Below are 245,663 nucleotides of genomic sequence, written 5' to 3' on the forward strand. Positions count from 1 at the left end.
TTTCTTCCCAGCTTTGCCCACAGTCAGCTTAGCTGGCAGGCAGATGGGCCAGGGAAAGGGGTGTATGCCAGGGGAGAGGAGCAGTCATAGTGAGGATGAAAACCATGGTGCTCCAACTCACTTGGCTCGGGTGCCTCTTTGGAGTGGCATCCCCTCCACTCCTGGAGAGCCAAGTTCCCCAGCAAGGGTTAACAGAGTGTATAAAATTGATTGCGATTTTAGTAATTCAGTATAATCACAGTCTACCAGCAGGTTGCTTTTCCAGCAGGAGGGTTTGGAATTATTTTCTGGAGTTTGCAATATAGAACTTAAATTAAGCCTCAGAAGTCAGAGGAGCTCTGCTGCATCTCTAATGTGGTGCTAAATTCTCAGCAGCACATTCCCTGTATTAAAGCCTTTGCTGGCAATTAGGTTCATTAACTATCACAATACCTTATTTATTACTCGGCATGCCATATGGTTTCCCAGCTAAAGAATGGCACCCGTTCTAGCACAGACCATTTGGCATCATAAAGATGTTAACAAATAATGTTATGGCTCTCAAGGGCAAAAGGGCTCGCCGGGCTGCAGGTCTGCACGGCAGGAGAGAATATGAAAACATTTTTCTTCTATGGCAAAATAAAGAATTCCTCGAGACAGAAGTATTCAAAGACTATCCCGCTTGCATCACGCAAATGGGAGTTTTATACATGCCCATAATGGTTCTGTCAATATTTGCAGCAGGCAGCGTGCTCACTCATCTCCTTTCCTTCCCTCGCTCCCTCCGAGCACCGGCAGGAAGGACCCACCTCCATCTGATCCTGCTGCATTTATGCCTCCTGACTTTTATTTCCTCTGATGGCTCCGGCTCGTTGGTGTGTGCAGCTCTTGGGGACAGGATTAATTATCCAGCACCATCCTTGCTACTGCCCAAGCTCCAGCACTGGGCACTGCACCGAGGCGCCCAGGGTGCATCGATTGCTGCTCTGCAGAGGAGGGAGCGTGTGCATATCTGTGTGTGTAGGAGGGAAAGCCTCACCAGCAGAAACCGCTCGGTGGGACCCCAAAGACAGACCATGAAGCTGGGTGTTCTGACCCTGAAAAGGGGAAAATCCTCGTTGTAGTTAGTTTAGTGCTCTTGGGAGGAGATCAGGACCTGTTACAGCCAGGCTGCGAGCGTTACACCGGGTACAGCACACTCGGTTCCTATTTTCAGCAGGATTAGGATTACAAGAGCCAGGGACAGCATTTCAGGTCACAGGGACTTGGACTGTCTCCTCTTGGGTACTGTGTGGCCAGCAAGGAAAAGGTATTTCTCCATTCCTGTTCTGGGAGTGGATTCTCCCAGAATAAACACATCCAAAGGGTGATTTTGGCAAAGCGCAACTTAAATCAGAGTAGTACTTGAAGGCGCGGATTAAACCAGACTTTGTGATCCTGTTACAGTATCCTGTGACAACCTCTGAATTTCCAGAAATGGGTTAGAAAGACAGCTTTCAGGCACAGGTAGCACCGCTGCCAAATTTCCTAGGCAGTCCTTGCTTGGTGCCAGGTGAGGTTGTTTCCTGGGTTCTGCTCTTCATTGATTCCTGGGTGAGTTTCTGATTTGCAGGAAGACAATTCCTCCAGCCTGTGAGCTGAGGAATGGCTCTGGGCTCCTGCACGTGGGCTCTGTGGGCTCTGTGCACAGGTAGCCCAGGTATCTGCAGCAGCACAGGGGCAGCTCCCCAATTCCCAGCCAATGATCAGGTGGGTCAGGGCAGCCCCAGGGCTCGGTGCCCTCCTGCCCAGAGTAGCACTCTTGGATGAGTGCCACAGTGATGATCACTTCAGCATGCTTTGGTACAGAGCACCTGCCCTTTCTTTGGGCAGAGGTGGCAGCTGGGTGTGTTTGGCCGTGTGAGCAGCCTGGCTGTGCCCTGCTCTGTCACTCCAGAGCTGCCTGTGTCCCGCTGGGGCTGCTCTTCCCAGGGAGGGATGTGGCAAAAGCTGTAGTGCTGTGAAACCCACGGGCTTTAATGGCAGCTGGGATTATTTCCCATCACCTCAGCTGACCTCTCGGGCAGCGTGGGTGAAGTGTTCTACCTGCCAGCTCACACAGTGCTGCACCCCCTGGGATTGCAGGCATTTCCTTGGGAGCCCCTCTGGTTTGTTCTTCATGGCAGTGGATGGCACACAGTGCAGTGACACAGTCAGAGCTGGTCCTGAGAACAGAGATGCTCCTTGGGAGGATGAGTGTGGCACAGATGGAGCTGGGTCCCCAGACAGTCTCTGTGACACCCATCCCCTTTCTGCTGGCCTCAGTGCCTCTCTCCAGAGTCTGCCAGCTCCCTTACCTACCACCAGTGCCTTTGAGTTTTCACTATTCCATGTCCTCCTTTCAGCTTTTTCATGAGAGTTGTGATTTGGTTTTCTCCCTCTCATTTCTCTTGAGGAGATATTCCAAAACGTGCCCCCTCAGAAGCCCCTGGGCTGGAATATCTCACCCCACCTCCCCAAACACTTTTGCTCCCTGCCTGCCCTGCTGGTCCCTCTGCACAGCTGCAAGGACCCTTGGCCATCTGCTGATGCCATACCCAGTTTTGTAGGTAGCACAGCAACACTGAACCTTTCAGGGGAACTCTTTGTGAGTGGAGAACTGCTTTCCAAATGGCAGAGAGAAATGGAATTCTGTTCCATTTGTGGTGGAATTGGCATTTCCCAGCCAAAGGATGCAGCACCTGAGGCAGCAGAGGCACACCATGAGGAAGAATGGCTGAGTTCCAAAGGGAGTCACTACCTGGAGAGGAGCAGGGGCTGGTGGCAGCAGCTGTGACACGGTGACAGCCGTGTCACACACTCTGCTGCCTCCCCCCTCTGCATCCCTGCACTGGCAGGGACACGTGGAGCCTCTGGCCCTGGGCACATAGGTCTTATCCAGGAATGACTTTGCAGGAGTGTTTACTTTCATTCCTGGGAGGCTGATCGAGCTGTTCCAGCTAGGAATGTGCCCTGGCCCAAGGGGGACCTGCCAAGCTCCCTCCAGCATGAGCACTGCAGGTCCAAGGGCACTGGAGCCCTGTGAGCCTGAGCCCTGCTGCCAGCCCGGCCCCACCACACAGAAATGGGAATCCTGTGTCCATGGGGGTGTGTGTGACCAGGCTGGAACACACCAATGCCTCATGACCTTTGGGAAGGATTCATCAATATCCACCCTCAAAGGGCAGATTGCGAGCTGCCTTGCTGCACCAATGTTATCTGATTTGGTCACTGAGGAATCTGTGACCAGATAAGATACCAGGGCTTTATTGTATCTTCTGGCAATTATTAAGGAAATAAAATCAGTTAATATCTAACCTTGAACCTAGACCAAAACATTTAGCCTCAGACTTCGTTCTGCCTCTCTTGTACATTCAGGAGTTGTACAGTTTAGAGGGCTGTTAGGAATGATGGAAGAGATGAACAGGAATTTAATCTGAGCCTAAAATACCATCATTATGCAGCTCGAGCATCTCAGAAATGAGGTCTGTGCCATGTGTGATGCAGCCACTCGATCTTTTTGTCCTGGTGCAAGGAAGGGGAGGAGGAGGAGGAGCCCCTTTGGCAGAAGTTTCCCCAGCTGTGAAGGCATTTTGAGTGAATATTTAATGCAGAGATATGTTAAGGCAGGGAAAGGAGGGGGGGAGTCCTCCATGAGTGTGGGCTTTTGTTTGTCCTGTCAGAAGCAGTAACGTGTTCTCTGTGCACACACAGAGCACATAAATACATATAAATATCCTCTCCCCTGGAAAAGGGAGAGCAGAGGATTGTGCAGCTGGAAATGGGAGATGGAGAGATGGAATGAGGGCTGGAGCTGTTCACTGAGCCTCTGGGATTCGGGATGTGGCTTGCTCCCTCCACAAATGAACTTGAGCATCATGAGGGTACAGACACTGCCTGCTTCCAGTGAGACTGGGGGTGCTGCTTGTGGTCCTGGATCACTTTTTGGTTCTGAACTCTAAAGCCATTCAGGGGCTCCTGGAAACCATCCTGTTAAAGGAAGGGAGTTCTAAGTGTTGATCTTATGCTCGGAAAAGCATGCAATGAGTGTTTAGCTCACCTGGAATTCTTATTAGTGTCTAAACTTGGATGTGATCCTACTGGAGAAGGAACTGGGTGGAGGTGCAGCCCTGTACCCCACTCCTGAGGGGACTAACCAGCATGAAGGGTGTCTGGACAGGCTAACATCTCCTTCCCCAGGGCTGCATCCTTCCTGGGGAGAGTCAAAACCAAAGGGAGACAGGAAAAGCTGGATGAAACTGGAACACAATCCCTCACTAGAGTATCCCCTGTTTTGAGAGGCAGAACAAGCCCCCAGAAGTGCTTTGCCGAGGTCCTGGTGTAGATTCTGCTCTATTTAAAGGACTTTTTTCTGGGATGAACTTTACCGAACACACACGCAGCCTCCACAGCACCATAAAGTCGGGGCTGACATTTAATGCCTCGACACATTTCTTCCCTTGTCCCGTGCAAGACATCAAGTATGTCAGGTTAAGAGAAGAGAAAAAGAGGAAAAATAATTACACAGTAAATTAAACAAGGCCACCCCCCTCCCACTTATTAGGGCTTCATAAGCTGCTACCTCTGGCTGGAGCTCTCTCGAATAAATACGTACTGAGGGTAACACTAAAAATAGGTCCTGTGCTGATGGTTGGGTCACAGCCTGCTAGAGGGAGACATTTTTATTTAATTACAAGCCCAACAGCGTGTTGCTGGGGGGGAATACATAAACACAGTGCTCGAAGCCCGGCTGTAAAGTTTGTGCTCCTTCGCTGAGTCACTGTGGCTAAATTCCCCTTTGTGTGGGGGATTTAGGGGAGGAATGTGGGAAGGCTGGCCCAGGCTGCCGCCCTCCTGAGTCACTGCTCAGCTCATCCTGCAGCCCTGGCAGGCTCAGGGCCCTAAGCCACTAATTAGCCTCATTGTCTTAGGGCTGCAGCATCCGTAACCTAGCACGGGGAAGGGGGGAGGACGGAGGGACAAAGCTCCATGAGCTGCATCTCCTGGCACTTGCGTTCTGTGCGTCACAACCCACCTCTCAACAGCCCCAGAGGGACACTGATCCACTCCTTCCGTGGGATGGCATTGATTCCGTGATGCCTGTGTGCCAGCGAAGTTGTGACTTGGAGCAGTGCTCGTGAGCAGGAAGGGGTTTGTGCACAGAGCATTGGGTGCAGCGGCCTCGCTGGGAGCTGTGGCTGTGAGCAGTGTCACACTGGGAGCTGTGGCTGTGAGCAGTGTCACACTGGGAGCTGTGGCTGGGTGCAGTGTCACACTGGGAGCTGTGCATGTGAGCAGTGTCACACTGGGAGCTGTGGCTGTGAGCAGTGTCACACTGGGAGCTGTGCATGTGTGCAGTGTCACACTGGGAGCTGTGCATGTGAGCAGTGTCACACTGGGAGCTGTGCATGTGTGCAGTGTCACACTGGGAGCTGTGGCTGGGTGCAGTGTCACACTGGGAGCTGTGGCTGTGAGCAGTGTCACACTGGGAGCTGTGGCTGTGAGCAGTGTCACACTGGGAGCTGTGGCTGGGTGCAGTGTCACACTGGGAGCTGTGGATGTGAGCAGTGTCACACTGGGAGCTGTGGCTGGGTGCAGTGTCACACTGGGAGCTGTGGATGTGAGCAGTGTCACACTGGGAGCTGTGGCTGGGTGCAGTGTCACACTGGGAGCTGTGGCTGTGAGCAGTGTCACACTGGGAGCTGTGGATGTGAGCAGTGTCACACTGGGAGCTGTGGCTGGGTGCAGTGTCACACTGGGAGCTGTGGATGTGAGCAGTGTCACACTGGGAGCTGTGCATGTGAGCAGTGTCACACTGGGAGCTGTGGCTGGGTGCAGTGTCACACTGGGAGCTGTGCATGTGAGCAGTGTCACACTGGGAGCTGTGCATGTGAGCAGTGTCACACTGGGAGCTGTGGATGTGAGCAGTGTCACACTGGGAGCTGTGGCTGGGTGCAGTGTCACACTGGGAGCTGTGCATGTGAGCAGTGTCACACTGGGAGCTGTGGCTGTGAGCAGTGTCACACTGGGAGCTGTGGATGTGAGCAGTGTCACACTGGGAGCTGTGGATGTGAGCAGTGTCACACTGGGAGCTGTGGATGTGAGCAGTGTCACACTGGGAGCTGTGGATGTGAGCAGTGTCACACTGGGAGCTGTGCATGTGAGCAGTGTCACACTGGGAGCTGTGGCTGTGAGCAGTGTCACACTGGGAGCTGTGGCTGGGTGCAGTGTCACACTGGGAGCTGTGCATGTGTGCAGTGTCACACTGGGAGCTGTGCATGTGTGCAGTGTCACACTGGGAGCTGTGCATGTGAGCAGTGTCACACTGGGAGCTGTGGATGTGAGCAGTGTCACACTGGGAGCTGTGGATGTGAGCAGTGTCACACCGGGAGCTGTGGCTGTGAGCAGTGTCACACTGGGAGCTGTGGCTGTGAGCAGTGTCACACCGGGAGCTGTGGCTGTGAGCAGTGTCACACTGGGAGCTGTGGCTGTGAGCAGTGTCACACTGGGAGCTGTGGCTGGGTGCAGTGTCACACTGGGAGCTGTGGCTGTGAGCAGTGTCACACTGGGAGCTGTGGCTGGGTGCAGTGTCACACTGGGAGCTGTGGCTGGGTGCAGTGTCACACTGGGAGCTGTGCATGTGAGCAGTGTCACACTGGGAGCTGTGGATGTGAGCAGTGTCACACTGGGAGCTGTGGCTGGGTGCAGTGTCACACTGGGAGCTGTGGATGTGAGCAGTGTCACACTGGGAGCTGTGCATGTGAGCAGTGTCACACTGGGAGCTGTGGCTGGGTGCAGTGTCACACTGGGAGCTGTGCATGTGTGCAGTGTCACACTGGGAGCTGTGCATGTGTGCAGTGTCACACTGGCTGCCCGCTCACGTGGCAGTGACACGCTGATCCTCGTCGCTGCTGCTGTGCCTCTGTCGCGTGCTCGAGCGTGCCCGGGTGGCATCCCACATCAGCAGGGCCAGGAGGCTGACAGGCGTGTGGGGAAGGGCAGACAGCGTTTCTGCAGTGTGACAGCCCACACATGTCCAGTCAGCTCTGTCTGACCTCTCAGGCTGTGCAGTTCTCCTTTCCCACAAGAGCAGGCAGCTCCTGTGCAGCTCCATTGGGCTGGCTACAGCTGACTCCAAAATAACTTACTTTGGGATCAAGTCAGTGTGGAGAGCCCCTATCCCACCACCCCAGGCCACAGCCCCCCATCCAGTTGTGTCCTCAGCGTGGCTCTCAGGTTCCTCTTGTGCAGCAGGCAGGGCACAATGAGGGGCCTGTTCCTGGCCCCTCCACTCCCCCGGGCTGCCACAACGCACGCGGGTCCGGTGTCCGCGCTCGGACGGAGCCTGGTGCTCATCAGTGGGGTTCACAGGAAGCTTAATGCACCGTGGCTGCACACTGAGCAGCTTTCCTGGGGCTTCCGCCCTCCCCCTTGCAAACAGCTTTCTGCATTTAGGCTTTTTTTTTAAATAAAGTCTAACACGTTTAATCATCTTTTCATAAGCTGTCAGCTTGCCGCGCGCCAAAGCAGAGCAGTGCGCTCTGCCCCGGCTCCCGGCAAAGCAAATATGCCTGGAGAAATCCTGCTCCTGGGAGCGTGCACACAGGGCTCAGGAGCTGTGAACTCTCCTCTGGGTCTGGGGTGAGATCAAAAATCAGTTTTTGCAAGTTATGGATTTTTCACTGAATTTGAAACAGATCTTATTTTGCACAACATCTTTGCTCCAGTGTTTCATAATTCAGCTCTGCATCAGCAGCGCTGGAAAACTCAGTATGCTGCAAAACTCCAAATACATCAAAAGCAGAGCACAGCTAGTCCTAGGAAAACATGGGAATGTGCCTGTCCCCCACCCTGTAGGTTCTCTGCAGGAGCAGGGGGAACAGGGGGTGGGCACAGCTGAAGTCAAGGCCTAGAAAGCCAGAGAAGTCGTAGCTGTGTCCTTGCGTGCCTGTCTGGGGTGGAATGGGGAGATTATGTGCCTAACAGCACTGGAGGAGTGTGTGTGATGGAAAAGGGCAGTTGTCTGCAGAGAGTGGAAGAAGCTGCTGGTTTGGGCATAATGGAGAGGAGCTGTTCCTCTTCCCTTTCCATTCATACAGGGGTGGATGATGCTGGGGCACCTTCTGGCTGAAGTTGTCTTCCAGGATGTTTTTTGTGGACTAAGCATCCTGAAAAATGAATTTCCTTTCTTACTGTAATTGCGGAGACTGCTTGGTTTTACTCTCCGTGCACTAGCTGCCTCTTGGAGAAGCATCCCAAGGCTGTCCTTGCCATCATCCCTTGAAATGCAGGCTGCTGCATTGCCCAGTCCTTGTCTTCCCACAGAGCTGGCACTGCTGGCCAGGATATTCCCACTGGGGAAGCAAACATTCACATCTCCCTGTCCAAGTACCTGATAAGGCTGAGGGCTAGAAGTGGATCTGAATGGATCCCTCATTTTCCTGGGGAGGATGCCCATGCTTCACCTGGTCCTCCTCACACAGAAAGCCCTTCCTGAGGAACCAGCGGCTCAGGGGTTTAATGCTGGAGGTTAATAATAATCACACCAGGCAGCACATCATTGCACCGTATCTGGTTGAGAGATTTACAAGTGAAACTCGTGGCGGAGGAAGAAATTGCCTCAATCACTCGGAGTAATGGCACATGGAGAGGCACTTGGGCGTGACTGCTACTTAACACGGAGCCCAGCTTGGCTTCATTTAGCTGCTGGTGCCTTTCTAATAAACACGTTACACTACAAGGTGGGGATTAAGATCAGAAAAGTAAATAAATTAGAAACTGATGGGGAGAGATGGGAGGGAAATGGAAGGTACCGGGAGGAGTGACAAGGGATTGACTCCCATGCCAGGACATGGGGAAATGACCCTGAAGGCCATGACTGTAGCTTTCCAAGCATCTCTGTGGGCCTCACCTGTGGCCTGCAGGTGCTGGGCAGCCCCACGGCCGGGATATGTGGGGTGTCCCTGCTCAGGGCCACCAAGCTGGTCCCTGCCTTCAGCAAATGGTGGCTGTGGGAAGTTGATGTCTTAAACAATTCAGTAGCTTTTACTGTATGTATTAGAGGAGCAACAAAAAGTGCAATGCACCAGTTGACAGGAAGGACTGGGGGGTTAATTTTCAGGATGCTGCCTGGGAATTTAGCCATGGGATTTCCATTATTGCTAATGGGACTCATGCAGCTTAATTTCATGTGAGCTACACTAAAAACATACCTCTAACTGCCTGCAAAATTTCAGTCTTGAAATCAAGCCTTTTAAAAGTTAGAGAAGGGTAAACAAACACCTGAAACCACCGTGTCTCACTATTTCCCCCTTTCAGCTGTTTGGATTTTAAAGTCTGGAAGAGGGAGGAACTCAAGCAGTTTGAGACAATTAAAAACCCCCATCCTGCAGGCACGCTGGCTGCCTGTGCGGTGCATCCCTGCTCTCTGCCAATTACAGAAGCAGAGTTATAACCCCCGAAAAAATAGGAGTAAGCTGATGCCTTACCCTTAACTATAGTACGGTGAGCACGGCGTTATCACACGCGTCTAATAACCCGCGCAGCGCCGCCGTGCATCGCGAGGCCTCCGTTATTAGGCTGTTCTCGTTAAATGACTGCTATCATCTGGTCCCAAAGTACATTAAATCCCATTATAATTATAAACACACTTCCCCATAACGTTCTCCTTAGATTACATTTGCGCTGCTTTACCCCAAGGGTATCTTTGTACTAATGCCGTCCGCATTTGTTGTTTTAGCTGAAGACACCGGGCCCTGCGCTGGCTGAGTTGTGCCACGGGTGCGGCAGGGGGGAGGGAAGGAGGGAGAGCTGTGCGGCTGCCACCCTGCCCCGAGGATTACAGCGGTCTCTGGGTGCGCTGAGCGTGGGCACCGCCGAGGAGCTGAGCACGTTCTCGCTCGAGGATGCTCAGGGCACGCAGAGCTCGCTCGGTGCGCGGCCCGCTGCTCGTGCCGCTGCCTGGCGCTGCTGTCGGTGTCACGGTGCGGCCGGCGGCTCCCCGTGGGTTTCGCTCCCTTCCCGAAGGCGACCCTTGCGGCAGAGCCCCATGGCCCGTCCTGGGGAGCGGGCACCCGCCACACCTCCGCATACGAGCGGTGCCGTCACGGCGTCACTATTTTATCGCGGGGGGGTGGGGGGGAAGAGAAACCAGGTTCGTCGGGGCGACAACGTGCTGGGTGTCACATCATGTCACGAGCTCCCGGTCGGAACCCGCCACCGGACCCCAAAGTGGGCTCCGAGGTTGGTTTTTGCCGTCCCCACCCCCGGGGCCGGGGGTCCGCCCAGGCGCGGCCGGGGGGCGGCTTTGTCTGGCGCGGGCGCGGCGGTGGCGCAGCCGTCGGGGCGGTGGGCGCAGCCCGTCGGGGCGCGCAGCCCCGCTCGCCGCGGGCCCGGTGCCGCTCCCCGGTGCCGCTCCCCGGTGCCGCCGGGCTTCCGGGTGCCGGGCTCCCCGGTGCCGCCGCCTCCGGCTCCTCCATGTTTGTTGTCGGCAGCGCTGTCCAGCCGCTCGCTGCCCGCAAGGTGCGGGGCTGCGCGGGGCGGGGCGGGCCCGGGCGGGGGCGCCCGCACTCAGCTCGGCGCGGGCGGGGGGCGCGGGCGGAGGGCGGGGGGCGGTGGGTGGGGGCGGCCTGACGCGGGCGCGGGGCGGCCCGTGGGCCGGCGCCGCCGTGATTTGCTGCGCGGCGCGGCGAGCGGCGGCGGCGGCGATGAGAGCGGGCAGTGCGAACTGCCGGAGCAGCCGCCGGCCGCCGTGAGTGCGGGCGAGGGGGGGCGGCACCGGGACCCCCCGCCCCGGCTCCGCCGTGGGGCTGCGGCTCCGCCGCTTCGCCGCGCACCTGATGGGGCCGCGCTGCCGGCGGGACGGGGCGGCCGGGGCTGGAGCCGGGCGGCGGCGGGGGATGCGCACCTTCCTCTCCCTTCCCTCCCTCGCCTTCCCCGGCCGGCGGTAGCGGGAACGCGGCGCCGGCAGCTGCGGATCCGCCGAGCGGCGCGGAAACTTTTGGGCGAGTCGCTGCCGGGCTGCGGGCTAACTTCCCTCTCCCTCCCCGCTCCCTTCTCCCCACTCCCTTCTACTCCCTGCTCCCTTCTCCTCTCCTTTCTCCCCCCGGCTTTCCTTTCTCCCCCTCCTTTTTTCTCTTTTTTCCCCTTTTCTCTCTCTTTCGTCTCTTCCCTCCCCGCTCCCCCTTTCCCGCTCCACTCTTCTCCTCTCCCCCTCCGCCTTTTGTTTTCGCAGATAGTCGGCACACAAAGCTGGTCCCAGATTTGAGCGACGGCGAGACACCCTGATGTGTGAGCCTGGGGCGTGCCATGGATCTGACTAAGATGGGGCTGATCCAGCTGCAGAACCCCTGCCACCCCACCGGGCTGCTGCACAAAGCCAACCAGATGCGCCTGGCGGGGACGCTGTGCGACGTGGTCATCATGGTGGACAGCCAGGAGTTCCACGCGCACCGGACCGTGCTGGCCTGCACCAGCAAGATGTTCGAGATCCTCTTCCACCGCAACAGCCAGCACTACACCCTGGACTTCCTCTCGCCAAAGACGTTCCAGCAGATCCTGGAGTACGCGTACACTGCCACCCTACAAGCCAAGGTCGAGGACCTGGATGACCTGCTCTATGCTGCCGAGATCCTGGAAATTGAGTACCTGGAGGAGCAGTGCCTGAAGATCCTGGAGACTATACAGGCCTCCGAGGACAATGACACCGAGGTCGCCATGGCTGATGGAGGCGCCGCCGCCACCACTGAGGAGGAGGAGGAGAAGAAGTCGAGGTACATCAAGGGCCTCTTCATCTCCAAGCCCACTGGTGAGGAGGGTGGCTATGCTGGCATGGCCAGCCAGAGTCTGCTGGCAGCCACAGTGGAGCAGAGCCCCTCTGCCTCCGCATCCTACTGCTCCCTCTCTTCCATGAGCCCCACCAAGGCGGCGGTGGACAGCTTGATGACCATCGGGCAGTCACTGCTGCAGAGCGCCCTGCCACCCAGTGCCCCCGAGGACTCTCGCTCTGCCACCGCCCGCCGCCCCGCTGGCCTCGCCGAAGTCAAGACTGAAGCAATGCAGGTGGATGAGGCCTCCAGCCACGACAGCCCCCGGACCGCCGAGCCCGGTGCCTCCAGTGGGGAGAAGCCTGACGAGAAGGGCAAGGAAGGGCCTGGCACCCCGACCCGCAGCAGTGTCATCACCAGTGCCCGTGAACTGCACTACACCCGCGAGGAGGGCACCGAGCCACCCCCCGAGCCGGGCCAGGGCCTGCCGCTGGGGCCGGAGCCGTGCGCCACTGCCCCGGGAGAGAAGCCCTTGGGCATCTACTCGCTGCTGCCGAACCACAAGACTGAGCCGGTGCTCGGCGTGCCGCCCACTGCGGCGTCCGCCCTGCACGTGCAGCCGGCCCTGGCTGTCTCCATGGACTTCAGCGCCTATGGTGGGCTGCTGCCCCAGGGCTTCATCCAGCGGGAGCTGTTCAGCAAGCTGGGGGAGCTGGCAGCTGGCATGAAGACAGAGAGCAGAGCCCTGGGTGAGCAGTGCAGCGTGTGTGGGGCAGAGCTGCCGGACAACGAGACCCTCGAGCAGCACAGGTGAGTGCGAGGCCGTGCCGTGGCATGCTGCACCAGGCAGCCGGGATCTGCCAGAGGGTTTTGGTTTCTGGCTTAGTGTCAAACGTGCTGGTGCAAAGTTTCCATCATGTACCCCATAACCAGTTTGTGGAGTAGCATTCTCAGAGGGATGGCTGTTGCAGCTCCCCCGGGTCTGTTACCATGCCAGAAGGTTCCTTCTAGTGAGTGCTGGCTGGGGACGGCCCGGATGAGCTGAGGCCATCGGTGTTTCCTGCGAGCATAAACACCACCAGTTTCCCTGGCTGGCATCAACCAAGCAGCTCACAGTTGCTGCCCTTTGAGTTTAGGGATCTGCGTGTGGAGAGAAGCAGTGGGGACAGGCAGCGCTCGCCCACTCTGCTGAGAGCTGTCCCCCCTGTGCCAGTGCCGGGGCACGCCAGCGCGGGCAGTGGTGGCAACATGTGGTGATTTGCCAGCCCGGGGGATTTGTGCCGCTCAGCTTTCCGGTTTATGAAACATTTACACTTCGCAGAAAGTGGCGCGGGGGTCAGGCTGGGTAACGCCGGGGCGAGCGCAAAGGGCTCGGGCTGCCGCAGAGCCGCGGGTCTGTCCCTGCGGGGAAGGTGAAGGGCTGAACCTCCAGTGGCTGCAGAAGCGGCTTCGGGCTGCCCTGCCCGGGGTGGGGGTCCGTGCTCACTCCCAGCCCCGCACCCGGGGCTTGCTGCGGGCTGGGTGCGGGTGGTGGTTCCTGACACGTGAGCTCAGTGCTCCGCTGTTTACTGCCTCCTGCTCGCGGTACAGGGACCGGGGCTTGTTCCCTCATTTGGCTGGGGAAGGGAGCCACGTTAATTGCCACACCAAAATCGGCGTCACTAGTCAGATCCCGTGGCTCTGAACGTGCTGCTCTGGCCACCGCCGTGGCTGCAGCCCCGCGACAGGACAGCAGCGTCCCGCCTAGGGAAGACATCACCGGCGCGCTGCCGTAGCATCTCCCTGCCTCCCCTGGCTGCGCAGCCTGTCAGGTTTTAATGAATCAACAGGTTAATTAGTCCTGATGCGCACAGTGCTCGGGGCCGGTGTCCGTGCCGGCACGTGCCTCCGGCGGGGCAGCCGGTGCCGCTCGCCGCCCGCCAGCGGGTCGGGATAGCGGCTGCCGGAGCGGCGGCTCCCGGTGCGCTCCGCCCGGCGCGCTCCGGGTGCGGGAGCCGGGCTGCGGGGCCGGGATCCTCCGCCCTGCGCGGCCCCGCGGGCGCCGCCGGCATCGCCCCTCGCTCTGCCGCAGGGACCCCTCGGGGCTGCTCGGCTCCGTGCGGGGGCACGGCCGCTCTCGGCTTTGTTCCCCCTCCGGCGAGCGGGAGAGCCGGGCTGGCGCTGGTTACGTCCCCGAAGCCGCCTCGGCCGTGCGGTGATGCAGACCGAACGTCACCGGGAGAGCTGCAGTGAGGGCTCAGGGAGAATTTTAACGTGCCTTTCTGCCACGGTCTCAAGGCTCTCCCTTTCCCCCTCCAAGCCCAGAGCAGCGATTGCTGTGGCCGCGGTGGGGGCGATGCTGGGGCTGTCCGGAGGCTCCTGTGGCCAGCCGTGCATCTGTCCGGAGGGAGGGAGAGCTGCGCGGTCGGGTCCTTCCCCCGGGGTCGAGAGACGAGGGAGCATGGCCCAGCTGTCCAGCACGGCAGCCCCTATTTCACAGCGCCTTCCCGGGCTCAGCCTGCTTTGACAGCCGCGGCTGCAGCCGTAGCTTATTTCTCACTTGTTCATGATGTTAACGTGAGCCTGGGCACACGCCATGCTCCGCGGGGCTCGGGGTCTGCCTGGAGCATGCAGCTCAGCGCTGGCCCCTGCCAGTGGAGCCTTAAAGGCAGTTGCTGAAGCCAGCACCAAACTCTGTTTGTCTGTTCTTGCTTTCTGACCGATTACCTGGCACTGGCAAACTTTGCAGGGTTAGCCAAATCCTTTGAGCCGTGTTTAAACTGATCTGTAAGACCGTCCGTGTTGAAAGGCATTGGGTAACAGTCCAATGAACTCACTCCCTGGCCCCCAAAGTCGAAATCCCAGGCGGTTTGTGTGTAGACAGGGTCTCATGTGGCTTTTTTATAGTGTTTGCTTTCTAATACGTTGTGAGAATTACCATTTGGGGAGGATTTGTGGGATCCTATTGTATTCATGGAGCTGTTAAACAGCATCTGCGCTGGGCTGGGATCTGCAGCTCTGCCGGAGCAGCTCTGGTGGCAGCTGCACCGTGCTGGCTGCGGGCTCCTCTTCTCTCCCTGCCTGGTGGTGAGGGGGCCGGGGGTCTGTGCCCTGTGCTGGGGTCTGGGCAGCATCTCCCCAGCGCTGGAGGGGCAGGATGTGCCGGGGGCAGCGCGCTGTCGCTCGCTGACTCTCGCTGACCTCCTTCTGCCGTGCTCTCGCTGCTGTGGTTTTGCTTTCCGACCCCGATGCGAGGCGGAGGTGCCCGATCAGAGCCGTTCCCAGCTGTGCCGAGCCGGGGGCCAGGACAGGGGGCAGGGGCGGGGGTACCTCTCTGTTCCATGGGCGTTTGGCTGCCAGTGTGACAGCTCCCACGTGCCAAGCCCCAGCAGGTGACACAGCCCAAAGCCACCCAGCACCAGTGCCGCTCATTCTGCGTGCCGAGCCTGTTTGCAGAGCACAGGCAGCCCATGCATATGGCAGGGCTGTTTGTTTACACACACACATGCCTATAGAAGTGTAAACATATATGTTTATAGTCTTGGAGCCTTCTGAGTGTTGTTCCTGTCTTCATTGGGAATCACGTGCAGGAAAAAGGAGAGCAGAGGGTTGGGTTGGCCTCGGCGAGCACAGGGGGCCACTGGCTCTGGGTGACAGACAGTGCCTGAGGGACAGTCATCTGCCTTGGCCCAGTGTGGTAACACAAATCCTTGGCCTCGTGGCAGCGTTGCCTGTGCCCTGTCATACCCAGGAGCACTGAGCTGTGACCTTTGGGGGGCCAAGTGGCCACAAGCCTGGGCACTGCCTCTGATCAGGGTTTTCAGGTCCCTGAACCCACTGGCTGCTGCATGATCCATTTTCTTTCTCCCTTACCGAGCTTATGATTTTGACTAATTGAGTGTAGATTGAGTCGTCGAGTCTTTAATTTTTTTTATAAAAGATTTCCTTCTGGGTTCAGCAAAGTTCAAACTTAATCTAATGTTAGTATTGATCGTCACTTCTAATTGCAGACAAAAAAGCCATAGTTCAGTGGCCCTGTTGGGGGCTGTTTTGTGACGGAATACCTCCAAGCTGTAAGGTGAGAGCTGTGCCGAGCTGCCAGCTGAGCCTGGCATAATTTGTCACCGGGAACTAAACACCTTAAAACTTTAAAAAAATGAAACCGTGTCTTTTATAAAGTGATAGCGACTGGGAAGGCTGCCAGTGGGGATGTGATCCCATACGCTTCATTTATGGCACAGCAAGGACCCCAAGCCAGTGGGGGATTCTGCCCAGGAGTTCCCCACCACGGCGATGCGGCTGCGGGCAGCACATCACTGCGAGAGAGAGATGCTGGGCTGGAGAGAAAAAGTGATGATGGTGATGGTGGGGCAATGCTCCTCGTGGGCTGACTCTGGGTGGAAGGTGCTTGCCCTCATGTCATGTGGGGAGCCTGTACCTTGGGGAAGGCTTCCATTCCAGCTGCCAGGTCTGTTCTGCATTGTGAGGTTCCATGGCTGAGCTGTCAGCTAAAGATGTGTGTGCTCCAATGGGGGGTTTAAGGGCAAGGGTGAGGAGGCTCGCTGTACCCCAGTGGCTGCTGGCCAGCCACTGTACCTCAAACTCCAGATTTGTGCCCTCTTTTCCCATTGAAGGACAGAAAAGCAGTGGAACTGCCTGTCTGCTACCAGCAGCACCAGTGTTCAGGGCAGGGATCAATGCTCCCACAGTCTGAAATGCTCCTGCTTGGGAAAACTGCAGCTTCCCATGGGGATCCAGCCTTTGGCTCTTCCTCTGGCAGCCTCACCTCCCCTCTCTCCACCTGGATTAGCTGAGCGTTGTACTGCTAATGCCATTAGGCACGTTGGCACTGCTCGGCATGTCACAGTGAGAAACAGATGCAGTGTACCATTAAAGCAATAAACGTGATAAATTGGATCCCAAGTGCTTTGTGAGATGTTATTAGTGTTAATTTCAGTAGCCGAATACAGTAGTTGTTTTTTATTTCATTTTAAGCATTTGTCAATTTATGTTCCACTGCAATTTAACTTTCAAAAAAAGGAGGAAAAATGGAAAGCAAGCGAGGGAGGGAAGGAAAAGCCAGGGCAGCAGCCCCCCAAACTCTGCCCATGATTACTTCCAGAGTTGGAGGATGACCTGGCAGCTCTTGTTTCTCGCTGATGGGCCTTATTAGCGGCACCTGGCATCATAAGGGGCTAATGGAAACCAGCGTTGCCGGGCCCGGCCGCGGCGCAGGGCAGCCGGGCGAGGAAGCTCTGATTAGCTTTATGGGCAGGGGGACGTGCCCCGCTCAGGAAATGAATGTTGCAGCTAAGGTCCACGGCGCTGACCCCGAGCGTGTAACCTGTGAGCGCTGGCCGAGACCCCGCGCAGGATGCTTGGGATTTCGGGGGCTCTCTGGTTCTTGTCATGGGCAGAGCGGGAATACAACGTGGTATGTTGCAGCCTTGAACTTTTGATTTATTCAGTGGGTGACTTAACCATTTCCATACTCAGCTCCGAGTGTGGAGGGAGAAAAGCTCCCTTCGGCTTCCGCATAATTCCATCCATTATTCTGCATCAGTTTAGTAATGCATGCACTGCATTTGAAAGCGAAGCTCTGAGGTTCCCATCAGAAAACACCTATTTCTGTGTGGTTTTTGTTTGTTTGTTTCCCCCTGCCCAGTGAAACTCTGGTTTCTCCTGGCCATGATGCCTGGTGCTTCTGACACCTTGCAGAGGGACGTGCAGGGGTGTGATGGGGTCATTGCCTGCTCTCTGCCTGGTGTGCAGCCCCTTCCCCAGCACCCCTCAGTTCCCAGGGACCAGGACCCCACTGGCTGCAGGGCTGGGACCCCAGTGCTTGAACCTGCCACACTGGGGACACTTGGGGGGCTTTTGCCCAGAGCTGGCTGTTGCTGCACAGCTTGATGAGATTTGCAGAGCATCCTCGTACAGCAGTTGGTTACAGTGCCTTTGCAGCATTGTACAGAGGGCCCCTCAGAGAGCCTGTGCTGGCTCAGGGGTGACTCTGCCCACCCTTTCTTCCTTTCCCTGTGGACCATAGGAGTGGTGCGGAGCAGCCTGGGCTGTTGGTGACGGAGCATTCCTGCAGCCTTCCCTGCTTCTGTGGGATGTTGGCTCTTCAGTTACACCAGTCTGTAAATCTGTTTTCCTTGGATAGAGTAAAATGATCTGCATTTTCCTTTTTGCCTGCAATTAGCAAGATTTTTCTTTTATTCCCCCCTTGCCCCCCTTGACAGCTTCAAGAGAGGCTTTAAATGAGTAATTACTAAATATTTCCCAGCAGCCAAACACGGGGCCATGGCATCTCCTGTTGCAAAAGTGAAAAATATTTCTGTTTGCAGTTAATTTTAGTGGCAGGCAGATCATGTTAACTGGGTGTAATTGCTTCCAGATATGGCAGAGGGTTTTGTGTGTTGGGATGAAGGGTCTGGTAAGTGCTCACTTCCTGTGTAAATTAGCCTATTCCATTCATTCCTCCTCACCCGGCAGTCCTGGCTTGTGTCACTCTGCCGGTGAGGGGTTCTTCTCCCTGGCCTGGCTCAGCACTTTATGGTGGGATCAGTCCTTTGCAGGGCATCGCTCCCTCCTTTGCTGCAAGGGCTCTGCAGCCAGTGACCCGCACAGAGCTTGGCGTGCACCCTGGCCCTGGCAGAGATTGGTGGTGTGACAGGTACCAGCTGAAACAGGGAGGGTGGCACAAAGGGAATTTCAGACAGGATATCATATGAGCAACAGGGAAAGGTTCTTGCATCGTTTGGAATAAATGCAGACATGGCAGGGGAGTCTGCGTGTGGCCAGACACCTTTGTCACATTGGCCGATGAGTTTCCAGTGCAGTCGTGACATCTACTTTTGTTCCCAGTTGCTCAGAGCTGCTGTGGGGTATTCAGGAGCATCACCTCTGTGTCTGTTCTGGACAATCTTTATCCGGGCTGAGGCGTGCCTGAAGCCCTTGGTTTCGGTGTGGAACACGCTGGTTCGCGGTGGCAGCGCTCTGGGTAACTTCTGTGCGGACAGCAGAGCAGCAGGTACCTTTGGAAGAGCACCGGTGCTGTTGGACCACGTCACTCACAAGAGGTCGATTCCTGTTTTTGGCAAGAGGTCACTGTGCATCTGAAGGAGGGAGCGTTGCCCTAGAATCGGGGTTGCGGGAGCGAGCCTTTGTGGCCCAGGCTTGCGCGCTGGCCAGGGGCCAGGGCCGCCCGGATCATTTTCGCTGTAGTGTTCTTAACTGATTTTAAGAAGATTATGGTTGGATACGCGCCCTGCTGTGCTGGTTCAGGTTTCCATCGGCCTTGGTTGTCTCATTGCTGTTTTATTGGCACGTTGTTTAGCAAACAAGCGGGCGATGCGCGATTGAGGAAAAGCCTCTCCACGTAGGCACATAGCGCAGAGCCCGGCTAGAGCCGGCCGGCCGCCATAAATCAGCGTTAAACGCCGTGCTTTGTTCGGGTGTCAGCGCAGAGATGGGCTCTTATCGGCGTGTATCAGCCGCGCTGATAACCCCGCGCTCGCTCAGCGGAGCGCTGTGTGCCCGCACCGCTGCTGGGCTGCGCAGCACCACGGTGCGCCCTGCTGCAGAACATGCACCTCCACCCTGCTGCAGCTTGGGCCGCAGCAAGGGCCTTGCTGTCACCTTGGTCACCTATGGAGAAGGGAAACAGCATAAAAACAAAGAGAAACTCAAGAAACCGCCAGCCCCAAGCACCAGGCCTTGTCCATCGCCAGACTTGGGGACGTGTTTCATGGTGGGTTTGGCAGTGTCGGGGAATGGTTGGTTTCGGTGCTGTCAGACATTTTTCCCAACCTCTGTGATTCTCGAACACTGACCCTGCCAGAGTTCAAGGAGCAGTTGTGCAATGCTCTCAGGCACATGGTGGGATTTTGGGAATGTCCTGTGCTGTGCCAGTAGTTGGATGTTGATGATCCTTTTGAGTTCAGGCTATTCTGTGATTTCCACACCAGGTACTGCACCGTTACAACCCACATGTGGTTTTCCACTCCATCATAACTACTGAATGTGCTTTTATGCTCTTGCCACTGAGTCTGGGGATGGTGCTGGACTCCACATGCTTTGCCCTTGGTCACCTTCCCTCATTCTCATCTCTATGGAGTATTTATAGTAAATCATATTAGAAAGGAGTGCTAAGGAGGAAGCATGATTCATCCTGCTTGAAACCACCACTGACATAAATAAAGGCAAAGCGCTTACTACGTGTTTTTTATTATGGTATTTAGGGACAGGTTGTACTAATTTTGGCGAGCACAGAGTAAACCCAGGAAGGCTATGACTCCAAGAAATCCAGTTTCACCACAGCACAGGCAGTGTTTTCAAAAAACTCAACCGAAACCCAGGCGGCCTTCTTGAAAGTGCACGTGCATGGCAGCACAAGGCTTTTGGGGCAGCTCGTTGCCTTCCAGATTTCACTGGAAGTGTCTTTGGCTGTTCCGTTGGTTTCTCAGGGCTTTGCTGTCCTGCAGGAACAGAGATGGCTGTGAACTCAGGCATCACCTTTACCTGTGAGGGTGATAAGGCTCTGGCACAGCTTCCCAGAGAAGCTGTGGCTGCCTCATCCCTGGAAGTGTCCGAGGCCAGGCTGGACAGGGGTTGGAGCGACCTGGGATAGTGGAAGGTGTCCGTGCCCATGGCAGAGGGTTGAAATGGGATGAGCTTTAAGGTCCCCCCCAGTCTAAGCCGTTCTGTTGCCACAGGTCTGGAATAGGATGTGCAAATAGTAGCAGAAAAGGCTCCCTGTTGGGGGGAGGCACAGAGAGGATGTGCAGGGGGTGCTCGGTGCAGAGAGACCCTGCCAGCGGCTCTCAGGCTGCGTGAGTCGGGCTGCCAGCGCGCGGCACAGGCAGCGTGGTGACGGATCTTATCAGGGCCGGGCACGGCTGCGGTCACGGCCGGCTGCACGGCGCACGCGAGCGGCCCATGCGTGGGAGAGATAAGGGCGAGCGTGTGTGCCCGCCTGGCCCTGCACCCACGGCACCGAGCCCCTGGCAGAGCCTCACTGACCCTGCACCCGCAGCATTGCATGGCACCGAGCCCCTGGCAGAGCCTCACTGACCCTGCACCCGCAGCATTGCGTGGCACCGAGCCCCTGGCAGCACCCACTGCTCAGCCCCGCTGCAGCGCCGCCGGCCCCACGGCACCAGGGAGGGTCCCGGGTGGTCGGGGCACAGAGCCACCAGCCCACACCCCAGGGAGGGTCCCGGGTGGTCGGGGCACGGCACAGAGCCGCCACCCCTCGCACTTGGGCCCCTTTCTGCGAAACGGCCCCGTGCTCAGAACCGAAACCCTCCGCATCTCCCGCCCACCTCCCCCGCTACAGGGTGCTCTGCTGTTTGTACCAGGAACGAGGTGATTTCCTCTTCTCTTTCTTCCTTCCCCCTGTTCGTAGAAAAGATGCCAAGTGCCGAGCGCAGGGCAGGGCACTCCTGCGAGTAAGAGCAGTGACCAGAGGCGCTTGTCACATGTGAAGACTCTTTGGGCAGCTCTGCCCACACTGCCCCTACCTTCTCTTACACGAGTTGTGTTGGTGGGAACCAGAATGTGCAATGAAACTGCTTCCCTGTAGCAGAAAACCCGCTTCCCTGTAGCAGGAATCATCCTAGGAGCATTTTAACTTGGGTGAAAACCTTCCCAGTGGAAGAAAAGTGAAAAGTATTTGATTTTGCTTTCCAGTTTCCTGTCTGCTCCTTGGGTGAGGGATGGGGAAATGCTATCCTGACTTTGCCATGCCTCCCCTAGCCTTTGAGTTCATCATCACCCTGACTGAAGGGCAGCATTTGGTTGGGTTTTTTGGGGGGGAATTTGGGATTTGCATTTCTGGGGCTGTGGGGAAGATTGCAAGTAGGGCAGGGCTATAGGAAATGGGTGTTGTGGTGGGAACTGGGCCACTGGCAGCTCCCAGCCTGCAGGGCGCTGAGTCAGCAGTGCCTGAGAGTGGGGCAGCACCCAGGCTGCCAGGGGATGCCCCCAGACCCACCTGTGGGATTCCCCCAGCCCAACCCTGCCCACGGGTCTGGGGAGGGACACTGGCATCTCAGGATGCTGAGGCAAGCGCCTCTATTGATTTCTGGCTTCTCTGACCCTTTAGCTGGAGGCAGCTCTTCCCTCAGCGTTGAACCAAATGTAACTTAGAGTAGTGCAGAAATGTTTATCATCCTTCCCTTGCAGCAGTGAGCACTGTCAATGCATTATTTAGCAGGGTGGGCTCTGTGGCAGGCTGCCCTGGAGCGGGGGCCATGACCAGGCAGCACATGGGTGCTGGGGCCTCTCGTGGGTTGTGTGTTAAGGGTGCAGGCATCGCTGGGAGGAGAGCTTACACTGGACCTTGCGCTGGCAGAGAGACCAGTCCAGCTCTGCCTGGCCAGAAGATGGGAAGGGAATGGCAGAAGAGGGGACCGTGGTGCTGGGGGGCTGAGTGAGGGGTCACAGAGATGGGCATCTCCTGAGGATGACACTCAGGATGCTTCTCACTTCTCCCATGGTGCCATTGCCGCATGGTGGGGCACCAAAGGCTGGGCCAGTGGCACCGCTGGCAGCTGTGCCACATCCTCCTCTGGCTGGAGGTGGAGAACAGCTCAGTCCCTCATTAGCACCTTTGTTGCCAAGTGAACGAAGCGGCCGTGCACGGCGAGCTTCCTGCCAGCAATCCGTGTGTGTGTGTCGGGGAAGGGCCCTTCCATCGGCACCGGCACCGTCACCGCATGCGGCGCTGCGGCACGCAGCCACGGAGAGTGAGGTGCCAGAGCTGTGCTGCTCGTGCTCCTCCTGCTCTGGGGACTGTGTGCTCTGGGGACTCAGGGACCATGTACTCCAGGGACCATGTGCTCTGGGGACCCTGTGCTCCAGGGAGCCAAGGACCCAGGCACTGTGTGCTCTGGTGCCCATGTGCTCCAGGGACCCAGGGACCCAGGCACTGTGTGCTCTGGTGCCCATGTGCTCCAGGGACCCAGGGACCCAGGCACTGTGTGCTCTGGTGCCCATGTGCTCCAGGGACCCAGGGACCCAGGCACTGTGTGCTCTGGTGCCCATGTGCTCCAGGGACCCAGGGACCCAGGCACTGTGTGCTCTGGTGCCCATGTGCTCCAGGGACCCAGGGACCCAGGCACTGTGTGCTCTGGTGCCCATGTGCTCCAGGGACCCAGGGACCCAGGCACTGTGTGCTCTGGTGCCCATGTGCTCTGGTGCCCATGTGCTCCAGGGAGCCAAGGACCCAGGGACTGTGTGTTCTGGTGACCGTGTGCCCTGGTGACCCTGTGCTCCAGGGACCGTGTGCTCTGGTGCCCATGTGCTCCAGGGAGCCAGGGACTGTGGCTCTGCTGCTCCCTGTGCCCCGGGCAGCCCAGCTCTGCCCCAGCAAAGTGCTGATTTACCGTGTGCCCGTGCCGGTCATCCTCCAGGTGCCACCGCTGTCACCTGTTGCACCAAGGGCTGCTGCTGAGGCAGCCCTTCTGCTCTGGTTTGCGGCGAGTGTATTTTCAATTACCTCTGGTCACCTCTCACACGGCGTCTGCCCTGGCTGTCTGGGTCAGACATGAGTTAGCTGCAAGTGTCACCGTGTTAAAGGGAATAACCGTGTCGCCTTGGAAGGGATGGTAACGATGGATGTTAATGCCTGTGGAACGACAGCCTGTGGCAGCACTCATTAAACAAGACTCCATTTGGATTGCCAGATCCCTTTGATTCTTCCTGCATTATCTTCTGCCTCATCCTGGCTCTGCATCCCGGCACTGGGGTTTTATTATTTTATAGGAGCTGTAATGTTCAGGCTGTGCCATGTGGCAGTGGTCAGTGTGCTCTCCCCACCATCCTCCTCCTCCTCCTCAGGGTGCTCTTCAGCAGTGAACAGAGAACTATTTGGTTGCTGGAGCAGGTGGGGGCTTCTGCCTCCAGATGTGTTTTGCAGCCAGAATATCCCATGTTTAGGGGTGTTTGTTGGAAAATCCATAATATTTGTATTAGCAAGAAATGGTTTTGTCATTTTCAGTGTCTGTTGCTGGTTACGTTTCCCTGTGTGTATAAACTTTGCCTTTTCCTTAGTAAATAATGCCAGGGAAATGAGGGTGAAAAGCATCATGACTGTGTGGGCACAGAGATGGGGCTGTCCCTGCCCTGCTGCCTGTCCCAGCCCAGCTCTGGAGTGGCCAGGCATTCCCAAAAGGACGTGCAGAGCAGCCTGGACGCAGCCCCAGCTGCTGACACTTCCAGCACAGCACTGAGCTGCCCACGGGGAGGACCAGCTGGGGAGCAGGAATGGTGCTGAGCATCATTTTCACCCGACATATTATTGCTCTTGCCAGAGCAGATTTGAAATCTATTTAACTTTTCAGTGCCCTGTACCCCCTTAAACGTTTCCCCTTTAAAGGTTTCCAGTGTGTTCTCGCTGATGGGTTACCTTTTCTTTCCCCTTGGGCTATAATTAGTGTCCTTTACACAAAATTGCCTTAGAATTGGATTTGAAGAAGATAAGAATCAAATTACCAGTATTTATCTTGAAAATTCCAAAAGTTCTACTGAGAGGTACTGTACAAGAAGGGTTTTTAAAATATTGTGCCCTGAATACACCAACCTCCCGTGGATCCCAGGATTCTCCTGAGGGTCACATCTGCAAAATACCTTGGGATGCAGAACAGGGCAAGGAGGGAGACAGGGTGGTTCTGTCCCCACCAAAGCCCTGCTGATGGGCTGGGGAGACGGGCAAAACACCTCCCCAGGCAGGTGGAGATGCTGAGTCAGGGCAAGGATCTCCCCTCCCAGTGGGTGACTGGATGCAGGGTGGGAGCATTGTCTCAGGCTGGGCTTTGGTTTTGGCTGTCACATCTGGTCCTATCTAGGCTGGGGAGGAGAAGCCTTTGAAATGCCACCCCTCTCCCATTTTTCCAGGCTCCCACCTGGGGTCCCTCCCCACTCTGACAGGCAGCTCTCCGATGGTGAGGCAAGTTGAGCACCAGAAAGGGATGAAGGTAATTTTGGTGGGCTCTGTTTTGACAGAAATTAAGCATCTGAATTTAAATGAAGGAGATGGAGAGCCCAGGCAGCTAAGACTATATTTTCATAGTATAAGCAGTTGCAGAAGAAGATTAATGGCATCTGTGTAAACACTCCATCGCAGCAGCAAGGGGCTGGGGTTTTTTTAATAGTTAGAAAATACTAAGGATGGCTGGAGGCAGGAGACACCGTGCTTCCCTTCTGCTCACACCTTCCACCTCCCGGTCCATCCCACAGTAAATATTCCAGCCAGCCTCAGCCCCGCTCTCCCTTCTCGCAGTAAATTACATATTAAAGTAGCCTGGTAACTGAGCACCGGTTGCTGCGCGATAAGCTCGGGGAAATCGATATGTTTGCCATGTGCCTGCTTGTTTATGACACCTGCCTGCCGAGCAGTTGAGCAATGCTCCGCGGGCCCGGGCTGCGCTCACGGGAGGGGCTGCAGCAGCACCAAAGCATTTTTTTGCTTCTCAAGTGAGAGATATTGCCCAGAGCTGCCTGGCAGCATCCTGCCAGGGGGTAAAATAACAGCAGCGATGATCTTTGGTGATGCAGAGCACGGGGAGGCAGTAGGATCAGAGTGGGGGTCACAGCTTCATTCGTTTTTGGGGCTTCTCCAGCCCCTGCAAAGGTTTCTGCTCTGGTTCCATGTGCCACCTGCATGGGTAGGTGTGGGAGCAGAGCCCAGGCATTTACACGCTCATTTTGTGCACCCGGCGCAGGGAGGCAGCTGCCCACACACAGAGCTTGGCGGGTGGGGTTGGCATCTCCCGAGCTCTGTGCCACGAGGCAGGGGCTGTGCGTTCCCCCGAGTGACACACAGGACGCGTTGGCTGCATCCCAGTGCTCGGGATGTGCCCCAACCCCTCGGTCTGCCAGCAGCCAGCCCAGCTCCGCTCATGAACAGGGATAGCCCTGGCTGAGAAAACTCTTCCCCTTCTCAGCCCAAGAGTTTGGGTGCTTTGCCTGGGCAAGGGTGGGTGCCTGCTCACGTGCACCAGTGGGGCTTTGGGGTGGGAGCAGGCATTTTTTCTGAAATCCCAACTCAGCAAGCTGCAGTAATTGACCTTTTGACCCAGATATGAAGTTGGAAGGTAAAAGATACAGCTTGCAAGTTTTTTATAAAACTGTTGACCTCTCACAAGATTAACTCAGAGATAATAGTAATTATCAACAGTTTATGGTGGGTCCAGTCGATGGTGAACATTACCTCCTGCCTAAAACTGAAGGTCGGTGTTTTACTGCAGCAGAGATAACTGCCACGGGTGTTCACACTGCCATCGGCCAGTAAAAATCCCTGTACAGAGGGAACCCCTGAGTGGAGCCTGTGGGTAAACTGACCCATGGGATGGGTCAGTGCAGTGCCCAGGCAGGGGCTTGGGGATGCTGAATGCCTCAGGACGGAGCACACAGCCTCCCTGGCACTGTGCTGGCACACCAGGACAGCGGCTCCCGTGGCGCACTTGGATCAGCAGAGTGGGCAAGGAGAGGCAGCACCCTGCTCCAGAGATACACGTCCTCTTCCCTAGCTTTTGATTGTGTGCTTTCACTTTTTATGTACAAGAGATTGTCCATTTAATTAACTCGAGAATGCAATTTCAAAACCACTAATGCTTTACACATGACAGCTTTTAAAACACAAGTAGTGTTCCAGTCCTGCGCCACACTCCCTCTGCCTCTTCTGGGTTGTTTTGGAGACAGACATTGCCTCCCAGCAGACCCTGATTCTTGAACAGGATTTGAACTGATTTGGGGTGTTTGATCCTGGCTTTGCCTTGTTGGTGTGCCTGGGCTGGCAGGAGCTTCCATAAGCAACAGCAGCTCTTCCCTCCATGTCCTTGTCTTTCCCTGGGTGTCACCTGTTAATCTCCAGCCATGAACTGTGAGCTGGAGCATCTTTTCTCTGGCACTGGTGAGCAGGCTTCATTTATGTTCTTTAAGCCATGGTTTATCTTTTTTACCTTTTTTTGGTAGAGCTGGTTTCTAATAGATGTGCTTCTGTGCACACCCTCACTTTTGACCCCTCACCTGAAACACCCTTCAGCTTTTCCAGGTTCTTTAGTTTTTACCAGGCACATTTAAATGGATGAGGTGTGGGGATGCTGCAGATGCTGCAGAGGCTGGCCAAGTGGATGCAGCATGGTCAGTCCAGACAGCCTATCCAAAATCTGCCCACCCTTGCTGGTGTGAGACCCCAGGGTGCTCTCTCTGCAGCCCCCACCCAGCACATGGATGGGCCCCAGAGCCAACCCCCTCACTGCTCCATCAAGGGGAGCTGCAGGTGGCTCTGAGGAAACCCCCGGTTTTCCCTCCCACGTGCCTTCCCCCAGCCTGGCACAGGGAAATCGGGTGGGAACCTGCAGGCAAGGCGCTGCATTTGTTGTTAAAAACTTGCATGCACCATCCCCACCCCCCCCTTTTTTTTTCCTGCTTTTTTTTTGTAGCTTAGAAACCTCTCTTTGTGGCAGAAGGCTGGGAGGGTTTGAATGCCACATCCCGGCGTAGGAGGCTGACTGGGACCATACGGCTTTATCATTCATTAATTCCTGTGCTCATTCATCCCCCTATTTAAAGTTCTCTGTAAAGACGGGAGCTACAGATGGTCTTTTGGTACCCGCTTTAGCCGTCAGCCCTCAGCCCTGACAAAGGGGTACAGAGGGAGCAGCAGAGTGTACAAAATATTTCCAACCATTAGAAATCGAGGTCTCATTCACTGGCAGCTCCTGTTTTGAAAGGGAATTTATGCAAGAGCATCGTAACTCCTGAGCCAGAGCATGGCCAGGAGTGGGACTGCTCTGAGGGGCATCATCAGCTGCTTTTGCCTGTGGTAATTTGGTGCCAGGTCACTGTTTCCAGCTTTATTTAGGAATGTATTGCTGTTAGACACCAACATCACGCTCTGGGTGCGGGAGGCAATGGCCAGAGTGTGCCTGGCAGGGATGCTGTGCCTCAGGGATGCCAGGGCAGCTCGCGCTGCCTGGTGGTGTGTCCTTGCTGTTTGCTGGCACAGCGGCCACCACGTTCCCAGCACATGGAGGGTTTATGTGTGGTGACAATGGTGTGCTGGGCTGGGGATGCACTGGGGCCGCAGTGCTGGCAGTGACACCCGTGACACCTCTGCCTGCCCACGCCCCAGTCGCCACCCGTGTTTCAAGTCCCACAGGGGATGCTCGGGGCTCCCACTGTCCCTGTGGTTTTGCCCCCAGGAAAGGTTTGCAGGAGGGCACTAGGGCTGTGGGGATGCTGGCACACAAGGGGGTGAGAGTTGCACCCCTTGACAGAGGAGGAATTGCCAATATCATAGATATTGTGGAGCTGCTGGGGCACACAGGGGACTGGCTGGCTGCTGCCAAGGGGCCTCCAGACCTGATCCTGGGCACAGCATTCACTGGCATGAGCCATCCTTTCTTCAGAAAAGTTGGGACCAAAAGTTTTCTCATGGAAAAACCAAATTCTGCGATCTCGTTTTTGCACATGCTGTGCTTAAATATTAACACCAATTGAGCAAATTGCCTTTTAACTGCCTTTATTTGCTTTCATTAACGGTATAATTTAAAAGCTCCCGAATTTGCATGGAACCTGTTGTGCATGTTGGGGAGGGGGTGAGGCTGCTCATAAATGAATTAATGGTGAGCAAGGCTCCTCGGGGAGGTCCCACGGTGCCAGGATGGCTCAGCAACGCCCGGCCTCGGGACGCCGCGTACTTTTGGCCGGGGCCACGGGGAGTGGAGCGTGTTGTCAGTGCTGGCGTCCCGCTCGCAGCTTGGCTCGCCAGGAAGGTATTTATTTATTTTTCATCAAAACATGTTGTACACTGAGCAAAACTAATTATGGAGAGCTGAGGCAGCGTCTTCCTGTCGGTGCGCTGGCGCTGGACCCGGTGCGGGAGGGTGAAACTGCAGGGAAGGCTGCCGGTGCCACGGCTGGACCCGGTGCAGGGCCCTGCAGAGCCAGCAGCATCTGCCCACGCAGCTCTGCCATGGGGTGACAGCTCCAGCTCGTCCCTGGGCACAGATGTTGGCGTGGCTTTGGGAGCAGAGCCAGCCCGGACACGGTGGATGCAGCACAGCAGCCCCACGTGCTGCTCCGTGCAGTGCTGACAGCTCTGCTCCAGCTGTGCGAGCTCCTTTGACGCTTCCCATTTCCACAGTCTCTCCCAAAAATACGTGTTCTCCAAGGGGAATTGTGCAGTTGGATGGGCAGCAGTGGCCCCAGTCCCTGAGCTGCCGAGGTGCTTCCCTTGCTGCCATCTCCTCTTCCTTGGGGCTCCCCAAAACCCAGTGCAGTGCAGATTTGTTAATTTGCTGCCTTGACAAGGTGCGTAATGTTCACTTCCCAACTTGTAATTGGAAATAATTAGTTCTTTGTCCTCCCTGGGAACTCCCGAGGAGGCGGCACAGACCTGGGCAAAGGCATGGTGCTGGCAGAGGACGGGAGGAGACCAATCTGGGGCTGGAGAAGCATCTGGGGAATCCAAGTGGAGCCCGGCATTTCCAGCCTGTCCCAGGGCATCTCTCCTGCCGGAGAAGGACTGTGTAACAGCCCAGCGTTACAGTTTCATTCATCAAAGACACTTCCAGTGCCCCCGTACAGCAACACGGCTGCTGCGCCTGTCCCTCGCTGACAGCTCCCTAATTCATCTTCTCAGGGAAGGGGAGAGAAGATGCTGCTGCTCCCACTCGCACTGCCAGTGCTGAGGCCATCGCCCGTTCTCCCTCCCAAACTTCTGAAACCCAGCCAGCCCAGCATGAGGAATACTTTGGGAGACTCTCTGGGAGCCCGTGAGCACAGGGCAGGCAGCGTGCTCAAAGCAAAGGCGAGACCCGTGGCTGGGCTCCTGCATGCTTGGGGCTCTCCCATCCCCTCTCCAAGGCAGGTGTCTCTGCCCATCCCCAAAATACAGGCATAAAACCCCGGTGTGTGCCAAACAGTCACATCCCAGGAGCCCAAACCAGCCCTCCAGAAAGGCACGTGACAGTGCGCAGATCCAGGCGGTGGCAGGTTGGAATTGGGCATCCTTAATTCCAGCTACAAAAACACAATGTTTTGGAGTTGCTAATAATAAGAAAGTGTTTTCATCAAAGCTTTATTCGTCTGTGTGCTGACATCTGGAGAGCCAAGATAGATATTTTCCTTAAGACTGTATTTCCAAGCCATGAGCTCTTCCCTGGCTGTTAATTAATCCTTTGTAGTTTAGCGACTGATGAAATCATGACTCTATGAAATTTTAATCCTTGCGCTGTATAGGCACAGCCGACATTATCAGAGGACCCCAGGTGTGTGCTTGAAATTAGTTTGTTGAATCTCTTGCATATTTGATTACCTTATAAAACTCCTCAGGATCCAGGCTGCTCATGGGAGCAGCAGCAGCGTTTCCCTGTGGTTTGTGCCCGTTCCCTGGGCAGTTCCCAGGCGGGTGAGCCGGGGCAGGAACCAGGGGGGCACCAGGGAGGGGGCAGCAGCATCGTCAGCTCCATAGGGAGGTGAGGGGTGGGAGGCACATGTCCCCCTCATGGAACAGAGCAGCCAAGCTGTGGATGGATTCCATCTGGCACCTGGGGGCTGTTCCTGCTCCCTGAAGAGGAGCTCAGTGCAGGGAAGCAGCTCCTGGCCCATCCCAGCTCATCCCTGAGGCAGCTCTGGGGTACCACCCTGTTCCTGATGCATGTCCAGCCTTAGCCCTGTGGTCAGGTCATCAAAGAGAGTGGAAATTAAAACAAAATTCCCTCTACCCTAAAATTCTCCCCTTCATTTAAATTTCTCTGTGCTCCAGCACCCCAATAGCATATCCACTTTCCCCTGTCTCTCTTCTTTTGGCTCTGTGGGGACCTTTGCCATTTCCTGGGGGCTTCAGGAGCTACAGGCTCCCCCTTCCCTGGGGAGCAGCAGGATGATGCTGCCTGGACCATCCCAGGACTGTTGTCTCTGGAAAGCATCCGATGCATGATGCTGAATCCTTTTCCTGTGTCACAGAATCCCAAAATGGTTTGGGTTGGCAGGGCCCTTAAAGCTCATCCAGCTCCAGCCCCCTGCCATGGACAGGGACATCTTCCACCAGCCCAGGCTGCTCAGAGCCAGGTGTCCCAAGCATGCTGAAGGTCAGCAGGAAGGAGTGGCCGAGGCCAGCACTTTGCTGGTGCTCCGATGGCACACATGCTGCTACGGAAACCAGATGATGAATATATTTTTAAACTTGGAATCTGTGAACCGCTTATTATTTCTGAATTAGGAATCAAAACATCTGCATAATCACGCTGCTGCTGCGGCAGATGTACTCAGCGAGAAGGTCACTTTGCTGTTTTGTGGAGATCTTGTGTGACTCAAGAGCAGCAGCTCCACTGATGCCTCTGACACCCGTGTCACAGATCTGGATGATTCCAGAGCAGCAGCTCCCGTGCTCTCCTCTGACACCCGTGTCACAGATCTGGATGATTCCAGAGCAGCAGCTCCCGTGCTCTCCTCTGACACCCGTGTCACAGATCTGGATGACTCCAGAGCAGCAGCTCCCGTGCTCTCCTCTGACACCCGTGTCAGGTCGGCTCAGCGCCGTGCCCAGCGCAGCCCGGGGCCGAGGCTGCCCAGCGCAGCTCCTCTCGCAGAGCTCAGCGCGTCACTGTCACCAGATGCCCCAAGAATGGGGACAATGATTTTGGAGGGCGGTCAGCGCCGGTTATTCCCAGCAGGGCCGCGTGCATCGCCACGCGTTAACCCCTCGGTGACGGTGGGGGATCGCGGAACTGTTCACATCAGTCTCCATCATCCCGAGGTGCAGCAGAGATGCAGGGCTGATCCCGGGGCTGGCAGAAGCTGCTGACACCCGGTGCCATCCCTCAGTGCACTTTGAGTGAATTGTGCAGTGGCTGCATTCTGAATCCCCTTCTGAAAGCTGCAGATCTCAAACCTCTGGACCTGTGGCAGCATCTGTGCCCCCCTGTCCTACTGTGATGGACAGGGGAAGCTTCCCACTGCGACTGCATCCAAGAGATGCAGCTGATGGTTTCCCATCCGTGCTGTCCCACCTCTGGCAAACCCATGGGCCCTCTTGCCTGGGGGTCTGGGACACACAAAGGGAATGTTCACATGGATAAAGCTCTCTCCTGGGGAGTTCCATTCAGTAACAAATATTGAACACAGATCTGAAACCAGGGCCTTGGAATACATTTTGAAAAAAATCTGTATGCTGCCGTTTTTGCTGTGGGCAGTTTGTCTTGTCTTTTCCCAACCCGTGGAGCTGGCAGCATCGTTCCAGTGGGATACTGGAGCAGCGGGTGGGAGATGCTGCTGCACGTGCTTGGCCCAGGCCAGCAGCAAATTTTGAGAGTCGTTGCCCTTTGGCAGCATTTGCTCACATTTGTTGTGGACAGGCTCTAAAAAAGATTGGAATTGTATGTTGGGTGTTCGTGGCTGGTTCTTGTCAGGTAAGGCAGGACAGCAGGATCCTTTCCTTGGCTTTTTTCAAAGGGGAAGTGTTGGCATCATGTGGAATGATGTCACTCCGCTGCATCTGGTTTGAACTCATAAATTAGCTCATGGTAAGTACAAATATTGTACAGGCAGGGAATTTCAGTGCTCTCTATTGATAGCTGTCCCCTCCCCCTGGTTGGTTGTTTGGGGTTTTTTATATTAAATCATTCAGAAATAGTAAAATCTTTATTTCCAGCTTCTGTAAGATTTATTTATTTGTTTGTTTATATTTAGCTGCAGTGGTGGTTTGAGGGCAGGTTTTTGGTTGGGTTTTTTTTCCTTCTTCTTAATTTATTAAAGTGAAAGGAAGGTCTCAGCTCCCTTCCCCCTTCCCTGTGCCCTTAATAGCTCTCCCTGCTATTTTAATCCTCTGGGCTGGGAGCTGAGGGCAGAGCGGTGACTGCAGGAGCCACCAGGACCAGGGCCCAATCCAGTATCATCACCAAGGGTTGTAAATAGCCACATCAGGGGCAAAATCGCCCTCTTGGCAGCTCAGGTGTGGTGCTGGTGTCGGAGGGTGGAGAATGTGGGGTTTGCTGCCACTTGGTGCCCGCTGACCTTGGCTTCCTGCTCTGTCCCCACTGGAAATGAGATGTGGCACCACTGCCTTAATCTTGATAAAATAGATCAGGGATGAATCAATTTCATATCGATTTACCTGGGCAAGGGAGACACCATGGGAAAGGGGGTGGCAGGGAGGATTTTTGGGGAATGCAAAGTGGCGCTGGTCCCGTTTTGGCTGCCCAGTGTTCAGTGCATCACGTCTGGCTGGTGGCTGCCCCTCGGGCAGGGCACCGCTGTGATGGCCCAGTGTAAATAAAATCAGAAGGCTCCCATAAAACTCCCTTATTGCTGCAGCACAAAGTTAGAACCACTGGAGGTTTGTGCTCCCTGGCACTCGTGTGCAGCAATGAATATTTTATAGGAAAGGAAATACTTAGTGTCTGAATCTTTTTATAGCTCTGACACTCCCATGGGTGTGAGTTGCCCCTCGGACCCACACCCTTTGCCAGCACTGATGGGGCTGAGCCCCTGCGGTGTCCCCCAGCCCCACAGCATCCTCTGGTCCCACTGCCCACAGCATCTGCCAGCCCCACACCCCGCAGGAGCCCTGTCCCATGGCATGGCGTTCCTGGGAGGTGCAGGGGAACAAACCAGGGAAATGCACAGGATGGATGGGGGAGATCAGTGGGCTGAGGATCTTGATCTGATGCTTGGGCATTGGGAGACGCAGCAAAACCACTGTGGAAGTCCCAAGTGCGGATTTCTGTAGGGACAGGACTCTGAGCACCACACTCTCTCGTGTTTCTGCCTGGCTTTAGACTTGTCAGGACTCTGCTGTTTCTCTTGTGCCATGCAGCCTCCCGATTCCCCCACTGCGTTTCGTGTCCAGAACATGGATCAGGCAGGATCCATGGGCAGGGATGTGCAAGCCCTGCAGCCGTGGGTCTCCCATGCCAGGCTGTTCCAGCCCCACGCTGCTCCAGGCTTTGTCTCGGGGCTCGCTGCTCCAACAGGTACCGAGTGAGCCTCAGCTGCACCGGTGCCTTTCCTCGGCAGCGAGGGGCTCTTGCCTTCCCTCGGTAGCCGGCCACCCTGCCAAGCTGTGCCCTGGCCCGGAGATGACAAAGCGCCCTTTAGTTAATTGCAGAACGGATCGCCTGGAGTTAAAAGTTCTGATTTATATGACTATGGCTCTAACTGCTCAATAACATGGGCCCGTAATCTACTTTCATTTCAAACAGAAGGGTGATTTATGGGGCAGCATGCCGCTTTAGCTCAGAAATGAGGTGTTCAACATATGCTCTGTTGACATAAATTTGGAATTTATCGCTCCTGTCAAAACTGCCTGTTGGACAAAGGTGCGCATTAAGGCAATAAATGGCTTGGAATAGTTTTCTGTCAAATTTCCTAACCATTGTATTCACTCTGTTTGAGGGGAAAAATACACACTTAAAAGTAATCAAACAGCCAAGAGCCATGTGTCTTTTTCAGCACAGAGGGAGGGGAGGGGAGGGGAGGGGAGGGGGTCTCCCCTGCTTCCCAAAAGGGGTGGTGGGGAGGGGCTGGGATGCAAGAGTTCCTCAAGTAAAGAGAGCAGAAGGCTGTTTTAGGCAGGGTTTTAGGCAGGCAGAGCAGAGATTCGCTTGTGGTGGCAGTGGGACACTCGCAGTGGTCTTTAGGTGCCAGGACTGCACCCGTGCCCATGCCCAGTGTGCTCCTCCAAACTCCTGCACCCTGCCAGGCCCTGCCAAGCCCCTGCATCCCCGAGCACTGGTCAGCGGCGTTTGCCACCGAGCCCGGCCTTTTCACACAGAGCACCCTGTGGGGAAAACTCATAATTTTTACACCACGCAGTCTCGCTGGAGTCGCCGTGCCTTTGAAGTGCTTTTTGTGGGGCATTTACAGGCCTTTTTAATTACCGGCAGCTTGCGAGGGGCCAGCCTCTCGCCCGGCTTTTGTTTGCCGGGCTGGGCGGGGAGGGGGGATCGCTGGGCTTGCATTCCGCCTGGAGAGCCCTGGCCAAAGCCTGGGCTGGGGCTCCTGGGCAGGGCTGGATCCAGGCCTGGGACTCTGTGCCACGGGCATCCCTGTTGCCCTGGGCATCCTCATTGCCCTGGGCCACCCTCTGTGCCAGAGCATCCTCGAGTGATATCTCATCACCTGGAGGCTTTGGCTGACTTTGTTTCCATGCACTTCAAGTGGGACATTGTGTAGGAATGAGAGGAAAACCTTCTTTTTACAAAAAAGGCACTTTTCCCACTTGCCTCTGCTCTCCATCCCATGGGCACCTTCTTGGCTGATGTGCAGGAGAAAGAAGCACAGTTGCAGCCTCATGTCAGAATAATAAAACATGGTTTATCTTTTGGCACGGAGTTTGGGCAGCGCTGGCATGTATTTTAACGCCCTTCACTCCCCCGCCCCCTCTTTCTGGAGGCACAACTTCAGAAGCACATATTGATCTTTCCCCTCAGATCTTAACAGCCCGAGCAGCCGTAATACCTTGCTTACATCTGCCAGGTTTTTGTGCAGTTTTGCAACATCTCCTTAATCCGGCGAGCAGAAATAGAACGTTTCAATCATATTTCGCTACCGGGAAATGGAGCAGATAAAGCTCTTTAAGACCCTGTTGAAAGGGACCGTGCAAGATGGCGAGTGATAAGAACGTCCTAGAAGCAGGCGCTGAGCGGAAAACTTTTGTTGCCACAGAAATTTGTTGATAGAGATATTGCAAGTAAATTACTCTCTGAGCACCCCTGTGCCCCGTTGAAACAATGCAGAGAGGATGTGATTTGGGGACATGGTAGTGCCCTGGGCAGCGGCAGGTGGATTTCCAGGGCAGTGTGACACCAGTGGGGTTGGGGGTCTCCTCATTTCCTTATTTCCCCACTCTGTGCTGGGAAAATGGGAGAAGAGGTTGAGCCAGCCATAGGTTTGGGAGATGCAGACGAAGGAAGCTTGTCCTTCTGTTTCTCTGTTTCTTGAGAACAACCCCAAACCTCCATGTTTTACTTGAACTAATTAACCGGTTAGACTGTAATTCAGGGAAAAAATGTTCTGGCCTCAGAAGGGGCAGTGTGGACCCACAGCATGACGTGGGTCTTCCTAACAAAGTGATTTTAGCCCGGTGCAGGAGCGAGCACAGCCCAAGCCAGGGAGTGTGACAGGCATGTCCCAAATTAAAAATGCAAAATGAGAAGGTTGTCACTTATTGAGCTGCTCGTTGGCAGCGGAGCCCTGTCAGGAGGCTGGTGTTTTATTTATTTTTGCAAGGCGGATAAATCCTTTGGATTGTAAACCTTCTTGGCCTGAATTCGTGCATGACTCCTAATCCTCTGCTATGACACAGTGAATTCAGGACAAGCCTGATTAATAATTACATTATACAGCAAAGTTGAGAGTTGAAACAGCTCCTGCTCCTTCCCTTTCCCCCTCTGCTCTGCAGCATTCACTCACTGCTGGACATCAGGGGTGATGCTCAACTCTTCCCAAGCTGGTGTTCAGTATCCTGCAGGGTGGGATGTGGGGCTGGCAGCCAGGGAACAAGCCTCTGAGCCCCATGGGGCAGGGCTGGTTTGGGGCTCTGGCTCTCTGCAGCAGTGAGGGGTGATCCTGTTGGAGTCAGAGCAGCAGCTGCTTTGCTCCAATAAAACTTACACCTCAGGGGAAGTGCAGCAGGAGCTCGCAGGCACATGATCCTCGCAAGCCTGCACAGCTGGGGCTGAGCCCTCCCGCGAGAGGGGCCACATCCAGCCCTGGACAGGACCACTCCTGTTTTGTCTTTGGCAGCAAGGCAATAGAAATACTCTCGTCCTGCTGCAGCGCGATGATAGATGGTGGCTGCGAGCAGAGGTCAGCACACAGCTATGGGCTGTGTTACTCCTCAGCACGCACAAATACTTCTCTGTTTACAGCATCCGATGTTGAAACTTTGCACATGCTGCTGCCCCGAGTCCTCCCCGCCACAGCCACAGGTCTGAGCAGCTCAGGGTGACCGAGAGCAGCAGCCCATGCGTTTGGGGCTCAGGGGCATTGATCAGCTGGCTATGCAGCACAGAACCAGGTGGCTTTGCAGAGTCTGTTTGTCACCAGTGGAGGTGGGGAAATAAAGCACCAAGCCCCCATTCCACATGTTCTGGTCATTGTGTCCCTCCGTGCCCCCTTGGCAGCACAAGCTGTTGTGGGGACCGAGCCTGAGGGTGCTCCCCGGTGGGAGGTGGGGGCTGAGCAATGGTTGGTCCCAAAGGGGAGGGGAAATGGGTCTGGGGGGATGCCAGGGGCAGCAGCAGTGTCTTGGGAAGCAGATGGGATTGGGTTGGTATTTTCAGGCTTGGGCAGTGCTCCTTTAATGCTGCCTCCTCTAAAGATCATTCCGCTTGGTCCAGAGCTTGGTCACCCAGAGGTGGAGCATCGATGTCTTCACAGCAAGGAACGGGCAATAATGCAGAGTCTGGCCACCGCGGCCGAGCCTGGCACCCGTTGCTGGGATCAGTGCCTGTGGGCAGTGCCCTGGGCAGAAAGGCCCCTCCAGGCAGGATGTGGGGGATGCTGAGCCCCCCGTGGGGTGGGAGGCACACTCGGCGTTGTGCAATGCTGCCGGGGCGTAGCTCGCTGTGTACCTGGGGCTGCCAGGAAACGGTGAGTGGCATGTTTCCTGTTTGCGAGCTGGTGGTTCTGTTTGTTGCTTGTGATTTGTGTCATGCCGAATTTGGATGGAAATTGGGATTTGGTTAGAAATACACACAAACAACCTCTTAAAGTGGTTGGGGTTTTTTTTTGGAGTACAGTGCCTTTTTCAAAAGCACTCAGAGCATGGGGAAGGAGTTTGCCAACACAGATTTTGCCTTAACTCCAGATTTCAGATTTATCGAGTTTATTAAAAGGCTCCAACAATAGCAACAATGACAAACACTGGTGGGGAGAGGGTTGTCTCCTCAGTCCTGGGGAGTCACGTGGGATCCCCCCATCCGTGCCCTCCCTCTCAAGCCAGCTCTGACTCTGGGCAATGTGGGGGCTGCAGGAAGCATCAGGCAGTTTCTGGGTGTTGTTTTGGGTCACTTCCCCCCGTCCCAGGACTCACCCCTCTCTGTTCTTCCCTAGGAAGCTGCACAGTGGGATGAAGACGTACGGATGCGAGCTGTGCGGGAAGCGGTTCCTGGACAGCTTGCGGCTGCGAATGCACTTACTGGCTCACTCAGGTGGGTTGGGAGGGGCTGCTGGGCTGGGCATGGGGGTTGCTCTGTCTGTCCACCCAGGATGCTGTGGCTGCCCAGCTCACACGTCTCCTCTACAGCAGACACGTGCAGCGCCGGCTGCACCCTTCCCCGGGCAGCGCGTTGCAAACTTGTTCTCCAGTGCCCAGTAATTTGATTTATTTAAATTTTCTTTTTTGGAGTTTGTTTTCAGTTCCTTAATTGTGGAAATATTTTCCAGACTAAGCAGCTTGGAATAACAAACTCTACATGCCACGCAGCTACTCATGGTCAGCTCTGCTTGTAGCGTGAGCATTGTTTCCACCTCGGGCCCCCGCCGCAGGTTCGTTAGCAAAACTGCAGAATTAGGCGTTCTCTGACTAATGAATCCAAGTAGCAGGTTCACAGGCTGCAGGGCCTTTAATTAAATAGATAGGGGAGGGCTGGAGCACTGCACTGGAGGGAAGACTTGTGCTCTGCAAGTCCATGTCAGCTGATGTTCCCCTTGGGGTGCAGTCCTGGCAGAGCTGGGGGTCTGATGTGGGGACCTGGAGACAGCCAGGGGACCCCTGGACCCCAACACCATCAGGAGTCCTTGTCCTCCTGCTCCAAGGACAGATCTCTGGGGGGTAGCAGGTACTGTAGTCACAGATCTGCTTGCACGTAGCTTGGCAGTGAAGCTGTATTCCATTTTAAATGCTGTTATACACTTTTATCTGTATATTATTTTATATTTTACCTGTTTTCATTTCTTTTTCCCCACTTCCTCTTTTTCCTGGGGTAGGGGGGCACTTCGTCTGGCCAGTTGCTGCTTTCTGATGTTTGGTCAATAGTCCTGACCCCATTCCCATCCCACTGTTTTTTGGGCCAGGACCAGCTCCTCAGGGTGGCTGCAGACAGTAGCAGGTGGCTGGGGTGGTCCCTGGGATGCTGTTGCCCCTGAGTGCTGGAGTTCAGATGCTGTTCCCCCCCAGGCCCGGGGCTGAGGATGCTGCTCCCCCAGCAGTGGCACGCACGGCTTGTGTTTGTTATGGTCGCGCTGGCTCACAGCCTGTCCCTGGCAGGCAGCCAGCTTTGTGGGTACAGTATGTACAGTGAACGCTGAGCCAAGCTTGTCATCACACAGGATTAATTTTTTTTTTTTTTTTTGTAAATCCGGCGAGGACTGGGGGGGTGGGGAGAGCTCTGCCTCGAGCTCGCAAACAGCCGCTGCAAATTCCAGCGCTGTTATTTATTAAAGCAGGAGACCTTTGCACCTCTTGCCTCGCCTCCCCCCGCCGCCAGCCCTGGACGCGGGGAGGTTATGCTGGAGCAGTGCAGGGCTCGTGTTCAGCCCTGAAGGCAGCTTTGCCTCCACACCAGTGGACCCTGTGTTTAACTGTGAGTTTGCAGTGGGATGGCTTGTGTCCCCTGGCACCCTTCTCCAGCCCCGGTGCCAAAGGGCTTAAGGGGGTTAACATCTGCAGTTTCCCCATCGAGGTGTCGATGGGCTATGGTAAAGGTTCCTACTGAGGACCTGGTTGGGGAGCAGCCCTGGGGGCTGTGGTGCTCTGTGGCAGCCTGGGCTGAGCACACGGTGCTGTTGTGCCACAGCCTTGCAGGTGCAGGGTAAATACTTGGCTCCATGTTGACTCTCAGTATAAAGTGTAAATGTAAAGCCTTTAATGCCATGCAGAGTCTTTCCCTACCTGCTGCCCACACTGCTGGCAGACAGACTCTCAGAGATCTCTGTGGCTGGCATGGAGAGTTGCCCTTCTCCCAGAAAAGCAAATTGTCAGCAAAGGTGAGGTGAGAGACCCAGCTTGTTGGTTCTGTGGTTCAGAGCACCACTGGTTTGACCAGGGAGGCTGATCCCAGCACTGCTGCTCCCTCAGTTGCATCCTCGCCAGAGCTGATGCTCAGTGATGCTCATTCTCAGCCTGGGGTGCTGGTTACTCAGCACCTGCTGTGAGCTGGGTTTGTTCCCCAGGACAGGGAGGAGAGGGGATTTCTGTCTGTCCCCACCAGCAGAAATGGCTGCTGTGGAGATGGCTGTGCTGCCCTTCTCCACTCTGGGCTGGGAACAGTGGGAACAGCCGATAGTGTGCAGGGATGCTCATGGGCAGCATGGGGAACATACAGGCAGCAGCCCTGCAGACCCCTGCCCTGTTGCTTCACACCCTCCCTCCCCACCCAAATACGCTCCTCCACCATCAGGAGAGGCAGAAGAAAGCCCCGAGGTCCTGTTGGGGGATGGACGAGCTGTCCAGGGAGCAGGGGCTACCGGGGGAGTGGGGTCCAACGTACTGGTAGGGATGGCACCTCAGACAGAAGGGCACGGCACATCCACATCCCACCCTTGCCTCTGTCTGCCAGTGGAAGGAGAGGGGGCTCATCCCGGGCCACCCACCCCCAGCGAGCATCGAGCATCGCCCCGTCCCCAGGCTGGTGGGCTGTGCGGGCTGAGCGGGGCTCTGCGGGGCTGTGCGGGGCTCTGTGGGTGTGCGGGGCTGTGCGGGGCCCTGTCCCCCGGCGGGTGGGCTGTGCGGGGCAGTGCGGGCTGTGCAGGCTGTGCGGGGACATGCGGGCTGTGCGGGGCTGTGTGGGCTGTGCGGGGCCCTGTCCCCCGGCGGGTGGGCTGTGCGGGGCTGTGCGGGGCTGTGCGGGGCTGTGCGGGCTGAGCGCGCTCCGGTCCCCGCGCCCCGGCCGGTCCCGCGGCGCTCCCCGGGGACGCCTCCGCCCCCCCGGCCCGGCTGGCCGGCGTCCCGCGCTCGGTCCCGGGTGATGTCAGCGGCCTGCCGGCAGGTCTGGATGTTCTGCCAGCGTTCCCGCGTTTATGATCATCCGCAGATGTGCATCCAAGAACACACTGTACCCACAGCAGAAATTAATGCAGGCTTGACTGCCGGCCAAGCCGCGCACACGGGGGAGAGGAAGAAAGAAAACAAAAACTGTTTAATGCTGTTTATAAATTATACACTGGCTGATGAAAAATACATTTCTCTTAGCCCCCACCCCTCCCCTCCCCATCCTCTCTGCCTCAAGAGCCTGAACTGAGACCAGAAAATTATGGTTTGCTTTTTAGCTCCTGTTTTGGCCGGGTTCCTGGACCTGGCCGCTGTGTTGAAGCCAGCTTCTTGCTTCTCCCCGCCCTCACCTGATGAAATACGTTTATTTTTCACCCACCGTCTCTCACCGCTCTCTTGGTTTGGCTGCCCCTTGTTATTGACATTATTGACATTATTGACGTTATTGATGTTATTGAAGGTGGGGTGCAGAGCGCGGTGCCAGGACCCCTCACGCCCACTCAACGCATCCCGTGTCCATCCATCCCTCACGATGTCCATGGCCATCACTGCCCACCTGCTTTCTGCTGGAGGGGGGAAACTTCCCAAACTTCCCCCCAGGCGGTGGTGCTGGAGACCCTCCTCACTTGGGCCGGGAGGCAAAAGGGGCAGGTGCCCCCCCGTCCCTGCCCACCCCTCCCCGCACGCTCGCCAGCCATTTACGCCGCTTTTGTGTTGTTTTTAATACCGCTAATGTTTATCATTTGCCCAACAGGCTTGACAGATTTTGTTTCCTGTCGAGCGGCGGCGGTGGCGGAGCCCCCCCGGTTGCCAAGGAGCCGCCTCCCCGCACCGTCACGGGCTGATTTGGTATTCCGCGCGGCGCCCCGCCGCATTTCTGTATGCAAGACAAAGTGTTTTGATGGAGGACGATTGCAGGAGTGTCTGGAGGCTGTTTGGAGTTTTATGGGCTGTGCAGTACGCGCCGTGCTCGCTCGCCGTGCGGGGCTGCCAGGGATGGGGTCTGTAATTTTTTCCCTGTGGAGAGGATGCTGCTGGAAAGAGTGGCAATGGCAGGGGCAGCAGGAAAGGGGGTTGTGTAAAAACCTGCCAGTTTGGGATCCCAAGTCAGTTATCATCATTAATAATTTTTATTACTAATTTTTAATGCAAATGCTCCCTGCTCCAGCAGTCCCTGTGAGGCGCAGGGGTTGGTGGCACTGCCTGGCCAAGGTTGGTGATGGTGTTGCTGCTGACCACCACCTCAGCCAGCCCCAAGCCCCTGCTCCATCCCTCCAGCTGCTTTCCCAAGGCTCCCCAGGGCAGCCCATGCCACAGCATCCTTCTCAGACGAGTTTCTGGCACTCCGGCTCAAGGTCCCTCCCCACTCTGTGCTGCCCACACCTCACTTTTTCTGATATTAGTTATCACCTTTCCGTGGCACTTTGGGAAGCAGGAGCTGAGGCTGACTCTCCAGGCCTGCTCTGCAGCTCTGTCTTTTTTAAGCCCTTCTTGGGTTTCTCTACAGTATTTTTTTAGCACAGAGATTTTCATGACTTGTCTCTTCCACTTGGGTGAAACAGGGGAGAAGGGAAATAACAATAATGATAATAATAATAATAATAATAATGGCAATAATAAAGATCCGAAAGCGGCTTGATGTGGGCAAAAGAAGAAAACAAGAGAATGGGATAGAGAACAGGCTAAATTTAAAATTGTAATTGGCTGACTTCCACAGGCTTGCGGGTGTTTTAATGACTCATAATAACTTCATTTAAAACCAGCTGAGCAGAAAATAGATTGGAGAGGAGCCTCAGGCCATTATGGATTTGTTTTTTTTTTTTTGACAAGCTCTGTTTTCGGCAGCCAGGAAGGCACTCGCAGAGGGCTCGGCTGCTGCGCTCCCCGAGTTGGTGGTCTGCCCAGCAGAGATTGTATAGAAGCTGGGCTGGCTCTCCTCTTTTTTTCCTTTTTTTTTTTTTCACTGATTAAAAATAGATGCCTTGAGGTATTATTTTAGCATCACTGTGGTTTGGTGCTTTTTTCTTTGCACTTCTGATGTGGTAAACGGAACATAAATAAAATTGTTTTTGAAATTACTGAATTAATTAGGTAGTAAAGCAACGGCAGTGCATAAATTTTCTTGCCGATTTTTTTTTAATCCATATTTCCCCCCTCACATCTCCATCTTCTCACCAATTACAGCCTGTTAATAATATACAATCCCAAATTTTTATTAATCGCTTCTGCTGAGGGAAGGGATGTCACATTCTACTGATGGGGCCATTGTGCCAAGCCAGCAGTGGGGCAGGCTGGATCCTCCCCCACCCCTCTCCTCACCAATTTCCCATCTTCCTCCTCCCTTAGCCATCTTCCTCCTCCTCCAGAGGTGCTAGCAGTCCCTCTTTTTCCTTTATTCCTTCTCTTTTCCTGAGCTAGAGCTCAGCATGCCTCTTCCATAGCCCCACGGAAGTTTCTCCTCCCCAGGAAAGTAATGAAATGATGGGCATTGGGAGGGACTGTTGGGGTGATGGAGGATAACAAGATGAGCTCTGTCATCCAGCCCAGCGAGCTAGGCCTGGCTGGTTGGGAGGGAGCTGCAGCCCCTGCCCATGTCCTGGTCCATGGGGCACCCCACTCCCAAGAGTCACCGTGCAGCCCGGCAGCCTGCTCCCTCACATTTCTTGGAGGGGAAATTAAATAATAGAGGCTCAAAAAGAGCTCCAAGATCATGAAGTCCCGCCTGAGTTCTGTCCCTCCTCGTGGCTTTGGGGCCCTGCAGACCTGGGCAGCTCCAGCCTTGCTTGGGGGGCGCATGGGGCGGCAGTGACCGCGCAGGATGGAGCAGCAGCAGCTCCTCGCCCGTTTGCAGCAGCGACCTTTATTAGGCAGGGGCTGTAAATTTGCTTGTGCGGATATAAATGTACGGCAGGGGGCTGGTGCCAGCAGCAAGGCTCGCGCCGAAACACGGCCGATACTTGGCAGCACGCGGAGTCCTGTCCCAGCCCATCGATAAGATCATCTGCAGATATCTGTGCCTTGTAGGCGATACGAGGCGCTGGCTAAATATACCCTGCCCAAACCTGCGCCGATGGTTTCTGTTTAAAGCAGGGAGAAAGGGGGGGAGAAGAGAGCCGTGCCATGAGCTCCGCTTTCCAACGTGTCCTGCTCCCTTTCATAACAAACAGCAAGCCGTGGTGGTTTTTTTTCTGAGCCCTGTTATAATAAGCTCAGATGTTGGATGACATTTTCCCAGTGACTCACATAGTAAAATTAACCTTGAACTATTTACATATTCAATCGCCGCCCTCCTCCTCCTCCCCCTCCCCGCCGGCGTGTGTACATTACAGGAATTCTGGCTCCGTATCAGTTTTTTGTTTTGCTGATGAGAAAAGAAAAAAAAAATTTTAAAAAGAGGAAAAAAAAAAACAACCTCCCCCCGCCTGGAGTACACATCTACTTGAGGGAAAGAACACGCAGTCCTGGCCTTTGGAAATTGGCAGGCGGCGTGCTGTTCCCGCGCTGATAAGAGATACTGTAAATAAAACTGTACGGCAGCGCCTGCTGTAAATGCCCCGCGTCTGTACTCATTGTTCTGACAGCTCCGGCTTTTTTTGGGTCCGCTGTTTTGGTACACACTGTGCTTCCTTATGTAAGCCAGTGCGCCCGGCTCCTCCCTGCGTTCGCCCTGTTTATTTTCGCCTCGCCAGGAATTTTTCCTCCCCCCGTCCGCCCGCCCCCCAGCCAGATGCTGGCTGCCTTTGCCTCCCCGGGCTGTGCCTCCCTCGGCCCCTGTGGCCACGGCTTGCGAAGGGCACTGGCACGTCCCTGCTCCCGCTAATCCCGTGTGGAAATGGGGGCAGGCAAAGCAAGCCCTGTGTTGAGCAGGACCGTGCTCGTCTCAGCCCGCGGGTGCAGCGAGCCCCTCGAAGCGCGGAGTGCCCGGAGTGCCCGGGGGGGCACGGTCGGGAGGGGCACGGCCCGGGAGGGGCACAGCCCGGGAGGGGCACAGCCCGCAGGGCACAGCCCAGAGGGGCACAGCCCGGGAGGGGCACAGCCCGCAGGGCACAGCCCGGGAGGGGCACGGCCTGGGAGGGGCACGGCCCGGGAGGGGCACAGCCCGCAGGGCACAGCCCGGGAGGGGCGCGCACCAGCAGCCGCCCTGCCCGGGCAGAACCTGTTGCTGCCGCAGTTGTTGCATCCTCCCGGATCGCGGGTCGCCACATCCTCGTGGATCGCGGCGCTGGGGCCGGCGGAGCTTCGAGCGGCGATGGAGAGCCATGGAGAGCCATTGCCTTGGCAACTGCGGGCTGCGCGCTGCCCGCGCCGAGCGCCGGGCGGAGGGCGGCCCGGCTGCTGCCCTATCGATCCGGCCCCTCGCTTCTCCCCATCCCGCACCTTCAGGGACACGCTCCGCACTCCCCCTCTCCCTGCGGTGCCTGGAGAGGGCACCCCCCGGCAGCGCCTTACCCCAGTGCCCCACATCCCTGCTGGCGTGGTCCCCTGGCCGGTGGCAGGTGCGAGGGAGCCGCCCCGGAGCACCCCAAAGTTTGGGTGTGTTTGCCCCTTGGGAGCCGCCAGCGGCCCAGGTGCACTCGGGTTGTTTTGAATGCAAACTTGACATCGCAGCGAGGGCGGCGGGGAACAACATATGCACAGTAAACAGGCAGACTGTCATATTGATTAACAGATGAGACCTCTATTATCGATCAGCTCTTGGCGAGAAAATTTATCACTTTTAATTTCACCGCTGCCAAATATTTCTGCCTGCGAGCCAGCCGTTACCGAGACAATTTAAAGGCAAAGGAATTCTCTTTTCCATGCATCTTGTGATACCTCTCTCCCTGTCGCCTTCTCTGCCCACCTTTCCCCAGACCCCACCCTGACTGTGGGATGGAGGGCTCGGTGGGGTAGGAAGGAGAGGGCAGAGGCAATGTGACCCCTGAAAATGGGCAGAGCAGCATTCTGCGAGGCAGTGCCCCCACCTTGAGTCCTGCTCTGGAACATTTAGCTCCTCACAACAGATGAATCAAACCTTGAAATGGGGCCGTGGCTTTGTCCCACAATGCTGTTGGATATGGTGTGTCATTAATCTGGTTTCATCTAGAAGTTACTTATCTGCTGCTGGGCATCCTGGGTTTTTCCTTGCCCAAACCAGCAGCACATTGATTGTAATTTTCTAAGAATTGCCCCAAATCCCACATCTCTTTCCAATAGTCTGAGATGCCTCTGAGCTTCTTGCCCAGTTGTTGCATTCCAGCCACATCCCTCATCAGGTGCATCTTTGGGTACCAGCAACACCAGCCACGATGGGAAGGAACAGGAAACCAATTGCAATTGGATAAGTTGCAGTGCTAATGAAATGCATTGATATTGTAATGATTTTAAAAAATAATAATAATCTTTTCCTGGCAAGCAGCTCTGTATTTTGCTGTGATGTGCAAGGAACAGGAGCACAGGGCTGAATGAGGCACTGCTTTAGCTGGCTGTACAGGGGCCATTGAACATGAAACCCCTCCATGCACGGGAGTGTTAATGGCAGCAGCAGCGTGCAGGTGCACGCTCAGGTGTGCGTCCTTTGTCCCTGGAGTAACCCTGCTGTCCCTCTCTCTCCCCAGCGGGTGCCAAGGCCCTGGTCTGCGATCAGTGTGGCGCCCAGTTCTCGAAGGAAGACGCCCTGGAGACGCACCGGCAGACGCACACCGGTATGTGGCCTCCCCTTCCACCTTCACTTAGGTGCAGGCTTTAACATTTGGGCTGCCTTTGTCACCCTTTGCCCAACAGAGAGCTGGACCTTCTGCAGTTCCTGCCTCTGTGCTGCCCAGGCAGCCCCAGCTCCTCTTACACTAAAGCACAGCCTAAGGCACCAGTTGGTGCAGTGCTGTTACAGCACTGCTCAGCGTTAACATGGGAAACAATGACAGAACGCACGTGAGGTCGTTTGTCCCCTTTGCAAGCAAAGCTTGTCCCTGTCCAAACACCTCCCAAAAGTTGGTTTCTGCCATGTTTCTGCTCTGGCACTTCCCAACCCTTCAGTGATGCCACCATCAGGAACACAAGGATCTCTTCAGCCTCTTGCAAAAGCTGCCGTGCTTGGGAAAGGTTTGCCTGGGGGAATTCACAGCCGGGCAGACCCAGGTGGAGCCCTTCACCCTCCAAATCCAGAATGGAGCAGGAGAGAGCGCCTGCTCCTCCTGTGCTATATTGGGAGCAGTTTAGCTGAGCACAGGCTCATCTTTCAGTGCTGAAAGCCCTGATAGAAATGCCACTGGCAGTGAGTTTGTGCTCAGGGCTGGCACAGAGAACCCGCCCGACTTCACGCTGGGGGTGTGAGGACGGATGCAAAGTGCTGTGTCACCGGCTGTCACCCGGTAATGGAGCTGTGCTGGCCAAACTCCACTCCATAAATCTTAAAGTACTTGCCCTCCCTGTCCATGCCCTTACAGCTGGAGGCTGGGTTTGGCCATTCCAGGTCTGTTTTGAAGCCCTCTATGCGTAGGCTGAGGAGAAGGGCTGTGAAGGGTCAGCCAGCACAGTGAGGGACTGGCTGCACAGGGCTGAGCAACCCAAGCCCAAGCGGGGCGGTCAAAGTGGCCAAGTAAAAAGCAAATTGCAGCTAGCTCCCCCTTTCCTTCTATTTCCCAGACCCATTGAGCATCATGGGCTGACAAGTGGGAGCCCAGCCATGGAGCTGAATGATGCCTGCACCCCAAACCATCCTGCAGATGCAGAGCAGTTTGGCTAACAACCCTGACATTCCTGTAGGGATTGAACTTGCTTTGGCTGGTGAATCCTTGGGGCTGGACTGTGCCAAAGCTCAAAGAGCAATGGGCAACCAGAGCAGGGGGACACAGTGACCCAGGGGGAGCTTGTCATTATTGCCTCCAGCTGCTTTGAATGATGGTAACACAAAGCCAGGCTGTTGTACATGTGCTGCATCAAGCACTGCTCCTCTCCACAGCAGAAAACTAACACCCCACTTCCTGAGGCAAGGCAAAAAACAAGAATAAATTTAAAAAACAGTTCCTGCTTGTAAGCACGGTGCTGGCAGGGCTGTGTGCAGCCCCACAGACACAGGGCCGAGACGCCCTCTCCGGGTGTGCACTGTCCTTGGCCCCCGTCCCACTGCAATAAGAAAAGCAGCAACTGTTTTGGCTCATCTTCCAGAAGCACAGGCTTGGTGCTGGGGAAGAGAGCATGGAAAATTCCTTACCCTTCTCCTCAAATGTAGAGGAAAAAACAGAATGCCTTGGGATGGCAGCCTGAGTAGCCCCAGGCAGCACCGCTGGGAGTCGGGATGTGCACACGAGCGGTGCTGGTGCTAACGGGCTTTGGGCTCGTGCCGGCGTTTATAAATATCAGAGGTGACTCGTCTCGAGTTTCCTCCCGTGTGCCAAGGCAGTTAGCGCACGGCAGCCGGTGTCAGTCAGCAGGACAGCACAGATTTACTCCTGACCCAGTTTCACGTGGGCATGAGCGACACCCACTATAGAGCATGTTTGCTTCAGCAAGTAGTTGGATTTTTGATTTGTGGGGTTGGCGTGCCCCCGGCCGCGCCACTAAGGATGGAGCAGGACCCTTCACTCTCCCTTGCCCACATCCCCTCGGCGCATTCCCTTCCTACATCCCATACTCTCATCCTCATATCCCTCGTATCCTCTGTCCTGAGACACCGGTAGCAGAAAAGAATTAATAAAACCAACATGTAACTGAAAATTGAAAAGCTCTATATCTCCCCCCCTTTTCTTCCCCCCTGTTTTTTTCTTTTGCTGGGATGTTGGTAACGTTTTGATTTAATAGTTGGCCAAACACAAGGGTCTATTTTATTCAGAGTTTACAGGCCTCAGGGCTGTTATTCCTCCAAATTTAATAGCATTGAAATTGCAGGGTTGGCGATAATTTGCCTATCACTTTCTGCTCTCCCATTGATGTTTATTGTCAGCGGGATGGAATCTCAATCCGATTCACTTAGATAACATGTCTGTTAAACATTTAGATAATTGTGCCATCATTAACTTGTCACATTATTTTAGAGATTCAAAACAGTCGTGCAGTATAAGCGGAGGTACAAAGGGAGAAAGATCTGGCTCGTGAGAGCAGGAACCCGGGAGCAGAGGTGTCAGGATGCCCCCGCGCTGTCTCCCATGGCAAGCGTTGCTCAACGACCGCACGGGGATTTTTAAAAATTTTTAAATTATTTTTGCGTTTTATGCCAGTGCTCTCGGTGTTTTTCCATAGAAGAGCATCCCAGCAACCCCATAACTGTCTTGGGTTTGCCAAGGAATGCGTGGGAGCCCGGAGGAGGTGGTGGGGGCATTGCGCCGGAGCTGCACTGTCACACGGGCGCGCACCACCCCTGTTCTTGGCAAATGTACATCGAGTCAAATTTATTACATATTTGTCTTATCTCCTCACATTTGCTTTGCTTTCTCTGTCTCAAAATGGTTCCAGCCCAAAACCTTGCAGTGATGCTGCAGATGTATGGCACACTGCTACTTCCAGTGTGGAAATTACAGATTTTGAGCAAGTGGAACATAACATGTGAGTTTGGTGATGTGAGCTATAAATCACACTGAGAAACAAATTCTGTTCGCCTCACACTCGGTGTGGCACCATGATTAATGGTCAGGCCAGGGCTTCACTGGGATGCTGGCATGACTCTGCCAGTGGCTGGGGCTTGTCCCAGTGGTGCCACTGGCCACCAACAGCCATCTGCAATGTCCCTGCTCCAGCAGCAGATTTGGGAGATGCTGTTTGTGGCTTGTCCTGCTGCATCCTCTTCCACAGTTGGATCAAAGCAATGGCACAAGCAGCCAGCACAAGCAGCTGGCACACCTCCTTACCAAAACCAGCCTGACATCTTCTGGGGCTGCCTGTGACTTTCTGTTACTGTTTCACAGGACTCAGGAGGGTTTTCTGAGAGCAACCCAATGAGACTTTGGGGGGAAATACCTCTGGATCGTGCTTTTCTCCATAGCTAGAGATAACGCACTGTAGCACTAAGTATGCTTAGAGGTAATTATCCCTGTGCAGCCCCAGCGGGGGAGGATGTGCTGGCGATGCCATGTGAAGTGGACAGTCGATGCTTCGCACATTTTCTCTTGGTGCAAGAGTGGATTCTGGATGCTCAGGTGCCGGCCTCAGCTCACAGAGGGTCTGGGGGCAGTGGGTCCTAGGGCCGCAGCACAGAGCCCCTTTGTCTGACAGTAATGTCCTGTGACAGCACTTGAAATCTGAGTCCTGGCGCGCATTCCTGCAGCCGGGAATCTCCCTGCCTCCCAAACCACGGCTGCCCTTGCCACTTTGACAGCAAATGGCAGCAAGAGTTCCCTGTGCTCCTTGGTGCACACATGGGGAAATGTGAGGCCAGGCATCGTGCAAGCTGGTGGAGTCACCAAAAGCAGCGAGGAGGTGGGAGCGTGGCGGAGCCATGCAGCCACGATGGCATCGGGGCCAATGGTCTGCCTTTAATTTTCCTGTGCAAATACTATTTAAAGCACGATGAGAAAAGCCCTCTCACTAAGCTACGGAGAAATCTTTCTTGTCCTTTAATTCTAGATGAAGGGGATTAGTGTGAACATATTTAACCTCTGACCCATGGACAAAAGCATTATCAAATTTAGTTGCCAAGTGGCTCCCCATTTAACCAAACCAGTGCGGTATCACTGCAAGATTTTTCCCTCCCTCCCTTGAAAGCTTTAACATCTATTGTTGCCCTGGAGTACCGGAGGGCCTTGGCTGCCTTCCTTTGCTGGCATACAGGGTGCTGGTCAGAGTCCCATAGGGGAGCACAGCATGACGTGGTACTCACTGCTAGAACCCACGAAGGCTTCACAAAGCCAGCCTCCCAAAAAGAAAAGCCTTCTGTAAATGGGGCTGGTTTCTGCATGCCCAACTCAGTGCTGGCCATGTGCTGGCCTGTGGTGGCACAGAGGATGCTTGGCCATCTCTCCAGAGCACAGAGAGGGGTCTCTGTCCCCCTTTGCTCTGGAGCACAAGGGATCAGCTATGGCAAGCTTGAGGATGCTCGGCATTTCCATGCTGGGCTTTATAAAAGAGGGATGAAGCACGGTCTGAGAGGCGGCCGGGGTCTCCTGGTCCAGCAGAGGAATGCCGAGAGGGGCCTCCCGTCAGGAGCCGGTGTCCGTTTACAGTGCATCTCTCATAAACCCGGCGGCGGGGGCGAGGGCAGGGGGACCGGCCCTCCTGGTATGTGATTGATTATCTGGTATTTATGCCATTGAGGACTTTTCAGCGGCTCGGGGTCAGGGGGTCATCTCATGTGTCTTGCTGCAAATCCGCTTCCTTTTGTACAGTGCGGGCTGGGTGAGCAGACACACAAAAACAGCTTTTTCTTTTCCTTGGGAAAAAGGGGAGGGGGGCGGGCTGGTGTCAATGAATTTTTTTTTTCAGCCTTTCCTGAATAGTGTCCTTTTTAATTCCAAAGAACTTTTAATTAAAAGTAGCAGGAAAGTTCATCTCGACAAGGTTTAACTTACCTTAGCAGTTACTTTTGTCCCCCAGGATTCACGTCTCCCCGCTGTACAAAAACTCCCAACAACTGGGGGCCAGGCCGCGCTCGGTGCCGCTCCACATCTCCCCGGCTTTGCCGATGGGGCCTTTTCATCTTTTCTCTTTTTTTAATGATGGGGGTGCAGGAATAATAAGCAGATGCTGCGAGTCCCGGCTTTGTGCCTCACGGCAGCCGGTCGCTCCAGTGGCCAGGCTCTGCCAGGCAGCCGCCTCAGCACCAAAAAGGTCATTTTGCTGTTGGGGTGTGAGTCAGGGCTTCGTGGCAGCTCCGTGGGGCTGGAGGGTGCCAGAATGGTGCCACCTTGAGCAGGAGAGCTGCACGAGTGGAACGGACTGGCAATGGGCAGGTGGTGCCCTCTGCCAGCTGGGATGATGGCAGTGGTGATGGTGATAGTGGTCTCCATGGAAAGACCCCTTGGTCTCCTCACCAAAACTCTTTTTTTGGGAGATGGAGCAGTTTCAGTTAAACAACAGTTCAGAAGTAGTGGGGGAGAGCTCAGGGTTTTCAGCAGAAAGTCAGATTGTTTTGTCAGCTGATTTCAGTCCAATTTCCAACTGGGAAGAGGAAATCTGGGAAGCTGGTGCAATGATGATGAGTATGTGTGACAGCTTCCATCTGATGCAGTGGCCAGAAATGCCACCGTGATTTGCCCCAGAGAAACTGGTGGTGGTTGCCCCAGAGAAACTGGTTCTCAGGAAGGGCAGAGGTGTCCCAATGCACAGCTTCCTTGGGAATAGCAAGGTTGAATCTGGCATTCTCCAGAATGGTGTGAGCTTAGGGGAAAGCAGCACAAAAGGAAGGTGTTGCACATAGATGTTCAGATACCAGGTTACTGCATTTGGCCAGGTGATGTGCTTTGCCAGGAAAGGGGGCAGTTTTCTATCGGTGCCTTTAGGGCTGGAACAACTGAGTGATGGTTTTTGCCAAGGATGATCATGAATGGGTTTAATATGTATTGATATATTTTGATAGATATTCAGTACAATAAAAAGGCTTTGGGGTTACCCCTTTGCTGGGAGGATGTGCCTCCAACTTCAGCCAGAAGGCTTTAGGGACTACAAATGGCTTCAAACAACTGTTTGGCCTGAAAAAATGGAAATTGGGCAGGACAGCACAGCGCACCATAGGTGTGAAGTGTCCACAGTGCAATCCCAGGCTAGAAGCATTAAAAGCTCAGGAACTTCCCACCTCCCCCAGCCAGGAGGTGGAAATGCAATAAAAAGGATTGGCCCTTAAAAGCTCCCTCTGCCCGGCTTGCGTAGCACTCAGTTTCTTCGGGAAGAAGAGGAAACACTGCTAAGGCTCTGTCAGTGTGGGCTGGGGTGATGCTGAACACATCCCTTCCTTCCAAGCCTGGGGACCCCATTCAGGGAGTAGACCAGGGAGCAGAGGCAGCACTTTCCAGTGCTGGAAGAAGGGATTAGGCATGCAGCACTCCCGGGTGGCTTGTTCTGGGGACAGGGGTGTGTCTGGACCAGTGCTGTCCCCCAAGAGCATCCCGCACAGGCCTGGGGCTGCCCGTATCCCTTGGGTTGCACCTCCATGGTGTGCTCAGCACCCTGCCCTGGAGATGGGGACACGCTGCTGTCCCCCAGGGCAGCTGATCCCACACCCTCCAGAAGCACCTTTCCCGCTGAAGGCCCCGTTTGGGCCCACAGGCAGCGCGGGTCCAGCTGCCGCCGTGATTGACGCAAAGCCAGTCTATAAATAAAGTCTTTCTCTCCTCTCATAAAGACTTTGCGGTTTAGTTTGCTTTCAAGGTCAAGATCAGACCTTTCTAAATAAACACATATCAAAGGATCATTAGCGGAGCAGCACTGTTAAATTGAGATATTAACTTCTGTCAGCCGCGCGTTTCCTTTTTGTTCTGTAACTCGCGACTGCAGCGGGTTTTTATTATTTTGGCCCTAGGCAGTAGCATCTGGCTTCTGTAGAGACTGTAAAAATTAAAAAGCAACACAAATCATTGCGAGAGAAAAGCAGTAAATTCAATGATAAGAATTTAAAATTAAGATGTTTCGGCGCTTTTATATTCTGCAAAACATGAAACGAATGAGTTGTGTGCCTGTTGCCATAAAGCCACCGCCGCTAATCGTCGCCGGGCTCCTTCCCTCCCCGCACGTGCCCCCATAATGACCGTGCCTGAGCAATGGCAGCAAACACGGTGAGGGAAGGTGGTGATGATGGCAATGGGGACAGTGATGGAGATGGAGGGTGGTGGGGAGGGCACAACTGGGCATGGGGGAGCAACGGGCCACCAAAAGGGAGGCGAGAGGGGGATGCTCTTGTCCCACCATGCTCAAAGGAAGAGAGAGGGCAAGCTACGAGGGTGTGACTAATGAGCCAGTTCACGAGGATACGGGACCACATTGTCCCCCAGGTCCAGATGGCCCCTGGAATAAATCACCCCCAGCAGGCATGAGCTGCCCATGCCAGGGCTGCAGCTCAGGGCCTGGCACGCATTGCCCAGGCTGCTGCGGGCACCAGCACCCCATACATCCTCCATGTGCATCCTGCCTGGGCTGTGGGGAGAGCAGGAGTGTGGCTGGGTGGGAAGCAGCCCTGTGCATCACTGCAGGAGCAAAAAATGAGGCATTTCTTTGGGGGGTTTGTTAATCCCCTGTGCTTGCAAGGTCAATGTTGTACAACTGCTCTGAAACGCCAGTTTTCCTCAGTGTTTGTAAAAGGGTGAGCTGGCATGGAGGCAGCAGGCAGTGCCAGAAGCTTGGCCTGGCCTCCTGTTGCAGTGGAGTGTCCACATCCAGCCCAAGAGGAAAACCAGCAGGGGCAGGAGAGCAGGCGGCGTCAGCTGCTTTTTAAGAATTAATTTTCCATAGTCGGTTAAAGTTGGGAAGAAAGCTGTGCTATCTCTAAGTAAATAATAATAATCAAACAAATGCCCCCTTGGGAAAAGTTGCCTTCCATAAAGATGTTAATTAGCACAGAAGCTGAGCTGTGGAGTCCAGAGGCAGGCTTTGAAACTGGGATGATTTGGTGACTCTGGTACAAAATGCACACATTTCCTGTGTTTATCTTATGGGGGTTTTCCCCCCTTTCTCCAGTGAACCATGAAGGTTGTAGGGGCTGTTTGACTCAGCACAGTAATGAATGCCATCACCTCTCAGTAGCACTGGAGTGGGTGGCACCACACAACACGGCTCTGCACAACACCCCTACATCCAGGCTGGCATCTGCAGATGTTGTGTCCCAGCAGCAGCATTCAGGGAGGGCTCCTTTGCACCTGCCTGTGGGTGCACTTCGGTGCTGCCACCAAAAACACCACTTTGGGTTTCATAATCATCCTGAAAACAGAATCCGAAACTGGGCTGGTTTTCTTACCCTGCACATGCATCCACCATCATCCTGGGGCAACATCCCCTGAGTCCTGCAGCCTCAGTGCTGGTGCTACCCAGGCTGAGTTGGTGCCTGCTTTTCAACTCAGTGACAGCAGGATGTGCACCGTGTTCCCGGGGTCCCTTGTGGAAAGCTGAGCTGGGCACCTTCAGGCTGTCCTTCAGGCCAGCTCTGTCTGAGCTTGGGCGCTGGAGCTGTGAGAGGATGCTCCAGGCAATGGGCCCCTTGCCCGCCCTGTTGCCTCTGCCAGCCTTCCTGTGGGCAGGGCTGAAAGGGAGGGCTCTGTGCCACTCTCTGTGCCCCTCAAGGGAGGGCTCTGTGCCGCTCTGTGGCCCCCACTGCCAGTGGCACCCTCCTCCCCAGTGCTGCTCTTCCTGCAGCTCCCCTGCAGCAGCAGCCAGCAGTGTTGGCTGGGAGGCAGAGGCTGGTAGAGAGCCTTTGACGTGCTGACAAAAACCATCAGATGTCCCTGAAATCTCATCTCAGGAGTGCCAACAGCCTTTGGGCTCCTGCTTTGCATGGCCAGGATGTTTCGGAGCCGCTCGCCTTTGTTGTAAGGACAGCAGCAGTGTCGGGTCACCTCTGGCACATGAACCGTGTGAGGCATGATGTTAAACATGAGCTGTGAAGGAGGGAGCCTTGTGGAAGACCCTGAATTATCAGGACCTGAGGTGAGGGTTTGGAGGTTTCAGGGTGCATGAGGCAGCAACAGGCTCTGTCAGCATCCTTAGACATGAGCATGCTCATGCCCCTGATAATGCTGGAGCCTTCCCAGTGTGCCCCTCCACAGCCTTTCATTCCGTGCTCCTGATTATTTCGGCAGTGGATGGATCTGCTCATTTTTCAAGTCTGATAACATGGGTCTGAGGGCAGGCAGGGAAAGATGGCAGCGTTATGAAGAGGACTCAGGGAGGGGCAGTTTGGTTTGCACATCTCGATGTTGGTGCCACGAGCCTGGGGACTGCCAGCCCCGTGCTGCCACCCTGCTGGGGCTCAGTGGGGATGATGGCTTCACCAGCATGGTGGCACCACTCCCTTTGTCCCCTCTGCCCTGCTGCCACAGCATCCCCGAGTCACCCCATTCCCAGGCACACAGCAGGTCTGGGCTTGGCACTGCTGCCAGGGGCTCTGGGGGGCCAGCACACGCACGCGTGCTCCAGCATGGGGGGAAAAACTTGAAGTCAAATGTCTGAAAGTCAGATCCCTTTTTAGTATGAATTTGCTGTATCTCATTCTAAGCACTAATTCCAATTTAATTGCAAGTGGCCTGAAGCCTCTTCAATAGGAGTAACAAATGGTTTGATTTTGTAAACTTCATCAGACTGCATTTTAAATGCGACACACTAGCCCGGCTCGAATGCCAATGAAGCACTGAAGTAGCTCTCTGTTTACTAATTATCCGTTTTTACTTCAAGCCACGCTGGCTGGCTTGTCTGATTAAATCGGATTTGTGGGATAGAGAACAGCTAGCAGAGTTTTCTCTATAGTAAACGAGATTGAAACTATGGCCCGCCTGGCTGCACACTGTAAATTATATTTCCTTTTAAAGGGGACGTGTCGCCTTTCTCCTGCAGTGCACCTCCCGCATCCATAAACTCCACCAGGGCCCAGTGCGAGGCAGACCCACCCCGCCCTGCCTCCCTGAGCCGTGCCACGCCGGTTTTTAGCCGGGTTCCTGCTCCGCAGAGGCGGCGGTGGGGGCGGCGCTGCAGCATCCATCCCTCGCTGTGGCTCGGACGGACGGGGCGCGCTGTCACACGGCGCGTCCTGCTCGTCATCACGTCCCTGCCGGCTGCGCTGCTTTGGGACCGAGCTGCTGGAGAACAGGGAGGGATGTGCATCTCCGGCCTTGCAGCCGTAGGGTTTTCCCTCCCTCCATCAAGCCTATCCCACTAAAAATCAGTTTTGGGACCACCTTGTATTGAAGAAGACCCTGCGAGATGTGGCCAGCACACTTACCAGGAGACCGCCTAACACCCAAATCACTCCAGCTTCCACCTCGGAACCCTGTGGCAGTGCTAACAGCTGCCCCACTAGCGGCTTTCAGCTGCTGGCACAGCACTGGCTCTGGCAGGGACACAGAAACTGGGGATGGTGGGCAAAGGTGGCAGCTGAACGCAGCGTGCGGGGCTGTGCCTAAACCTTCCCAGTTGCTAAGACTTCAATTCTGCGAGCTTGACCTACGCCGCCCCTTCCCTCGGTATCTATCTTTGTGCCCAGGGGCTTTTTATATTTTAATTTGCTTTTGAACGTCCTGCAAAATTAATGGCGTGCTCGGGGCCATTGTGCTGTGTACAGTAGAGGGACGGGCCCTCGGCGCCCGCCGAGAGCCAGCGCGTTTCCCGGGGAATGAATTGCTCGCCCGCCTTCACCCCTTTTAATTGTTGACAGTAAAAAGCGTTTAAATGCTGCTTAATTTGTAATCATCTTCCTGCAAAAAGGGGAGAAACCATTAAAATGTCAGGGAAATGAATAAATCCGTCTCTCACTGATTTGGGGCGGCAGCATTTCTTTATCAGGGGTGATTTTTCTTCCAATGGCTGAGGGCTGGCTCGGGGCTTCTGTGGCTGGAGCCCAGGCATGCACTCACGACAGGACACAGGGCTGAGTCCTGTGGCACCCAGTGTGGCACCCTCTCAAGAGTTTTGCCGGTTTTCCCCACTTCCCATCCTTCCTCCAGAGGTGTGACATAGTTGGCATCTAGCCTAAAGAAAACCAAGCAGCTTGGAGGCCGGCAGTGGGACGGTACCCAGCAGCGGTGCCTGCCGCGCCCCTTGGCTGCTGGAGAAAGTCACCTGCGGAGCCTCAGGGCAGGGAACAAGCCCTGCCTGAGCCCCGTGTCCCGCCGCGGGGCTCGGTGCTGGGATGCGGGGCCACCTCCCAGTGCTCCACCTCTGCGCCCGGCCGGTGTCAGCCTTTGTGTCACGCAGATGCTCTGCTCTCAGAGCTCAACTGGAAACGTGCGCCTTCGCAGGCCATGCCAGTACACGCTGACATCCCAGTCCGGGGTGTTTATTTACTGATACATTACTTGAAGAAGAAAAGGAAGAGGAGAAATCAACCTGGCCCTTTGCAGGTCTCAGGAAGCGGCACCTGGGGGATGCCCGGCTCCAGCTCCAGCCCCGTCCCCCATGCGTGCACGAGGCAGCTCGTCCCCATCGCTGTGGCTGCTGGAGTCAGCCCATTTTTATTTTTTTTTCAAGCGGGGGCCAATTAGTTTCACAAATGAGGGCCCTGCGGTGCCAGGGAGGATTTGTTACGGCCCCGCGCGCCGGCCCGGCGGCATTGTCCTGCCCTCCGCCCCCACGGGAGCCCATTGTCCCCGGCCCCAGCGGGGGCTGCTGGCGGCAGATTTATCGGGGCCGGCGTCCCGCCGGCCGGGGCCTCCGCTCCGCAGCTGGCCGCGGCGCTGGGGGCTCAGCCCCGGGGACCTTTGACCCGTCCTGCTGTCACCGCCGGGGCCGCCGAGGGCCGCGGGGCCACATACCTCTTGGGATTTGCTGCGCGCTGCCCGTTCGGGGCTGCCTGCCTTTTTTTTTTTTTTCCTTAATTTTTTTTTTTGTCTTGGGAGCGTTTTGTCCGCAGCTGCGTGGGGGGCACATGAGCCCACAACCCCCCGGGATAAATCCCTGCTGAGGGAGAAAGGCAGCTCCCATGCGGGGCCACCTCTCTTGCTGCTTTAATTCCCATTTCACTGGGGATTTTTTCAGATTTCAGAGCATTTTAGGGTAGCCCAGTGCAAGGCTGAGATTGAGCATCTTCCCAGGCGGCCTCTGCGTCCCCAGCAGGACAGAGCTGACCACGAGGTGCCACCACACCTGGGTGGGTGATGGCACGATGCCAGAGCAGGTGATGTGTGAACCAGGATGCCCTCCGGGATGCCCGTTGCCCATGGCTCCCAAGCTGGAGGTGTGGGTCTGCCCAGGAGCATCCTTCCCTGTGCCCTGCCTGCGTGCCACTGACAGTGCTGCTGCCCATCGTGTCCCTGCCCCGTGGTGCTGTGGTCCTGGTGGTGTCCCTGGTGTTGGTTTTGGTAGCCTGGCAAGCAGCCCTCTGCCCCTGCTGTTCCTGAAGGCTGCACGGATTTGTTGGTTACCTTGAACATCTTGTGCTGCTAATGAATTGCTAATACTATTTTCTAGCTAATTTTATTTCCATAGTCCTCACATTTTAATGTCTCCAAAAAGCGAGCATTTATTTGCTTAATCTTCCTGTGTAATACAATTTGCAGTGACTCACAGTTCTGAACAATCAGCTATGCATAAGCGAAAACAAACTGTTTAAGGCTAGAGGTCTGAGGTGTTTATGGACGGGGTACGAGCACCTGGGTTGGGGTTTTGTCCCTGTTGTGTTGCTGCAGCCAGGTTTGTACCCAAGAGTGATGGTATGGAGCTTGGATCTGCCTTGGGGCTCGGGGCCACATGCAGCACAAGGGGTGGGCACGTCCCCCTCTCACATCCTGCCTTGCTCCCCTCCCCAGGGCAGCTTCATGGGGCGCTTCTTGGGGTCCCCTTTGCCCTGGGCACCACAAGGTCTGAGCTCAGCAGCTCTCAGAGGTGTGTGGGGAGACAGCAATCACCCAACAGCTGCCTTGTGTTTGGGCGTCCCTCGGCATCGCCAGGGCTCCCAGCTGCCTCCAGTGCAATGCAAGAACTTCTCCTCTTCAGCTCTTTCCCTCACTGGGCCAGTGTCAGCAGGGTCGGGGTGGCCAGGGACTCCCAACGGCGCCCAAAGCCCTGCAGCTCTTGGGGTCCCTTCTGCTGCCCGAGCATCCCTGCTGCCACTGTGGGGGAGTGGGACCCCCCCACAGTGGGGTGGTGGGCCGGGGGTGCCAGGCAGTGCCTAAGCAGGGTCTCTCCTCTCGCACAGGTACAGACATGGCCGTTTTCTGCCTGCTGTGCGGCAAGCGGTTCCAGACGCAGAGCGCCCTGCAGCAGCACATGGAGGTGCACGCTGGGGTGCGCAGCTACATCTGCAGCGAGTGCAACCGCACCTTCCCCAGCCACACCGCGCTCAAGAGGCACCTGCGCTCCCACACAGGTACGGCAGGGGACTCGGGCTGGGGCAGCCGGGACACGCTCCTTCCCCACGCCTAGAAAGGAAATAGGGGGAAGAGAGGTGGTTTGTGTTTAAAAACTGTGGAGGTGCCTGAAGTGGCTTGGATTTGAAAAACAAAACAGAAAAAAAAAAAGCTGTGTGTAATAAGTTGATCTGGTCTGAGGCGGCACGCCCCTAAGAGTGACCTTCTTAGGGGGTGTGCGATCATATCCGCCTCATCAGCTTACGGCGGTAGATGCACATAATCAGCTGGTGCTCAGCCCTAATGGGATTAGGGCGACCTGCGCTACGTGTAGCTGGTGCTGCCGTGGCCCCTCTGGGGCAGGGCTGGGCTGCAGGATTGCCGAGCGGGAGAGCCCGGCTTGGCCACCTTACGCCGTGTCCTCAAAGCGCCCGCGCCGTGTCCTCAGCTCCTCCGACAGCATCCCCGGGCAGCTCCGTGGTCCTGGCCATATCGTCAGCGCCGTCATTCGGGGCCAGTCACAAAACACCCCTGAAAGAGCTGGCTCCTGGGGGACGAGCAGGACCGTGCAGGATCACAGCCAGTGCCACGGATCTTCACAGCTGCCTGGGTGAAGCACTACTCACCCATCCTTTGCCCACACAAGTGCAAGGCTCATGTGCCCTCCTTGACACCACTGTTGTTGCTGACAGGGAACAAAATGTATCCTGAGGAGGGATGCTCCTTTTCTTTCTCTTGTCAGGCAGGGGCCATGCACACAATCTCCAAAAGGGACGTAAAGGTGGCTGCTGGGGGTTGTGCGGGTGGTGTCACAGAGGGTCGCTCTGTGCAGCCTGTGGCTGGCAGCTGCCAGACCCACACGTGGGCTAGGGGTCCCGATGTGGAAATGGGAATCCTGTGTCGATGATAAGCATGTTAATGCTGAGTGCTGGAGCTATTTATAGCCAGTAATCCGGTGACCTGGGCTGCGGGTCAGGCTGCGCGTGTCCCACCCCAACCTCTGCCGCTTTAGTAGCTCCCGGCTGTGAAAAAACACTGGGATCATCGGCGCTTTAGGAGCGTTTAATCGTGCCGTGTGGTGCCGTCCTGCACAGCTGCAGGATGCTCCCTCTTATCCCAGGGCCAGGGTGCTCCAGGGGCTCAGGCTCCCCTGAAAAGTGGGCGGATAGAAATGCTGGCTGCCTCTGACTGAAAAATCTGTCTTTGACTGTAGGATCAAAAGCCAAAGTGGCAGTTTGGAGCTGGGCATGGGAGGGGAAAGTCAACAACGGCCACAGGCACCGCCTGCCTTGCCTTTGGAGGGGGGCTCTGAGCTGCATCCCGAGCATCCTCCTCCCCCCAGGTGCCCAGGCAGCAGCTGCAGGAGGGGCGAGGGGCCACAGAGCTGGGCTGCGGCAAATGGGGAGAGAGTAAAATATCATTTTAAAGAGGAAGCGAAAGCACAGGCATGTGAGTATATAACGAGAAGGACAATTTATGCCCAGGCACGAGTGCAGTTTGACACGGGGATAATGAAAAAACGTAGGTCATTGTGGATGACTTAAGCCTTCACAGCTGAAGAAAATGTATGAAATGCGGGGAACATTACACGCTTGGCAGCTCCGCACATCTGCAGCAGGACAAGTGAAATACAGTTCGCCATTCTTTACCATAAACTGTGCTTGTAGGATATGCGGCACAGAGAAATTGTAATTACAGTGACAAGACAAATCAGTAATATTTAAATATTCATGAACAAAGTCTCGGACGATCAATCTATCTTTATTGTCCTTGCCTTCGCGGCTGTAATAAATAAGTAGCTGGAGCCCTCACCTTTCCTTCAAATCATTCTGCCTTTGGTGCCAAACCAGAGTTCATTTATCAGCCGCCTGGTCTAGAGTGTGGGAGATGCCCAGGGCTGGGTCTGTGCTGGTGCTGCTGGGTGAAAAACCTGGAAAATTGGTGGTGGGAGGGTTGCAGCACGCTCCAGTCTCTACCGTGCCTCAGACCCGAGCATCCTCTGTACAGGAGGGTCTGTGCACGGAGGGACCAGCACACTGCACTGGGGAGCCTGGGACGCTCTGTCCTCAGGATGGCTGCCCAGGGTAAAAAGGCTTTGGAGCTATTTTTGGTGTGGCACAGCAGTCACGGCAGCCCTGACCCCGGCATGTGCTTGCAGGTGACCACCCCTACGAGTGCGAGTTCTGCGGCAGCTGCTTCCGGGACGAGAGCACGCTGAAGGGCCACAAGCGCATCCACACCGGGGAGAAGCCCTACGAGTGCAACGGCTGCGGCAAGAAGTTCAGCCTCAAGCACCAGCTGGAGACCCACTACCGAGTCCACACAGGTACCTGCTGGGGTGTCTGGCAAGGACAGACTGGTGGAAGGGCTGGCATGTGGACCAGGGTGGCAGCCAGGCATAACAAATCTGCGATGCGCCGGCATGTCACTATTGTAAACAGGGATCAATAGTCACATCGGTTCTGCTGCTCATTCCATGGTTATCAGCTGTGCCCACTGCGGCAGCATTGAGCTGGGCAGTTGGTTAGCACTGACACCCTGTATCCCACAGGTGAGAAGCCCTTCGAGTGCAAGCTGTGCCACCAGCGCTCCCGGGACTACTCGGCCATGATCAAACACCTCCGGACCCACAATGGCGCTTCCCCTTACCAGTGCACCATCTGCCTGGAGTACTGCCCCAGCCTCTCCGCCATGCAGAAGCACATGAAGGGCCACAAACCAGAGGAGATCCCCACTGACTGGCGGATAGAGAAGACCTATCTCTACCTCTGCTACGTCTAAGGGAGGAGGCAGAGGGGCAGCAGGGCCAAGTGGCAGATGACTGGGCAAAAAAAAATCCCACCAAACCCACAGCATCCATGGCCTTGTTTGTTTTCAGTTCTCATTCGTTTCTTCTCGCCGGAAGGATCCTGCAGCTCATGCCGGACCAAGGGACACACCGGCCCCTTCTCCAGCCCCATCCACACTGCTGTCCCAGTTGCTCATGCGCCTGCTGCCCTTTCACCCTTGCTGCAGGGCAGATTTCACCCTTTGAACCCCTAGCCAGGCCCACCGTCACCCTTGGCACTGGCCACTGGTGCTGCTGGGAAGACCATGTAGGAAAGAGGCGCTTCCCTGAAAGTGTGTGTACAGCTAGTGCTCTGGGAAGGCTTTCATTCCTGGTGTCCTGTCACTGCATAGACCCTGCCGTGCATGCCCTGCAGAGTCCCTGAGCTCCCATGTGGGCTTGGGCCCCATTCTGGCAGGTTCTCATGCTCCCAGGCTGCAGCATCGCAGGCAGGAGAGCACAGTGCCCTGTGAGCCACAAGTGCTTTGGCAGGAGTGTCCTGGGGGCATCCTGGCCAGAGGAGGGTGTTTGGGACACGGAGCCAGCTGGGAGCCAGGCTGCCTTGAGGTGTTGCCTGGTGTCCCGGTGGGCTCAGGGGCACAGGATGCTGCTGCTCTCCCCATGACCAAAGACGTCTCTATGCATTTCTCCCTCCTTCCCTGCCTTCCCGGGGCAAGGGTGAAGCCCCTCATGGGGAGATGCAGCTGGTTTGGTGATATGCAGTCAGTGCCAGTGTTGGAGCTGTTAGTGTGTGGCATCACTCCGAATGCAGGGATCCTCTTTTCTTCTGCTGATTTGGGGCACCTGGAAGGTGCCAAGTGTGGGGTTTTTTGCCCAGCCCTCAGCCACAGGAGCCCACAAGTAAGGGGTGCCCTGTGGCAGGCGGCTTTGCTCGCCGCTTTTTTTGCTTTCTGTTTGGGTTTTTTTGAACTTTCTTTTGGAATATTTCCGCATTTAGCACATTTTACTTGAAATTACCTCATTTTTTTGTGACCTCATGAGCTTTTATTGATTTGGGAGGGACAGGGGTTGGCATGGCTGGGGTGCACCAGCCACGTGCCCAGCATTGGTGGTGGAGAGGTGGTGGGGCACTGGTGTCCCTGCCAGACTCCTGTTGTGCATTATCCTTACCAAAACTGGTATTTTTTGCCTGGCCCCATGGGGCTGGGGGTGTTGGTTCTGAAGCTACCTCTTGTGTTTGTTTTTGTTGTGTTTCTCCTGCGCAGCCGCGGGCTTGGTGGTTCCATCCCACGGTTCTTTTTTTGTCATTTTGCTGCGTTTGGGTGAAAAGGGGGGAAAAGGAGCTGGGGGTGGGGGTGGTGGGACAGTGTCTGGATAGTTTGGAGGGACACTGATGGCCCCTCTGTGTTTGGGGTGCCCTTCCCACCTCTCCTGGTGCCAAGCAGGGATAGGGCTGTGGGAGCAGCGTCCTGCCTGGCGCCCCAGTCCGGCTTTGCACGTGCGTGTGCCCCTGCGCGTGGGACAGCTGCTGCTCTGCGCAGGGAGGGCACCGCTGCTGTACAATCCGGGATGTGACTGTGGAGAACGGCTCGTTTCATTGTTGTGCCTAAGAAAAAAACAGGAAAAATATTTAAAAAAAAAAGAAAACAGTTCTTTCACACAGAAAGTTGCTGCAATTTCTGGCGTGTGCATGGCAGGTCCCCGTGGTGTCCTGGCGCTGCCAGACATGGGTGCCATGGTGCCATGGAGCACGTGGCCAAGCTCACATGGCTTTTTTTTTTGCTTTAACCTCCCCTTCCATCCCACCATCCCTCTCCCTCAGAGACACAGCCCCCACTGCAACAGTGTTGGGGTCAGCATTGGAGTGATGCTGCTGTATCCCGGGCGCACGTCCCCGCACCGTTGGCTGTGGCGCAGCCCCTGCCACCCCTCCATATATATATATGTAAGTATATATATGTGTATCATAGCAGTGAGGACCAAGCGCCGCACGGGGCCCCGTGGTCCCGGGCTCCCTCTCCCCTGGCTTGGTGTCAGTGTCGTGAGCGCCCGCCTGCCCGTCCCGTTGCTCTGTGTTTTCGCTCGTGGTTCGGGTCCGTCGCTGTCCTCGTTCCGTCTACCTCAGCACCTCTCTGAGCCCGGGCGCAGAAGGTGCCCAAGTTCCCCTTTGGTTTTCTCAGAGTATCTATCGGCTCCTATTTTTTGTACGACTTTTCCTGTCTCACCGTTTGCTCCCCTGCGGTTCTGCTTGCGAGTCCTCCTTCTGTCCTAGCCACAGATGCCGTTAGCTAAAAGTTTCCTGAAAAATAAAAATAAAGAAAAAGAAAAAAAAAAAAAAAACAGTTGTGGTGTCTCCTAGTTGCAGCTCTCCGCATCTGCCTTCGTCCTGTGTAGATTCAGATGCATTTCTTTGTAAGACTTCAGTGTTTCTGACAGAGGAAAAAAAAAAGACAAAAAAAAAAGAAGAATATACTGCTGCAGGTTTTTTTCTCTCCATGTGTCACTAAGTGAAGTTCGTGCCTTCTATAGCAAAGAGAATATTTTTTACATCCTACTAACGGTAGATTTTTTTGTAGTGAACATTTTTTGTATTTTTATTTATAAGTCTCATAAGGAAAATAGCAATGTTCAGTTGTATACCTTGAATCTGCAGTTAGAAAACAAAAGAACAACCAATAAAGTTAATTCCGTTGTCTCAGCCTGCTGTCTCCCATTCCTGTGCCCATCAAGAGGAGGAGGAGGAGGAGGAGGAGGAGGAGGAGGAGGAATAGGAGGAGGTGGAGGAAGGATGCATCCCACCTGCTTGGGGTGAGCCATGGGGGTGCCCACAGTGGTGAGTTTGGGGGTGCCTGCTTTGAGGGGGAAATTGAGGAGGTCCTATCCCTAAACCAACCCCAGTGGGCCGGGGGTCTCCCTGGAATGTCAGTGTCCCGTGGGCAGGGAGCATCCACAGCACGCTGCCTGTGCTGCTGCCTGCCCATGCGGCTCACCAGGGAGCAGAGCAAGTTTGCCTCAATGAAAGTGAACTCGTTCATTTAAACCTGCCTGCAGAGCCGTCCGGCCCCCCGCTGCGTTAATTATCCTGTAGTTCCCGACTGATTGCTGTACACTAAGCTTAAGCCCTCCTTTATTTATTTACTGACTACATTAACGGCAGCGCCTGCTCTCCTTTTGTGCCGTGGCAAACCGCGCAGCCCCGCACGCTGCCGCCGGCCCGAGCCAGTGCTGCCAGCTCCACCCGGCCCTGCCTGTGCCCAACACTGCCGTCTACCTCATGATGCCATCAGACATTGCTTACAGCACAGCTGGAGTCACCAAGGGCAGAGCAGCACTGCGTTTTCCCAGGGATGGGTGGCATGTGCCAGTGTCCTGCCCCAGCGTTTCCCAGCAGGTTTGAGGCGCCACGTGTCCATTCCAAGGTCCTGATGGTGTTCCTGCCTCCCCCAGTCCCCCCAGCACAGTCTCCCAGGAAGGCTTTGGGCAAGTGGTGGGGAACTTTGGTCCAGGTTAGGGCAAGCAGAGGTGGTCCTGCTGTGAGGAACCTGCGGGCTGCAGCGCCCCTTGAGAAGGGAGGCAAAGCTCGGCCTGGCACAAAGGCGTTGTTACAACAACGGGGAAATCGCGGCAGGACCGGGCCTTTGTGTGCACACTCGCACAGCAGCTGGGAGCGATTATGCTGCAACAATGTTCTGTTCCATCAACATTATGTCCTCATTAAACCTTTATTAGGAGATTAGATTCAGATTTATTGATTTTTTTTTTTTTTTTTAAAGAGGAAAATCCAGGCTTCTCTCAGATGCCTGGAACTTTTTCCCACATGCAGCACTTCCCAAAGTAGCAAGAGGGCAAGGGGAGAATCAATCTTTCCTCCAGGACAGGCAGCCTCTCCTTCCAGGGAAAAGGGCTGCTTCTTGAGGGGGTTAGGTTGGGTGCATGATGGCTTCCTAGCACAGGGAGGACGAGGACCAAAACATTCAATGGGATACAGGGATACAGCAGCACAAATGAGCATCTTGCAGTGCAGCCTTGGGGGACATCAGGGTCACGGTGGGCAGGAGAGAGATGGCAAGGCTGGCTCAGGAGTCTTGCTGCCCAGTACCCTCGTCAAACACATGGGCTGGGTGGCATCGCACACCCGGGTCAATGGCCCCATTGGATTTGTCTGCTGGAGCATTTGATGTTACACGAAAGCAGCTCATTCCAGAGGGTGTTAATTGCCCGCTGCACTGATCAGGTCTGTAGCACCATCGATCTCGGCAGGATCAATGGGCTGATTTAGTGTCTCACGAACTCTTTAACTGGACACCTCATCAATAGGCAGCCACTTACAGACCATCAGCGCATTAGTGCGGCCGGCGCTGGCAGGAGCCCGCTCCACCCGTCCTCAGCCCCCGTCACTCAGGGGTGAGTTTTCCTGCAGGTGATGGCTCTGAGATGGTGAGTGGGAGTCTTGCTCTGGGGCTGGTGGGTTTGAGGGCAGATGTAGGAGAGCCAGGTGGTGTCAACCCACCTGTCCCCCATCACCGGCATATGCAGGGATGCTCCTAGAACATGGGATGGGCCCTTATGGTATCTGCGGCGCTTCTCGCCTTGTGTCTGTCCTTGCAGGGGCAGATGGCAGCGGGAGCTGGGACCTGCTGCAGCTGTGATGGCAGTGCTGCCCCCGCATCTCTCCCCGTACCGCGTGCTCACGGAGCCAGTCCCGTTGCCATCCGGGTCTGGCCGCGGCCGGACGCGGGGTCTCTCCCACTTTGCTGAAACTGCTGAGCAAAAGCATGCGGGATCTGCTGGGCAGGCATGCCCGGGGGCCCGGGGTACGATATAAAGGCAGCAGCCGGGGTGAGGGGTAGGGCAGCCGAGGGCAGCGGGACCCCTGGGGCGGTGGGGATCCCCCAAAGCAGGGGGGACCCCACCCGATGCCGGGGACCCCGGTCGGGAGGCGGCGGGGCCGGGCGGCGGGGCCGCTGTCCGCGGTGCTGAAGCCGCGGCCGGGCCCGGCCCGGGCCGGAGGCGCTCCCGGGGCCGGCAGGGGAAGCACGGAGAGAGGTTTGGGCAGGGTCATGGGGTCCTGGGGGCTCCTGCTCAGCTCCGCCTTCCCGCTGCGGAGCTGAGGGACGTGAGGGATGCGCCCGCCTGGGTCGACAGACACTGGCGAGTCCCAGAGCCAGGGAGAACCCACCAGAGTGAGGTCCCCCATCTCCCGCCCTGAGCAACGGTCACTGCTCAGGCATCCCTCCACACCGACCAGAGGGTGCCCAGCGTGATGCTGTAAGCCAGGACGGCTGCCAGGTACACCCGGAACAGCAGCACATCCAGCACGTAGCCCACTTGCAGCCAGTCCCGGGCGAGGTCGCGGAACTCCTCCCGTTTCTCCAGGAGCTGGCGGATTGCCGTGGTCTCACGCAGAACCTCCTGCAGTGCTGCTGAGCCCTCGGGCCGGCCAGCAAAGGCCAGAGCAGGCCTCGTGCCCCCCACTGCCCCGCGCTCCCGGGGGTCCTCACAGACATAGGGGGTCGGCTTGGCTGAGGGATCAAGAGAAGCAAATGTGAAAAATCAGTTCAGACAGGGAACTGGGGGTTGTGAGGGTGAACAAGGCACCCAGTTCACCATACAAAGAATGGCTATGTAGGTGTAGATGGCCACAGAGCACCTAGACTCCTTCAGTTCCCACAGGCCCTCTCTGTGCCACCCTTACCTGTGCTGTCATTGTTCTCCACCTGCCTGGACGTGTCCAAGGTTTGCATCCTGCTTTGGCTGAATTTCTTCCTGTCCCGGATACAGAGCAGGATGGTGGCTCGTTCCAGCAGCAGGTGTTTCAGCCACTCAGGGACGTGGGGCTGCAGGTCTTGCTTGTGTACCAGGCACACAATCAGGATGGTCTCTGTCAGGCTGATGACGAGCAGTGCCATGCACACCACAAAGTAGATGCCTGCAGAGACACCAGTGAGGTGAGTGACCTGCAAAGGCTCGTGCACAGAGCCAATCCTCCCTGCTGAAGTCTCAGGGCCCTGTGGTCTCTGCCCACGACTGCCGTGGCAGGTGGACAGGAGAAGCACCCTACCTATCAACGGGGTGCCGACGGCAGTGGCTGGCAATGTGTCGGATACAATAATGAGGAAAACCGAGTAGCCCAGCAGGAGAGTGATCTTGAAAGAGACCCTCTCCCCACTGTGGGGAGGTAGGTAGAAGCCCACAATGTCCATAACCATCAGGAAGATGCTGGGGAGCAGCAGGCTGACGGTGTAGAAGAGGGGGCGTCTCCGGATCACTACCTGCAGGACAGAGACACAAAAGGCTGTGAAGGGTTGCAATGAGCCTTCAGCTGCTGTGGCTCTTTGCCAAGGAGAGCGAGGATGGTGGGGGGCACTAAGGTGAGCCAGAGGAAGGGCTCACTAGCAGGAGCCTCCCACCGGCAGGCAGGAGCTGCAGCACAGAGCAGAGACAGGGACAGGGCAAGTCCCTTCCCTCGTGCCACATCCCCGAGAAACGCGGTGGCCAAAGGCTCTTACATAGAACTTCATCTCAGCATAGCTGTCACTGCTCTTGACACTGAACTCCTGGAAGTGGCTGAGCACGTAGAGCAGCTCCCACTCGCCCTGGTTCATGAAGACACTCCGGTCGAACTTGACGAGCTCCGGCTGGCGCCACAGCGAGAGGTTGATATCGCGAACTGGGGGGCGGAGGAGAGGCGAGGACTGGGGGTACCCGCCCAGAGCGCGGGCAGCTGCCGGCCCCTGCACCCGACTGCCCGCCCTGCGCGCTTCCCCGATCCGCTGGGGCCATCTAGAGGGACGAGCCGCCCTGCGCACGGAGCTCCGGAGCTCCCGCCCGCTCCCCGGGACCCGAGCCCGCGGCCCGGCACTCACTGTGGTGCAGCCAGCTGGTGAAGGTGAGAGAGCAGTTCTGCACGTCGAAGGGGAAGTTGTAGATGTCCAGGCTGCAGGCTGTCATCACCTGGATGGGTTTGAGGTTCTGCACCTCCCCGTGATGGCTGACGTAAACGTAGGGGACGTGTGGGGACTTTCCAACATCCACGCTGAGGGACATGAGGGACAGAGATGTGGGCTGGAGAGCACTCTGGGCAGGGCTTCCTTCTGCCAAGTGGCAGTTCAGGGGGGAACTGCCCACGAGCCTCCTGTTCTGCTTTTTTGGTCATACCCTTGCAGGCATTTCTGCCTCACATCACCTCACCAGACTGCTGCCCTCTCCCAGCCCGAGAAGCCCAAGAGCCCTCAGGAGGCACTGAGAGCACCTTAAATCCCCACGGAGTGGGAAGGACACCACACAGCTCCATGGGAAGGGCCAGCAGCTCTGCAGCTGCCCCGGCATTGTACTGTCTTCACAAAGCCTTTCTCCTGGTATCTGGATCTCACCCCCAGCACAGTGAGGGTAATTACCAATGGTTGTGGTTAGCCAGCATTGGAAATGGCCCAGCTGCAGAGCCAATCCCCCATCTGCAGCTCCCGATGTGGGGAGGCTGCCAGCTCTGTGCCAGGAATACAAAGCACAGGATGGTACGTGCCCATGGTGGGTGAGGAGTTCCAGTCCCAGTGCATCTCCCTCGAGACCCTGGCTGCACTCACAACTCATTGATGAGGATGTCGGGCACCCAGATGCTCTCCACAGGGAGGGAGATCTGCGTCAGGTTGTCGAAGTGAGCTGGGTCCCACTTGAGGAACTCATCTGTCCAGTGCTGGGGACAATGGAGAAGGGACTTGGTGGGCGAGGTCCTGCTGCTCTGCCAGCACACAGACCCCAGGCTAGCACCAAGCAAGCTTCCCACCCATGGGAGCCAGGGAGGGAAGAATAATCCTTCAGCTTGCACAACACCCAACAGTGCAAACCAGGGAGCATGAAAGCTGAGCCTTGGGGTTCATGTGCTACAGAGGTCTCGCCAGCCCCCAGGATGTTTCCCCTACTGCTCTCCTGCAGGACTGCACACTTCTCTCACAGGAAAACACGGGGGTTTGGGGGTGCTGGACTCCGAGGGGGCCAGCAGGGAAGGGGTGAGGTTTTGTGGCTCCTCACCTGCCTGTACCAGATATAGGTGGTCAGCACCTGGTCCTTCTCATCCTGTGAAGATGGGAACGGTGTCAGAACGGGGACTGACCCTCAGGAGGACGGGCAGAGCACGCTGGCAGGATGCTGCACGCCAGGTACCCTTCCCCTCCCTGCGCAACGGCAGCAGAGCACTCACCACGCTGAGGATGGCATAGACCATGAGGTCGATGGCCACGGTGGTGGTCGTTCGCCAGTCCCGCACAGGCCGGGTGCCCTTCTGGTAGTGCGCCAGGAGGTGGCGGGAGAGGCGGCGCAGGGCGGGCTCGGGGGGCTCCGGCGTCCCGGCCCCGGGCCGGGCACCTGCTGGGCAGAGGGAGCGAGGGAGCGAGGGAGCGAGGGAGGGAGGGAGGGAGGGAGGGAGCGAGGGAGGGAGGGAGGGAGGGAGGGAGGGAGGGAGGGAGGGAGGGAGCGAGGGAGGGAGCGAGGGAGGGAGGGAGCGAGGGAGGGAGGCTGCTCCCCGGGGCAGCGGCTGCCGTCACCCTGGGGTGTGCCATGGCCTGCGGGGTGCTGCCAGCTGCCTGCCCTCACCCCTTGGGGTTTCCCACACAGCTTTAATAGAGCATCCTGATGGGAAACAAGCCTGGACAGCAGAAGCATCACCTAGTATGTTACTGACATCCTGTGCCGTGCAGGTTGTCAGCGCTGTGACCTCCCCCAGCCCCAGAGGGCACAGCTGCCAGCCCTCACCTCTCTGGACAAGTGCCAGGACAGCGGCAGCGGGGAACCACGAGGGACACACTGCCCCCGGGAAGGTTTCGTACCATTCCCTCCCTCCAGGGACATTTCTTTGCTCAGCAGGTGGAGACGGTGAAGGTTAGAGATGAAGCAGGATGCTAAATTCATTTATTAGGTATCTTGGTGTTTGCTTCCTGTGAAAACAGTCCCTTCACTGGTGCCAGCAGCATCAAGTGAGGGCAAATAGCCTTCAGCACCATGTCCTCACTGCCAGGCGCCTGGAACGCCACAGCTGGGCCAGGGCAGCAGTGCTACACTTGTGTAGCCACAGTCCCAGAGCCCAATTCCAGCATAATGGAAGAGACTGATTGGAATAGATCTATGGGAACTTGGGGAAAACTACTGGAAGGGAATTTTAATCTCTGTCTTAAGCTAAAAAAAAAAAGAAAAAAAAAAAGAAAAAGCAACAGCCTCAGCCCCTCTGACATTGCTCATGAATGGCAGTGCATGGTGCTCGCCCAGGCAGGCATGAACCAGCAGAGGCACTGAGATGGGGAGAGGCAGCAATTAGGGTGAGGGGAGGAAATGCAGCTGCTGCCATCACCACAGCTCGGGCCAAGTGACCTTCCCTGCTGCAGCTGGTGGCAGCTGGCTCGTGCTTGCACTCCTTGCACCACCTTCTCCTCACATCCACACCACCCATATCTGCATCAGGATGCTCTGGCAGCAGGGAAATGGCTTTGCAGAGGGAGGACGGCTGGGTTCACCTCAGATGCTCTTTGCCTCTGCTCCACACACCATGCTGGTCTGCCCAGCCCAAATCTGTGCCAGGTTGTGCCAGCGACTCACCTGGTGAACCTGGCACGAACCTGGCACAGCCCTAACACATGGGGATCTGTATGCACAGCCCTTCCTGCCTCCTGGCCAGCATTGCCAGGGTGAGCATATCACTGTCCCCGCTCCTTTTCTGCCACCTTAGATGTGTTAACAGTGGGAGAAAGCTTGGGAGTTGGGTGGCAGGAGCTACATGACCTATCCAGAGATTTGAGTCAATAGCCTGCCGAAAACTCAGCTGGGCTGGTGCAAAACAGCTCAAGGATTTTTTGTGCTATTTCCCAGGAACATTAGATGAGAAAATAATAATGGAATAACAAGGAAATCTGTTGGCTGTCAATTTTGCACTGCACAGAGCTGCAATTGCAAACTATAGGCACAGTATCGTGCCCAAAACCCAGCTCTAGGTTATGAGGAACTAAACATTATATTGGAGAAAGCCCTTCACCAGGCAGGGGGCTCAGGCAGCCTCTCTCGGGCAGTGGAGTGCAGGCAGGAGACCCCCACGTCCCTCTCCGTCCCCAGGGCTGGTTTTGGGCGCAGCTCCAGAGCACCTCAAGACCCCACAGAGCAGAGCTGATGCTAAGGCTGCACCACCTTGCTGCCAGTGTTACCAGGCAGGAGGCGCCTCCAGGCTCTGCAGCGGAGCTCCCCCATGCCCCAGCCTCCCCCAGCCATGCCACCTCGCAGCAGCGCGAAGGTTTCCCGAAGAGCAGCCCCTGCCTGTCCCTCAGCGCGGCTCAGGTGCTGGGCAGGTGCTGCCCCGTGCAGGAGCGCCCGGCCCCGCTCAGCCCCAGCCCCGCCCGCGCTCCCTCGCCTTACCTGGGCTCTGCAGGCTCGCGGCCAGCGGCAGCAGCGCCAGGAGCGCCCCGAGGGCCGCGGGCACCATGGCTCGGCCGGCGGCAGCCGAGCGCGGAGCGGAGCGGGAGGCGGGCGGCACTCGCGTGGCTTTCCCCGCAACGCCGGGCTTTTGAGAACGCCCAATTAATCTCGCGATCAGCCTCTCCCGCTGCATCAAGTTTCAGGCTGGGAGGATAAAATGCTACAGGAGGATGCCAGTGGGGCCCACCCAGCCATCCCCCACCCCCGCCCAGCTCCAAAAGAGCTTCCCCGTCCTCTGCCCAGGTGCCTGCTTGTGGCAACGCGGGTTTGGGGTACCAGCATCGTGTGCGGTGGGGGCACGATGGGGGAGAGGGCACTGCAGGTGCCAGGGCTGAGCCAGGAGATCCTCAGCAGTTGGAAAGATGGGGAAACCCTCTGGGAGGCAGGGGAGGGGACCCTGCCCTGGGATATGCCTCTGACACAGGGTGGGTGTCCACCGGCAGGGGAGAGGAGAGCTCTGGAGGTACCGGGCTCCCCTTCACACCTGCGGCAGGTGGGTCTGTGCCACCGACAGTGGCTCTGACAGCCACAGGTGGGGGCAGCATGTGCAGCCAGCCCTTGGCACCCCTGCCTGGGGCAGGAGATTTCCCCCAACCCCTCCAATCTGCTCCTACACTGGAGTCCGTTTTCACCACAGAAATTTGCATTTGTTGTAAATTTCAGCAAAAAAGGTTCTTCCTACCGTTTTCAGTTTCCCAAAATATTTAACGCCTTGGGGCAAAAAAGACTGGAAGCAAAAGGCCTTGACTGGAGTCAAAAGGCCTTCGGTGTCCACCCATGCAGGGATGCCCTGCTCAGGCTACACATCCATCCCTCCGCAGCGTCAGAGCCTTGGGCTGGGCAGTGTCCCTCTGCCTGGCAGGGGAGCTTCCCCTCCACCCTAAGCCTCCATAATCTTCTGTATTCCTGTATGCCTACACTGTGCTTGTGTGTGCTGCAGGTGCCTATGCCCCCACAAAGCTGCCAGCTGCTGGAAATCCTGGGGAAGCAGTGGCCAGGGACCAAAGCCTGCAGCAGCGGCGTAGAGCAAATTGCATCAGATGCCGGCATGGAGTCACTTAAACGAGATAAGAATTAGTGCGGGGCCCTGATGAACTCCCCGTTGGCTGCCAACAGCGGTGTCAGGGAGAGAGCGAGAGCAGAGCTGGGGCTAATTTGATTTCTCGGCTCCGTTAGTGGCTGGCAAGTCACCTCCCAGGGAGCACCAGCAGCTCACAGCGCTCTCCCCTTATTGAATCTGGGTAATGAAAATCACGGGCAGCGCCACCACGGTGCTGGGGACCGTGCCCCGCTCTGCCCCCTCTCCTGCAGCTCCTGCTCTGCAGCCGGCAGGACGAGGCCGAGGGGGCGCGGACTGCTCCAGTGGAGCCTCTGCTGCAGCATCATTAACTCTGAATTTTCTCCCTCGGGTTTTACATCTTCATCTTAAAGAGATTTTAATGTAGTTCCTATCAGCCCTCCTGTTATTGGATATCTAATTAGTGTGATCTACTGTAGGCTCGTGTTACACACACGCAGGGGGCTCTTGCGGGACGTTCTGTGGGACGGCTGATATCAATCGGCAGCGCCCAGATCAAATTTACTTTCCAAAATAGCATAATGGGATTTTATTAGCCCTGTAATCTGCTGCATGGTAATTGCTTTTCTGGGAATCGAAGTGCTCACTGCCTGGGGCTTCCCACAGCTCAGCCCTGCGTCCTGTCCAGGCCCTGCTGCAGCCAGGCATGGCAGCATCTCTGCAGGCCCCACTGCATCTGGGCATGGCAGCATCTCTGCAGGCCCCACTGCATCTGGGCATGGCAGCATCTCTGCAGGCTCCCCTGCAGCCAGGCATGGCAGCATCTCTGCAGGCCCTGCTGCAGCCAGGCATGGCAGCATCCCTGCAGACAGGCATGGCAGCATTCCTGCAGGCCCTGCTGCAGCCAGGCATGGCAGCATCCCTGCAGCCAGGCATGGCAGCATCTCTGCGCTGGATGGATTGGCACTCAGGCCTGTCTCCTGGAGCAGCCATGCTGGGAGCAGGTTTCCTGGCTGGGCAAGCAGGTATTTAGCCCAGCGCAGCAATCTCAGGGGCTGAGGGGAGCACAGGGGCACAAGCACAAGATCCCCAACATGTGATGGCATAAGTGATGCTCTGCATTCCCTCCTCAGCCCAACCTGAGCTCACCCCAAGTCCTGGGTGCCCAGCATTATGCACTACAGCCCCCTGGCAGCTCCCACCCCGTGCCATGGAACGTGCTGGGGGCTGTGCAGCCGTGGCAGGAGCGTGGCTGGGCTCTGCAAGGATGGGGTGCTGTATTCAGGCTGGGGAGCACAGTGCGAGCAGGGAGGGAGGCCTCCATTGTGTTGCTTGCCGGTGCGGAGCGGGCAGGAGAGGGAAGCAGCTCTCCTCCAGGCTGCCAGCACTCGCCTTTCAGAGCGCGTTTGGAGCGTCACAAGCAATAAAGCATCAGCAAGGAGCCCTGGCAGCACAGCTGCCGGACGGCCCCGGCCCCATCAGGCGCCCGAGGCCGCCCATTACGGCGGCTCCCGCGTCCCGAATTGCATGTCTGCTGTGATTTAACGCTGCACAGAGACACGAGATGAGCCCGGCAGGCAGGGCACGGCCGGGCCCGCTGCAGCCCCGCTCCACGGGGCCCTGCTCCAGGGACAGGGCTCCTGCAGGAGGCCTGGGCTGGCTGGGACCCCTGGTCACTGCAGAGGGACAGAGGGACACCCAGGATCTCTGCTCTGGCACTCACCTTGTGCAGCCCCCAGACCCTAGCACAGACCGAACGCTGTGAACAGCTGCTCAGTGTGGTGCCCTTGGCCAATTTAATTTCATTTAGGGACGCTGGTAGCTTTGTCCCATGGATGCAAACTGCTTGGCCCTTGAAGAAGCCAAAAATTGCCCATTCCAGCTATCAAGCCCATCTTCACCCAGTGAAGGAGCCCAATGCTTTTAAATCCCCCAGAGAAGGGATGGGAGTGCATTCCTTTCAAGTCCTCTCTTTCATTAGACACCCTTGAGATGCTTGCAATATTCTGCCAGTTTCATTACCACTAAAGGCAGGCAATAATAAGAACATGAAGGTATTTGGAGCCCATTGCTGTTAATGAAGGAGATCTGGCTGATGCTGAGTGGGACGGCAGCTATGCTCACAGGCTGAGCCCAATCTCAGGGCATGGAAGGAGAGGACACGTCTGCAGCTTGCTCTGTCTGACAGTGTACAATCTCCCCCTAGTAAATTATCTTGGATGTAACAGTGCTGTGACTGCACTTAACACTGCAAACAAATTGTTCTACACCCTAGTTAATTATCACAGCATTAATCAGGCTGCTAAACGTTAAACACAGCCTGGACAAACCCGGAGCTAAAAATACGGGTCTGAGTTTATCTTTGTGACAGGGAAATTCAGAATTTTTATGGTTAATAGCTTTTTTAAGGTAGGAAAATCTTAGGGACCCTTACCTAAGCAACAAAGTTTGGGTATAGCACCATTCCCTCTGCAGTGCGTGAGGGTCCCAGAGTGAAAATCACAGTGCCCAGCACTACCTCCCTATCTCTCACTATTAATAGCCTGGCAAGCTCCCAAAATGAGTGGAATTTCTTACTCTGTTGCATTCAAGGATCACTGGTTATCTTGTTTATACTTTGCACATCAGGGAAATTGGCGAACACCAGCTTCCACAGTTTCACCTTATCTACAGTGATACCTCCTCCCTCCCGAATTCCTCATCTGGAGCACCTGTGAGAACCAGGAAACCCAGACAATCTCAGAACAGGCCACGCTGAGGTCCCCCACCTCTCCCAGAACAAAAGGCAAGAGATGGTCTGTGACTGACAAGACAAATCCACTGGGGGAGATGCCCACCCAGCTGGGAAAGGGCATTTTCAGGGGAGATGGGCAACCAGGGTGTGGCAGTGGCACCGTCTGACCCTACTATCCCCCTTCCTCGTGCAGTGCCACAGCTCTGCTGGAAATGCCAATGCTATCAGTGTCGCTGGAGCTTCGGAGCCCGATGGGGATTGCAACTGACACATTGCTGATGATGCAGGAGGAGATTTTCACCAGTTTCCCCAAGAGAGCTGAGCCCCGCTGGCTCCTCAGGTGGAGCCAAGCTGCCCAGGTGCCTGAGCCACATCTCATCAGCTGCACTGCTGATGGCATGGGGTCTGCACACACACACCTGGATCCTGCACAGCCCCGGGGCCCTTGCTGGGGCACCTCCATTTCAGCACCCTTGTATTAAGAGAAAGGTAGAACCCAGGCTGTGTCCAGAACACAGACCCTTTTGGCTCAGCAAATCTGAGAAATGCCTATTTCCTGCTGCTCACCCAGGCCCAAAAAAGCATGGGTTTGGCTGGAGCAGAAAGCAGGTGCCGGGTCCTCGTTGTTTTGAGCCTTTTCCTGGCGGTTTTCCCCCAAGGTGCATCCACCCCTGGAGCATCCCAGTCCATCCTCCTCCAGCCCCTGCTCGCAGCCTCCCGCGGGGCAGCACCGGCGGACACCTGCAGGACCTCAACAGGGGAGGAGCGTTTATTACTGTTGTGATTTAAAGAAAATAATTTACTTTTATCAGTATGGAGGGGCGCGGCCAGGGCAGAGCGCCGGCTGGGCCGGTGTTCCCGGCTGCTGGGGTGGGGGCACGGGGGAGAACGGGCTCGGGGCGATGATCGGCGGCTTGTCGGGGGGGAACACGGCCGGACACACGGGCGAACACACGGCCAGGCACACGGACACACGGGCGGACACACAGACGGGCACGGGCGGGGGCACGGGCGGGGGCACGGGCGGGGGCACGGGCGGGGACATGGGCGGGGGCACGGGCGGACACACAGACGGGCATGGGCGGACACCTGGGCGGACACACAGACGGGCACGGGCGGGGGCACGGGCGGGGACATGGGCGGGGGCACGGGCGGACACACAGACGGGCACGGACGGACACACGGACGGACACACAGACGGGCACGGGCGGGGGCACGGGAGGACACACGGACCCACAGACGAACACACGGACGGACACACGGACACACAGACGGACACACAGACGGACACACAGACGGGCACACAGACGGGCACGGACGGACACACGGACGGACACGCAGACGGGCACGGGCGGGGGCACGGACGGACACACGGACGGACACACGGACGGACACACGGACACACAGACGGGCACGGGCGGGGGCACGGACGGACACACGGACACACAGACGGACACACAGACCGGTACGGGCGGGGGCACGGACGGACACACGGACACACAGACGGACACACAGACGGGCACGGGCGGCCGCGGCCCCGGCCCCGGCGGGCGGCGCGGCCGGAACCGGAGCGGCCGCGCGTGCGCTGTGCGGACGGCGCCGCTGCCGGCGGCCCCATGACGGCCGAGCTGCGCGCCCGGGGCGGCGGCGGCGAGGTGAGCCGGCGGGGGTGCCGGGGGCGCTGGGGCGGGGGAACGGCGGGGCGAGCCCCAGGAGGGCGGCGGGCGGCGCCCCCCGCGCGGGCCGGGGCTGCCGCCGGACCGAGCCTCGCAGCGCGGCGGCCCCGCTGCGCCCCGAGCCCGCGGCCCGCGGCCGCTCGGGGCCGGCCCGCAGCGCTTCCCCGCTCTGCGCGCTCCCGGAGCCCGCCCCGTCGGGTTTCGTTGGGAATAACGGGCTCCGCGCGGCGCCGCGCGATGCGCCGGTACCACGGGAAAGGGCTCGGGCGGGCGCTCAGACACCCTCCGCTCTGCGGGGAGCAGGAACGCGTGTGCCCTCCCCGCCGCCGAGCAGCACCTCCTGGGGCAAGGCAGCGAAAACTGTTGCTCCAAACTTGAGGGTTCTGCGTAAATCGGCTCTGAAGGGACCCGGACCCGGACGCGAGGCTGTGTCAGTGCTCAGGGGACTGAAGCCCGGACCATCCCGAATTGACACAGGGCTCTGCACTGTCCTGTAGCATCTCGGTGCTCTTAGGACCCAAGAGATGCGTTTCAGAGAGGTCAGAGTTACGGGCTGGGATGGGATGGGGGTGTCAGCCCTTTGGTGCGTTAGAAGTGGCATTAGTGCAGCAGCTGTGCCCGGGTCTGGTGGGGACAGGGACCAGACCGTGCCCTCTGTGTGCATCTTGCACACGTTAATGCAGTCCGGGGTTGCTGCCTGCTGCTTCTTGTTGTGGCGAATATTGGTTTGTGAAAGCCTTGGCCGGGAACGTGGGCTTTGTTCCTGCTGCCGCCTGTGGGTTTCCAGCCCTCTCCGTATCCCTTCTCCCCCATGATAAAAGTGTGGCTGAGGAGCAGAGGCTGAAGGCCAAGGCTCTGGGTGCTGCTTCTGTGCTGCAGCCTTCCTCCTCCTTGTGGGTGCTTATTTCTGGAACCCCCTTGAACTCTTGCACTGCATTTGCTCCTTTCCCTTTTCACAGTTTCTTATCAAAACAAACTTCTGAGGGCGGTGAGTCACCTCAAAGCAGGAAAATGGCAAAACCTTTCTATTCCATCATTCTTGGCTGACCTTGTAATTTTATCTCTAGTACCCTCCTTCCTCTCAGCCTCTTGGTTTTGTACTCATCTCTTGTTGCTGTAATTTCATACTAATAGGATTTGGGTTTGGGTTATTATTTTTCCAGCAGGTAGGGCTTTGGTTCAGTTTGGGTTTGCAAGTGCAGGGTGTGTTAGCAGTGGCAGCACACTGGTGTTAATTACCAGCTACAGAGCTTGTTTTGTAGCCCCATGGCGTGTAACCTCAGAAAGCAATAACCAGACTAGTAATGGCAACAAAACCATGCACAATCCCCAAAATCTTAACAGATTGGTTGCACAAAGAGTGGTTCCTGGTGGCTTCTGTGGGCTGCCCCAGGCTGCCATAACCCTCTCAAAAGTGGTACAGGATAAGCTCTCTGCTGTTAGCACAAATCTTTCCTCAAAGGCTGAATAAAAGCACACAAAAATCATTGAAAAATTAAATGGTAACGTAGAGCAGAGGATCAGTAATTGGCTTTTATGCTTACAGCAGCCTTTGTGACTTCTCTGTGTGCTGGAGCAGAAAAACCACAGAAAATCATGCCCTGTCCTGCCTCAGGTTTCATTATTATAATGCAGTGTATTAGCAAGGGTGTTTGTGGGGTTTTTTCTTCACTGGAAAAATCTGCCCTGCGGCGCAAGGTGGGGTCAGCCGACATGCACGGCACGCGCTAAGGCAGCAAAATTAGCAACATGATTTAAGTGGTTTGCCTTTGTGGGAGTATGCCTGCCCCCAGCCTCTCAGCCTTGGCTCCTCATCAGGCAGCTCCTCCTGGGGCTTCTGAGGTGTTCCAGGCTGTCTTGGCTTTTCTCAGGATAAAGAGCACATGGAGTTGAGGGGGGTTGCACACACAAGTGTGCTCTTTCTTGTAGAAGTTGAGCAAAAGTAGTGTTTTAAAAGGGACAGAGAATTGCCACCAGAATAGGAGTTTTTTGTTTGAATAGCTAACACAGGTGTGTGCTGTCTTTGTGTGTGGAGTATCATCCATGACCAGTATGGGTGGGGGGCTCAAATAGTAGTTGACTCATTACTCACTGGGTGGAACTTGTGTTCCAGTGGCCTGGAAGCATCTTAATTTTTTTTCAGTGGTGAGAGTAAGTAGAAACTGGACTTCATTTGCCTGCAACTTTGCTGGTTAAGATTAATTAAAAGTGTGATCTTAAGGAACTGGGATTGATCAGGCTGTGCTGACTGCAGGATCCTCTACAGCCTCTGTAAATCAGGATACAGACCCAGCAGTTGTTCCTGCTGTAATGTTTTTCCCATACCACATGCAATGCCAGCGTTATGGAGCTGCATCTCAGTTGTCACCCAGAGTGAGCCTTTGGCAGCAGCATCAGCTGAACTGCAGCCATGGACAGGGCTGGTGGGACCCCAGTGCTGGGAGGCTCCTTGTGGAGAGGTGCCTCTCCTAGTAGTCATTGACTGAGGTTATTTGTGCTTGCCATGTGCAGTGACCACCCTGTGGTAAGCCTAGGCTGCAAAGATTTTATAAGTCTGGTAAAGGGAGGTTCTGTAATCATTTGTTTTAAGTGGCCGAACCAACCATACCATGGGGCCTTGAGCAGCGTCTCCCTAAACCTCAAGTGCTCTATGTGGAGTGGGAAGGAGGAGCATGACAGGCTCCTGGGCCCTTGCTCTGACACCTTATTGTCAGTAAGAAGTGACATGCACAAATGGCATGTGCCACCACACTGAAAATAGCTCCTGACCATGCCCTGGGAGCAGGCGGCCGCCTTATATGTCCTGCTGCACATGCCACTGCCTCGGGGCTGGGGAGCCCCTTCCCTCCACAGGTGCGCACATCCCACTGCGAGGGGGGCCTGGCCCCCCGGGCCTGCCTGCGTTCTCCTGAGGATACGAGGGCTTGGATGTCAGTCTGTGAATTTAGCAGGGAAAACCCTGAGTGCGATGTTCAAGCTGATGTTGCTGTTTGCATTAAGCAAGTGTGACTGGGCTTGAGTGTCAGTGTGTCAGCAGAAAGGAAGGAAAGAAGCAGTGCTCTGCTGGGCTCTCAGCAAGCCTTGCAGAAACAGCTTGATGTCCATCCTGGTCACCTTTTCACATAAGCTGACTTTATTTCTTGCACATAGGATTGCCAGGTGCTCCTAAATCAGATGAAAGAGATCACAGGAATTCAGGATTCAGCATTCCTGCTTGCTGCTCTAAAGGTTGGTGTATATTGCCATAGTTTTGGGGAAAGAGAGCTCTGATTTTGTCCAAGAAGTCAGGCAAGTTCGGGCTCCCACCCAACATAGCACACAGGTGTTTGCTGGTGTGTTTGTCAGCTGATGATGGGCTGGTCCTTGTTAGAATGGTCCATGTGTGGCTTGTGAGAGTGATAAAGGATCAGCCTGGGTGCATGAGAGGCAAAGGGTAAATCCTTTGCTGTTCTTCTCCTCACTGGTGCTTTGCTTTCCCCTCTCATTGTGCCAGGCTGCTGATGGAGATCTCATGGAAGCAGTCACCTTCCTGACAGAGGACCCTGCTCCAGAGCCGGTGCAGAGCCCAGCTGCTGCAGAACCATCCGCCTGGGAAGGGAGTGTGGTGGGCAAACAGCTCCCACAGGGTAAGCCTCACCTCTGCTCACTCCTGCAGCTTCATGTGTGAGCTCAAAGGGGAAATATCCATCCTCCCTGCTTCTGCCAGCAGCACATCCCTCCAGCTTCTCTTCTGGTGCATATTTTGCCAGTACTGATCACTTAGTAGTGTTTTAATAATGTTTGGAGGTGACACATCACAGTTAAAAAGCTGATGATCCTGTCTCTCTATTTCAAGAGCTCTGAACTGTTTCCTTAAGCTCTGAATTTAGCTGTAAGGAAATCTGGGTAGTGCACAGCTGCATGCTTTGCCCTGTTCTCCTCATCCAGCTCACTCAGTGGCTCCTAGGCTGCCTGGCATGATCTGAACAGGGATTTCTGTTTAAAACCTGAACTAGGAAATTTTGCTTGTATTGGTTGAAGAGCCATGTTTGTGAAGTATGATGTTTTCTAGAATTTTCTCTTAAAGAGAACGTTTGCTGCTGTTGGTGGAAAACTGATCAGAATGCTGCCTCTACTTCTAGATGTTGGTGCTGCACCTGCCCCTCACAACCAAGACAGCCTCCGCACAGCCAACACTGTCAGACCACTGGAATCACCCAAAGCCTCAGCTGCAGAAAGGGATGCAGCTGAAAGGTCAGTGGAGCTGTAAGACCCCCACTTTGGCTTTCCAGATATCAGTGGGTTCTGAGACTGCTAACTGGAGAACTAGCATGCATCACCTGCCAGGTGGACACCTACTGGCTGGAGGGGAGCTTGATTGCTGTAGCTTTTACCGCACAGTGTTTCTCTCTTGTGACAGACCACAGGATGCCCATTCTGCTGAAAACAAAAACCGCTCCAAAAGGAAACGCTGTGAAGTCTGGGGAGAGAGCCCCAAGCAGAGTGACTGGAGAAGAGCGGGTGACTGGCCTGTTGGAATGAAAAACATAGGAAATACGTGTTGGTTTAGTGCTGTTATACAGGTAATCAGCAAAAAAAGTTCTCTGATCTCAAACTTGCTATGGCCTTGGAGTCAGAGTGTTTCTCAGTTAGAAGTAAACATGCAGCAGTTCTGTGGGGGAGTCATCGTATGCAGATGAGTGAACGTGACCCTGCTCAAACACAGAAACTTCTGTGTTTATGTGATGTGCCTGTGCAGAAAGAGCCAAAGAGCAGTTAAATATGCTTTACTTAAAAATAGCTGCAGATACAGAGAATCTGTGTGTCTGTATGCAGGGAGTTGTGCAGTGATGGCCAGGTGCCTGCTGAAATGATAGAAGCTTGCCTGGCAAAGTGAACTGGTAATTTAATTTTACTGCAGTTATTGTTGGCTCGATAACACATGGTGTATCATATTTCAGTTAATGGAATACACTGGCATAGATGCTTGGACAAATAAACAACTAGGCAGCATATATTATTAGTAATGATCTGAAGAAGAGACAATAGTAAGTGGAACTGAGCAGATTTGTCTCTCCTAACCATTTCACATCAGCAGAGAGATGTTAATCGTTTGTCTTGAGCTCTGAGAGGAAGTAAGAAAGCTGCAAATGGGTTCTTCTCACTATGGCTTCTTCTTGGATGCTTTTCTGAGCCTGCCTGTGCAGAATAGAATGATTTTCCTAAAAAGTTTATATCTATCCTAGAAATGGCAGGATGAGATTTTGCCCTTTGGGTGGGTGCAAACATGCTGATGATCTCAAAGGTCTGTTCCAGCCCAGTTAATTCCATTATTCTGATTCTGTGCTGGTCCAGCAAAGGGCTGCTCACACTGTAAACATGCATCCAGTAACGTGAGACCATTGGGAATGTGAAGTTACAAAAGAAACCTGTCAAGTCAGAGTGAAAACAGGGCATCAGATTGCAGTGAGTCCAGTCCTTGCAGATGCTGACCGAGCTTTACCTCTCCTCTCCTTTCAGTCTCTGTTCCAGTTGCCAGATTTCCGGAGGCTGGTCCTTGGCTACTCCCTCCCACAGAATGTGCTTGAAAGTTGTCGTAGTCACACTGTAAGTTTTGATTCAATAACACTGTCAAGTTTCCCTCTTTTGTGGTGTAGCATTCTGCTCTTTCTCTAACCAGATTTAATTTGGGGCTATCTGAGACCTGTGGCTTTAAAATCATGTGGCCGTGTTTAAGATAAATTTAGGAAATTCTCAAAGACAGAATCAGGATAGGAAAAAAAAGGGCTGCTTCTTGTATCTCTGTTCTATAGAGCCTTTAACTGCTGTGTGGGGAGATGTTTTTCCTATAAAACTTCTTTGGCAGTTCTAGATGACTCATTGGTTTACATACATAGTAGAAGAAGTGGTATTTGATCCAGTGTGCAGCTGGTTGTGTACCTTTTACTATATGTGCCTGTGGTGTTCAGTAGTGCTGTGTTTTAAGATAATGCTTTTTAGAGCTGCAGGATGGCTTTGACTTTTCTTCTTTTTGCAATGCAGGGAAAAAGAAATATTGCATTCATGCAAGAACTTCAGTGTCTGTTTGCATTAATGCTGGGGACGTGGCGTAAGTTTGTAGACCCTTCTGCAGCACTGGAACTCTTGAGGGACGTGTTTAGATCAGCTGAACAACCACAGGTAAAACCATGTTGAAAATCCTTTAGCTCTCTTCAAACCAGCAGTCAGAGCCACGGCACCCCCATTTTGCCTCACCCTGCTGGTGCTTTCAGAGGCCTTTTCCCATGTTTGTCAGCCGACAAGCAGCTGTCCCTGTGTCATTAGAGCAGAATGTACATGCGTGCTAATTACCCAGCCAGCATAGCATGGCACTACCCAGCGCCATCTGCGTAGTCGGGGAGCGATCACGATAATTTCCTCTGATCTAGTGTTCAGATAAGCAGAGTTCATTATCAGTCTAAATCAGCCCAGCACTTGAGTCTTTCGTAGCTCAGCTGAGTGGGGGCGGCTGTACCAGTCAGGTTGTGTCAGTGCTCAGCAGACTGGGGGAACACCTTCTGGTGGGTGTCACGACTGACTCTCCACTCTCATCTCTCCTGCAGCAAGACGTGAGTGAGTTTACACACAAACTACTGGACTGGCTGGAGGATGCATTCCAGCTCACTGTGAATGTCACGTGAGTGCTGTGTGTTCTCGGGAGTTTGATCTAAGGAGGTTTTTAATAAGTTGGAGGACTTTGTGAAAATTTTGAGCAAATGAGTGTTCTTTGTTTCCTGTGGATGAGGCTTACTCAGCTTGAAACATTGTCTGCATCTCCTGTTTGTGAGTGTGGGACTTCACTCAGTGCCAATATGGCCTGCAGAGTAAATGAGCTTTTGAGGGAGCTCAGCAGCCCTGGTGAACAGAAAAGCTCTGGTAGTTTGAAACTTCCTTTCAGAAGCTGGCATCTTAACATTTTTCCCCCCCTCTTGCCAGTGTAAGTGTTATCATTGCTTTGGAACATGAAAATTAATGAGAAGCATCCTCTTTATTTAGTGCTTGGATAGAAAAATGTTCTTTTGCCTGTAGGCCCCCAGACAGGCTTAGATTACGACTTGGGGTTCTTTTGTAATCTCCAGCTGCAAATGAAAGTGTGCTTTTGCTCTCTGAAACAGGAGCCTTGGGGACAAATCCGAAAACCCAATGGTGCAGCTCTTCTACGGGACTTTCCTGACGGAGGGTGTCCATGAGGGTGAGTTAAGGGCTTGGTAGATTGAACTTTTTAACTCCTTTGAGTGTTTTGGAGTTAACCAGAATTTTTGTTCTCTTGAGTTAGCTCATGGTTTCTGTATGGTTTCCATCATCCAGGCAACGCTTTTTCCAAGATTGAGACCTTTGGTCAGTATCCCCTTCAGGTAAATGGTTACCGGAACTTGAATGAGTGCTTGGAAGGAGCCATGGTGGAGGGAGAGATGGATGAGGCAACAGCATCTCAGTCAGTGAAGTATGGACAGGAGGTTAGTTTGACCTTTTTTGTCGAGCCTTTGGTTGCCTGCTGCAGAAAAGTGCAGCGCACACAGTGCAGGGCTACTCTGATAACTTTGAATGGCAACTGTGAGTGTTCTCTAAGAATTGAATACAAAACATTTTCTGGATACCTGGAATCTCATGTAAATGTCTGTTAGTGTTTGGTGTTCAGACACTTAGTGTAGTTAGACACGAAGTCTTTGCTGATTTATAAAGATGTGACGTCCTATGTAACCAGTTCAGAGAGTTTATTTTAAATTGCAAAGGTCAATGTCTGCCTCTGAGTCAAGTCTCTCTCTTTCTGTTGAAGCCTACCTGTACCTGAGTAGGGGGAGACCTACTGCCTCCATATTTTCAGAGGGTAAAAGTACAGTGCTTAACTCCATGGTATGCCATTTGGAATTTGTCTCTTTCTCCCTATTATATTGTGTATGATTTGGGGTTTTTCTTCTTGGTTTCACTCTTATTTTCTGACTGTGATGATTTCATTTCTTTTTTTTTTTTTTTTTTTTTTTTAATCTCACTAATCACAAACCAATCATAAAAAACTTAGTTGCAGCAAGGTGAAGAAGCACCATTGCATTCAGCATCCTCTGTGTGTAAGTGCAGCAAAAGTTAGCTTGGAGAGAGGCTGGGAAACAACATTGGCAGAGGTATCTGGTGTAGGCAGGGCAGGGAAGAGTATTTCAGTTCTATGAGAATGTCTGGAAATTGTGTTGCTGTGGTTTAGACTAGCAAAGGAGAAACAAAGTCTTGAGCAGGGGAGCTCTGTTCTGACCCTGGACTTCAGTGTTTGTCCTGGGTTTTCCTGGTTTCTGCCTGAAGCAGTTCAGGTGCATTTACAGGGGATGTGGGTGTAGCTGGTGTTGGCTGGCACTGGAGACAAAGGCACCTTGGAGCTCATCAGGCAGGTTCGTTTCAATCCAAGCTCATCAGGCAGGTTCGTTTCAATCCAAGCTTTTTTAGTTCCTCAAAATTCTTTCCCAAAATTAAGGGAAATTTGACCCATCATGGAGCTGTTTTAATTCTTCTGTCTGCACAGATAGGAGGAAAGGGCTCTGCCTTCATTTCTGAGAAGCCTTACTGGGGAAATTGTGCATCTTAGTTTCACTTCCTAGGATGTGGTGGCATGACAGGGGACATAGGGAATAATGATTTTGTCTCTTGAGCACCTAGGCAAGTGTGCTGAAAGTCAAAGCAGCAGGGGAGTTAACAGAAACTTCTCCCAGACTATGGGAGCATAAATCATTCCTCCTTTGTGGTTATGGGCTGCTGCTTAGAAAGCTCTGGTCTGGGGCAGTTTTGTTGCTGCAGCACATCTGACACGAATTCTACAAAGGACAAGGAGCTCAGTGTGCCCATCCTGAATCCAGAGGGGAGCATGAAGTGGGTAGTGCCAAGCTAAAATAGGTAAAGCAAGTATCTGGCAGTGGATGCTGGAAGTTGTTGTGAATCCAGGAAGAGCAAGAGAAAGTGTAAATTCAACTGATAATTTTTCTTTCAGCATAACTCTTTGAAGTAGTGTGTGAAGCTACAGAAAGTAGTTGGGGGTCTTCTCTGACTCCCCTAAATCAAGTAGTTTGCAAGTAGACTGAGAGAGAATAAGGATTCTGGTGCTGCAGGAGGACTCCTGGTTTGTTCATCGCTGCATGTGATCTTCCTCAGAAAAGAACTCTCTTGGGGGCTCCTAGATGATGTGCAGATTGTGTGTAGCCTCAACTAATTTGTAAAATTCAGTGCTGGGCTTAATAATCCATCAAGCTGGATGCATTAGGCAATGACAAGTAATCTTGAGAGCAATTATGAGGCTTTTTCACAGTAAAAATGTAAAATGGAAGCATAAATTACTAACTTGTAAAATTTGGCTTTCTGACTAGTCACTCTGCAAACAAAACCTAATTCTGTGCTTAAAGACAGAGACTTTTAAATCAGTCTGAAATCATATAGGATCAGTCTGAAATGTGCCATTAGCAGTCATCTTAAAACATTTCCCTCTGGGGGCATTTCTGCTTTTGTTACAGCGCTGGTTTACAAAACTCCCACCAGTTCTGACCTTTGAACTCTCCCGATTTGAGTTCAATCAGTCACTAGGACAGCCAGAGAAAATTCACACCAAGCTAGAGTTTCCCCAGACTATGTATATGGACAGGTGAGTTGGCCTGTTGCATGGTATGTTTAAAGCTGTTGCTTTGATATAAATAAAGAAATTAAAAAGGTTGTTTGGGTGAGCAAGAAAAGATTCTAAAATATTTATGGAAGATGGTGGATGTTAGAAGTAAACAAATCTCACCTGGCAAACGGGGCTCTGTATTTCTGTTTAGGTACCTCTACTGCAATAAAGATCTTATTCAGATGAAAAGAGAGGAAATGAAGAGATTGAAGGAGAAAATGGTGACTCTGCAGCAGAAACTGGAAAGGTGAGTAGTCAGCTGGTTTTATTTTTATGCCCTCTGGAAGAGTGCAAATGTTTAATTTTAAATGAGCTTTCCAATAGTAGAGGAGCTTGTAGGAGAAGCAGAAACAGCAACGTGCTTGTTCTGAAACATGTGGGAGAAGGAAGTGTATTTTCAAAAACAAACCTGTCTCTTCAATCGTTTCTAAATTTTACTGGCACTGTTACAGGAATAAATTCTTTCAAGAGCAGAGTTGACACTTTCAGCTGCACTGGCAATGTAGGTGAGGAAGCCCAGTAGCACATTACAGAAAAAGTTGTTCTTCTCTTGTCCCATGAGGTTTAAACCCATCTCATTCCTTCCTTCATACAACACCTTGCATTTTCCCCTAGGTACATGGAATATGGCTCTGGCCCAGCCCGCTTTCCACTGCCGGACATGCTGCAGTATGTGCTCGAGTTCATTGCCACAAAGCCAGCTGGGGCTGTTTGCTCTGCTCAGAGCTCTCAAACAACTCCCCTGCACTCCCAGGCCAAACCTAATGTTTTGGATGTGCTTTCACAGCCAAACAGGTCAGTAAACAGAAATTAAAAGGATGCACAGGAGGACGCTTCACCTCCCAACTAAATGGTCCTGGGTGGCTTTCCAAAAGTGTGTTATTTATCTGGGCGCTGGTGAACACAATACTGTAGTGTGCAAATGCTTGTGCAAGTAGTGGGTCACTGCTTTGCTGGTCATTTGGTTCTGTTGGTGTAAATAAAACACTGCATCTTGTTCTGTTCTTTCTCCTTGTCCAAGAGCATCCCTATATTCCTTGCCTAAGCAGCAGTTAAGACCTAAATTATGTACTCTTAGGTTAGGCTACACAATTTTTTTGCTTCATTGACCATTAAATTACAGCAATATTAGATTATTATAACCCAGGCTAGCATGATTGGTTTAACACTCTAAATTAAGCTGAGTAAACACACACGTTTTCTTAGTAGCAATGGAAGGAATTTTTAGCATTACTCATTGTGGATCTGTGCTTAGAGAGTTCCCTAAGAATTTGCCTTAGTATTCTTCCTGTATTTTAGTTTGGACTATGAAGGCTGAAGCACATTTCAGTGTACTTGTTCTCTCTACATTTTATACTGCTCTGGAAAGGAAATCCTGCTCCAGCTCTAGAGTAATTTTTGTTTGGTTTATTTTGTATTCTTTTCCGAAACAAGAAAAACTAGAGAAAGATTAAAAAACCTGCCCACTACTCTTGGATTTTGCTCCACAGCATACAAGAAAAGACTGATGCTAGGACTGAAGATGAAGCTTTCTTTGTGGCCAATTCTTCACCACAGCAGAGCTCCAGTATGGATCTCCAGCCTCCTGTTTCACCTGCAGAGCTGTCTGAGCGTCCAGCTCCTCACGTGGTCTCCAGGGAAGAGCTGAACCTGGTTCAGACGTGTCTGCAGCGATGGAGGAACGAGATCGAGCAGGACATGCAAGGTTGGCCCCAAATGCATGTGTAGGGATTTTCTCCTCAGTGCCCACCTGGTTTCTCCCCTGTAGCTTTGCTGGATACAGCCTGAACTACAAATAATTTTGTCCCTGTTTGAGCTCTGGTGTTGAGTCTATCTGATATTCTCTGCATGGCCTCAAATTCTTTGAAGTGAAAGGAGCTAGCATAGCCTGATGAGTAGTCATTAATTTTTATGCATTTCTCTCATGGTTGATGTTCTTGGCAGATCTGAAGGAATCTATTGCCAGAATCAACCTGTCCATCGAACAGATGTACTGTGACCCTCTCCTCCAGCAGGTAGGAAATGCAGCTTCAGTATGTAAATATTAACCTAGTATTGCTGATCCTCATTTTTGTTAGTAGACATTGGTTTAAATTGCCCCCTCCACTGTATTTTTAAATTTCCAGTGATGAAGCAGAGAAAGATTTAGTTACGAAAATCTTGTTTCTTCTTTCCTTAAAAGTCAGTTTTCACCCAGTAAGAAATTTATCAAATTGCTCGACTCTTGTGCCGTGCTACACCTACAAACATTCCCAGTGTTGGTGTGGAGAGGTCAGGCAGAATCAGTCCCTGGCTGCACCCCTGAGCGATGTCCGTGTCACTTTGCAGGTTCCCTATCGCTTGCATGCAGTCCTGGTCCATGAGGGGCAAGCAAATGCAGGGCACTACTGGGCCTTCATCTATGACCAGCCCCGTAAAAGATGGCTCAAGTACAATGACATCTCAGTGACAGAGTCGTCGTGGGAAGAGCTGGAGCGAGAGTCGTTTGGAGGCTTGAGGAATGCCAGTGCCTACTGCCTGATGTACATCAGTGACCAGGTGTCCCCTGTTGGTGCAGGTACGCGGCCACAGCTGCTGGTTAATGACGTGTGTGTGCTGCTGTGTCTCTCTGGCCTGCATGATCATTATGTTCCTCAGCTCCTTCAGCACAGCTGTCTTTTGACAAAGCACAAAACTTCACCTCGGATAGGATTAAATAATCTGCTTCATGCTCGATTCATTTCTAAATACCTGGTAGGACTGAAAACTGCCAGGAGAAGCATCCAGTTGAGATTGGAAACAGCACCTCACGCGTGAATCATGTGTGTACAGGCTAACACTGCCCCTTTGCCACATTTAACATGCATCTAGTGCTTGTCTTCTTCATTTTGACTTTTTGTAGTGTTTATATGGCAGCATTTGTTTCCTCAGGGCATGTAAAACACCACCACTTTATCTGTCCCATTTTTATCACACTTCCTGGCTCATTTGCTTGGTCTTTGATGATTACACCTAATCTAAATGGGCTCTTTTTTGTGCAGCCTTTCCCCGAGAGGTATTGGTACCTGAGTGCTCAGACTTAGTGTGTTTGCCATGCCAGTGCTTTGTGGAGAAATTGCTGTGCATGTGGCTCTAGACATGGCAAACAGCTGTACAAGGACACAATAATTTCACGCGTGGCTCATTTTGATATAATAAATGGAAAGAAACAATGGAGAGCTGACATTCTGTTCATTGCTAAATATGGCTGATGAGGATCTGGAGGTTGTTCTTTGTTTTCTTATGACAGTTCTGAAACAAACCCATTTTTTCTCCTATTTAATGCATTTTTTGTTGTTTTTTAAAGCATTTTGCAAAGGGTGCATAAAAATATCTGCTGTAGAAAGTTGCCATTTGCTTTTGATAAATTTTAGGACTTGTCTGAAGCTGATGCTGCTTGGGTTTTGTGCTGTTTTACAAGTGAATGCTGAAGTACACCTAAAAAGCACTAAGAAATATCAGAGTGATACTCGTGCTATAGAACCCATGCAGCCCTTACCTTACCTGCTGTACAGTGATGAAGGTGTGTCATCTCTGGCTGACCTGTGAACTTTCCAGCTGTTGGCAGTTCAGTGCTGTTCCCTGTGCACCTGGAGCCCTTGGACCATGATGTGTCTGACCTGCATCAGCAGATGCTGGTTCTGGAATTGCTCTGTGTAAATGCTGTCCAGTAGTAGAACAAAACAGGGGTTTGTTTTAGATAACTCTGTAGATTTGTCTTTATTTTTGCACCTTTGCTTCTGGATCACCTTAAATTACAGAGCCAGTAGAAAATTTGGCTTCTTTCCCCTTTTATCCCTCAGCCAATTTCCTGTGCTGCCCATGATGTTGTGCGTGTGCTCAGTCCCTAAGGGTGGTGCCCTGCCACAGTGTGTTTCCTTATGCCAGTCTTGCATTTCCTCCAGATGAGGGTGAGGGCCCAGAGGCTAGACAGCTCCAGAAGGAAGTGGAAGCTTTGTCCCCAGAACTGAGACACTACATCCAGGAGGACAACTGGCGCCTGGAGCAGGAGGCAGAGGAGTGGGATGAGGAGCAATCTTGCAAGATTCCTCAGATGGAGCCTTCACCTACTTCTGAATTGCAGGACCTCTCTTCTGAGTCAGGACCAGGTAATCTCGCTCTGAATTTGCAGACAGTGTCAGAACCAGGAACAGCCAGCTGGTCACCAGTACCACTGTGTTGAAGCCTTGCACAAATGTGTCAGAATGCAGGAGCGGGTGTGAAATAGGCAGCAAAGGCAGCTGCTGGAGGCTCTGCCCTGACAGTACAAAAGGCTGTTCTGCTGGTTTTGCACGTGCATCCTTCCAAGCCTGTCCCCAGAAATGCAGTTTCCCATTCACTTAATCATCATGGGCTAATATCAGTTCATTTCCAGCTTTTTTTGTTTTTCACAAATATGGAGTGGACAAGTGCTGTTCTCTGGAGTAGGAACCCCTGATGCCGTGTGCCATTCCCACTGGAACGGGGTACGCACACACTCGCCTCAAGTGCCTTCACCTCGGGCAGGAAGGCAGCAGCTGTGTAAAACTGCATGGACAAGCTGCAAAGCATTTTTGAACATGAGAGAAAAAAAAACCTTGCAGCTCTTGCTGACTAGTACCACACATCTGTCCTGACAGAGCAATCCCCAGTGTGTGAGCCGAGCGTGCACTCCCTGTCCTCAGAGCATGCCAGGATTGCCAAGGAGCAGACTGCCAAGGCCATTGCCAACACTGCTGATGCCTACGAGAAGAATGGCGTCGAGGCAGCTCTGTGCGAGGTAGGAGCTCAGCCTTGGCCCAAGAACCTCCCCCTTCTTGTCTCCAGATTATTCTTCTCGATAGACCTTTGCTTTTCCCATTTCTGTGAAGTTCTGTAGCTGCGCCATGTTTAGCTCAGTCCCCTTTGGCTTTCCTGTTTTTGGCTTTGTATTTTCTTACTCACTCTCTTCTTTTTCTTCTTGGCCACAGCGCAAGGAGGTAGAGCCACTGAAGGCCCATCCAGAAGAAATATCCCCCACAGTTCAGGCAGAGCAGCCCCGGGACACTCAGGAAGCAGAGGCTGCTGCCCAAACTAGCTCACAGGTCTCTGAAGTGGAAATCCCCAGTGTGGGGAAGATTCCCGTTAGATCCGATGCAGATGGATATAATGAGGAGGTACAGATCCCGGTGCAGGGATTAATAAATTACTGCTGCTCGTTAGCCTGTAGCTTTGTAGTTAGCTGGCTTTGAGCTGCCCTAAGGGTGGGTGTCATAGTGTCTGTCATAGGAGTAACACCCTGTACAAAGTCAGTTTTCCTACTGTGGAAGGGAAGGGGGACCACATCATTCCATAATTCCATTTTTAAATGTCATCAGAAAAGGAGCTCCATAAGAGTACTCAGTTTGTCAATCTGCATGTTGGTCATAATTCCTCTTTTTGGCACAACTGTATCAAAATTGATCCTACCTGTGTTAATTTCTTTACAAGTCTCTCTGCTGTCTTCAGTTACTATTTTGTCCCCAGTCAAAGACTTTAATCCCAATAGCATAATTTACATACCCTGCCCACTGATTTTTTTGGGGTCTGACTTTAACCACTCTCATACATGCTCAAGCAGTGTTTTGAAGTTCTCTCACTTGCATGATTTGGATTTCACACAAACACTGGGGCTGTCACTCCTTGAGTAGGTTTGAGATGTTCTGGAGTGATCTTGGCTCAAGGAACTGCTGCACCAAAGGTTCTGCATTTATTTTACATGTCTTAGGAAGATTGAGTGGGACATGGTGGGGACATGGCCAGCCTGCTTTACCTTCTCACTAGTTGAATTTAAAAATTCAAGGGTTTGGAGTGACCAGCCTTGAGATCTTTAAATGCCTAAAAAAAGCCCAGCATGTAAAGTGCATGTGATGGATAGAGTCAGTAGCATGCAAGTAACTCACAGCCCCAGTTATCACACCTGTACTCATACAATTTCCTTTAAATCTTACTTTTGAAAGTTTCTTCCATTCTTCACTGTGCTGTCTCTTCTTTCCCTGTCTGTTACTGTTTTCCTTGTTCCTGTTTGTGTCTGTTCTCCTGCTTTTGTGGTAGGTGATGCTGAGTCCAGCCATGCAAGGTGTCATCCTGGCTATTGCAAAAGCCCGCCAGACCTTTGATCGTGACGGGTCTGAAGCAGGGCTTGTTAAGGTATTGATTTGTTTGCTAAATCAAATAGTATGGATATCTGTTTTCCCAGAATAGAGTATGTGCCATATTGACAGGTCAGGAATGTAAAGGGAACAATTTGTGCACTTTTTCTTCTGGTTAATGGCCTTTGCCCTGCATTTTAGTTCCTGCGCTCTTACAGTGATGAGATATCCATGGGTTCAAAACAATTTTTAGAGCTTACAAGGGAACACCCTCCTGCCAAGACAAACAGAAACTTTACTTTTTTCTGCTTATTATTTTAGTACTGTAAAATTTGTTTTTTTCCTCCTGAACATACTTGCTTACTTGTGACCTCTGCTGTCAAAGATGTCAAGAAATGTCTGTGTGAACAGAGGTTTGAAAGCATAACCACTGGTGAATGCTGAAGCTGGTGTTATATATGTTATAAATACCACATGGACAGAATCATCCATGCTGTTAATCTATGGGATTATAAATCACAAGATACTCTTGCACCTCAGCAGGTAGAAGTGTGTCCCGGTCGATTTTGGCAGCCTGGGCACTTGTCAGAGGGTTGCCAAATGGGTCTAAGGCAGCTGTACCCTCTCTCAAAGGCATTTACACACCCTGGCACTTTTGGAAGCTCACACTTCACACGTGGGGTTTGCCTGGCTGTGGGGGCCATTGGTTTAGAGCTGAGGTGTTGGTGGGCTTCTTTGAGCACTGGGATATCACCAGCAGAGGAGGCTCGGTGTCACCACAGGAGTCCTTCCGAGCAGGACCGGTTTGAGCTGCTGTGGCATTCCCACGGGCACACGGGTGGATCTGTCAGTACCTGTGTTCTGTTGGCAGGCATTCCACGAGGAGTACTCCCGGCTGTACCTGCTTTCCAAAGAGACCCCGACCCCCCAGAACGATGCCCGCTTGCAGCACGTGCTCATCTACTTCATGCAGAACAACGCTCCGCAGCAGGTGGTGGAACGGACCCTCCTCGAGCAGTTTGCAGACAAGAACCTCAGCTACGATGAACGGTGAGTGCTCAGGGTTCCAGGGAGGGCTTTTCCCACCTGGATGTGCAAAGGCCACTGTTGTGATTTTTCTTCTTTCTGCTCGCATGGAGCAGGTCCATCAGCATCATGAAGGTGGCACGGGCAAAGCTGAGCGAAATCGGTCCTGACGATGTTGACATGGAGGAGTACAAGGTAAGGGACCAGAGAGCTGTCTGATCCTTCAAGCTGTCCTAGCTGGCTCTGTCCAAACTGGGAAATGGGGAGCATGGCATGGAGCTGCATGGCCAGCACAGTGGCCGCTGAATGCCTGTTGGCAGAGGGTGTCTGCAGGAAGCTGCTGTGGGAGAAGGAATACAACGGAAATCTGAGCTTGGAGGAGTGTCTGCAGTTGGCTAAATTCATATGTGTCACTCATGAGAGACATTTAAACACTTAAAAGGGTAGAATTGGGAACCCCAGACTGCATGTGGGTGTTCCAGCTGAGGCTGATGCTCTGTTTCCTCCTCTCCTCACAGAGATGGCACGAGGACTACAGCCTTTTCCGCAAGGTGTCCATTTACCTGCTGACGGGGTTGGAACTCTACCAGAATAGAAAGTAAGTTCCTCTAATTGTGTTTGGACAAGATAAGTTGTAGCTAAAAGTAAAGGCCACTGTGACAAAAATTTTTCTTTCTGAGCCACAATGGCCTGTGTTTGAGGCTAGTGGGAGATTTTTTGACCTGCTAATAGGTCTTCTTGAATCCACAATCGAGCTTGGTTAACAGTTTAAAAAATATGAGGCTGAGTTGCTGGCTGGCTGCCTGACAGTTCTGAGAGTTTCCCCTAGGATTTCCCTTTGGGAAGTAGAGCTTTATATTCTGTTTTCCGGAGATGAATTTGCAGGAATGATTGCCATCACAATCACAGGGATTTTTCACCTTGGACTCCTGTATTAAAAGGAAAGTGCCTTTAGATGGATTTACACTTTGTGCAAACACATAGTTTGGAGCTCTCAAAGGGCCTTGGTTTCCTCCTTACCATTCTAGAACCTGTATTTTCCTTCAATGGTGTAGGCTTTCAGAAATTATTCCTGGATGGAAACAGAACTGAATTCCAAGGTGGTTCACAGTGACAAGCCACCAAATTCAGGTGGGCAAATTGACATGAGACATGCATGACAAGAGCAGTTTAGAATTACCCCAAATTGACCTAATCCCTGTCAGCAGTTCTGTTTTCTCATCTGAAGCTTGAAGTGTGCGAGGGACTGAAATACACAGCCTTCTGCCCTTCTTGGGGTGTCCTCTCATAGTGCAGTTCCTGGAGCAGTACAGAAAATAAACACAGAAACAAGCACATTGCACATAAACTTGGTTTTAAGGGGCTCTGCCCAGACACTTGTTTGGCATTCTGGGCAAAAAGGAGCAGGAATGGCTTGACATGGGGCATCTGTTCTTTTGTGCTTTGGCAAGGAAATACAGCTTTTCCCATCAAGCCTGAATCTTCCAGCCGGGCCCAGCAGGAAAGGTTTCCTGAGCTGAGCCAAGGGAAAGGCTGTAGTCACGGCCCTGGCAGAGCCCAAAGCCTGCAGAGCTGACCCTCTTCTTGCAGGTACCAAGAGTCACTCACCTACCTGGTCTACGCCTACCAAAGCAACACCAAACTGCTGCTGAAGGGAACCAACCGCGGCGTGAGCGAGTCGCTGATCGCCTTGTACCGGAGGAAATGTCTCCTGGTTTGTATCCAGGAGCTCAGCACTCACTTTGGAGAGGAGGGGAGGGAGCAGCCGGGGCACCATGGCAGCCAAGACCAGTGTAACTCTTACTGTTATGTCTATTGATGTGACTCTGCCCCTTGCTGAGTGCCAGCAGCAATATGGAAAGCTAATAATGATCATGATTCAATTAAAGAACATGCCACATAGGTTTCAGGGAATCTAGGAAAAGGCAGATCTGGTTCTTGCCATCTTCAAACCAGAACTGTAAATAAGCTGTGTGCTCTCTGTATACAGATACAGCAAATTGCCTGCATGTGTATGCATATATATGTTTTCAAGTCTGTTTTCTATGGTGTGTTTCCCATGCCTGAAAGTGGCTGTTCCACCAGCCCCTGGTGTTGTTTGTTAGTCTTTATTCTCTGCATGGCTGCCACTGCAGGGCCCAAGCTGGGCCTTTCCTGGATGCTTATCCATGGTCCATGCTTGTTCTTTACAAGTCTGTCCCCAATTCTCCTTCCACCCCCAGAAGCTGAACGAGGTGGCAGCTTCTCTTTTTGTCAGCTGTGAAGAAGCTCATGTGTCGGAGGGTGTGAGCATCCTGAATGAGCTGATCATCCCCTGCATGCATCTCATGAACAACTTTGAGATCTCCAAAGAGGACCTGGATGCCATCGAGGTCATGAGGAACCGCTGGTGCTCCTATTTGGGACGAGAAGACATGGACGGTAGGACATGGCTGCTGTTCATGGGCAGGCAGTATCTGGGTCTGAACTGGGAAGGAATTAAAGACCATCTAAAATTAAATTCTTGGTGTCTGCACTGCAGCGCATCAAGGCCCTTCTAATTGTGGGAGGAGAAATGCATTTGAATGACCCATTAAATCCTGTTACAGAAGAAAACAGAAGAAATTAATCTTTTGCACTAAAGCTGCAGAAGTGTACCTCATCCCTAAAATGGGACAGTTGATGTCCCAAGAATGGCTTAGAGTTCCCTTGAGGGGCTTGGGTCTTCTGTCAGGGCTTCTGCCTGACTGGAGGTACCCAGGAATGGCAGGTGAATGCAGACATGCTTTGTGGCATGGCATGCTCCTCTTCAGGAGGGAGGAGCAGGTGTTATCAGAGACCAAGGTTATGGAAGATGGAATGGGGGAGCAGATTTGGGGCATCTCTGCCTTCTGAAGAGGAGTTTGTCATTGTAGAGCTAAATGTTGGTTCTGGGCAGCTGTTCTTGTTCTGTGTTTTCTTCTGGAGTCAGCCTCTGTGACTTGTGACTCCCCTCAGGTCATTTCTCGTCAGACAAATTGGTCCTGACTTGCCTAGACATGTGTGTGAAGGTCTGGGGAGTCCCTGCAGAGTTCTTATCGCTAACAGGGGGTAAACTTGATGAAAGAAAATTATGCAAAACCACAGAGGTTTATTCTCAAAATACAGTTGTAAAAATTATAATTGGATACATTTATCCCAGTTGCTGGGCTGGATGTGACAGCCTTTGCTTACAGAGAAGGTTTTAAAGAACCAGAAGCTGCTCACCCCTCCCATGTCACGTGGGCTGGCTCGGGTGTTGCCTGCTCCTCTTCCCCCGTGGGGGCCGTGGTGTATCGTGGGGGCCTGTGGTGTATCGTGGGGGCCTGTGGTGTATCGTGGGGGCCTGTGGTGTATCGTGGGGGCCTGTGGTGTATCGTGGGGGCCTGTGGTGTATCGTGGGGGCCGTGGTGTATCGTGGGGGCCGTGGTGTATCATAGGGCCTGTGGTGTATCATAGGGGCTGTGGTGTGTCGTGCACCCCAGGGGCCTCAGACCTGCTGAGTGGACGGTGCCAGCTCAGCACGGGCTGAACTGGCCTGTCTGGGGGGTACAGGATGTGGAGGCTCCATTGCCCTCAGTTGCACAGTCAATATTTGGGTGTCACCCTGAAGCACGCAGTGGTTCTTCACTGACAGCTGGGACAGGAGCACCTTTCCAGGGAAAGCTCCGTGTCTCGTGTCTCAGTGGGACATGGCCTGTGCTCAGGCACCCAGGTGGCAGTGGAGCCTCCCTCAGAGCCCTGGGAGGCAGGCAGGACTGCCCGGTGCGGGGCCTCCTCTGCCTCAGCAGCCACTGCTGGTCCCTGGTGATGGGCTGGGCGGCTCTCAGCACAGGGAGAGGAACCTGCAAAAGGCACCACAGCTCCTTAACCCGGGGCTGGAGCCCTCTGCCATTGCTGCCACTGACCGTGTCCTCCTTTCCCCTTGACAGCAAAGCTGCAGATGAAGCTGGGTGAGCTGCTGCCCCGGCTCCTGGACGGCTCCACCGAGGTCATTGTGCTGAAGGAGCCCCCGAAGATCCGGCCCAACTCCCCCTACGACCTGTGCAGCCGCTTTGCGGCCGTCATGGAGTCCATCCACGGCGCCTCGGCCGTGGCCGTGCAGTAACCGCGGGCGGGCACGCCGGGGCTGCAGCGGGAGCAGAGGGGCCCTTGGGATTCCAAGCTGTGTTCTTTGTAAATACGAGCGGATAAAAAGCAGTATTGCACTTGTGAGGCAGAACGTAAGGCGGTAACACGAAGGACCTGGACCACTGTTACAGTGCAAGGCGCAGCAGCACCGTGGGGCCCAGCCGGGCTCCAGAGGCTCCTCTGTCCTGGCAGCCCCTGGGCAGCTGGGGCTGCGCTCTCGGGCACTTCCACAGCTCCCTGAACGGCCACTGCCAGAGGCTGCGTGTTCCAGTCCAGCCCCACTCCTGCTCACAGGAGCCCGGGCTGAGTGAGGAGGAGGCAGCAAGGCGCAGTGGCTCGTGCTCTGCAGCGTGGGCAGTCATGCACGCAGCTCTGTGTGGTGGTCAAGTCAAGCAGGCATTTGCCTTTTGTATTCCAGCTGGCACCAGAAACCACGCAGGAGCCTTCCTTGAAGAGACAGGCAAATCCTGGCAGTGAGGAGCCAGGACGGGGCTGTGGGTTTGTGCCTGGCAGGAGCTGACTGGCTCAGGGCAGTCACATCACCCCAAAGGATATTCCCCTTGTGGCCGGAAAGCAAACTTCCTTCTCCCCTCGGGTGGTGGGTCAGGGCTGGATTACTGTCAATGGCAACTTGAGGTCTCAGATCAGCCCCTTGTGTTGGTGGTGGGCGTTTGTGTTGACTTTGTTAACAAAGTGCCCTGTTGGCATTTCCTTTTGCGGTCACCCTGTGCTTGCATTTGAGCTGCAGCAGTTGTAAGCCAAAAGTTCTGAGTCAGTGGAGGGGGATCCTGTTTTTTGGAACTATGCAGAGTTTTCTAACAGTGCAATAAAAGCATTTGTTCTATGTTAGAATGAAAAAGCTCCTTCCATGTCTTTATTCCCACTCTAGGGTTCTGCCTGAAGGTTCCCTCTGTACAAAATGTGTTGTCATTAGCAAAGCTGCCTTAAAGGTGGTTCCACCATCCTGTCAGGGGTGTTTCCGCAGTATTTAGGAATAAAATGCTCATGTGGGAGAATCTTGCACTCTCCTGGTGACTTCATGATGAAGTAGAGCTGCTTTTATCCACAGGTAGTCTGGCTGCCGGTGTCCCAGCAGTGACCCATGCCTCCTCAGGGACCAGGGTGCTGCAGTGCCAGTGCTGCTCTTGCAGCTTGTTCCCCCCATTGTTGTGACAGAGCAGTGGGATGAGGCCTTCAGCTTACTGTTCAGGGTGCTTGGCCTTCAATGAATGGAAAGGTGGAGCTCTTAAACAGAGTCCCCAGGCCATCACCCACCCAGAGGCATGCTACCTCCTCCCAGGCAACACTTGGCATTGCCAGACAGCTTTTGTGCAATTGCAGGCAGTAGGATGTGGTTTGGGAAGAGGAGAGCCTGTTTGTTCTGACTCGTGAAACAGTGGCTTTGCCCTGTTCTTTGTGTTGCTGCCAGAAGCTGAAATGCCCAGCCCATGCCCACAGCCTGTTTTAAGGAACCAACAAAGAGTGTCAGGAGTGGTGCTGGGGACGTCATGGTATTTGGACTGAGCTGGACAGGAGGAGCGTTCCCAGGCTGAAAACCTTTCTCACTGTCCTGTTCTCCCATTTCTCAAGGGAGTTAGAGCCAAAACAGCCTCCGTGCTCCCTGGGTTGGTCAGCCCTCCTAGGGAGCTGGCAGGGGGTGCAGCACCTTGGGAGGTGATGGCCAGGAACAGTGCCCCTCAGTTCTACCTTGTTTGATTCTCTTTCAGAAGGACTGAGCACCTGCCTCTTCCACTTCACTCTCAGCAGCACCAGCTCTGTCCCCAGTCCTGCAGCACCAGAACTGCCTGTGATCATCACTGTTCCCTTTCCTTGCCCATCTGCTCCTTCCTCTCCTCCAGCTGAGCAAAGTGCAGGTTTCAAAAGGGGACTTAGAGCGAGTGGACTTTGCTTTCCCCAGGGCTGGGCCTGCCTTGAGAAGGGTCACGCGCCCACGGCTCTGAGCTGCAGGGATTAAACCAGCAGTGAACTCCGTGTCCAACCAGTGCCGTAGCAGCGGCCGGCCCCTGTCAGGACTCCGGGTGCTAATCCAGCCTGATGGTCCATGCTCTTGCTCACAGAGGTGTGTAATCAGCCTTGATTTTTACAGCTGAATCAGGAAAATGTGGAAGGAACAGTTCAGACCAGCAAAAACCCTTTCTTGCCTCTTGTGCACAGGTAAAAGATGCGGTCAAGGAACTTTTGACACAAAGGTCTGTGGCTTATCAGCTTTATCATCTTAGCCATGAGAAGATGAGGCTCCTTCAGGGCACACGGTCACTGCCATCCCACCTTTGCAGCAGGAGTAGAACTTGGTGCTGCCTTGTCTCATTTTCCTCCTTCCCCCTTGTTTTCTATTTTTCTCTCTTTTCCTCCAATCTTTTCTGGACCAACTAAACCATAGCTGCAGCAGCAGGGCTGCCCATTGCTGCTCCCACCCTGCATCCCACCTCTCCAAGGTACAGCTGCACGTTCAGAGCACAGACACACTGCCAACGGACATGATAATTTATTGCAAATATTTCAGAGCAACACAGACATGCAAGGAAAGAGCTGCTGCACTGGGGCACAGCATTAGCCACATCAGACTTGGCTATGGGGGCCTTGCCAGAGATGCCAGCCAACAGTGTCACCCATCAGTGATGGTACCACGGTGTCACCAACAGTACAAAGCGCTGCCCGCTGCTTGTTGCCTTCCCATTCTTGCTTGGTGAGTGCTGCAGGGAAATCTGCTGCTCCTTAACGGAGAAAAGGTGAAGCAGACGCACAGAGGAAGGAGAGAAACCTGCAGAGCTGCCGTAGCAATTAGCAAATCATCCTGTGAAACAAGCAGGAGCCCTCCCTGCCAGGGGAAGAGCCCACGAGGTGCACAGGGCACAGCACCTGAGGCCCTAGATGACCAAGTCTGCGTTTTTGGGGTGCAGGTGGTGGCCCCTGGGCAGCCCTGGTGCCGCGGGGCCCTGGTGGCCGGCGGGGGCCAGCGGCGTGTCGGTGCTCGGGGCGCGGGCGCTGCAGGCAAGGAGCAGTCCTCCAGCGGCCAGGAAGGCTCCAGCAAACCAGCCCAGGAAGGTGGCCTCCCCAAACTCCCACCTGGGCACGATGTCGGGGACGGTCTCGTCCCAGAAGTCGAGGACGGTGTTGTAGGCGACCCAGGAGACCGGCACCAGGGTGGTGATCCCTGCCAGGCCCAGCGTCGCTCCCCCGGCAAGCAGGAGCCGCCGCTTTCGCCCGGGTTTGTCCTCGCAGGTTCTCCAGCCCTCCAGCCCCAGGGCAGCCAGGAGGCAGCCCAGCAGCCCCAGCCCGTTGGAGAGGCACATCAGGACGCGAGAGATGCGCAGCTCGGGGGGCAGCGCCAGGAAGGAGCCGTGGGCTTGGCATTCAACCACCCCCTCCTCCTGGGTGATGCAGACCTGCCAGAGCCCCATGTTCCAGACCTCCATCTCGTTCAGGTCCAGGTTGAGGTTCTTCCAGAGCGGCACGAAGGTGGTGACGCAGGAGCTGATCCACCCGAGGAGAGCCAGCAGCATCCCCCCGCCCTGCGCCTTTGCCCCCCAGCCCCCGGCCATGCCGTCGCCGCCCCGCTAAGCTGCGGGCCCGGATCCGCCGCCCCGAGCGGCGGCCGCGGGCATTAACGCTTGTGGAGCAGCGTCCGCCCGGCCGCCGGCCGCGTCTGCCGCCCGGGGGGGCGAATTCAAGCCTGTTCCTCCAACGCCGGGGTGTGGCCACGGTCGTTTTTCAGCTGCTGTTGGTTTTTCCATGCTAAAAGGAGAGCCCGGCTCAGCAGGAAAAGCCGGGCACATCCCCGCGGTAACTCCGGGCTGGGTCCCGCCGCTGCCTCGCCGTGCCCAAGAGGGTTAAGCCAAAACACGCAAATCCTCCGAGCCTTGGCCACCCCGGAGCGAGAGCCTTGGCAGGGACAGCGATTCTCGGCTGCAGCAGTTCCAGCCTCTGTGGGACACGGCTGGCACCGTAGCACAAAAGATGCAAGGCAGCAGAGAGGTAGAAAAGCATCGGGCTTTTCTCAGGAGTCGGTGGCCCTGATCCTCATTAGGTCGTTAATTAAATATGTAAAGGAGCCTTTGAGGGCTGCGTTGAGAATGGGGATGTTCAAGGGAGGGCGCAGGTTTCAGATGGGCCCTTCTCACAGGTGGGCATTGATCGCCCTGTCCTGCACCCAGCAGATGAGACTCGTGGTGTTGTGTTGTCCTGATAGGAGACACCCTGATGCAAGCACACAGCTGGGGAAAGCCCATGGACATCAGCTTGGTCTGGTGGAAGGTGTTCCTGTGGCAGGGGGCTGGAGCTGGACTGATCTTTAAGACCCTCTCCAACCCAAACCGTTCTGGGATTCTATGAAAAGGACGGAAAGAAGCATCAGGAAAATCCCAAGTTTGTGCTGGCACTCGGCCCCCATCCTCCCCCACGTGCACGGCCTCCGCGGGGTCCAGCTTGCAGATTCATCTTCCCTGGGAGATTAGCGACTAATCTCCCCTTCATCCGCCGTCTTTCTTATCTGTATCGGGAGCCAGACTGGAAATTACTGAGTCCTGCTGGTCGCGGGGTCCAGCCCTGGTGAGTGCCGGGAGGGTCTTTGCAGGGGGCTCCCACAAGGAGGGGGCGAGAGAGCGCGGACCACGTTCAACAGAGAAGCGCAGACCGGGCAGGAGAGAGGGGATGTTTTCCAGCCCTTGCTGACCATCCCGCTCCTCAGAGCAGACAGGGAGCCTCATCCCGAGGGCAAGAGCAGGGAAATCCGCTGGGAAACCCCTCCTGCTCCTTCCCCCAGGCATTGGGGCACCTGCTCCTTCCGATTAAATCGTCTCAAGGTAATTGTGCCTGTCATTGAGACAGATTAACGGGTGACCTTCTGCCGCTGGAGCAGGATTTGCGGCCGCCGCCGAGCTCCCGGTCCTTCTTTCCCTCCCACCGGCCGCGGTGGCACGGCCGGGCTGAGGATTCCCGTCCGCAGCCGGGGAGAAGATGCCCGGCGGTGGCCGGGGCGCAGCGGGAGCCACGAGCCGAGAACGACGCGCGCCGGGCCGGCAGCCGCTCTGCCTGGACATGAGGTGGGTGTCTCCCGGGGGGCCGGCAGGTTGCTCCGGACACTGACATCCTCCGTCGCCGCGCTGAGGAGCGCTGGTGCCGCTGCTCTGCAGTGGCAGGGGATGCTCGAGGGAGGCAGAGCGCCGTCGCTGCCGCCCCATCCCCACCCCTACCCCCGCAGGCCGCTGCGCTCCGGGTTGCGTTTCCAGGCCATGAGCTCCCATCGCGTCTCCCCATGGGCACCGGCTGGGCTCAGCCTGTCCCGAGGAGCCCGGCCGTGGGATCTGCCTCTCTCGCACCTTCCTCCGCACCTAGGGACCATCCATTTCTGCCCGGAGCTTCTCAGAGAACCCGCAGCTCCCGCTACGGCCTGGAACAACCGTGGGACAGTGCCTTAGGCGCTCACCCGGAGCTCGCCGGCTGCCGGGGCTGCTTCCCACCGGAGACGAGTGCCTCCTTCCCCGGCCTTGCAATGCAATTATGGCCCTTAATGGGCTTAGCCATCTGGAGCCAGCCCGCAGGCACCCCGGCACAGCTCCGGAGTTGGGACAAGCGTTGCTGGGCGAGGGGGGCTCCCCCAGACCCTGGCCCCGGGGGATGCGGAGCGGGCCGGAGCCCCACGCTGCTCTCCCGTCCGAAGTAACTCCCGCTTGTCTCCCCCCGGCAGGACCCCGCGCCCAGCCCGGGGCTGAGCCGCCGCCCCGGCGCCGCCATGGTGCTGCCCTACGCCCGCAACGGCGGCGGCGGCGGCTGGCTGCCCCCCGAGGAGCCCCGCGGCCGCAGCAACTCCATCCCCCCGGCGCAGACCCCCACGGCCAAGCACATGCTGGCCTACCTGCCCCGGCCGCCCGCCGACACCAGCCGCTACGGCACCTTCCCGCAGAAGGTACGGCTCGCCCCGGGCTCCGGGGCATCCTCGGCGCGCGGTGCCGCCGGGCGCTCGCGGCTCCTGTCGGAGGCGATTTCTCACCGACGGGCTCCTTTCCCCCCCGCAGCCCGATCTGCCGGCCGCGCCCGGGGCTCCGCTGGAGGACGGCGGGCAGAACGCCGCCGCCGCCGCCAAGAGGGGCGCCGCGATGCCAAACTACCCGTCCGCACCCCGTCACGGCGGCTTCGTCCCCGGGGAGCCGTCGCTGCCGCCGAGCCGCGGCAGCCTGAGCGCCCAGCAGCACCGCGGCCGCCCGTCCTGGTGCCCGCCGCCCGCCCCGCAAGAGGCGGCTGCCCGCTTCTACCCGCTGCACGCCCTGAGCGTGGCCAACATCCCCAACTCGTCCCGCGGCAGGACCTCCGCCCGCAGCTCCGCCGCTCCCACCCCGGAGGGGCTGCAGGGCCGGCGCTGCAAGCTGCTGGAGGAGGACGGCCCCGCGGCCCAGGCCGGCCGGCGGCAGCGGCAGCGCTACGTGACCAAAGTGGGCAAGTGCCAGGTGAATCTGGGCAACATCCAGGACAAGAAGAGGTTCCTCTCGGACATCTTCACCACCATCGTAGACCTCAAGTACCGCTGGTTCCTCTTCGTCTTCATGATGTGCTACGTCGTCACCTGGGTGGTCTTTGGCTTCATCTACTTCCTGGATGCCTGGGTGCGCGGCGACGTGTGGCACCGGGGCGATCCCGAGTGGCAGGCGTGCATCGAGAACGTGGACGGCTTCGTCTCTGCCCTGCTGCTCTCGGTGGAGAGCCAGCGCACCATCGGCTACGGCACGCGCATGGTGACGGCCAACTGCGCCGAGGGCGTCATCCTGCTCATCGCCCAGTCCATCGTGGGCTCCATGATCGACGCCATGATGGTCGGCTGCATGTTCGTCAAGATCTCCCGGCCCAAGAAGCGTGCCCAGACCCTCATCTTCAGCAAGAACTGCGTCATCTCCCTCCGGGACGAGAAGCTCTGCTTGATGTTTCGCGTGGGGGACCTGCGGGAAAGCCACATGGTGGATGCCAAGATCCGGGCAAAGCTGATCAAGTCCCGCCAGACGGCCGAGGGGGAGTTCATCCCCCTGGAGCAGTCGGAGCTGAACCTGGGCTATGACACGGGGGAGGACCGTCTGTTCCTGGTGGAGCCCCAGATCATCTGTCACGTCATCAACCGCCACAGCCCTTTCTGGGACATGTCGGCCGAGTCGCTGCGCCGGGAGCAGTTTGAAATCATCATCATCCTCGAGGGCATCGTGGAAGCCACAGGCAAGTGGTCTGGGGGAGTCAGGGTGGAGAGCGGGGGGCTCCCCTGGGCTCCTGGGGATGCCAGGCAAACCCAGGCCCAGGAGTGACATCTGAGCAAGAGAGGCTCGGGGTCCTGTGTGTCTCCAGCGGGCCGTGGGTGAGGCAGGGCTGGAAGCCCCTCGCCCTGCAGGCTCGGGGGCTCATTGTGGCACCCGGCACAGCACAGCCATGTTCTCCATTGCTGCAGGAATGACGTGCCAAGCCCGCACCTCCTACACGGAGGACGAGATCCTCTGGGGATACCGCTTCGAGCCTTGCATGTCCCTGGAGAAAGGCGCCTTCCAGGTGGACTACAGCCGCTTTGAGATGACCTTTGAGGTGCAGACGCCAGCGGCCAGCGCCAAGGAGCTGCAGGAGCTGCGGGAGCTGGAGCAGCAGGAGCACTCCACGCTCAGCCTGTACTGGGACCAGCTGGTGCAGCCGTGCGCGCTGCCGGGGCCCGGCGAGGACGCGCTGCTGGGCACGGCTGTCCCTGCCAGCACAGCCCAGGGCGGCCGGGACGAGCCAGCGCAGCGGGACTGCCCTGCCTGAGCCCCCCCGGGCCCGGTGCCCCACACCAACAGTGCCATAGCCCACCCTGCTCTCTGGGGCTGAACGCCCCCCGCTCCCCCAGCTGCAGCCACAGCATTCTTTCATTCTTTTTGTTAAGTTGTTCTTTTGTAACAAGGAATACGAGGCAGCGGGTGAGTAAAGGCTGTTCATGACAAAACCACCAACCGTCAGCCGCGTTTGTTCTGGGGGGGCCCTCAGGGTCCGGGCAAAGAAGAGGCAGAGCCCAGAGCCCCCCAGTGCCATGGGCTCAGTCCTGCACCACCTCATGGACCCTGACACAGCCCCCCAGCACCCCAAGCTGCCCCCAGTCCCTGTCTGACAGGGTGCCCCGGGATCCCCCAGCAGGGAAGCATTGCAGCGGGCTGGTGCTGAGAGAGGCTGGACGCGGTGTAGTAGAATAAAATTAATATTGTTACAGAAATGACACCACTGGAGTCACCTGCAGGACCTGGCAGGGCAGTGCCTGGGCCTGAGCCAGGGGCCTGGGCTGAAAAGAAATCAATGAAATCTGTGTATGCAGGGTCTGGCTGGGCTGAGGAGCCTCCCTGCAGTCCCCAGACAGCTTTGCCTCAGGGGGTTGCAGAATAACCCCTTGGATTTAACCCCTTTTGTCCACCTTTGCCTCTCCTCTATCTACCTACCTTTGTATTCCCCCACAGAGTCTTGGGCAGGGTATTTTCTGACCTCACCTCAAATCTGTCCTGCCCAGAAGGGTGTGAGGGGAGGGATGGGGCAGATGGAGCAAGCTCAGCCCGGCACAAAAAGGATGCATAGGGATGTAATATAAACATGTACATCAGTGTCCCTACCCCACACCCCCTACAGCCCCAAACCCCCGACAAACATAAAACTCCCTGCACAAGGAACAGTTAAAAAAAAAAAAGGCCACAAACAAGTGTTTGTAGGTGCAAAGTTAATAAGGGTCAATATGCATGTTGATCCAATATAAAACTGATTTTCCTATTAAGCAGGTGATTTACATGTCATTAATATTCAAATGCAGGCCACTGGGTAAATAACAAACACAAACTGGGTTATCACACACACGGTCGCGTTTCACAGCATGGGACAGGCTCGGGTCCCACTGAGCCAGACCGGCTTCATGTCCCTGTTCCTGTCACATTCCCATTCCTGTCCTGTTCCCACTGCCTTTATTCCCGTTCCCATTATCCCCGTTATTCCCATTCCCATTATCCCCGTTATCCCCATTATTCCCATTATTCCCATTCCCATTATTCCCATTCCCATTATCCCCGTTATTCCCATTCCCATTATCCCCATTATTCCCATTATTCCCATTCCCATTATTCCCATTCCCATTATCCCCGTTATTCCCATTATCCCCGTTATCCCCGTTATCCCCATTATTCCCATTATTCCCATTCCCATTATTCCCGTTCCCATTATCCCCGTTATTCCCATTCCCATTATTCCCATTATTCCCATTATCCCCATTATTCCCATTATCCCCGTTATTCCCATTATCCCCGTTATTCCCATTATTCCCATTCCCATTATCCCCGTTATTCCCATTATCCCCGTTATTCCCATTCCCATTATCCCCATTATTCCCATTATTCCCATTATTCCCATTATCCCCGTTATTCCCATTATCCCCATTATTCCCATTATTCCCATTATCCCCGTTATTCCCATTATCCCCGTTATTCCCATTATTCCCATTATTCCCATTATTCCCATTATCCCCATTATTCCCATTATTCCCATTATCCCCGTTATTCCCATTATCCCCGTTATTCCCATTATTCCCATTATCCCCATTATTCCCGTTATTCCCATTATCCCCGTTATCCCCATTATTCCCATTATTCCCATTATCCCCGTTATTCCCATTATTCCCATTATTCCCACTATTCCCATTCCCGTTCCCGTCCCCGCGGGGCCGCAGGTGTCGATCCCCGTCCCGGCCGCCAGGAGTCGCTGCCGCCGCTCCCACCCGAGCTCCCTAAGCCCCGCCCCTCCCGTGCTTCACTTCCGGCGCGTCGCGGTGACGTCAATCGTTGTGCGACGCGGTGACGCGCAGAGCTCTCCGGCGGCGGCCGAGGTGGGAGCGGAGCGGGAGCGGGGCCGGGGTGGCACCGGAGCGGGAGCGGGTTGGGACCGGAGCCCCCGCACCGAGCGGGACGAGCCCGCCGTGCCCGCGGGGGAGCGGGCCCGAGCCCTGACGGCAGCCCTCCCCGCAGCCTTGCCCCGGCTCACCCGTATGGCGCGGCCCTGAGGGGAGATGACCGACCAGGAGAACAACAACAGCATCTCCAGCAACCCCTTCGCCGCCCTCTTCGGCTCCGTCGCTGCCGCCAAGCACTTCGCCGCCATCCAGAAGCAGCAGCAGCTGCGGCAGCTGACAGGTGCGGAGGTCGAGGCTGGCGCTGGGGCAGGGGCTGGGCACGGGGAGGGGGCGAGGCGGTCCGCTCGGACACGGCTGGCCCCCGAGACGCTGAGGGCTCTGTCGTGCAGGCGAGGAGACGTCCATCAGCCAGGATGACTCCGACAACAGTGTCTCCGAGAGCCTGGACGACTGCGACTACTCGGTGGCCGAGATCAGCCGCTCGTTCCGCTCGCAGCGAGAGCTCTGCGAGCAGCTCAACATCAACCACATGATCCAGAGGATCTTCCTCATCACCCTGGACAACAGTGAGCCCGGGTTTGGCGGGGTGTGGTACAGGCTGGGGCAGATCTGACGTGGGAGAGGACAGCTGGGAGGGGACAGTGCCAGGTGCTGGGGACAGTCCTGCCTACAGGTGGAACAGAACAGGTCCCTCTGCCCTTCCCAGGTGACCCCAGCATGAAGAGTGGCAATGGGATCCCAGCACGCTGTGTGTACCTGGAGGAGATGGCCGCAGACCTGGATGACCAGGACTGGCTGGACATGGACAATGTGGAGCAGGTAGGGACTGCCTGGGGCCACCTGCAGGCTTTGGCCTCTGGATTGAGTTTGTTTCCTCAGAAGGTACATATGATATCCCACATCCTTTTCCAAAACCTGGCACCAAGCTGCCACTTATTGTTTTGCTGGAAAAGCCCATGAGATTTCTGGGATATGAGACTGAGAAAAGTGTAGAATTTGGGGAATCCAGCCCTTCCTCCTGGAAGCTGCAGGAGTTCGCTGCCCTGTAGGTCTGTGTAGGACCCTGCCTTGTAGGAAAGGGAAGAAAAACCAGAGAGCTCAGTCAACAGTGTCCACACACACTCATCTTCATTTGCAGCTGTATCAGTCATTCCTGCGGAGGATTTCAGTGGAAATGGTTTCTGGAGGGGTACTGTTGTTCCATGAGGGGCTGGAGGGTTTGCTCAGGCCAGAAGCAGCTGAGGGTTCTCACTGCAGTTACTTAATGAGGGACAGGGAGAGCTGTTCCCAGCAGGAGCCCATTAGGCTGTGTGGCGTGCAGCTTCCTCCTCCGGAGGGATCAGCTCTGCGCTGGGCTGTGTCACTGTGCCCTGTCCCTGCCGGTGCCCAGGCCCTGTTCACCCGCCTGCTGCTGCCGGAGCCCGGGAGCCACCTGATCCACATGACCTGTGCCAGCAGCCAGAACCTGTCGGCTGACCGTGACGCCGGGGAGAGGCACATCCTGCGCTACCTCTACGCCTGCTTCCGCAGGGCCCGCGAGGAGGTGGGCCAGGCTCTCTGCACCCTGCTCTGCCGTGCCCCGCTGGAGCTGCCGTGCCCCAGCTGGAGCTGCCTTGTTGTCCCTGTCAGATCACCAAGGTCCCCGAGAACCTGCTGCCCTTCGCCGTGCGCTGCCGCAACCTGACGGTGTCCAACACGCGCACCGTGCTCCTCACCCCCGAGATCTACGTCAACCAGAACGTGTACGAGCAGCTGGTGGACCTGCTGCTGGAGACGCTGAGGGGGGCACGTAAGTGCAGCCGGGCTGGGGCACGGTACTCACTGTGCCACTGCCTCGGTGCTGCGAGGCTGCCCTGCAGCATCCAGGGCTTGGGTGAAGCTTTGGCTCCCCTTGCTGCCAAAAGGGGGGTTGTGTTTGGGTCGGTTTGGCTGTTGGAGCACTGTGAGTAACAGCCTTGTATCTCCTGCCAGAGTTTGAAGACATGACCGAGTTCCTCGAGGAGGTCATAGAGGCCTTAACGATGGACGAGGAAGTGCGCACATTTGGGGAGGTGATGGTTCCCGTGTTTGACATTCTGCTGGGGAGAATCAAGGACCTGGACCTCTGCCAGATCCTGCTCTACACATACCTCGATGTGCTCCTGTACTTCACAAAGCAGAAGGACATAGCCAAGGTGGGTACTCTGGCTTAGGCAGGAGCTTTTTGCAGGGGCACATGAGCAAGACCTGATCTGCAGAGATCAAACCAGCAGTGTGGTGTAGCAACACCCAGTGTGGCTAGTCATACCTCTCCTCTCCCTTCTCATAGCCTGCCACAAACCCATCAGTATGTTAGGGTTTTTTGCTGGGATTTTGGACAACTGTCAGCATGTCCTGATGTGTTCCCCAGGTTTTTGCAGGCTATATACAGCCCAAGGATCCCAGCAATGGACAGATGTACCAGAAGACTTTGCTTGGTGCCGTTCTAAATATCTCCTGTTTGTTGAAGACCCCTGGCGTGGTGGAGAACCATGGCTACTTTCTGAATCCATCCCGATCCAGCCCACAGGAGATTAAAGTGCAGGAATCCAACATCCATCAGGTGGGAGAAGCGGGGCAGTTCTGCTTCCTGTGGTGTTAGTGGCCTCTCATTGCCTGAGGGTTCAAAACATGGTATCAGGGCTTGAGTTCCACTGCTGGTTCAGGAATAGCCTGCCTTGCAACTAGGCGTGTCCCAAAACTGCTTTGAATTCTCCAGCTGGAGCATGGAAACAGTTTTGCCAGCTGCCTTGGGTCATTATAACCCAGGTCTTTGTGCCTTATCAAAGTTGCCTGAGCTTTTGGAAAAAGGGTGGCTGGTACTGGCAGAGCAGACATCAGTAATTTGAGGTGCTACCTGAAGATCATCTACCTCAGGTGTTGCAATCACCAGGGAGTAGTTTTCAGTGCCTGTCCTGTAATTAAAACACTAATTGATTCACCAGTTGAGAAAGTGATAGGCAATGTTCTCTCTCATTATGCAAGTAATTTTCTTCCTTAGAGAAATACCTAGGAATTAATTCCTAGGAATGTTCCAGTAGGTCATGAGTAAAACACGGGGATGCAGGATATAAATACAGGAGTGAACTGGGGTGCAGAGGTCATCCCTGGGGGGAACTTTCCCACTCAGGGGTTCTTTCAGGCTGTCAAAAATAGGCAAAGAATTTTGGATTTACTCCATATGAGAACAAATTGTCTCAGCTGTGCTTTTGCCTAATTGTTGTTTTGTGCCAGCCCCAGGATCTGACCTGCTTGTAACACCTGTGTGTGATGGGTGATTCATGGGGTGTCCCGAGGAGCAGGAAAGGGTCTCATAGCAGTGGTATCACAGAGGCAAAAGAACCACCCTCAAGGACTCATTCAGTTGTGTTCTGTTTCCTCTAACAGTTCATGGCCCAGTTCCATGAGAAGATCTACCAGATGCTGAAGAGCCTGTTGCAGCTGTCACCGGAGACAAAGCACAGGATCCTGTCCTGGCTGGGGAACTGCCTCCATGCAAATGCGGGCCGCACCAAGATTTGGGCTAACCAGATGCCAGAGATTTTCTTCCAGATGTACGCCTCAGATGCCTTCTTCCTCAACCTGGGGGCTGCCCTCCTGAAGCTGTGCCAGCCCTTCTGCAAACCCCAATCTCCAAAGCTGCTAACCTTCAACCCTACCTACTGTGCCCTGAAGGAGCTGAACGAAGAGGAGAGGAGGAGCAAGAACGTACACATGAAAGGTACACCCAAGCTTTGGGGATGGGAAAGCGGATCTCCTCAATCTCCACTTTACCCACTAATGCCTTCTCAGTAAACCATTAGGGTTAGGGGAGAGTTAGAATTGTGACTAGAGAGGAGCAAGAAGAGAGCTGAGTGCAAATACAATGCTGCCAGTTATCACCAGGAGCCCTTTTGTGTTCACAGAAGGGACCCTCTCAACCCTCTCCTCACCAGCACTGCTGGGTAGGACCTGATGCAGAGATGCTTTTCCTTACAGGTTTGGAAAAAGAAACATGTTTGATCCCTGCTCTGAGCGAGCAAGAGCCGCAGTTTGCGAACAGCTACAACCTGGTGACGGAAAACCTGGTGCTCACGCAGTATACCCTGCACTTGGGGTTTCACAGGTACTTGTTTCAGTTCCCCTGGGGCTGTTTTCCACCCATGTGCAGCTCTGCACATTTCAGTAAATACTGTGAACACAGGGTGGCCAGCTGAGCTGCTGCTTCAACTTCAGCCTGACTGACTGCAGGAAGAAATTTTATTCTCATTTTTGCTAATCAGGATACACTCAGGCTTTAAACAATCATTGTGGGTTTTGATTCTCAAACCCCCTTGGCCTTTCTGCAAGTGCTTTATCTTAATAAAGGAGTCTTGCAGGCTCCCTGTTACTTGTAGACACCAACAGCCAAGTGCTGGTATTTATAGGTTGCTCCATTCCCCCTCTCCTTGGGGCAGGAGCCTCATCCAGGTGGCAGAGCACCTGTCCACTGGGAGTGTATGTGAAACAGCAATGTGAGGTAGCTGTCAGCTTCCAGGAGAGGATTTTCTGGACACTAAAAGACTCTGTTTTGCACGACTTCCCTCTGCAAATCGTTGCCTAGATACTGTGAGGTCATGGCTGATCCAAGCAGAGTCCCCTTCTGGTTTATTCTCTAAATATAGACATTGACAAAAAAGTTATTATGCAAGTGGCTTGTTGCTGGGAAACTGAAGTGTCACCTTGCAAGCATCTCTGGGCCGTGTTGGATCCCTGACCTCAGTGACCCAAGGGAGCTCTGCCGTGTCCCCAGGCCGCTCTGCAGGTGCCATGGTCCCTCAGAGGGTCTCGTACCCTCCCAGGTCCTGCCAAGCCTTTTCTCAAGGCTTCCCATCGCAGAGCCCCAGACAGGGTACCCACAGGAAATTATCTGAATCCACCAGCTTCTGCATTGGTGAGGCAGGATGTCTGTCTTTCTGTCTGTCTCCTGAGCCCCTCCTTGCCTCCTTTCCCGGGCAGGTTGCACGACCAGATGGTAAAGATAAACCAAAGCCTTCACCGCCTGCAAGTGGCATGGCGAGAAGCTCAGCAGAGCTCCAGCCCCGCTGCTGACAGCCTCAGGGAGCAGTTTGAGCGCCTGATGACGATCTACCTGTCCACCAAGACGGCCATGACGGAACCGCAGATGCTGCAGAACTGCCTGAACCTGCAGGTGTCCATGGCAGTGCTGCTGGTGCAGCTGGCAGTGGGGAACCAGGGCAGCGAGCCGCTGGAGCTGAGCTTCCCGCTGCCGCAGGTGGAGCACAGCACGCTGGCCTACGTGCCAGGTGAGGCCACGGGTGCTGCTCTGTGCCAGCACCTGCATGCATCAGCACTGCAAGAGCTGCCTGAGCAAGTGCTCCCCTGTCCAGGGCAGGACACGGTGCCACCACCGACATTGTGCAGAATATTCTCTCTGAAAAGGATCTCTCTTAGAGAATTTGGGGCTGTTTGAAGGGCCATACTTAGGGTGGTGAAGCTGCTGACCTTTTAGAAGTCTTACTCATTTGCAAGTGACAAGTTCTACGTTGATTTAGTGTTTTCTCTAGATGTAAACTCTTTTTTCTGGGGCCTGCTTCAGGATTCTTCCCTTGGGGGTTGTGTAGAAGTGTGTCATCAGCAGATGCTGGATTTACCCCAGAAGCGACCTGACTTGTGGGAGGGAAGAGGGGAAGTGAGTCCCACATGTTACTCATGCCATCAGGCTGGGCATCCTTCTCCATGGCAGGTTCTAATACAGCTTTTTAATTACCAGTAGTTAATCAGCATCAGGGTGGTGAGGGGAGAGTGGATGGGAGGCTGGAAAAGGGAAGGTGAGCTGGGGAGGAGCTCAGCTACAATCTCTGTTTGCAGAGTTCTTTGCCGATAATTTGGGCGACTTCTTCATTTTCCTGCGGCGTTTTGCTGATGACATCTTGGAGACTTCTGCTGATTCCCTGGAGCACGTCCTTCACTTTGTTACTGTTTTCATGGGTGATGTGGAGAGGTAGGTGCAGCCCTGGATCCTTGTTGCAGAACTCCCAGGGTGACCAAGCAAGTAGAAATTGCAGAGCTGTCTTGAGGCTTGGTTTGTGCAGCTGCAAGCAGGTTGATCTTTTTGAAACAGCTGAAATAATGCCTGCAAGAGGCACAAAGGGAATACAGGCCTGCCTAGAGACCACTGGCTTCATGCAAGGTTCAAATGGGATTTAGTGCTTAAATATATGTGTTCCCACACTCTCCCTTTGCCTGAGATTCCACTGTGGCATGGTGTCTATGCAAGTGACTGCTGACCCAGGGCTGGCTTTACTGATGGTTTGCAGCAGTCTGGCACTCAAGCATGGATGAACACAGATCCTGGAGTGATTCCTGAGCAGCTCCATTCTGCACCATGGACATGCCATCCTGGATTTGCTTTGTTTTGTCTTGCAGGATGAAAAATCCTCACCTGCGAGCCAAGCTGGCTGAAGTGTTGGAGGCTGTGATGCCTCACATGGATCAGGCTCAGAGCCCACTCGTCTCGAGCGTGTTCCATCGCAAGCGAGTGTTCTGCTCCTACCAACACGCCGCCCACCTGGCCGAGGCACTCATCAAAGTCTTTGTGGATATCGAGTTCACGGGTAAGCGCAGAATGGGAAGAGTTGTGTTCCCTGTGTAGCACCTGTGGGGAACTGTCCACTTGAAAGGTTCTTTGGCTTGTGCCCAGGTGACCCACACCAGTTTGAACAGAAGTTCAACTACCGCCGTCCCATGTATCCCATCCTGAGGTACATGTGGGACACTGATTCCTACCGGGACAGCATAAAGGTGAGGCGAGAGGTGCATGCCTGAGTGTGCCATGTGGGTGTGCAGCTCACCTGGGGGGTCACATGGGGGGGCTCCACGTCCTGCCATCGGGGCTGGGCTGCAGAATTTGCTATTTCCTTTCTTTGCAGGCTCTGGCTGATTATGCCTCAGAGAACCTGGAGGCAATGAATCCCCCTCTCTTCTTGCGCTTCCTTAACCTGCTCATGAACGATGCCATTTTCCTGTTGGATGAAGCCATACAGGTAGGGCTGAGTTCACGTTCCATCACTGTCAGGTAAACAAGGTCTCACTTCCTTGGTGCAATACTGACCTCCAGAACAGGGCCAGCTTGCCTGGCTCTGCCTGGTGAGTCTCTGCAGTAAGTAGTATGCAGGAAACAATCCCAAGACAGAGTGGCCGGTGCCCTGGAAGAAGAGGTGAAGGCAGGAGGAAGGGTCTGGGGCCCTGTCCGTGGGTTACCCTTCCTTCCGTTGGGTTCAGGAGGCAGCTCAGAACCAAGAGGAGCAAAAGAGCTTTTTCAGATCCAACAGGAAGCATGCTGGGAAATCTGCCTGTTCATAATCTGGATACACTCAGGCTTTAAACAATCACTGTGGGTTTTGATTCTCAAATCTCCTTGGTCTTTCTGCAAGTGTTTTATCTTAATAAAGGCCTTTTGTCTCCAGGCAGTTTTCCTTTGGGATTGCAAGGGAATTTCAGGTGCTCTCATGTCCCTGGTATGTGTTAAATGTGTCTCCACTCCTTTCAGAGCTGCTGTTGCTGCTAGAAAGGGCTATTTTGGGGAGCTATTACCTGCTAGAGAGCTGATTGCTGGAAGGCCAGCAGATAAGATGGGTGATATGGATGTTGCCTGACTGGTTTTGAGTGTTTCTGGACCTCCTTGCTGTCGCCACCCACGCAAACAGTGCATGTGTTCTGTCCTGCAGTACCTCAGCAAGATCAAAGTTCAGCAGATTGAGAAGGACCGAGGCGAGTGGGACAGCCTGTCCCCCGAGGCTCGCCGCGAGAAGGAGTCCAGCCTGCAGATGTTTGGTCAGCTGGCCCGTTTCCACAACATCATGTCCAATGAAACCATTGGCACTCTGGCTTTCCTGACTTCAGGTAGGGGAAATGGTCTCTCCTGCCTGCCAGGGTGTGAGCAGGCAGGAACTTGGTTTCAGTGTGGTCAGATGAGGATGGAATGGCTGTGAATCTGCAAGCTGTTCTTTTGGTTTCCAGAAATCAAGTCCCTGTTTGTGCATCCTTTCCTTGCCGAGCGCATCATCTCCATGCTCAACTACTTTCTGCAACATCTGGTTGGGCCTAAAATGGGAGCTTTGAAGGTGAAAGATTTCAGTGAGTTTGACTTCAAGCCACAGCAGCTCGTGTCTGACATCTGCACCATCTACCTAAACCTTGGGTAGGTGACAAGGGGAGTGAGCTTGTCAGGAGCCATGCAGGAGCCATCTTGGTGATACTGGGGGAGAAATGCTTAGTTACACTCGAGCTTTTCTTTAGCTTTGAGTTCTTTGCTATGGGAATGTGGCTGCAGTGGGGCCTGTTTGGCAGCCCTGATAAATGGGGATTCTTAAACCTTTCTCTCACGTAACCTGGTGCAGGGATGAAGAAAACTTCTGTGCCACAGTCCCCAAGGACGGCCGCTCCTACTCACCGACGCTCTTTGCCCAGACCGTGCGGGTTCTGAAGAAGATTAACAAGCCTGGCAACATGATAGTGTCTTTTAGTAACCTGGCTGAGAGGATCAAGGTGAGCACTGGAGGGAATTCAGCATACAAAAAGAGATAGAGCTGGTTCCCTGTGTCCTTTTTGCTCCGTGTATTGCTGCATCTTTGCTGTGGAGCTGGATTTCTGGGAGTGGAGCTTTGTGCAAGGTCCAGCTGGGGCAGCTGGGAGGGTTCCCTGCCTGCACAGACCTGTGAATGCTCCCTGGTTTTTAAAGGGTGGGGAGGCGGAATCCCTCAGAGCCACGTGTGCTCCCTAGTCTCTTGCAGACCGGCAGCAGCAGGAAGAGGAGACATACGCAGATGCCTGTGATGAATTCCTGGATCCAATCATGAGCACTCTGATGTCAGACCCTGTGATCCTGCCCTCCTCCCGTGTCACTGTGGACCGATCGACCATAGCCCGACACCTCCTCAGGTGTGCAGCACAGCCCTCTCGCCTTGATACTTTTGGGAATCTGTTTCACATATCCAGGGACTCTTCCTGGCCTTTCTCTTTTTTTTTTTCTCTTTTTTTTTTTATCTCTAGCACCAGGAATGTCCAAGTAATCTCCTTGATCTTTTCTGTTTCAGTGATCAGACAGATCCTTTCAATCGGAGTCCCCTAACTATGGACCAGATCAGACCAAACACAGAGCTAAAAGAGAAGATACAGAGATGGCTTGCAGAGAGGAAAAAGCAGAAGGAGGAGGAGCTGGAGGACACTCTGAACTAAAAGACAGGCTCTCATCTCTAAACCTCCTGTCATGGGCAAGATCACAGCCATGCAGGGGTAGTGGCTGGAGCTACCACCCTAATGACGACCACATTTAGTGCATTGCCACCACCTTTGGAGTCTCTCCTCAGACCTTCCCTGCCAGCCCTTATTCTCTCTTTTCCTTTCAAGACTCTCTCTTTAATACTACGACTTCCCACTGCACTACAGCTTTGAGCCTCAGCCACGGGAGAAGAACACAGCCTCCTCATGATGTGGTGCCCTGGCTCTCTATTACCTGCTCTTTGTGTTGGCCGTGTTCTTTTCCAGCAACACCAAAAGCCTCCCTCTGTTCTGTGTTTAAACTGTAACCATCTCTCACTTGGTGAAAATGAGGGGGTGTTTTTCTGACTTTTATGTGCCAGGGGTGTAGCAGGGTTTACTTCCCCAGTGAGTTTTGGGAATGGCGGGCGTTGGAAATTAAACACAGAGATCATCTTACAGCTGGTGCTGGAGGTGTGGCGCTGCCGGGAGTTCTAAAAAGCCTGTTTGGGTTCGGTGCGGGCACCGGCGCGCTTCCGGCCCTGCGTGGGTCTCGAACCCGCGGATCCTGCGCGGCCCCGCCCAGCCCCGCCCCGCGCACGTGACCCGGGGTCCTCGCGGCGGGCTGCCCTCGGCGATCGCCGTTGCGGTGAGCGGCGGTGACATTGAGCGCGCCGCAGCGATGGCCAAGGCCGCGCAGGGGCTGGTGCAGCGGCTGGTGCAGCGCGGGCCCGAGCTGGTCGGCGGTGAGGGGCGGCGAAGGGCACGGGGAGGGAGCGAGACTGCCGTGGGGCGGGCTGAGGCGAGGGGAGCGACAGCGGGCCGGGGGGAGGGGAGGGGAGGGGGCGCGGGGCTGAGGGCAGCGGGACCGGGCCCGGGCAGGCCTCGCGGGCTCCCGCCGCTGGGAAAACACCGTCCGCTCGCTCCCCTTCCCGCAGCCGCCGTCAAGTACTCGAAGCCGCGCTTGGCCACGTTCTGGTACTACGCCAAGGTGGAGCTGGCCCCGCCGACCCCCGCCGAGATTCCGCGGGCCATCGACAGCATGAAGGACTTGGTCAGGGCCTTCCAGAGCGGCCGCCTGGCGCAGCTCACTGTCAAGGTACCCGCGGGGCGGGATGCGGCACTGCCGGGACACAGCTCCAGCGGGAGCCTCCTACCCACCCGGGACATGCTCTGCTCCTGCCTGGGGAAGAGTAGGAACTGTTCTCAACGGCATATGAAGCTCATGGAATTCAGGGGCTCAGAGTTCAAAGTGTTTTGTTTTATTGCTGGACCAGGCTGTGATTGCTCCCCTCTGCTCCCAGGGAAGGGAGAATCCAGCCTTCTGGATCATCGGTTGGCCTTGAAATTAGTGTGTTTCCCGTGTGTGGGCTAAGAAATGATCCTTGAAAGGGCTATAAAAAGCCAAAATCAATAGCTGACAGTGTGCTTAATGCTGTACAACATTTCTGTGATGGGACGTGTTGAGGGGTACCCTCTGCTCCTGCTCCGCTTCTGGGTTTTCACCTTGAGAACTGCTGGAGGGCATGGATGTGGGGTGGGAGTGAGGGAGGAGCTGTTGTGGGAGTGTGGGATCTGAGCAGTGGCTTTTTCCTTTCAGGACGCAGTGAGGAACGGCCTGGTGGCCACGGAGGTGCTGATGTGGTTTTACATCGGAGAGATCATCGGCAAGCGCGGCCTCATCGGCTACAACGTGTGAGCACTCACCTCAGCAATGCCAGCAGTGCTGGGTCTGTAATGGGGGCTGCAACAATAAAACTAGGAGCTGATCGAGCTGTTGTCATCCTTGTCTGGTACTCTGACAGGTGCCAGCCTGTCCTGGGGACAATGCTGGCAGGGATGGCTCCTCAAGGGGGGTCTAAGGGCCAGGCCTAAAGGTGCCAGAGTGCCTCAGTGACATCACTTGGTCACCAGAGCTCTCTTTGCTCTGGGACACTCACTGTGTCCCAACTGTGGCTCCAGGGGAGGTCTGAGAGCCCCAAAATCAAACAGAGGCTGGAAAGGGGAAATATTCCATTTGTTCCTGAATGCAGTTCCCATCAGCTACTGGGACCCAAAAGCAAATTCCAGTACTTTTTCCATTATCAAAAGCAATTTCCATGGCTTATTCCATAGGGAACGTAGCCCTTCAGGTTTGGTATCTGACTGGTGCAGTGGAAGCCTGTGTAAGTAAGCAGAGCCTTTTTACTTACATCTGTTACCTCAGCTACCACCAGCCAAAGGTTGAGCTGTCTGGGGTTCTACCACCTTGCTCATTGTCAGCCAGCTCTTGCAGGGTTTTCTACAAAACCTGGTGAGTACCCTGTGCTCTGACATGTTCAGAAAATAATTTGTAGGTGTTTTCTGGGGCTAGCAGCCTGTTTTTACTGTCTTAGAAGATGGTTTTAGTCATTATTGCTCCTCATTGATACAGTTGTTGTCCTGCTGCTCCTTTGCTTCTGTGGGCGTTGTGCTGTGCACACGGTGACCCTGCAGGCCCCCAGCCCTCAGTGACCCTGATGTCTTGGGGTGACTGTGCATGTCACTTGCTCTCTCTGCAGCAGAACTGCCCTTCTCAGCAGCTCATCCCAGCACAAGGCCTTGTGTGCTTCTGACAGGGAGTGCAGCTGAGCTCACACACTCCAGATGTGGTAAGCAGTTTGTGGTAAGGTTGTTCGTGGCATGGATGGAGACCTTTTCTTCTGTCTTGTTAAAAAGAAGGCTTCCTGCCTCAGCAGCTCTGGGTCACTTCCATGCCACAGATGGGAAAACTGAGGCTCAGTGAACTCTTCGTCTTCTGTGGGGGAGTCTGCAACAGGAGCATTGACTGGACCTGTGCTTCCAGCCCCCTGCCCAGCCTGTGTCCTGTGCTTGCATCTCCCACCAGCCTGGCCAGGACACCATTCCTGCCTCGCACAGCCTTCCTCGTGGTGCTGCAGAGTTTTGTGATTGCTCAGCCCAAGCAAACCTGACCAGCGCTGCAGCCAATGCTCTGGCTGAGCAGGGGTGAATGATGGCCCCCAAAACTGCTCCTCCCCACAAGCTTTTTGCTCCTGTCATCACAAACTTCACCCAGCAGGTAGAGACCAGCGAGAGCAATGGACCAGGCTCTGGTATGAGATTCTGCAGGATATGTTCCTCAAGGAGAGGGAGATCACATATGGGATGTCATGTGTGAGCTTGACTGGAAGGACGATTCTGAACCTAAGAGAACCCCACTGAGGGCAAGGCTGTCTGATCTGACTCCAAGAGCTGCCTCTCATCTCTGACTTGTTCTTGTCTGCATGTGCCCCTTCCAGAGCAGGCTCAGTGGGCATTCAGGGGGCTGCAGCTCACACCAGGCCTGGCCTGGCAAAAGCTTCAGTGGGCGGATGGGATCAAGCTGCACTAGTAAAGCTTGGGAGAGCTCAAAGATGCTCCTGTCCCTGGAGATGACAAAACCATCTAATTTTAGTTCTCCTCCCGGGAAGTCCTCGGGAGCAGTACACCCCCAGCCCCGCTGCCACAGCTGAACCCCAGGCAGAAGCAGCATCTTTGACCCCAAAGGGCTCCCGCAGCTTGTTCGTCCTCCCAAACACCACAAGTGTCTGGCTGCCTCTCGGGGACAAACAGCCTCCCGCCGCCCCTCCCTCCTCCCCTGCCCTCGGCTGATGAACTTCGGAGGAAAATGGGTATTTTGTGTCCCCAGGCAGAGGTATTTACATCTTATCCGTGTGTTTGCAGTGCTGCTCTCATGGAATACAGCGGGCACTTGTTGGATGTTAACCCTGTTCTCGCCGTGCCGTACACGACGGGGTTGCCAGCCCGGTGCTGTCGCCGCCACCTCCCTCCCGGGGGTGGCACCCAGCGGGACGCGGCACCGGCAGGGCGCGGGGCCGCAGACAGGACACAGCCGGGGCCGGGAGGGCAGGGTGAAGCTGCCCGCCCTCGGTACCACAGCTCGGGGCCGCGGTGCCCCCGCAGGGACCGGCTCGTCCCGGGCCGAGCACCGGAGGGTCTCGGCGGGGACTGCGGGCTGTGCCGTGCCCGGCCGGGGCCGCACCCCGCGCCCCGCATCCGTCCCGGCGTTATGCGGGGGGCGGCAGCGCCGCCTATGCTGTATGCGCGGTCCGGGGCGCGGGGCTCCCGCTCCCGCCCGGCATCGCCGCCAGGGTTATGAGGGCTGCCAGCGGCCCGTGTATGTGGCAGGCAGGTTCCGGGGCCGGCTCGCCAGCAGCCCTGCGCCTGTATGGCGCTGCGAGCGATGAGGGGCCGCGGCGGCCCGAGGCTGCACTATCCAGGGCGGGGGGCTGCACTGGGGCTCAGGCCTGGGGCCCTGCATATCGCCCAGCGTTATCCCGGGCTAGCACTGATCGAGCATGGCTTATTCATGTGCCGGGGCGGCGGGATGGCGGAGCCCCATAACCTGCATGGCACCCGTTGTTATGCAGCGCCTCCACGGGCCGGCGAAGCGCTATGCAGGGCGCGGGGTGCGGCCCGGCCCCGCTCTCTGGCTCGTCGCCTCTCAGTAAAGATGGCGCACAGCGGTCGGTGGCGCTTCCCCGCCCGGCCCGGCAGCGGCGGCTGGGGCCGCCGAGGCCCGGGGGGGTCCCGCCTGCGGGTGCCGGCCGTGCATAGCCTGCGGCCCGCCGAACCTGCGGCGGCGCCGGCGACGGCGGGCGAGGGCGAGCGCGGCGGCCCGTGCTCCGGCGGGGCGGCGGGAAGCGGCGGAGGCGGGGCAGCGCCGGGCCCCGGCGGCCCCGCGGCCGCGGCCGGTCCCGGCTTCGACGCGGCGCTCCAGGTCTCGGCCACCATCGGCATCAACCTCCGGCGGTTCCGAGCGGCCTGCGGCACCGAGGCGGGCAGCGGAGAGGTGAGAGGGGCGGCGGGGCGGGGGCGGGGGGGCGCGGCGGGCGGGCGGGTCCCGGGCGCAGCATCCCCGACGCCCCGGCGGCGGCGGCCCGAACACACCCGGGCGCACCCACCCAGCCCCGGCCGCACAGCCCGCCCGTCTCCGGACACACCTCCCGCGCCCCGCACAAAGGGCGCGCCCGGCGGGGGGGGCCCTGGGGGGGCGGGTGGCGGGACCAGGCGGGCGGGACCCGGTGCCGGTCCGCGTCCGGCCGCCCTCGCGGTCCCTCCCCGCGCACGCGACTTGCCGCCGGTGCGTCCTCCCTGCCGCCGCCTCCATTATCCGGCTCCCGCCGCTCCCGCGCCCGCGGCGGGGCGGGATGCGGTGCGCACAGCCCGCTGCCGGCAGCGAGGTAGGATGGATGGGCCGGGGCCGCCCGGTGCGCCCGGTGCCGAGGATGCTCGGCGGGGTGACGCGTCCTTCCCCGGGCGCGGGGGCTCCAGGGGGCTGGGCTGCCGGCCCCCCCTGCGGGCCCGGCGGTGGGTGTCGCGCACCGGCCCTCCCCCTTCTTCTCCTCCTCCTCGTCCTCCTCCTCTTCCTCCCTCTCGCCGTTGGGGATGCCCCAGGCGGAGCTTGGGGCGGCGGGCCCGTTGCGAGAGGCCGTTCCCCGGTACTAGGAGAGCTGGTGCTACTTCTTTTCTTCTTTTTTTTCTTTTTTTTTGAGTTGCTGTTCTTCCTCCCTTCGTTTTTTTTTAAGCCTTTCTAAGGCAGCCGGAGTGGGCGTGCGACAACAACCCACCTATTGACAGAACAGGGAAGACATGATGGGGGTGTGTTACTACGAGCTGCAGCGTTGCTTTCCCCCAGTTGTTTTGCATCGCTCCTTAGCGGCATCCTTGCGCCGGCAAGAGAATTCCCCAGGTCTTTTGTACCAGGAGGGATTTCTTAGAGATTTTTGAAGGGCCAGCTCCGTCTCCTCTTCTCCAGGCAGGTTGCCAGCTGTAGGGTAGGTGAATGTATCTTTGCATTTTGTCTGTATAAAGACCAGTTGGTTTCCTTTCCCATGACTGGCCGTAGCAGAGGTCATTAAAACATACATGAAAATACAGTTTTCTTGTGTCTTTTTGGCCTGGTTTTGGCATTTTCTGTTGGGTGCCATGAAGTGGAGCTCTTGGCTCATGGCTGAGCTGGAGGAGTTCCTTGCCTGTAGAGTGGCAGTTCCCACGGGCTGCAGTGCTGGAGGAGCTGGGTTGTGTTTGCAGGAGCAGAGCTGAGCGTGGGGACACTCCTGCTCTCACCTGTGCAGACTTTGGGGTGAGTCACACTGCTCTCATTAACACCATCATCTCAGGGGCTGCACTTTGGGATACTTCTCTTTTTTGTTGTTTGCAGTAGACATGGCTTGATGGAATTCCTGGCGTGCCCTGGGAAGCAGTTAATATCTCACCAGTGCTAGTTCAGGGAGAGAAATGACTTGAGATCTGGCTAACCAAGCTGACCACAGAGTTAATAACCCAGGAGGTTTTTCATGTGGGGGGAGGCAAGTTGCTTTGTTTCTTTTCCTTTTCTTTATTTTTTTTTTCTAAGATGACATTGGGCTGTGGTTTGTTTAATTCCAGTTGTATTCAAGTATATTTTTGTGTCTCAAAAAAGCCCTAAAACATCTTTGAGACATCTTTTTGAGTTTAGCCTTTAGGGTATTTTTGCTTTAAAGTAAAATAGCTTGAATGCATTGTATGTGTGGCAGCTGATTAATACGGGGTCTCCTGGATTTTAAGAATTCTACCTATTACATCACTTTTCTACTTAGCTGCTAATAGTTTTTCTCTAATAGCATTGCATACAGTAGAAAGTAATGATAAACATTGATTTGTGGCTTGGTGTTTGTAGGCTCAGTTTTGTCTGTCCCTCATGAGCCAGGCAGGGGCAGACTCCAGGTGTTTCCCCTCTCTCTGGATTTACACCATGCTGGTACTCTTGGGCATACTCAGAGGAGATCCTCACAAACGTTCAGGTTGGGTTAACTCACCCACTTGGTTCCTTTCCTTTGGTGATGCTCAAGAAACACAACATTTTTGCCTCAAAGGACATAGTTCTCCTGGCTGGTGAGTTGTGCACTTGTCTTAGTCCTAGTGAAGATTACAGTCCCCGGAGGCTGCTGTTTCTGTCCTGCAGTACAGATTCTCTGGGGAGGGGTGAGGGTGTGAAGAGGGCTCTGGCACACGGGGCTGCCTGTGGCCTCTCCGGAGCAGAGGGCAGCTGTGTGCAGTTTCTGGGACCCGTGGGGCAGCTGCTCTGCGGGAGGTGCTCTTCTGGAAGGGGGCTTGCAGAAGACCCCCTCATATTAGGGCTCACCATGGCCTCTCAGTCGCTGCTTGGGGCTGTTGCTGTTCTTTTCCACAAGGTTGAGGGTCCTTCCTGAGCCGAGCCAGGTACAGTATTCAACTGAGTGGCCATTATTCCTCATCAGGAGGAAACTCTGAGCACTTGTTTTGAGGAGCCAGTGGCAATCAGAGGAAGAAGTTGTGTTACCTCTTTATTTACAACTTCTGCTCCGCATGCTTAATTTTTTTCTACCTCATTCTTGTCTGCACTAGTGTAGATACCTGTTGAAATTGGGTATTACCACCAAGTTAGATGCAGGAGTAATGTTGTCCAGAGCAAGTATTCGACTCAGTCTTTCCCTTGTCTCCTTGACAGCTTCATAGTATGTAGCAAACTGTGTTTCTCATTTAAAAGGTATCTGAATTATGGGGTGTCAGGGCATTCTCCTCAGATTCTGGTCACTTTGTACAAAGCCTTGTCTTCTGCTGCAGCTCAGTCTTGCACTGAGTTATCTTGAAACCAGCTCACATTAAAGGAGCCACATTCTGATACTAACACCAGAAGAATTGCTGGGGGACTTTTTGGGCAGTGAAGCTGTAACTGGTTGAACAGTAGCATTTGTACTGGGTGCTAACCTTTCAGCTTGGTGTGAGTGGCACTGTAGGAGCAAGAAAAAGATGATTGCATTTTCTTTGTTCATTATGTCAATATTTGGTATAAAAGAAGCATAAAAGTAGTTGTTAAATATCTGCTCTGCCTCTCAGTTTAGAGCTTCCTGCCCATGTGTGAAGGGGATTGAAGCTTTGGGATGTAAAAGTTGAGTGTGTGCTGGATGCATGCTGGCAGTATTGGCTGAAAGTTGCAGAAGCTCAAGCTTGGCAGTTGGATGTGGTGGTAATGGTGATGTCCCTGGCACCACCGTGATTATACCTGGGGCATAATGTTTTATGAGGTGACTGTTGGAGTTGTGGACGTTTGCTGATGCCTGGAATGTTTGGAAATGGTACCAGATCCATGTCCTGGGGGTAGGGATTATCTTCCATACTGCTGCCAGGGTCGTGCCTGAGCTGGAAGTACAGATTATTTCTTCTATTTGCCTGAAAATTTCCTCAGGTAGTGCTAGGTTGAGTGGTCGCTCCAGACTGCTTGAGTGTTTAATGTGTGATTTGGAGGTGTAGAGCGGTTCCTGTCACGGGTAAGGTGGTCACTGCGCATGCATGGGGAGGGGACTGCTGTAGGTATTGATGTCTGACACGAGACACATGGTGAGTGAGGATGATGCAGGTCATGGCCCAAGAGATGGAGGCTCCTTCCTGCATTTTCCCTTCCTGAACATTCAGGTGCTGCTTTGTCAGATGTGTCAAAATAAATGTTTCTGTTTTTGTGGTTTGGAGCACTTTGTTCAGTGCTCCAAACCCTCAGAGGAGCAGTTTTGGGAAGTTTGTTAGGAATTTGGGAAACTTTTCAAATGAAAGGTGATGTGGCTCGTCCCACTGGCACCAGCAGTGGGCAGGTAAGGCAATTTCAGAACAGCAGCTGTGCACTGGTGAGTTTGTTCCAGGGTCTTTTGGACATTGTGCTTCCTTCAGCTGGAAAGCTCGTGGGACAGACTTGCAACAGTGCTTCTATATTGGCCCCCGAGTGCTGAACTGCAGGTTTCACAGCACCATGTTGCAGGAAGCAGGTAACTCCTCAAGTTAGTGGTTCATCACTTCTCAGGGATGCCACAAAATTCCCAGAGCAGGTTTAGCTGTTCCCCCCAAGCTGAGCTACTGAGCATAGTTTGACTTTAGGAATGTATGTTTAGGAACGAAAGATGAGTTTACCACCACAAAAGATTTTTTTAATGCATCCATAAAGCAATTGTGGAGCTTTTCTCTCACCGTCTGAAAGCTTGATCTTTGTAGGTAGTGTTTTGACTAACTCTCTTCCTTGGAAGTGGTATTGAAAGCTTGTTGTGACCAGAATGAGAGTGTTTCAGGTGTTCTAATAAGCATTCCTCTGTATTCAGATTGGAAAGCATAAATCGGAATTTCTTATCCAGGTTGGAACCAGGACTGGCAAAATAGATCTGTATTCTCAGTAACACGTTTGTGATAGACCCACCCTGAGCCTCAGCCCCATAAAGAGCAATATATTCTTTCTAATTCTGAAAAACCTGGACTCTGGAAGCTGCAGCCCTAATCACCATTGTGTTGCCATGGGTGATGCCTGCAGCAGTGTAGTTTGGGGGTTGTCATGTGGAGGTGACCAGGCCAAGAGCTGCTGTGGCATCTCAAGACGTTCTCTGTAGGTCAGTGCTGCTCCCAGGTGAAGCCCCAGCACAGTCTGTGCATCACTCCTGGTCAAAGCTTTAGCTGAATGGAACAATGGAAGGACAAATGTCCCCTCATCTGACTTGGTGCATAAGGATCACTCCAAGTGCTCAGCTGTTTATTATTGGAGTTGCATCACAAGTAGTGGCTTGGGAAGCATCTCCCTGAACTCCCAGCAGACTCTGCTCTGCTCCAACACCCAGTGTTCGTCTCAGGGTTACTACCTGCCAACCTCCAAGGGTGTTTACTCTGCTGAAACCAGGGGGGTCTGGTAGATGTTGTGCTGCAGTCACTAAGCAGGCATCTGAATGAGCTTCTAAAAATAGCTTATCCCTTTCCAAGAAAGTGAGGTGCTGTCTAACTTGGGCCAGACCCAGGGTGGGGAATAGGAAGGACAGCATTGGTCAGGTGACTCTATTGTAAAATAAACTTTTTCAGGTGATGATTGGAGTGGCTGCATTGCTGGTCTAGAGGCCCTTACAACTTCACAGACCCATAGTGGTATGGTTTACACTGATATTCCTCAGACAGAGATCAGAACATCAGTTAGTGCCTGCAGGATAGTTTCTCCTTTGAAGATGGATTTTCCTGTGAGATCTTTAACTGGAAATGTTTTGAAAAGTAATATTGCTCAAGAGCATTGTGACAGACATTTGCTTGCAACTTCTCTGTTCTTTAGTAGCTGGATTACTTCAGGAAAAGCCATTCTTTATCTCTGCACAACTCTGAAGTTGAACCCAGTTGGGATAGTGCAATGTTTGAATGGGAAATGTATGTGCTGCCCACAGAGAGATCATACCATGTGTGTGCTTGGTTAGTCTTCATGTCTGGCATGAGGCAAGCCTTCCCTCTCATCCTTTAATTTATAATCCTGAGTGGCCTTTTTTGCATTGCATTATTCTTTTTCAGGTAAATGAGGCCATGTTCAAAATCTTCATGGTTTTTAATCACTCTCATCTGTCATGACATTTCTGAAAAACTGAAGGGAGGCTGTTCCTGCCTAGTTTGCCTCAAAGCTGCATTTTGGCATGTGATGGCCAGCTGTACCGTTTAGCCTGGCAAGTGCTGAGTAATACTTAGTGGCTTTCTTCATCATCTCTGACAGGTCGCAGGGCTGCCTTCCCAGCTAGTGATAGTGACCATTCTGAGGTCACCAATACACCCAGGAATGCCACTGAACACACAAGCACAAGTAACATACTGGTCATACTGCTTGTGGTTGTAAATGAAGCAGAAGTGATTGTTTTGTGGAAGGAGCCGTTTTGCTGTAGATGCTTCTGGTGACTGGTTGGTAAGAAATGGAAAAAATTATTCCCAGGCTATTGGGCCAAAGCCAGTATTAATGTTGGAAACAGTAGTTTATCTTACATTGGCAAAGCAAGATAACAGAGCTCAGTTTGAAAATAATGCAAGTTGTAATCATGGATTGACAGGTGATTGTCAAATATATGGCAAATACTGATTTAGTAGCCAGAGATAAAATCATAATGACTTTAGGACTCAGAATAACAAAATGAAGAGAAGATCTGTAGCAGCCACAGGAACTTGGAGGCCAGTGCAAGTCAGGAAATCGCACAGGTTGAGCAGCTGATCCCTCAGCGTTTCTAAACCTGACTGTTCTTAGGTATTTGTTATTTCTCAGTGCCTTGTCTAGGTTTCAGGCCACATGTGTCTCTGCTGGCAGCTTCTCCCTCTGTCAGGGCTGGGGACCCCTTCCCTTCCCTTCCCTTCCCTTCCCTTCCCTTCCCTTCCCTTCCCTTCCCTTCCCTTCCCTTCCCTTCCCTTCCCTTCCCTTCCCTTCCCTTCCCTTCCCTTCCCTTCCCTTCCCTTCCCTTCCCTTCCCTTCCCTTCCCTTCCCTGCCCTGCCCTGCCCTGCCCTGCCCTGCCCTGCCCTGCCCTGCCCTGCCCATGCGGGCAGGGCTGCAGCACCCAGCCATGTTTACATGCTGCTGTAGCCCCCCTGCAGCACCCAGCCATGTTTACATGCTGCTGTAGCCCCCCTGCAGCACCCAGCCATGTTTCCATGCTGCTGTAGCCCCCCTGCAGCACCCAGCCATGTTTCCATGCTGCTGTAGCCCCCCTGCAGCACCCAGCCATGTTTACATGCTGCTGTAGCCCCCCTGCAGCACCCAGCCATGTTTACATGCTGCTGTAGCCCCCCTGCAGCACCCAGCCATGTTTACATGCTGCTGTAGCCCACGTGCTCGGGAGCGGAGGCAGGCGTGCCGCTGCTCTGCTGGCAGTGCTGCGGGACTGAAGTTGAGTTTCTCCCTTTCTGGGAATGGCCTTCAGGGGTGCTCTGTGATGCAAGGTGTCTCAGGCAGAAGCAGTGTCTTCTGGCATAATGTAATTTATTTTATGCTACTTTATCATTGCTTTTGCTGGATTTCTTGTGATCTCTGCTGCAAGTTGTATTTCCTTTTTAGCAATTCTTTGTTAAAGGAGCAAATGCCAGTATCTTTTTTGGGTAAGGAGAATCCTCTAGAATCCTTTTGTGCTTCATTCACAGTGGAGTTCATTTCAACATTAATATCCTTATCCTCAAACTTCCTTCTACTCTCTCATTGCAGGATGAACAGTTTTTAGGTTTTGGTTCAGATGAAGAAGTCAAAGTACAAAGTCCCACAAGGTCCCCCACAGGTAAGTTCAAGTTGCAGGATTTGGTGTTGACTTTCTGTTTTCTTTTGTGATGATTTTGCTGTGCCTCTCCTGTTTGTTCATCAAATCTCATCCAGCATAAAAGCCACACCAGTCTTTAGATTCAATGCAGTTAGTTTTGGATTCTCTATGTCCGATCTGTAAAGGAGCAGGGAACGTTTGAGTAAAGGAGTTATACTGATGAAACCAGTACTTGAAACCTCAAGTCAGTGTTCTGGAGAGGCAGCTATTTAAAGAGTAAGGGTCTGAACTGGTTTGACTATTTTAGTATTCTTCAGTAGACTCCTTTCTGCCTGTGTTGTCAATAAATGCTCTCACCAGAGCGCTTTGCTCTTCCACCATAATCATCTGCTCAGCTTGGCTTCAACAGCAAACTGTGGTGGAGGGCCTTGCTAGTGCAAGGGAAGATCCAGAACTGAAATAGCTGGACTTGGTGAGAGTGCAGTGAAATGCATTGGTCAAGGTGGGTAATCAAGTCTTGTGCTTGATGGCTCCAAGTCAGTGCTGAGTATTAACTATGTCTCAAAGCTAAAACCAGTTTTGAGTAAATTTTCTTGTATCAGCCTTGTGTAGGTTGTTCTTGCTCTCTTGACCTCTCCCTTAGCAGTGCAGATGGATGGCACTCGAAAGGAAGGATTTTTTGTCTTTCAGCTGGCTGTGAGCTGCTTTAAAAAAATGTATAAAAATTCATGTGTTTAAAAGGTACCATGTGCCCTTGAGAATTACTGCTCCCTCCCAGCATGAAGTTGGTGCTGGGCTTGTGCAATATATAATTGTTGGGAAAAGGCTAGCTTGCATTTTTAAACAAGTTATCTGCATGGTGTTTTATGTGGGAAAAGACATTTGTTGGGAAGGTATTCTCTACATGTAGTGCCAAAACTATTTTTATTTGTTGATTTTATTAAATGTTTTGGCAACGTATGGGCAGCGTGAATGATACTGAGTAAACACTTGTTTGACCTGAGTAATGCTCATCCCACACTTGGAGAAATTTAATATGTTCCCTGCATTATCTGTTTCCCTCTCAGTTAAATCTAGTCCACGGAAACCTCGCGGGAGGCCTCGGAGCAGTTCTGACCGAAGTTCAGCTGTACTGTCAGACTCTTCATCAGTGTGTTCCCCTTCAAGCAAGTCTGAAACCACATCCATGGAGAAAGTAAAGAAGAAGGAGTCGAAGAGTGGGGAAAAAAGACGAGGAAGACCTCCAGCACTTACAAGTGTGAAGTTCAAATTGTCACAGGAAAAGGACACATCGGACGTTCAGAAGGGCAGCAAAGAAGAAAAAGAGAGTCTGAAAAAAATCAAAAGATCACCATCCACTACGTTTCAGCAAGCAACTAAAATCAAGAAATTAAGAACTAGTAAGCTTTCCCCACTGAAATCTAAATTTAAGCCTGGGGCAAAACTTCAGATTGGGAGGAAGAGCGTTCAGATCGTGCGCAGGAGAGGCAGGCCACCGTCCTCTGAACGTTTAAAGACTTCCTCAACTTTGGTCATGAACTCACAGCTGGAGAAGCCCCAGAGGATTCGCAAAGAAAAGGATGGCACACCGCCTCTCACAAAGGAGGAGAAGGCTGCTGTCAGACAGAGTCCACGCAGGATTAAGCCTGTCAGGATTATACCTTCCACCAAAAGGACGGATGCTGCGATTGCTAAGCAACTCTTGCAGAGGGCTAAAAAGGGAGCACAAAAAAAGATTGAGAAAGAAGCAGCCAAACTGCAGGGCAGGATGGGGAGAACACAGCTCAAAAATATTCGACAGTTTATCATGCCAGTTGTGAGTGCAATCTCATCACGGATTATCAAAACACCCAAACGGTTTATTGAGGATGAAGACTACGATCCTCCTATTAAAATATCCAGACTAGAATCCACACCAAACAGCAGGTTCAGCACTACATCTTGTGGCTCCAGTGAAAAGTCCAGCGCCGCTTCTCAACATTCATCTCAGATGTCTTCAGATTCCTCACGGTCCAGCAGCCCCAGCGTGGATACATCTACAGACTCCCAGGCTTCTGAGGAGATGCAGATGCTTTCTGAGGAGCGAAGCAATACTCCAGAAGTTCATACTCCCCTGCCTGTTTCTCAGTCCCCTGAAAATGATAATGGTGATAGGAGAAATAGAAGGTTTTCGATAACAGAAAGAAGTTTTGGCCAGAGGACTGCAAAAAAGCTGTCAGCCTTACCAAGCATGCCACAGCAGCAGTCCTCCTCCTCTCCTCCTCCCCCTTTGCTCACTCCCCCCCCACCACTGCAGCCTGCTTCAAGCATCTCAGACCATACCCCTTGGCTTATGCCTCCAACCATACCGTTAGCCTCACCCTTTCTTCCTGCTTCTGCTGCACCGATGCAAGAGAAACGAAAGTCAATTCTGCGAGAGCCAACATTTAGGTGGACCTCCCTGAAACATTCCAGGTCAGAGCCACAGTACTTCTCATCAGCAAAATATGCCAAAGAGGGTCTTATTCGCAAACCGATATTTGATAACTTCAGACCCCCGCCGCTAACACCGGAGGACGTTGGCTTTGCATCTGGCTTCTCAACGCCAGGTGCGACAGCTCCCACGCGTCTCTTTTCACTTCACTCTGGAGCCAGGTTTGATATGCACAAGAGAAGTCCTCTGCTGCGAGCACCACGATTCACACCAAGTGAGGCCCACTCCCGCATCTTCGAGTCTGTGACCTTGCCCTCGTCAGTCGGCCGTGCCACCACAGGCACCTCTGCCACAGGCACGTCCTCTCGGCGGCGCAAGAGGAAAGCGTTCAGCCCCATCCGATCAGAACCCAGATCTCCTTCACACTCCATGAGGACGAGGAGCGGAAGGCTTAGTACCTCTGACCTGACAACTCTCACTCCACAGTCTTCTGTCTCTTCCTCTTTAACTAGTATTTCAGTTAGTTCTCTTGCCACTAGTGCCTTAAATTCAACTTTCACTTTTCCCTCCCATTCCTTATCACAGTCTGGGGAATCAGCAGAAAGAAGCCAGAGACCAAGGAAGCCGACGAATGCTCCAGCAGAGCCTTTCCCATCTGGTAGTCCTGCTCCTCTCTTCCCCTGGTTCACATCAAGTCCCCAGACAGAGAGAGGTAAAAACAAGGACAGGGCAGCAGAAGAGCTCTCCAAAGATAAAGATGCTGACAAAGCCCTGGAGAAGGACAAGAGCAGAGAGAAAGACAGAGAGAGAGAAAAGGAGAACAAACGGGAGTCAAAGAAAGAGAAAAGGAGAAAAGGGTCAGAAGTACAGAATAGCACTGCTTTGTTTCCTGTAGGTAAAATGCCCAAAGAAAAAGTCAGCGAAGACGCTGCAGCATCATCATCTGCCAAAAAAACTGCCGGGCGGAAGAAGTCTACAGCAGCAGATCCCACGGCAGAGGTTTCCACTGCTGCTCTGGTAGATACAACAGCTGTCAAAACCAAAACATCCAAGAAAGGTAGAGGGGGGCTGGACAAATCAGACCTGGATCTCAGCCCCACTGTGCCATCTTTGGAGAAGGAAAAAGCTCTCCGTCTTTCTGCTCCTTCATCAAGCACTGTTAAACATTCTGCTTCCTCCATCAGTTCTATGTTGGCTCAAGCAGACAAACTGCCAATGACTGACAAGAGGGTAGCTAGTCTTCTGAAAAAGGCAAAAGCCCAGCTGTACAAGATTGAGAAGAGCAAGTCTCTCAAACAAGCAGATCAGCCAAAAGCACAGGTACTCCTTTTTCCAAGTTGGGTTTTTTGCTAGAGTGCATCTTACTTTGAACTTGTCCTGGAAGTCACAAATAGCTTTTGTATACTGAGCGTGAAGAATTAATGTGCCAAGCTAAGCAGCTGTTAGTGCAACAGATGGCAAACGACCCAAAACCAAGAAGCCCTGGGCAGAAGCTGAGGGGAAGAGGGATCTGCTGCATAGTCAGCTCAGAGGGGAGCTGCATGCATTTTGGAGACCAGTACAGCATAGCTGCTTACTGGGTTTCTCTGAACAACTATAAGTAAAGCCATCATCTAGAGCAGTACTCACTCTGAAAAGTGCAGTTCCAGCAAAATGCAGTGTCTGTCTTTGCCTTGAGGTTACTTGGGGGCCCTTCTCAAGTATAAAGTTGGCTTCTGAAGGAAAGTTATTTCTTGGTCTTTCTGGTTTTTAACTTTATACAGTGATCTCTCACTTGTAGGAGGGAGGAAGATCCATTGGAATTTTTCATCTGATTTGGGGAACTGCTTCCTACCACTTTGCTCTTTTCCTCTTCCCCACCCCAAAACCACCCTTTTCTGCAGTCCTCTTTACCTGCCAGAAATGGAGATGAGATATGTTTTCAGGAAATACTTTTTATTTAAACTTTTACTTTTTGTAACAGCACTAGTGTTGAAAATCGCTAGTACGTATTTCAAGTAGAGAAGCCTCCAGCTGTTTATTTCTGAAATGAAGATGCCCATGCATCTGTGTGACTGGCTGGGTGTAGCAGAAGCCCAGATTCTCACAGTTGCTTATTTGGGATAGTTATTTCAGTGGGAGACATTCCAGAATCTTACTAAAACATGGAAAATTGAAATGCTCAATTTGTTTAGTATCTCAGTAAACCCCTTACCTGAAACATCAGCAGCTGCAAAGCTCTCAAACAGCCTCAAATACTATTTGCTTCTGTTGGATCAATCAGCACCAAATGCTGCTCCAATTCCAGTGGACTCTGATTTTTTTTAATGTCAGTTCCTTGATAATGTGGCTTCATGAGCAAGTTGGCTTTCCAGTAGTGGATGGAGACTTACCTTGGAATTCCAGTTGAGTCACAACTCTTGTTCTCTTGCATTTATTCTTTCTTGCATAACTGAGGCTTAGAAGGCCAAGTCTGTTTTTGCCCTGATGATTACAATCTGCAAGCTAAGATATAATTTGCTTAGAAGTCTCTATGCATGTTTCTCAGTCTCATTTTGGTAACTTTCTTAGGAATACTGTCTGCTCTCATGTTCTGAAATCTAGGGGCAAGAGAGTGATTCATCAGAAACGTCAGTCCGAGGACCACGAATCAAACACGTTTGCAGGAGAGCAGCTGTCGCACTGGGCCGCAAGCGCGCGGTGTTTCCTGATGACATGCCCACTCTGAGTGCCTTACCATGGGAAGAGCGGGAGAAGATACTGTCTTCCATGGGGAATGATGGTGAGTTAGGATTTCTGGTTTTCATCTGCAGGCCCATACAAAGTCAGCTTCTGCTTTAAATAAGGACTTCAAGTGATTAACAAGGGAAAGTATGTTAAAGAGCTCTGGGCTCTCTATTACAGTGCCACTCAAACAGGGTTAATCCTTTAAGCTGTTGGGAATTGTGTTAAATATGTGTGTTTTGCACCAAACCTGTGTTCTGCCAAGGGGCATGTGTGCATATACATGTGTATGCGCACAATCTCACGTGGCTTTGCAGATGAACTTAGGCTTCGTGGGCTAAATTAGATACTCCTGAATGATTCTTTGACATCAGAAAATTCACATTAGAAATGTTCTTTTGGTAGATAAGTCATCGATAGCTGGCTCAGAAGAGGCTGAACCTGTTGCTCCACCCATCAAGCCCATTAAGCCAGTCACCAGAAATAAGGCCCAGCAAGAGCCTCCGGTGAAGAAGGGCCGGCGCTCCAGGCGCTGCGGGCAGTGTTCAGGCTGCCAGGTTCCAGAGGACTGTGGGGTCTGCACTAACTGTCTAGACAAACCCAAGTTTGGTGGGCGCAATATAAAGAAGCAGTGCTGCAAGTAAGTGTGTCTGAGAAGCTGTTGAGCTAATCCCTGCTCTGAGTGGGATAAGTGTACCCACGATCTGGGCCAGGAACCACAGATTTGCACTGTGTCATGGGCTTGGACTGAGCTTGACCTGGTCTGAAGTTTGATCAAAGGAAGGGACTGTAAACAGTTTGAGAGTCGAGACCACAATTCAAGGTGCAGTAGTTATGAGCTTTCTCTGGAGTTCACTTCTAGCTTATTCTCCTCAGTTTGATGAGAGTGGCAGAGTACTGGGGATTGTTTGGTGTAAGATCTGTGGGTTTTGTTAGGCAGTACAGGATTTTGCAAGGAAGGCAATATGCACATAAATATTTATCTCTTATTCTCCTAGACTGCATTCATGAAGAGCTTGTGTTTTCAAGCTGATGTTTATTTAGCTTATGTACACTTTGTATATCAAAGGATTAGGGTTAGGGTCTCTGGATCCTAACCATGGATCACAGGTGTGTCTGGATATTATTAAGAAATACCACTCCTCCATGATTTCTTCTGTCATTTTTTATACATATCACTTAGACTGAACCTTTTTCTTTTTTAATTGCGGTATTAAATTGATTTTACCAGACTAGATAAACTGTCTGAAAAGGCAGCAGCTAAAGTGGCACCAGTAGATTGTTGTGGTATAAGAGCTATTTATAATCTTTGCTGTGAGAATTTCTGTGTGAGAACACTCTGCAGACTGGAAGGAATCTTGCTCTCAGCAGCTTTGCCCAGGCTTTGGGCTGGGTTTCAGAGCCATGGGCCCTGCTACAGGAATGGAGGCAGAAACAAAGCCTGGCCCAGTCTACAGAAGACATTTTATGCCAAGAATAGGACAAATAGGGAATAAAATTAAATAAAGTTAGCAAAAATCTTGGTCCCCTAATCCAGTCCCATGCTAAGAGTACTTGGTTTTGTCTGAAAAAAAGTAGTGTATGTATTGATAATGTTCTTTTCAGTTTTTGATGTTGAGTATTTACAGACTTAATGTCTGTAAATGTCTGCCCTCTTGATGTCTGCATCTTTGTTCTGATTTCTTGACATGTTCTTTCTTTTTAGAATGAGGAAATGTCAGAATCTACAGTGGATGCCTTCAAAAGCTTATCTCCAGAAGCAAGCTAAAGGTAGGCTAAAAGACTTGCCTTGAGTATAGTACAAGACAGAATTTTTTCTTTTCAGAGGTTTTGCTCTCTGTGCTGTTTTAGCTACACTGGGTTTATAAAGGTTATTCTGCTGGGGGCCAACCTGCCTGCACTGTTGGTGGCAAGTGCATGGGGCAGGAGAGATGTGAGTACTGACAGACATTGCACATGCCTGTGTCTTTCAGCACTGGCCGGGTGCTGACTGGACTGGTTTGTTTCCTTCCTTTTGCTTCCTTTTCCTTCCTCACAAAATCTGCTCTCAGCTCTGAATCTGTATTACTGCAGGAGGATGTTGCTTATTGCTGTTGCAAAATAGGGGCCCTAGGTGTGAGAGAACATAGACTGAAGTACAAACCAAGTTTATTTTTTGAGTACAGTTTTTTCTTTGGTATGACAGAGTGACAAAGTTCTGAATCAAAGTGTCTGTATCCTTGTTTCAATAGAGCAGCAAATCATTTGAAGTCACACTATTTTGTTTGTGTTGCTTTATCTGTGCTTCTTTTTCTTAGCTGCAAAAAAGAAAGAGAAGAAATCCAAGACAAATGAGAAGAAAGAAAGCCATTCTGGAAAAAACCAGTTGGACTCTGGACAGAAACAAACTCCTCAGGCTGTTGTACCAAGAGAAGACAATTCTGGGAAGAAGAGCAGTGAGCCTGCCCGTAAGCCTGTTGAGGAAAAGCATGAAGATGGGAATTCCTCCGTTCCTGTGTCAGAGCCCAAACAGGTCCCTGTGTCTGGTACCAGAAAGACTGGCAAGCAGATGTCCCAGCCAGTCCAGCTTCCTCCTCCTCAGCCACCAAGCTCAGGACCTTTGAAAAAAGAAGCACCTAAACCTAGCACTTCTGAGCCCAAGAAAAAGCAGACTCCCCAGCCAGAAATAGGTAAATGGGACTATTTATCCTCAATACGTTTGAGTCATGTTAAGTAACAATACTGCTAAAAGCTGGTGCATTTTAAACCCAATGAATGCTTTATGGTGTGTTGAAATCTCAGCAGATTATTTTGGAAATTTTGCTTAGAACTGGCTTCCTTTTTCTTGAGTCACAGTGTATGTTAGGGCAGGGAGAAAGATGGCTATCGTGGTTGGGACTCTTGAGTTGTATAGTCATGGCAGTCTTGAGGTGTATTTTCAGAATTGTTAAGTCTGTCAACTTCCCATTCTGAATGTGAAACCAGGAGGATGTAATCTTTTATACAAAAGTATAGTACGCTATTGTATGTAGTGCAGAGCAGTGTGAGCAGTCACCAGCCAGGCAGCTCTGGGATTTCTGTGGCTTTGCACTCACAATGCTCCAGACTGTGTGCAAAGCAAACTCTTCTTCTAGTCTTGCCTCAAAGAAACTGCTCATAGCTGGGGAAGTGCAGCCACAGAAGAGGGTGGAAAAGTTCTAGTCTAAAACTCATCACACATTACCCAGCTGATTTTTTTCCCTTTTCTTCTCTACAGGTGGCTGTTAGTTACTTGAAATACTCATAATTTTTCCCCCCCTTCCTAGGCACAGAACAAAGCAAACAGAAAAAAATTGCTCCCCGTCCAACTTTCCCTGTGAAACAGAAACCAAAAGAAAAGGTGAATACTGTTTTTTGTACAGTCAGTAAAATCTCAAGCACATGGAACTTCTGTCTGGAAAGTAGAACCATATTGCTTAAGCCTTTGCAGATTTTTTATTTGGTTCTTAAACATGTTAGGCTTTCCCTTGTGGCAGTATGTGGATAGCAAAAACCATGGCCTATGCCTAAGATTCAGTTTAGATGTTACTTTGGTATCTAAGATTTGTGTGTTGGAGGGTGGAGGCTAGCTTTTCCCTAAAAAATGCAACTACTTTAGTCTCAGAAATAGCTCAATCATGAAAAAAAAAAAAATTGTCTGAAGTAAACCTGAGGGAGAAGTTAGTAGAGCCTGTTTATACCCAGACTTGTCCCACTGCATCCAAACACCAACCCATGCTTTGATGAAAGAACAATGTGATGGTAAAGCACATGGAATTAGGAGTGTACTTGCATATGGAGTGCTCTTAGGGAATCGTTTGTAGAATGGTCACTTCCCTGCAGCTTTGTAATACTTGCTAATTTTGTGCTGGTTTGGGGGTTTGTCTGTAAATTATTTATGGTATTGGATGTAACTGCTGATTAAGTTCTAACATCCAGAGTTGGGATTAATGCAGGCTCCTTTGCTTGACCAGGAAAAGCCCCCTCCTCTAAGCAAGCCAGAGAGCAGCACACTGAACTTGCTCAGCACTCTGACTAACGGCAGCAGTTCCAAGCAAAAGCCACCTACAGATGGAGTCCACAGAATCCGAGTGGATTTCAAGGTAGAGGACAAAATGTTTTAAGTATTTGAATGTCCGCTGGCTTTCAGACACTGGAACTAGAGTCCCCTGAAAGTGCTGGCAATAACTGCTGAGTTTGTGTGTCTGGTACCTTTTGAAGGGAACCGCCAAAATAGGAGCCTCATGATAAGTCACTTGATTGATTTTTAAAAGCTTGTTATGCCTTTTTTTTCTTATAATTAGAGTACTGGATGAAGAGACACTTAAAGCTTTAAAACCTTAACTGTCTATGTGTGAGGATGAGCAAGAATTTGAGGTTTATGAAGAATGATTCCATTAAGATGGAACTTTAAAACCTTACCACAACTTGAGCCAACAAGATTTGGGGAAAATGTTAGTAACTTGTAATTCACAACGTTTGGGGTATATCTGGGGTTTTAAAATGATAATTCATGTACATTTTTGAACAGTGTTGAAATAATAATAAAATATTTTCCTAATAATTTTTCAGTTCATCTCTAAGTGTTGATACTGGAGATCATAGTGGGATCTCATAAGTGTTTTATACAAATATGGAGCTTTAATAAAGTATAATTCTTCTGAAATTTCACTTCTAGTAATACTTGTGCAATTGTGAAAAGCCTCGTCCTGTTCCTTAGGTTTGCTTTCCCTAGAAGGAAGGCTCTAGCATGCCACTGAGTGCTCTCGGCATGAACAGCGCCGAGGTGTGACTCTCCCAGAATACACTGTAAAGTAGACTGAGGTAGACATTGAAACTATTCCAGTTTGAGGCATCTTAATCACAGGCCCTGAACTGAACAGTGGCGGGAGCATTTTGTAGTGATGTTGTGTTGCCTTGTTCTGCATGGTGATGTGTCCTTTTGTACTTTCAGGAGGACTGTGAAGTGGAGAATGTTTGGGAGATGGGTGGGTTAGGCATCGTCACCTCGGTACCTATTACTCCCAGGGTGGTGTGTTTTCTCTGTGCCAGCAGTGGACATGTGGAGGTAAAGCATTGTGTTCTGCTGTTGATGACTTAATTACAGCACTGTATTGTTACAAAAATAAATAAATAAAAATTATAATGACCTTAATCCAGAAGAATTCAAAATAATACCGGTAAATCTGTCTTTGCTAGAATTTGTCCCAAGATAATAAAGTGCAAGGTATTTAAAATCAGTTTGGGAACTCACATCTGATATAAAGCAAGAGTTTTGGTCTCTTTTAACCTGAAATAAAAAAGACTGCCCAATGGTGCTGACAGGTTTTAGACAGCCTTGACTTTTCCAGGTGTGTCCATACCTGCCAAGAGGTGTAAGCTGTTACAGAAACATAACTGGAAAGGTTCTGATGCTGCCTAAAGAGCTGGATTGAGATATGTTAAATGCATTTCCAGGTTTAGCTAGGTGCCTTCTTGGCATCTTCAGACCAGCTAACCTGGGTGCTATTGCTCTAGGAGAGCCTGGGTTCTGATGAGTGGGCAGGGGAAGAGGGGGTTAAGTTCTGGATGTGGACATCAGTGCACTTGAGGTCCACGAAGGCCCTGTGGGCCATGGAGCCATCCCCTTCTTAGTCAGGAGTCCCCACGGGACAAACAATTCCCATGTCCCCTGTGAGCCTGCAGTGTCTGTGCTCTGAGGATGGTTGTTTTTCTGATATGACCACTCTTGTACAGGATACAGAGAAACTAGAAGAGCTTTGTAATGGTGAAGTGGGCTGGCTGAACGGAGGGAGAGAGACTCTCTTTGCTCTGCATGTCCCTGCTTCATGCACCAAGTGTGTCTTCTGGTGTATCTGGCTTGTAGTACAGGGAGGAAGTGAGGGAAGGAGATCCTGAAGAGCCTTTATCAATGCTCAAGGCACTTAGTTAACAGGTACCAGACTCCTGGTGGCTGTGAGGTGTCCAGTTGCTATTTAGATTACCTGAAATACAGAGTTTCCCTCCTAAAATCTTGTTCTGTCAGTTGTAAAGCAGAATTCAAAATCGTTCAGAGCACAAGCGGGCTGGTTTGGGAACTTGGAGCAGTTTCTGCTTTGCTAAAACCTGCCTCTCCCCCCCTGCAGTTTGTATATTGCCAGGTCTGCTGTGAGCCCTTCCACAAGTTCTGCTTGGAGGAGAGCGAGCGGCCCCAGGAGGATCAGCTGGAGAACTGGTGCTGCCGTCGCTGCAAGTTCTGCCACGTCTGTGGGAGACAGCACCAGGCCACCAAGGTACCCCAAAACCACTGGGAGACCCAGCAGCACCCCCACTGCTCCCAGGGTTCCTCTGGATCCGGAGGTTGGCCAGCAAGCATGTGCCAGGAGCAGAGTCTCTGTGCGCTGGGGAGGAGGCCTCTTGAGTTGCTCCATTGCAGCTTCCTTCTCGTGACCTGAATGGGGGATCTAGTAAAAAATGAAAAAGTCCAGAATTTTGCATCCCTTTGCAGGGTGTCTGTACCAATGCTTTTCTCCCTTATTCCTGTAGCAGTTGCTGGAGTGTAACAAGTGCCGAAACAGCTATCACCCTGAGTGCCTGGGCCCAAACTACCCAACAAAACCCACCAAGAAAAAGAAAGTTTGGGTGAGGGATTTTGATTTATTTTTTGGATAATTCATTTGTTGACTGATAGTAGTGCCATGGAGCAGAGCTCTGCAGGTGATTTGCTCTGATGCAGTTCCTCATCTCTTCAAGGCAAGGTGCCTATTGCCTCAGAAGGTACATTTGGAAATACTGAGGCGGCTGGTTGATAAGATGTTCTGAGAAAGCAGAATTGTTAGAGAGATTACCCCTTTTTTCAGTTGTAGTAAGTCGTAAGATCACAGTAAGTTTTTTGGTCATAGACCCATAACATGGAAGAAGGTCTTTAAAATGGAAGTGTTGGTTAACAAACCTGTTGATACCAGTATTGAGAGACAATTTGGATTAATTTGCTAATTTGTGTCTTTCAAGCTTTTGTTCTAAGTGCCTGTAGTTGCCTGTAGTGTATTTGCTAAGACTTTGTGTACGTGTTTCCTTCTACAATGTACAGAGTTTAAAAAGTGTTAAAATAGGACTGTATATTTTAGATCAGAAGAAATGCCACAACTACGTCTTCTTTTAGGCGAGGGAAAGTTGATATTTTCTTTAGTGTAAATATGGAGGACAAAAAAACTATATTGTGATTTAGTTTAGTGTTTTTTCTTGTTGTATTATCACCATCTTACCACGGAGGAAATGAGCTCAGTTCTCTTCAGTGAAAGTTTCAGCATTTAAAATTCCTTGTCCTGTTGGGTAACATCTCTGCACTCATGAAATAATAAAAATTATGAAATGTGTGGAAAGCACAGAAACTGCTGGATAAAAGCAAGTAATTCTTGCCAAATGAATTCTTTTTCCAGATATGTACCAAATGTGTTCGCTGCAAGAGCTGTGGATCAACAACACCGGGCAAAGGATGGGATGCACAGTGGTCTCATGACTTCTCCCTGTGTCATGATTGTGCCAAACTCTTTGCTAAAGGTACATATAGTGTGATTCTTTGCAGCAGGAGCTTCCTCAGCTGCTTGGGTTTGAATCAGCCACTGTGAGTGGGCAGGGGGCTGGCTAGGCACCTGAGCTTGGCATGGTCCAGGCAGCAATGCAGGCTGGTCGTGGTCGAGCCTGAAAGTGCACATAACAGTTCAGACTTCCATAAGATCCCATTTTGTTTTCAGGAAACTTTTGTCCTCTCTGTGACAAATGCTACGATGATGATGACTACGAGAGCAAGATGATGCAGTGTGGGAAATGTGACCGCTGGGTCCACTCCAAATGTGAAAACCTTACTGGTAAGGAAATGCTTGTCCCCTCAGTACTGAAGAACATGAGGCAGTGATTAGACCAAAGCAATCAAGTCTTGGACCTTTCTATTAGAGGGTTACTTTAATACACTCGCCTCTTGTGACCTACATGAAAAATGCCTGTGGAGTAACAACAGATGAACCAGTGCTAATACTAATGACATCCTGAAAGCACAGGATCCTCAAAGGCACTGTCCCTCAATTAGCTGTACAAGGGACGTTTGTTACATGAAAAGTCTCAGGCAGTAGGTGCAGGGCAGGGATTTTTTCCTGTATCTTTCAATAAAGCAATTCAGGTGGTTATCCTGTCTTCTTTTGTCTCCAGATGAAATGTATGAGATACTCTCCAACTTGCCCGAGAGCGTGGCATACACCTGCATTAACTGTACAGAGCAGCATCCTGCAGAATGGCGTCTGGCACTGGAAAAGGAGCTGCAGATTTCCTTGAAGCAGGTTTTAACAGCCCTGTTGAATTCCAGAACCACCAGCCACTTACTGCGGTATCGACAGGTAAGCTGGAGCCTGTGCCCTGTTACTCTGGCATTCAGCTGAGTTGTTGAGGTGTTGCTGTGCTTCATACTGCAGAATTGTCTGCATCATACTTGGAACAGTATGTGCTGTGATTTAGTTATATTTTTTCTTTCTTTTGTTGATTCCTTTGGAAGCAGAGAAGTGGGTATCTGTGATACAACTTTGAAGCTGAAAGAAAAATAGGGTGAAGTTCTTCAAGGAATAGGAGGATTTAGCTCTGTGATGATGAAGGTGCTTTTCGGACAAAAGAACAGGATCTTTGTCTTGAAATATGCACTCAGAAATAAGATTTCTGAGCAATGAGTTTGATCCTTTTGGTTGATGGTTCTGTCCTGCTATGCACCTTACAGGTCTCAGCAGAAAGCTGGTTAAGAGCTTTTCTTTGTTGCCCCTACATTTTGGACAGAAATTCAAAACTCAGGCCTCCTTTCTTTCACATTAGCAAGAGTCTTTGGATCAATAAATGGGCTTGGGAGGGTATAATCAGGAGCAGCTACAATTCGATAGTTAACATCCCTCTGTCTCCTTGCTTGTGTTCATAGGCAGCAAAACCACCTGATTTAAATCCTGAGACAGAAGAGAGTATCCCATCCAGAAGCTCTCCTGAGGGTCCCGATCCTCCTGTCCTAACAGAAGTCAGTAAACAGGAGGAGCAGCAACCTCTGGATCTGGAAGGAGTGAAAAGAAAAATGGATCAAGGAAGTTACATTTCTGTGGTATGTCAAAGTTGTCATGTTCCGCTCTATTACTAGACACTCTGAATTGCTTTATCACATATGGTGTTCATAACTGAGCACCTTAAGCCTTTACTTTAGGAACAAGGAAGCAGGTTATTGTGCTGCTAAAAGTAGTTCTGGCTGGCACCAGTTTATATTGGTAATATAAAGTAATTGACGCTTTTGTGAGGCTCTCTGTAGCCAGCAGTGGTACTTGGTCAGATCCCAGTTTGCTGTTAGTTAGACATTTAGGTAGATAAGTGTTCAGGTCATCCTGAACATGAAAATTCTGACTGAAGGTCTTGCCAAATTGCCCTGATGCAGTTGGTTAGCTGGAAACTAAGGATTCATGGGCGGAGGAGTGATCTCTTCCGGAGTCATTTACAAAAAAATGCTAGTCTTGACCAAATAAATTCTCTTTGCACAGACCAGCCTTTTCCTTTTTTTTCCCTAGAGAATTTGTAATCTTGAGGAGCACTGTATATTGCAAAGTGCTTGGCGAATGTTGTGGTGCCAGATTTTGACCAAATCCTCGTGAGACAGCTAGTTTAGCGGATTTAAAACCAGTCAGCTGAAGTGAACGGCTGTGGGTGTAGCAGCTGTGCCAGCCAGTTTACAAATTTAGAGGTCTTGCTTTTTCACAGCCAAATTCCCTTTCTGCTTTTGAGTTGATGCTCTGGTTCAATCTTACAGTCATCTGAATGTTCACTTGAACATTGTTTTAAAAAATTAGTGGGTGGTATAGCTGTGCAAAAGACAATCCTGTTAATGTGAAGTTTTGTGGATTTCTTACAGTTGGATTTTAGTGATGACATCGTGAAGATCATTCAAGCAGCCATTAATGCCGATGGCGGTCAGCCAGAGATTAAGAAAGCCAACAGCATGGTCAAGTCCTTCTTTATTCGGGTGAGCTGGCCTACAGTTACTGTGAAAAAATCTGCTTGGTATCCTACCCCTGCTTGTTGATGTTGGAGTCTAAAGGGCCACCACATTTAGCCTTGCTTGGGTGTTTCCAGGAATAAAATAATACATTTTCAGAGTTGTTAATGTTAATGAAATGTTACTAGTTGTGCATTTACAGTACATCTTGAAGTTTTTGGTATGTTGTCTAACTTTTCTAATGGGATGTTTTTTCCTGTAGCAAATGGAGCGTGTTTTTCCATGGTTCAGTGTAAAAAAGTCCAGATTTTGGGAGCCAAATAAAGTAACAAGCAAGTAAGTAATTGTTCTGTATCCAACTGCGGCGCCCTGCCGTTTGCCAGCTGGCCAAGCAAAACGTATTGAAAGAGCCTGTTTGCGGGGTTGGAATTTCTGGTTTTCCTTTCTTCTTTTCCTTTTTTTTTTCCTAAGAAGTTACGCAGTAATCCCATTCCCATGTTTTGTACACACTTCTTTATTTTAAGCAGAGTAACCAAAATTCTTAATTAGAACTAGGTGTACTGTGTGTTGGCTTGTCAATCCTGACCTTCCTTCCCTCTCCTTCTCACAGCCCCATTCGGGGTAGCCCTCCTACATCTGTTACCCTTCAAAGAAGCAGACAGCCACATCACATACCTTAAAATGTGACTGGTGGGGTACATATGTGGGTTTTAGGTGATTAATGGAGTTGTTGCTGGGGGGTGGATGTCAGCTAGGCAGGGCGTAGCCAGGTGTGACACTAACCCTTGCTCATCTCAGCAGTGGTATGTTGCCGAATGCGGTGCTGCCCCCATCGCTCGACCATAATTATGCTCAGTGGCAGGAGCGTGAAGAGAACAACCGCACTGAACAGCCCCCTCTGATGAAGAAAATCATTCCAGCTCCAAAACTCAGAGGGCCTGGAGAGCCAGATTCACCAACTCCTCTACATCCTCCTACACCCCCCATCTCTGGTAAGAGAACTGATGTCAGGACTGTCAATCTCGAACCCAGAAATGCAGCTGTCTTGGAGACCTCTGTGACCTGAAATCATTCAGAGGCAGTAACATATGAGATGTTTCTGAGCCGAGCTTGGACCCAAGAATGCTTTTGCACGCACCTCTTTTCCCCCGAGAATGAAGGTTGTGCAGAGGCTGACATGTCCTTTGGTTTCCAGGCTGCTATTGGAAACTCTTCTACTGTGTTCACATACTGACAATCTGTCCAGATGAATTTTTGCTGCCCTGAATTTCAATATTGTTCTCTCTTTTAACTCTTAAGGCTCTGACAGAAGCAGAGAGGATAGTCCTGAACTGAACCCACCTCCAGATGTGGAAGACAACAGGCAGTGTGCATTGTGCCTGAAATACGGTGATGATAGTGCTAACGTGAGTATCTGCCCCATTCCCCTTTCTGGAGGAGTTCTGGATGGGTTTTGTGTGATGTTGTGTCCCCAGGAACATCTGAAGAGAGCATTTCCTTCTGTTCTTTAGGATGCTGGACGTCTTCTCTATATTGGCCAAAATGAATGGACACATGTGAACTGTGCTTTGTGGTCAGCAGAAGTGTTTGAAGATGATGATGGTTCTCTGAAAAATGTGCACATGGCTGTTATCCGGGGAAAGCAGCTGGTGGGTACAAGCAAAGAACACTTTATTAAACTTCATGCTGATTTGGAATCCAGGATGGGAGCGCAGCTAAAAGATGGCTTGTGTGCATTTGTTCTTCTCTGTCCTTTCCTTGCAATATTTTTTAACACTATATGGAGTACAACTGACTGAAGATATTTGGAAAGTTATTTATCCTTGCTCAGTTCAGAAATATTATGGAGACCAAGTGAAGCTTACAAATGTGAGGACTGGATATGAAGCACAAGCAGGAGGGTCTGGGAAAGGCCTGGAAGAACTAGTCCACAAATGAAAAAGTTGTTCCATGTGAGGAATAATTCTTCCTCTCACCTCCTCCTCCATGTCTCTCGCTTGTCTGTGTGAGTCACTGTAGTGAAATGGAGCAGCAATGAAGCGGGAGATCAAGCATTACTCTAAACTTCTGTCTGTGCCAAAAATACCCAACTGACAACAGCAATGGTGGTCTGGTTTTAGAAGAGATTAATTTTTTGGTTTTTTTTCTTTTTTGCTTCTGCAGAGGTGTGAGTTCTGCCAGAAGTCAGGCGCCACAGTAGGCTGCTGCCTCACTTCCTGCACCAGTAACTATCATTTCATGTGCTCACGAGTCAAGAACTGTGTCTTTCTGGATGATAAGAAAGTTTATTGCCAGAGGCATCGCGACTTGATCAAAGGAGAGGTAAGATTCTTCTTTCACTCTGCCTCGCTCTCTGAAGGTGGGGTTAGCCTGTAACTATGAGCACTTTTTAGAAGTTTATGTTCAATGTGTTTCTTGCTAACAAGGACTGGACCGCATTGCTCTTAAAAAGAAGCCAGTAATACAAGTGGCCTGGGGAAGTTTGGCAAGTTTGGTGCTGTGTGGTAGTTCAAAAACCAAAAGACCAAAATAAGGTTCAAGTAGGACAAACTATATAGCATGCGTGTGGTGGTTCCTTTAATTAACAAGTAGTTTTGTTGGTTCTTGTTCCAGGTGGTTCCTGAGAATGGGTTTGAAGTTCTTAGGAGAGTTTTTGTGGACTTTGAAGGGATCAGTTTGAGAAGAAAATTTCTTAGTGGCTTGGAACCAGAGAACATCCACATGATGATTGGTATGATCTAGTCTTTGGATGCTTGATCCACCTTTGGTGCTGGAATCAGGTTCACAGATATGTTCCTCTCTCTGCTCAGGTTCAATGACAATAGACTGCTTAGGAATTCTGAATGACCTCTCAGACTGTGAAGATAAGTTGTTTCCCATCGGCTATCAGTGAGTATAAGCTGTTTCAAGACTCAGTGTCTTTCAGTATATTTCAAGTCAAGCAAGCACTGAGGTAACATATGGGAAAATTGTCTGTAGTTTTTCCTTCACTGTTGAGGAATCTCTGATTAAGGGTGTGCAATGTGTTCTGCCGGGAGGGCTTTGGCCAATGTAGTTTTGAGAAATGGAGAATTTAAAGCAGAAATAAGGTTTACTGAGCTGTTGAGTAAATTGATTTGTTTGAATTATCTTCCAGGTGCTCCAGGGTGTACTGGAGCACAACAGATGCCAGGAAGCGCTGTGTGTATACCTGCAAGATCATGGAGTGCCGACCTCCAGTCGTGGAACCTGACATCAACAGCACTGTAGAGCATGATGATAATAGAACAATTGCCCATAGCCCAGTTCCCCTTACAGGTAATCTTTTAAGGACTTCATAGAAGTATATTCTCTGTATGGTTTTGCCATAGTGCATCTCTTAAACCAAATCTCTTAAATTTGGGCTAGAATCCAATTCAGGCTTCCATGTTACAGCATCTCAAGACTTTAAGCTCCTGGATATACTGCTTTGAAAACTTGAGCCAAACAAACACTGCTGCAGGGATGGATTCTAGTCTACAACTCAGGGAATCTTCTACTGATCTAAAACTTCAGACTGCGTTTGGTCTGTGATATGGGTTTTATTCAATACAATGTTGAAGAGTTATATTGTGGTTCTGTGTTTCCAAATTACTTACTTGTATCCAGGGTAAAGCTGTGAAAGGTTTTTAAAATGTTTCTAGTCGTTGTCATTGTTAACATAGAATCTTAAACTCTATAAATATATAGTGGAATTTCATGTGTAAGATGACCAATTGCTACAAATATTTGAAAGTGTTCTTACAAGAAGAAAGCAGACATTATCTGATGTCAGATCTTTGACTTTGTGTTTATTTAACAAATACCCTGATTCTCCAAGTGGAACGTGATAGTAATATATACTTTATCAGATCGTAGCTTTTAGGGCTCAGTGATGGCTTATACTGTTGTTTCCCTTTTGTACAACAACAGAAATTCTACCGAAAGACACCCGAAATACACCTGAGATTGTAAACCCACCGTCACCAGATCGTCCCTTGCATTCTCAGACCTCTAGTTCCTGTTACTATCCAGTGGTCTCAAAGGGTCCCAGGATCAGAGTGCCGAGTTACCCCTACGCACAGAGGTCTCCTGGATCGCGGCCGTTACCCTCTGCAGGTATTTCTGCTGCTGCTGATTTTGATTGAGGTTTATTGTGGTAATATTTTCGGTTTAGTTCCTGTCTTTCTTGGCTTCTTTCAGAATGAGGTGTTCAGTTTACTGTTTCTAGAGAAAGCAGTGAAATGGCAATAGATTGAGGAGGGGAAGTTCTAACAATTCACAGTAGAGATGGCCTGCAGAGAAATGTACAACTAAAACAAACATTCCGTTGGGATGAAGAAGAGGCAGGATTTGCACCATATAGTAGTAGTGAGCCCAAAACATTGTAGTACCAGTTAGGGACTTAATATCTCAGTATTTTTCCAGAGAGAATCAGAAATCTGGTGTTGTAATTCAGCAGTTTCTGACTAGCGTTTTCTTCAAACTGATGTTGAAAATTCACATCTGAAGTTGAGATACCAAACCCTAAAATACAAGCTTGCTGAATTCTGGTTGAAGGTATCAGGTTTTTAACATCTATCTAAAGTATAAACACTGTGTGTTGGTGTTGTTTGTGAAAAGGTTTTGCTGGGCTTTAATTTCTAGTGTTTTTTCTGAAGGAATTGGATGTGCATTCCTTGTGAAGATTTAAGATCACCTGACAGTCTCTCTTGCCTTTGTTTCTTAGGAAGTCCTACCCCAGTGACCCATGAAATAGTGACAGTGGGAGATCCTTTGCTGTCCTCAGGACTGAAGAGCATTGGTTCTCGGAGACACAGCACCTCCTCTCTGTCACAGCAACAATCAAAACTCCGGATGATTTCCCCTACACGAGCTGGGAACACTTACTCCAGGCACAGTGTGTCTTCAGTTTCCAGCACGGGGGCTTCTTCAGAATATGAACCTACTGTCAAAAGTAGTGACCGCTTTGTGGGGTCAGTAAGCACAGGCCCTCCAAGTGCTCCAGTTCAAAGTTGCTCTACCAGTTCAGGCTCCCAGAAAACAGTGGCTACAACTGGAAATAAAACTTACCAGCTGAATGCATCTCAGTCTACAGAAGGGAAACATTCCAGCAGTTCAGATTTAGTAGCCAAAGGTGCACCTTCTAAGGGAGAGAAAATCAAAGCCTCAAAGGACCCAGATTATTTGTCTCATACTTTTGTTTCTGGAGGAAGCGCCAAAGTGTCTACTCAGCCAGCCAGTTCATCAGCCATGGAAATGAATAAAATAGGAACCTTTCAAGAGTGTTCAGGATCATTTTCTTCCAAAGAAGCAATACTGTTTCCACCTTTGCATCAGAGGGGCCCAAGGAAAGACAGAGATCAGCACATGGAACCTTTACAGCCAGAGAAAACAACTGCGGTTGATGAGATGGATGCAAAAACCTTGAAGGCTGCTGGAGTAAACAATAGATCTCCTGCAGCAAGTGAGCAGGTAGTTACTGCCCCCAGAGATAAACGTCACAAAGGCAAAAAGTTAATGAAAGACAGTTTTAAAGAAAAGCATTCCCTGAAATCTCTTACAGAGACAAGTCAGGCAGTGGGCAGTGATGAACTGAAAGCAGACTTTGGCAATCAGGGTTTGGCAACTGAACAAGTTAGTCAGAGGTTATGTAATAATATTCCTGCTGAAAAAGCTGGTGATAAGTCTCCATCTTCACAAGGGCCATCTAAAGGGACTGCAGTGCAGGCTGAAGCAGCCCTTAAGGAATCACAGGCACCCAGGAAACGCACTGTTAAAGTTACTCTGACTCCTCTCAAAATGGAAAGTGAAAACCAGTCTAAAAATGCACAGCAGGAAAGTGATGCTGAAACTCAGTCTGCAGGGGCAGACCTGGCTGCTTTGGCAGAGCCATCCTCAGCTTCAGAAAGCCCAGAAGAGAACCCTGTAATTCAGGGAAGTCCAAATGAACCACCAACACAGGAATCTCAGAATAACACATATGAAAATTTGGCCATTCAAGATAACAGCTTGATGCTCCAGGAGGGTGCTAAGGCTCAAGAAGAAGGCTCATACAAGCGGAGGTATCCAAGGAGAAGTGCTCGGGCCAGATCCAATATGTTCTTTGGATTGACTCCTCTGTATGGTGTGAGGTCCTATGGAGAGGAAGACATTCCCTTCTACAGTAACTCAACGGGCAAGAAGCGAGGGAAGCGGTCGGCAGAAGGACAGGTGGATGGAGCAGATGATTTGAGCACATCAGATGAGGACGACTTATACTACTACAATTTCACAAGGACTGTGGTTTCCTCAAACACAGAGGAGAGGCTCGCATCCCATAGCTTATTCAGGGAGGAGGAGCAGTGTGATCTTCCAAAAATCTCACAGCTCGACGGTGTGGATGATGGAACTGAAAGTGATACAAGTGTCACAGCAACAACCAGAAAAGTCAGCCAAGTAACTAAAAGGAGTGGCAAAGAGAACGGGACAGAGAACTTAAAGCTGGACAGAACTGAAGAAGCTGGTGAGAAAGTCACCAAGAGCTCCACCGTCCACAAGACCGACCCCAAGATTGATAACTGCCACCCTGTGAGCAGGGTTAAAGCTCAGGGTCAGGACTCTCTGGAAGTGCAGCTGAGCTCGTTGGAAACGGGCCGCAGGGCTCATGCAGGCGCACCTGCTGACAAGAATTTGCTGGACACTTTCAACACAGAACTTCTGAAATCCGACTCTGACAATAACAACAGTGATGACTGTGGGAACATACTCCCTTCTGACATCATGGACTTTGTGCTGAAGAACACACCATCTATGCAGGCCTTGGGAGAAAGTCCGGAGTCCTCGTCATCTGAACTCCTGACGCTTGGAGAAGGTTTAGGTCTTGACAGCAACCGTGGCAAGGATATGGGTTTGTTTGAGGTGTTCTCCCAGCAGCTACCCACCACTGAACCAGTGGACAGCAGTGTCTCTTCCTCCATTTCTGCAGAGGAGCAATTTGAATTGCCACTGGAGCTTCCTTCTGATCTCTCTGTTCTGACCACTCGCAGCCCTACGGTGCCCAGCCAAAATCACAACAGGCTTGCCGTCATTTCAGAGTCTTCACTTCCCTCCTCGGGAGAGAGGTCGATGCTTGCCTTGCCTTCCACAGAGTCTGGGGAGAAGAGAGTGACAGTCACAGAAAAACCTGCCTCTGGAGAAGGTGACACAGCTCTCCTGAGTCCAGGGGTAGACCCAAGCCCCGAAGGACACATGACTCCTGATCACTTCATCCAGGGTCACATAGATGCAGAGCACATAGCCAGCCCAGCCTGTGGCCCTGTCGAGCAAGGACATGGCAGCAACCAAGATTTAACAAGAAACAGCGGGACTCCGGGGATCCAGGTGCCGGTATCACCCACTGTTCCGCTCCAGAGCCAGAAGTATGTGCCAAACTCCACTGACAGTCCTGGGCCCTCGCAAATCTCCAACGCTGCGGTGCAGACAACTCCACCCCACCTCAAGCCAGCCGCAGAAAAACTTCTGGTAGTTAATCAAAACATGCAGCCCCTGTACGTCCTCCAAACTCTTCCCAATGGTGTCACACAAAAGATACAGTTAACACCTTCTGTTAGTTCTGCACAGAGTGTGATGGAAAGCAACACTTCAGTGCTGGGGCCCATGGGGAGTGGGCTCACGCTGACCACAGGACTGAATCCGAGCTTGCCTCCATCTCAGTCATTATTCCCTCCCACGAGCAAGGGTATACTGCCCATGTCCCATCACCAGCATATACATCCCTTCTCCACGCCTGCTCAGACAGGCTTCCCACCAAACATCAGCAGTCCTTCACCAGGTCTTCTAATTGGGGTGCAGCCACCCCCTGATCCTCAGCTCTTAGTGTCTGAAGCTAGTCAGAGGACAGACCTTGGTACTGCTGCTTCTACACCAGCTGCTGCCCTGGGCAAGAAACGGCCCATATCTCGTCTGCAGTCACGGAAGAACAAGAAGTTGGCTCCTTCTGGAACCCCTTCTGCTATAGCTCCTTCTGATATGGTCTCCAACATGACCTTAATTAATTTTGCTCCTTCCCAGATTTCTAACCACCCCCTGGACTTGGGAACCATTGCAAATTCAACATCCCATAGAACCGTTCCCAATATTATCAAAAGGTCAAAGTCTGGAGTCATGTATTTCGAGCAAACATCTTTGCTCCCACAAGGTGGGACCACTACTACTGCAGTCAGCACATCTCCCAGCATTATTGGTGCAGATGCCAGTCACCTCCCAGCAGGGCCTGTATCAGGCCTAACGTCGAGTTCCTCAGTGCTGAATGTTGTATCCATGCAGGCCACAGCAGCCCCTAGTACTGGTGGGTCAGTTCCTGGTCACGTTTTGGGACAAAGTTCAGTAACGTTAACAAGCCCTGGATTATTGGGGGACCTTGGTTCAATAAGCAACCTCCTGATCAAAGCTAGTCAGCAAAGCCTTGGTCTTCAGGAGCAGCATATGACTTTACCACCAAGTTCTGGGATGTTTTCGCAACTGGGAGCATCTCAGACTCCGTCTACGGCAGCCATGACAGCTGCATCAAGCATTTGTGTTCTACCCTCAGCACAGACAATGGGCATGACAGTCGCTCCGTCGACTGCTGACCCAGAAGGCTCCTACCAGCTTCAGCACATGTCACAGCTTTTAGCCAGCAAAACCGGGGTTGCATCCTCCCAGCTGGACCTTAGCACAGTTCCAGCAACCACGCAGTTGTCAAGCTTTCCACAGCTGGTCGATGTTCCGAACAATACCGGACTCGAACAAAGCAAGGCTTCCTCATCAGTGATGCATGCCAGCTCAGCGTCTCCAGGGGGCTCCCCATCACCTGGGCAGCAGTCTGCAAGTAGCTCTGTGCTGGGTGCCACAAAAATGAAGCCAAAAGTCAAACGAATCCAGCCGTTATTAGACAAAGGGAATGGAAAGAAGCACAAAACCTCTCATGCATGGGCTGGATCTTCTGAAGCTCACGTTCCCGAAAAAGGGGCTGGTGCTGTACCCCCGGTCTCGGTTACAGGGTAAGAGGAGAGTTTGATTTTGCTCATCCCTGAGGTTTTGTAACAGTATGAGAGAATCTTGCACTAGTTTCTCCAGCAAGTTGTGCAAGTCAAGGCAAATTGTGAAGTGCAACTTTTGATTCTGATGTGGAGCTGGAAGCGTGATCTGGTTCTCTGTATCTTACAAGCTGTTGTTGTTAGTTTTGTAATTCTGCAGAACTGCCAAATCTGTGTTGGCAACTCCCAATGGATACATTCCTGCTTTCCAGTCTCATTTATGGCACACATGGGTTGGCAGATACATTGAATGTTCCCAAATCTTTTTCTTCCAGGACTCCTGCTGTGAAGGCAGATGCGCAGGATGCAGCCAGTGTAGATCAGCCATTGCAGAAGCCACATGGGCAGTCTGCAGGGTAAGGGTTGAACAGACCTTTCTGTGTGGTTCTGCTCGCTGGCACTGAAGGACATTTGTTTGGAGAATGCAGGAAGTCTGGCATTCCTAGTTAAAATGCCTGGGGAGCTTTCAGTGGGGAATGTACAGTCACAATTTGATGCAATATGGAATCATTTTGCATTAAGCTGCATGTAGTTCTGGGAAGCTCAGTGCCTGCTGAGGAGATGCTCATTCAGCGGTGTCTGATTGTGTGTTGGCCTGCACCTTAATCCTGAGTGGGGCTGACACCAAGAGCGGGTCACAGGCTGTGTGGAATTAGGCTGCTGCCCACAGACTGACACAGGCTGCAAGCAGAAATGCTACTGAGTAGAATCTTTTTGTTTGTTCATTTCCAACTGAATTGATGTCAGAACATTTGATCTGGAAAAAGATTCTTGCATCTGTCTAAGACTGCTGCTCAGGGTTGTTGAGGAAATGAGGCAGGTTGTTAGCTGTTTTTCTCCATGTTCTCCTCCTTCTCTCCCAAGGCAACCAGCTGTTGTCCCAGAATCTCAATCAACACAGAACTCAATAAATGAGCAAGAAAATGCAGGTATGTCACTTCTTCAAAAACACCTAGTCTCAGAATTCTTCAGGACTGGGAAAGTGGTGTTTGAAGATCTGATTTTTGTGTTTGTCATTCTGTCAGGAAAAGGGTCAGAGCTATTAGTTTGTGTTACCCTTGCTATAAGGGGAGGAAAGGTTTGTTTGCTATTTGTAGATCTTGGACAAATAGTTTTGTCTCTGTTTTTAGTTTGTGAGAATTTCAGCACTTGAGATTTCACACTCTTACTGCAACACTCTAGAATTTTTTTCTTGGCTGGATTTGCTGGTGAAAAGGCAAGTCAGTAAGTTATTTTCAATCATGGAACACCAGGTGTAAAAACCATTCTTTCCAGTTCCCATCTTCATGCTGGCTTCTGTCTTTTCTAGGCTCAAAAGCTCTCGAGGAAGAAGAGGGCACTTTCAGCTCCCCGCTTATGTTTTGGCTTCAGCAAGAACAAAAGAGAAAAGAGTGTCTTGGTGAGAAGAAGCCAAAAAAAGGTTTGGTTTTTGAGATCTCTAGTGATGATGGTTTTCAGATCTGCGCAGAAAGCATTGAAGGTGAGAACTGCACAGTGTTGGTTTTAGCTGTCCTTACTAGAAGTAAAATTATTACTTCTGAGGACCTCTTATTTGCTTTATTTATAGATTTTAAAAAAGAGAAAGAGAAATCTCTTGGTTTACAGCCCTAGAACAATCCTAGTTCCTGATAATGTCTGGATTTTATTATTTATTTTGCAATATAATATATTCAGTGACCTATTATATATATCACTGACCCATTTTGTTTTATCAGTTGACCAATGATGTTGAATTGTAGTTTGTCAAGAAACAGGCAGTGTGGATCACACAGTGGAGTGTGTTGGGTGTCCAGACTTTTCCTCCAGACCAATTGCTGAACACCCTGCCTTATGCCAATATGAATTTGCAAGAGAATGAAAGCAATTAGATCCAAGGATCTTAATTTATGGCCTGTGGAAAGTTGGAAACTTCATATTCTCCAATTAGTTTATTTAAATATGAGTATCCCAGTGCTTGGATACCCTGTGACCATTTGTCATCTGTGTGTGTGCTGCAGATGCCTGGAAGTCTCTGACTGACAAGGTGCAAGAGGCCCGTTCAAACGCCCGCCTGAAGCAGCTGTCCTTTGCAGGTAACAGCCTGTGCTGAACATAGGAGAGCAAACAGATCTTTCTGTGAGGGTCTTAGACTCTCAATAGTTCCAGTTAGCCTGCTGCAGGCTTTGTGGAGGGTAATTTCTTCCCAATGGAAGGATTAGAAACTCTCACATAGAATGCAATAGCTAATACAGTGCTGCTGTGACAGCTGTGTGGTGTCCCAGCTCTTTATGACAAGCTGCTGTATCTTCCTGCTCCAAGTCTGCAGTGATAATTAGTTTTTGTTGTGCTCTACTTCTTGTTCCAGGTGTGAACGGTTTGAGGATGTTGGGGATTATCCATGATACTGTTGTGTTCCTGATAGAGCAACTGTATGGAGCAAAGCACTGCCACAACTACAAGTTCAGATTTCACAAGCCAGAGGAGGCTAATGAACCTCCTTTGAACCCGCATGGCTCTGCTCGGGCTGAAGTCCACCTGAGGCAAGTGTGAGCCTTGTCAGTATTGGGGTTAACAGCCCTTTGGCTCCATAACTTATGCTGTGGCAGGGCAGGAGCAACAAACCTCTGCAGCACTAAAGCTCTCACATAAATGTTAAAAACTGGCACATGAAAATCAACCATTCAGCATCTTTGAATTCTGCACATTTTCCTGTGCCACTTTGTGGCCCCTTTGGTTTAACAAAGCTTTCCTAGCTGAGGCTGTTACTGGAGGTTCTCAGAACCTGCTGTGTCTGCCCTGATGCACTGGGCTTTAAGGGAGGGCAGAGTAGGGGAGGTGTGAGACAGTAAACACGTCAGACTGTTGTGGCAACCACGTTTATTTTCAGTCAGTAAACAAACTCCCTTTGGTCTCTTTAAATTGCAGGAAATCTGCATTTGATATGTTTAATTTCTTGGCGTCTAAACACCGACAGCCACCAGAATACAACCCAAATGATGAGGAAGAAGAAGAAGTGCAGCTGAAATCAGCTCGGTATGCATCAGGGCTTAAAGGTTCTAAGGGGAAAATAGTATTGGGATGTTAAAATGAGCAGATCACACTTCGTTAAGGGTTGTGTGCTTTGAGGGGTATTTAAACACTGAAAGCTGTCAAGCACTGCCAGATATAGAGGTAACTTCTGCAGTAACAAAAGAAGTGACAGCTGAGGGTGACTACCAGACTGGTCTGCCTTCAAATGCTTCTTTTCCTTACCAATGAAAACAATCTGATGAGAATTTGAGGAGGAAAGAAAGGAAATTATCTTTTAGATATATATATATATGAAAACACTGCATTTATTTTGATTGTATTATCTGAAGGCTGCAGTGTCTAAATTGTACAGTGTATAAATTACTCCACCTTGGAAAGTGCCCCAGATAATACATGGCACAGAGTCTCGTATACAGGTCATCACTTAGCTGTGCCTCTTTGTTCCAGGAGGGCAACCAGTATGGATCTGCCAATGCCCATGCGCTTCCGGCACTTGAAGAAGACCTCCAAGGAGGCAGTTGGTGTCTACAGGTATGTTTTTGCTCTGGTACCATTGTCCATAGGATAGGGGAAGGTGGAAACTGGAAACCTGCTGTGAAGCCAGACTGCAAAACTGAGGGGAAAAGAAGGCTTGAGATTTTTTTCCCTCTTCCTTCTCTCTGCCCAAGTTTTGTATTTGAAAAGTAATCCTCAGCACAGACCACTTGCTCCTTGCTGGCTTTACCTTGGCAATAGCTCAGATGTAGGCAGAGTGACCTGGTTGTGGTCTTGTTAGTGTTCCCTTAGAGAAGGATTAACAGTACAACAGTGGTCCTTGTCACAGCCTGTTTTTTGCAGCCTTTGCAATCTGACATTCTTGAGCTTTGCTTGTCTCATTTGAAATAATTAGCTTTTCTTACTGCATTTTAGGTCTCCTATCCACGGCCGGGGTCTGTTCTGCAAAAGGAACATCGATGCAGGTGAGATGGTGATCGAATATTCAGGCAATGTCATTCGCTCCATCCTCACTGACAAACGAGAGAAATACTACGACAGTAAGGTGAGTTTTGGGCTTTTGCAGATGTTCTTAAAGAGTTTGGGAGAGCTAAAAAGTGGCTGTGAAGGTAGGACAGGCCTATATAAAAATTCTGTTGGGGACATCCCAAATTGTGTTTACTGATTTCTTGGGTTATTTTCATTCTAGCTGGAGCTTAAGAGGCTGGAGCTTTAGAGGCGCTTCTCTTTCCCTTCTGTGGTCTGGGATTAGTTGCAGTGAATGTGGGGATGAAATGATTCAGGCAGGAGTGTGTCAGGCCCAGTGGATGGTGGCTGCAGACGCTCCCTCAGAGCTGGACTGTCTGCTGGGGCGGCTGTGCTGGGCTGCCCTGCCTGCACTAATCCTCCCCTGTCCTCCCTGCACAGGGCATCGGGTGCTACATGTTCCGCATTGATGACTCCGAGGTGGTGGATGCCACCATGCACGGGAACGCAGCCCGCTTCATCAACCACTCCTGCGAGCCCAACTGCTACTCCCGGGTCATCAACATCGATGGCCAGAAACACATTGTCATCTTTGCCATGCGCAAAATCTACCGAGGGGAAGAGCTCACTTATGACTATAAGTTCCCCATTGAAGACGCCAGCAACAAACTGCCCTGTAACTGCGGTGCCAAGAAGTGCAGGAAGTTTTTAAACTAGAACTTCCATCAGCTGCAAGTGAGCCCTGCAGGGCCTGGGGTGAACCAAAGCTTGGAGTGAGCCCCTTCCCGGCCACTGGGATGGGACAGAGAGGCCAGAAGCAGGAGTGAAGATGGACTGGGCTCAGGGACCTGAGACTGGCGGCTGTGTTTGTCCGAGTCCACATCTTCATGTCTCGCATGTGCACACTCACCCTTGTGAGAGACATGGGCGGCTGGAGAAGATCAGCATGGTTATGTTTTTGCTATTCTCATTTCCCCCCGCCCCCATATTTGTTTCTCAGCATGGGGCTAATGAGTGGGAGAGGAGAGGGGAGGTCACCCCAGGCCCAGGCACAGGGCAGCAGTCATGGGTCGTGTCCCTCTCCGTCTCCTGGCCAGAGCTCTCCTTCCTACGGCTGAGTCAGTGGTTGGGTAGTGCAGTATTTGAGCTTGCCTCCTGGGGAGAAGGTCTGTGCCTTGCCAGCGGCCCCCAGGGACTGCATGTCTGCAAAACACTATGTGGGAGTAGGTGTGCAGGGGGCTGGCTTGGCTGCTCCTGAGGAGAGCAGGAAAGAGCAGCCCACAACTAGACACCAGAAGAGTTTGGCTGACATATTGCTCTGAAATCCCTGCCTGAGAGCAGGGGAACTCCTGGTGTTCTTTGGCAAGGAGGGCTTGTGCCAACAGTTGGGGCACTGTAAATCTTTGCTAGCAAAGGCTCCAGTTCACCAGCACTCCCTCTGGGCCATGTGGGAGGGAGGTAGTCCTCTGGGTCCTGTCTCCAGCGGCTGGGTTCCTCCTCTGTCCAGCGAGCTCCTGGCACAGCCAGCCAGCAGTGTCTCGAGGAACTGAGGTCTCTGGAGAGAGGAGGGAGTGCGAGCCAGCCTGGCCTTGGCCGCACACCGCTGTGGAGCAGGAGCTGGGAAGGACTGGTGTGAAGGCACCCGCTCTGCTCTGCCCTGCCACAGTGTCCCAGGCCTTTGGGGGCAGGCAGGAGAGTGGCCCTGCAGCCTGTCATGGTCAGTCGTCTGGGTGTAGTCACGTTGTGTTCCCCAGAAAACACAGAAGGACACCAAAACGGAGCCAAAGTTCTCTGCAAAGGCAAGGCCAAGTGCCAGCTGGCCTCGCCCGCAGCATCCCGAAACGCATAGGAAACGCAGGAGGCATTGGCACAGTGGATGAGGAACCAGGCCAGCTCTGAGCAGGTTGAGGGACACCACTGTCCTGGTTGGAGCAGTGTGAGTCCTCCTCCCTGTGGGATCTGCCCTGTGCCTCGGAGCAAAACCAGAGAGAGACAAATGAGAGACCCAAGCCTGACAGTGACAACATTGGATTCTGCTCTGTTCTGTTTACAGTTTAGTATTTAAGGTTTTATAAATGTAAATATATTTTGTATATTTTTCTATGAGAAGCACTTCATAGGGGAAAGCACTTATGACGAGGCTTTTTACAGTGGTATTATCCTAATTTAAGAGAATCTCTTTTTAATGATTTTTTTATTTTCATAGGATGGTTCTAGGAAATACCTGGCTGGACACAGTCTGAGCCTTTCTCCAGTGGGGGGGTTGCTTTAGTTTTGTTTTCTACTCTTGTTCTGCCTTTTTGACTTTAGTAACTGTCTCCGGGAGGGTTGACTGGACCTTAAACTGTATTTGCCCATAAGGACGGGGCAGGAGGGAGAGCTGCCCAGCATGGTATGAGTTTTGCTCTGTGGGAGGACAGTGTGTGACTCAGGCAGATAGTTTGATTCTGCCTTGCCCGTGCTGGTATCCTGCAAGGGTTTAAAAAAGAAAAGCAAGACAGGATGAGACGTGACACTCAATACCTCTTTGCTGGGAGGCCAGTCTGAGACACACACCTCCTGCCACAGTCTGTCCTTCAAAGGCAGATGGGTTTTTCTGCGCAGAAGGGAAAGCAGAAAGCGCCCGAGCTTTTCTGAGCTTTCCTGGTGGTTAGGTTGCAGTTGTTACAGGAGCCAGCTCTTCCTGGAGCTGATGTATCCGAGGGCTGCTCTGTACCGGCACTGGCAGTCGGTGGGGAATGGACGGGGAGTGCCCGCTGACTCCCCAGGTCTCTCAGAGGGGCATCTCCCATCCACTCCTCTCTGGTCTTGAGACTTCTTCCTCTGCCCTGAGAAGGAACAGCAGCGCTCGGAGGTTCAGAACCTGCCGATTTCCTTTTGTTATTGCACTGTGTGAGGATAATTTGTTGGTAACTGTTGAAAGCAAAGTCACATTGAGGCTGCATTTGTTACTGAGATGATTTGATGCACTGACAGTTTGGGAACGCACATACTTTGAGGAGCCCAGAGAGTGCCCACCCGGGGGATCTGGGCCCCGTGGCCCGGAGCACGGCTGCTCTTGGCCCTTTTCCTTCCGTTTCTGACGCGGGGCGGGGGCATAGCCCTCGCCATGGCAAAGCCCCTGATTTATCCCAGAGCTCAGCTACGCTTTCTCACCCCGCGCTCCCCGATTTCCTGGCTGCAGGAGGAGGTTCCCCTGGGCAGCGCTGCCCGGAGCCGCCCCGCGTGGGGAGGGGTGGGAAGGAGGGCGGAGGGGAGCGCTGTGCCTCGGGGGCCCGCAGAGCCGAGCGCCAGCCCCTCCTCCCCGGGCCAGCCGAGGCAGCGGTGCCCGCTTTGCTGCTATTCCCGTGTGGCCAGTGGAGCCGTCTGTCCCCGGGGCACCCCCGGGCCTGCCTGCCGCGCCCGGGCTGCCCAGGAGCACCCCGCTCCCCCTGTATGAATGTATATTTTATAAGGACTGACGCAGATCATGGTATCTGAAAATACTAAAAAAGGAACCTTAGGGCGTTTTGGGGTTTTTTTTGTACAAACCGACATGTTTTTTTTTTTAAGGAGAAGCGGGTCATTGCAAAGGGCTGGGTATCTTTTTTTTTCTGGTTTTCTTTCATTTCAAAGCAATACCAAGTTCTTCAGCAGGACGGTCTGTGCAGAATCATGCCATTCACCCATACACTGGTCCACTCTCAACACTTGCAAATTTTTTTATAACTATAAATACAATATATATAGGAACTAATATAGTAATGCACCGTGTAATGAAGCCTAGTTCAGTATCGGTTCATGGCTTTTAATTCTCTTTAACACTATAGATAAGGATTGTGTTACAGTTGCTCACAGCTCCAGGAAAGCCTTGCTGCTCACTCCCCGCTGGCAGCCAGGGCCAGAAGCTGGGAGCGGGTGGTTTGGCTTTTCCTGGCCCTTCTTGTTACAGTCAGTACTTGTACAACTTGGTTTCTTCCTTTCCTTCCTCTCGTTTTGGTTATGAATGTTGGGGTACCACCTACATATAGGGAAAAATGTGCTCTGTGCTTTCCTGGTATCTTTTTAACAAGGTACAGTAGCTTCGTCTATCGGCCGAGAACTATACTTGTGGTGTTTCTTTTATTGAACTTACAGTCTCTTTAGTAACTACAGATAGGTGAATAATTGTTTCAAAAAACAAAAAAAAAAAAAAAAGAAAAAAAAAAAAAAAGCTCTGCAAAGGCAAGGTTATGTTCTAGAAATACATTTCTTGACAACTTATCATGTATAACAAAAGTTTTTTTTCTTGTGTTCTTCCAATCTACTGGTTGTTTGGTTTTTTTGGTTTTTTGGCTTTGGTTTTTTGGGTTTTTTTTAAAAAAGAGGAAACGTGTCTAAAGTACATCAGTGTTAACTCCCTGCCACAGGGAAGAAGGAAATACTTTAATAGTTTAAAAAAATGCTGAAAGCTCTGCAAAAGACTGAATGTAAAAATAAAAAGTGTACATAGTTGTAAAAAAAAAAAAAAGGAGTTTTTAAACATGTTTATTTTCTATGCACTTTTTTTTATTTAAGTGATAGTTTAATTAATAAACATGTCAAGTTTATTGCTGCAGAGGGCTCTCTCCATTTCTTCTTGAGAACTGAGAAGCTGCTGCTTCTCCAGGACGCTCACAAGGGCTGGGAGCCCCTGGCCAGCGCCAAGGGCTGCCCGGGGTGTTCAGTGCGGAGCCCTCGGCCCCGGCTGTGCCCCTGACCTTGGCCGGGCGGTGGGGCCCCAGCCCAGGCTGCCATAGGACGAGGCAGGGTGAACATTAACTGGGCTGCGGCAGCCACAGCCGCAGTGACACAGCAGCATGGCCACAGCCAACGACAGGGCCGTCCTGCAGACCATCTTCAACCCCAGCACCCCTTTTGGGGATATCCCAGGGTTGGATGAGGAGGAGGAGGATGTCCAGGACGAGGGTGAGTGATGATGCATCAGGTTCTCCCTGGAATTGCCAGCAGGGTCCCCACAGGGAAAGCAGGTGGGCAGGGAAGGAGGCTCTGCAGGCTGGGAGCAGAGCCTGCTTGAGGATGGATGTCGGCACCCTGTCCTGTGTCTTCCCTTCTGGACAGGGAGTGCAGGGTGGCAGTGGGACGGGGCCCCGTGGGTCGTCCTGGTGCCTCCACTTCCCAGTTACGGTCTCCCGTTTGCACTGCAACAGTGGAAGCTTTTCCGTTGGAGCTGCTGGATCAAGTGCGGGAGCTGGAGCTGCAGGGCGTTTCTGCAGCTGAGTCAGGAGACATCAGCACGGCCCTGGAGCGGTTCAGCGAGGCCATTCGCCTGCTGCCCGAGCGCGCCTCGGGCTACAACAACCGGGCCCAGGCGCTGCGTTTGCGCGGAGACGTGGCAGGTGAGCGGCGCAGGTGAGCGGCGCAGGTGCGGGCGGTCTCCTGGAAGCCCCAGCCCCTACCGACGCCTGCCCTCGTTGCCAGGTGCCCTGCAGGACCTGGACGCTGCCATACGGCTGAGCCGCGGCCGCGGCCGTGCCGCCTGCCAGAGCTTCGTGCAGCGCGGCCTCATCCACCGGCTGCAGGCGCGGGACGAGGACGCCCGGCGGGACTTGGAGCGCGCAGCGCGCCTGGGCAGCGCCTTCGCCCGACAGCAGCTCGTGCTCCTCAACCCCTACTCTGCGCTCTGCAACCAAATGCTCTGCGAGATGCTCGGTCGGCTGCGCAACCCCGATGGGGCCGGGAGCGACTGAGACGGGCAGGAGATGGGCTGGGTAGAGCCGTGCTCCTGAGCTGGCCCAGGCAGACACGCCCAGAAAAGGTCCACCTCAGGTGCCAGAGCTCCCGTGCCTCCCTCTGGCTAACAGCCAGGGACGGGAAAGCACCAAAGCACCTTGCTGTGTGTGTCTCGCTGTGCTCAACCCCGAATAAAGCTCCCTCTGTTCCCAGCACCTGGGCTCTGCTCGTGGCATTGCAGGAGGCATTGTGGTGCGATTCCCAAGCGTGCACAGCCCCGGTGAGATGGGTGCCGCGGCGGGCGCAAGTCTGGGCCCTCTTCCTGCAGGGGGGAGATGGGAATCGCGGGGACGCGCACACCCCGTCCCGGCCGGGCAGCCCCGGCAAGCGGCGGCCCCGAGCCCGCGGCTGCGCGCGGCGATCGCGCTCGGGGAGGCGGCGACGGGGCCCGGCCAGAGGGACGAGCGCTCGCAGCCGCGCCGGGCCCGCCCCCGCGCCGCATGCACTGCCCTGCCCGCCGGGCCCGGGCGCAGAGCCGCACTGCAGACTGGGCTGCACACGGCAGCAGCAATGCTGCAGGTAAGGTGCGCCTGGGCCACATCCTCCGACCCTGCTGTGTGCTGGAACACCACGTCCCTGCTCTAGCTGCGTCTCCTAGCGCTGAGCACGGCTGATATAACATGGGGTGTGCCAGCGGCTGGCCGGGGGCTGCCCTTGCCCTCCTGCTGCTACCGCTGCTCAGCCTCCTGGCGCTCTGCTTGGCAGGTGAGGCTCTGGTGGGGTGCGGTGCATGACGCCCAGAGCAGGACCCCTGCCACAGCTCTGATGCGGGGGGGCTCTCTGGCAGCACTGGAGGAACTGGACCCCGCCACTGAGAGGCAGCCGCGAACAGTGTGCACCCTGCAGGAAGGGGAGAGTCGTATCTTCACCTGCTGGGTGCCCCGGCCAGCCCCCGGTGCCACGCTGGCCTGGTACCTCAACGGTCAGAAACAGGAAGTGAACCTCTCGACTGCAGACACTGCCAGCATCCTCACCTTCACTGGCCAGCGCTCCGACCACCAGCTCAACTGCTCCCTGACCATCCCGACCTCCAGTGAGAGCTACAACACCTCCATCCTTCTCAATGTGCAGTGTAAGGTCCGCGGTGCTGGCCTGCTCCAGACTGGGATGTGGGGAGGGTGTGTGGGGCTCCCATCCAGCCTGGGCAGGACCATAACCTGCATCCATCACAGCCATAGCAGGGCAGCATCTTGTCAGTCCTGTGCAAACGAGGTAGACAAGTGCTCCTGGACCCAGGCGAGACAAATCCTGCTCTCAGCTGTGTTGTCCCCATCCCTCCCCCCCATCTCACTGCCTGTTTTTTACCCAGATAAGCCAGAGATCCTCCAGGAAGGTGCCCACTACCAGCAGGTTGAGGGCACTGGCCTTCTCCTGGTGCTCTTTGTGCTGGTGCAAGCCAACCCACCTGCCAGCATCACCTGGATGGACAAGCATGGGCATGTGATGGCTAACACCTCCAAATTTCTCCTTCTGGGTGCCACGAGCTACCCAGGCCTGGCCAACCACTCACTCCACATCCATCTTAACTGCACAGCTGGAAACCTCTCCATCAGTGCAGCCAACAGTGTGGGCATCACCACTGCCTCCCTCCTGCCCACAGGTAACTGTTGAGGGGTGGGCATGGTGCAATGGCCCTGTGGAAGGGTGCTGATGGCTCTGCACTGCCGGTGCAGGTCTGCTGGATGCCCGTGTGGAGCTGCCTGTCCTGGGAGTTGCCATTGGAGCAGCCCTGGCCCTATCTGCCCTGCTCAGCCTGGGCTCCTGTGCTGCCTGCCTGGCATGTCGCTTGCCCGAGCTTATGCGAGGTCCGGGGCAAGCAGGACCCAGCCCACGGAGCCAGTGCTCCCAGTGCAGCAGCTGTGAGCCCCCGCAGCCCCAGGGCACACGTCTGCCCCGCCAGACTCAGTCCCTGCCACCCAACCTGCGCCTCGGTGACCTTGCACAGGAAGAGGGAGGTAAAACCCTGATGTGCCAGTGCAGCACATGTGGGGCTGCGGGTCTTGTCTGGGTGAAGGATAGATGTCCTGGCTCTTATTCCTTTGCTTCCCTGCAGCTTCCCCCAAGGATGCAGGAGCCAGTGCTAGGGGAGAAGAAAGTGCCCTGCTAGGACTGGAAAACTCCCTGGTCCGCAGCAAGCTTGGTAAGGGAGCAGGTGGGCAAGCAGCCCTAAAAATGTGCCGTGAGATGTGGAGCTCCGTGGCTGCCCCAACAGGCAATGAGTTCTTTGTCCTGCAGGTTTTATCCAGCTCCCAGTGTCTGGGCGCATCTACAAAGTGCCCAGCATGAGCAGTGATGAGATCTGGCTGTGAGCTGCAGCGTGGTGCCCGTGAGCCAGGGCTGTGCCAGAGCTGAGCAGCTGAGGGTGCCAGGAAGGCCGCGGTGGAAGTGGCAGCTGACCAGCCCCAGCTCTGTGCTGTGCAAGGCTTGGGAGCTGTGCCATCAGCCAAGGCATGGTTAAATGTAGTCCCTGAACTTTACTGATATTCTGTTATAATCAAAATGCATCAAAACCGTTTATAGCCAGGCTCCAGCACTGCAATTCCTCTCGGGGTAAAGCCAAGCACCAGCTTTGCTTTAGCAGGTTTGTGACTCCCTGCATGACCCTCTTTGCCCCTGTCCCTGCTGCTGTGGCAGACGGGTGGGAGGTCAGTGGAGCAGGGGCTGAGGAGACCCCAACAGCAATAAACTGAATTCAAGCATCTCTGTGGTGCCATACAGGTTATTTCTGCTTGACAGGAGCTAAGGGACTCTTCTCAAAAGGAAAGGGGGTTCAATAATAAGGAGCAGAGGAAATTCAAGGTCTCCAGGTCAGAGCTTGCAACACCCTGAGCAGATCTGAGCGTTGTGTTTGAATGTGGAATTTATTCCTGTTTGCTCCAGCCCTTATAGTGTGTGCTGAAGGAGCCTCTGCTCTGCAGCACCTGTGGCAGAGAGAGCTTGACCCTGGGAAAGGCTGGTTTAATGCTGAACTCCTTGGGAACAAGTCAAAAATGGAGCCATTAGGCAGCTTCTGCAACAAATATGGTGAGTCAAGCCCTACTCCCTAACACAGAGCAGCCCAGCAATGTCTCTGAGATCAGAGAGGCTTCTGATTTGCTGTGTGGTATCCCCCAACCTGCTCTGGGTACACCTCAGTGTCCAGTGGCAGACAGTGATCCAAGAGATGAGGCTTTAATGTACAGCATCAATTAAAGCTCAACACCTCTGCCTCCGCTGCTTGTGAGGGTGGGTTGGATGGTGGGCTCCTGCCCTTCTGCCCATCAGCCAGGGGCTTGAAGTGCTGCAGGGAAAAGAACATGCTCATGCAAAGATTTGACTCCCACTGCTCAGAGCACCCTGAGGTGTGCTCAGCCACCACCCCAAGGAGATGCACTCAGGCTTGTGCTGGCCTGTTGAACAACATGGCACCTCAGCCCAGAGCACAGCCCAGCTCCCTGCGTCAGGCAGAGGCACCAGGGAGAGAGAGCATCAGCTGGGAACGTGTTCTCTGGGGCCCACCAGCCCTCTGCACACCCCACTGGCATCACAAAGCCAGATGTGAAGGGCCCAGCTGTGCAGTGCTGCTCGCTGGGTGGAGCTGCATACCTGCGAGTTCTTGAACTCCAAGAAGAGGGAGAAGAGGACGTGCAGAGGGTGGATCCGGCTCTTGTACACGGGGATGTCCAGAATGGCTGTGGGCAAGATCAGAGCGTGTGAGGGCACCTGATCTGCACTGCCCCACACAGAGCATTGTCAGGAAGGGCTGAACTCCCACTGCCCCCACCACTGGGGCTCCACGCACCAAAGACTGCAGCCCCCTGCAGTGCAAGAGCCCACCTCCCACTGAAGCAGGCGAAATAATCCCGAGTGCTCGGGGCTGAGCCTGCAGCTAAAGCTCCCTGGCTTTCAGTGAGAGTGCCAGGCCAGCGCCACGTTGTGTCCGCAGCACGGCCTCCCCAGCTCACCGCAGATCATGTCGATGTACTCGGCAAGGTCACAGCTCATCTCCGCGCTCGGAAGACCCACCTGCAACAGACAGGGCTGTCAGATCTGCTCCGACTGCTCGAGCCTGGGAGCAAACAGAGGCCACTGGGGCAGCAGCTGGGAACTCCCCGGCTGGGCTGCTCCCCAGCTTCTGCCCAGGGCGGAACCGTGAGGAGGAACAAGCCCAAGAGGCTGGGCTGTGGGATGGAGCAGGCACCCAGCTTTAATGGGAGATGGTTTCTAAGACCAAGCACTGAGCTAACCACTGGTCACCCAGACCATATACCTTTCCCAGGAGCTCCTCGAATTCTGGTGACCATTCTTGCATCAGGGTCTCGATGTCAGGCATTGGCCTGCCAGGGAAGATTAGAACATCAACTTCAGCATCAAACACAACCTTCCACTGCTAGCTACTCCATCAGGAGTAATCCAGTAACTCACCTGGAGTAATGGACTGTGGCAGGAGGCTTGCAGCGATGCAGTTCACTAATACTTTCAATCCAGCTCTCAATGGCTTTAGGGTTATTTTCTGCATTCTCCAAACTCTTCACTTTTATTTGCTGCTAAAAACACAAATATAAACCTGGAAGTGTTTAATGGTGTTTTAGGGCTTTTTGGGAGAGCTGCATTCACTTCTGGTGAACCAGGCCTTCTCTCTTTCCCAGCTGCACTTTACCAATGGATTTCTGCAAGCAAAATGCCAACTAAAACTAGGTATGAACAAGCAAAAGGAAATAAAGCATCACCTGAAGTGAACAGACCCAGAGTTCATATCAAGACTTGGCTGAAGCAAGGCTCAAATCCACTGCAGTTTAAAACTATGGATTAAAGCAAAAGGTCTGGTTTTGCTGCTTTTAAAGTAAACTTCTCAGCTGTAAGAGTAAAATGCCATGGTTTTACTGCAGGAAATGTGACCTGCAGTAAGTGTGACCTCCCTCTCCCTGACTCACCGTGATGTTGTGCTGCTTGGAGTTCTCTGTCAGCCAAAGGGAGAGCACGGTGGGGTCTGACTGCTTGGTTGAGGGCTCATCCAGGACCAGCAGGCCAAGGTTGTCAGGCTTGCCATCAGGACGAGGAACCTGCAGGAAAACAGAGCCCTGTTCTCTGGGGATCCAGGGCAGGTGCCTTCCTACGGGCTCTCTCAGATGTGCGTTCTATGTAGGGTGCTGCCTGAAAAGCACACGGTGTTGGAGAAGGAAAGCCCAGGCTTTCCCCCAAGTTACCCAAGTGCTGTTTGGGAGGTGACCAAACCACCAGTGTAGTTTTCCAGGTCTCTGCTCATCACATCTGACAGAGCAGGGGCAGACCAGAGCCCAGGCTGCACCGCCTGGCTGCCTGCCTGCTCTGAGCCTGCGTTCTGTTTCGGTTCGTGGAGCAGGACAGAGAGGGGAACCTGAAGAAACTGTACCTTTAGGAATGCATCGATGTCTCCAACAGCAGGAATAAAGTCTGGAATAAAAGGCTGCAGCTTGTGCTCAATCTCTATTGTTTTGGGAGTGTACCTGGAAAAAAACACCACCACAGCATAGGTGACTAGAGACCATACTGCAATAATTGACACAAAGGAGAGCCAAGAGCAGGCTAAAACCCTTCCACTCACCTCTTGATGTATTCAAAGAGATCTTTGATTTCAGAGGACACCTGCAGGTAGTCAAAATCTGCTGGATTGAAGTCACTAAAAGAAGGAAGAGAGTAGAGGGAGAAGATTAGCATCTCCTGGGCACAGCAAACAAGCCCGGGACAGGTTCGCCAGCTGGAGGAACCACCATCCTGAAGCATCGGGGAGGAGGAGACAGGAGCTGCCTGTCCCGATGCCACGACTCTGCTCACGCTCGTGGGATCTGGGGAAACCGGAGGAGCTGACAGGGCCCGAAAGGCACCCACCAGCCTCAGCCCGTGGCCAGGAACGCCGCTCACCCCTCCAGCGTGGCCCCGTGCTCCTCCGAGTCCTCCTCCGAGTCGCTCTCCGAGGAATCTTCCTCCGAGTCCTCATCGTCCTCGTCGTCATCCTCGCTGAAGGTGGCTGGGCCGGGGAAGTGTGCGGCTGCCTCCTCCTGGACGAGAGCCGGGTCTCACGGGATATCACCGAGCCCCCGGGGCCGGGCCCCCGCCCGCTGCGCTCGTACCTTCCCTCCGCTGCCCCGGCCGCCGCTCCCGGCCGCTCCGACCGGCACCCCGGGCCGACGGGAGTCCCGCAGGCGGCCCGCCGTCCCCGCCAGCGGCGAGCGGGCTCCGGGATCGGCCTCAGGCAGCTCCAGGCTCTCGTCGTACGGCTGGTTCTCCACCGGGCGGGGCTGCGCCGAGAGCCGAACTCAGCGGCGGCGAGGCCCGGGACGGCCCGGCGCCCGCACCCACTGTGTGCTGCCACGCCGTGTCCCGTGCCCCACCTCCGCCCGCGCCCCGTGTCCCGTTGTGTCCCCCGTGTTCCATCTCAGCCCGTTGTGTCCCGCCGTGTTGCCCGTGCCCCACCTCCGCCCGCCTCGCTTCCCGCCGCGCCGCCGCCGCCGCCGCCGCCGCCGTCGCCATGGCGACTCCGCCCGCCGCGCCCGTAGCGCCCACTCGGCCCGGCCGCGCGCGCCCCCTGGCGGCCGGGAGGAGCCAGCGCCCCGCCCCGCCTCGCCCCGCCCCGCCGTGACGGTACTTCCGGGTGCGGACGTGGCGCGGCGCCGCCATCTTGCGGGGCCGCCCGGGAACCGGAGTGAGCGGAGCGCCCGAGCGCGGATCCCGCCGCCGCTGCCGCTGCTATGGTAAGGAAAGGGTCTGTCCGCCGCGGGCAGCGCGGGGCTCGGGACAGTCCCCGGGGCAGTCCCGGCGCTCGGCCGGCCGCCCGGCCTGTGCGCAGGCCGGCGCTGGAGTCCGCGGCCTGGTGGGACGGAGAGCGGCGCTGCCGGGTCGGGCCGGGGCCCTTGGGGGCGGCGGGGACGCGGCACTTTTTCTCTGGCGACTTGGAGCTACGGTGCCTCGTGAGCACGGCCTCACGCCTGCTGTAATTGGCGTTCGGGCTGTAAGGTGTAACCGGGCCGGTGGTGTCCGCCCGCTCCCCCGTGGCACCCTGTGTCTCAGGGCCGGTCCAGCTCCTTTTGTCCGTCACGGCGGTGTTTGGGTTAGTACAGACCCGCACGCAGCTCCGGCAGAGCTGAACTGTGCCCGAGGCGCGGCAGGGATCAGCGCTGCCATGTTTGAGGATTTCGGATACTTTCTGTCAGTAACAGCAGTTGCGGATTTAAAAGATCCGAAGCGCGGAACAGAATTATCCTGACAAAAGGAATTAACATCTGTGAGAGAGAAATAAAGGGAGGAAGTCTGGGCAGACTGGGAGATGGAGAAAGTGCAGCTGGTGAGTGCCTTGCTGCCCTGTCGGTGTGATAACGCCTGCGAGCTGCCTGAGAGTCAAACCGGGGCTTCGTGAGCCTGGCTCTGCTGTGCCTGTGGCGCTGGGAGATGTTACACCTCACGGCGGTCCTGTGTGTAGTGTAAGTTGGGACAGCCTGAGGGAAAAGTCGATAATCCGGAGCCTCCCCTAACGCTCCCAGGGGCTGTACACCTCGGTCTGTGTGAAATCAGGAATGATCGTTTGCCTGACAGGAGCAGGGAGAGCTCTCAGGATTGTTTTGGGACAGAATGTAGATCGGAGAGAGTGAGCAAAAGCAGGATGTCTCTGCTCTTGACATAGTTCATTTCCTGGTCGCAGAGGAAGACTTAGGATCTTGTCTAAGGAAGGGTGTGCAGGTGAAGTGTGCTGGTCAGAGATGCTTTCCGTGGGCACGGGCGGGGCCCTGCTGACGCGCTGCTCTCCTCCAGGTGCTGTTGGCAGCCGCTGTGTGCACGAAGGCAGGGAAGGCCATCGTGTCCCGGCAGTTCGTGGAGATGACTCGCACCCGCATCGAGGGGCTGCTGGCGGCATTCCCAAAGCTGATGAACACAGGGAAGCAGCACACATTTGTGGAGACAGAGAGCGTGCGGTACGTGTACCAGCCCATGGAGAAGCTCTACATGGTGCTGATTACCACCAAAAACAGCAACATCCTGGAAGACCTGGAAACACTCCGACTCTTTTCCAGAGTGGTAAGCACTCCTTGCTCTGTGATGTAGCCCAGAACGGTGCTCTTGTGAGGGATCTGTTTCTGAGCTGGTGCAGGGGCACTGTGTGCCTCCACTTGGTGGGTCTGTGTTCCAGAGCCTCCCTTTCTGACTGGACAGAAAGCTCTGAACTTTTGATGGTAGTTTTAAACTCCACATTAAAAAAATCATCAGTTTTACTTCACTGGTGAGACCAAAGGGCAGACTGTAATTTAGCATTAAATATTCTTTGTACAGTGTGTGGTTGTTACAAGTGCAGTGCTGCTATGCAGGGATCCTGAAGCAGCAAGTTTATGTCTTCACACAGCCAAAGGATTTTCAGGAAATTCACTGGTCCCAGCATGCAGGAACCTTTGGGTTCCTTTGAGTTAGTGTTATGAGGAAGCTGGGAGGTTTTATGTGGATTTTGATGTAGAAGAACTAACAGCGTCAAAACTTTATCTTGTTTATTGACAACGTGATGGTACGAAGAGCAGTGTAAAGTTGTGCTGGGCTTGGGTCTGGCACAGTTGAGACCTCTGGGATGGTAGAAAAAAAGTGTTTACATGGTACTGTTTGTGGGTACTCCTTTAAAATGTTCTCGCCTTCTAGATCCCTGAATATTGTCGAGCTCTGGAAGAGAATGAGATCTCAGAACACTGTTTCGACCTAATCTTTGCCTTTGATGAAATTGTTGCCCTGGGCTACCGTGAGAACGTAAATCTAGCACAAATTCGGACCTTCACTGAGATGGATTCACATGAGGAAAAGGTGTTTCGGGCAGTCAGAGAGGTGAGCAGGGACACCTGCATTCCTGACACAGGGTGCCCTATCTGCGAAGCACCACTTCTGCTATACAGAGTGTTGTTCCACTTTGGAGGGGCCGTGCAATTAATTAACATTTCTGAGGGCTAAATGCTCATGTCTTGTTTCTTTTTTCTTGGCCAGGGGTTTTTGGGCAACTGCACTTAGCTCCTGGGCAGGGCTGATGTTGCAAAGCTGCATCGGGATCTTCTCTTTTCCTCCAGACGCAGGAACGCGAGGCGAAAGCCGAGATGCGCCGTAAGGCGAAGGAGCTGCAGCAGGCCAGGAGGGATGCAGAGAGACACGGCAAGAAGGCACCAGGCTTTGGGGGCTTTGGCAGCTCGGCTGTGTCTGGGGGTGTGACAGCAATGATCACAGAGACCATCATCGAGACTGAGAAGCCCAAAGTGGCACCAGCTCCAGCCAGGTAGGGGGGAATGCAGGTGGCAGATGTGGGAGTCACTGTTGGCTCAAGCCACGTGCCCAGAGGGTCTAACGTGAGTTCCTCATCTGTGTAAGTATTGAGGACCATACGTACCACAGTAGCACCCCATAGTCTCTGGATTCTTGGATGAACAATGGGCTTTCATTTTGTGTGAGGAAAAAGAGGTCCCAGCTCCTGGTAATGCATGGAAGTATATCTGAATCTAAATTATAACTAAGCACCCTGCACATAAAATGGTCAGTTCCATGCATATTCTCCCCCAGAAAGGTTGCCAAGTTGAATGGTATGTTGTTGGGATGGTCAAGTTACAGCATTCGAAGGTAACTGGGAAGGGGGAACCCATTGCTGTCAGCTGACTTGGAGATTATTACATGTTTTATTTAGGCCTTCAGGTCCCAGTAAAGCCTTGAAACTCGGCGCTAAAGGGAAGGAGGTGGACAACTTCGTGGACAAGCTGAAATCAGAAGGAGAAAATATCATGACTTCTGTAGGCAAGCGCTCTGCAGAAGCAGCCAAAGTTCTCACTTCTCCCATTAACATGGAGAGGTGAGTGCTGCCCTTGCTTTGGAAGCAGTCTCCTCACAGCTCTCCCTCTGCATGTGGCGTTGGGAGAGAGCAGCTTCTTTGCTCTTCTTAGGCTTTTTCCTGTATTTTCTTACCTTGTAATTATAACCGTTGGGCAAAATCTGGGAAAGCGTGTCAGCAAAAAAAAGCAGATAGTTTGGTTAGGCATCCTCTTGACTAAAGTGGGCACTCCATCCATTGTTGAGTTGGGGTTGGGAATTTTCCTGTGCTTTTTTCCCTGCACTATTTTCACTGTTTCCCAGCCTTGTTACTGCTCAGGATGGAAGTGTTCACAGTTCATTTTACTCACAGCGATTAAAAACTTTTTAATGCCCTGAGCTGTGCACTCAGCTGTGGCCTGTCAGAGGGGATTTGATTGACCAGCTTGTCAAGATGCTGCATCACTGCCGTTTAACTAGGCTCCCATCCCTTGCAGACCCATATGCATGGATCCTCCTGCCTCTGAGTTCACTGTCAGAGCAGTATTAGCCCCCACTGTACCAGCCATGCTGTTGTTTGGGAGTCCTTGCTCAGTACAGCCCATCCTTACTGAGCAGTGATCTCTGTTGTCTGGGGGATACCAAGAGTGTAGGACTTGAGCTTTTTCCTCTGCCTGTCTAGCGTGCACATGAAAATAGAGGAAAAGATCTCCTTGACTTGTGGCCGTGACGGAGGGTTGCAGAACATGGAGCTTCATGGCATGATCATGCTGCACATCTCTGATGAAAAGTTTGCACGGATTCGCCTTCATGTAGAAAATGAAGACAAGAGGGGAGTACAGCTACAGGTAAAGCCTAATTGGAGTCCCATGCTGTTGAACATGTTTTTGCTGCTTTCCAGGGGAAAAATAATGGAAATACTCAAGTATCTTGCTGTCCTGTGTTCTCATCTAAGCCTTCTCAGCAAATATATTGGAAATGGGAGTAGTCAGTGCAAGTATTAGCAGAAGTGCAGGGCCAATCATGCTCAAGGGATTGAAGTTCACTGGAGAAATGCAGTCTTGGTCATTGTCTTGCCCTCAGAGCCTTATCTGCCCAGCAGTGCACCTTGGCATGCCAGGTGACCTCATGTGGACTTTGCAGCAGCCTGGTGTGTTGCTCAGTGCCTGTGCCAGTGGGGAATTAATTTATTCTCTTGGAAGTTGTTTCTTTCTGAGGTTGCTTGTCCTGTCACTGCTGTGCCTGGGACGCTTGAGGGCAGTCAGCAGTTGTAGCTCAGAAGGTTCTTGGGAGATTGGTCCTTCCCTTTCTCCCTCCTCATGTGACCCTACGGATCCCTGGAGGAGGTGCTGCTTTGGCGCACTCTGGCTCGCTCCTCATTAGGGACTCATCTGTACATTGTCTGTCTGCAAGTCCACTTCCTTCCAGTGCATCCATGAGTGGGCTGCTCACAGCACTGCCACAGGTGGTGCTTCAGGTGGAAGATGAGACCAAGCCCTTTGCTGACTCCTGTCTTTCTAGTACAACTTGAATGGGAACTTGCAAAAATCCTCTGCTTCTAAAAAGCTGCTCACGCTTGAGGTTGTGAAGAGAGTGTTTAAATGGAGTTTGGCCACTGACATATATGTGCATTAAGGTTGCTGAGGGGAGACAGTAGTGTTATGGTGTCAGGCTGTTTTTCCTAAGCACATTAGATTGATTTTTCTTGAAATGTCTGCTGTAATCATTCAGGATGGTCTTTGACTTATAGTTGTTCTGTAGACACCAGCCTGCATGACTTGAGTATCTGCTGCAGGTGCTTGTAAGAAAGACAGTGGTGGGGATCCTTCTTGTCAGATTAGCATTTTCTGGAAAGGATCCCAGGTTGATAAGCAGTTGTGCTTCAGATGGGCTTCTGAGCCAGCAGAAAACCTGATGTGTGTTTTGTCAAAGCTAACACTGGAATGTGTAGGCCTCTCTGGTAGAACCTGCATTACCTATTGTTCTGTCCCTGGGCTTAGACCTATAGTCTGGGCATGTGTTCCTCTTGCAGACTCACCCAAACGTGGACAAGAAGCTCTTCACCACAGAGTCACAGATCGGTTTGAAGAACCCAGAGAAGTCATTCCCTATTAACAGCGATGTGGGCGTGCTGAAGTGGAGGTTGCAGACCACAGAAGAGTCCTTCATTCCATTGACAAGTGAGTGCAAGTCTGGGGGCTTGGGCAGAAGAAGCTGATGATTGTCCATGAGCTGCTGGTAGCCACCTTGCAGCAGCTGGGCTGCCTGGAGCCTGGCATGTTGTAAGACCTTGGAGATACTATGTGTATCTGTTGGATAGTGCCTGTCCTTGTGTGTTTTCTGTAACACATCAATGAAAATAGAGACCTTTTCTTAAAGTCAGCTTGAGGGTGACTTCACTGGGCATTTTGAAGTGCATCATCTTGTGAAAGCCTATTCCACATTAAAGGCCTGCATGGTTCACCTACTGTCTCTGTTTCCTCAGTTAACTGCTGGCCATCAGAGAGTGGGAGCAGTTGTGATGTTAACATTGAATATGAGTTGCAAGAGGAGAGCCTAGAGCTGAATGATGTGATCATCACCATCCCCCTGCCGTAAGTCATGCTCCTTATCACACAGCACTAATGAGTCCCATCACCTCCTTCCCCTCTCTGTTTTGTGGATCTGGCCAAGCCAGTGTGTGCTAGAGGCATTTCCTTTGCTCTGTGCAGGGAAGTTATTGTCACTTCTCATTGCCTGGTGTAGGTCTGGTGTTGGTGCCCCAGTGATTGGGGAGATTGATGGTGAGTATCGCCACGACAGCCGGAGAAACCTCCTTGAGTGGTGCCTGCCAGTGATAGATGCCAAAAACAAGAGCGGTAGCCTGGAGTTCAGCATAGCAGGGCAGCCAAACGACTTCTTCCCGTTGCAGGTCTCCTTCATCTCCAAAAAGAACTATTGCAACATACAGGTATGGTCACTGCTTGTGCTCCACAGGTGGGAAGTCACCCTTGCCTCGGTCCCCGGCTGGCTGACACTGGTCGTGCTGCAGGGGCACCATGCTGTCCCACTGGCCATGGCTAAAGGGTTGGCTTTAACCTGCTGCTGAGACTGCTGGATTTGGGAGTGCCAGCAGACAGCACTGGCAGCTGACACTTCATGGAGTTTGCCTGAAGTTCCAGTTGTTTCTTCAAGTCTCTGAGTAGTCATTAATTCCCATCAGACTTTGTTGGAAAATCCATCAGCCTTGTAGCCAAAATACTGCTTAGCATACAGCTGTCTGTCTCCACTGAAGTCTAGCCAGTGGCTGCCACTTCGCTCTTCAGCAGAGACACAGTTACCACAGAAAATCACTCCCCTCTTTCAGGGATCCTGGGAACAAAGGCCTTTGTTTCAGGGCTGAGCTGTGGTTTGAGGGCAGCAGGTCGGCTGTACTTAATCATGGTGTTGGGAAGCATGGCATCGCTGCAGTAAGGGAGTGATGTTCAGTGCTGAGCTAATGTTGCCTCTTGTCTCCACAGGTTACCAAAGTGACCCAGGTAGACGGGAACAGCCCTGTAAGGTTTTCTACTGAAACCACCTTCCTGGTGGACAAGTACGAAATCCTGTAATGCCAGATGTGATGACGCACAATGGAGGAAATTTTTAAATTAAAAAAAAATGAGGCCGACGTTTATTCTGAATGTTGGGAACGCCACAGCCCCCTCTGCTAAGATGCGTGGCTCTGTCTGCCATCTACAGTGTTCCGGGGTCACAGACATTTTTTGCAGAGAAGTGACGTGCTCATGGGGGAAAAGGCCACAAATTTCTTTGGCAGATTTTTACCGACTGGCAAAAAAGCAAGATCTCCACAAAGAGCCTGACTTTGACATGCTCCCCCCCACCCCGAGATGCTCGGAGCTCAGCCCAGAGCCGACCAGACATCACTCTCTCCTGAAGCATCACATGCTGTTCCGTTGTTGGTGCTGCCATTTTCATTTCTCCTTGGCCTCTGGTTCTCATGTGTGGGGCCACCTGCAGGTCCTGACCCTTCCATCCGGTGGAAGCTGAGCAAGCGACCTTGGCCTCAGAGGTGGGGGGGGCTCATAGCAGGGGTGGGGAAGAGGGACCCGGGGGTTCAGTCCTTTTGCCCCACACAGTTACTGCTGTTCCTCCAGCTCTGCTGTGTGGCAGTGGTCCAGCTCTAGGTGGTGGGGTTCCTGCTGCTGCAGCGGGGAGAGCGTCCAAATGGGACTGTGTCCTTACTGTCTTCCACAGCTGTTCTCAGGCCAGGCTTTGGAGGAAGTTTAGTTAGGTTAGAACCAGCTGTATATCCTTTGCAAGGCCGTTTTGGTGTCTGGGGAGGCTGAGGGCTTTGTCTGCCTGGGTGAAAGGAGCTGTGGAGCCTGGTTGACTTACTTGGCCTGCATATCAGGACCTATCTCAAGTCAGTGTTGGTTCAGCACTGGCAGGTGTGGGAGAAGGAAATGATGGTTTCCAGGTAATGCGAGGGCTGATCCGAGCCATTTCTCCTACTGCTGCCTCATGAGCGTATTTGCTTCATCTCAGAGACCTGTACTCCCCTCAGCTCATCTCACCTGCATGGCTGGGGCCTGTCACAAGTGTCACCTGTCCTTGGGCACACCTCACCTCTGCAGCCAGAGGGCCCGAGTGCAGGTGGAAGGCAAGGGCCCTGAAAGTGCGTGTACTGTGCTCTGTGAGAGACAGCCAGCCTGTCACGGGCCCCTGGGGTCCTCTGCCAAAGAAGTTTGTGGTCTCTCCTCTGCTGGCAGCACCCGAGAGGAAATCAACCCTGGTCCTGTCCTGAGAGGGCAAGCTCTCTCCCCTAGCAAAGTAGGCAATGAATCCCATTAACCCAGTCCTGTTCCAGAGCTGCTTGTCTGTATGGTTTTTAAAATGGAGTCTAAGTTAGTTCAAGCATCCAAGGAGCTTTTTTTTTTCTCCTTACATATATTGGAGGGTGATATTTAAACCGAGCCGAGGTCCCCACTTTTTGTAACCCTGTATGATCCTGGCCTAGGGAATAGAGCACATTCCAGTGTACACAGAGAATTCTGAGTCTTTAATCAAATAAAGTACTGTTAAAGGAGTTGGCTGGGGGTCGTGAGGTCCTTGCGGAGCCGGGGCCGGTCGGCCCTGGCCGTGCGGGGGCGGGACGCGCCGCCGCCGCTTGGGGCGGGGACGCGGCCAGGCCGGCGGAGCTGCACGGCGGAGCGGCGGCGGAGCGCGGGCAGGGCTGTCCCAGCCGGGGAGCGAAGGTGAGCAGAGCTGGCGGGGGTGGGACACACTCAGTTTGTGCCCCAGCGACCGCTGCCCTTGGGGAGCCTGTGGGGCTGGGGCCAGCGTGTCCTGTAACGTGCGAGGGGTTCCCTGGTGCTTCAGAGGCAGCTTTGGGATGCGGTGGGGGCAGGAGAAAGCTCGGCTGCCTTGGCCCGTGTTGGGGCTAGGTGTGGGACATGTTGGGGCTCCCTGCTCGCTGGGGTGCCTTAGGAGGGGTGCAAGGAAGGAGCTGCAGACAGGGAAGTAGGAAAAACACGGTCAGCCATAAAACCAATCATTGCACAATGTTTTGGTGGTGTGTGGATGGGCTGGGAGTTGGTTCCGGATCCAGTGGTCCACGTCAGCGGTGAGTTTGCTGCTGTGGGAGCCCTGAGAGCAGCTTGGTGTTGGAAGGCAGCCAGACAAGGTTCTCCTATCCCCAAATCCTGCTGCAGCTCATGGGCAGTCACAGGGGGAGATGGTGTTTGGCCCAGGGCTGCTGCTGCTGCCTCTGACACCTCTTGGGGAGCCTGGGAACAGTGCTGCTGTGGCTGGATCCTTCCTGCTCCATGGCTGGCCTTGTTTACTCCAGCTTCCTGCCGCACTCCTGCCACAGCCCCTTCAGCTCTGTCAGAAAGCCAGAGGAATCTGGCAGTCCCAGAAGGCCCAGCTGCTGTGCTGAAGGGCCACTGTCTCTCCCAGCCCTCTCTGAGCACTAGGCAAGGGCTGCAGGGGCAGGTCCCCTGGCCGAGCACCACAGGCAGTAGCAAGGCAGGGTACTTTTTGAGAACTCCTTGTACATTTGGGTTTGCTGTGTGGTGCCATGTGTTGGTACAAGTGGGAGGATGGATTGTAGGAGAATAGAGATAGTGCTTGAAGGTAATCTCACTCCTGGGGAGTAGCAGCTGTACTAATTACCAAAGAGTAGGAACAGCCCTGCCCTTAATAGGGCACAGCTGTGTCCAATAAGGATGGGTGTTATAAAAGACCGGGTTAGGAGAGCTGGAGTTTGTTGGCTGTGCTGTGAGGAAGAAGGGTCAGGAGGTCATGCAGAAGAAAGAAAAAAGGAGTCAGTGTTGCAAGAAGCTGCCGTGGGAACTCACAGAGAGAAGGCATGTAAGTTTTACAGTAAGATAACAAACTAACGGTGACAGTCAGTTTCCATCCGCCATGGACTGGTGCCAAGCACCCACGCCAGCGGTGTGGTGGCCCGTACAGGGATTGATCCCGACAGGTACATGTAGGGCACCATGCAGGTGGATGGAACCACAGTATTGCACAGCAAGGGATCCTTGCTGGCAACCAGAAAGAGGAAAGTGATCAATGCCTGCTTTGGAAAGGTGAGGTTCACCCCACCCCTTTACCAGCTAACAAAGGGCTGGGTGATGGGTTCATGCCAGGGGTTGGATTCAAGACCCATCAGACCCATCCTGTGTCATGGTCCCCAAGACGTTGTCAGTGGGAGTTGCAGATGTTCCTTGCTGACCTGAACCTCTGGCCTGCAGGTGAGAAATTGTCATTTTGATACGAGAGCATTTGGAGGAGCAGCTCTCCATTGTGCAGTCTTGTGAGGGGTCTGGAGCTCATGTCTGTGCTGAAATGTCTGGAGGCACATGCTGATGGTGGGGTCAGGTCTTGAGCTGCAGCAGTGGTCAGGTCTGTGTATGCCTCAGCAGCCCTTGGAGCTGGCTGGCCTCGGGGAGTGCTGGCTGCCGTAGGCAGGGCTGCACACCCTCCCCAACTGAGCACATGGTGGGCATCCACCTGTCTGTGCAGCCCTGAGCACATGGTGGGCATCCACCAGTCTGTGCAGCCCTGAGCACATGGTGGGCATCCACCTGTCTGTGCAGACCTGAGGCGTGATGCCGGCAGGGCCGGGGCTGGAGCACAGCTGTGCTGCAGTGGGGCAGGAGCACTCCTGTGGAGCGATGAAATCAGCGGGTGTGGCCAGGATTCCTCAGCTCCCGGCGGAGCTGTCTGGTGGCTGATTTATGGTGGTGTTATTGCCAGGACCATGGCGTTGTCCCAGCAACCGCAATGCAGCCCCCACTGTCCCTCGCCTGAGTGGGATGGGGCTGGCTGGGTCTCCCCTACTCAGCTGTCAGCCCCAGACCGGGAGACAGAGGCCAGGAACAGGCTCCTCATTCGCCTCTGGCTTCGTGCAGGAGACAGTCTCCCCCTTCCCAGCGGAAGGGCCGGTTGTTTACTAGGGCAGAGGGTGTGGGAAGGGGTGAGCGCACCCTGAGTGCCTTAGCAGATGGGGAGCAAGCAGGCAGCCAAGTTGGCTGGAGGCTGCGATGCTCTGCTGTGAGCACCCTTAGCTCGGCCACTCAGGCTTCCTCCCTGACTCATCCAGCCACCCACAAGTGGGGATGAGAGGCCGTGCAAGGGGATGCCATACGCCTGTCTCTGCCATGCTGTTGCTTCATCCCAGCATGGCTGGTACTGCATGGCGTGGCCTGCCAGTCTGTGCTCCTGTGAGCACAGTCTGAATGTCCCTGCCCTGGCCGTGGCACACAGTGCAGCTCTGGGGCCAGCTGGTACCTGCTGTGGGGTGAGTCAGGATGTGCTGTGCCCAGCTCGGGTCTGGGTGGGCAACAGCAGGTCAGGCAGGAGTGGACCCCCCGAGCACCCCTGTCCTCGTGGCTTGGGGCAGGCAAGCAGACTGCAGCCCCTGGGCAGCAGGATGCAGGCGGGGAGCACGCTGGGGCAGCGTGTCTGTGTGCAGCCGGCTCTGCATCGGTGAGGCTGGGCATCCTCCCAGGTGAGGCTTTTGGCCGTGCCAGGTGAAGAAAGGGGCTTTTGTCTTCCAGGAGGCCGGGGCTGAGTAGGCAGCCCTGCGCGGGGTGCACGAGGGCCGTGGGCTGTTCGGCGGTAACCGAGCCCGACCCCTTGGCATTTGCTGCCTCCACCGCTTCCCACGGCGGGAACAAGCGGCGCGTTCTGCAGGCGGCGGCGGGAGAAGAAAGGCCGCCTTGTCCGTGCGAGCAGTGGGGCGCCGGCTGGGGCGGCCGCGCTCCCGCCCCGCATTCCTGCAGCGGAGCGGCTGCAGAGGGGCTGCATCCCCGGCAGCACGGGCTGGGCTGACGCGGGCGTTCCCTGCGTGCTGACGAGACAGGTGAGGGGCTCTGTTGGAGGGCAGTGTTGCGGGACTGGGGGCGTTGGGAACCGATGGGATGCCAGAGTCACCCTCCAGTGACTCTGGGCAGGCAGGGCTGCTTGTGGAGTGGGGGGAGTTGGGTGGAGAGTTTGGGCAGCAGGCAGCAGAATCGGAGACGATCTCCCAGGTGGCCGGAATGGGGGTCCTTCACGGTTCTCACCAGGTCTAACCAGTACAACCGTGCTGGGAAGGAGTTAACACCGGCACAAGATCCCACCCTGGCCCCGCTCCCTTCCTCTGCAGCAGCCTGGCCCCTCCTGGCTTTTCCCCTTCCTGAACATTGTGACGGGACGTAGGTGTCAGTGAGGGGCAGGGGCTCGGCAGGCCCGCGGGGTCTCCAGATGCTGGGAAGTGCGGCACCGCAGTGCCTGGGGAACATGGGCACCCTGCCGCGGAGGGTCCCGCTCGGCGCCAGGACCAGGCGGCAGGTAAGGGAGAGCAGGGATCCTGCCTCGGCAGCCGGCGAGCAATTGGGAACTGCTCTGGGGGTCCCTTATCTCTAGGCCCCCCTTCCCCTAGGTGAGCTGTCCCCATCCCACGTGGTGTGGCTGTAGTCCCCACGGAGCCCTTGTTGTGGGGCCAGTCCTGCTGTTGCGGGAGGCGCACCGGTTTCATCCAGGTCCTGCATCCCACGCCTGGCGTTTTCCAGCGTTTCATTTTTTCCAGAGTGTGTAATAGCCGTTCGCTCGCCCCCGCAGCTGAGCCCGGTGCTGGACGAGCGGGGGGGACCCTGCGGGGCTGGCTGGACGGGCGGCGATGCTGGCGAGAGCCGAGCCCGGGGCTCCTCCTGGCGGCCCCGGCCCTGGCGTCCCCTAACGGGGATGGAGCACTATCCCGTCTACACTGCCCGGGAAGGGTTAAGCCCAGTCAGCTAGTCCAGGGCGGAAGGGAGGGACGTAGGGAGCAGCAGACGGTAAATTTAGATCCTCGGAGCGTCCCCACATGGCGTGAGTGCCGGGTGACGGAAATTGTTCCTCCTCGAGTTGCCTCCCACTCACGCAGAGAATGTGTGGAGCATGGCCGTTCCATGGGTGGTGGCCCTGCCTGCTGGCCACATGGGCAAGGGTATGAAACACTCAGCATACGCACTATGAGCTGCTGCTGGACTGTGGGAGCAGAGGCATGTGCCTGGGCACTGGTGGCATGGACAGGGGTGCCCAGGTGTGCCACGCACAGCAGGCAGGTGTTGCTGGGGACAGCCAGAACCTGTGCTTGCTTGTGTGTGCTTTTCCAATGACAGCCATTGGGGTCTGGCTGCCCACAGCTCTTGGCATTTAAAGCATGCCTTTCCAACACCATGCCCCCAAAACTGAGTGCATTTGTAGTTTTCCTTCCTGGACTGTGTCTTGTCCTGATGCCTGGCTCATACATGAGTCTCCCCGGGTGGATGGGGATGTGTGCCTAGGTAGGATACATGCCTTGGCAGGCAGGGATGTTCACTGGCTTCAGGCAGCTGCTGACATAATGAAGACAGGAGCTCAGGATGGCAAATGCTGGTTTGGAGTGGGTAGGGTTTGTGCTCAGGCTGCTGTCCAGGATGTGCAGGAAAAATACATCAAGGCCATGCCCAGTGTGGTCACTTGTTCTGCCATTCTGTTTCTTCTGGCAGCCCGTGTCCGGTACCATCCAACGCCTCCAGGAAGGCACCATGGAGGCACCGGGCAGGACCCCCGCCAGCCCAACCCGCAGAGTCCAGACTGTCATCCAGGTGAGCACACAGCATCAGGACCTCTGCTCTGTGGGACCAGGGGAATCTGATTGGGATTCCTCTGCAGCCAGCCTCACCACTGGCGCTGCCCTCCAGCCTCTCCCCAGTCTCAGCCAATCCTATTATGGGATCCTCAGCAAAGCCCATTGAGCTAAGCGGCTGGCAGTTGGGATCCTCTTAGATGCTGCCCAAGCCCCATGGATCTCCAGCTCCTCTCAGTTTGCCTCTGCTTCCCAGGATAGGTAGCACAGGCAGGAGAGCCCTACTTTCCTGCATCTTGCCGCTGGACAGTCCTGCTGGCATGTGTCTGGCATTGATCCTGGCTATGTGGCTGTTTCGGAGCAGCTCAGCCAGGTGGGCAGTGCAGGGGACTGGGCTGCAGCTGCAAGAGTGGTGAGCATCCCTCCTTCTCCTACAGAACAGTCCCCTGGACCTGATTGACACGGGCAAGGGGCTGAAAGTGCAGACAGAGAAGCCACATTTGGTGAGCCTGGGCAGTGGTCGGCTCAGCACTGCCGTCACACTCCTGCCGCTGGAGGAAGGTGAGTGCTGGGGGGTATCCACGGGCACGCTGGTGACAGAGACACTGAGATACCGACTCTGCTGGCAGGGAGGACCACCATTGGCACGGCTGGGACCGACATCGTCCTGCAGGGCACCGGGCTGGCGCCCCAGCACTGCTACATCGAGAACGTGCGAGGGACACTCACCCTGCACCCCTGTGGCAACGCCTGTGCCATCGACGGCGTGCCGCTGCAGCGGCCCACGCACCTCACCCAAGGTAGGAGCTGTGCTCACCAGAGCCTTTGCCTGTGGAGCTGTGCAGTTGAGTATTGGGGTATTTGAGGAGCCATCCTGTAACTGCATATCCCAGCTAGCATGCTTCTGGTCTCTATGCTCTGCGGTGGGAACCTGCCCGTTTCTGGCAGAGTTTGGGAGCTGGCTTTGCTGCGTGTGTCAAGTGAGGTGGGAAGGGAGAGACCCGGGTGGGCTTTGAAGAACAGCGGAGTTGCTGAGCCAACTTTGGGAAGGGAGATGACAGAGGAAAACACCTCGGGTGTCCTCCCGGATGGCTGCCGGGACACGGCCGGCCTGCCTGCGTGGCTACACGGCTCGGAGCCGGCTGGCCCCCAGGGCCGCTCCCGGGAGCGCGGACAAAGCCGCAGGCCCTTCCCACGCGATCCCCGCCCCTGCCCGGCTCCCGAGCCGCTTCCCGGGGAGGACCCTCGGGCGGGGCGGGCGAGGCCCGGCCCCCCGCCCCTCCCCGGGGGCGGCGCGGCGCTGCCCGGGCGGTGGCGGCGGTGGCGGTGTCGAGGTGAGTGCGGTGCTGCGGCCGCGCGTGTCCGCGCCGGGCGGGGCTCGCTCCCGTTCCTCGGGGTCACGGAGCCGGAGCGCCCCGCGGGCGGTGCCGCCGCGCTCCCCGCGCCTGCCCCCGTGGCCCCGGGAAGGGGGGACCCGCCGGCGTGGGCGCTGCCCCGCGGGGACAATGGGAGCCACGTGGCCGCGGGGAGGGCTCCGGCGCGACGCCCGCGGGGCGCTGGGGTCTCGCCGGTGCCGTGGCAGGCGGCGAGGTGCGGGCAGGGCTCAGCCGAGCCGCCCATCCTCCTGTCCCCGGGGGCAGGCAGGGACATGACAGAGCAGGGGCAGCATCTGTGCAGGGCCCCAGCGGAATGGACTGCGGGGCTGTCAGGCCGACGCTCGTGGTGCAGTTTGGTGTTTATTCGCTTTGCTGGGGCGACGTGTGGCTCCGCTGATGCCGGCACGAGGGGAAGGAAGGCACAGGGCAGTGATGCATCTCTCCGGGACAGCCTGGGCGTCGGCGCTGCTCCCTGGCGGGCGGGATGCCCTCGTGGGGCTGGGGTGAGCAGGACTCGGTCCCGCCCTGGCGCATAGACAGGGGATCCAGGCTCCCGGACGGGGACAGCAGTTACTCTGTAGTGCCTCTCGCTCTTCTTGCTGAGAGCTGGGCTGACGGGTGCTCCAAAGAACACGTCCCCTCTGGCGAGGGATTTTCAGCAGCGGCTGTTGGTATGGAGCGAGCCTCTCCCAGAGCCCTGGCAGGCGCTTCAAAGTGGGGTGTGTCGGCGGCAGCCCGCCTCCTCGCCGCCTGATGCTCCCCGCTGCCAGCACATGCCTCCCCAGCACCGCGGGCAGCAGGTGAACCACGGCGGGTGCCCGCGGCTCCGCTCCCCTTCCCTTCCTCAGGTGCCTTCCTCCTCGGGGCTGCTCGGCAGCGTTGCCCCAAGAGGGCTGCTGCTTTGGGCCGAGAAGAGACGCTTTGCAAGCAGGGACAGGAGCTGTCTTGTCTGCAGCTGGCAGCCACGCAAGCCCTGGAGTGCCGCCAGCTCCCCCGCGGCCCCCGGCGGGACCCCAGCTGTGCCTGCCCTGGGATGCGCTGCCGGCAGCTGCTGCGCTGACCTGGATTTCAGCCTCCCCTAAGCCTCTGCTGACAGCGGGAGCCCGCTCCCTTCCCGAGGGCGCATCTTGGGCGAGCAATGCCCCACTGCCTCCCTGCGCTCTCTGGAACCGCTCTGATATTGCCGGCTAGCAGCTGAGTCCTCTCTCCTCTCTCCCAAGGGTGCACCATCTGCCTGGGCCAGGCCACCTTCCTCCGCTTCAACCACCCTGCTGAGGCCAAGTGGATTAAGAGCATGATCCCCGCGGGGGGCAGGAACCCATCAGCTCTCTATGGGCTACCAGCAAGTAGGTGACCCCCGCTTGTCCCTGGTGGGGCAGGGCAGATGCTGAAGTGCTCCCTGACCCATCAGTCTTCCGAGTGCCCAGTGCTCTCCCTGGGCACAGCCCTGTCCTGTTGCACTCAGGCTCACACCCGGCTGTGATGTGCCATCCCTCAGCTCAGCATGGTATGGCAGCTGCACTGGTATTTGTTAATGATTAATATCACCTCAAAGAGCTTGACTGTGGGGGCACTGAGGCATGGCTTTCACTTCTGCCCAGCCTGGCCGTGGCAGAGCCATCGCCCGTCGGAGCCCCCCCATTGCTTGGAGGCGGGTGTTTATGTGCTGGGGCTGTGAAGGCCATTCTTCTGGCTGCTGCCCTTCATCTCATGAGCTTATCTTGCTGTGTCTGCCTGTCTGTGGAGCAGTGGGCCAGGAGCCAGTACTGTGCCTGGTTCCTGGAGATGTCCAAATCTCCAGCACTGATCCCTGGCCTGGTAGCCCTTATCCCTGCCCCAACCAGCACGCCCTGGCACAGGGAGAGGAGCTTGGCTGCCTTCCCGTGCCACGTGTGTGTTGGGAAGGCAGCATGCCCGCAGCTGGGGATGGGAGGAGGGGCTCAGGGAGGTGCTGTGGCTGAGGAGCATCATGCAACTGTGCAGCATCCCATGTGGGCCCTGCGTGCCCACTCTCTGCCATGCAGGATGGGGTGGGATCACACTGGCAGGGCTGTGGCACATCTTCCCAGGATGAAGGCAGTGCCAGCTGCCGTGGGGAGCCGCTGGGTGCCAGGGAGTGACGCAGCCCGGGTGGCACGCTGTCCTGGCTGGGCTCCACGCTGCTGCCATTCGCTGGCGCCCTGAGTGACAGGCACATCGGTGCTGCGCAGGGAGCGGGGGCAGCCCAGGCAGGGGCACCCTGGCCGGGCTGTGGGCAGGCTGCGGGCGACCTGGTGGTGGGTCTGGACGTGCTGCAGGTCAGCAGCCTTTGGCTATTGCATCTCTGGCCCCTTGCTGGGAAGCCAGAGTGTGCAGCGGGCACGTGGTGGGTGCCAGTGGGGGCTGAGGGCAGCTGCTCTCCAGGGAGTGGAGCAGGGAGCTTCGACGCAGGGAGGGTGGCTGTCCTCTCAGGTTTCTGTCTCCTGGGTGATGGGACTAGCAGGATTCCAGCCTCCTCCCTGTCCCGGCTGGAGTGGGAAGGGGGACAGCAGAGAGGGGCTGCTACCCAGCTCTGACTCTGCAAGGTTTAAGAATGATGCCAGGCTGCCCCATAGGACCCGACCCAGGCAGGGGCTGCGGTGGAGTCACACCACTCTGATGCCTTCTCCTTTGTTTCCCTGCAGAATCCGAGGCCCTGGTGAATGGTGGCCACCAGCTGTCAGAGCGTGGGTGTCACAGCCACAGCTCCCTTGTCAGCTCCATTGAGAAAGACCTGCAGGACATCATGGACTCACTGGTGCTGGAGGAATCCACAACCCCTGGCATCCAGAAGCCGCCTGCCTGCGGCCGATCCCCCCTCTCCCCTGTGGTGAACGGGGGTGGCCGCTGCCTCCTGTGCCCCCCACCCAGCCCTGGGGCTGCCTCAGGGGGCTCCAGCTATGAGAACTTCTCTCCCCTCTCCTCCCCAGCCAGCAGCAGTAGCTACACCAGCCCCTCACTCAGCAGCCAAGAGCAAGGCCCGGCCGTGCCGCCCCCTCTCCCACTGCGCTCCTCCAGCTACAACCATTCTGTCCAGCCCCCCGCTCTGCCTGCTGGCGGTTCTGGTGAGCCCTGGCCAGCTGAGAGGCTCGGGGACCACCGCGGGGGCAGCCCCCGGCTGACGCCCAGGGCGGCGTCGCGGCCGCGGGTGGCCCTGCAGGAGCGGCCCCCCAGTCCCTTCCGGGAGCCACGGGACTCTCTGGCCCCCGGCCGGCAGCCCGCCAGCAGGGCAGCCCCAGAGGCCCGCCTACAGCCCCCCGAGAGCCCACGGGTTGCCCGGAGGAACCTCGAGAGCATGCGGGAGCTGCCTCCCCTGAGTCCTTCCTTGTCACGCCGGGCTGCCAGCCCCCGGCTGGCCCCTGATGCCCCCTCCCCGCAGCCCCGGCTGGGCAGGGATGTGCCTGGCAGTCCCCGTGCCAGGCGCAAGGGCCCGGAGGAGTCAAAAGGTGCTGGGGGTCCTTCACCCCCGCTGCTGGCAGAGAACCCCACTCGCCGTCCCAGTTTCAGTACTTGCCTGAGCCCCACGTATGGGCTGGGCTCCCCGGCTGTGCCCTCGCCCCGGCAGAGCCCCCGCGCCCCCAGGAAGCCTTTGGGGGACCCACGGCTGCCAGCGGGCTCACGGGAGCGCAAGAACAGCATCACTGAGATCAGTGACAACGAGGATGAACTGCTGGAGTACCATCGGTGGCAGCGGCAGGAGCGGGTTTGGGAGCAGGAGATGGAGCGCCTGGTGAGCCTTGGGGCTGGGAGGGGACACATTTGACTGTGGGACACCCTCTTAGCAAATAGCTGTTGTTGTTTGCTGCTCTGAAACCTGGCCTTTGCCTCTTGGGGATTTGCCACAGCTGCCAGGCTGCTGGCTCATCCAGGGGGATTATGGCCAGGAGCAGCCATCGATGCTCAGTAGCTCTCTGGGAATACAAAGCCCCCGGCTTACAGCAGCCTGTGGAAGCTGGTGGGGCTGGCATGGTCCCAGGGCTATTGGCCAAAATGGTGGTGCCCCTTGCAAAACTTTCCACATCTTGTCCATCCCTGCCAGGGCCCATCTGCTGGTGGTGGTGCCGTGGCTCTGTGGACGTTGCATCTATATTTAGGGCTGATGGAGTTTTTATGGGACTGGCATCTGCCTGGATGAGGTTTGCCGTGTCTCTGGCAGTCCTGCGGGCCGGGCTGAGCTGCCAGGGCTGTGTTTGCTCATCCCTGACTCACGCCTGGCGCAGGCAGCCTGAGTCACTGCCTGGAAATAGCGGCGGCGCTCAGCAGCCGGCTCTGCTGCCTGTCATTAGTCTGTCTCCAGCTCCAGCACATCGCGTGCCTGCCTCTGCTGTGGGGTCGAGCTGGCTGCATTGTGCTTTGTAACGTTGTCTGCCCACCCCACCATGCGGGGCCCTATTCTGGTGGCCACCATTGGCACGGGGCTCTGTCTGCTCCTGCCACAGCGCGTGCTAGATGGGGACCATCCTTTCTTACAGGAGCGGCAGCGCCTGGAGACCATCCTGAACCTCTGTGCTGAGTACACCAAGACAGACGGCACTGAGCCCGGTGACACACACAGGCTCCTGGCTGGTGACACAGATGCTGGCCAGTGGGTGCCCAGGGGTGCCATGGCTCTGGGCCACGCTGTCGAAGAGCTGCAGCAGAGGGAGAGTGTGGAGAGATCAGATGAGGAGAACCTGAAGGAGGAGTGCAGCAGCACGGAGAGTACCCACCACGAGGTAAGGGGACATCTGTGCCATTCTGTTCCATGCCATGCTGCACTGTGCCATGCCAATCAGCCCCTTCCACAGCACGAGAAGATGACAGGACCCCGGGCCAAGGAGGCACAGCGGCTGGAGGAGGAGCGTGCCGGTGTCCTCGGACACCTGGAGCAGCTGAAGGGTCGTGTCAAGGAGCTGGAGCAGCAGCTGCAGGAGACATCACGAGAGGTGAGAGCTCAGGGGACACTGCTGGGTCCCCTGCTGCTTGCTGCCCTCACCAGTCAGCACTAAACCCTAAGGGTATGAGCTAGATCCAGCAGGAGCAGCAGTCCTGACGCTGCTTTGTCCATGCAGGCAGAGATGGAGCGGGCGCTGCTGCAGGGTGAGCGGGAGTCGGAGGTGCTGCGGCTGCGGCAGGAGCAGGAGGCAGCGCAGCAGCTGCAGGAGAAGCTCTCCAGCCTGGACGCCAGCATCCGCAAGGAGCGGGACAAGGTGGGCCCAGTCACAGGTTCCCACTGTCACTGTGCCATACCCTCCCTGGCACTCACAGCCCGTGCTGCAATGCCTCATGCTGCAGCCTTTCCCTGCGGACACGTTCTCCAGACCCTGAGCTCCACAGAGGCTTTGGAGAGCAGCCCCTGTGGTTTGCATTGTGGGGGGATCTGTCTGTCTGTCTGTCTGCCTGGGCTTGGTCAAACAGCCCTGCTGGAGGAGAACACAGCCAATGTTCAGGAAGCATTTCAGCTGCTGCCTGTTGCTCTGGCAGGGAGACTGGTGTGAGGCTTTCCAGATGGCTGCTGCCTGCGGTGGGCAGTGCCGGAGCAGTGGCCTTGGCTCTCCCCATTACCTGTCCTCGCTGGGGAACTATGTCTTGCAGCAAGTCACCTCACTCTGCTGCGCCTTCATGAGTGATGGCAGCTGTTGCTGTAGTGTTTGGCTTGCTGGCGGTGGCTGGAAAACCACTGTAGTGTTAATCTTGGTGGGTTTAGGAGGGGGTCCTGGCCCCCTTTGCCCGATGTTGCCTGTAGTGCAGTTACTGCCTGAAGGCAGTGCCATGGGTGCCTATGTGGGATGTTTGTCCCAGCTGCTGGTTGCTGGCTTTCCCACAGCCTTGCAGGCAGTGTGGCATGGCCTTGTTGACAGGAAAGCTGCTGGGATCCAGTCCCTGCTGCCAGAGGCCATTGTCCTGTGCAGCCTATGCCAAGGTCCCACCAGCAGCTCTGTGCCACCCTCATGTGGCATCAGTGTCCCTTGGGGTCTGGCCTGCCCTGTTGCTGTGGGTGCCAGAGCTGTTGGGATGCCTGTGGCCTGGCAGAGTGGCCATTGGTGCCTCCCAGTGATGCTCCTACAGCATTTGGGGGTTTTGTTCTGGTTTTGGTCTTCCAGCCCTTTGTAGGTATCTTCTGTAGCCAGGGACAGCCTCATGCAGAGCCAGGAGAGGAGCACAGGGGAAGCCCTCTCCCAGCCTCTCTGCTGACCTAACCACCCACTTTCCTAACCCACCTGCACTGCTCACACTAACAGTGCCTGCTCTGAACTCTGCCATCACCTCTGACATCTCTGCACATCTAGAGCCCCCAGGCAATCCACCGCTCCTCTGCTGGGGCGTCTGCCTGTACCAGCCTTGCCTCCCTGCCAGCATGTCCCCTCATAGCCCTTTTCATGATGTCCCATGTCTGTGTGGAGCACAGGGTTCCTTGCAGCAAGCATTTCTCAATGCCAAGCCCCCATACGGTGCCACCAACCCTGTGGGTGGTTCCCCTATGCCAGTCCCATGCTGCTGGCCCCATTTTACTGCTCCTGTGGCCAGGCCCCTCATCCCAGCCCAGGAGTCAGTGTCTGCTCTGCTGCTGGCTCATCATAGCCTCAGCATCTCTTGCTGGACCACAGCCTCCTTTTTTTACTGCTGCCCTCTCCTTCTAATGGATGAGGGTGGTCATCACCTTCTCTTCCTGCATTCAGGACCTGCAGTCCCTAACTGGTAGCAGTTAACAAAGCCAGTTAGTGGTTATTGTGAAGCAGCTGTGTGCAGGATTGGGATGACCTGAACCATACTATCAGCGTTGATCTTTTTGCTGCCTCCAAGTTTGTTCTTGGAAACACAAAGCTGAGGTCAGGGGCTGGCTGTAACTCCTCTAACACTCTAACACTGCTCAGCCAGTTCCTGTGTCTCTTGATCTCTGGATCCCCCTGTAGCTGCCATGCTGTTCCTTCTCCTGAGCCTTCTCTGTCTCCAGCTGAGCTCCTCTCTAACTCACAGCTTCTGCATGGCGCCCATTTGAGAAGTGTGTCTTTTTTTTTTTTTTTTCCTTTTTCTTTTCCTTTTTTTTTTTTTTTTGTTTTGTCTTGTTCTCCCCTAATTCAGGAAAGGGCAAAGGTTGATGCTGAAAGGAAGGAGCTAGAGCAACTCCAGGCGCTTTACCATGAGTCGAAGAGCCACCTTGCTAAGTGCCCCGAGTCAATGCGGGAGCAATTGCAGGAGCAGATGCGAAGGGTCAGTGTCTCCCCCCACCCCTCCCGGACCATGGCCCACCTCCCTCCGCTCCAGCTTAGGCCAGCTCTTCCCTGCCAGCCGGGCTGCACTGGGAGCGTCGCGCCCGGGCTGGAGGCGGCTGGCGCCGGGCACCACCGTCCTGGTAAGCTTGCCCCTCGCCCGGGGCGCGGGACAGCTCGGCAGAGCTCCTCGGGACGGGCAGGGCGCCGGCATGGACCCTGCCCTGCAAGGAGGGCAGGCTGGGGAGCCTTGGGGGCTGCTGCATCCTCATCTGGCTGCCTCCAGCTGTATCCTGAGAACGTTCATTTACACAGTCATGTTGATACATGTTACTGCTAGTCCTCAGCATTTTTCCTATTACCTGGTATTTTCTGGAAGTCTCATGGCTAGTGCCTGCTCAGATGAACCCCCATTGCCACAGCCTGCTCCGGCCAGGCACGCACATTCTGGATGAGGGTCTGGTGTAGAGTGGGCAGGGGGGTGCTGGAGCAGCGTCTGCGTGTGGGAGCCCTCAGGAGCCAGCACATCAGGGCTGTGTCACTGGCTGCCTGTCTCGTGGAGCAGGGTGAAACACATCCCCATGGGGTGCATGGCACACTGGCTGCCAGGGTGGCACTGGCAGGCCTGAGCTGAGTGCTGCCACGTGCTGTCAGTGCATGAAGGCTGGAAGGACACACGGGACTTTGTCCAGCATGGTGCTTGTCTGTTGGGGCTTTGCCACCTGCAGGCTTGGTGACACAGCGTTGCTGTTGGTGGTTATGCTGGCGTTTTGTTACCTGTCAGGGCATGGCTTTAGCCCATGTGTGCTTCAGCAGAGGCAGCTGGTCCCTGAGGGCTGGCAAAGCCCCTGGCTGTGGCAGGCTCATCTCATGGGGGTGACTGCTCTGTGCTGGCCAGTTCTGGGTGCCTCCATTGCCTTCGTCTGTCTGCAGACACTCCTGTCAGAATCTCTTGTGTTTCTGATGCCCAGCAGAGGGCAAAACTGCCTGCCTGCCACACCAGGCACAGGGGACAGGCTTGGCCACCAGCTCGTGTTCCTGGCCAACACCAGTAGGATGTGGAGGCACGGCAGGAGGCTTTGCTGCGGGAGACCTGCCTGCAGGACGCGGAGGTGCCCATCCAGTGAGTGTGATCCACTCACAGTGCTCTCGTGTGTTCAAAGGAGGCAGAGGCACTGGAGACGGAGGCCAAGCTGTTTGAGGACCTGGAGTTCCAGCAGCTGGAGCGAGAGAGCCACCTGGAAGAGGAGCGGGAGGCGCGAGGGCAGCAGCTGCTGCAGAGCCGGGCCGAGTGCCACCGCAGCATCGCCCGCAGGAAGGTGGGCATGGCAGGGGGAGCTCCGTGGGGCTGTGCCCCTGGGCCAGGCTGCATCCCAGGGCTCCCAGCAGCCAGCTCATCTCTGCTGCCACTCCCCAGGAGCGGGTGGCTGCCCTGGATGCCCAGGCTGCCCAGATCCGGCTGCAGAGCGTGCAGGAGGCCGAGCGCCTGGCCAGGGAGCGCAGCAGCGTCCTGCAGCTCCTGCAGAAGGTAAGGCCCTGACTGTAATGCAGCTCCTGCACAAGGTAATGGCCTGACTGTGTGCTCCTGGGGGGGCTCGAGGCAGGGGACCAGATCCTGCCAGCTCTTGACAGGTGGCTGGCAGGCAGCGAGAGCTGCCATGGGGTGCCAGTAGCCATCAGCTGCCTCTGACCTGTCACCCCCTGTGCAGGAGAAGGAGAAGCTCGTGTCTCTGGAGAGGCGATACCAGCTTGTCACAGGTGGTAGGAGCTTCCCAAAAATGTCCTCAGCTCTTCGAGAGGTAAGTTGGTAGAGAGGAGGCTGTGGTCCTTAGAGCTGCTCTCTCTCCTAAGCTGCAGCCATCAGTGAGAATGAGCCTTGTGCACCACCAGCTTTGCTCTGCAGCAGTTCCCAAGTACCTTCTGACCAGAGCCAGGTGCTTCCACCTGCTCAAAGTCTCTCCATGGGCTGCAGAGGTTGTGGGGGAGGAAAGGGAAATGCAACAGAGCAGCCCATGGGACAGGATTGCTTAGGGTCCCATCGCTGCTGGAGAGCAAGTGTGGGGATGTCTTGGTGCTGGTCCAGGGGACTTTTAGGTGGGAGTGAGTTGCCCCATTACCTTGCTCATGGCTCTGAATGGGGAGCCACAACCATGATGCCCTCAGGGGCTGTGGTACTGCCTGACCTGCTGCTGCTGGTAAGAGGCACAAGACGGCAGAGTCCCCTCGTGCCTGCCTGCAGTGGGACTCCTGCTGCTGCCACCTTGCTGTCTCTGCCCACCTTGCCTACGTGACCTTTACCCTTCAACAGGAGACCCTCCACATCTCAGAACCTTATGAGCTGTTGGAGGGACCTAAGCCCCTGAGCCCCCTGCCAGCAGCAGCTGCCTCCTTAGCTTCTCCTGCCACCTACTCCTACCCCAAGGCACAAGAGGTAACTAACTAGAGGGACTAGCTGCATGTGCTTGCTCACCCCTCCTTGGCTGAGACCCCTTTTGTGGCCTAATGTCACCCCCAGGCAGCAGGGCAGCCCCACAGCAGCATGACTGGAGCATTTGTCATACAGATGTCTGGCAGTTGTGCTCATTAACACTCAGTCCCTGATTCCAGGCACTCTCCTGAGCCTGCTGGGCATCCCAGTTCCTGCCACTGCCCCCTAATTTAATCCTGGTGCAGTGGTTTCCCCCTTGCTCACTGCTTGCCATCTGGCTGGGCACCTCCTGACAGCATCCTGTAGGGTTGTGCTAGCATGGCTTTCCCAAAATAAGAGCAAGTCCCCAGCTTTAGCATGTTTGTTTCAGAAAGGATGAGGAAGTGGGTTTTAAGCTGGCTCAGCACAGCTCGAGGTGCCTCCCTCAGTGGTGCTGCACTAGGGAGGACTTGTGGCCCGTGGAGGACCCTGAGGCATCCCTGCCCCTTGTAGGCACTCAGGAAAGCTGCACTGGAGGCTGGAGCAAGATGGGTGCCAGCACACCCAGCCCAGCTCGAGCACCCCAAGGTGCTGCACCCCGGGGACACCATGGGCAGCAGGGCAGGGCTGGGGAGGCAGGGTTGGGGCAGGAATGCACAGGGAGGTTTGCTCCCACTATGCAGTCAGTGCCATGATGCTAGCACATGGGTCTAACTCTTCTCCTTCTCCCTTGCCATGGATTTCTAGGAGTACATGAGGCTGTCTGACGTTTTCAGGTTCTGCAGTAATGCACATGGCCCCAGCCTGGACACTAAAGCTTCTGCTGCTGCCCCTGCTGCCGCTCAGAGCTCTTTCTTGCTTGCTGTAGCTCCCACAGCCAACGAGGTACCTGCCCCAGAGCATGCTCGGGTTTGCTCCCTTGGGTTGCCTGCAGGCAGGGAGGCAGCTGCAGCCCCCCGTGTGCCCTGGGGCCTGGAGCCACATCTCTCTGGTGTCAGCACGCTTGTCTGGCTGAGCTGCGTGGGGAGCAGAGGCTCCAGCTGCCCGGTCTCCTTGTGGGGTGCACTTCTCGCCCGCTCTGGATGCAGTGGCAGGGCAGGAGCAGCGTGGGTGCCCAGCAGTGGGAGGGGCAGCCCTTTGTTGGCTGGCTGCAGTCCTGGCCGCTTGTCTCAAGCGAGGAGGATGCAGAGCAGGCCTGACCCCGTGCCCAGCAGCAGGGTGGCTGCTGCACCGACTGCTTTTCCTCCCAGGACATGAACCTTCCTGTGGGGGTTGGAGCTGCCTGCTCGTTCCTCTGTGCCTGCTTGCCCCAGCTCTTAACCTGGTTCAATCTGCTTCTCTCTGCCCAGTATGTGACCATAGAGCAGCTCTCGGGTATCCTGGGCAGCCTCCACACCCCTGCTGCTTCCCTGCTGGGCTGTACCCCTCCGGCTCCTTCATCCTCAGGCTGTGCTCCTCCTCTTCCTCCTCTTCCATCTCTCCCTTCTCCCTTCGTCTCTGCAGAGGTTGGTGCCCTGTTTCCCTCCCTTTGGCCCCTTGTACTCTCCCTGGGAGGTGATGGAGATGCATGGGAAGGGGTGAGCTGCAGATGGAGCTGAGCAGCAGCTCAGGCTCTTGACACTCCACACACTCTTGGCTGTCCTGCCTGCTGCTCCACTGTCCCCAGGGCAGGGGGTCTTTGTGCTTGATCAGTTCTCACATTCTCTTGAACAGCAAACAGCTCCTACAGCTGCTGGGACTTAGCCACGGAGTGCACAGGATCCCCAGGGGTCTGCATGTTAAGTTCTGGGGCAGTGGTGCAGGCATAGGCAGGAATGCTTCAACCTCTTCTCTGTGCATCTGTCCCTCTTGCTGCATTTGTCCTTCATCCTTTCTCACGCAGCCTCTCTCTCCAGATGGAGCAGCAGCTGTTGGGAGGCGCTGTGTGTCTCCCAGCTCTTGATTTAGAGAAGTGGTACCAGGAGGTTATGGCTGGCTTTGAGACCTTCTCTTCCTCTGTCTCTCCTTCTTCTTCCCCTCCTCCACTTCCAGCTAAAGCTCACTCCTCTCACAAGGCTCTGCAGGTAATCCTAGCTCTCTGCTGCCGAGGCTCAGGCTTTGGGGCCGCTGGTTGTGGCCAAAGTGGGGCAGTGCGGGGATGTTCCTGTGGACCCTGTACCCTGAGTGCTGCTGGGGCTTTGGCTGCCACTGCAGGCAAAGGGTAGGCAGTCTCTGCCTCCTCTTGGGCTGCATCCCTTTGCCAGGATGGCACTGACACAGAGCAGGATCTGGGGAGCCATCTGTCCAGGAGGACTTTTGCAGTTCACCCACGTCTCTGTCCTGCTGTGTCTCTGTGCTCAGGTCTATCGTGCAAAAGCAGAGGCTGGTGCTGGTGTCCTCACCCCTCGGATGAAGAGCGGGACCCCTTCGTCCTCGCAGCTCAACCTCTCCGTGCTGGAGCGCAGCCCCTCTCCCAAGGTATGGCTGCCGGGGGACCCAGGCACCCGGGCCATGGCTCTCGCCTGCCTGTGCCAGCCCCCGTGCCCATCCTCGCAGCTGACCACCCACTGTCCTGCCCAGGGCCCCCCCAGCCCGGCGGGCAGCCTGTCCCGCAACCTGGTGGCCACGCTGCAGGACATCGAGACCAAGCGCCAGCTGGCCCTGCAGCAGAAGGGTGAGCTCTGGCTCTGTGTCCTGGCTCTGGGGGGTGGTGGGACCTCGGGAGACGCTCTCCCTGCTGCCACTTGGGCATTGGAGAAGGGAGCCTGGCCGAGGGTGACGACAGCAGCAATGCTCCAGCAGGATGCGATGCCTCTCTCACAGTCTCTTGCTTTTCCCCCCTCTCTTTCCTCCTGACCCCTCCACCTGACGGCCCATCTCCAGCCAAGCTGCTCCCAGCAGAGCCCTTGCAGCCAGGCAATCTACCAGGTAGAGATGTGGGGTGACTCCGACTGCCTAGAGCAGCCCAGAGGCAGCAGCATGACTGTTTGCTGGCACCTTCTGCCATACATAAGAGTGGCATGACCAGTCCAGGGTGCCAGGTGTATCTCAACATCTGCTAAGAGATAAGCCTGTGCTTCCCTATCCTGTAAATGCTTTGCCCTGCTTGTTCCTTACCAGCCTGGTGCATGTGTCTCCTGCTGCTGCCCAGACAGGTTGCAGTGCTTGCCAGAGAGTTGTGACCGCAGCTCCCGCCTCTGCCCCTACCATGCCTTCGTGGTTCCAGCTGTGCCTGTAGTGTCTTCTGCCTGTGCCACCCCCTTTGCCCACCATGCTGTGGCTCTGAATGTGGCACTTTTAACTTGGTGTTGTCATCTTGCTGTGGCACAGGTCGGCAGGTGATCGAGGAGCAGAAACGGCGGCTGGCAGAGCTGAAGCAGAAAGCGGCTGCCGAGGCACAGTCCCAGTGGGAAGCCCTGCATGGGCAGCCCCCCTTCCCCACTGCCTTCCCCCGGCTTGTGCACCACTCCATCCTCCACCACAGCCGTCCCCACGGTGCTGGACCCCGGGCTGAGGAGCTGGACCATGCCTATGACACACTCAGCCTGGAGAGCTCAGACAGCATGGACACCAGCATCTCCATCGGCAACAACTCCGCGTGCTCGCCTGACAATATCTCCAGGTAATCCTGGGGCCAGCTCCTATGGCCAGAGGACAGCTCGCTCTGCTGGCGTGCTGCTGGCTCAAGGTCCTTCCTGCTGGGGCAGCAGCTGTGGCTGTTTTGCAGTGCTAGCGGGATGGAGACAGGGAGGATTGAGGAGATGGAGAAGATGCTGAAGGAGGCACACGAGGAGAAGTCACGGTTGATGGAGTCCCGGGTGAGTGGGGGCACCAGCGCCGCGGCTGGGTGGCAAGCAGGACTCCAGTGCTGGGGCTGAGTGCCTGTGCGTGCTGGCAGGAGCGGGAGATGGAGCTGCGGCAGCAGGCGCTGGAGGATGAGCGCTGGCGGCGGGAGCAGCTGGAACGCCGGCTGCAGGATGAGACCGCGCGGCGGCAGAAGCTGGTGGAGAAGGAGGTCAAGCTGCGGGAGAAGCACTTCTCACAGGTGTGAGGCAGGCTGCCATGCCCCTCTCTCAGCCTGGACAGTGAGGCACGCCCAGCTTGCTGCCGCTGTCCCAGCTCGCAGCGGAGGGACGTGGCTCTTGTCACTGTCGGTGGCCTTTGCAGGGCTGTGTTGCTTTTCCAGGCTCGTCCCCTGACACGGTACCTCCCCATCCGCAAGGAGGATTTCAACCTGCGGCTGCACATCGAGTCCTCGGGCCACAACGTTGACACCTGCTACCACATCATCCTTACAGAGAAGATGTGCAAGGGCTACCTGGTCAAGATGGGCGGGAAGATCAAATCTTGGAAGAAGCGCTGGTTTGTCTTTGACCGCATGAAGCGCACCCTCTCCTACTACGTGGGTGAGTCCTGATGCCACCTTGTGCCCCCTCCCCATGCCATCACCCACAGTCCACAACAGTTCCCTCTCTTGGGCAGATAAACATGAGACAAAGCTGAAAGGTGTTATCTACTTCCAAGCCATTGAAGAGGTTTACTATGACCACCTCCGCAGTGCAGCCAAGGTGAGAGCTGGGCACTGCCCCTGCTGCGCTGTCTGCTGGCAGCCCCTGTGGGTGCCCCCATTCTCCTGCCCTCTGTCACGCTGGTTGGGGGTGGCAGGGCAGTGCGTGCCAGGGGTGCTCCTGGAATGGTCTGTGGCCCCTGATGGTGCCAGCCTCAGGGCACCAAGGGCAGGACCCCAGTGCCGGGCCTTGTGGGGGACCAGGGGGGGATTGCTGCTGCTCAGAGGGGAACAGAGTGCTGATTTCGTCCTCCCCTGCAGAGCCCAAACCCTGCGCTCACTTTCTGTGTCAAGACCCACGACCGACTCTACTACATGGTGGCACCATCAGCCGAGGCCATGCGCATCTGGATGGACGTCATTGTCACCGGGGCAGAGGGCTATACCCAGTTCATGAACTGAGGGCGGTGCTGTGCGTCCCAGCTCCACCAGCTGCACGGACTTGTGAGCCTCCCAAGCAGCGAGGAGCTCCTGAGGGACCGTGGTCCCTGCTACGACTCCTGCCAAGGGCTGTGCACACCGACGTCACGGGCCTGCATTGGGTACAGCTGGGTGGTCCTGAGTGTTGCCTGTCCAGGCAAGGGAATAAGGTTTTTTTTATGCTGACTTTCTAGAAACAAACTTTATTGGAACAATATCAAAGTGCTGAAATGTAAAAAGCTGCCAAAGAGCTGCTGGGACCTGAGCCCTCTGCCTTGGGGAGGTGCTGGTTTTGAGGCTGATGCTGATTGTTGCTGCCACAGTGTTCCAGGGAAGGAGATGGTGAGGGCCCCCCAGCCCCGTGCGGCCAGGATGTCCCACTGTGTAGACTCAGACCCCTTTTGTAAACCTTTTATAATTTCGGAGCGTTGTCCCCCTGTGCTGGGGCTGGATGGGGGTTGTGGCGCTGACTGCCCGGTCTTAATGCATTTGTGAACCAGGCTCTCCTTTCTGCATGGGCTCTGAACTGGCAGTACGGTACAGGTGGACCGGGGTCTGCCCCGGGGCTGGGGAGCTCTGGGCTGGGCTGGGAGGGAGCTGAAGGGCACGGCATCGAGCACCAGAGATCGCGGGCACCGCGGCAAGGGCCCGGAGCCACCAGCGGGGAGCGGCCGGAACATCGGCACGGGGCCAGGCCAATGGAAGGGGCGGAGCTCGAAAGAGGAAGGGGTCCGGGGCCGCACCGGGCCCGGCTGGGTCCACGCGAGCCGTGCCCAGCCCGAGCCGAACCCGAGCCGTGCCGAACTTGGCCGAGCCGAGCCGAACGAGGGCGGGACCTGGGCGGAGCATGGGGGCGTGGTTCACAGGGGGCGCGGCTCGGCGGCGGCCTGCCCGCGAGGCGCCTCTCGGCCGCCAGGGGGCGCGCGCGGTGTAGGCGGCTCGCACGTGGCTCGGCGGCCGTGAGGCGCGCGCAAGCGCACGCGCGGTGCCTGCACGCGCGCCGCTCAGGCGGCCCCCGCAGCCCCGCCCCCCTGCTCTCGGCCAATGGGGCCGCGGCTCCCGTTCGTGACGGCTTCCGGCTTCCCCCGACGTGGCCCAATGGGCGTGCGCGCGCTGTGCGATTGGCGCGCGGGGCCGGCCCTGGCAGCCGCGCCAATGGGCGCGTGCCGCGTGCCGGCGGGGGCGGGGCCAGACGGCGGGGCCGCCGCGGCGGGGCTGCTCCGCGCGCCGGGCCGAGCCGAGCCGAGTGCAGCCGAGCCCCGCCGAGCGGTGCCCTCAGAGCATGGCGCGGTTTCCCGGCCGGGCGCTGCCCTGGCTGCTTCTCTTCAGCTTCCTACCCGCTGCAGGTACGTGCGCGACGGTGCGGGAGGCGGCAGCTCCCCGGGCGCTGCCTGCTGGGCCGCGACGCCGACGGTGTGGGGCCGGCGGGGAGGAGCGGCCGGTGCGTGGGTGCCTCCCCAGCACCCTGTCCGGGCCCCTGCCTGTCTCGGCCGCCCACACCGGGAGCAGGTTCTCACCGAGGGTTTGTCTCCAGAGCCGGTGGCGGTGATGTCGGTGGACGTGGGCAGTGAGTCGATGAAGATCGCCATCGTGAAGCCTGGAGTGCCCATGGAGATCGTCCTGAACAAGTGAGCGGCCACGGGACGGTCCCGGGGGGATCCGGCCTGTCTTGCAGCCCCCCGCCAGCGCCGGGAGCGGACGGCGGGGGAGGCTGGCCGGGACAAGCCGTCCCTGTTCCTCTCTAGCCGGAGGAAGGCTCCCATTCTCCCACGCAGGCTTGTGACTCGGTCTTGGCCCGGGTGGGGGCTACGGGGCATCCTCCAGGGCACTTTGTTAACTCACCTTTAAGGTGTTCGGGTGCGCTTTGAGTACCTTTCCAGCGGGTGCGGAAAGCCCACGTGGTTAAGAACACATTGTGTTGCCAACCCAAAAGGGCACCCAGTCCCCTGATCCTTAGTTCCCCTAAGGGAGCCCAGAGCTAGGTTTGTTTTGCTGCAGCTGTTTAAAGCCCGCACTTGTAACACAGGTAAATCTCTTGCATTCAGCTGCTGCTGTAGCCCATCCTCAAGCCACTGAGTGAAGAATCTGCAGGTGAGAGAGGGCATATGATTAGGAACATCTTCGGTTTCTGGGAGTCTGGAGATAACAAGGATGTTTCTTACCCACCTCCCTGAAATTCAGCAGTGATAGATAGAATAAGGGAACTGTCTTGCCTTGCCTATGGGTGGAGGAAAGCAAAAATAGTGTCATCAAAAGCACTGAAGTGGTGGTGGTGGTGGTGGGGCCTTGTCTAGTAGCCCCTCACCTGAGCAGAGGCTGACCCCCCTCTCCAAACACTTTCCCTTAGTCCTTCTGGAATGGGAACAACATCTGTCTTCACTGGAGACTGGAATGTTCACGTTTTCCACTGGTTTGTTCCTCCCTCTCTGTTCTCAGGGAGTCACGAAGGAAAACACCTGTGGCTGTTTCCTTGAAGGAGAATGAGCGTCTCTTTGGTGATGGTGCGCTGGGGATGGTAAGAGTTCCTGTTTGCAGAATACATGTATCCCACATTGTCACAAAGGTCTGAGACAGTGTTTTATTGCTGTCCTGCGTGCCCCATCTCCTTGATGTGTTACGGGCTCTGTGTAGGGGCTGTGTGCTCCTACTCCCACAGTAGGAGTTGTTCCCCTCGTAGTCTGGGAGGGATCGCTTTGACGGCAGCGTAACTGAAGGGATGCAAGTGGGTGATGTGTTTTTTCCTGCAGTCCATAAGGACGCCCAAGGTGGCGTTCCGATACTTCCAGGATCTGCTGGGTAAGCGGATCGATAATCCCCACGTGGCGCTGTACCAGTCCCGCTTCCCGGAGCACGAGCTGGTGAAGGATGAGACCAGACAGACTGTTATCTTCAAGTTGTCCCCGTAAGTGGCTGCTTTTAGGTTCTTTGTGGGATGGATGTCAGCTACCAGGCTTCTGAAGCTTGCTGTTGATGCCATCATTTTCTTTCCCATTGCAGAACGATATGGTATTCTCCCGAGGAGATGCTGGGGATGGTCCTGAACTATTCACGTGGTCTGGCTGAGGAATTTGCAGGTTGGAAGGGTTTAGCTTTTTCTTGTCTATGTGTGTATGAGTTCACGCACTATAGGATTTGAGGAGAGACCAAAAGCATTCAGAAACCCAAGGTTTTTGGAAACAGGATATTGGTTCTCTCCAGCTGTAGGCTGTAAGCAAGACTTAGAAGCTATCCAGTTATCATTTGTTTCTAATATGATGCAAGTTTGGGATCATGGATCTCTATCTCTGTTTACCACCTAGTCTTGCAATGAAGGAGCCTTACAGGCAATCTCTGGAGAAAAGTGTTTTCTTTATCATGTGTATGATCAGAGTGGAGGCACATGGAATGTGGCTGCTGGGGAGGGTGGAAATGGTTCTGTGAAGGCTGTGCTGTAGCTTTTCTGGATGGAAACTTGCTGTTGGAGGTGAACTAAAAGAGCAGAAATGGCCCTTTGCTGTGAGGCTTGCTAACAGAGAGGATGCTGTCGTGTGTATTTCATGCTGTGTTACTAATGAAATACCATAGTAATGAAAAGTGGATAAATTACTAGGAGGTTTTGTCATGTGGTCAGTGATGCTCCAGCCAGTCCAAAGACTTTTTACTGGAGGGTGAATATGATGCAGTGGCAGTGTAAGGCTCCATGAAGATAGTATTTGTTGGAATGGAAGGCTGCCCAGAGCATTTGAGAGTATCCTGACACATGAAAGAGCAGGCAGTAGACTTGTGGCTTTGTGTGAATATGCCAGGTCTGCTTGGTTTCAGCAGGATACAGAGATTCATCCCTAGGGATCCTGGCTACTGCTGCAGGGTTGCATTCTTTGTGGGTCTTTGCCTCTGGTCCTCTGGGTTTGCTGCTGTCACTCCATCTCAACAAGTCTTTGCATGTGGCTACACTGATGCGGAATTCCCTGCAACTGTTTCAGAACAGCCCATCAAAGATGCAGTGATCACAGTTCCTGCCTACTTCAACCAAGCCGAGAGGAGAGCGGTTCTGCACGCGGCCCGCATGGCTGACCTCAAGGTGCTGCAGCTGATCAACGACAACACGGCTGTAGCGCTGAACTATGGGGTTTTTAGGAGGAAAGACATCAATGCCACGGCACAGGTAGGTGCATTTGAGGGATGCGTAGAGTCCTGCCAAGTTGCCTGCATGCAGGAGAGAAAGTGCTTCAGAAGAAATGCAAAGAACTTGAAGTAGACTCTGCTGATCAAGCAATCTCCTCTGTTTTCATGTGGCTTGTCAATAAGACAAAGAGATTAAACGCTGTGTGCATGTATGGTGAAGCCTGAAAGCTGCTGGAGTGAGGACAGGTCCTGGAAGTTCCCATTTTGTAAACCTGGTCCTTGCCCATCAGCTGGGCAAAATAACAGCAGCAACTACTTGAAGTATTGGAACACTGACTCAGAAGTACTTGATTTACCTGAGGCTGAAGAAAGAGCAAAACTTTGGGTTTTGGACTGTGAAATAGATTAGAAGTTTTCTTGTCTCCTTCTGTCAAACATAACCCTGAACATCACCCGTGTTTGGTCAAAAATGGTATAAAGTAGTCCAGGGAGTAGGTAGTTGCGGCCTGTATCACACTGAAAGGTTCTTTACTTATTTGTGGGGGGATGTCCAGGTGTTTCTGCTTCACTGTCCCGACTTTTCTTTCCAGAATATCATGTTTTACGACATGGGAGCAGGAAGCACTGTTTGTACTATTGTTACTTATCAGACAGTGAAAACTAAGGACTCGGGAACCCAACCTCAACTGCAGATCCAAGGCATTGGGTAAGAATTCCACACAAGTTGCACAAAATCCACAGGTCTCAGAAAAGAAACCATTTGTTTCACAATCTTCATCATGTAGAATTTTGCAGTGAAGCTTCAGTACAGTAATTTGGATGGCTGATGGGGAGCAAGAAGGCTTCAGTTGGGAATAATTTTGGTATTGCTGTCTTTTACAGAAGGTAGCTGAGAGCTTCCAGGAGCCTAGGAGGGGACCAGCATACTTAGTTTGCTTTAAGCTTTCCTTTGTTAGCCTCAAACCACATAAACCTATTCCATTGCATGTAATCTTTTAAGTCTATCAGTTGGAAAAGAGGAGTATGCTTCTAGAGAGGAATGAAAATGCAGTGGACTCAATGCATTGCCAAATAAGGAGGATGGTGCTGTGCATACCCAGCCCAGCAATTTTAATTCCAAAGCATTTATATTCCTGTTTTCAAGATACTGAGACCCGATACAGTTGTCCATTGGTTTCTTGGCTGTTTTACATGCTTGGCAATAAGGCATTTACCTAAAATATAATGAAATTTGCTGTTGAAAGGCTGTTGTGGTGATGAATCTCTTATTTCCATCTTTCTTTCATTATAACGTGTTATTTTGGGGACAATCTTTGTTGTTTCACAGTCATGACAGCTGATAATACTGCACCTATTTTTGACCACTTGCTGCTCTGCATATTTGTGAAATAATACATGAAATTTGTTTGTGTTTCAGTTTGGTTCCGGTTTTTACACCTCTGTTCATTCTTTTGCTCAGGTTTGACCGTACTCTTGGAGGTTTAGAGATGGAGCTTCGTCTCCGGGACTACTTGGCAAAGCTCTTTAATGAGCAGCACCCTTCCAAAGATGTCCAGAAAAATCCTCGGGCCATGGCCAAGCTGCTGAAGGAGGCCAACCGATTGAAAACTGTGCTGAGTGCCAATGCCGACCACATGGCACAGGTCTGACCTTCTCCTGGGCGTTCCTGCATTTTTTGGGCTGAGTGTGGGGTGGTTGAGGACTGGTGTAAGGGAACGCTGTCCCTCTGCAGTGCAGGTCTGCTGAGGAGCATCGCTCCCGGTGGTCCCTCTCAGCTTGTGCCCGCTTGGTAGCACCGGTGATTGAGTGGATTGAAGAAGAGTTATTCGTGTCAAGTATGTTAAATAAACTTTCACTGAGAGAAGCTGTCTGTTACACCCATGTTCCATCCTCTCATCACCTTAGCAATGATAGGGTTCAGATGAGTGTGGTTAGGTCTGTTGTGCGTTACAAAAGCCAGAACTTTTTGCACACTGGACAAAGATTTTGCGTAGAAAAAGCTCCACAATTAATTTCATTCTGACTGTTTTTTGGGGTTTTTTTCTGGACAGATCGAGGGACTACTGGATGACATAGACTTCAAAGCCAAAGTCTCAAGACAAGAATTTGAGGATTTGTGTTCTGACTTGTTCAAGCGTGTCCCAGGACCCGTGCAGCAGGCTCTGAGTAGCGCAGAGATGAACATGGTGGGTTTAAGAGAATGCATTACCAAACCTGAAGCTAGTGTGTGTGGAGCTACTGCCACATCATGATTGAGGCATCAGTGGTTGTGTTAGCAGGACTGTTCGGAGGTAGATGCCTGCTATTGTGTCAGTGATTTTGGTGCTACAGAGTTTGCCTGCTGCAGTGTCAAGCAGGAGTGTCACACTTGCCCTGCACTATCCACCAGAAATTAGGGACTTGGAGGAGGGGCTTCTTAATCTTAAAGCATTTTACTCCTCCATTTGAAATAATGATGTTTCCTCTTTTTGTCTTGGATACTGGTTCTGGTCTCACTCCTGAAGTTTTAACTGAATGAGTCTGGATACAGAATTATGGATGTTTGGGCTTCTCCTTTGCACACTCCCTAAATTGAGCTCTGTTGTGGGCTGCAGTTGAACCAAACCTGAGGCAGTCCTTTGGAGAGAGTCACTGTGGGTTAAATGCTCACTTTGTAGGTTGCCACAGCTCTTGAGCAGCTTTGGGCTCTGATGTTCAGTGCAAGACACTGAGTTACCTCTTAAAGGCTGGATTTCTGTCTGTTCAGATCCAGCCAGCTCTTGGTGTCACTGTCTCCTGTGGCACTGAGCTAGTTTGTGTAATTTTGAATCAAGTCCCATGTTTCAGGTGGCTTGAAGCCACAGTCAGGTTGTCACTGTTGCACAGACCTGACCCCAGGTGCCTGGTTGTTGGCACGGCTGATGTCTGTCTGAGATCTGTTGGGTGCCGGCCTGCACGGGGACAGCAGGGTCTAGTGTGGGTGTTCTCTAAGAACCATGTCAGCACATGGTGACTGGGGCAGGAGCGTAAGGAAGCCCTGGACTTAGCTTTCCAAAATTGCTTTCTTAAGACAAGGTGACTGTTTCCAATCCCTAGGATGGAATTGACCAGGTGATTCTAGTTGGAGGTGCCACACGGGTCCCCAAAGTGCAGGAGGTTTTGCTGAAAGCTGTGGGCAAGTGAGTATGTGAGGCCCCCTTCTAGTCTGTCTCCCATTGACAAGCTGCTGTTTATGTAGAGGCTGCAAACTTCATATGTGTTGCTTTTTGCTTCGTAGAGAAGAGCTGGGCAAGAATATCAATGCTGATGAGGCTGCTGCTATGGGTGCAGTCTACCAGGCAGCTGCTCTAAGCAAAGCCTTTAAGGTGAAGCCCTTCATTGTTCGGGATGCTGCTGTATTTCCTATCCAGGTAACCTTTGGTTTTCCTTCTCTTCTGCAAGCTATGATGGGGCTGTGATGGGAGAAGCAATCCAGGCTGGAACCTCATGGCTTCCTTTGAGTATGGAAGCTCTGGAGAGATTTCTGCTAATCTAATAACAAAAGCAGAAGGAAGTCTTCTTTATAATAGAAATGCAGTATTCAAGGAGTTAGGCATATGCAAACACCAGTTGAGGAATATTTGCCTGCCCCCAGCCTTGAGGCCGAGCAGCCGAACACTGGTGATGTAAGATGCCACAGTTTGCAGTTGCTGAATCTTAATTTCTATTTTTCGTGCAGGTGGAGTTTACTCGTGAAGTTGAGGAGGATGATAAATCCAGGAGTTTAAAGCATAACAAGAGGATTTTGTTCCAGCGCATGGCGCCCTATCCCCAGCGCAAAGTGATCACTTTTAACCGCTACACAGATGACTTTGAGTTCTATGTCAACTACGGAGATCTGACATTCCTGAGTCAGGATGACCTGCGGTGAGTTGGGCCCAGCACCCAGGCCAGCAGCTCTGTGGCAATGCAACTTGCCTGGCTGGAAATGTATTGCCAGTGCGTGGGACTGGCACTGGCGCATCTGTTCTCTGAGCTGCGTGTCCTTTAGCCCTGCCAGTTCCTGCTTTTTGCAGTTGCCCATCGCCACCAGCCTGAATGAGAGCAGCGATTGGCTGTTCTGCAGCACTGTTATCCTGAGTTGTCTCTCTGCTTTTGTCTCTGTACCATCAGAGTTTTTGGTTCTCTCAATCTCACTACTGTGAGGCTAAAGGGAGTTGGGGACAGTTTCAAGAAGCACTCAGACTATGAATCCAAAGGCATCAAAGCACACTTCAACATGGATGAGAGTGGTGTACTGAGTCTTGACCGGGTAAGCACCACCATTGGGATGGTTGTCAGCTGATGTATTTTCAATTTTATCCCTCTCTCTGGTCCCTGCTTAAAACTAATCCTGAGCTTCTATTTCCAAGGTGGAATCAGTGTTTGAGACCCTGGTGGAAGACAAGCTGGAGGAGGAGTCAACACTGACAAGTAAATGTGGAACTTTGATATTCATACTGACTGTTTTGTTACCTGTAGTGGCTGAAATAACTACAAGTGTTGTGTTTCTTTGGGGTGTGGAAGTTACACAGTCTGACTGTATGTGTGTCTGTGCACACAAGGACACGGAGGGAGGTTGCAGAAGTGTGAGTCTGGAGTGTGTGAAGCTCACCTACACCACCAAGGGAGCCCTGGTGATCGTTGCGGTTGTGAGGAGAAGGACTGAGAGCTGAAGATTACTTTCCTCCTCTGGATATGTAACTTTCTGAATTTTCTGTCTCCCATCATCAGAACTTGGAAACACTATCTCAAGCCTGTTTGGGGGTGGTGGCCCTACACCAGAGACCGGAGAGAACCTGACAGACTCAGTTCAGGTGAGCCCCAGGGTGACTGCTACTGAAAGGAAGGCCTTTTGTCTTGCTGTGGCAGTTCTGTAGAATTACCTGTTCTGTGAAACACTGCATGGAATTTCTGCATTTAAAACATAAATTTTGTTTTCCCTTTACTTGTTTGTGATGACCAGGAAGAGGAAGAGAGCCTAGCAGAAACAGGTAAAGAAGAGCAGGGGGAGAAACAAGACCAGAAAAGCCATACTGTAGATGCTGATGAAGAGCATGGACAAGAGAAACAGCAGACTTCAGATCAAGAAGAAACTGCCTCTCCAAAAGTAGAGTCAGAGAGAAAGGAAGAAGGCGAGAAATTAGAGCCTCAGGTGAGCATCAGATTGAAGGAATGGGGTGGGTTTAGTATGCAAGAAATGTAATTTCCTCAGTGGAATTCTCCCTCCTCTGAAGTGCCCTGGCTTTGAAAAAAATTGCAGAATCTGAAAATCTGTTCTCTGGCTTGAGAATGTACTTTGTGTTACAGGATCCCAAAGAAAACAGAGAAACTGCAAAAGAGGAAGACCTGTCCAAAAGTTCCAGTGACAGCATAGCTACCAAATCAGAGGAGGAGAAAATCAAAGCACCCAAGAAGCAGAAGCTTGTCCATGAGATCACAATGGAGCTGGATGTAAATGATGTGCCTGACCTGGAGGAAGATGAACTGAAGAGCTCGATGAAAAAGTAGGTTTGAAATGGCTCTGCTAAGTTAGAACTCTAGATGAAGGAAGGGAATTGCTTTGGGATGGTGATGACTCACACAGGGCACTGCTGACCTCAGAAGCTGGTGTGTGTGATGTGCTGCTCAACAAAGGGCACTTGCTAACTTTTGATTTTTGTTCTCTTTGCATGTTAGACTCCAAGAGCTGACAATCAGAGATCTAGAGAAACAGGAAAGAGAAAAATCAGCCAACAGCTTGGAGTCATTCATCTTTGAGACCCAGGTAAGAGAGGGATATAATGAAATGAGAATTCCAGGAGAGCAGTAGAAGTGTTTTGCACAGCTTTTGGCTGCTCTGAGTGCAGGGGAGTTGTTTGAGCTGGGGGCAACTGATTTGAAGAGCCCAGGTTTTGTCTTTCGCTCACTTTTCCTAATGCTATTAGGCTTCCCAGGCCCATGTTTCCTCAATACAAAATGAAGTTTCCCTTCAGCATGTCTAAAACATTGAACAATTGCCCCCAGAGTGTAAAGAAGCTACAACTTCTCAGGAACTGTTGTGTAGAAGAAACAATTAGTGTGAAGTGTATGTGAAATAATGACTGTTGCAGTGTTACCATCATGGAATGTGGGTGTGTCTACACCTGGTGTGTTTCATTGTGCTCCTGGCAATGCTAGGAGCAGAGCTCAGATTTGGGAGGGTGCAGGCAGCGGCCCACCCCAATCACAAGTGAGTGCTCTTGTTTTATGGTTCCAGGCTCAGTGGTGTTTGACCATTGCTTGCTGTTTTTTTAGGACAAGCTTTACCAAGAGGAGTATCAGTTTGTTTCGACAGAGGAGCAGAGAGAAGAAATTTCCAAAAAGCTTAGTGAGGCTTCCAGTTGGATGGAGGAGGAGGGCTATGCAGCTGCAACAAAGGTAGTACTGTGTGCAGTCAGGACACCAGTCAGCTGTCACTGACATGGAAGTGACCACAGAGACTGACAGAGCCTTTGTAATCTGGTTCTTGAGAGTTTCTTGGTTCCTCAGAGCATTATGCACAGAACAAAATAAGAAGTTATCCTAGCCATTGATGCTTCTACAAGAGCTTCAGCAGGAGCCTGTTGACTGAAAGCTTTGTCATGTGGCTCTTTTTACCGCACTGAAATGGTGTATTTGATAGAGTGAAAAACAAATGAAGTTAAAACTTCTGAAGTTGCCAGTGTTATACAGTGGTGAAATTAACTGTCTCATTTCTCCTCTCCCCCATTTTCAGGAGCTGAAAGACAAGCTTTCAGAGCTGAAAAAGCTTTGTAGGAACCTTTTCTTCCGTGTTGAGGAACGGAGAAAGTGGCCAGAACGCCTGGCTGCTCTGGAAAGTCTGCTCAATCACTCCACCATCTTTCTCAGGTAAGGACAGGCTTTTGGGAAGGAATGTCATGCAACTGGTTATGTAGGAGCTGCCATCAGAATGAGACCAGAGTGAATGTCAAAGTCAGTGGCAGTTCCTGAGAAAAGGTGAGCAGAACCCTGCTCCCCGGTGTCCTGTTCTGCAGGACCTGTGAACAGCCCCTTGTCCAAAATGGGGGCAAGAAGGGTCCAGTATGGTTGTTGTGATGTTTTTGTATTACTGAAGCTGTAAACACTGAGTTGCCAAAGTGCAGTCTGCTTGGCTTAACTAAAATAAGCTTTCTTTTCTACAAGGGGAGCCCGAATGATTCCAGAGTCTGACCAGATATTCACAGAAGTGGAACTGAGTACACTGGAAAAAGCCATCAATGAAACCACGGTACTGAAGGATGGAGTGATGCTGGAGGAGGGTGGGGGGTGGCAGTTTGCCTTATGGCCTATACTTTCACTCAGGATCGTGGAGTAGAATGTGCACATTTTGTTTTTGTGCCACCAGCAAACCTTTTGTGTGTTTCAGTGTTTCCTAATGTCCAGCCTGACCCCATTGTGTCTGGGAGGAATGGTGGTTCCTGTGTTGCATGTGGAATCATCTCCAGGGTGGGGGTGGAGCCCAGTGATCTGATTGCACTCGGTTTTTAAAGGCAGGCACTGGGTTTTGTTTCTCTTTTTCCCGTGTCTGGGTAAACTGAGAGGTTGGTGGAAATGTAGCACAGAGGAGAGCTGTCCTGAGTAAAGCAGAATAGCTTGGGGCAGTGACTTGGAGATACTGTGATATACAGCAGTTCCTGGAACCCAGAAGCATTCCAAAAGCACCTCTTCCCTCGCGTCCCACAGATCTGGAAAAATGAGACACTGGCTGAACAGAACAAGCTTACTCCTACTGAGAAACCTGTGCTGCTCTCTAAAGATATAGAGTTCAAGATAGCAGCCCTTGACAGGGAAGTGCAGTATCTCCTGAATAAAGCCAAGTTTGCAAAACCCAAACCCAAAAGGGAGAAGAATGCCACAAAAACTGATCCAGGCAAGAATACTACAGCAGCCCCTGAGACTGAGAATACTATCCCTCCCACGGAGGGGAAACAAGAAGGTAAGTAGCAGGCTTTGGAGCATGTATGTCACTCCCTATTATAATTACCATATGTAATACGTGGTGTTTCTCTTGATTGAATGGGAGTTAAAGAAGGGAGGACAGTAGTTAACTGTGAGATTAGGTGAGTTTCCTCTCAGTTTTCAAAGACAGCTGGGAAAATCTATGTATTGCAGTGTCCTTCATCCCCCACCATTTGTTTGGGTTTTTTGTGAAGAAACAGAAATTATTTATTAATTTCCCAGGATAGTCAGTACCTGTCTTGCTGGCTTGTTGACTTCTAGGAAAGATTAGCCATTGACTGCACTTCAGTGTACTGAGCTGAATACTCAAAGTCCTGTCCTAGATCAGTGAGTAGAATGAATTGTTGATGAGAAAGGTTCGTGGCCTAGATGGAACCCAGGGAAAAAAAAAAAATCTCTTGGGGCATTAGGACTTAGTTTTTTGAACTTTCTAAGATCCTCAGGTCTCAAGTGCCCTGGTCCTTTTAAATCTGGGTGCTGTTTGTCAGCATTCCTGCTGGTTCCTCTCAAGGGATCCTGCTCACAGTCACAGCTCCAAAGGTCATCTGCCTGTGCAACCAGTCAGTCTCCAGGGCTTCTGAGGACATAAAGCTTGGCACTCAGAGGGGAATACAGAGCAGTTTTGTGATGCTTCTCTTGAGAGCTGTAGAGTGATCTGCTGGGAGAGTGAGCTGTAACAGTCCTGCTGAGGCACCACAGCTGGCTGGTTTAACCTCACCTTTGCTCACCTCATCTCTTTGCATCTTGTTTCCTGTGTGTTCTCCCTTGACTTCTGTTTCTTTCTGCTTTAAACATAGACAAACCAGAGGATATTGATCCAGCCAAGGAACCTCCTACAGCTGAGAAAGCAGCAATAGATGAAAAGCCTGGATCAGACTCTGGTGGGTAAATGTTTTGCTAACAATCAGGAAATTGGGAGCTGCGAGTGCAAGGTGTCTGGGGGCTCCTTTGCAGATTTTTAGCTGTAAGAGGTAATATGATAGTAGAACCCCTGACTGCTCATCCATTGTTCATTCAGAGTGGAATTCTTATGCACCAGTGCTGCTTTGTGCCCCTGTCCCTGCAGTTTGCAGCCAGTCCCATGGCTGTGAGACAGGCTCTGCTTAGAGCTGCTGTGCCTCTCCTGCTGCCAGGGCAGCGCTGTGAACAGGGCCAGAGGGTTCATGGCTTCAGCCCCGTGGAGATGAGTAACAACCCCCAAAACCTCTTACCGTGGACTGCAAGTTTTGTGGCAAATTTTGCAAATGTCAGAGACTCTCAGTACTGCTTTGCATGCTGTGAAAACGACTGCAGTGTTGAAACTGAGTTTGCTTCATTATGCAGGGTCCAAAAAAGAGAAGGCAGAAGCTGGAAGAGAAAGCAGGAAAAACGATGAATTGTAACACCCTGAAGTCCTTCAAGTGTCAGCATCTATTTATTTCATAGTTACTTTCTTGTTTTTCTTATGGACCTGGTTAGTCATGATGTAAATGGAACACAATGGCAACACAATGGGATAGAGATGTAAATTTATTTTTATGTTCTTTCTGCGGATTTTGCCTCTACTAACTTAGTAAATTGGTTTTTGTTTTTCTTCTATTATGTGGGGCAGACTGCCCACCAAGAATTGTCTTTGTTTCAGTACAGAAGTCACCAAAGTGACTTTCCTGTGGGGAGAAAACAGTGCAGAAACATCTTAAGGTGTAGGAAGTAACCTGAAACATAAGCTCTGTGTCCCACCTCTTGTGAAGATGATTGCAGAAGGATATAGACCTGAAGTGCTGTTGTCTATGAGACTCTGACTTTGAGCAAATGTGTGATCACAGCTGGTGGGAGGTGTATTAATACTTGGATTCATGGTAAGGTGGAACAAGATTGGGAAGGCAGATGATCTGTGCTTTGAGATATGGCTGTGTCTGTTTTCAATAGGCTGTTTGTTAAAACTGTCTGTGCTCTCTAGCAGAGTCCAAGAACCATGATGCGAGACTTTTCAAAAAGATTCTGTTCATAGTTTTTAAAGTTCAGAAAAGGCAACACTGAATGCAGAGGAGAGGGAAAGATGGGCCGTGTTGGCACATCCTGTAGTCAGTCACAAGGACAGCGATACGGCTCAAACAACCAACCTGAAAAGTCTAACGGCAACTGCCTTCCTTCCTCGGTATTTTGTGCACTTGGACCGATTTAATCGTGTGACTGTCCCAGTCCCTGGCCGCGACCTCCTGCCTCCTCAGACCGTCCCTGCTGCTGCCACACACGCGAGCGGGGTCCGACGGCTGCGAATGTGCATCTGACATTGTTCTCCTTTCTGGCTCTTCAGCCGAAAATAAAAGCGACCCGTCCAGCGGGGCTGTGCGGAGCGGTGCCGTGTGTGCCGGGAGCGGGGCGGGACTTCCGCGGGGCGGGGCGGGGCGGCGGGCCGGCTCCGCCCGTCCGTGCGAGCGGGGCTCTCCGGGCCGGTGCGGCGCCGCGGCAGCGATGGCGGCCGGCGGGTACGGGCGCTACCGGGCTGCGATCTTCGCGGCCATGTTCGTGGGCTACACGCTCTATTACTTCAACCGCAAAACCTTCTCGTTCGTCATGCCCGCCGTCATGGCCGAGGTGCCGCTGGGGAAGGACGACCTGGGTGAGTGAGGGTCCGGGCCCCTCGGCCCCGCCGGCCCGGGGTGGCCGTTCCGCGGGCTGAGGCGCCCCTGGGCTCTGCCCGCCGCAGGTCTCATCACCAGCAGCCAGTCGGCAGCCTACGCCATCAGCAAGTTCATCAGCGGCGTCCTCTCGGACCAGATGAGCGCCCGCTGGCTCTTCTCCTCCGGCCTCCTCATGGTGGGCTTGGTCAACGTGGTCTTCTCCTGGAGCTCCACCGTCATGGCCTTCGCCGGGCTCTGGTTCCTCAACGGCCTGGCCCAGGGGCTGGGCTGGCCGCCCTGCGGCAAGATCCTGCGCAAGGTGGGTGCTGAGAACCGCGGGGAGCTGCCGCTGCCCTCCTGACCTGCCCTGGCATCGGGGCCGCGCACACCTCGCTGGCCCGCAATCCACAGGGACTTGCAGCTTTTCTCACTCCCTTCCAGCCAAGGAGGGCCAGAGCACTGTCTGCATTCTGCTGCCTGTGGAACAAGTTTCCGTGCACGGGGTTCCGCTTATCCTAGCAAAGATTCACTCTGTAGCCCTTGCCCCTACGTGCCTTGAGTGTAGCTCAGTTTGGTAACATCTCCTTGTAGCAGGGTTCTGCCCCGTTGAGGCAGACTCTGTTGAAATTAGGTATTTTAGGCGTGGACACACCGGACTGCTTCACTCTGCTGCTGCGGCTCAGGGGACAGTGAGCACAGTTCCATCTGCACGCTTGGGCAACTTGGGAATTCCAAATCACAGGTGGTTTGGGTAGAAAACTGGGTAAAATGGAGGAATAGTGTGAGATGAATCTCTAAGCTGTGTGTACTTGGGGTTTGTGACAGTCTGAAAGGACCAGATGGATTTCTCTCAAGGACAGAAGGAAAGGAGTTTGGTTAGCTTTATGCTGATCCCTCACGGAAAATGTAAGATCCAGGAATGAATGTACTGCAAGTACTCGTGGGGCAGGGTGGGGAAGAAATTAACAACTTTGTTGCTCTTCTGTGAGGCACCTAGCCTCCCCTAACTGATGAGAGGGCTGTGCAGGGCAGTTGAATGCACAGAAAAGAAGGGCCCAAATAACAGAAATATCAGCTGTGGTGTTTTGTGAAGATGTTCGTGAATGTAGATCTCAGACATTTTCCTGCTTACGAGAACCACCCAAGTGGTTCTGGCTCTGGGTGCTCCTTGCAGTACGGAGCCCATCGTGTCTGATACTTAATGCAGCAGAGTCCTAAAGTTACCCTGTGACTCTGTGTATCCATCCAAGTTCCTGAGCCAGCAGAGCTCTCCAGGAGGACGCTGTTCTAGCAAGTGAGTACACAAAACCATGTGCTCTTAAACTTGCCTCTCCTGCCCCGCGTCTCAGTTTCATGTTCTGTAAATGGAAATAACTTTGAGCTGGCTCACAGTGTGGACACCTGTCAAGCTCTTTGGGCTGACACTTGAGTAACGTTTGGAGTTCCATGCATGACTAAAGTAGCGAGGTGTGGGTGTTCCCTCCACCTGCTTTTGGAGTTCTGTGTCTGAATTGCCCCTGCCCCACATCATGGGCTTCAAGGGAGGGTTTTCAGGTGTGCTGTCACTCTCTTACACCTCATGCTGTTTTTCTTGTTGCACAGTGGTTTGAGCCTTCCCAGTTTGGGACTTGGTGGGCAATCCTGTCTACAAGCATGAACTTGGCTGGAGGCTTGGGCCCCATTCTCGCTGCTCTTGTGTCTATGAACTACGATTGGCGCAAGACTTTGTCCTTCTCTGGCTTCACCTGCATGGTTGTCTCTTTTGTTTGCCTTGTCCTGATTAAAAACGAGCCGGCAGATGTTGGGCTGCCCAACATTGAGCAAGGAGCCAAGAAGGGGAAGAAAGGTGAGCATGTGGCTTCGATGCAGGCAGCTGCAGCAGAAGATGCAGTGCCTTCTGTCTGTGTTCTGGTACAGATGTGTCACTCTCAGCATACCAACACCTCCATCCTCCCCAGTTTCTGAAGTCACATTTTGGCAGGCGTGTGGTACTGGGCTGATTTTGGCTGCTTTATTCTAGTAATGAAGGTACAAATTGTGTAAACGAAGGCCCACTGTGATCTTGTGGGAAGGGGCTGGTGTAGGGATTCCTGACACTGGCAGAGCAGGGGAAAAGCCTGCTGTTAGCCCTCTGTTAGTCTTGCTCCCTAGCCTGCCAGCAGACACCTGTGTGCTGCTGAGCTGCTCAGGGCTGGCTCTCCCCATATAAGTCCTGTCTTCCTGCTACCAGCATCCCTATTTCCTTGGAGCCTTGTGTGCTCAGCCTGCGAGTGCAGTTTTGGTGAGGTGGTGGAGAGAAAAGCTGCAGCAGCAGGGAATGCTTCCTTGGGCCTGCCCTCTGCTCCTCCGCTTTGGCAGCGGGCAGGCAGCTCTCCCCTCACCCCACCTTGGGCTCTCTTGACCCCTGGCTCTCGGTGGACTCTGCTCAGTGTTTCTGTTCCAGCCCAGGACATCTAGTTAGTAAATGTTTGTTCAGACCACTGAGTGTGGTGCTTCTCTGGAAGCAGAACATGTAGATGGGAATTGCAACACAGGTTTTCAGTAGGATTTTAAAGGCCAGTAGAAACTCAGCCCATGTTCCATGCTGTTCCATACTGCCTGTGCTGCCAGACTGGCCCTCTTTGCATAAGAAAAGAATATTGTTTCCCCGGAGCATTCTCTGGGGAGAGCAAGTTTGTTGGTGTTCTTGGAAGACTGATGCAAAAATCAAGGTAGCATCTGAAAGCATCTTTGTTTGGGTCTATGCAGTGCCTTTCACAGGCGTAGCTAAAAAACACTCCCAAAGAATCTAGAGGTAATTTTCCAAAAACCTTTGTGGGTGGTTTACTGGCAACTGAAATACAGAAAATTACTGGGAGTAGTGTTTTGATTATTCTTTTCAAATCTTTAATGAATGTGGGATAAAATGACAGAAGAGATTTTGAAATCACCAGAACAAGGGGGAGGTAGAGCCATTCACCACCGTTCAGCAGCTGTGAATAGCTCCCTGTGTGGGTATGTTCTCATGCCTTGCTCCCGCCTGTAGAACTGTCTGCTGGGCTGCTGGTTGGTGTGGTTTGGGCTGTGGTAACACTCCTCCCGACCTTCCTACAGGTTCCTCCAGTGACAACAGCACCTTGACAGAGCTGCTGCTCTCCCCATACCTCTGGGTGCTCTCAACAGGCTACCTGGTCGTTTTTGGAGTGAAAACGTGCTGTACTGATTGGGGACAGCTCTTCCTGATCCAGGAGAGGGGACAGTCCATGCTTGTAGGTGAGATGCAGAACTGCATTATTAAGCTCTGGGGCTGCAATGTGGGAGGTGTTGCCAGAGTTTGCCTGGGTAGAGGCCCTTGCTTAGCTACACACAGGTTTTGGGCACTCAATAACTGAATGATGGAGTTAGTGCATGCACCAGGCACCCCAGTGCCAGGGCGTTCCTGGGACTGGCAGACAGGCATTCCTGAACAGGGATGAGCCAGATGAGCCAGCTGCTCACGTGCTCTGTGAGCTTGCAGCCCACAGCACCAAATCTGATGGGCTGTTCTTTGCTTCGTCTGTGTTCTAGGCAGTTCCTACATGAGTGCCTTGGAGATTGGGGGCCTGGTGGGAAGCATTGCTGCTGGATACCTTTCCGATAGAGCAGTAGCAAAAGTAAGTCATGTGCACCCTTGGGCATGCTGGGCAGGGAACACAGTGGCTGTCTGAGCGGCTTCACCGAGGCACTCAGGCAGGGTGCTGTCCCTGGGAGCACAGCGGAGAAACCAGCCCATACTCAGTTCTGTCATGTGCACGGGCACAGCTGTCAAACACTCCAGAAGGTGCTAGGAAGTAGATCTGCTGATGTTAGGGGTTGCAATATGCCTGTCAGATTCGAGGTGTTTAATCTGTTTAATTTGTTTGCTTTACTGTGGTCTCCAGATTTTAGTGTGGAAGGGCAGTTTGCTGATAATTGTCTTCTGGCTGAAAAAAACCCCACATTAAAATCCAGTGTTAGGATCTGGAGCCAGATTCAGGGTGGAAGGGGTTGATAACTGAAGTATGGTTTATCACTAAGAGCTTTTGTTTAGCACAGTTTGACTGTGTGCAGCCCTTAAACCATTAACAAGGTGTGCCAGCAGATGTGCTGTTGATGTGCGTCCGTGTTTCTGATGGGGCTGTGGATGGTGTGGTCACTGCAGGTGTAAAAGGAGGTCCCTGCAGTTTCTGCCTGTCCACTTTCCTGCCTTGCTTGTGTCCAGGTGGGGCTGTCCAGCTACGGGAACCCCCGGCACGGGCTGCTGCTGTCCATGATGGCTGGCATGTGCGTGTCCATGTTCCTCTTCCGCATCACGGTCACGGGCGACTCTCCCAAGGTAAGCAGCTGGCCGTCCACAGGGTAGCCCTGGGAGGGGCAGGTTTGATGACAGAAACCAGGATTGTTTTCTTCACCATTCCCAAGGGTTTCTTTTTCGTTGCACTCGTGAGAAGCGCTGGCTTGGCCTGGCTTGGGGTGCTCCTGCTGTCCTGTTGTTGCAGGCAGTCTGCCTTCCAGACTTTGCGTGAGACCTGACTTGCATCTGCCCTTATGATTGCTAAATAAATAAGACTTCTTTTCTCCTTTCATTTTTTCTTCTTCAGGAAAACCACTTCTGGACTGTAGCCTTGCAACCTCTAGCTGATCTTACAGGCCTAAAAGAACATGAGGTTTCTGCTTGCATTTTTTCTCCCTCTGCCTTTTTCTTCTTTCCCTGGTCTGCCTTACTCCTATCCTGAGAGGTTGGTTAGCACTTCAGAACTTAAAACCAGGGCATTGAGAAGAGATTACTGTAAGTTTGGTAAAAGAAACATTTTCTAATAATAATTTGAGTACACTAACTGACTTTAAAAAGTCTAACTATGTAACTTTTAAGTTTTATAAAGAGAGTTCTGAGGACCTCTGTTCATCAGGTAAAATATAGCCCGCTAAGTGGTCTTGTGGGTGAGATCTGAAAGAATGATTCTGCTCTGGCAGATACATTCTTATTCAGTTTCTGGCAAGTGTTTTCCTAACTCCTTTCTGTTTCACATCTGGAAAATATGATGGCACTTAACTTCCTACCGGGCTTTTTGAAATGGTGTTTGCAATTCTAAAAGCATGCTGTAATGTGGAGGTGTTATTTACCCTTTGTTGAGCAAACAAGAGACTGACAATTTTGGGCCAGATAGGTTTCTTAGAGCAGAAACTACCACTGAAGTTCAAATTGTGGAGATTTTTTGTGGTGAGGTTTTTTTTTTTTTTTTTTTTTTTGTTTCTTGGTCATTTTCTTTGGTTTCTTTGGTTTCATTGAGGTCATCAGAAAGAGATGTCTCACAAATAAACATGCTCTGATCAGTCCCATGCATCTAAACTGAGAAAAGCTTTCAGTTGGTAGCTCCAGGCTTGTTTATGAAAGCAATGTGGTCCACAGTTCTTTCCTGTGGTTTCTTGGGCTCATTGCCCTCTTCTGTTCAATGTTCTGTTTCTTGCAAATCAGCACAGGCTGTGGTGTGGGGGCAGAACTGTGGGAGGGAGGAGAGCTTGCATTGGCTGGTAAGATGGAGTGGTGGGGATGCAGCTGAGCTTTATGGATGTGGGGACTCCACAGGCTTGAGCTCTCCTGGCTGCAGGCTGGGGAGCTGGTGTCAGCCTGAAAATGTCAAAACTCCCTGGTACTGAGTATAGAATCAGAATTATCAACAGTTGCTAACTGACGGTGGTGAGATTTACAGATCTGTTTGTGATTTTGACAGCTGTGGATTCTGACTCTGGGAGCTGTGTTTGGGTTCTCCTCGTATGGCCCGATTGCCCTGTTTGGGGTCATAGCAAATGAAAGTGCCCCTGCCAACCTGTGTGGCACCTCCCATGCCATCGTGGCCCTCATGGCCAATGGTAAGTAATACCCATTTTCCCAAAAACAAACAAAACCCATGCACATTCTTGATGAAGCATGGTCTAGGCCCAGGTGCCAAGCTGCTGCTGGCCATGGGAAGGCACCTAAGGAGAGAGAGATAATGGAGGTGGAAGCATCAGGGATGCTTTCCTGCTGTGCCTGACAGGTTTTGCGTTGGGCTTTAAGTTCAAACCAGGCCTAAGGGGAACTGTTATATATGCAAAAGCAGGTGTTGATAGATAATATGGGAGCACACAAGTGTTGTTGACTTTCTGTTTGTTTTTTGTTGCAGTTGGGGGTTTCCTGGCTGGACTGCCTTTCAGTACAATTGCCAAGCACTACAGCTGGGCCACAGCGTTCTGGGTAGCTGAGGTCACCTGCATGGCTAGCACAGTGGCTTTCTTCCTCCTGCGAAACATCCGCACCAAGATGGGCCGGGTTTCCAGGAAGGCTGACTGAGGAGCAGCTGCTCGGTGGAAGGATGTTCCCACGCTGACGTGAATGATGCTCGTTTTTGTTTGACTGGCCTAGGAGTGAGTTTACCTATTGCTGCAACCTAGATAAAAATGTCTCAACTTCTCATCCAGTGTCAGGTGCCAGAGGGCACAAGGTTCCTGCTAATGATCACTTTTTCCCTCAAGATGTGATAATTCACCTAGTTTACATTTGCAATGATTTTACTGTACCTCTTCCTCACAGCACTGTTAGTGAAGCAAGCGGGCTCTGCAGCCCAAGCTTCCCCACTAGAAGTGGTCTGAAATGACTGGCTTCAGGTGCACTTACCTCTAGTTTTGTCGTTATTGTCTCAGCCATTAGCCGAGACATCAGTCAGTTCAGCCTCGCTGCTTGGGCCCTGAACCCAGCCGTGCTGCCTGTGTCCGTCCCATCCAGCTGCCCCGGCTGTGCCAGGACCTGAGCACGAGCTCTGTGCGTGCTCAGCCGCGTGGCAGCGCGCAGCAGGGCAAGGTGAGGGCTGCAGCCCCACCAGGGGTTGGTTCCAGGAGTGAGCAGCAGGACAAGCCGGGGCAGGGCTCTCCACAGCAGTTAGGAACAGGCGCATTTCCAGGGAATTCGTGGTGTCTAGAGCAGCTCCTTCTAAGTGAACTGATCTGCTGGTGCATTCTGTGTGCAGTGTTAATGATTGGCAAGGCAGGCAGCTGCTGCCAAGGCAGCTCACAGCCAGTGCTCTGCAAATCAGCCAGCAGAACTATCCCAGCAGCAGGAATTGCAACAGCAGCCACCACCAACCCACAATTTCTGCAGCTGGGTTTCTTGATAACCCACATTTCTAGCATTGGCTTGTATTTTTCCAGTACAAGGTGTGAAGACTGGGATAGTTTTGGTCAAGAGCTGTGTCTCTCATGGCTGCAGGCAGGGGCTCTGAGTCAGCCTTAGCAGAGCCATCACTGACAGCCTTAGCAGTCAGGCCCAGCACCCTGCAGTAAGTACACTCAGGTATTTAATCAGGAATTTGTTGAATATTCTTGTTTTTCCCCAAAAGGATTTACTGTCTTAGGATCCTGAAAGAGGCACGTTCAACTCGTAAAGAACCTGCATGCAGGTATTTTGCTAAGTACCTTGCTTGCTAGAGTAGTTAGCTAGCCTTAATTAAGTAAATGGAAGTGAATTACATTTTGTACTTAATTACATGATTTTCTTCTATATCTGAAATAAAAATGGAGCAGTGTCACAAGGGCCCTGGTTGTCTTATGGAGAGTGGTGCAAGCAAAACCACCCAAATCCATGTATCCTCTTGAGGTGCCAATGTCCCCACCAACAGAAAGCAAACAGCCATTTGTCTCATTAGTAAACACTTATTACTTCTATACAGAAACCCTCTGCAAGACCGTAAGTTCGAGCTATACAGGAAAAATACCTCTGTACATTCATGACAGGAAAGAAAAGCACTGACTGTGGGAAAGCCACAGACCTGCACCTTCTCCTTCAGCCAAGTGCAGCAGAGCTGCAACAGCAAAGTAAGGCCCTGTGGCCCAATGTAAACAGTGCTAAGGAATCTCTTTAAGGTAAGTTTTGCAACAAAGGGGATCAACTGGTATTTTGGGAGATACTGAAGCATGTTTTGGGGATGTGCAGTCTCTGCTGTGGAGAGGGGAGCTTTGTGAGAGACCAGCCAGGGGAGAGAGGGGCCCGCTCTTCAGACGAATGAAGATCTGCAACAGGCAAGGCTTTCTCTATGATCCAGGTCCAAAGGGTCCAGCCTTCTCTGCCACCTCCAGAGCAAGCTTCAAGTTCTGATCAAACAACTCGCACCTGAAATAGTCAGAAAAGCAAAAGGGATGACTTCTACCTGTGGAAGTGAGTTAACAAAGCTAACAAAAGATCTCCACATCCTTGGCTCTGCATCCTTCAAGGAGAAATTCAGAAATTATGACACAGCAACATGACTACTGTCAAGGTCCGACTTGGTCCTTAGTTAAGGTTAAAGCTTCTTATATAGGCCCAAACATATGGTAAGACAGCAGGGTTTGTGCCAAGGGAGAGCACCTCCCATTGCCCCAGCAGAGCCAGCACTGGAAAGAGCTCAGGGCTGCGTCCTCTCTCGGCAGCAGTGTGCTGTAGCTTCCTTCCCCTTCCTTCAGCCAGTTTTGCTACTTAGGAGTGCATTTGCTACTGTATAGGCAGAAAACAATGAGGGGTTGCAGCCCGGTTACTAAAAATGGGCTTTTCCTTACCTTATTGGCATCTCCAGGGAGTAGAAAGGATTCTTCAGAGCGAAGTCTGAGTAAATCTCATAGATTTTGCGGAGAAGAGCGTCTATCCCTGTCTGTCTTGGGTCAGCAAGAACCATGAATTTGATCCCTGGAGCCATAATGCCAGGGGCATGAGGAAGGCCAAGCACAGACAGCCCTGACGAGCAGAGCAGTGCCGGTGCTGGGCCCCCCGGTACCTGTCAGTGTCTGGAAGCAGTGCAGCTTGAAGGTGTCGGTCTCCAGCATCTCGATCCCGGAGCTCCCAACCTCGGGTGACAGCTGCGAGCCGATGGCGAACAGCCTGCGGGGACAGGCCCTCAGCGCCCCTCACCGCCCTGCCCGTGCCCCCCGGCCGTCACGGCCCCCCGACTCACGAGTGGAACATGGAGGCCAGCATCAGCTTCTCGTTGGAGGAGAGCCGGTGGCGGCCGAAGCGGATGGACACCGGGTAGTTGGCGGGGTTGCTCAGGAACTCCAGCACGTCCTTCCCGTCTGCCGTGAAGCGACCGTTCACCTCGGCGCCGTTGATGGCGAGCACGGCGTGACCCACTGCGGGGACAGCGCGGCGGCGTCAGGCAGACAGTCCGTCGGTCAGACGGTCAGTCAGTCTGTCCGTCAATAAGCCCGGCCCCGCCCGGCGCTTCCCACCCGCCGCACCGCGGATGCCGTCCCGCTGCCCGAAGGCAACGACGACGCGCTCGTCGTGCAGGCGCAGGACGAGATCGAGCGGAAAGCTGAAGGTCTTCTCGGTGTCGGAGCGGGGCGCGTAGTGGTCCAGCTGGTAGATGAGGCCGCCGGCCTTGTTGACCACGTAGACGCTGAAGATCGCCATGGCGCCGAGCCCGCCCGCCGCGGCAGAGGCAGCGCTGCCGCCCCGGCAGTGACGCACGGCCCCGGGCCCGCCCCGGCAGTGACGCACGGCCCCGGGCCCGCCCCGGCAGTGACGCACGGCCCCGGGCCCGCCCCCGCCCCACGCCGGGCCCTTCCTTTCTCGCCGACATCTTGCGGAGCAGCTGCGGCCGCATCATGGTGAGCGGGCCCGGGCCGGGGGGCGGGCGGCGGGCCGGGCCGGGCTGCCCGAGAGGCGCTGGCGGCTCCGTGAGCACGGCGGGAAGCCCTGCGAGGTGCCCGGGGGGCCGACCCCGCGCCTTGCCGCTCACCCCCCATCCTTCTCACCCTCTCGCAGCCGCCCAAAGACGATAAGAAGAAGAAGGACGCGGGCAAGTCCGCCAAGAAGGACAAGGACCCGGTCAACAAGTCCGGCGGCAAAGCCAAGAAGAAGGTGGGAGCCGGCGGGCCGGAGGGCTCCGCGCGCGATCCCGGGCCTGGCGCGTGTGGCGCGGCCGGGCCCCAGGGCGGGGGCAGGCGGGGCCGGTGTCCTGTTGTTAAAGGAGCCAGCTCTTCGTCTGCCAGCAAGTTGTACATAATAGTGTTAAACCTGAGTAACAGGGGGCTTTGGTCCTCTTAGTTTTAGATACTACAGGTAATAGCCGTAGCACGCTCATTTACGGAGGCAATTTTGTGCATCTCACTAGGGCTTTAGTTTGGGATGTGATTCGGAAACGTTCGATGCTGCAGTTCTTTCATCATCGTTTAGTTTCATCTTCTGTTCTTGCTTATAAGATTGCTTAAGGGGGGTGTTGTTTTTTCTCTCTTTTCAAGTAGAAGTGGTCCAAGGGGAAAGTGAGAGACAAGTTGAACAACCTTGTCCTGTTTGACAAGGCCACTTATGACAAACTGTGCAAGGAAGTGCCCAACTACAAGCTCATCACACCTGCAGTTGTCTCAGAAAGGCTGAAGATTCGAGGCTCCCTGGCTCGGGCTGCCCTCCAGGAGCTCCTCAGCAAAGGTGAGCACTTGAAAATAAAAAAACGAAAAGCTGCTTGAATTGACTGTTTGGTTTTCCTTGCTTGCCCAGCAGCTTTCCTGCAGCATCTGAACTGCCCCATGCGTAAATTGTTTTTGGAGAGCCACTGCCTTAACTTGCATTTCAGAAGTGCTCCAAAGTATGGAGCAGCAGTTTGTTACATACAGGCATTGCTGTACTAAGAAGAAAGTTGCCAAAAGAATGGGCTGTGATGTAACTGCAGCCAGATGGCAACAAAAGACTTGTATAAGCTGCTACCCCCTGTTATTTTCTCTTGTACATTGCCCTGCCTCTCTAGGAGGGATTCTTGGCATCCCTGGCATCCATCAATACATGCACGCTGATGTAATTTTGTTTTTCCATAGGGTTGATCAAACTGGTGTCCAAGCACCGAGCCCAGGTGATTTACACCCGGAACACGAAAGGTGGAGACGCGCCTGCTGCAGGGGAGGACGCGTAGGGAGGTGAGCTGGGTGCTGAGCTGTGCAATGTGTAATGGGCAGCTTCTACATGCCTGTTGTGGGCTGTTCTTCCAGAGAGTATTTTGCTCACATCCTAAGCAACTTCCTGGGGGAACATTACTGGAAACATCAGCTTTCCAGAATTAAATTATAAGGAGATTTCTGATTTTGTCCCTGTGCTCATTGAATGGGGAAAGTATCATTTGTTCCCCTCGCTGTGGGCTGCAGGGCAAATGGGCACCTGTCCTCCCTGCTCCCACATGGCACCATGGCCAAGTGCTCCTGCTGGGATAAAACTGTCAGACTGTCTGCTTTGTGCTAGCCTGCTTTTACCTGGATGTCTGACTGGGGACTTCTTGCTTTGCAGGTTCTTCAGTGACTTCGTCAACAATGTGTCATATGTAGATGCACACAATAAAATTATTGGTTATAATTTTTCTTGATTTTTCAACAGTGTGTATGTTTTCTTACTTATAGTGATGCATTACTTATAGTGGATTTTGGTTGAGGTTATGGCTCTTGTCCTGTAGCAGCCAGTTTTTGTCTTTATTAGTATCACAAATGTGTTGCTGAAAGGGAAGCGTGAAACTTTTACATCACCTACAGCAGCCAGTGATGTTAGACAATGTAAAGGATAAATGTTAAAATAAAGAATAGCAATATAAGTTTGAATGAAATTATCAAACACCTAGCATTAGTTGCCTGCAGGGTGGGCCCTGCATTTGAAATGAGTTTCAGTTGGTCTACAAACAAAGAGGCATTTAAAAAAAAAAGTTTATTTCTCCAAAAATTTTTCCTTTAGCAGGATGTGCCATTTCAGCATAGGCCACTGGCATCACTTGCTGTACAGAGTAGGCTTTCTGACAGGGAAGATATGGCATCCACAGGAGCCTGTCCTTGCTGGCAGGACTTGACTTTGTGTGGCTTTAGATGTGATGCTCAGATGAACGTTCTATGCCCGTACAGGGCAGTCAGCAACAAAACTGCAGCTACCTACAGTCAGCCTTTCCACAGCAGAGCTGGGTGTCTGGTGTTCCTTATCTGATCACCTTTTTTTCTTCTTTTCCCCTGATTCAGTTCTAAACTGGTGCCTGAAAGAGAGCACAGAAGTCAGACTGCAGTAGCCTTTAGACAGAGATAATGAACACGTCTTGAAAAAGTAAGAAAGTGCTGTGTGTAGTGTTCTAGCATGGAAGCTCCCTCAATGTTTTTGTTACCTCAGTGAGTGGTAGCTCCAGCTAGCTGACAGAGAGTTCTGGCACATTAAAAGGTGCCAGTGGGACAGTAAGTGGGTCAAAAGGTGAGCCAAACAAAAGAAGGCAGATGCCTTCATGTGTGCAGCCTTTACAGTCATGAGCACATGTCCTTGCAGGCCATGGTGCTGCTCCAGGACAAGAATGATACTCTGCCTGGATTAAGCACAGTGTGGTGTAACTCTGCTTAATGTCTAGTTGTGCTTGGTGCTACCTCAGAGCCTGCTCCATGAATAGCTTGCATGCACAGCAGCCCCACACTGCCCCTGGCACCCATCTGTGCTGTGCTGAAGCTCACCGGGACTGCCACCTCCTGCCATGATTCCACACGCGCCCAAAGGAAGGCAGCCAGCTGTCACTGGTCTGAGAGGTATGGTCAAAGTTGGCACCAACACGTTCCACTGGGAGCTTTTTCAGCTTCTGCTTCTCCTCTGAAAAAATAATTTGTAGACTGGTTTGGGTTGGAAGGGAGCTTAAGGATCACATTGCTGCAACCCCCTGTAGCACGGATGGGGATGCTTTCCCCTAGACCAGGTTGCCCAAAAGCCCAAATACTTTGTTCAGCAGAAGTTTTTCAAATTGCATTTGGTTCTCTGGCATGTTAAAGTGACTCTAAGGTTAACTAGAAGATGTGCAAGCTGCTCACTGTGTTTGAGAAATTCCTCATAGGAAGGTCCAATTTGTTTACTTCCATCTTCTTCCTCTGTTAGCCACGGAGGTTTTGCTCCTAGAAGTCACAGGGAATATTTACTTAGCCACTGAAGTTACCCTAAACTGTGACAGAATAAAAGGGTCCCCTCTTCCTCCCGTCTGCTGCTTGTGCTACCAAGCAAGTGACCAAGTGACTTGTCTGGGTGTTCTGAGAAAAAAGAGCTGGCCATGGCAGATCACACCCCAAATCATACACTCCCCACAGCAGCAGCATCAACAGTTTTTACTGTGCTGATATGTTTTCTTCTCTAGTATGTCAAATATTGCCAAGAGTGGCTATGGCTACCTCCTGGTAATGCTGCAACTGTTTCAAAACTGGAGTTATCCCTGTGACATTTGCAAGCCATGAGGTGGCAGCCTGGTGAGTCATGATGCAGGTGCACTTACCTGTGTGGACATTTCCTTTCCCTTCTGTTTCCTGTTAACAGGAACATAAAATGCTTATGAGAATCTTGTGTTTAGGAGTATCTCTGAGCAGAAGAGCATTGCCTTCATTCCTTTCCAGAATCAAGTTCTATTAGAAAAAGGCAGAGGAAAGCTCATCTCTTTAAAAGAGTTTGGTTTTTTTCCCCACAGTATATTGAAGAATGTTTGCTTAATGAAAGTTAAACCTGGGTAACTGAAACTAGACTAGCTGCTCACCCACATCCACAAAAGTGTTTCTTTTTGTGATGGAGACCACCCCTTGTTCTGCTTTGTGACATGTGCTGTAGGTGACTTGCAGTTAAATCGAAGTCACATTCACTAGCCAGTCACCCCTACCTGGTGGCCAATGAAGGTCAGAACCTTGCTTGATTCCATCCAGGCTAAATCAGGTCCTGTCTGCATTCTGCTCGGGCCAGGCTCTTCTGCACCACAAGGGCTATCCCTGAAATAAGAGGCCAGCTCTTGCTGTAGTGCATACAAAAGCTTGCAAAAGCTTTGCAAGACCCCGGTAATGACAGTGTCAAACTCCCCATGCTTTGAGCACACATGCATCAGTCACTGCTGAAGAAAGTGGTGCTCACCGTTCAGGTCCTGCGGGGAGCCTGCAGACAGAAGGTCCTGCACAGAATTCTGGCTCTGGTTGAAGCTGAGTGTAAGTCAGGAAAAAAAGGACAATATTTCTGGTACTGAGCACAGCCCCCACCCAGCTGCCCCCAGCCCCTCCCCGGTGCCGGTGGTGCGCGGTGCAGCGCCCGCTCCCCGCCGGGGTGCAGCCAGGGCAGGATACAGCTCACCGACCTGCAGCGCGGCTCGCACCGTCTCTCGCTGCCGGCGCTCGGCCTCCCGGATGTCAGCCGCCATCTGCGGGGACACAGCGGTGAGGCGGGGCCAGCGGGGGCCGGGGCCGCTGCGGGGAGGTGACCGAGCGTACCTGGAGGATGCGCTCCTCCTCCCGCCGCTGGTGCTCGGCCAGCGCCTGCTCCAGAGCCTGCGCGAAGCGCTCGTACTCCTCGGCCGGCACCAGGCACCGCTCCCGCAGCGCCGCCTCCGCCCGGTTCTCCCGCCAGAACCGCGCCGTCTCCCGGCGGTGCTCGGGCCTGCGGGACACCGGGACACCGTCAGCAAGGCCCGCACCGGCCAGGCGCCACAAGAGCCCGGCATGCGGCAGCATCGGCCCGCCCCGTTCCTGCCCACGCACCCGGCCAGGTGCCGCAGCAGCCCGGCGTGCAGCAGCGCCAGCCCGCCGCGCCGCCCGTGCCGCTGCACGCCGCGCCCGCAGCACGGGCACCACACGCGCCCATCGTGCTCCGCCGGGTCGTAGCGCCGCACGGCCGCGGCCCCATCGGCCACGGCCGCCGCCGCCCGCGCCGCCGCCGTCGCTTCCTGCAGCTGGGCCAGCGCCTCGCGCAGCCGCCGGCGATGCCCCGTGCTGTACCGGTGCCGGCGGCCCGTGAAGGCGCTGCGGCGGCACAGCCCGCAGTACTGCACGGCCATGGCGCCCGCGCCGCGCAGGCGCGGAGAGGGACGCGGCCCGGCCCCGCCCCGCCGCCGGCCCCGCCCCGCCGCCGGCCCCGCCCCGCCGCCGGCCCCGCCCCGCCGCCGGCCCCGCCCCGCCGCCGGCCCCGCCCCGCCGCCGGCCCCGCCCCGCCGCCGGCCCCGCCCCGCCGCCGGCCCCGCCCCGCCGCCGGCCCCGCCCCGCCGCTCCCGGTGCCCCGGGGCTCGCCCGCAGCACCGCCCGGGCCGCCGCACGGGCCCATATCCAGAGAAGGGCAGCCAAGCTGGGCAGGGTCTGACCGTGTGTCTCATGAGGAGCGGCTGGAGGAGCCGGGGCTGTTTAGCCTGGGAAAAAGGAGGCTCAGGGGTTATCGCTCTCTACAGCTGCCTGAAAGGAGGCTGGAGCCACGTGCGGGTCGGTCTCTTCTCCCACGCAATCACGGAGAAGACAAGGAGACACAGTCTTAACGTGTATCAGGGGAGGTTTAGGCTGGACATTAGGAAGAATTTATTCAGAAAAAGAGTGATTAGACACGGAAATGGGCTGCCCAGGGAGGTGGTGGAGTCCATCCCTGGAGGTGCTCAAGGAAAGAACAGGACACGGCACTCAGCACCATGGTCTAGTTGGCAAGGCAATCTTTAGTCCTAGGTTGGACTCAGTGATCTCAGAGGTCTTTTCCAGCTTAATTGATGCTGTGACTGCTACAGTGACTTAGATGATATTAACTACACACCCTGCCCTGCACAGTGCAAAGCTGGGAGAGAGAAATTTGTAGCTGTTAATTGGGCTGTAACAACTGCTTGGGCACTGGTGCTGCTGCCTCGGTCATTATCCGTGTTAAGTTGCAGGTGTGCTATTGCTGAGCAATGGGACACTGCTGAGGGCTCTGTGGCTAGTGTAGCCTCTCTTGTTTGTCTCACTAGGTTGGTTCCATTAGAACGGTTTCTTGTCTGGTCGGGTGACCTATCCCTGCTATTTGGGTTCATCTCGTATTCCCAGTGTTCTGATGACTGGGTACTGGCTTGGTTTGTGTCATGGACAGATGTTTGCAATACAAACATCCTGCTCACCCACTCACCATGACTCTTCTGCACACACAGAGGGGAGATGGGCGATGGGGATGGAAACAGAGCAGCTACAAACCAAAATCATCACATCCTTGGCTTAGTACCAGCAGGAATTAGATTTCAGACTCTACATATGTTGAGCATTTTGTAGGAGGATGGAGGTTATGCTTGTAGGGGAGGAGTGCATCAGGGAGTTGTTGCTCGTTTGAGCAAGGAGACAGAAAGAGGCTGCTTTTGGCAATTGCTGGAAAAGATTGTGCCATAATGTTAGTGCCATTGTGTTGGGAGAATCTCAGCATAAGGGTGAATTCTGTGACCCTTGCATCAAAGGTTTGGCTTTGAGTTATTTGAGGTTTTTTTCTGTAGGATGAAAGAAAAGGTAAAGGTGCTTTTTCCCACAGCAGGTTTGCTCTGCTGGGCTTGGGGCCAAATGTTCCTGCACTTTTTGCTGTCACTATTCTCACCCTTTGTGTCTTTTGAGGTGAGATGCTGAAAAATAAGTCAAACACCAGACCAAGCTTTTCTTGAAAAGAAAATCTTCTCAGAGAATCTAGAATGCTCAGTTTTGCCTCTTCAATAGTGTGGGAGTTTGTATTGTATCAAGGTTTGCTTAGTTCTTGTTAGGCAATCCACAAATATCAATCAGTGCAATTTTGCTTTTGCTAGATGCAAAAGACTACAGCCACCCACGGTTTTTCCACCTTGTGTGACAAAGTTCAGGCATTGGCTGAAACTTTGTTGTCCCTTTCAGGATCCTCAGGTACAAGCAGGACCTGCTTGGTTGGCTGCTTTCCTCAAAAACTCTCTGCATGCCCCAGTCAAAGCCCTTTTCCCTTCCTATTTTGGTATTTTACCTTGGGATGTGCTGCAAACAAGCTGGCTATTATAGTTTAATAATTTACCACATATCACTTGAGCTGTCACACCACAAAGCTGCTTTTCGCTTCCTTGCTGGAGTGAAACCCTCACACAGCTGTGCATGATCAGCTGAGGCACAGAAACACCCCAAGCCTATGATAATCCACGTGCACCTTCACACAGACACTTCACCTAACTTTCGTACCTCAGAAATTAACTCCCTCAAGAGTTCTAGGCTGAATACAGTTACTTTAATAATCTCAGAGCAGTGTGAGTATTTCGGTGGGGTCCTTGCTTGCAGATGAAGTCTCTTGACTTGCTTGTTTTTCAGCCAGGGATGACTTTGAAAGACACGTGGGGCAACGTGTGAGGCACCGGTGTAAATAAAAGACAGGAATATTTGGGTGATGGACTTGTCCACGGGAAGACACAGTTCTCTGTGCTGCCCCGAGGAGAGCAGGCTGGCAATCACTGGAACCTGTGGCTCGGCCACCAGAGGCCGTGTGAGCTGGCAATTTGCAGGGAGTGACTGAATTCACCTCACCTGTAGCTCGTTTGGAAACGGTACCCCGGAGTTGGGTGCAGGCTCTGGAGCAAAAGTTAATTACAGAGCGTTAAAGGAGATAAGAAGCAGCTGCAGAACTTTCAGGGCTGGTAGCATAAATAGGCTGCAGCTGCTCAGTTTTCTTTCTCCCATCTTTCCCTGGGTTTCTGCATCCTCAGAGAAGTCTGTCCTGGTGTTTGGAAGCGGTAAGTAAGACTAGGGAAGGGGAGGGATCAGATATAATGTAATATGATACAGTGCTCCACCAAGAGAAGCCCTAAACAGTTGTACTTAGACCATTCCTAAAACAAAAAAAAAGATGTGAAAAGGCTTTGTGAGTATTTCCTGCCTCTGCTGCAGCGATGAAAGCGTTCCCCCATTTGGTAATGTTTACTTCTTACTGGTAGAGATTGGAGGTGCTACCATAACACACACAGGTAAAGAAGGAAATGAATCCTCTGGTCTGCCTGGTCTGTTCAATGAAGCTAGCAAGACTGGAAACAGAAATGTTGGTTTTCCAGCTTAAAGCCTAAAAGTGTTTTAAAGCCTAAATATGTTTGTAACCACAAACTTTTCCCTGAAGTACTGGAAAAGGCTAAAAGGCCTTAATTTTACCTTTGGCTATCCAGTTACTGAATCCTAATCTTCCTGTTCTGAATGCTGTGTATTCTGCATGAAAGTATGTAACCCCTGAGGGCTGCCCTGTACCCCTGCATTCCCACAGAGAGAGATCTTGATCAGACCGATAGATCCGATTTGGGGCAAATTGAATGTAAATCTGCTGATCTGCCAGTTCCTTATGGTTTATCTTGGAGCTCATGCTTCTGGCATCATTTTTTCGCCCCTCTCTAGCTTCAGAATGTGGAACAGAAGGTAGAAGAGAACTTACTGTCAGATGCAGAAGGCAAAGTACCCAGCATTGCTGTCTGCATAGTGAAGGAAGCTGGAAACACAGGGGTGACAAGCTGGACGTGCCTTGGCTCAGGACATCTGGATTCTTCAAAGCTAGCTCTCTTCAGGTGAGTGTTACCTGCACAGAAGCCAATTGATGAGATAGTTTAACTGAAAGTAGGCCTTGCCTACTCCTGCACACTTGCAACCACAGTTACTACAGGGGAAGTTTTGTAAAGCTGCAGGTTGGGATCAAGGGCAGTTCTTGTTTTTTGCTGATTCCCACCTTCTGGCACTTCAGAAAAACATTTCAGATTTGAGTCTTAACTATGAGTGTGCTCAGTTGTTTCTCAGGGTGTCTGACTTCTGTGTGTGCATGTAAAGTGTAGGTATATGCCTTCAGCCATGGCTTCATGTGAATGTGCTTTTTGGGGTCTTCTCAGCAAGCCAGAGACTGTATTTGCTCCTGTTTTTGAAAAATGCTGTGTGATGCTCCCCTGAAGATAGGGCAGCTCTATAACTTGGCTTCCAGTTCAGAGTTGTTACAGGAGTCTGGCATCCCTCAGCCCCTGAAAGCTTTGAATTTGTACAGTGACATCTACTTGTCTGTGGCAGCAGGAGAGTACCAAGGGTATCCTGTCTTGTTTGGGCTTTGCCCAGCCAATGGCATTTGTTTTGAAGCAAGCTCAGTGGATGTGGTGGGGATGCTTAAGGATACTGGTCATGCCAAGAAACGGTGGGGTTTATATAATTTCCCCCCTCATAGATTAAAATATTAATTTCCAATTAAGCGGTCCGTTTTCCCCTGTTCCTAGTACAGAGTGTACAGTAGATGCCTGGCTTACCCTCACACCAGTGCTCTGTTGGCACTGCTTCAGTTCCTCGTGCTGCAGTAAATAGCTGATGCTGTCTAACACAGACAGAGCTCCCAGGATTTGCTGGGCTGGGTTAGGAACCCTGACCCCTCCTTCTGTTAAAGGGAGGCAGCAGGGCAAGCTCAGTGATGGGGAACGTGAGGCAGAGAGGAGGCTGTGAGTGGTGAGAGATCCCTGGCACAGGACCTGGGGCTGTGTCAGGGCGCCCAGTCATTCCTGCCAAGGACTCAAGTGTCTTTGATGGTGCCATAGCTGGATGCTGCTGTCATTGTAGCTGTTCATAGCCTCCTCAGGATGCGAGAACGCCACAGATGTACTTGATGAGCATCACAGCCCGTTTTATTAGCTGTATTCTCTTCTCTCTGAATGGATACACTATTTTCTGTGGGGAAAAGGTGGCCTCTTACCCTCCATGTCTTCAAATTCTGTGAAGTTGCAGTAAAAGAGCTGAACTCATATCTGCCCCTCCTCCCTGATTTTTAAAACCACTTCAAAGGTGAGCTGGCAGAGGACTGAAGCGACCGGTTCCGCCAGGCTCGTTTCTGCTCACCTTTCCTGCCGCTCCCCCGTGGAACAAAGCACATCATTTCCCTTTGATTTCCCACTTTGAAAGCCATAGGGGACAGAGTCTGAAATGGCCCACAAGTTTTTTAGTGTCGCCTCTCTGTACCTTCCTGAAGCACTGGGTGGATCAGGACAGGACTCCAGGAAGGAGACCTGTGGCTAAATTGGCCAGTGGATGCTCCACCCTCCTGGGTGTTGCCAGGTTTGTGGTAGGGTGAGGTGACGCTGCAGCGACGGGGGAAGGAGCCCAGTGTCTGGGTTTGGTGCCTTTGACTGATGCACGCAGGGCTCCGGAGTCCGGCCTGGCTGCTGCCACCAGCAGCACGTGCATCCCATCCCCGGCACAGCTCCTGCCCCAGGGACAGAGCCCTGCCCTGCTCTCCATCTCCTTGCCAAGGAGAGGTGGCACATGGCAGAGTGGAGTGCATACAGCCAGTCTCGTGCCAGGCAAGCAGGAGAAAAGCAGCGAGTTTGGCAAGCACAGGCTGCTTACCGTCTCTGAAAGGGATTGTGTCACAAGTGTGAGGCTGGAGGAGAGGAGAGGAAAGCAGGGCTTGTTTTGGCGATGCGAGTTTCTTTTCTTCCTTCTGTGCCATCACAACTGGAGAGATTTGCAAAGCTTTAACACATAGGGCTGTCATTTGTGAGCAGGCAGTGATGCAGCCCATCCCTGGCCTGGTGCAGACTATGTGATACTGAATCTCAGTGTCCCAGAGCTCTCAGCAAAATACAAACAGAGCTTATCTCTGCTCAGCTTACAAGACGACAGGATGGTGCCCTGCAGCAGTGCAGCTGCACAGCACATGCATGGTGTTTGGTGCAGTGCACATGCATGGCTGTGATGCTCAGAACAGTGGCATGCTGACTCAGTGCAGGGAGGATAGTGGGATAATAAAGCAGTAGGAATCGGTCATGTTGAAGGAAGTACCAGATGATAGTCTTGAGTAAAGGTTAATTAATCTGACCTCTGTTTATTCTGGTGAAGATCTCCATGCTTTGTAGTCACTTTTGTATGTATTGTGAAGCTGCAAAATCTAGAGGAAACCTTCTTTGCCTGCTGGTTCAGGGCCAGGCTGGATGCCTGTATAAGGCTGCTTTTGGACAGTACTGAAAATGCAAATATATTTTTGTGTGTGTTTGGTTTTGTGTGTTTCCCTCTCAGACCTCAGGTGCAAGAATTGATGCTGGAATCATACTCAGCTGCTTACAACAGGATGTTGTAACCCACATGTTGGGGCTTAAACCTCTGTGTAAGACCACTTTCTGTGATTCAGCCCTGCTCATCCTGCTAGTTGAGAGTCACTGAGAGGAGAACCATATCAGTGAAGGTTTAGTCTGATAAAAACCATTCTCTTAACACTGCTGCTTGAAACAGGGATATTGTATCTTTAAGGCACCCCCTTCTCATTCCCCTAATACCTTTAGGCCTCTGAATGATTCTGGAGGAGAGGATCAGTGCAGGAGTTTAAGGCATCTTTCCCTGCCCTGCTGCACTGCTCACTTGCTGCTCTGAAGGCTGTGCTTTGCTGTTTCTATGGAAACCATTAGTTGCTAAGCAACTGGAGCATCATCTGTGGTGAGCCCTCGCATCTAATTATCCCATCACAGTGGCTGAGAGGGGCTGAGGGGGGATTAACTCCTCTACCATGGCAGATCCATTGACAACACTTTAGTCACATTTAAAGGGACATTGTCTCGCTTCTGCCACACTTATGAGGAGGAATAAGGTTTTCTGCAAGCAGCAGACACACTGTCTGTGCTCATGGCATGCTTGGAGCTTCCATGCCCTTGCATGGAGCTCTGCAGAGAGCTCTTCTTTCTGTTGAAGTTATGCATGGTGCACTTAGTGTACATTTGGATTGTGCAGACTTTGCCTTGTGGACTGTATCTGGGCCATACTTATAGTCATTAGTGTATTTTTTTTTGTGTGTGTTGTGGTCACCTTGATGCTGCCTTCACTGTCTCTGTCCCCAGACCCTGATGTTATGTCTGCTCTGTGAGTTATTGCTAATTCTTCAGAGCTCAGCAATGGAAGAGGTGGGCAGCTCTCTGTCTTCTGTCGGTCTGCAAACATTGCATAGTTTGGTATTCACTTTTGTATTACCTTACTGTTAGCTTCTGGGAGTGATAGAGATTGTCATCAAGGAGCACAGAAAGCCTGAGGGGTGAAGTAACAACTTCAGAAAATCTCTGAACAACTCCAGATCTCTGTGAGTGGACAAAGTCAGCAGCAGCCTGGTGAATTTTTCACATTCAGATAAAATAGTAAATCTGAGAGCTGATTTTAATTCTGAGTTTGCAAACACAAGGTTGATGTAGTGTACAGCTGAGTCTCCTCACTGTGACAGATTGCATCTGAATGAGGTTCCCAGATGTGTGAGGAGAATGGTTTGAGTTACATTCACTGAGTTTAGGGAAAACCTGACTGCACCAGGTCCATGCTTGGATGCTTCTTCTTGCCTGCTGCCATTGAGACTGATAGGGACTGGTTCCTCCTCAGTTTTCACCTTCTGCCAGAAAATGGATGCTTTGTGATTTACTGAGCTGACTGCTGTTCTAGTGGCTGAATCAATGAGAGCTGGGAGGTCTATTAGAAAGTTTTCCTGTTTTTTTACTGCCTAGATCTGCAAGCCAGCTGAGAGTTACTGCAAAGCTCCCTAGCAGTGTTTGCTGTGCTTTGTATGGGAAGGGAGGATACAGCTTCAGCAGGAGGGTGGCCCATTGCTACTTCTGAAAAAAGAGAATCCCTGAAACCTCCCCAGACTTACTTCTCTGTGTCCACCCTTGAATTGTAATGTCTTTCAGTGCAGCCAGAGCCTTCAGGCACTGTCTGGCCCTGGCAATGTGTGGTGCCAACACCTTAGTGCTGCTTCCCCATGGAAACCTCCTTTGCCTGCTGGTTCAGGGCCAGGCTGGATGCCTGTGACAGTACTGAAAATGCAAATATATCTGTGTGAGTGTGGTTTTGTGTGTTTCCCTCTCAGACCCCAGGTGCACTTGTGGGAAGTGGGGTGGGAATGAGTAGAGCGGCTGTGAGTGTAGGTGAGGGTGATGCACCTGTTTACAAGAGGGCACTGCAGAATTTGAATGCATCTGTGAGGAAAGAAGGTAGTGGTCCATGGTGCATGATGCTATTTAAGAGAGAAGAGGATAATTTTGCTTCTTTGCAAAAGTGAGAAAGAAGGTTGTCTGCATCTAGAACTTTAGGGAACTGTTCAAAATGTAGTTTGCCATGTGCTGGGACTCACAGGGATCAGGAGAAGCAAGTATGCAAGCCTCTGACTCACACATGATGTCCTAGAGTCAGAAGGAGTAATCTAAAAGCCGCTTGAGCCATGTGCTGCATCTTAATGAGGAAGGCAGCCCTCAGAAAATTGCTGCAGCTGAGCTCCGGCTGCCTAGCTTTGCTACCCGTGTGGCTATTTTCCTGCAAAGACCAAAAAGCCCTGTGCTGTCGGATTGCCCCTGAGGACTTGTGCAGAGCAGTCAGTGTGCCTCCTGATGCCACCCATGCTAGGTGGGGCGCTCCCTTTGCACCCATGGGTTTCTTGGTGGACAGCAGCAGCAGCACCCCTCTATTTGAGCAGAGCATGGCATCAGGGAGAATCAGGGCAAAATGTGAGAAAGTGCCAAGCATGATGAATTTGATTTGTAAAATTGCCCATGCCTCTCCTAGTGGATGAATATGCTGCTGGAGCAGCACATGTAAATACACAGTGCCATTGCCTAGTAGCCGGGACAAAGCAATTAAAGTGAGGCAAGGAAATTTGGAAGATAAAAAGCCACTGTTAAAGTTGGAGTTTGGACAGAACACTGAGTTGAGCAGTGAGACTCTTGGAAAATGTTGAGGGGTTTGAGAATAGTGCTTGAAGTATTGGAGTTTCTTCCAGGTGGCTGGCTGGGTGAAATGTTTCCTGGCTATCGGGTGGCCAGCAGTGTTTGTAGTTTGCTCCCTGATCTAGAAGTGAAACTGGGGAATGTTTTGCTCTGTCTCTGGGCTGTACTGCATCCTTGTTCTTCCTTTTCACTCTTGTGCCCTCTCTTTTGTTTTTCATTTCCTTTTGGCATCTTGGGGCTTAAAGCATTTCCAAGAAGAATTGACGTTAGGAGAGCAGCCACTGAGGAGGCTTGCCAAATGCTCTACATTGGCTGACAGCTCTTCTCAAAACCAGATGGTTACTAATTAAAGGGAGTCAAGTGGGAAGGCTGCATTGGCCTTTCTATTTCCTTTTCCTTCCTTTGATTAACAGAGTTTGTGATCTTGGAGAAAGATGGTACTCCTGTCTTTCCTGGGAAGTCCTCTCCCAGTGCTTGCTAATGTGTGGTGATGCCAGTGCTATCTGCAGGGTGCAGGACCTTTCTGAGGTTCTTTCAGGCTGACTGTGTGCTCTAAGGTAGCTGCCATGGGTGGTAGGATACAAATGCAGCTGTAAAAAGAAAACACAAACTGGGAGAGGAAAATTAAACTTTGGGAAGAGCTCTTCTTGGAGATCTTCTGTGGGACTTTTCCTTGAAGCTTTATATTGTCAGTAGAAGAAAGACTGATGTCCTTGGGGAACTTCTTGTTCCTCAGCCTGTTGTGCCTTTCACACAGAGGAGCCCTTCACACGGACAATCTCAGCCCATCTGTGTGCGTGGAGGCTGCTCCGTGTGGCTTTTCTCCGTGGTGTGGGAGCTGAATGGCTGGGAAGATGAAGGGCAAGCACACGCTTCTTTTATTTTCAAGAACATTTGGTTTCTAGAGCCAATCTTAACAGATGCACTGTCAACGCTTAACGATTCAACCTTGTGTGGAAGAACTGGGTATGAAGAAGACTGCATTGGCAGTAACAAATGCCTCCCACTCCAATTCATGTCCAAGAAAAGTGTATCAGTTTTGTCTTGATTATATTTCAGAGTTGTAGTCCTCCACAAGTTCCCTTGCTGAAATCTTGCTCCTCCCCTTCTGCCACTGTCTTTTCCTCCTTCATATGCAACCTCTTACTCAATTTAAGTAAATGTGCTGTACTGGAAATCACCAAGGCAGAATTAGTTAAGGAGAAAAGAAGTGAACAAATGACAATTCATTAAAATGTGTCATTGTAATTGCAACTTTCTGTGCATGTTCTTAATCTGTGAGGCCAAAGCACAAATTTTCTGAACAAAGCAAAAGACAGCAAGAAGGTGACAGTCGAGAGGCTGGAACAGCATCTCTTGCCTGCCTCTCAACCACACAGCAGTCACCACACCAGCTTTCCCACAGAAACAGGCAGGAAATCTCTCTGTGTTGGTTTAACACAGCCTGTTTTTTTTGAGGGGGAAACCACAGAGGTGGCTTCTGTGAGAAGCTGCTAGAAGCTTCCACTATTTCTAACAGAGCCAGTCTCTGATGGGTCGGGAACAATCTTTCCAACCTGAGGAAGACCATCAGCATTTTTGGGTGCTCTCTAGACCCATCTCTCCTGCACTGCTCAGGCTGCTTGGTGCAGACTATCTGCCAGTGCCTTCCAGCCTGGAAAGGGTTAAATCTCAAAAGCACCTCCTGGGGTTTTTGCTACTTCTTTTCATCTCTATTTTACTTCCTCAAAGACTGAGATCAGCTGTCTGGATCTGGCTTGACCTCACAGCAAAGCCCATGGCCACACTGCAGCACAGATTGCCTGTCTGCAGAGGGACACACAGATTTGCTGTGCTGGACCCCTTTTGGAGGTGAGCATGAATATTTCATGACAGGGAGAGGATGCTTCAGCAGCATGATGCAAATGTGGGTTTGCATTGTGCCGTAAGGGACAAAGGAGAACAGACCCCAGGTCAGCATCTCCAGCTACCAGGAGCTCCACTTAGAAGAGGAGGCTCCCAAGGGCAAAGGGCCCTCCTGGGCCCACCCACCTTTTTTCTGCAGGGACAATGGTACAATGAGCCACAGGTGGTGCCAGCAGCTCCTGCACACACCTGCCATTCTTCACCTGGATGCAATATCCCAGCAGTGAAAACTGCAGGCTGGCTTGACCCTGGTGGGGGATAGCATGGCAGCCTTATGAGTCCCCAGGACATCCCCAGTACCTAAGACCTGGTCAGAATGCTGTACCAGCTCCAAAATATTAGAAGTAACCAAATGGTCATTCTTAACTGGAGAGATAAAGATAGTATTGCATGATGTGGAAATCCATTTCCTTGCTTCTACACCTGGGTGTTAAAGCCCCGACTGGCATTTGTCACCAGAGCTACGGTTTCTCCTTTTCCTGTTAATTAAAACATCCACTTCTGCTGTGCACACACTGCTTTTGGGGATGGCTGCATCTCTTTTGCATCATCAGAGGGAGAAGTGGGGGAAATAAAATGAAGCAGCATGTTTTCTGGTGTTTCTTGTGCCTGCTCTAGTGCTGCCTCTCGGCATCAGGAGCACAGGGGGACAGGCTGGAGCACAGAGGGCAGTCTGGAGCACAGGGGACAGGCAGGAGCACAGAGGGGCGGTCTGGAGCACAGGGGGACAGTCAGGACCACAGAGGGGCGGTCTGGAGCACAGGGGGACAGTCAGGAGCACAGAGGGACAGGCAGGAGCACAGAGGGGCGGTCTGGAGCACAGGGGGACAGTCAGGACCACAGAGGGGCGGTCTGGAGCACAGGGGGACAGTCAGGAGCACAGAGGGACAGGCAGGAGCACAGAGGGGCGGTCTGGAGCACAGGGGGACAGGCAGGAGCACAGAGGGCGGTCTGGAGCACAAGGGGACAGGCTGGAGCACAGGGGGACAGGCAGGAGCACAGGGGGACAGGCAGGAGCACAGGGGGACAGGCAGGAGCACAGGGGACAGGCTGGCTGCAGCGAGAGCCGCCGGGGGAGCCCCGGGGCGGCGGGGCCGCTCGCGTCCGCCAGGCGGCGCCCCCGGGCAGGGTCCCGCCGCCTCCCGTGAGTTCCTCTGGGTCTCGGGGGATGCATGCAAACGGCAGGCTGTCAGATAAGGTGGAGATATCTGGAGTATGAGAGGAGACTGAACCGAAATGCAAGTAATAACGAGCTGCTCAGGGGTGGGGTGGTCTGGACAAGAAGCATCTTTTTCTTGTCCCAAATTCTGTAGAGTCCTCACAGCATTTGGACAAAAGTGCTCAGCACTTTTGGCCTGAGACTACCATCAGACCTGTGTAAATGCACACAGGTCTCGGGAGATAGAGGTACAGACGAAACAGGGCTGGGTGAAAACCTAGGAAACCGAGCTTGAACACACAGGTAGAGCCTGTAGCCTCACTCAGGTGGTTACCCTTGCTGGAACGTGCAAGGCACATGGGCCTAGCCAGCCAGCTGAGTGTTGATGCAGGTGAATTGGGCTGTGTTAGTCCTGTGTGCCAGGGCATACGCCCTGCTTCCCTGAAAAACAGGTCAGAGATGCTGTGGGAGAGGTTTTTCCCCAAGTTAGAGTTTTGTGTGGTTGAGGCATTGCACACAACAAGATGCACATGACTGTCTTAGGAACAGAGACTGTATGTGGGAATAATGGGGCTCTCAAGTGGTAGTCCAAGCTACCACCAAAACAAGTCCTTGTCATGCTGCAGATGGCACAAGGCAGCAGCTTGCTAACTTTTCCCGTTCTGAGCCAGTTTACAGAGGTGTGATTTCAAGTGACCCCCAATTCTAATAGAGACATTGTATAAAATTTTGTGTCAGGCCTGTGACCTTTCTGAAAACTGTCCTGATCTCTGCTCTGCAAGTCGTAGGCACAGACTTGCACATTTGCAGTGACCAGGCTTCCAGGCGTCGTCTGCGATAAAAGCACTGAGTAAATAAATCAAAGGGAGGGATTGCTCTGTTTCTAGTTCAGCCTTATTGTAAGACCGTAGTAGCAGTGACAGCAGAAGCTGTTCTTGTACCTTCCTTGACTGTCTCCTTATTCCCTGGTACGGCGCACGGCAGATCGCTTGTTCTAGTGTGTCTCTAGGGCTGGCGCCCATGTGCCGTGCTCTGTTCCTGCTGTTTGCGGTTGCACATGCTCATGCGTGCCTACAGAACGTGTGTCTGCCCCGGCACAGCTGCCATCCCACACCCATCCCGGGCTTTTCCGCGATGAGCACGGTGCGTGCTGGGCGCGCCGGGGCCGCCCGGGGTCCCGCCGTGCCGTGCCGGGCAGGGGCAGGGGCCGGGGCGGCGCGGAGCCCCGGGCAGCGGGCACGGAGCTCCGGGAGCCACCGGCCTGCTCCACCAGCAGCGGCATCGCGCTCCGTGCCCGCCTCTGCCTGCGAGGCCGGCCGGGACGGCCGCGGTGGGAGATCGATCCCGCATCCCTGCCGAGACCCGCGATGGGAGATCCCGAATCCCTGCCGAGACCCCCGGCCCCCGCTCCCTCCCGCCCGGCTCTCGGGCGAGGGCTCTGCGCGCTTTGTGTCGCCGAGCGCCGCGGCCGCGGAGCCAGTCCCGCCGCCCCGTGTTTGCCGAGCCGCGCTCGGCGGAAGGCGCCCTATCAGGATAAGAGTCCCCGCCGCTGCCGCCAGTCCGGCCGCGGGGCGGTGGGAGGCGCCGGCTCCGCCGATGGCTGCGTTTATCGCGCTGGTGGCCTCGCCAAACCATTTAACCCTTGGCGCCCCTCCGCGGGGCTGCCCTTGGGCTCCGGCTCTCCTGGCCCTACCGGCTGGCAGGGGCAGAAGTTCCCTCGCAGCCCTGGCGCCGGTAAACCTCAGCCTTTTCTCGGTAGCAGTGTCCCAAGACCAGGGACAGCCAAGCAGGGCCCCATGCAGAGCAGTCCAAATACCTCTAGAGCAGGTAGCAAAGGCCATCTGAGGCTAGGCAGCTGTGGTGGGAATGAATCCCATGCCAGGATTCCAGCAACATCAGGACTATGTGGAGCTGAGATGATTTCCTTAGGGCTGCGGTGTGCATCTGAGCTATTGGGAGGATAAGGCTGGCATTCAGAGTGTTCAGGAGTAACAAGAAGGGAAGAAGACTTGAAGAGTTGCATCCTGCCTGCACACACACAGGCATTAGGAATGCATCAGGCATCCAAGCAATAGCAAGGCAACCAGGATGCTGAGTCTTGGTGTCATTGTGATCCTGGAACCGTGTCAAGAGTTTGTCTTTGCTAAATGATGGTCTGTCAGCCATGCTGAAGCTGCAGCAGCAACAACAGCATATTTTCATTTGGAAGGAGGATGTCTCAGTTTGATTAAATTCTCCCTCAGTACCTCAGCACAGGCTGTGTTTTGCCCAGCTCTAGGGTGACAATGCTAAGCAGGAGACTGGCTGGCTGCATTGCTTCATGTGTTGTCTTTGAGCTTCCATGCTTCTTGTGACTGCAGTGGGTGAACAGTCTTGGTCTGTTGGAGATGTGATAGTTAATAAAGAAAGGTGATCCTGTTTAAAAGGAGAAACCAAACTGGGCGCTTCTGATGCTGTCCAATTCCATGTAGACAATGGAACACGCTGTCTAGGCAGCTGCAGAGGTGGCAAAGGTAGTGCAGGCTCCTTGCAGTGGCCTGCTGCTGCTGGCTGTCCTGCTCAAACTCCAGTGAGCATGAAATGAAGGAACCCATTCTTCCCCAGCTGACTGCAGGGTTGGGGGAAGACCTGGGGGCTTTCCTAGGCTGTCTGTTTTTCCCTTTTCCCTGAGCAATGGCTTTGTAGTACCACCAAAACAGAAGTGGGATTGAGACCTTGCAGTGCAGTGCAAGGGAGATCAGGCACATCACGGACTTGTGAGACTGTGGGATAGGATCTCTGCTAGTGTCTGAGCAGAAGAAAAAGACACTTTGGCCAGGAATCTGCATAGGCGTGGGCAGGACTGAGAGCAGCCAGGGAAGAGATGAAAAGATGTTTTTAGGCCTGTGTCTACCTCAGCAGTAGCAACATAGCCTCTTCCATCTTCTTGCCGGACCATTGCATTTCTGTGGGAGAATACAGGATGAATCTGTGAGCTAGGTCTGTGGATTTAATGCTGGACTACCACCAGCTCCCTGCTCCATAGCTATGTGGATCAGCAAAGCAGAAAGCTGCTCCCAAAACAGGAATTTCACAGCCCCAGACTCATTTCCTTCAGCACAATTTGTCTGGACTCTTCTATCTCTGGGGCCTCTGCTGGGGATCTGCTGGAGTGATCCACTGAGGAAATGCTTCGCAAAGAGGCAGCCCCAGCTGAATGTGAATCACATAATTAATTCCGGTACAGTTAATTTGATCTAATTAATCATATTCATAAGTATAATGAGGGCCTTGCCCACAGGGGTCTTGTGAAGGTCTGAGCTTAGGGCTGGCGTTCTGGAGAGTCAGTGGGAATGAACAAATCCCAGAGCCTTGGACATAGCTTAGGACCAGCTCCCTGTTGGCAAAACAGGACAAGGCCAATCCTTTGAAACCCTGTAGCCCTGTATTGTCTGTATCCCATAGAGGTAGGATGTGTCAGGAGCTTCTGGGTGGTCAGTCACAATCTTCGCAGGGAAGGCTGGAGTCACTGTCATAGATGGCTCCCTCTTGGTCCTTAACTATTCAGGGAGACTTTTCTGGTTTGTATGTTGTATGTAAGTTTTGTGGTCCAAAGGCAGGAAAAGGAGCAGGTAGCAGCGAAGTCTGGGCATCTTGGCTGGGGCTTGCTAAGGTGCTGCTGTACCAGGCAGCTCCTGGAATAAGCTGCTACCGTGGTGGTGGCTTTGAGGAGCTCCAAGGAATCTGCTTCATCATCTCCTCTCCTATCTTGTCTCTCCTAGCATGGACATAATTATAGAGGAGGAAAGGGGAGACTGGGAGTCATCATCAAGTGCAGGGAGGGTAGCTAGCCTGGCAGATGTTAATTAAAGGTAGAGCTCTGAAAGCAGCAGGCTCTGCTGAACCAATAAGCAGCTGGTCCTCTTGCTGACCTTTCCCAGTCTTGCTTTGCCACTTCCATGTGTGCAGGCTGGGAGAGGTGTGAAGGTCTGTGATGTAAAAAGCCCAGAAGGTATGAGGGAATGAGCAGGAAGAGAGAGGCAACCAGCGGATGCAGAGGAGAGGTGGTTCCATGTGTCCCCTATGCACCACACCTGGCTGGAGGGAAGGAACTGCCTGTCTGCCTCTGGCACTGAGCTGTCATGCCAAGTAATGGTGGCTGGGCACTGTTTTTAACCCACTGCACCTGTGCATGCCGTCTGCAGCAGCATGAACCCAGTGCTGTTACTGGGAAGGATGAAAGTGTGAAAATATGTCACTGCTTGCTGATGAGGGACTTGGGAGTTCACCAAGGAGGCAGCGAGACCCCCCAGAGGGGTCTATCTTTCTTGGATGGCTGGTGCAGGCCAGCGATGCTCGATGCAGAGGGGTTCCCAGTGCCTGCCCACTGCGGCCCCCCGAGGTAAAACCCAGAACATCCGCAACCCGCC

At 53.5% G+C, this 245,663-nt stretch overlaps 18 protein-coding genes across 22 annotated transcripts; 13 read left to right on the forward strand and 5 right to left on the reverse strand.

Annotated features, from left to right (window-relative positions):
- The first annotated feature begins 10,318 nt into the window (after window positions 1-10,318).
- ZBTB16 (zinc finger and BTB domain containing 16) lies at window positions 10,319-63,587 on the forward strand. 2 transcript variants are annotated; one of them, XM_058819084.1, is made up of 7 exons: window positions 10,319-10,518; window positions 11,235-12,572; window positions 37,812-37,909; window positions 46,287-46,373; window positions 59,426-59,596; window positions 61,735-61,902; window positions 62,128-63,587. In XM_058819084.1, the coding sequence occupies exons 2-7, from the start codon at window positions 11,305-11,307 to the stop codon at window positions 62,355-62,357; spliced, it is 2,022 nt and encodes a 673-aa protein (XP_058675067.1). In that variant the 5' UTR covers window positions 10,319-10,518; window positions 11,235-11,304; the 3' UTR covers window positions 62,358-63,587. The 2 variants fall into 2 exon arrangements, with proteins under 2 accessions (XP_058675067.1, XP_058675068.1); XM_058819085.1 differs by lacking the exon at window positions 10,319-10,518 and having other exon boundaries at window positions 11,149-12,572.
- A 4,000-nt stretch (window positions 63,588-67,587) lies between these two features.
- LOC131567474 (5-hydroxytryptamine receptor 3A-like) lies at window positions 67,588-72,823 on the reverse strand. Its single transcript, XM_058819112.1, has 9 exons — window positions 72,757-72,823; window positions 70,562-70,728; window positions 70,393-70,437; window positions 69,948-70,057; window positions 69,231-69,400; window positions 68,874-69,034; window positions 68,426-68,636; window positions 68,060-68,293; window positions 67,588-67,886 (listed from the first exon to the last, which is right to left on the reverse strand). The coding sequence occupies exons 1-9, from the start codon at window positions 72,821-72,823 to the stop codon at window positions 67,588-67,590; spliced, it is 1,464 nt and encodes a 487-aa protein (XP_058675095.1).
- A 5,359-nt stretch (window positions 72,824-78,182) lies between these two features.
- USP28 (ubiquitin specific peptidase 28) lies at window positions 78,183-99,981 on the forward strand. 2 transcript variants are annotated; one of them, XM_058819179.1, is made up of 25 exons: window positions 78,183-78,223; window positions 81,395-81,472; window positions 81,738-81,870; window positions 82,366-82,477; window positions 82,644-82,806; window positions 83,744-83,830; window positions 84,266-84,403; window positions 84,826-84,899; window positions 85,378-85,454; window positions 85,571-85,719; window positions 87,751-87,878; window positions 88,051-88,146; window positions 88,515-88,694; window positions 89,390-89,604; window positions 89,844-89,914; window positions 90,228-90,456; window positions 91,823-92,026; window positions 92,537-92,676; window positions 92,867-92,980; window positions 94,878-95,056; window positions 95,149-95,227; window positions 95,551-95,630; window positions 96,623-96,746; window positions 97,255-97,453; window positions 98,962-99,981. In XM_058819179.1, exons 1-25 carry the CDS (start codon window positions 78,185-78,187, stop codon window positions 99,135-99,137), a joined length of 3,264 nt encoding a protein of 1,087 aa, XP_058675162.1. In that variant the 5' UTR covers window positions 78,183-78,184; the 3' UTR covers window positions 99,138-99,981. The 2 variants fall into 2 exon arrangements, with proteins under 2 accessions (XP_058675162.1, XP_058675163.1); XM_058819180.1 differs by lacking the exon at window positions 92,867-92,980.
- Window positions 99,982-101,725: 1,744 nt separating this feature from the next.
- On the reverse strand, window positions 101,726-102,723 carry CLDN25 (claudin 25). The gene has a single exon (XM_058819169.1). The coding sequence runs from the start codon at window positions 102,721-102,723 to the stop codon at window positions 102,049-102,051; it is 675 nt and encodes a 224-aa protein (XP_058675152.1). The 3' UTR covers window positions 101,726-102,048.
- Window positions 102,724-104,912: 2,189 nt separating this feature from the next.
- LOC131567459 (G protein-activated inward rectifier potassium channel 4-like) lies at window positions 104,913-106,948 on the forward strand. Its single transcript, XM_058819086.1, has 3 exons — window positions 104,913-105,086; window positions 105,196-106,378; window positions 106,605-106,948. The coding sequence occupies exons 1-3, from the start codon at window positions 104,913-104,915 to the stop codon at window positions 106,946-106,948; spliced, it is 1,701 nt and encodes a 566-aa protein (XP_058675069.1).
- A 2,139-nt stretch (window positions 106,949-109,087) lies between these two features.
- UBE4A (ubiquitination factor E4A) lies at window positions 109,088-118,602 on the forward strand. The gene is made up of 19 exons (XM_058818995.1): window positions 109,088-109,338; window positions 109,448-109,624; window positions 109,765-109,877; window positions 110,449-110,601; window positions 110,688-110,847; window positions 111,030-111,232; window positions 111,448-111,639; window positions 112,464-112,797; window positions 113,055-113,181; window positions 114,054-114,361; window positions 114,927-115,059; window positions 115,485-115,672; window positions 115,759-115,859; window positions 115,988-116,101; window positions 116,786-116,960; window positions 117,078-117,258; window positions 117,458-117,605; window positions 117,841-117,998; window positions 118,154-118,602. The coding sequence occupies exons 1-19, from the start codon at window positions 109,215-109,217 to the stop codon at window positions 118,293-118,295; spliced, it is 3,231 nt and encodes a 1,076-aa protein (XP_058674978.1). The 5' UTR covers window positions 109,088-109,214; the 3' UTR covers window positions 118,296-118,602.
- Window positions 118,603-118,844: 242 nt separating this feature from the next.
- ATP5MG (ATP synthase membrane subunit g) lies at window positions 118,845-120,089 on the forward strand. The gene is made up of 3 exons (XM_058818997.1): window positions 118,845-119,062; window positions 119,255-119,415; window positions 119,917-120,089. Exons 1-3 carry the CDS (start codon window positions 118,999-119,001, stop codon window positions 120,013-120,015), a joined length of 324 nt encoding a protein of 107 aa, XP_058674980.1. The 5' UTR covers window positions 118,845-118,998; the 3' UTR covers window positions 120,016-120,089.
- A 2,719-nt stretch (window positions 120,090-122,808) lies between these two features.
- On the forward strand, window positions 122,809-163,084 carry KMT2A (lysine methyltransferase 2A). Its single transcript, XM_058818986.1, has 36 exons — window positions 122,809-123,147; window positions 130,337-130,406; window positions 131,453-134,118; window positions 135,382-135,559; window positions 135,907-136,141; window positions 137,207-137,271; window positions 137,799-138,170; window positions 138,786-138,859; window positions 139,473-139,601; window positions 140,453-140,566; window positions 141,624-141,770; window positions 142,024-142,119; window positions 142,917-143,037; window positions 143,232-143,345; window positions 143,683-143,867; window positions 144,431-144,604; window positions 145,400-145,510; window positions 145,746-145,819; window positions 146,282-146,475; window positions 146,783-146,889; window positions 146,995-147,132; window positions 147,647-147,805; window positions 148,097-148,214; window positions 148,294-148,372; window positions 148,620-148,780; window positions 149,414-149,599; window positions 150,210-154,503; window positions 154,815-154,895; window positions 155,404-155,468; window positions 155,849-156,019; window positions 156,537-156,611; window positions 156,884-157,058; window positions 157,444-157,551; window positions 157,996-158,079; window positions 158,458-158,587; window positions 158,950-163,084. The coding sequence occupies exons 1-36, from the start codon at window positions 122,809-122,811 to the stop codon at window positions 159,223-159,225; spliced, it is 11,865 nt and encodes a 3,954-aa protein (XP_058674969.1). The 3' UTR covers window positions 159,226-163,084.
- A 197-nt stretch (window positions 163,085-163,281) lies between these two features.
- Window positions 163,282-164,414, forward strand: TTC36 (tetratricopeptide repeat domain 36). The gene is made up of 3 exons (XM_058819175.1): window positions 163,282-163,434; window positions 163,677-163,865; window positions 163,948-164,414. Exons 1-3 carry the CDS (start codon window positions 163,326-163,328, stop codon window positions 164,214-164,216), a joined length of 567 nt encoding a protein of 188 aa, XP_058675158.1. The 5' UTR covers window positions 163,282-163,325; the 3' UTR covers window positions 164,217-164,414.
- A 465-nt stretch (window positions 164,415-164,879) lies between these two features.
- TMEM25 (transmembrane protein 25) lies at window positions 164,880-166,568 on the forward strand. The gene is made up of 6 exons (XM_058819181.1): window positions 164,880-164,964; window positions 165,047-165,331; window positions 165,569-165,859; window positions 165,933-166,214; window positions 166,313-166,399; window positions 166,495-166,568. The coding sequence occupies exons 1-6, from the start codon at window positions 164,880-164,882 to the stop codon at window positions 166,566-166,568; spliced, it is 1,104 nt and encodes a 367-aa protein (XP_058675164.1).
- Window positions 166,569-167,130: 562 nt separating this feature from the next.
- On the reverse strand, window positions 167,131-170,895 carry IFT46 (intraflagellar transport 46). Its single transcript, XM_058818970.1, has 11 exons — window positions 170,692-170,895; window positions 170,349-170,516; window positions 170,140-170,276; window positions 169,823-169,897; window positions 169,631-169,724; window positions 169,173-169,301; window positions 168,664-168,785; window positions 168,509-168,575; window positions 168,204-168,264; window positions 167,845-167,930; window positions 167,131-167,539 (listed from the first exon to the last, which is right to left on the reverse strand). Exons 1-11 carry the CDS (start codon window positions 170,893-170,895, stop codon window positions 167,444-167,446), a joined length of 1,239 nt encoding a protein of 412 aa, XP_058674953.1. The 3' UTR covers window positions 167,131-167,443.
- ARCN1 (archain 1) lies at window positions 170,874-178,059 on the forward strand. 2 transcript variants are annotated; one of them, XM_058818961.1, is made up of 10 exons: window positions 170,874-170,969; window positions 172,024-172,287; window positions 172,894-173,073; window positions 173,310-173,512; window positions 173,915-174,076; window positions 174,716-174,881; window positions 176,066-176,213; window positions 176,519-176,627; window positions 176,779-176,983; window positions 177,534-178,059. In XM_058818961.1, the coding sequence occupies exons 1-10, from the start codon at window positions 170,967-170,969 to the stop codon at window positions 177,621-177,623; spliced, it is 1,530 nt and encodes a 509-aa protein (XP_058674944.1). In that variant the 5' UTR covers window positions 170,874-170,966; the 3' UTR covers window positions 177,624-178,059. The 2 variants fall into 2 exon arrangements, with proteins under 2 accessions (XP_058674944.1, XP_058674943.1); XM_058818960.1 differs by lacking the exon at window positions 170,874-170,969 and adding an exon at window positions 171,391-171,559.
- Window positions 177,865-200,568, forward strand: PHLDB1 (pleckstrin homology like domain family B member 1). The gene is made up of 23 exons (XM_058818959.1): window positions 177,865-178,084; window positions 184,041-184,139; window positions 184,558-184,681; window positions 184,750-184,920; window positions 186,717-186,842; window positions 188,160-189,244; window positions 189,987-190,229; window positions 190,302-190,439; window positions 190,566-190,703; window positions 192,577-192,705; window positions 193,868-194,023; window positions 194,122-194,232; window positions 194,414-194,503; window positions 195,013-195,135; window positions 197,452-197,568; window positions 197,671-197,764; window positions 197,974-198,018; window positions 198,421-198,712; window positions 198,818-198,908; window positions 198,989-199,135; window positions 199,277-199,496; window positions 199,573-199,658; window positions 199,919-200,568. Exons 2-23 carry the CDS (start codon window positions 184,080-184,082, stop codon window positions 200,057-200,059), a joined length of 3,927 nt encoding a protein of 1,308 aa, XP_058674942.1. The 5' UTR covers window positions 177,865-178,084; window positions 184,041-184,079; the 3' UTR covers window positions 200,060-200,568.
- A 693-nt stretch (window positions 200,569-201,261) lies between these two features.
- Window positions 201,262-214,483, forward strand: HYOU1 (hypoxia up-regulated 1). The gene is made up of 24 exons (XM_058819123.1): window positions 201,262-201,423; window positions 201,612-201,705; window positions 202,514-202,592; window positions 202,825-202,979; window positions 203,075-203,151; window positions 204,040-204,221; window positions 204,772-204,887; window positions 205,641-205,824; window positions 206,233-206,367; window positions 207,257-207,339; window positions 207,438-207,570; window positions 207,879-208,066; window positions 208,313-208,451; window positions 208,552-208,612; window positions 208,913-208,995; window positions 209,145-209,333; window positions 209,489-209,685; window positions 209,858-209,945; window positions 210,455-210,577; window positions 210,915-211,048; window positions 211,343-211,427; window positions 211,883-212,135; window positions 212,956-213,039; window positions 213,482-214,483. The coding sequence occupies exons 1-24, from the start codon at window positions 201,360-201,362 to the stop codon at window positions 213,538-213,540; spliced, it is 2,985 nt and encodes a 994-aa protein (XP_058675106.1). The 5' UTR covers window positions 201,262-201,359; the 3' UTR covers window positions 213,541-214,483.
- Window positions 214,484-214,561: 78 nt separating this feature from the next.
- Window positions 214,562-222,325, forward strand: SLC37A4 (solute carrier family 37 member 4). Of its 2 annotated transcripts, XM_058819124.1 has the most exons (9): window positions 214,562-214,760; window positions 214,848-215,080; window positions 216,364-216,607; window positions 217,855-218,013; window positions 218,308-218,393; window positions 218,981-219,094; window positions 219,360-219,425; window positions 220,491-220,629; window positions 220,923-222,325. In XM_058819124.1, the coding sequence occupies exons 1-9, from the start codon at window positions 214,613-214,615 to the stop codon at window positions 221,087-221,089; spliced, it is 1,356 nt and encodes a 451-aa protein (XP_058675107.1). In that variant the 5' UTR covers window positions 214,562-214,612; the 3' UTR covers window positions 221,090-222,325. The 2 variants fall into 2 exon arrangements, with proteins under 2 accessions (XP_058675107.1, XP_058675108.1); XM_058819125.1 differs by lacking the exon at window positions 219,360-219,425.
- A 99-nt stretch (window positions 222,326-222,424) lies between these two features.
- On the reverse strand, window positions 222,425-224,259 carry TRAPPC4 (trafficking protein particle complex subunit 4). Its single transcript, XM_058819126.1, has 5 exons — window positions 223,999-224,259; window positions 223,716-223,890; window positions 223,539-223,642; window positions 223,324-223,450; window positions 222,425-222,901 (listed from the first exon to the last, which is right to left on the reverse strand). Exons 1-5 carry the CDS (start codon window positions 224,171-224,173, stop codon window positions 222,823-222,825), a joined length of 660 nt encoding a protein of 219 aa, XP_058675109.1. The 5' UTR covers window positions 224,174-224,259; the 3' UTR covers window positions 222,425-222,822.
- Window positions 224,260-224,283: 24 nt separating this feature from the next.
- On the forward strand, window positions 224,284-226,120 carry RPS25 (ribosomal protein S25). The gene is made up of 5 exons (XM_058819127.1): window positions 224,284-224,370; window positions 224,528-224,623; window positions 225,007-225,190; window positions 225,574-225,672; window positions 226,037-226,120. Exons 1-4 carry the CDS (start codon window positions 224,368-224,370, stop codon window positions 225,666-225,668), a joined length of 378 nt encoding a protein of 125 aa, XP_058675110.1. The 5' UTR covers window positions 224,284-224,367; the 3' UTR covers window positions 225,669-225,672; window positions 226,037-226,120.
- A 305-nt stretch (window positions 226,121-226,425) lies between these two features.
- Window positions 226,426-229,553, reverse strand: CENATAC (centrosomal AT-AC splicing factor). The gene is made up of 9 exons (XM_058819139.1): window positions 229,258-229,553; window positions 228,991-229,156; window positions 228,858-228,920; window positions 228,641-228,705; window positions 228,396-228,501; window positions 228,021-228,051; window positions 227,569-227,649; window positions 227,221-227,353; window positions 226,426-226,760 (listed from the first exon to the last, which is right to left on the reverse strand). The coding sequence occupies exons 1-9, from the start codon at window positions 229,551-229,553 to the stop codon at window positions 226,715-226,717; spliced, it is 987 nt and encodes a 328-aa protein (XP_058675122.1). The 3' UTR covers window positions 226,426-226,714.
- Window positions 229,554-245,663: the final 16,110 nt, after the last annotated feature.

This window comes from Ammospiza caudacuta, chromosome 23 (genome assembly GCF_027887145.1).
Source record: "Ammospiza caudacuta isolate bAmmCau1 chromosome 23, bAmmCau1.pri, whole genome shotgun sequence".
Lineage (NCBI taxonomy): Eukaryota > Metazoa > Chordata > Aves > Passeriformes > Passerellidae > Ammospiza > Ammospiza caudacuta.

What these genes read in the sequence shown, in the direction of transcription:
- IFT46 (XM_058818970.1), bottom strand. Translation starts at nt 170,895, where the DNA reads ATGGCGGCGCCGCGCCACGTCCGCACCCGGAAGTACCGTCACGGCGGG. An exon ending in GGGAAGCGAGGCGGGCGGAG is followed by an intron (nt 170,517 to 170,691) that starts GTGGGGCACGGG and finishes CTCTCGGCGCAG; the next exon opens with CCCCGCCCGGTGGAGAACCA. An exon ending in GTACATCGACATGATCTGCG is followed by an intron (nt 167,931 to 168,203) that starts GTGAGCTGGGGA and finishes TCTTGCCCACAG; the next exon opens with CCATTCTGGACATCCCCGTG.
- KMT2A (XM_058818986.1), top strand. Translation starts at nt 122,809, where the DNA reads ATGGCGCACAGCGGTCGGTGGCGCTTCCCCGCCCGGCCCGGCAGCGGC. An exon ending in GTCTTCCATGGGGAATGATG is followed by an intron (nt 135,560 to 135,906) that starts GTGAGTTAGGAT and finishes TTCTTTTGGTAG; the next exon opens with ATAAGTCATCGATAGCTGGC. An exon ending in GTGCAGCTGAAATCAGCTCG is followed by an intron (nt 157,552 to 157,995) that starts GTATGCATCAGG and finishes TCTTTGTTCCAG; the next exon opens with GAGGGCAACCAGTATGGATC.
- PHLDB1 (XM_058818959.1), top strand. Translation starts at nt 184,080, where the DNA reads ATGGAGGCACCGGGCAGGACCCCCGCCAGCCCAACCCGCAGAGTCCAG. An exon ending in GCTGGCCCTGCAGCAGAAGG is followed by an intron (nt 197,765 to 197,973) that starts GTGAGCTCTGGC and finishes GCCCATCTCCAG; the next exon opens with CCAAGCTGCTCCCAGCAGAG. An exon ending in TCGCCTGACAATATCTCCAG is followed by an intron (nt 198,713 to 198,817) that starts GTAATCCTGGGG and finishes GCTGTTTTGCAG; the next exon opens with TGCTAGCGGGATGGAGACAG.
- CENATAC (XM_058819139.1), bottom strand. Translation starts at nt 229,553, where the DNA reads ATGGCCGTGCAGTACTGCGGGCTGTGCCGCCGCAGCGCCTTCACGGGC. An exon ending in TGAGGAATTTCTCAAACACA is followed by an intron (nt 227,354 to 227,568) that starts GTGAGCAGCTTG and finishes TTATTTTTTCAG; the next exon opens with AGGAGAAGCAGAAGCTGAAA. An exon ending in GGCAGGAGGTGGCAGTCCCG is followed by an intron (nt 226,761 to 227,220) that starts GTGAGCTTCAGC and finishes GCTCTCTTTCAG; the next exon opens with GCACCAGTTTAGAACTGAAT.
- HYOU1 (XM_058819123.1), top strand. Translation starts at nt 201,360, where the DNA reads ATGGCGCGGTTTCCCGGCCGGGCGCTGCCCTGGCTGCTTCTCTTCAGC. An exon ending in GTGATGGTGCGCTGGGGATG is followed by an intron (nt 202,593 to 202,824) that starts GTAAGAGTTCCT and finishes TTTTTCCTGCAG; the next exon opens with TCCATAAGGACGCCCAAGGT. An exon ending in GTTATCTTCAAGTTGTCCCC is followed by an intron (nt 202,980 to 203,074) that starts GTAAGTGGCTGC and finishes TTCCCATTGCAG; the next exon opens with AACGATATGGTATTCTCCCG.
- UBE4A (XM_058818995.1), top strand. Translation starts at nt 109,215, where the DNA reads ATGACCGACCAGGAGAACAACAACAGCATCTCCAGCAACCCCTTCGCC. An exon ending in AGCAGAAGGACATAGCCAAG is followed by an intron (nt 111,233 to 111,447) that starts GTGGGTACTCTG and finishes TGTGTTCCCCAG; the next exon opens with GTTTTTGCAGGCTATATACA. An exon ending in CACGCTGGCCTACGTGCCAG is followed by an intron (nt 114,362 to 114,926) that starts GTGAGGCCACGG and finishes CTCTGTTTGCAG; the next exon opens with AGTTCTTTGCCGATAATTTG.
- LOC131567474 (XM_058819112.1), bottom strand. Translation starts at nt 72,823, where the DNA reads ATGGTGCCCGCGGCCCTCGGGGCGCTCCTGGCGCTGCTGCCGCTGGCC. An exon ending in CGCGAGCCTGCAGAGCCCAG is followed by an intron (nt 70,729 to 72,756) that starts GTAAGGCGAGGG and finishes CCCTCTGCCCAG; the next exon opens with CAGGTGCCCGGCCCGGGGCC. An exon ending in CACCAGCTGGCTGCACCACA is followed by an intron (nt 69,035 to 69,230) that starts GTGAGTGCCGGG and finishes TCCGCCCCCCAG; the next exon opens with TTCGCGATATCAACCTCTCG.
- TTC36 (XM_058819175.1), top strand. Translation starts at nt 163,326, where the DNA reads ATGGCCACAGCCAACGACAGGGCCGTCCTGCAGACCATCTTCAACCCC. An exon ending in GGAGGATGTCCAGGACGAGG is followed by an intron (nt 163,435 to 163,676) that starts GTGAGTGATGAT and finishes GCACTGCAACAG; the next exon opens with TGGAAGCTTTTCCGTTGGAG. An exon ending in TTTGCGCGGAGACGTGGCAG is followed by an intron (nt 163,866 to 163,947) that starts GTGAGCGGCGCA and finishes CCTCGTTGCCAG; the next exon opens with GTGCCCTGCAGGACCTGGAC.
- ZBTB16 (XM_058819084.1), top strand. Translation starts at nt 11,305, where the DNA reads ATGGATCTGACTAAGATGGGGCTGATCCAGCTGCAGAACCCCTGCCAC. An exon ending in GCACCTGCGCTCCCACACAG is followed by an intron (nt 59,597 to 61,734) that starts GTACGGCAGGGG and finishes ATGTGCTTGCAG; the next exon opens with GTGACCACCCCTACGAGTGC. An exon ending in CCACTACCGAGTCCACACAG is followed by an intron (nt 61,903 to 62,127) that starts GTACCTGCTGGG and finishes TGTATCCCACAG; the next exon opens with GTGAGAAGCCCTTCGAGTGC.
- ATP5MG (XM_058818997.1), top strand. Translation starts at nt 118,999, where the DNA reads ATGGCCAAGGCCGCGCAGGGGCTGGTGCAGCGGCTGGTGCAGCGCGGG. An exon ending in CGGGCCCGAGCTGGTCGGCG is followed by an intron (nt 119,063 to 119,254) that starts GTGAGGGGCGGC and finishes CCCTTCCCGCAG; the next exon opens with CCGCCGTCAAGTACTCGAAG. An exon ending in TGGCGCAGCTCACTGTCAAG is followed by an intron (nt 119,416 to 119,916) that starts GTACCCGCGGGG and finishes TTTTCCTTTCAG; the next exon opens with GACGCAGTGAGGAACGGCCT.
- LOC131567459 (XM_058819086.1), top strand. Translation starts at nt 104,913, where the DNA reads ATGGTGCTGCCCTACGCCCGCAACGGCGGCGGCGGCGGCTGGCTGCCC. An exon ending in ACGGCACCTTCCCGCAGAAG is followed by an intron (nt 105,087 to 105,195) that starts GTACGGCTCGCC and finishes TCCCCCCCGCAG; the next exon opens with CCCGATCTGCCGGCCGCGCC. An exon ending in GGGCATCGTGGAAGCCACAG is followed by an intron (nt 106,379 to 106,604) that starts GCAAGTGGTCTG and finishes CCATTGCTGCAG; the next exon opens with GAATGACGTGCCAAGCCCGC.
- RPS25 (XM_058819127.1), top strand. An exon ending in GCGGCAAAGCCAAGAAGAAG is followed by an intron (nt 224,624 to 225,006) that starts GTGGGAGCCGGC and finishes CTTTTCAAGTAG; the next exon opens with AAGTGGTCCAAGGGGAAAGT. An exon ending in CCAGGAGCTCCTCAGCAAAG is followed by an intron (nt 225,191 to 225,573) that starts GTGAGCACTTGA and finishes GTTTTTCCATAG; the next exon opens with GGTTGATCAAACTGGTGTCC.
- SLC37A4 (XM_058819124.1), top strand. Translation starts at nt 214,613, where the DNA reads ATGGCGGCCGGCGGGTACGGGCGCTACCGGGCTGCGATCTTCGCGGCC. An exon ending in GGGACAGTCCATGCTTGTAG is followed by an intron (nt 218,014 to 218,307) that starts GTGAGATGCAGA and finishes TCTGTGTTCTAG; the next exon opens with GCAGTTCCTACATGAGTGCC. An exon ending in CAGGCCTAAAAGAACATGAG is followed by an intron (nt 219,426 to 220,490) that starts GTTTCTGCTTGC and finishes TGATTTTGACAG; the next exon opens with CTGTGGATTCTGACTCTGGG.
- TRAPPC4 (XM_058819126.1), bottom strand. Translation starts at nt 224,173, where the DNA reads ATGGCGATCTTCAGCGTCTACGTGGTCAACAAGGCCGGCGGCCTCATC. An exon ending in CTGGCCTCCATGTTCCACTC is followed by an intron (nt 223,643 to 223,715) that starts GTGAGTCGGGGG and finishes CTGTCCCCGCAG; the next exon opens with GCTGTTCGCCATCGGCTCGC. An exon ending in CTGCTTCCAGACACTGACAG is followed by an intron (nt 223,451 to 223,538) that starts GTACCGGGGGGC and finishes TTATGGCTCCAG; the next exon opens with GGATCAAATTCATGGTTCTT.
- ARCN1 (XM_058818960.1), top strand. An exon ending in TCCGACTCTTTTCCAGAGTG is followed by an intron (nt 172,288 to 172,893) that starts GTAAGCACTCCT and finishes CTCGCCTTCTAG; the next exon opens with ATCCCTGAATATTGTCGAGC. An exon ending in AGAACTATTGCAACATACAG is followed by an intron (nt 176,984 to 177,533) that starts GTATGGTCACTG and finishes TTGTCTCCACAG; the next exon opens with GTTACCAAAGTGACCCAGGT.
- USP28 (XM_058819179.1), top strand. Translation starts at nt 78,185, where the DNA reads ATGACGGCCGAGCTGCGCGCCCGGGGCGGCGGCGGCGAG. An exon ending in GGTGTCCCCTGTTGGTGCAG is followed by an intron (nt 90,457 to 91,822) that starts GTACGCGGCCAC and finishes CATTTCCTCCAG; the next exon opens with ATGAGGGTGAGGGCCCAGAG. An exon ending in AACCTCAGCTACGATGAACG is followed by an intron (nt 95,057 to 95,148) that starts GTGAGTGCTCAG and finishes CGCATGGAGCAG; the next exon opens with GTCCATCAGCATCATGAAGG.
- CLDN25 (XM_058819169.1), bottom strand. Translation starts at nt 102,723, where the DNA reads ATGGCCGGGGGCTGGGGGGCAAAGGCGCAGGGCGGGGGGATGCTGCTG.
- TMEM25 (XM_058819181.1), top strand. Translation starts at nt 164,880, where the DNA reads ATGGGGTGTGCCAGCGGCTGGCCGGGGGCTGCCCTTGCCCTCCTGCTG. An exon ending in CCTGGCGCTCTGCTTGGCAG is followed by an intron (nt 164,965 to 165,046) that starts GTGAGGCTCTGG and finishes GCTCTCTGGCAG; the next exon opens with CACTGGAGGAACTGGACCCC. An exon ending in CCTGGTCCGCAGCAAGCTTG is followed by an intron (nt 166,400 to 166,494) that starts GTAAGGGAGCAG and finishes TTTGTCCTGCAG; the next exon opens with GTTTTATCCAGCTCCCAGTG.